The sequence below is a fragment of the Lycorma delicatula genome, chromosome 2 (assembly GCF_047948215.1).
Source record: "Lycorma delicatula isolate Av1 chromosome 2, ASM4794821v1, whole genome shotgun sequence".
Lineage (NCBI taxonomy): Eukaryota > Metazoa > Arthropoda > Insecta > Hemiptera > Fulgoridae > Lycorma > Lycorma delicatula.
Genome location: NC_134456.1, coordinates 117,373,395 through 117,656,568, shown reverse-complemented (window position 1 = coordinate 117,656,568; position 283,174 = coordinate 117,373,395). Strand labels below are relative to the sequence as shown.

At 29.2% G+C, this 283,174-nt stretch overlaps 1 protein-coding gene across 2 annotated transcripts; it reads left to right on the top strand.

Annotated features, from left to right (window-relative positions):
- The first annotated feature begins 80,554 nt into the window (after positions 1 to 80,554).
- sty (sprouty signaling antagonist) lies at positions 80,555 to 185,825 on the top strand. 2 transcript variants are annotated; one of them, XM_075356155.1, is made up of 3 exons: positions 80,555 to 81,431; positions 174,013 to 174,124; positions 178,203 to 185,825. In XM_075356155.1, the coding sequence occupies exon 3, from the start codon at positions 178,259 to 178,261 to the stop codon at positions 179,012 to 179,014; it is 756 nt and encodes a 251-aa protein (XP_075212270.1). In that variant the 5' UTR covers positions 80,555 to 81,431; positions 174,013 to 174,124; positions 178,203 to 178,258; the 3' UTR covers positions 179,015 to 185,825. The 2 variants fall into 2 exon arrangements, with proteins under 2 accessions (XP_075212270.1, XP_075212269.1); XM_075356154.1 differs by lacking the exon at positions 80,555 to 81,431 and adding an exon at positions 124,901 to 125,235.
- Positions 185,826 to 283,174: the final 97,349 nt, after the last annotated feature.

The window sequence follows — 283,174 nt, the reverse complement described above, 5'->3', positions numbered from 1 at the left end:
GAGAAGCCTCTTAATTTTCTACTGTAGATCGGCTATAATCGACTATTATAATCACTGTAAATGTCTTTATATAACTTTTTTTTTTAATGTAATGAAGTTAACTGAATTTATCAGGATTTAACACACCATTAGCCTGAACGTTGCCTTCAAATAACAACTATTTTCTCATTCCTTCGCACGTATCGTGTCAATTCCACACAACTAATTCTTAATTATCTGGTAAGACAACACAACTTTCCTTAGACGGTTTACAGAGTATTTATATTTAATTTTCCTTTTTTTAATTTCAGCTGTATTTACATAGTATTTCAGAAGAAGAGAAAGATTATATATTTCATAAATAAATACATTAAATCCTGATATATGTGAAATTGTCACGAATATTAACTTGTTAAAAATTTCGCTGTGCACAATGTCACATGTTCCTGTGTCGTAAATGATTTGATTTTTTTAAAAATTAATCTGGGTATTCCTGATAATTTTATCTATTAATCCACGTTCAAAGAAGTGGATAAATAGGCGGTCACTTGTGACTTCCGTCCTAATACAAACATTTGCTTTAAAAAAATATAAATAATTGCAAACATTACTAAACTGATGATTAATAAACTAATAAGTTTTATTAGCATTATATCAAATTCTATATAACTAATAATTGAGTTACTTTTTTTAGCCTTTCAATTCACAAGGGAATGGAAAAAATTACCGGAAGATACGTTTAGCTACTTGACCTTGACTGCCGATTAGAATGAGAGAAAAAATTCCTTTAATATTTTTGACTAGCCGAGGGTCAGTCTAGCCAGAACCTGGACCCTCGGAGCTCAGGTGAATCCCGGAGCCAACTCAGGAGCTCCTTGGGGCCTCCCAGGGCCAAGAGGGCTATCCCCATGGCTCGCCGTTCCCATCTACCCAGAGGGTTCCACCCCCTGGACCCCCGCACTGTACGTTATCGTCATGGTTGTGAGAATACTGATAAATAATAATTATAGTATTCAGGCTTTATAGCAACCTGAAAAAGAAACTTAATTACAAAATATAAAATAGTAGTAAATGCTAACTAAAGTATACATACCTTTGAAGACGAAAAATTGATAACTTATTTCTTTGCCGTGGTGGCAGAAATATAACAATGGAGTAAAGGATTAATCTATTTTCTTCTTAATGAGTATCTTTAATTCACAACCTCACCCTCCTTGAGAGCAAAGAAATAATGAATATTTTTGTTATCTTAACCTTCAACGGAGCTAAGGCCTAGGTCAATGGCTTAAAACCTTCCTTGAGATAACACGAACATATCCTGCATATTTGAAAGTAATCGTTCTCCCGTGATGCGATAGTAAACAAACAAAGTTTATATATATATATATTATATGCATACATACATCTCCGAATAACCGTCATCTATTAGATCGAGAGTGTGTCTGATGCATGCAACTGTTAGCCTTCAACCTTCACTAATAAACACCCCGTTTGAGTTTTGAAAATCGGACAATTGTTTACAGATATATTGTAAGAGCACCTCATTCCACCTCCCTTAACCAGGGGTAGCTGAAATCCGAGCGAAATCTTTCACTAGCCGTAATTCACAAACGAAGCATTTTAGGACTATGTTTAAGGAACCTTTTCAATTATTTTCAAGAGTAGAATAGATTATGAAAGTATCAAGAGAACTTCTTAATACACTCTGCATAAACCGGGTGGTTGAAAAGTAACTTACCCCCCCCCCTGTAACTTTTTTTAACTGGATGCGGTTTGCGGTGTTCACCCTGGTACCGAGGGGCTACTCAATAATAAACGTATATTACACTCTTTTTGATGTTTGGGCGTCGGGGGTAAAGGGCAACTAAAACTTTCAAATGGGAACAGTGGTCATTTGATATGCTATTTTAAAGAGTTCGATGTGACGAGAAAAATGTACAATTAAAGCTAAGTTCCGATCGCCTAATCCAAAATGGCGGCCAACAATGTGTTTGTTCAGATATCTAGAACTACGGTTGTATGACCCGCTTTAATTTTTTCTTCTTTAATTATTTGCGTTATCCCAATCCTCTTTTTGGAAATCTACGGTTAGAGAGGCTAACTCAGTAATCCCCAAATTAGAGTATTAGGTCTTCAGAGCAGCTTAAAAATTTTAAACGGGTAATATGATCGTGTAATAGCTTGTTTTAAAGTTCTTTGCGAGACAAGAAGAAAGGTATAAAAACAATTTAATTCTACCGTTTAAACCAAAATGACGACAACAAATCTCATTAAGTTAATTAAAAATTGAAAAAAGTAATTATTAAAATCGTTCGAATACTTCTTTTAATTAAACTTACAGACTTGAAGAATTTTATTTAAGTAAATAACAGTTCGCAATTTAATTACTTTTTCATGTACAATTAATTCTGTCTGTTATTGAAAAAGTGCCTATAACCTTATGAATTAAAAATTCCGTCTAATAAAATTATTTCAATAAAAAAATGATGTTTCTCATCTCATATTAAATGTTCAAACTGCCGCCTGTTCCTCCACACAGTAATACAGACGCCTCTCGAAAACCTCTCTCACATTGTGAAAAGTTTATGGTGAAATCTTTCCTGCATTCTCTCTTAATGCGTTCCCTTAATTCTTCGAGAGAAGTTGACTGTGAAATATAAACGGTTGACTTTAAATGCCCCCAGAAGAAGAAATCAAGGAGATTCAGTCAGGTTACCTGGCTGGCCATTCAATATTACCACCATGTCGACCTATCCAATGATTTGGAAACTGCTGGTTCAACGCATTTCTCACACTGCGAGCGTCAGTGCCGAGGAGCACCATCTACTGGAAAAACATATCTTCTTTCATGAACAAAGGCTGTCCGTTTGGTCTGCAAGCTATCTCAACGTAATTGTTGAGAGCTGTAAATTATCTGCTCATTTAGCAAAGTATAGTATAGTATATATCTAAGTTACAAATAGCCCAATAAGTGTGTCATCTATTATTCCAGCTCATACATTTAACCGCTTTGGAAGCTGGGTATGACTTTCACGGTACCAGTGAGGGTTTTCTTGGGACCAGTACCTACTATTACATCTTTTAACAGCTCCAGCTAAAGTAAATGAATCTTCGGTAGTGAACAACATTTTGAAGTAAAAAATAATTCTTGCTGTTAATCTTTGTGTCAGAATTTCACTGAATTTAACCCTTCTATCAAAATCATCTTCAATAATTTCTCGAACTAATTGAATCTTATACCTGATGGTATTTATATTTTTTAATATTTTTGTAATTGCCACCTAGAAAAAATATTATTTCGTTCAATCGCCCTTGGCGATTGTTGATTATAAACAGAGATTTCTTCTAATACCCCTCTTCATTAATTTCACCTGTACTAGGTCAATCAGCTTTTTATCATCTAAAACGCTACCAGTGCGTGAAAATTTTTCTATTAAATTTGTGACTGCGATTCTGGAAATTATATGATTAGGATGCTCACGTTGAATACATTAGCTCTTTGCTTGTTTTTATTTCTACTCATTCTTGAATTGAAAAACATTATTTTTTTACCCAACAGTTGTTTCGTAGATCGTGGTTTTTTAAAAGTTAAAAATAAAAACGGGTTTCTAAGTCAGATTAAACGTTTCTCATCTAAATTAATTTTTTTTTAATTTTCATTTCTTTAACCTTTTTTATTTTTTGACCTTTGTAATTTATACATTTTTTAAATATATTAATAAAATAACACAAAACCTCATCCAAAAATAACAGTAATGCAGTTACATTTCAACATCTGTTAGCTACTTATCACAAATGGAACAACGAATATAAGTTTTCAAAAATGTAGCTTACTTTGTTGATCAGCTGCTGAGATTGCCAACTTATGAAATAAAACTTTAATGTTAAAAAAAAAGTAAATTAATTATTAATTACTCTTAAATTCCAATAATGTTAATTAAAAGAATATTCGAACAATTTTAATGTAATTACTTTTTTCAATTTTTAATTAATGACGTTTGTGATCGTCGTTTTGGTTTAAATAATCAAAATTTAATTTTTTCGATACCGTTTTTCTTGTCTCGCAAAGATTTTTAAACCAACGTATCCCATGACCATATATCCCATTTAAAATTTTTGAGCCACCCCTACCCCCACACATAATACTCGAAGTCTTAATACTCTAAATTGGGGCTTACTGAGTTACCTTCTCTTATCGTAGAAGATTTCCAAAGAAAGAATCAGGATACGTCAAATAACAAAAAAATAAAAGAAATTATGGGGAGCTTACAAACTAGCATAAGCATACAACTAGGGAGCAGTTCTAGCTATCTGAAATAAAAACATTGCTGGCCGCCATTTTGGATTGGCTATCAACATTTAGTTTTAATTGTATCATTTTTCTCGTCACATCGAGCTCTTTAAAATTACCTATCAAATGACCGTTGGACCCATTTAGAATTTTGAGTTGCCCCTACTCAAAAATTCGCCTTCAAAAAATCAAAAAGAGTGAAATATACGTTCACAGAAGTAGCCTCTCGGTACAAGGAAGAATGCCACAAACCCTGCATCCAGTTATTTCAATTATAAAAAAAGTTAACGGTAGGTAGGGCAAATTATTTTTCAGCCACCGGTTTAAATAAATGTGGGTTTTGTCTGTCCGTTTGCAATAGCATCACGTGAGAACCAACCGACCGATTGCTTTCAAACTTTCAGGTTACATTGGTGCTATCCCAGGGAAGATTTTAAGCCGCAACTTAAAATCTAGCTTACATCCATAGCTTAATTTCCCCAAGGGAGCTAGGAGATCCTAGCTTTCTTGGGAGTGAAGATTTCCTTATCAAAGATCTGTGTATTTTAGTTACTACTATCCTGTCTTTATTAATTTAATTTTTTTGTTCTGTATATTTTAATTGATATTTATCAGAATTATTCTCACAACCATGAGAATAACGAACACAGCGGTGCACGGTGGAGCCCCCTTTCTATACGGGAAGTAAAGAGACCGACTAATACACACATATATATATATATTTATATACACAAACAAATTACACTTGGCGATTGGTGTTAACATTAAATAACAAAGATAAGAGAAAGAGAGTGAGCGAGCAGGGGTTTACTTGACAACATGCAGTGCAGATATAGAAGAGAAAAAAAACGGTAAGTTATTGGAAATATGAAAAGGATAGCTGAGATATGATTGACCAAGAACATCACGCTTCTTGTTTTATAAGATAAGGGTTATTTTGGGGAGTGAATCACCAGTTAGAGTTGAAGCAATTATTATTTTACTTTAAAAAAGTCAGAAAAGTTAAAATCTTTTCTTCAACTGCCGATTATTTGGAGGAGTTCATCACTTATTACTCTAAACAGGGTTATAGAGTTATCATATACGATTTTAAATCTTATCATTTTCCGTAACGATAGAATCTCATTAAAAAAATGTTTTACTGTTTCCTTAATTTTTCACTGATGAAAATATTTAAAAATGTGTGGTTCGCTTCAGCTAATTTTTTTCTTTACAACTACTTTTCTATATATTTTTTCGTAATATCAAGGCCTTTTATAAAAACTTACTAAAAAATGGGAAGCATCTTCCTTATCACTTCACAGGGGAAAGTTATAATATATCGCATAGAATCCAAACATTACAAATGTATTCCAGCTATCCACATTCTACTCTTATTTTGGCTGATTACGTGAACTCTGTACATGTTTAAATTTACTGATACAAAATACCATTTGTAATATTTCCATCGCCATGTTGTAAAATCGTGGCCAAAATTAATTTTTATGTAAAAAACGTGAATGAATGAAGAAACTGTAAAGAAGCAATAATATTTTTCATGTCTTTTTTAAAGGATTAAAGTTGTAATCGTCAAATAATGGGCAGGCAGGAGTAGGTTTCGTGATGAACAAGAAGGTAGGGAGGAGAGTGGAGTATTTCAAGACGCATAGCGATAGAATCATTGTAATAAGGATAAAATCAAAACCTAAACTGACAACGATTGTTAACGTCTATATGCCTACAAGCGCCCATGATGATGATGAGGTAGAGTGTGTATACGAAGAGATTGATGAAGCAATTAAACACGTAAAAGGAGATGAAAATTTAATAATAGTTGGAGATTGGAATGCAAGCATTGGAAAAGGCAAGGAAGGAAATATAGTGGGTGAATACGGGCTGGGCAAAAGGAATGAAAGAGGGGACCAACTTATAGAGTTTTGCACGAAGTATAATTTAGTAATTGCCAACACCCTATTTAAAAATCATAATAGAAGAATATACACTTGGAAAAAGCCAGGCGATACTGCAAGGTATCAGATAGATTATATCATGGTTAAGCAAAGATTTAGAAATCAACTCGTTGACTGCAAAACTTACCCTGGAGCAGACATTGATAGCGACCATAATTTGGTGATAATGAAATGTATATTGGGGTTTAAAAACCTGAAGAAAAGGTGTCAGATGAATCGGTGGAATTTAGAGAAGCTTGAGGAAGAGGAGGTAAAGAAGATTTTTAAGGAGGACATCGCAAGAGGTCTGAGTAAAAAAGATAAGATAGAAAATGTAGAAGAAGGATGGGAGAATGTTAAAAAGGAAATTCTTAAATCAGCAGAAGCAAACTTAGGCGGAATAAAGAGAACTGGTAGAAAACCTTGGGTTTCAGACAATATATTGCAGCTGATGGATGAACGTAGAAAATATAAGAATGCTAGTGATGAAGAAAGTAAAAGGAACTATCGGCAATTAAGAAATGCTATAAACAGGAAGTGCAAACTGGCGAAAGAAGAGTGGATTAAAGAAAAGTGTTCAGAAGTGGAAAGAGAAATGAACATTGGTAAAATAGATGGAGCATACAGGAAAGTTAAGGAAAATTTTGGGGTACGTAAATTAAAATCTAATAATGTGTTAACAAAGATGGTACACCAATATATAATACGAAAGGTAAAGTCGATAGATGGGTGGAATATATTGAAGAGTTATACGGAGGAAATGAATTAAAAAATGGTGTTATAGAGGAAGTTGAGGAGGATGAAATGGGAGAAACAATACTGAGATCTGAATTTAAGAGAGCATTAAAAGATTTAAATGGCAGAAAGGCTCCTGGAATAGACGGAATACCTGTATAATTACTGCGCAGTGCGGGTAAGGAAGCGATCGATAGATTATACAAACTGGTGTGTAATATTTATGAAAAAGGGGAATTTCCATCAGACTTCAAAAAAAGTGTTATAGTAATGATACCAAAGAAAGCAGGGACAGATAAATGTGAAGAATACAGAACAATTAGTTTAACTAGTCATGCATCAAAAATCTTAAATAGAATTCTATACAGAAGAATTGAGAGGAGAGTGGAGGAAGTGTTAGGAGAAGACCAATTTGGTTTCAGGAAAAGTATAGGGACAAGGGAAGCAATTTTAGGCCTCAGATTAATAGTAGAAGGAAGATTAAAGAAAAACAAACCAACATACTTGGCGTTTATAGACCTAGAAAAGGCATTCGATAACGTAGACTGGAATAAAATGTTCAGCGTTTTAAAAAAATTAGGGTTCAAATACAGAGATAGAAGAACATGTACAGGAACCAAACAGCAACAGTAACAATTGAAGAACATAAGAAAGAAGCCGTAATAAGAAAGGGAGTCCGACAAGTATGTTCCCTGTCCTCGTTACTTTTTAATCTTTACGTAGAACTAGCAGTTAATGATGTTAAAGAACAATTTAGATCCGGAGTAACAGTACAAGGTGAAAAGATAAAAGAAGCTACGATTTGCTGATGATATAGTAATTCTAGCCGAGATTAAAAAGGATTTAGAAGAAACGATGAACGGCATAGATGAAGTCCTACGCAAGAACTATCGCATGAAAATAAACAAGAACAAAACAAACCTGCTGCATCAAACCAGTCAAATGACTGAAGACAAAAAAAAAGTTGTAATTTTTAAAATTATATTACAGCGTAAACTGTCTTTTCATCATGAAAAAATGAAAAATAGGGCTGCATGGCTAATAACAATAAATATACACTATTTACTATTAACTATTTACTATTTATATTTACTATTAGAATACAGGAATTATCCATTGAATAATTTGCATTATACACCATTCCTTTTTTAAAATTCATAAAACATTTTCGGTAATTTACAATCCGTTACGGTGAGATTAAGGATGTCAAAGAAATAGTCTGTTTCTATTCCAGTGGAAAAAATATTCCACTTATTTACATACATACACGCGCGCGCGCGTATTAGATCTATCAGTCTGTAGCTAAAGGCCATCGATCGATGAACCAACTTAGCACAATATTTTCCAAATAATTGACTTGAAAAATCGCATCAAGTTTACAGTTAATCCTCTATTCATTTTTTTATCTGTGTTCAAGCCTTATTCTCATCATTCCGACCAATTTTGATGAATCATTTTTGTTTTTTAGGGGAAGTTCTTCTGGTGATCCCGTAATACATTTTTCAAGATAATTTTTAAGGAATATTTTTAAAACGAAAATTATATTGTCCTGTAGACGATTTTAAAATATGTTTCAGTTTTTGTCATATTTTTCAAGTACGACACGTTATCTCTAAAGTAAAGTCCGTTTCATTGTAAAAAAAATCTATTCTGAAAACTTTATACATATTTTTTATTTCTCTTAAAACTATACACCTTATACTACTTCTCTACATAGTCGCCACATGAATTAAGACGTTTATCGTAGCGATGCACCAGCTGCAATATACCCTCGTCGTATTCTTCTGCCGCCAGTCCATTTAGTCACTGATTAACAGCATTTTTAAGTTCATCGTCACCGCGAATTGCTTATCACTCAAAAGTTTTTTTTCAAAATCCCAACAAATGGTAATCAAAAGGAGTTAAGTCTGGCTTATATGGTGGGTGATCGTAAATTTCCCAGCCAAATTTTCTCAGTAAATCACATGTCGGACCCCCAACATGTGGACGTGCATTATCGTGCAGCAGGACGACGCCTTCGGTCAGCCGCCCACGTCGCCGAATTTGAACGGCGCGCCATAACTTACGTAGAGTTTCGCAGTAGACTTCTACATACATAATCGTTCAACGTGATAGTAAATCAATCAGCAGCATACCAAACCGATCCCAAAAGACTGTGGCCATCAGTTTGCATCCAAATGTCTGTGGCATGATCTTTGTTGGTCTGGTTGGTGATTGAGGATGACGCCATTCACTTGACTGCCGTTTTCTCTCTGGCGTGTAATACGAAATCCATATTTGATCGCCGATAACAATCGTGTTAAGGAACTCATCACCTTTTCCTGTGTAACGCATCAAAAATTCCAAAGCAGATCCCATTCGGATTTTTTGTGACGTTCCGTTAAGACGTGGGGCACTCGACGTGCACAAACCTTTCTGAAGCCTAAATGGTCATGAACAATGTGACCGATAACAGCTCTTGAAACATCAGGAAAAAAATGGCCAGGTCAGAAATCATTGAGCGACGATTTTTTCTGATTTCATCATCGACGCGTTTCAACAATTCCTCGGTGATTATCGAGGGCTTCCTGTACGTTCTTCATCATGCACATTAATTCTGTAATTTCTAAACCTTTCACACCATTTTCGGACGTTTCTTTCATTCATTACATTATCACCGTACATAGCAACCGACTGCCTATAAATTTCAGCCGGCTTAACGTTTTGATGATTTAAAAAACTTATGACTACGTATTTCACAGTCGGCGGCAACATCGATTTTCCTATTAGTTTTATCATGAAATAACTCACGCGTAATCAAAGACACTTCAACGGGACAACTTACAGACAACAATGCAGTATGTACATTACTAGCGTGGCCATGAACAACACAGGTTCGCCAACGTTAAGGAGAGAAATTTTCCAGCGGTCTTTATTTTAGAGATATCCCTTGATTTAATTTTTATAGGTTGTTGAAATACAGTCTGATATTCTTTCTAATATTTAAAGGATTTTTGCGTGAAAATTTAAGAAAATAAAGCGGGTAACTTAGGATAAAAAAGTAACACAAATATCCTCCCGCATTCCATGACTTTTAACCAAATCTATGTAGAATTCAAAATTGTTTCTCTTCGTTCTTTTTCTTATGTTTCTCAAAATGTAAGTTTCTGGTCTCTTAGATTTCTTGTGGACAGCTCTTTTTCATGCACGTAGCTTCCTTTTAAAACTGTGGCCAATCAAAATTTTAAATAAAAAGTTTATTACGTTACAATTTTCTATTAAAACTAAAAAATCTAAAATAAAATAAACTTAAAAAATACAGATGACTTAAAAATAAAACTTTATCGTCGATCTCCGTGGCGGAGTGGTAACGTCTCGGCCATCCGGAGGTCCCAGGTTTGAATTCCTGTCAGGCATGGCATTTTTCATACGCTATAAATTTCCATCAGGCTAATGACCATAGGAGTTGATTCCTATAAAACTTTTACAAAAAACTTTATTAATTGCATAATTTCGCGCCAAATTAAATACAACTTTTTCACTCTTTAATTAAAAAAGTATTCGTTTTTAATTTTAAAGACGGTTTTTAAAAATTCGTTTTTAAGTTTTGTTTTCAGAAGACTATAAATTACGCTTATAAATTGATTTTCATTTCCTACTCTTTTTTTTAATATAAATGCCTGTAAAAAATTATTTTATTAATTTAATGTAACAGAGAAATTGAACGATCTGGTCTAAATTATATACCATCACGTACATAATTACTTCTTTTTATACTTATTTTATTAATACATACACACACACACACATATATATATTTTTTTATAATAGGTTATGTCTGGTGATACGTTACATGAAAAAAGTTTGATATTGAATGAATTAAATTTTTTTTTATCAAATTTATGGCCGAACTTAATTTTTTTGTAATATAGTGGGGAATTTGTGTATAAAAAGAGAACATATTAATAGTTAATGTACCTAGGAAATAAGAAAATCATACTAGATGCGCTTTTTAGAAATACGAGCAACATAAATGATTTGTAAAGACATATAGTATAAACTAGAGCGCACAGAAATACGATGATACTGTTATAATATTAATTTTTAATTTGCAATTACTTTACTTCTTGACTATTTTGACAAAATACTCTTTTTGTGTTTTCATATAAAGTTCAAATTTATGTTTTCTTTCACATTACAGTTAAAAAAATAAAAAATATAAAAGTAATTTTTGTATACATCTACAAATTGAAATAGAACACTAAAAAAAAAATAAGTATTTCATACATTTCTCATTATTGTTATTAATATCTTAATAAGGTAATTAAGTACGATTCTATTACTTTCGTTAATAAGATGAATAAATTTTAAATATGGCTAATTTATTCCGTGTGAATGTATATATGTTACCTTGCAAGACCGAAATTAGAAAATGTCAATATTCTCCGGTGAATATCGATACATACCAAATACGTAGGTGAAAAACCGAAATATTTGCTTATTCGGACCTTCGCTGGTATAAAATCGACAAACACATATCACACAGTTCTGGTGGGAGTCGAAACGATAACTAGAAATTAAAAAAAAACCACCCAATACCATTCTTTAATATGAATAAATTACGAGAAATACTCGAAAAAAGAATGTTTAAATTTAAGCCAAACATAACCTACGCTCGCTCGTTCGCTATTCTACAGTTAAATTTACAAATTATATATGATATTCTCCTACACTGGAGGCGATTAATCAGATTCACAATTTTTTTTGTATACATGCTAAATACCGTATTGTTTACAACGCATCATAATATGTACATTTATCCTATTAATTTTTAATATTTAAAATACTTCTCGCGAAAAAAAAATTAGAAAATTTTTAGAGCGAAAGAATAATATACTTTCCCACATTTAGCCCTTGATTCATTCTGTTTAGTAATACAGCGTAACTATTACTGTAGTAAGTATCGTTCATCCATCGTTTCCCTAAATTATTGTTTTTTTTTAAATAAATGATAAAAATTTCCTGTTTTTCGTTAGTTGTGAACGGTTTTTATTCAATTTTTCATATTAGCGGAGAATTCTTTTTGGATTTACCCATATTTTAAATAACAATTTTTTTTTTTTTTTTTTTAAATAGATTTACTTTTTGAACAAATTGGCTTAAAAAAAGTCTTAAAAAGGAAAAAGAAGTATAATATACAATTTAATTCTTTACATTTAAAATTTTTGAAGTGCCAAATGTAGGGTTAGAAACGTCGGTAGAAGTTGTTTTTTTTTTTTTCTGATAGGTTAAATGTTTTTAATTTGTCGTAAATAACTTAGGAGAAAGTATTAATTATTATTAAACTGAATCAATAAAAGCTTCATATTCTAGGATATCACTTTTTTTCAAAACAGTACATTAAAATAAAAAAAAGAAATAGTAATAATGATAATAAAAAATAAAAAGTAATAGGAATACTTATTATTACCTTTTCAGCGTCATATATCTAAAATTTGTTAATACAACACATTTAAACATGATGAGGCTAGTGATTTTTATAAATCCATGGATATTTGCATTTAAGCTTTAAATGATGTTATATAACGTATTATTATTATTATTTAGTGCAATATTTGTTAATACATCATTATTTGTTCAACAGTTAAACTATCTGGATGATAATTCTTTTTCAATCTCATAATAATTCCTTACAAAAAGATCTAAAAGATAACTTAAAATTTTTTCGATAATATTACATCATATACTCGTATACATTTTTTTAATCAATTCTTTGCAAAAAGGTGTACACGTTTTGTTGTAACATTCATTTTTGTACGTTAATTTTTATACCATTTACGCTTCTTTAAAAATAATTATTGATTTCATAGAATTTTACAAATGATTATTGTCTGTTTTCGTGTCGAGTGGCAGCCAATAATATATAGATCTTTTTTTTATATCAGATGTTATACATAATGTTAAATATATATGAATATTTTACATTCCTAACATTTTTCTCATTCTTAAAAGTGTGTTATGTATATTTTATGCAAATTAAGAATAATAAAAAAGATATAAAAAAATTAAAAAGGATATGCGATGCCGTTTTAATCTTATTTTAATTACTCATGCAAAATGGAATTTATTCCGGAGTCAATTTAAAAAAAAAGTTTTGAGTCATGAATTTCTAATTTAGTAATGTACTTTTTCAGGAGTGCTAATTCAATAGTGTGAACGACTTAGAATAATCAAAATTTTGTGGTTCAGTTTTTCTTGTTTAGGTTTGACAGAGTTAGTTTATACGTATGAATATTTGTAAAGTTTTATTTATTTATTTTTTTTTTTCATTTTCATAAGTTTACCAGTAAGGCTGATTATGTTTATCCTTAGCATATATACAACACACAAATGTTCAATCATACCCAAAATCTGATACTCTGAAATTTGTTCTTCTTTTTCTGTTTAGCCTCGGGAACCACCGTAAGGTATTACTTCAGATGATGAATTAGAATGACGTGTATGAATGTAAATGAAGTGTACTCTTGTACAGTCTCAGGTTGACCGTTCCTGAGATGCGTGGTTATTGAAACCTAACCACCAAAGAACACCGGTATCCACTATCTAATATTCAATTTCGTATAAAAGTAACTGCCTTTACTAGGAAATACTCTGAAATTTAATTAGCCTTAGTCCGACAAGAACTGAAAATATAAATAATGTTTTCTTATTAAAAATAATATCAAAATAAAAACAAAAATCCTTGCAGTTTGCTTCAGACTATGATGATATTTATCTGTAAATATTTAAAAGTGCATCAACTATACATAAATCAAAGATGCAGTTCAACTTATGAACATACATCGAAGTGAATTTCGTTCTTTAGCTCCTTTGTTCCTTTAGACATTACTGGCGGTTAATTTTCTAACGTTTAGTATAAACAAAATATTTTTTTTTGTAACTTTTTTACTAAGATTCAATATAAACTTTTCTTACTTTGTTATTTAATGAAATCGCAAATAATGGGAGGGAAGAAATAATGTCACAGTGCGGTAAATCATTATTTGAAAGAAAAAAAAAACAGGAAATGAACATGCTAAAATAATTAATTGATATATTATTACTAAGCAAGCATCACAATAAATAATTTACTTGCAATAATGTAACTACTTTTATTGTACTGATCTCTCAGGTATGCATGGAATATAATCGTACAGACTAAAACATTAATCCCAATCAGTTATCTCTGAAAATACGAGAAAAGCATAGACATCAGAGATAAAATTATAAATACCAAGTCATTATAAACGCTAAGTGAATTTCTTCGGACGAGAAACTGGAAAATAACTTAAGAGCTGCGATAGCGGAATAAATATTACTATATTTACAAACATTATTATGAATCTTAAACGGATAAAGATAGTATCAGGAATTCTTTAATGTGTTAAGCAGAGCCCTAAATAACCTCCAAATATTTTAATAATTTTTTTCACAAACTGTTTTATTATTTTTTTAATAAATAAAACTTTGGTAATTTTTTTTTCATTAAAATTTATAATCTCATTTTTCAACCGAATTTATATTTAATTTACACCGCTGTATCGACGATATGAATTCTAACAATATCAATGAATAAAAAATGATATATAGATTTACATTTTTACTGGAAATCCCTTAAAATAAGATTACTCATATCATGGTGAAACCATCGTTCGAGCTTTGAATTAATATTTATTTCACTTAAAATGTAAAACGTATGATCAACATACCCACTGACGGCTATTCTCCAACTAAAATAAGATTTTAAAATGGTAGAACGATCTTCTTTTTCTGTTAGTTTAGTTTAAACGGCTATACCGTACAGGTATTTATTGTAATGGATGTGCATTCATTTTTTTGTGTAAAAAATAAATACACATTCTTTTTATGACTACTATTTTTAACATTTTTCCTTGATTTCAATTTACGACCTCCATTTGTTCAGATACTATCGATATTCAAAAATAAATAAATAAGAAAAATTCTAAAAGATTAATACCCATCAACTGAATTTCATAATTATATTTTTATTTTTGATGAAGTTTATTTATTTCACATTTAAATTTATTGAAATATGGTGAAATAATAAAAATTTCAATTAGTTTTGACTTATTTTTGGAACCGTTCAGGGAAACGCTCAAGAATTGTTTTTTATTGTGGCGTCTATTTAAAGTTTCTGTGAAATGGAGAATAATATTCTATTGCCTCAATAATTGTTTAATTTTACCAGATTTTCGGTAAATTATCTCCTACAATATCTGGGCTTAATTACATCATTAATAACATCACAGAATCTCTCTTATATTTTTAATATTTATGATTCAGTTTTTACTATATGGCCTTTTAGGTATAATAGTAAAACTTCTAGGTATATGAGCTAAAACAATAAACATTAATATACACGGAACAATTCTATACATATTTTTTAAACAAATTTATAGTTTCCAAGTAATCATTCATTAAAGTTTAAAATTTTTTCTTAATGAACACGTTGGTAAATTTTACGTATGTATGTTTGTAATTACTTTGATGTAAGAATAAAATGAAATTGTTCTTGAATGTTTATGATTATGAATGATTAAGCTGTCATTAATAAAAGTACAGGTATCTGAAGGCCGTGTTAAAAGATTTATTGACCGAAGAAGATTATGAATTAGATGAAATCGGGAATTTCATCGTTTTAAAGGGAAATTTCAGTTTATAGTAGGGATATGTCTGGGGTTATTGATCGAATGTTGAAGGTCGGGTTCATTCAGTAGGGGTAGAAACATGAATGACCTTCCCCTCTTAAAAGAGAATACTGGAATGATGAAATAGTTTAAATTTTAGTGAATAAAACAAAAAATGATACATTTTCTGTACAACTCCTAAATAGTTTTATTATTTTAATTATGGTTTATTTTACATTTTGCATTCTTAGGGTAGTTACAATATTTTTAGGTGATTTTGAATTAAATTTTTCAAAATTAAAAAGTTCTAATGTCATCAAAATAAAAATATCAATACAATCGATGCACTTTTGTAAATTTTCATGGAAATATTTTATAAGAACTACGTAATAATTTGATACTCGTCAAAACGTATGCAATTATAAAGTTTAATATTTAATAATTGAAAGATAAATCGAATTGTCTACGTATTTCTCAGAAATACGGTATGATGTAAGCTAAAGTACTAATAATTAATTTACATAATTAAGTGTTAGAAAAAGCTAATTAAACTTTCATTAACAATGAAATAAAATTATAGGAGTGATTTTGTAATATCATGAATTGATACTTCATTATACAAAAACATATTTAAAACCTGCGTACGCATTACTTCGATCTAATCATTATAGTCTTGATTCAAACATGTTTCTAAGTATAAAAAATAAGATTTATTCGGTTACGATGCGTAATTTAAAACATTTAACGATGAATTCAAGGTGATGCGTAGAGCTGTATATTATTACGTATTGAGTGTAGTACATAAATTGAAGATAGCATTTAAAAAAAAAAACTGGCGTGCTGTTCAAAGCCTGATTTTGAGCCCCACTTCTCTTGTAGTCAACACAGAAGAGACGTATTTCCGATTACTGTTGATTCGGTCCTTGTTTTTTCTACTTTTGAAATATCATAAATCTTACTTCACATAAGGGAAATAGTTTATTTTGCCGTTTATAACTGGAAATTTTTCTGTGTTCAGGTTGTTTTGAAATTCTAATTGTGATCTTGCTATCACGTATTCGTAAAAAATAATCACACCGGCAAGAATTTAATTAAGCTAGTCTTTGAGATACATCTTAGATCCTGAATATATTTCCTCAGTACACATTATTCCTGTGCTGATATAATTAACAAAAAAGCTTTACTTATGTTAAACATTCGTAACATTTAAAAATATAAATTAATATGAAAATTCATTAAGCAACGAGCCTATAATAATAGCATTAATGCATGGATGCGAAGTAAGTTACTATACTCTCCAAGGCTCGCGTCGTAATCTTCACAAGAGCTCGTTAATAGCCATTATAGGGTGTTTCATACCGTATTTTTTTTACGGCTGACAAAATATTGGAATTATTATTTAAATCAAATGATAGAATACATTGCGTTAGAATTTTCTTTAATTTTTCAAAAAATACATTTCTGTGGTAATTAGTTATTAGTCATAAGTTCTGCTTTTTATTTAGTATCGTTCGGTATTAAATACATTTATTCCTTAGAATCCGACATAATTAACAAAGGATAAATACTGTAATATAGAAATTTAGTTACATTCAAATTAACCTCTGTTTGCTAACTACTAAATCGGTTTAAAATCAGAGTAAAAGAACAACTGATCCGTTAAATAATACCCGCTTCTGATTGGCTAGTAACTGTAAAGAGTAGGCTTTTGATCGGTTGAACACCTGCATAATAATGAAGATTTTACACCAGTAGAAAAAAAGTTAATGCTTACGATATGTTGCATCAGCTGGACCAAGCTGAAGCCCCTTGGATTTCTGCGCAGTATTCTAACATCAGGTTTCTCCACAAGAACTTAATATGATAAATATTACGCTGTTAAAATATTTATCAAAAGCAATCTCTGTGCTAAGAAGAACCAATTGGCCACTGTAAATTTTTTTACCGTAAATTGTGTATTTTTTATACGTTCATTTCTTTTGAAGTATATTTCTGATATAACTTACTACTTGAAACTCAAGTAAAAAAAAACTAATACAAAAAAAAGTGTAATAAATGTTTTTATAAAACTATCACTATTTCAAAATAATAGAAAAAAATTAATAAATGGAATTGATCACAAAATCATCAGAAAACATTTTATTTTCATGTATGCTGCTGATAGCAATTATTAATTTCCTTAAACCTGTGAAAATAAACATTTTATAAACCTAGAATATAAAATAAACTTAAATTTTAATTTCAATAGTGTTTTTATCTGGATTTATTAATGTTGCCTTTAGAAAGCTATGTTTTTGCCTCAAAAAATTATATTAATTTATGAAAACAAAAATTTCCAAGCAGTATATAAACTGGAAATTATACGTTTAACAGAAATTAAAAAAGATTCTGATACAGGCTCCGAATAAAATTTTTATTTTTAAAGATTTATTTACCATTCTCTGCCTATGAAAAAAATAATATTGAAGCTACTTACTATTATTTATTACTATTTATTAATACTTACTAAAGTAGTTATGAGCTAATGTCTTTTTATTGTATTCCTTATTAATTTTATTACTCTTCATAATATTCTGATCAAGAAATCTATATTTTACTAATCTTTCCATACTCACCCTTTTAGTCGTTGATATTTCCTTCGTATATTTCATTTCTATTATTTTAAAAATTGAATAAATCGATAAATAATTTATTTAGATCATAATGAAATTATAAATTATATAGATTGCATCAGAAATAATAAACTATCGATTACACGGATAACAAAAAGAAACTGCTTCACCATTTCCCTGGAAGGGTCAAGGAAAACCGTGAAAAAATCAGAGCAGGAATTCAAAGTGCAAAATTATAATTAAAAAAATAAGTGATACTAGTTGGTATTATAAATGAAAATAATTTTTATAAATAATATTTTTGAAACTTGGCTAAGACAATAAATAAATAAAATCGGTACGTAATAAAATAACCGTTTTAAAAGCGTTAATCGCTAAATATTTGATTACATACTTAAGCGGACGTTAAATGAATATCCAAATAATACAGGTACGTTAATTAACAGCAAGACTATTATTTAAAAAATAATCAACAGAATAACATTTTTTCTGTAAAAGGATATATTTTAATTAATATTAAACTGATCGGAAGGAAGATTTCTTTTTAAATCGCTAGATAATAATTTAAAACAGAAACTGAAGCAAAATAATATGTACAAAATATTTTCTTGCAGTCTAACATATTATTCTATGTGACAATAAAATAATTTTGTTCTTTCTGGTTTGATACAAATTGTTATTTTTATTATTTATTATATTTAATTGTTCTTTTCTAATTTCTAATAACATTGTATTAGTTATTATTATTATAATAATAAATTAATAATTTTTATAGAAAAAATTTTAAAATATAAAACAATGGAAATTATATAATTCTTAATTTACTAAATATTTCTCTACATGAATTACATTTATCAGCTAATTAATCAATGGTTATCGGTTTAAAAATATACTTATATAAATTTCTTGTGTCTGCATTCACTTTACTAGTTTGATGCATTTCCACCTTTTCAATTATATATATATATATATATATATATATATTAAAATATATATGTAGTAATATATATATATATATTGGTCATTTCACAATTTTCGTCAAGCGTAAACTAACAAAAATATCTGGGATTTGTTGAATACTTGGAATTATATGATTTCAAAGTTCTACATAAAATAATAAATAATAATTTTTTTTAAGTTACTTATTATTTAGTGAGATATGTGTTAATTTATCGAGAATTTTACATAATTCTTGCTCTCCCTATTCCATTAAAATACTCTGTACTACCTTTATCACCAAATAAATTAACCTTGGGCTCCAAATAACGTAATTATATAACCTTCTTAGGTTATTAATGAGCAATTATTAAATATTTTTACATTCCTGTTTTATTCTTTAATAGTTAATTAATTTGTCTCAATTTTTATTTCCTTGTACAAAATAAAGGAAGTATTGTGATGACGAAAAAATTCAGTTTTCACATTTCAACGGAAATATCCATTTTGATCATCCCTGAATCCATTTTGACTAGTTTCGGCTTAGCGTCTGTACAAACATACGTATGCATGCCGTAACATGTTGAAATTTTGGATTTAGGACTGCTGTAACATCCAGATGTGCACCTCCCCTTTCGATTGCAATAGACTGAACCAAAAGTCTCCAAAAAAGTCCAAAATCCAAAACAATTTGGATTTTGGACTTTTTCTTTAGTGCAGTAACAAGCTCTCATTAAGTGCTTTTCAACGATGTATTAGTTGGTATAACGATGTGTAAGTGATAATTATTTTCATTGATCCAGAATTATAGCCAAATAAAATTTTAATTAATGAAATATTTGGGTCAAGGGAAAGGCACATCGGTTCGAATCAGACTACATATTTTTTTCAACTTTTTTTTAAAATTAAATATAATGATTTATTAATAATTATTATTCTCTCATTGTAAAAAAATTTTACGATGAATAATAATTCAATAACAAAAAAAAAAAAAATAATATGAAAAAATATATCAGCAGTTTTTAATGAAATAAAATTTTATGTACTTTCATTTAAAAAAAAAAATGTGTAATGTAATTTAATAGGCGCACAAGGAAGTCATGTAATGTCCACCTCAGAATTTTTTTAAATTTTTAAATGTATCAAGCTGAATATTTTTAAATATTCTCTTTCAGCAAAAACCTTATCAAATTTATCGACCCTGTACTATCATTCTAACATCTTTATTCACTTAATTTTACTACTACAAAGCGCCAAAAAAAAATATGCATGAATATAATAAATGTATTCTTAACTCCTACATTTTTGAGTTAGTTGCACTATTAATATAATCATTTCTTCATCCGTATTTTGTATTTTTTCTAAAAAAAATCATCTGCTCTACTTTAATATGAAAGTTATCTCTTTTTTTCCCTTTTTATAACGTTTAATTACATTTTTGGTTTTTTTTTTTTAAGTAATACAAAATGTAATTTCGATATTTATTCTAAATTTCTATTAACCAATCTTGTAATAGAATGAGATATCTTTAGATTAAAGATTCGTATAAAAAAAATAATGCTAAGATATATCTAGAATTATAAGAAATAAGAAAAAATACTCCTTGATAAAAAAAGTTCTTGATTAATAAAAAAAATTAGTGTCGCAGGTATCAAAAATTAAGCATGGTATTTGAATAAAAATTGCCTTACGTTGAGGAAGGTCATTTATAAAGATATTAAAAAGATAAATTTAATAAAACCTTAGATTATTATCATATGCGTGCTGCATGTGATACATTTAGCTGGAAGTATGCATTAAATTAATATATTAGTTACTTAATATCTCATTTATATTTTAATAGTCTATGCCATTAAAAAATAAGTTTAATGTCTTTCTTGGTTATTACGAGTATATTTATTTAAAAATCTAATACTTATCTAGATATCTGATCCGGTTAGTTATGCAAACTCATGGTATTGCACCAACAACCTTCTGATATTTTTAATAATTATAATAAAATGAAAATAAATAAATTAAAATAATAATTATTATTATTACTACTACTAATTACCATGTTATATTAAATATATATATATATATATATATATTAGGAAAACTATTTTTTTAATAACTAATTTAGCAGATCAAAATAATGTAGCTAGTACTGCATATTTTACCTTCATTTCAATTACTATTTATCTAGTAGCACGTGTCAGATAATTGACATAACTATACAACATTTTGGAATGAGATCCTTCTACACTAAAACCCACTTAAATGATAGTTAATGAAAAAAATAAAAAAACCATACACTGTATATAATGCAGTACCGCTGAGTCATAGCATTTCAGTAAGTAATCTCCGTTTTACATCCTGTGTTCTTATTTCACATTAATGATCAGTAGTTAAATAGATAATTTAATAATGTTAATATAAACTTATAATTTTTTGAAATTTTTAAAAATAAAATAATTTAAATATATCGCTGACAAAACGACTAGCCAGCCTTCTTTTATTTATTTTTACGTTAAATTTAAATGAGTTTTCGTACACCGTAACAAATGAAATCTTGCTGTGCAGCCTATTTCTTTGTGATCTACCTGAGTTTTACCACTGTTAATATAATTAACAGCATTGATATACATAACCATTGGTATACATATTATCCTCATAATTATAAATCCTCATCCTCATAATTATAATTGATCTATGCTTAATAAAAGTGATTTATATTAAAATTAATTAAATATAAAATGTTTAATTTTAATTTTGTTTTATTTTTTAAATCACAGGTTTCATTCTGCGTTTTATTTAAACATTTTGTCTGTAATCTAACAAAATAATTTACTTTGTAAAACTATTCCATTCCGTTCCATAAAATACACCATTTTTCAGGATAATCATAGAAGACTTTACCTTAAAAATATGAAATATTAAATTTTCAGTTGAAATATCCTAATTCGCGTTAATATCGTCAGGTTGTTAATAACGTACTTATCGCTGTAAATAACAATATAATTTTAAATTTTATTTTTCAGAAATAGTATACTTCCAATTCAGCCGATGAAATGTCGTAAATATACATAAAATGTTAAGTATTTTAATGGGTATAAGCAGATATTAAGTTAAAAAGATTTCATGTTAAAAATATTTTTTCATTCGGAATTGAGGGAGAAATATTACTGTGTTGTTTTTTACGGGTTTGACCGACTGAGGATCACGTAAAGCAACATTTTTTAGTCATTTCCCTTTCTTCTGGACTTTTATTTTTTGATCTTCCAGTAGTTCTTCATTCTTCGCTTTGTTTTACCTTCTCTTTTCTGACCAAACTTGTTAGTTTTTCTTCTTCTCTTGGAAACCCTTAAAATCTTGTAGTTTTTTGATTTAATTGATTTTTTTTTATTTTCAGCTGGAAAAATGATTTTTTATTTTCCTTTTCTGAACATTGATCGAACTTGTATTATTTTTTCAAATATTTTCGTTTCATTTAGGTAATTTTGAACTACTGAGGACATTGATATTTATTTTTTTATAAATTTGAATTCTAAAACATAATTAAGCTGCTGATTATTTAAATTACCTAAAAGAATGGGCTACATTTTATTAAAAAAAATAATAATAAAAATATTAGCCCCTCTTTTTACAAATTTCCTCCTGTACCTTCCTTCCTTCCTTTTACAACTGAGTCTCAGCAGTTGTAATCCTTCACTACTTAATATAACGCTATAAAAAAAATTTCGTACAAAAGAAATTTTTTAATTAAAAGTAAAACCATGTTTATTTGATGTTCCGCCGGATTCTTGGTTATCTTACTTTTGCCTAGTTAACAATCTTTAAATTTATCTATATTCCTTAAAACTGACGCATAATCAAAACTTTAAAATTTTCGAAATCATTTTTTAACCCTTTGAAAGATATTAAAAACTGCCAAATTGAACAAAAAAAAACGCAAAATTGAAATTCTCTGCTTTTGTTCCCACGCGCCTTCTTGTTTTTAATGTAAATGTTTTTACCAAAAACAAAAAAAAATGAAAGGAATTGATGTGTATTATTTAAATTACAATCTTTAACCTTCTGACTAAGCTAAAAAGTAATTCGACGTACATTCATCTCATTTTTTCCGCGGTTTTTAAGTGAAATCGATGTTGCAACATTTATACTAATAGATGTTCTTTTATAAACAATTAAAAATACGAGTAGTAAAGTTTATATCTCTGTAATTTGCTATTTTAATTTTAAATCTAAATAACAGTTTCAATAAAATATTTTGAATCAGGAAATTTTTTTATAGATGGACAATCGGCGACCAAAAAAAAAAAAAACAATTTTTTAGATCGATTCAAATTAAACATAAATTAATTGGGAAAAACATCCTTATTCTAAAACTTTTTCAGCCACGCGCAAGTATCGTTTATCAGTAAATAGCCTTGTTGTTTTTATTCTAATTATGATAATAGCAAAAGTAATTGTTCGTGGCTTTTTTTTAATTGAAAAGAAATGTACGTAGAATATGATTAAAAAATGAATCGAATTATGTAACAATAATCATTCAAGAAATAATAATGCAACAATAATATTTTTAACATCATTATAATAATCAATTTTATGGAATCTTTTGATTTAAATATCTTGTTCCAAGAAAACTTACGGAAAGTATTATTTCAATTAAAATTTAGAAAAAACTGTTCAGCTATATAATATTGCAAAAAAAGTGAAACGTCTACCTTAGTAGAGATAGTAGTCTGGTAGAGATAGAAGTTAAATAAATAATATTTAACAATTATACGTGCATGCATATAGATCCAAATGTAACTACAATATTCTGACTTCTGTCACTCCGGTAGATGATTTTACTGAAAATTACTTTTCATTTCATCACATGTAAACGCAGGAACTCTATTCTGTTTTTATTTTTCTTTGATTTTTTATAACTTTAAAAACACTGTAGATATTTAATTAGATTACAATTTTTTAATAACTTATTTAAAAATGATGATTTTAATAATGAAATTCGTTATTTCTTTTAGTGACGTCAAACAATCTCCAGTAATGATATTTAACTAATATTCGAAAGGGTGCAGCTTAATGTGTATATAAAATTGTTTAAAAGTTACATTTTCAAAAATTGTATTAATAACTTGTCATTAGTTTTTAGATTTTTTATTTTCGAATAAACTAAATAATATTGGTATCGGTAGTGCTCGGAAGTCACTAGCGGTCACTGTTTGAAGAGTCATGTCTTGAAAAGAAAATGTGTTGTGTCGAAGAGGTGATTGTAGAGTATTTGTTTTCGGGAAATCATTTAAATTTTTCAGTTTCTGCATAAATGATGTTCAAACTTCTGAACAGTTAACGTTCCTCCTTCAACAGTGACTATAGGATTTTAATAAGCCTAAATAAAAATGGTTTTTAAAGATAAAGCTAATGAAAGACCTTTATTTTTTAATTATATTCCTTTTCTGCTCTTAACTGTGCTTACTTGGGTAAGGAAAGAAAAGAAAAGAAAATATATATATATATTACTAACGATAAATTTAATTAACTTTATTCATTTTTTCCGTAATATTTTAAAAACTATCGCTCATTTACCAAGGACATTTACATGATATTACTAAAGGATGTAATGGCGGTTATGTTGATTAAATAGTAAATAAAAGGAGAAAGTTGTCGTATACGAAAGTGTAGGTGTTTTTAAGTGTTTTGAAGGGTGGTAGTTATCGTAAAGGGGTGTATCTCAAAGGCGGCGCTTAACAGTTCCACCCCCGGAGCAGCGCCGGCGCCGTAATAACTTTGATAAATAAAACATCCCTAATATGGCGCAACCAGGACTTAAAAAAAATCCTCCCTTGCCAAATTCTACAAAAGTTATAGCGCAGTTGCGTACCTACGTTTGACCCGGGCGTTACGAATCCCCTTCCGTCAAGCATTTTAACCCCTGAGTACATTTGTTTTTATTATTTTATTGCACTTGTTGATATTTCAAAAGGTGTAGTTGTATTCGTTTAGTAATTTTTTTTTATGAACAAGAGTCTTCCGTTCTCTCTCTGAGGTATGTGTCAAAAATAAATAACAATTTTAATCGGTGTTTTGGATCTGAATAAGCTACTTTTATAAAATTAATTTAAGTATATAAATTCAACTTTTTTATGATAAATGACTATAGAAGAATAAGCAAGTGTGAAATTTGTTTCTGTAAATCTAGAAAATAAACTGAAAATTGCAGATTTTAAATTTATTTTCTTTAAAATTTAATATAATTTTGTGATTACTGAACAGTAAATCCACTGCTGCAAGATACATTTCACTTGGTTGCAAAAGAAGGGTAATTTTTTTTCTTGGTTTGGGACCATATTGCACTGATTTTTGATTAGTTATGTCATTATTATTTAAAATAATGTTATTCTTTTTAGTAACATATACTAATATTGGTTATAATTATTCATTTATTTTGTTTAATAATTAACTTTCTGCATCTCTGCTAATATTAATTTTGACAAAGCTTTTTGACTTTTTCCTTGTACATTCTAAACAAATGTCACAGCAGTTTTCTTTTCTTATCTTGGGAATAATTTTCTTGATGGGAACTAAACTATAGCCTAAGCGGAATAAAGTGTCTATTTATTTATTCGTAGAAGCATTAATACTTGCGTACATAGGTAAAAATAAAAAAAAATATAATTGTGTGGATGAATTTCTTTCATGCGCGCACGGACACATATATTTCATCAAAATACTAATAGAATCGTCTAAGAAACAAAAACTATGCATATTTACAACTGATTTAGCTTTCAACAACTTATTTTACATTTAATTTTCTCTAAATTAACCTAATTATTCTATAATATAATATATATCTATAATAATTATTATTCTAATTATTTTATCAACTATATCAAACGTAAACAAAATTAATGGTTAAAGCCTGAACATATTAACAACATAAAATTAACCTTTCTTATATTAACAAAATAACCTTTTACATGACTATAGAAAAATCCCTACATAATAATCAATCTCTCAAACATGTTTACCGCTGATATCTTAATAAATTATTAAAAAAGTGAAAATCCACCTTATCAGCAAATTAAATATGTTTTCCCTAGATCTTTTAGTCCTTAAACCATCGTCAGGAGAATAAAAAATATTATAAAATAAAGTTAAAAAATTAAAATTATTAAGCACTCATGACTGTTTGCTATTTATCAATGTACAAATAAAATTAGAAATAAATCGTAAACCTATAATGGTATATAATTTTTTAATTTTCTTACGTTAAATGCAAATTAGAAAACAAACTACTATATCTTCAACACACAGAGGCTAATTTTTCGTCGACTTCAGAAAACTAAAAAATAAATTTGACTGCATATTTTTTAGTTGCTTTTTAGTTTTTTTAGATAGTTCTTTTTATCGTAAATTAGTTTATTTTGATTAAAATAATTTTACTTTTTTTTTTTTTTTTTTTCTAAATGGTAAGCGTACAAAAATATTGCTCGTAATGAAGGCATAAGGTGAGAAATCCACGTGTTAGTAAAAATAAGAAGATTCAAAGAAATGGCATTAAGTGTCAGCATCAATTAAGGCTGTTTGAAGTGCGGGACTATGTATTATTATTATTCTACTAATTTAAAAAAAAATCTATTGCATGCTTTTATTACAAATACTTTGAATTCAGATTGACTCAAGTTGTATATCTTACACTATACTGATCCAATACTAAGTAATTGTAACAAAAATAGCTTTTATCATGTAATACTCTAAGTAACCATGTAATTTTTCGTTGAAAAAAAATTTTCAGGAATTATATTTGGAAGAAAAGCTTACTGCTTCCAAAGAAAAATTCCTCTATAAAATAAAAAAAAAAACGAATTACTGAAACTGTTCCAATTTTGTTGTATTGAGTAATGCCGCTTTAACATACGTAAAGAAAAACGGATCGAATTGAGACATCCTTTTTTTTCGGGGAAAATTGTACTTCTTTTTGAGTGCCATTAGATCTTGAAATTAATTATAATAGCAGATTAAAAATGACAAAGTTACCTGTATAGGGCATTTATCTCATTTGAAATCTAGAGTAAGCATTTCATAATACAGAAAGGAATAAAACATTTAACATTTAAGAAAATTCGGACAATGGAAAAATGTAATCTATTTCCATTACTTTTCAACTTGTTCATAGAAGAAGAAATGCAAGGATTGAAGGGAAAGGTTTGACAATAAAGTAACTAACTATCAATAGAGAAAGATAAAGGGTTAAGATTTGTTAATGACGTTCTTTTGGCAGAAACTAAATATAAGTTAAAAGTAAGACTAATTTAGTAAATTTCAAGGAGAAAAATATTTTTGAAAATAAGTAAGAGTAAAACAAAAGTAATGACATTTGATAGAAATGAAGATAATGAGGAAACGCGTATTAAAATAGGAAAACACTAGAAATTGAAAATATTGATAGTTAGGAAATTTACGAAATTACAAAGTACGGATGAAGTATTGCGGATGGAAAAAGCAGAACGGTACAAGCGTGTTCACGGAGAAAAAAATTTGCTAGTATAAAATATTGATCTAAGTGTTAAAGAAAAAATGTTGGGAAAGTTTTGCGGGAAATGTACGAATTTATAGTAGTGAAATATGAACAATAAAAACAGATAAGGAAAAGAACAGAGAGACGTTTGAAAATATGGTGTTACAGAAGTATGTTAAAAATTAATTTAAATGAAGAAATCTTAAGGCTAGTAGGGGAGGAAAGAAATTTGTGGTAGATTCTAGTAAAGAGACGAACTAGGAATTGGTGGGCCATATATTAAAACAAAGATTAGATAGAATACACGAAGTAGATAACTGAGGGCGTAGAATATTGTAAATATAGTAAAGTTGAAAGATTAGTTGACAGAACAGAAAGGAATCGTCAACTCATCAAAAATCACCATTGGTTATCATGAAACCAGTCAAATGACTATTGATTATAAAAAATTGTCTGATTCGTTTGCAGCTAGTTATCAAGTAGAATTAACCTAGTATGCACTTCTTAAAAAAACTATAGAAAAAGTTATGGAAAATGTGATGATTAATTAACAACTACGTCTTTACCAAAATTAAAAAAAGAGTTGTTCGACTAAAGCTTGAATTCTCATTACATTGAGAATGATGTCAGTAAAAAGGCGAGTGAAATAAAGGAAAGTGTTAGTACATATTCATTAAAAAGGAAAGTGTTAGCGCATATTCAAATGTGTATATAAATTGGTCATAGGTAGTCAATTAATCTGTACTTGCGAACGATGCTCAATAATTAACGAGACAAATTGGTGTAAAGAAAAAACGATTTATTCAATGACAATGAAATTACACTACTTTTCAACATAGTCTTCAGCAACATTTAGACACTTGTTCTTCAGTTCTGTAAGCTTTCTACTATTATATTATTATTTCTGTGAGCGTAGAAGACTTTACCTTGCTATTTTAACCATTCGTGTACAGATTTTTTGACCCCTTCGTTGTCAACGAACTTCTTGCCGCATAAAAAGCCTTTGAGCGGACAGAATAAATGAAAATCGGATGGGGCGAGGTCTGGACTGTAAGGAGGATGTGGAAAAATCTCTTAACCCAACTTCTCAAGTGTTTCTGTCGTTTTCTGAGCGATGTGGGGACGCGCGTTGTCATGCAAGAGAATCACACCTTTTGAGAGAGCGCCCTGACGTTTTCTCCTTATCGCGGGTCTCATTTTCTATTGAAGCATGTTGGAATAGTACTCAATGTTCATGTTACATTCTTCTTCTAAATAGTCGCTAAAAATTTGGCCCTGGGAGTCCCATAAGACCGTCAACATCACTTTACCGGCTGACGCGTGAGTTTTGAATTTTTTTATGAGCGAATCCGTATGTTTCCACTCAAGACTTTGCCGTTTGGATTTGGGCTCGAAATGGTATAGCCAGGTTTAATCATAGGTTATTATACGATCTAGAAAATCATTCATTACCTTCCGCTTCAAACCGTTCTTTGAGCTCAGAACTAATACGAATCCGGGTGTCTTTATGGGCTTGAGTCAATTGTCTTGGAACCCATCTCGTCTACGTTTTGCTATAATTCAGCACGACATGAATGATTGAATGCGCGGTTCCAAAACTAATATTACACAGACTAGCAATTTGGGAAATTTTGATTCGCCTGTCTTTGCGAATAAGATCATTTATGCGATTTTGCAGCGCGGTAGTCAAAACTTCAACTGGTCTTCCAGACCGATGAAGATCATTCACAATTGTTCTACCCGAGTTAAATTGTTCCACCGACTTATACACGTTACTGCGGTTTAAATACTTTTCATCAAACTGTTTCAAAATTCTTGAGTAAATTTCCGCCGGTTTCACACCTGATAACAAAAATCTTATCACTGAACTGTGGTCATACGGTTTACACGTTTTAAGCGGAGCTGACATTCTGAAATCAGAATGAAGAATACAGAAGAGGTTATGTCTCGTATTGAAAGTTAATGTCATTCCTTACAAACTGTAAAAACAGGTACTTGACAATAATTCATCTTTTGATAAAATTACGCATTTGAAATGATTTAATTTCAAAAATATAGGTTGGTCTTTGCTTTAAAATGTAAATCGCAGAGTGCCAAAGGTCTCTTGTTCTCGACCCCTTGTTCTTCCTTAGTTTATTTATTTTTTTGTTTATGTACCTCAAAATCTTGAACTGCATATTTTTGTTACCTTCTTCGCAGATTGCACAACTGTATTTATATCTGTAGATAACTTGTATTTAAAAGGATTTGAAAATTATATATTAGTTCAATAAATTATTAACTGAACGGATTGTAACAATCAAGCTTTAAATACAGGCCGGACTGTTACATTACATTACATTATGCTCTTCAGGTAAACTTAACATTGCTAAACGCACAGATAGAATTCCATTGATAATAGCAATACTATTTCTGCTGCCCATAAAACGAAATTTTTGGTGTTTTATTAAAGTGTTTCTTGGTATGATCAAATTAATTTAGTTAACAAAAAAATCGAACCGTTTTGATTCGCTTTAAAGCGCCTTAATAAAACGCTAAGCTTAATATTATTATTAAATATTTGTGATTATTATTACATATTATTCCCGTCTCAAATTCAAAAATGAGCTTTTAAGGGCAGCCGTAACTGGTAAGAGGTCAAAAAAATCTTTTTTTTGAATTTTTTCTCAGTTTATTTTTCAATATTTTCATTTGAGTCATTTGATATAAGACTCATAATTGCATGTTAACGAATAGATTTTTTATGATTTAAAAAACAATTGCGCCACAGCTCTTTTCCAAACAACGAGCTGAGAGACTTTAAGAAAAAATTTGAGAGAAATTCACCAGTTTTACTGGCAAATTTACTAATAAACACTTTACTTATTCGCGTAACATCTCTCCCAATGTCTGTTCTTCAAGGTATAAAGACAATATTTCAAAGTTTATCTGATGAAAATTTGTTGAAAAAATGTCTCCATGGACAGACGCAGAACTCCCAACAACATAATTTGGAACCGGTTGCCAAAGAATATTTTTGTGGGAAAGGAAACACGAGTTTGGAGTACATGATATGGTATTAACATTTAATAACGGAAGCATTAGCAAGTGTGAAGTTCTGCATCATATTGGATTCAATCCCGATCTTAATACCGTAAAAATTTTAAAAAAGTTTGACGCGGAACGGGTAACCAAGGCGGAAAAAAAGCAAAACAGAGAAGAAGAAAAAAAATCTAAAGCTAAAAGATCAGGAAGCTAACATTGATGACCCAGATTATGAAGCTGGACAATTTTAAAACAGGGAACTTAAAAAGATTCGTTTATGTAATTTTTAAATCCCGTTTTCCAAAAATCATATTTTTCTATATTTATGACCCATTATCTTAGGAACCACTGAAGATAACACCTTGAATTTTTTGTCATTATTCTATATGCATATGTATTTTTTAATACATTTAGAATTATGAAAATATGTGAACAATTATCCGTTTAAAAAAATAACAGTTCTTAAAAAATTTATTATAATTATTAATTTATATTTCATTAGGGAAGTGGTTTATAGTTATAATTGTACATGTAGATACATGTACAATTCTTGATACATTCTAGATACATTCGAGTATCTTGAAGCATTAATAGTTCCCGAAATAATAGGTCTTCAACATAAATAAAATTAACATGCAAAGGATAGGCCGTTACGACTGCCCTTCCAAAAAAAAAAATCATTCCACCAATTTATTTAAAATATATTTAAAAGTTTCCTCAAAAATACTATTACCCTGTCGGTGAATTTTTAAGCAATATTAACTAAAAAATTTAATAAAATCTTGAATCTTTTGCATCTTCGCTTAGAAGCACAAAATAAATGTGATTTCAAATTATCTTCATAATCACCTTCGGAATTGTGATTTATTTTTTAGTTATTTTGCATATTTAGTACTTTGATGTACTAATATTTTCCTTAATGTTTCGTGTGTTAATATTTTACATATAGATGTGATGTAAATGCATCCCTTTATCCTTTAATTACAGCTACTTTTTAATTTATAATTAATTGTGTACTTTGTGATGCTGCTGTGCTCAAGGTTTTACCACAGTCCCTTGGTCTATCAAGTAAATGCCTGGGCAGTTCTTTTATTTATTTGTTGGGTAGCATATTTACTCATTCCTGATGCGATATATAAAATTTATTATTATTAACCGAGTAGAATAAAAGATTTACTTATTTGATATAGAAACATGGACACAGACGACATGGATGAGCCGTTAAATTAGAAGACCTTATGCTTTCTTCATGTTTTTCCTTTTTGCTGAAGTGTGGAAATTAAAGTAATATAATATAAAAATAATAAATAAAATACAAAAACAAAACAAATATAGAAAGAATGATTATAAAATATAAATTTATAAAATTATCATTAAGACGGATAATAAAGGGGTACAGACATGATCGTAGTACAGCGCAATCATGTTCGTATATATACGCAGCATATGGTTTTGTTAATATTTTTCGTGCCCCTCCCGGTTGAGCAATTAATCCCTGAGCGTCAACTGAGCTTTCTAAACTTTAACAAGTAATATCCTATTATGTAAGTAGTTTCTCTGAGAAAAGAAGAACACCGTTTATAAACGCATTATAAGAAATGCGTTTTCCTACCTATATGTTGGTTTACAACTAAGTATTAATTCCCATTATAACCTAAATATTGAATTTTGTATTTGCTTAATATGTAAGTACGTTGATAACCGATGCTGTTTAAAAAGGGGTGAACTGAGTTTAGCACCTAGTCATTTTTTAATCTATTCTGAACTTCAAAAAAAGATCGCTCGCGGCCGCTGTCCGAGTTGAGCCAGGAGAAATATAAGACTCATCCGATAGTACCAGACAAACTGGGCGTTGTTAAACGGGTCTTATCCGGAAATATAAACAATGCTACCGAACCAACATAGTGCTGGAAAACATGAGAGTAGTTAAAATCGTCTGTATAAATGTCTTAAGGCTTGTTATTGATTAATTCTTAATAAGAAATATTTTATTTTAAATTAACTTACTTCTAGTGGTGGTTGATGGTTTATAGATCAGTTGGAAAATTCCACAAGTCACACAATTCTGATGGTGGGTTAGAGTTTTTCATTAGGGAAGGCTAGCACTTTTCTCAACCGATTCCTCAGAATATGAAGGAAAAACGACATTTAGGAAAATGTATTAAATTTATTCAATGTTAATCGTCGATCAGTAATCCACTGATCCTATCCTGAATAAAGAACTCGATTCCTGTGGAATTGTAGGAGAGATCATCGACCTTCTGGAGAGGCCTTAAAGGATTACTTCGGATGGATTCTTCTTCACATTTTAGTTTCTGCCCTGTTTCGTAATAAATTATTTTGTCAAACTTAATTCGAATAAACTATTAACATATGATTTCAGATATTTATATCTGTAGCTTACCCTTGGTAAGAAATATTTAATTTGATTTTTTTGGAATTTTCACATCGATACCGTACCATTCTCCAAAGAATTTTTAAGAATATTAAGATTTCTTGAGATATGTTGAATATCTTTTAGCTAAAACGAAAATTAGTAAAAAAAAAACTTATTACCACAGTTTTCTGAAGAGATAGATAGTTTTTTTAATTGAAATTAGATGGGGGTGTCGTAAATACAAAAGCTACTTTGTACTACTTGTACTTGTAAATAAAAAAAAAACTATCATGTTTATTTACATTATAGTTTTAATTTCAGATTTCTGTATAAAAATGTTGTTTAAAAAACATCACGTGTATAATTTCAGAACAAAATAATCACTTTTTTTTTTTTTATTCCAAATTAATTATTATTATTTCTTGTAAATACAAACTTTTACGGGCCAGGGTAAGAACTGCTTCTTCTTATCATATTACGCAAAACGTGAAGGTATTAGCTTTTATTAATGAATAATAACCGTAGCAGTGATTCCGCTAAAAATTAAATAAAAATTTTTACATCAGTTCATTAAAAGACAAAATGTGAATTTTTAAACGAAACATTATTTCTTTAAAGATGAACCATTCTTTTGCGTAGATTAATGTAAAAGCAATCAGCTTTTTTTTAAATTAAACATTATTTCTTGTGAATAAAATTTGTATTTAAAGCTTAAAAATTGTATTTTCAATAATTTGACGCCAAAAAAATGGCAAAAAATCCCTTATAATTAAAAAATTTATATTTTTCCCGTGAGTATCAATTTTTCTTACTGGATTAAACTTGAACTCTAATCGAATGATATCCTAATAAACAGTGACTCGGATGTGACATAGAAAAAATTGGATTGGTTTGAGACGATTGAAAATTAAGTGGCTACATACTTAGATGTAAACAATTTTAACATATCTGAATAAATGAATTGGTCAGAGTCTATCATGAGGGACATATATTCACTCAAAGGAAACAACAGAGAAATATATTCATTGAATCGTCTGTACAGATAGATGTTGCTTCATTATTTCTAATAAATTTTATTTCCCTTAAAGATTATGTTTTTAATAAACCATTACAAAAATCTTTCATAGTGATTAAAATCCTTGAATAGCCTCCTTAATAGAAATCTGGATTTATCATTAAGAGATAGTACACCGCTTCATCCCACTACATCCCTTTTAGTTTGTAATTTAACGATCACTAATCTACGTATGGACATTTTCACACCGGATTTCTAATTAAACTAAATACAATATAATTTATTAATTTACATGATGTATTATATTTTTTTAAATGTCAACCGGTTGAAATATTTGTATTAATTTAAGTAAAATAATTTAATATCACAGATGTTACTTATTAATATGAATACGTTTATAAGCATACGTTCGGCCAACGCATGTTAGTAATCGCCCACGAATATACAAGTTTCTATTTTCATAAATACTTTTTTCAGTTGTCATCTGACATCGGTCGTTTTACTTTATTATTATAAAGATATTCTAACAATAGAAACAGACTTTTTACTTTCTTTTTATTCTTATTCTAGTAACGAATTATGAAAAATAAGATAAATTTAACCACGAATAGTCGGCCATTTTGGGATTCAGAGAACAAAAATAGAAATGAATTTAATTTAAAACTAGATAATACTTTTAATATTGTGTAGGACATCTGATGTCCAATGTTTTTTTTTTTTACATAATTATTTATTTATTAATAAAAAAAAACTAATTAGAATTTTTTGTAATAATATATTTCCGGCCTATTCCATGTAAAACAAGTGATAATTTTAAAAATTATTTTTAAAGAATAATAAAGGTAATAAATTGATAAAAATAAAGTCAGCTTTTTCCGGTAAGCCAGCTTTAATGTTGTGGATTCTTACAGAAAATTATGTGAAATTAATGATTATAATGGATGTGGTATAATAAAACCATTGTTATGTTGAAAATTAAGGAAAACCAAGAATTATATAACTTCAAATTTTCTTTTTTCTTTTTCATTTTTGGTATCTCTCATGAGTTTACAATGCATTATTCAACAAATTAATTCTGTAATCTGACATCCGGTTCCATATTTAATTTACCGGTGACGGCTCGCCGGAGCGAGCATATGCGTTTCACTACGTTTTGTCTTCTCTTCTTTTATTCGTTTGCTTATTATTAATTTCCTTAATTCTAACGGAAGGATCAATTTGAATGCCGTTTTATCAAATGATTTTTTCTTGGAGGTTTTTGATATTAAGATATTCAGAAATATATACATATAATTTATATAAAATTAATTTGTGAAGTTATTTTTTACTGAAAGCCCTCTTGTCTGAGATAGTTCTGTAACTAGGTGGAGTTCATATTAGTCATTTTTCTTTTACACGTATACGTTTGTAAAAGTTTTTACGTAAAACCATTTTCTTTTTACGTATTACTCTACTAAAATTGCTTACGATTATTCGATAGAGAAATGTCCTATTGAATATTATTATCCGCTATTTTTCTATATAAATCATTTATTTGTTAATAAAAATAACAAATAATCTTTGTAATAATTTTTTGTATATTTCACCAAAATCTATCCAATCCACATACCGTCAACATTAGTTGAATTTTTTAAATACTTAGTTTTTGAGTATTTTTTAAGCTTTTATCTGTTAAATTTTACCCAAAATTAATTCAATAACTATTTAATTACACACTTAAATTCTAATAATCTTACCCATAAATTTGGATATTCTTTGCGGCATATAAAGATATTTATTACTTACTATTTTAAATATTGTAAAATGTATACATATTTTTGTATACGAAAAAACAAAATCTTCAAAATTAACCCTAATAATTAATTTTAATTGATAGAATTATTAAATATTTTTGTAGATTCAACAACTTGAAATGGAAAATGTCCAAACCGATGCTTACAATTAAAGTTCCTTAACATAAGGTTTTAAAAATAAAATTTTTAGGTCTCAAAAATATTACGTTGAAAATATGAGCAATGATAATCTATGCTTGTTTTAATGGCATGTAATGGGTATACGACTCTAAAGAAACTTTGATAGGAATTATAGAATATGTTTGAATATGCCTCTTTTTACTTCCTTGTACGAAGTAAAGGAAGTATTGCGATTGCAAAAAATTTCGGCTTTCAGATTTCAACGAATTGACCAACTATTTTGACCAACTCTGAATCCATTTTGTCTAACTTCGGCGTGACGCACGTACGTATGTATGAATGTATCTCGCATAACTCAAAAACGATTAGCTGTAGGATATTGAAATTTTGGATTTAGGACTGTTGTAACATCTAGTTGCGCACCTCCCCGTTTGATTGCAATCAACTGAACCAAAAGTCTCCAAAAAAGCTCAAAATCCAAAACAATTTTGAATTTTGGTTTAAACTGCAGTAATAAGCCCTCATTGAAAGCTTTTTTCAGTAGAACTTATTTTCATTGATTTCAGAGTTAGAGCCAAATAAAAGTTTGATTAATGAAATATTTGGTTCAAGGGGAAGGCTCATCGTTTCGAATCAAACTTCATCTCTTTTTTTTAAATTTAAATATATTGATTTATTAATAATTATTAACCTCTGGCTGTAAAAAAGGTTTTACGATGAATAATAATTAAAAACTAATTTTTAAAAAAATATGAAAAAATATCAGAAATTATTAATAAAATAAAATTTTATGTACTTTTCATTTAAAAAAAAAAAAATGTTTGTATGTAATTTAATAGGCGTACAAGGAAGTCATGTAGTGTCTCCATCAGATTTTTATATATTTATCTTTACTTAAGTTCCCTTGTTTATATTTACAATGATTTTTTAACGATCAACATTAACCTGTTTTTGTCAAGGTTTTGAGCAATTATATCACATAAGAATATTTAAAATTTTACTAATATAAAACTTTTATTATGCCATTATTATTTTTTTGCTAGTTTTTATCGGCTGATTATTCGAAATGTTTGTTCTCTTAAGTGTATTATATTGTTCACAATATTTTTATAACATCTAATTTCATTTCATCTAAAAGATTATTTTCGCCATAAACAGTAAGTTTTGATAACGAAATTATTTTTTATTTACTAGTAGTTAATGAGCAGCAAAAATACTTAAAACAGTGGAAATGGATAAAGAAAATGTATCAATAAAATATGAGACAGAAAATAATTAAACTGGGGCCATTTATCCCAATTCTATACCATTTTTTTCGACGAATCTTCATTTCTAAATTTGATTTTTCTTTTTATACTGTGTTATTTTTTGTTTTATTTTCAAAGACTATTTAATTTTGTAAAGTATATACGAAAAACGTTTTGTAAAAATATGACAGACTGTAAGGGTATAATATTTTAGGGTATTTAATTTTATGGGCATTTATGTTATGATTAATATTTTAAAATTTATGACCTATATATATATAAAAGAAAATCTCATGAGCGATTCATAATTAAGGGCCAGCAAAGATTACTAAAAAGAAACTGGTGAAAATTTGCATACACGTTCTTCTTACGGTGTAAATTAAATCTAAGGAAGGCTTTTTAAATTCCGAATTTAAAGGGTTAAAATAGAAAAACAATGAAATTTATTATTTTTTTTTTTATTTTTTGGTAAAAAATTAAGACATTAACTTAATTTTTGGTGTGTGTAATTTTCATGTAAATATCTAAAAATCAGTCAGATTTTTCGAAATTTAAACTTGAAAGGGGTGAAAAAAGGTAAATAAAGATAAATAAGGCAAAATTTAAATAGTGATTGCAAATTGTCACCATTTCCGAATATATTAAAAGAGATAATCACTCATATCAATTTGAGCTTGCAAATACCCTTCAGATAAATATCTAAAAACGATTTTTTGGATCTCGATTTTTTAAGAAGTGCGATGGTGAACGGCGCGGCGGCTTAATCAACACAGCTACTGCCACTGTTAGTGTATGTGCGACGTGACTGGCTGCATCTGCCTCCGGTAACTTGACTAAAAAGCATAAAATAAGATAAAAAATTGAGAAACGAATTACGGCCACCACCTAGTGGTGTTTGTCAGGTAACGCTAAGAACCGGGCAAAATACATTTTTACCTTTACGAAGAACGGGTAACCAGCTATAACTACTGCTTTTAAGATAGACGCCGACTATTTTGAAACACTCATTCTTCAGATCACTCGAAGTTTCAGGTCGTGTACTGACCAACTGTTGCTCTGAAGAAATTACAAAACACTGATATTTTTATAAATTGAACAGGTTTACACTTTAATTATTATTATTATTCATACTCACAAGCATGAATTTAATGAACCCAGTGATATCCAGGAGGTAGAACCCCCTGACTAGACGGAAAACATCCCCCACCCTGACCGGCTAAACGCCCACTAACCACGGTGGGAAATGCAAATAACCATATAGCGAGGGTGAAGCCGCGACGGTGTTTATAATTTTAATTTAGAGTAGCAAGTAATTTTATTATTTTAATCTTAATACATTACAATTTTGCTATAACGCGGCCATCGGTGACAATTGTTTTACTCACGTTATTGGCTAACCACGTTATTTCAAAGACAAAATAATACGTAAACGCAAAAAACGATTCCAATCGGGTTAATAGTGTAACTCAAAATATTACCAAATTTTATAGTTAAAAATGAGAATATTACGGGATAAAATAAAACGTAGAAAAATAAAAATATGGTACTGAGCATGTATTGTTCAGTACTTACATTTTTGTAGCTGGTTCCGTTTTCACATTATTTTTTTCAGACCGTAGCACTACGGTAATTGTACAGTTTTTCCCAAGCAATGTTTTACTTTCCCTTTTAGTCTAATTGAAAATACAGTACTGTACAGAACTCAAATCAGTACTGATTTAAATTCAAAATACCGTAAAGTATATACAGTACTACCGTATTAAAATGCATTACTACATTAACACGACTCGTCTGAAAGTACATAACTTAACATGTAGATTTAAGACAGTTATTTGAAAAGTAGGAAGTTATTTTTGTTTGCTTTGAATTCATATTTTATTCGCAGCTTCGTGTAATTTCACAGAGCTAAATGTATCAGCGTATTTATTTATTCTATTCAAGTTATTATTAAACACGTATACGTAGGTAAGGTCCGTTTCTGTATACCTATTAAAAAATAGAACAACTTTTTTATTTATATCTGATAATAGTACTTTTTGGGGATTTCCTTCGATCCGCGTATTTTGTACCGCGATATAGTGGGGTCGTACTGAGTTATATTAGCAATTATATACCATGATTTTATCTTAGATGTAATGCTGTTATACAAGAATCGATTAAGTCAATACGATTAAGTCAGTAAATTTAACAACTTTCCTATTTTCAAAATATAACTGTTAAATTATTATTATATAATTGGCTACAGTTGTACAATTTCCTTCTAATCTTTCTTATACCATCAACAATGAATTCTTTTACTTAAATTTGTCACTATTATTGTTTTCTTTATTAATGTTTTCTACATTTATTTGCTACTTCTTTGCTGTGAAACTTGACTCCACGTAATGACTCCTTGAGGAACAAAAAAACCTAATGTAGTCTTGATTATAAGATGAATGAATAATGCAGAACCACCCACCGATTTAAATTATTTACTGAGCAGTGAGCGTACTAACAATATCCTGAAAAAGAAAGTTTTAGTAAAAGGCGAATATTTTTCCCTTTATTTTAAAACATATACTTTGAGAGTAATGTAAGATTCCCAAGTGGAGTTGAAAACTCAATTAGTCATCATTCATGTTAATTATCACTGTCATATATTCGACAACTTTTGAACCGTTCAACCCCTCGTAAAAATTAACAGATTCATTCAGACAGCTTTTACCGTATGGCTAGAGCATGTAGAATCGAGATTATGTTACACCCTGTAAAACCAGAAGTATATCTCTGAACGTTGTTGTACAAAGGCTTACTTTTCAAGAAAATTTGCGATTGTTGAATAATTGATGATATTTACGTTTATTAAAACAGTTTTTTAAAAATTTACAATAGGAATGCTAACTTATAATTTTGAAAATATATTTCTTAAATTGATATTTTTATAAATATATATTTATATTTGGTTCTGCTTATTAAATTACTCTTACAGACATCTTACTCTATTCGATTAAATTCATCACAATTTGTGATTTATAACCACATTTAATTCTTATTTTGTTCAAAATAATGCTTTCCTGTTCCTTTTTTAATAAAACATTTCCTTAAATATAAACACCGAATTCTAAAATCATAAACTTATTTTTATCTTTACGTGATTTTTAACAAATATGCTCAATTTTTTGTGGTTTACCAAAATTTTTAATCTTTAGTCATGTGTCTATGTAAAACTCACTGTTTTACATTGACACATAAAACTAAAATTGCTTGCGATTGTTCGAAAGTGAAATGTATTAGTAATTTCCTAAACCAAAACAGGAAATTTGGAACTATTTATTTGGGTTTCTTTTCCTCGTTATTTTTTTGAGTGATTAGTTCGATCCTCTTTTTCCTTTCTATTGTGTGCTAATCTTTCAACCACAATATATTTCCTCTTCCTTCCTAACTATCATCTATTTTGTACTTTCAAACCTTTATCTTTCCTTATAATCTTTACCGTTAGGCTTCCTTATACTTCCGAAGTAGAAAAGTTAATTGCAATCATTACTAAAGTCTTTTTTTTGAAGAGATTTTACAATAAACTTTCTGTTTTTTCCAGTTTGTCAGATAACCTCTTCATTTTTTAATGTATGTATTCAATTATTAGGAAGGCTAACTTATTACGTTACGGTTTCCTTAGTCCAATTTGGGTGCAGTACTAAAAATTCAACGAATTAACCTTGATCAGTTACAGTATATATTACACTGGATTACTTTCCACCAGATTTGAAAATTTCATTTAATGTGGTGGATCAGCTTTCTTTAAGGAAAACCCTCGCCCATGCATAGAATTTTGTGGAGTGTGAAAGTATCAAAAAACTAAATTATTTATTTCGTAATCAATAACCCATCTTATTATCGACCCCTCTCTTACATTACAACATTACAAAATCTCTTTTCTTTCTTTCTTTGTTTATATATTTTACCTTATTTTCCTACAACGTATGAAACTATCGTACTTAATTGATTTTAATTTTATTCTCTGCCCTTTCTACCATTATCAACTCTAACATTCGTAGTTGACGTGTTTCGGAGTAACTCCATTCTAAAATCCTAGCGGAAATAAAAAAATATTGTGAAAATTCTACCGTAATGAATATTTTTAGTTTCCAAAGCTACGCGTGATATCTGACGTCTCACTCTGCTTTCGTTGTACGTATAATTCGTACTGCCCTTTTAATTTTAACATCTAAAATTACAAAAGAAGTATTATCTAGTTTTTTCAAAATTCTATTATTGATACATCAAACGAAGAGTGAGAATCCTTTAAAGTGTAATCTAATTTTTTTGTATATAAGTCACGGTTAAACCTTCAGGACAAAATACTTTATAAGAGCTCGAACTTCAATCTCCGTTGTTCAGAAAATGCCAAAACTTGTTCGCTATGCACGCCATATGAAGATAAATCTCGATAAATATCATAGTCGTTTTATCATACATGGGCCGTCTCTGTGCCAGGTCGACAACTTTCCGACCGTCATGTTCGTGTGTAGACAGGGGTCGCTAAGAAAAATTGTGTCACTAGCCTGCCTAAGAAAATTACGTAGTGTTAAATTACTAATATCTCGAAATCAGTTTACTCGAATTTGCTAAATGTGATGACTAAAAATAAATTTCAGTCTAGTTTATAAATTTCAGTTGCCTACTGGCTTTAAAAAAGAGCATGAATTTAGTAGGCGAATTTGGCGCAAAAAGATACTTTAAATTAGACCTTACCTCGTTAAAACCTTATTAATCGAATAATGCAGTTTTTCTAGATAGATTACGATTAAACCATCAACCCTCAAACGTCAATAGAAGAAATATTAAAATAATCCAGAAAGGCCCGTGGTTCCTGAGTTTTAATTGAACACTGGTGAAACCAAACACACTAACATTGTAACACTGTGAAAGGCCGATATCTGGCAAATGTCTATATTCTCCAGTGAATGTCGACACATACCAAATACAATGGTGAAAGACTGAAATATTTTCTTATTCGGACCTTCGCTGGTAATACCAATTTCTAAGGTATATTAATTACGAGAAACCTTCTTAAAAAAAGGAAGTTTAAATTTAAGCCAAACATTAGCCTACGCTCATTAATCTCGTTTAATTAACGTTAAATATTCAAATATATATGTTATTCTCTAACATTGGAGACGATAAATCAAATTCACCGCATTTATAAAAAAATTTAATCAAATTTTCAGTATTTTATAAATTGAAAGGGCCAACCAGTATATACAGAATATGGTAACGGCATGGATGAACGATAACGATACAAATAAATCGTCAGTTGGTTTGCCTTTTATTCAGTTTTTTATACAAATATTTCTATTCAATTTTCACCATCAGTGCATGCTGAATGCGGTGAATTTGATTAATCGCCTCCAATGTTCGAGAATAACATATAATTTGTATATTTAACGTTAATTAGACGAGGTTAGCGAGTGTAGGTTATGTTTAGGTTAAATTTAAACTTCCCTTTTTTTACGAGGGTTTCTCGTAATCTATTTACCTTAGAGACTGGTATCGGGTGATTTTTTTTATTTCTAGTTATCGTTTCGACCCCCACCAGATCTGTGTTTGCTGACATATTCCGAATGTATAACATAGCACAAATAATTAGGTCTTTCACCGACGTATTTGGTACTTGTATACGTACCAAATTTCGCCGGAGAATATTGATATTCTCCAATTTCGGTTTTTCACAGTAATATATAAATATTATATTCACATTATTTCTTAGTGTAAATGATTATTTAAAGAATATCAAACAAACAAAAGCATATTAAGACAATAAAATACAATTTTCATTTCTATACTCTCCGGTTTCTTTCTTTTAAAGAAAAACTATTTATTTTTATAAAAAAAAAAAAAATAATAATTCGCGTAACATTTCATGTAGAATGAGTTTCTAATCCTCGACAATATGTGAAGTTTCGAATTCTTTTCTTTATGGGGACTACTATCTAAAGATTTTCCATAATTAAGATACTTTGTAATGAAAAACTTCTAATATTGTAGAAATGTCAAAACATTGTCATTTTTTTGGGGAACAATTCATTAACTTTGACTATAACTCATGTGTCCCAAAATTATGAAAAATAAAAAGCAATAACAGGTAATATGAAAGAAGTAAGTGATCCTTCATATTACCTGTTATTGCTTAGGACTAAAATTTAGAACTGAACGCCAAGCTGTAGATGATCCATAAAAAAAAAAATATATAAAGAGAAAATATTGATATTATTCTAAAGAAATCGGTTCGATTTACAGAAATGAAAACGAACATATAGAACAAACACACAAATTTGCTTTATACTGTAATTATTAATAGTATAAAATAATTAAAATTAAATACGATAAAACTGCAGTGTCATACATAATACTGTTAAAAGGATTGGCTAAATGTGATTTCGGTGTAGATCAAATTTGTAACATTGGAATCCAATAGGTAATTTAAATAATTGTAATAATCTGCTTAAGAACAACAAGCAAGTAGAGTATATAAAATAAATATTAATTACTTAACGATTATAAATATTCATAGTAGAAAACAGTACTCGTAGCTGCTTAAAATTGTAACTAAAAAGAATTCAACAGTATTTACTATTACCTGATTTATACGACTCTTTCAGAATCAGTAGTGGCCACTAAAACCAAACATTTCTTTAAGTTCAGACGATGAAATAATATTTAATCTTATAACTTTATATTTATTTTATAATTTTTTTTATTCTTATAATATTCTTAATGTAAAATGCTGTAGAAAAATGTTACCATTAATTATCGGCGTATAATTATTGAATAATAATCATTTATACGAATAAATTTCTCAAGAGCATCCCTTTCGTGACTAAAGTGTATACCTTTCGCTAATATAAAGCCAACGCCCATTTTCCTTTATCTACTAAATAATATGTGAATAGTATATCTGGGTGACTCAAAAGATTAGCGATCGCCTTCCTTCCCTTTTGGAAGGTTGACGGCTCGAGGCCAAAAGAAACATGTATTTTAATGTCATCTTCTCATACTGTCTACTGGCTACAGACCAACGGTAAATTTCCAGTTAACACAAGCTTAGCATAACTTCCAGTAATATAAATGGTAACAGTTCAGAATACAGCTTATTATTTGTAATTTCAGTGTAATTTCTATATTTCTTCCTTAAAGCGTAAAAGTAAAAAAAATATGTTTTTCATTTTTCGTTTTATTTTTTTTTTATAAATATCATTAAAAATGTGATAATAATGTGCTTGCTACATTTAGAGAAATCAGCAAATAAAATGGGCTTCTATCCACACTCAACTCCTGTTGTTTAATACAGGTAAAGTTGTTGGTAGCCTTATTTGTAAAAGAGGTAAAGTATAAATATTTTTATTCTTATACAACTACAATACTACTTTTTATCTGAATTAACAATACCGTGTCGTATAACATGGTTTCTGATTTGGTAATCCTTAAACTCGTCTTGACATACGGCATAAAATTCAGGGATAAATCATGTCGCCGTAACATCAAAGTATTTTAATGATTCTAGTAAAAAAAATATATCCCCACACTACCATTCATCTATATTAAATCTGTCCCGACTTCTATCTTGTTCTTTTTCTTGAATTGGCCACCTTAAGACCATGATAAATATATTAATAATTTTTTCTCTTTTGACTTCTTATCTTCCCAGTATTTCTTCATTCTTTTTCTCTATGTTTTCGATTTCTCTCTTCACTCCGTCTGTAGTCGTATTTCTGTTTTGGTTTTCCTTGCAAACTCTTGTTTTCTAAAATAATATTTCTAAATTATTTTTATTTAAGATTATTTCTTCCGTGATATTTAGTTATCTCATATCCCTTAAAGCTTCATTAAATCACGTGTTTTTAATTATTTGATCATAGACAAATTAAAAATTCTTTTAGTCAGTCTTTTTTCTTCAATTCTGAAAAGATGTCCAAAAATATCAGTCTTCTTTCATCTGAAAATCTGTCATTAAATTTACAAATCTCTTCATTTTTTCTAATCCTCCACTTATTTTTTTTCCATCTTAACTGGCCCTAATACTTTTCTTAATATTTTCTTCTCTTTCAATTTCGCCTATCTTATTCATACATAAATACTTCAAGGCATACGAACATTCAGGTCTAATAACTGTATTATAATGCCTAATTCTTGTTTTTCTAGAAATTGATTTTTTATTGTATAAATACTTTGTTAAGTGATAAGCAAGATCCATTTTACTAGCGCTAACTTTATTTGATTCTTTATCTAAATCGTTGGATTTAATTATTTCACCTAGATATTTAAATTTATTAGCTTTATTAATTTTTCCATTTTTCATTTTTTAAATCTTTGGAACATTTTTAATATCTGTCATAGATTCAGTTTTCTGATAATAAATTTTTAAATCTCTGTTTTCCGCTAAGATTTTTAAAAGATTAATTAAATTTCTGCAGTTTTGATATCCGGAGACAAAATTGCCAGATCATCTGCAAAGGTCAGATGATAATAATATTATTATTATAATACAACTTCTACGATTTGTTTGGTAGAGGTATAGCGTTGAAACAGAAGTTCTGGGTTCGAATCCAATTAGGCATGGCATTTATCCCACAATAAAAAAAAATTCATTAACCCCCATCAGTAACTGTAGTTCTACTGGTAGGTTGTTGTTACTATATATAATTAATTTATCATGAAAGAAAACCTATTATTTGGATGAGATTATCTTATGATATTATTTGATGTTCGAAGTGGGTGGAGTGAATTCAAAGGCACTACAGTTTATTTACGTTAATGTTAATTTTCTTTTTTTTTTATTAACCAGTTTCATTCGCAAATAATAAACGAAGGGTTTGATGACTTTAGGTACAAATTCAATTTGTTTTTCTGTAATCGGTACTCGAGTGATATTTATTTATTTAGTTGATAATATACAAAATGATATTTTATTTTACATTTATAACAGTAAAAAATTAAGCTATTCTCGAAAAAATTTTATGTGATTTAATTTAAATTTCCTATTCAGTTTAGTTTTCACTCTTATTAATTATTAAATAGTTTGCATACGCTAACGTAATGTTTTTTTGACAGGAGACATAAAGTTTTGGCTTCTACTCTAGCTATCTTCATTAAGGCTGCAACCCTTGTACCTGGGATTTAACAAGAATTGGAGTTACCTTCTCTGAAATTAATGATACTCACTACATATCAGTACTTTTAGAAAAAATAATAAAAGTGGCACTTGTGTGACTGAATATCACATGCAATTTTAGTGGACTTTGCAAAACAATATGAAACAGTATCTTTGTTTTGAAGCTAATTAAAAATCTAGGTCACGCCTTATTTTTCTTAGTAATTCTGGCATGAAATACTTATTACACACATTTATTTATACTTTATATTAATGTTAATTATGTTTATAATTACTATATTTATAAAATTTTTTATACATCACATACAATGTAAATTTCATATTATTTTTCAAGCGTGTTGTAACGTAAATTTGAAATCCTGTTTTCAAACACTTTTATTTGATACCTTACTTGTGTAAGTTTCGGTTTTTTGGATGTTGTTTATCCAACAAATTTTGGATAATATAGCGTTTACCGATCGATTTATATTTTCTTCTAACAGTCTTATTTCCACTATTACACTTGCAATGTAAAAGAATTGTTTCCGATTCGTTCACGAAATTCGGTACATCTATCTTCTTATAAGAGACAAAAAGGCTGTCATCAGCCAATTTTAGTTCCTTCTAATCGTTTTACAACGATTCGCCTCATATCAGATGAATATATACTTTAAGGTTCATTCGTTTGATTTTTACTTCCTTGTACGAAGTTAAGGAAATACTGTGATCGCGAAAAATCTCGGTTTTAAGATTTCAATGAAATATCCATTTTGATCATCCCTGAATCCAGTTTGACTAGTTTCGGCGTAACGTCTGTATATACGTATGTATCTCGCATAACTCAAAAACGATTAGCCGTAGCATGTTGAAATTTTGGATTTAGAACTGTTGTAACATCTAATTGTGCACCTCCCCTTTTGATTGCAATCCACTGAACCAAAAGTGTCCAAAAAAAAGCCCAAAATTCAAAAGATCTGGATTTTTGAGTTTTTCTTAATGCAGTAATAAGCCCCCATTGAGAGCTTTTCAACGATATATATATATATATATATATATATATATATACAAGTGGTACTTACTTTCATTAGTTCCAGAATTATAGCCAAATAAAATTTTAGTTAATGAAATATTTGGATCTTACTTGGGGAAGTCACATCGGTTCGAATCAGACTTCATCTCCTCTTTTTTTTACATTTTTTTATTTATTTAAATATATTGTTTATTAATAATTATTAACCTCCGATTGAAAAAAAAATGTACGATAAATAATGATTCAATAATAGTAAGAAATATCAGAACCTATTAATGGAATAACATTTTATGTAATTTTCAGTTAAAAAAAAAAAATGTCCATATAATTAATTAGGCGTACAAGTATTTTATGTGGTGTACACATCCAATTATTTTTTCTTAAAAATTGTTTTTCTAATTTTGCCTTAACTAATACGTTGATTTCTTTATGGTTTTGTTGAGTTTTGACAGGTGGGTGATTTATGGTTTATTTTGTTTATAAAAATTAATTTTAGTTTTTCGAAATTCCCTTTCAAAACTACATTTCATTCTTTTAGAACAATCAGTTAACAAATATGTGGTAGTGATTAATAATTTCCTTTAAATTCTATATTTTTCCTTCAGAGAACCGTAGAAATAATTTACTATTATGATGTAAATAAATTTTAATAAAAAGAAATAAGTCATCATATATTACATGGGAAACACAAATATCATTGATAGTGACAGTTAACACTATAAAAGTAATGAATGACTTATCGAGGTCATATTAAACTACACCTAACTTTCTTTTGAAAAAAATAAACAGTAATGAGAGTGAATCATAATCTAATCATATGAGTATTAATAAATTATAAAGCAAATTTATTAGGGTTTAAATAGCCAATTTCTGTACTCTTTCCATGTTTGAAAAGTAAATTCCTTGATAATCCAGAAAGGTGATATTTAGGAAAAAAATTCCATTCAAATGAATAAATAACGACAAATGTAAGATTTGTCATTGGTTGATTAATATTAAAAGGATTTATAAGTTTATAAGTCTTTAAAATTGTATATTTATTTTTGCGATTTATAATTTATTTTTTATTTTCAAATAAAAGACGACGTATAAAAAGAGACTAAAAAACTTGAGAAGGTTTAAAACAATAAAATATTATTAAAATCCTTATAGATGGGTAATATTAAACTTTTATTGAGATTTCACTTTTTCACCTTACATGAAATAATAAAATAAAGAAAATATGAGAAACATTTCAAGTATTTTCAAGTACACGTATTTAATTAAACACAGTATTATATGGAAACGTATGAATTTTGTGAATTACTAGTATATTAACAGTCGAAGAATTTCTATAATGATTAAAAACTAGTTGTAATAGTGAAAAAACGAACCATCTACAAAAACAATTTATATAAATTTGGGAAAATAGTAATTAGAAAAAAAATAAGTTTCTTTTCTAATAAAGCCGTTTTTCAAGCAGATGTGATATACTTTGAATTCAATTTGGCTATTTTTTTTTTTTATTATCTGGTCATGGTTTTTAACTTCCTTGTACGAAGTAAAGGAATTATTGTGACTGCGAAAAATTCCGATTTTCAGATTTCAACGGAAATATCCATTTTGACCATTCCTGAATCCATTTTGACTAGTTTCGGCGTGACTTCTGTACGTACGCATGTATGTGACTTCTGTACATACCTAGCATAACTCAAAACGATTAACCGTAGGATATTGAAATTTTAGTGTTTTAACATCTAGTTGTGCACCTCCCCTTTTGATTGCAATCGACTTGACCAAAACTATCCAAAAAAGCCCTAAATCCAAAACAATTTGTATTTTGAACTTTTCTTAACTGAAGTAATAAGCCCTCATTGAGAGCTTTTCAACGATTTAAGTGGTAGTTATTTTCATTGGTTCCAAAGTTATAAGGAATAAAACTAATTTATGAAATATATGGATCTAAAGGCACATCTGTTTGAATCAGACTTCTTCTCCTCTTGTTTAACTTTTTTTTTAGTTTAAATATATCGATTTATTAATAACTAGCAGACTCGGCAATATTTCACTATTGCTAGATTTGAATACGTATATGTATATATATATATAGATTAAATGAATACAATTGAAAGTATGATAAAATATTAACAAAATGAACGTTACGAAACTTCACAAAATTGAACCTTTCATTTTCCCCCCTTTTACCCTTTCTCATTTTTCTCCCTTTCCCCTTTTCCTTTTCCCTGTTTCCCAATTTTCCTTTCCCCATTTTCATTTTACCATATTCCCTTTCCCCCCATTTACACTTTTCCCTTTCCCTTTCGGTCCCATTCCTCCTTCCCCCTTCCCCGTTTTATTTTTTATAATTTCCATTTCCTGTTCTCCGTCTTTACCCCGTCCCCTTTACCGATTTTTTCCTTTCCCATTCTTCCCCCGCGCGAAAATCGGTCCAGTAATTTTTTAGTCTATAGCGGACACATATCAGAAGCACTGAAATGGAATCGTAAAATATTTAATATAGGGTGTATTGCTTTTACGTCCAACAGATAGCGCTGTTTAAAAAAAAACCATGTTTTTACTTGTTACAGGTGCGACATTTAAGTATATAAATAGTAATTATATAAAAACACGCGCGTAATGTTGTGTCAAAAATTCAAAGTAATCGGTGACGACTTTTGGAGATTTAAGATTTTGAACAACCGAAAATTCACAGTTTTATTTATATAGATTATTAACCGCTCATTGTAAAAAAAAATTTACGTTGAATAATAACAACAAAAAACAAAATATATCAAAAGTTATTAATAAAATAAAATTTTATGTACTTTTCATTTAAAAAAAAATGTTTGTATGTAACTTAATAGGTGTACAAGGAAGTCATGTGGTGTCCATATTAGATTTTTTTTTTTTTTAGGAAGTTTATAAAAATACCCACCGATATGCCTAATTTTCAGTCTTGTTTCATTATAACTAAGAGCAAATCTTTTTTCATTTGTTAATTCAACTCGAGCGATAGTTTAGATAGTTTAGTACTTGAAATCTTTGAATCACTAGATTTATTGATCTTCGAAACTTACACTAAGGAGTTTTTAAGAATAGCCTATCTTGTGAATTAAGATATCCCCAGCACACTTTACAAAAGAATTTGTCTGCCAATTGCGTACGTGGCAGTTTGTCTACACAATTTCTTTTACATAATTTTTACTCGTATTTTAAGAATTATGATATTAAATATTAGACATTGCATTATTATGAAGCCTCATCGATTATTATTTCTATAATGATAGCCGATAATGGTCAGTGCTTTATAAGAAAAAATACAAATGGAATAGTGGATATAGTGTTTTTTCTCAATAATTATGTGATAATTTCCTAAAGCTTTCAAAAATACTTACAGCATACTTGAACTTTTTGGATGCAGATTACTTATTTATTATTATTAAACTATAAATACAATCAAATTGTATAAAAATTGTGTATAAAAAAGTAAACCGTTATAAGCGATTTAATTACCTGTCTTACTGCAAATGATCTAAATGAAACTTTATTTTCGCCTTTATTACCGATCCGAATATAGTATGGCTTAATACCAGAATACCAAGCTTACATAAATATAAATTATAGTCAATCTTAAAATTGATCCTTTAGTTTGCTCTGTTTATCACATTATTGGTATAATAAAATCACTACTTTCAGAGAGACTAACTCTAGTGCCGTTTTGTAGCTCACATGTTTTGCATACATTACAGTCATATAAAACAAAAAGTTAATATAATTCATTTTTCGTGAAACAATACATTACCGTTTCAAGCTATTAGGAATATCAAAATTGCATGTGCTGTTTTCAAGAAATTTTTTCCTGAAATATATCATCTTTAAGAAATATAATTAATTATTTCTTCAATATTTTTTGAAAATTTGATTATAAAATGATAAGTAGATATATGCAGAACATTTAATAATACTTATACATGAATTTTATATACTTATACATGAAATAAAACAAATAAGAGTTTTATAAAAAATCATTTGACGGTATATAAAAGGATACTAAGCGTTGAATTGAAGAATAGTAGTCTTACCTAAAACGCAAAAGTAGTCTCTTTTGAATTCAACTTTGGGTAATGTATTGAACATTGTAGTTGTACTTTATGGGGTACGAGTTCTTTATATTGTAGATAGAGTTATAAAAACATAAATAACTACCACAGATATTCAAATATAATTATTCTAGTTTCCTGTAAGAACTGGCTCGATGAAGGGGGAGAATAGAAGAATGATGGTAGGTCAACTAGAAATATATTGAGCTAATTCTACTATTTCGCAACGTCCTTTCTATTTCCGTTTCAAATAAAGAAAAAAATGTGCAAGAGAAGAATATCGGAATAGAAAACCGGATATACAAGACCGGAAACCAAGAAGGGTAGCTAGTTGCCGGAATACGATCATGGGAAATCTTCAGTCGTCTTCCTCATTTACACACCCTTACCCTTAGCAGCCTCCCTGTTCCTCTAACTCTCTCTCACTCGCTCCCTATATATGCTTGTATATTGCTCTGCTCACGCTGCACCGCTCAGGAAATCCTCGTTAGACCGCCCGACCACCCACTTCCTTCCTTCAACACTGCACGGTAATGCAATAACACGTGTCTGTTTGTTAACACGTTTCCGGCCAGGTAACATAACCGGGCGCTGTTCCATTTGTAGATGTACACGTATATGAAGTACGAACATGTATGAAATCCTGTCATGTTCGCTGTCCGCCTTTCTATCACCATTTATCTCTTGTTCTTTTACGCTGGCGTGGGCCTGCCTGTACATCTATTTGCCATCTATCTATCCATCAATCATTTCTGTTATTACAGTACAGTGAGCGCTGTTAGTTAACATTTATTGTTATTACTTTCTTCGAATAGAGGTCGACTAAACAAAACCCAAGAGTCGTGATTTGCTATTTTCGAGAAGGTTATTCTTTTACGGCTAATAAATAATTAAAAATATATTAAGCAAATTTCGTTTTTTTTTTTTTTTGTTTATGTAGATAAAATAATTAGAAATATATAATAATTAGAAATAACAGACTAAAAATTAGGATTTTAAAAAGAATCAACAATTTTAAAAAGAACAAATTACGATTCAGTATTACACACTCAACACGAATTCGTTATTTGATATCGGCCCGTTTTTTATCAGTTCGCATAAGTGAAATTTTCTCAAAGTACACTGATTCAGAGAAGATAAAAAAGTAGATTTAGTTATCCAGGTATACAATATGTTACACATTTTAGTTGGTAACATTACGTCTACAATCGAATTTTAAGGTATTGCATTCTACGTTATATAACAAAATAGGATATCATATTACATTTTACTACTCTACACACTCATAAGAATATGATTTTCCAAAAATATTAAAAATTATATATCGGGTGATTCAAAGAAACGGGAAATTTAAAAAATTAAATAACGTTAATGAGAAATTTTTTTTAGGAAATGAATTTTATTTTACGTAATTGTACAAATATTGCCATTTTAGGATACATACATTTTAGTTTATTTTTTAAAGAGAACATCTTCCAGGTGACCTCCTCTTCTACGTAAACACTCACAAAGTCTCTTCGTTAAATTGTTCATGGTTTGACGTAACATCTCAACTGGAATTTCCGCAATTGCTTCTCGGATCTTTGCCTTTAGTTCTTCCGTCACAGCAGGTCTACTGTGGTACACTTTGCTTTTAAGGTGACCCCACAAAAAGTAATCGCAAGGTGAGAGATCAGGCGAACTGGGAGGCCATCTAATGTCACCATTTCGTGAAATGACACGTTGTCCAAACAATCGGCGTACAGCTGCCATCGATATTCGTGCAGTATGTGACGTTGCTCCGTCTTGTTGAAACCAGGCTGTGTTAAGAATTGCTGGAAATCTCTTTTGTTGTTCCACAACAAAGGTTTCAAGCACGGCTACGTAACGAGCCGACGTCACTGTAATCGAAAGACCGTTGTCATCCTCGAAAAAATAAGGGCCTATAACACCATAAGATGACATAGCACACCACACGGTCACTTTCTGGCTGTGCAACGGACGCTGGTGTAGCTGCGTAGGATTTTCTTGTGCCCAGTATCTGAAATTTTGCTTGTTAACAAATCCACTGAGATGGAAATGCGCTTCGTCTGACATCCACAGTTCGTGAACAAACTCTTCGTTATCATTTATCTTCTGAAGCATTACATTACAGAATTGTGCTCGCGCAACTGCATCGTTCGGTTTCAGTTCCTGGACGATCTGCAACTTGTACGGATGGTATTGCAAGTCCTTCACTAACATTCTTCGAACACTTGAACTATGCAATTGTAAAGATGCTGAGAGACGACGGATTGACCGATGTGGACTTCGTGTGACAGCATCTTGTAAAGCTTGAACATTCTGTGGTGTACGGACGGTTCGCTCACGGCCTGTGGGTTTCTTTTTCATTGCCGAACCAGTTCCTCAAAATTAGATATCCATGTTTTAATTGCATGTGCTGATAGAACACGGTCGTGCCGTCCCAGATTAAAATGACGGCGAAATTCTCTACGCGCTCCCTCTACACTGTCATTGTTTTTGTAAAACGCTTTGATAGCAAATGCACGTTGCGCACCACTCCAAGGATTCATGACAACTAAATGGGAGGTTAGGTTAGAAAGGCTGGCGCCACTTATCAAGTGGTACCAATCGCCCACGGTTACCAACACAACTTTCGAAATTTCCCGTTTCTTTGAATCACCCTATCATTTTTAGAAGATCCATGAATTATTTTTCACAGGAGCTACTGAAAATATATGTACAATATTATAATGTTGTTTTTCCTTGTTTGTCCTTTCAGAGGTAAATCCAAGTAAAAAAATAAAATTAAAGAAAAAGTGCAAGATATAAGACTGGAATCCAGCGCAGTGTTGTATTTGTGATGATCTGTGCGAGTACAGAAATTTAATTCCGGTATATCGTGCTAGATAAAAATGAAAAATATTCGCGTACTCGAGCAGATTGTGCGCGAATTAAAAGAAATATAGTGCGAGCACTTTCCAATCCGATAGATACTACGACCTTGCACGCGAACAATTTTTATACATTCAGTTTACACTCTGCCAACATTTCTACACTGTTTTTATTCACCATTGAAATTCTCGTTTGTAATTTTTTTACCGATTAAAAATTGATTAAATATATGCATACTTAAAATTTTATTTTACTTGCTAGGTAAATAAATTTTAAACTAAGTTCTTTAATTATATCGGCTAATTTATAATAAAAATAATCAGATTGATTTTTACTTTGCTGGTATCATAAGTCTAGACCTAGAGCTATACTGCAAAACGTTAATTATGGTAGTCAGTCAAAAAATGGGGGGTTTTTCATTTCTCGACATTGCATGACCCAGGGACCACGAAAAACAAAACAAAAAGTGGGGCTAATGTTCGTACGACATATGTACGGGTGTTAGCGCGTTTGAAGTTTAATAACTATTGACTGGATAAACCGTTTTTTTTTTACAGAGGCTCGTGTATATGGTGGTAAAAGTGTGGGATCAATATCTCCAGAGGAGTTGATAGTTTTTTGGGGCCTTGCCACTGGAGAAGAACCTCCAGTGGCAAGGTATTTCAGTGTTATTATGATTCTGACTTGTACTGAAAGGCATTTTCTGTAGTTTGTGTTTGTGATCTCTTGTTAAGAGATCATTTTATTCGATAGATGATCGAAATCTTGACAAGAAATTCGTAAAAATGTTTTAAACAAACTCAGTGGATCAATTTTTAACTATTCCTTGACGTTTTTGTTGAATAGAATAAAATATACAAAAATAAAATATTTAGAATATTATAGAATAAAATAATAATAATAATAATAATAATGCCCTGAGGTAGGTAATCCCCACGTCCGGAACACAACATCTACGTTCCACGTCCAGGGCGGCAACAGCTGTACATATGTACAATACATATAGCTGGCTAACGGGGCTCCGAGTAAATTCCTCGGATGTATTACTTTATTGACCTGTCTCCATCTTCAGGTCAACAGCCGGATTGGAGTTTTCGGCTACCTGCAGGATATGAACAATTTATTGATTAGGAAGTGGACACATACCAAACTTAGAGCTGGCGATGTGGCGGCCAGGGTCAATGTTATTGCAGGTGTAACGGAGACCCTTCCGTTGTCCACATGCCCCCTGCGATGGCAAGCATGTAGCAATGGTGCCCATGTATGTCGGTGCATGGGAGCTCTGAAAGCTTCGGTGAGTAGGAGCCTGGAGTCAGTGCAGAGACTGCGCATCCGCTCTCTGCCAGGACATATGCCGGTTCCACCGGAGTACCGGATCGGACCTCCAAGGTTAGTAGCCCTGGAGTGGGGGTGTACCCCGGCGGTTAGCCTTGCTACAGTTAGCCTTGCTACAGGGATAAATGTTCATGAATATTCCTGAACAAACTAACGTGGCAGAGGGTGCACGTAAACACCTTCGTTTAGAAACCTCCGATTCGCCACAAGCGAAGAGGAAAAAAGTAAGGAATCTGATAAGATAAAGAAAGATACTGATAGAATCAGTAAAGACTTAAAGAAAAGTTTATTTGGCTATAGCGTACCTAAGCCAATATTTTTAATTATTACAAAGGAGAATGGAAACTTCCAAAAAGTTAGTCCATTCAAGTCCATTACAAGTTGTGCTGGTGGTCCCGTTAAAGAAATCCGAAAGACTTTTAATGGATTGCACGTCGAAACTATCAACGACGTGCAAAGCCAGAAAGACCAGGCGTTGAAGAAGATCGGTGAATTTGTGGTTTCTGTCCAACCGCATAGCACACTTAACTCATCCAGAGGAGTTGTTGTTTGTCGCGATCTTCTAAATTGTACAGAAGAAGAAATTGTACAAGAAATTTCGAGTCAGTGAGTGACTCAGTGTCGCAGACTAACCATGCGAAGAAACGGTGAAGTTCTACCTTCGGCCTCGCATGTTTCAACATTTAATAGGCCGAAACTTCCTGAAAAGGTTCGAGCTGGCATCCATCGGCTTGATGTACGAGCATTCATTCCGCAGCCGATAAGATGTTTTAAGTGTCAACGATTCGGGCACACAGCAGCTAGATGTGAAGCGCAGGAAATATGTATATGTGGAGAGAAAACACATGAGGGGAACCCATGTACAGACCCTCCAACCTGCGTTAACTGTAAAGGGCATCACAATTGTCGTTCAAGAAACTGCCCTACATATAAATTAGAAACAGCCATTCAGGGAATTAAAACGCTTCAGAAGGTCAGTTATCCTGAGGCGAAGAAAATTGTTAATCAGCGTACACCACGACCATCGACTTCTTGCGCCGAAGCAGCGGCTGCCCCTTCCACATCTAAAATTAACGTGGAGCAGTTGCTTAACACGATGGCTCCAAGTCTTGCGACGATGGTTGAAAGAATCATTGATTCAAAGATTGAGTCGACTCATCGGATGGAACAAACTAAACATGAGAAGGCTCACTCTCCGTCTGACGCCGTTGACATGAGAGACGCACCAGCGCAGTTTAAAGCACCAGGTTAACCTGCGATTATTAAGCCACCAACTGAAGCAAGAATAAAAAATCTTAACTTATCTAGCAAAGAGAAACGGACCACTCCGTCGTCTAGTCACAAGCTTAAAGAAATTGTGACAAGAAAATCTGAATCTACGGAAATGGAGGTGCAAATTATTAAAGAAAAAGCACCAGACGCAGATGAAATAAAACCTGTACCAATAGAGCCTCCAAAAGCGCAAAGATCAGCTTCGGTGAGAGCATCTATTTCAGCTGGACCCAGTACTGCAGTAGAGAGTCCAGCTCATCAGCCGCGGAGAGTGCATCACTTGCTAGTTTAGATTCCTTAGCAACGATGCTAACTGCACCATCGATGTTTTTGTCTCCTGCCGTCAGCCGCAGAACGTCACTGGCATCGAAAAGAGAGGAAGACGATGCCATGTCTGAGGCCTCAGATACGCTGTCATCAGAGGTTGAGGCCGTTAGAAGAAAGGAGAAACGGTGCAAGAAAGGATGGCCGAAAGGAAAGCCTAGGAAGTGCAAATCAACGACGTGCAAAGCCAGAAAGTCCAGGCGTTGAAGAAGATCGGTGAATTTGCGGTTTCTGTTCAACCGCATAGCACACTGAACTCATCCAGAGGAGTTGTTGTTTGTCGCGATCTTCTTAACTGTACTGAAGAAGAAATAGTGCAGGAATTGTCCCTGTCTAGTCAGGGAGTGACACATTGTCGCAGACTTACTATGAGACGAAATGGTGAGATTCTTCCTTCGGCCTCGCATGTTTTGATATTCAATAGACCAAATCTTCCTGAAAAGGTACGAGCCGGCATCCATCGGCTTGATGTACGGGCATTTATTCCGCAGCCGATGAGATGTTTTAAGTGTCAACGTTTCGGACACACTGCAGCTAAATGTGAAGCGCAGGAAATTTGCATATGCGGAATGAAGATACATGAGGGTGATCCATGTAAAGACCCTCCAGTCTGCATTAATTGTAAAGGGCACCATAACTGTCGATCTAGGAACTGCCCGGTATACAAATCAGAAACAGCCATTCAGGAAGTTAAAACGCTTCAAAAAGTCAGCTACCCTGAAGCGAAGAAGATTGTCAATCTACGTACACCTAGACCATCGACTACATACGCAGAAGAAGCTGCTGCTCCCCCCACATCTAAAATCAACGTGGAGCAGTTGCTTAATACGATGGCACCAAGTCTCGCGACAATGATAGAAAGAATCATTGATTCCAAGATCGAGTCGACTCATCAGAAACAACAATGTAAACATGAGAAGGCTCATTTCCGGACTAACGTCGCTGACATAAGACCCGTACCAGCGCAGTTTAAAAAACCGGCAAAATCTTCGATTATAATGCCATTAATAGACGTAATGAAGAAAAGTCTTGATTTACCTGACAAAGATCAAAAGATCACTCCGATGACGAGTCATATAGCTAAGGATACTGTGACAAGAGTACAGGAAAAATCTGCGTCAACCAAAATGGAGGTACAAGTAACTATCGAAAAAGCACCAGACACAGACGATAATAAAACTGTACGTACAGAGGCCCCAAAAGCTCAGAGAACAACTGTGGCGAGAGCATCTGTATCAGCCGGCCCAAGCACAACCTTAGACATTGAATCAAGTTCATCAGCCGCCGAAAGTGCATCGCTTGCGAGTTTAGATTCAATTGCAACGATGCTCACAGCACCATTGAACGTCATTGGCGTCAGAAAGAGAAGACGATGCCATGTCCGAAGCCTCAGACACACTGTCATCGGAAGTTGAGTCCGTTCGCAGAATGGAAAAACGCAAGAAAGGATGGCCGAAAGGAAAGCCTAGGCGGTAATTTGTTGAATTTGAAATTAGAAGATTGTGAAATTTTGAACATTTTTTTCATGAAAATATGAATTAACGAACCTTTTTTTTATTTTTTTTTAAGTGGGACGGGGCTAATGACCAAAGTAGTCGATGCCCCTAAAAACCTCAAAAAAAAAAAATAGATAATAATAATAATAATATAGTGATAGTTAGCCTATTATAGAATAAAATATTCTTTAACTTTTTTTTTTTTAATTTATGTTGTAATTAGCTCAAAACTCAGCATAACTTTATTTTAGCTCCTGCCACAAATATTCTACCAAATTTTTCGTACTATAACTTTGGTTAATGTAAAACAGTGAACACCTTTTAGGTAGTTTTCTTATGAAATCTACGTAAAACACTGAATAAACGACGGAGTTGAAAAATGTTCGTTAACTCCGAACCGAATTGATGAAAAATAAAGCATCAGAAAAGGTACAAATAATCATTGCTACAGATTACTGCTAAATAAGAACTTCTAACTAATAAAACTTTTTTAGTTATGAAAAATCTACTTGTTTCGAACATAAAATGAAAAATCTGATATGGACACCTTATGACTTCCTTGTACGCCTATTAAATTACATATACATATTTTTTTAAATGAAAAGTACATAAAATTTTATTTCATTAATAACTTCTGATATTTTTTCACATTTTTTTATTGTAATCATTGTATTATTATTTATTGTAAAACTTTTTTTACAATCAAAGGTTAATAATTATTAATAAATTATTTAAATTAAAAAAATAGATATATATTAAAAAAAAGGAGATGAAGCTGATTCGAACCGATGTGCCTTCTCCTTGTAAGATCCAAATTTTTCATTAATTAAATGTTTATTTAGCTATTGCTCTGGAACCAATGAAAATAAGTACCACTTATGATATATATATAGTTGAAAAGCTCTCAATAAGGGCTTATTACTGCAGTTAAGAAAAAGTCCAAAATCCAAATTTTGTTGGATTTTAGGCTTTTGGCCACTTTTGGTCCAGTCGATTGCAATCATAAAGGGGAGCGCACAATTAGATGTTTTAGAAGTCCTAAATCCAAAACTTCAACACGGCTAATCGTGTTTTAGTTTTGCGAGATACATACGTACGTACAAACATCACGCCGACACTAGTCAAAATGGATTCAGGGGTGTTGAAATCTGGAAATGGAAATTTTTTGTGATCAAATACTTCCTTTACTTCGTACAAGGAAGTAAAAAGTTATATCTTAAGAAATATATATTATGTTGATATTTGTGCATTTGTTCATATATTTAACTTTTGTAACTAAGAGATTCTTAATATTGGCATAATGTAAATCTTAAATAACTGCATATATGCATTGTACATTAGTAATACACAGAATTCATCTTTTAAAAATTAAAAATAACAAACATTTTTTATAACAGATTATGTATAGATAGATATTTATTTCAGTCAGTAATAATACAACAGAAAAATAAGAAACGTTATAAGTATCAAACATAAAATTTTGGTTGTAAATAAAACATTTTGTACAATTCAATTACCATACACACATAAATAGCATTAAATCCTTAAAATTTAGGGATTATTAAAATAATGGATTATAAACGATCTACAGCCACGAAACATATTATCGCCTCAAGCACCATATTTCACTTCAAATAGTGCGGTATCGTTTTGAAATACAAGAACCAATACATTAAACAAGCATGTTCCATTTTAGTTAATCATCAACAAATAACCTTCAGATCTTGTAATTTTAAATTTTTTCAGCAACATTTATACAAAATTAATTTGCTTTGTTACTTTTATCTTGAATACTTAATATTCTTCAGCTGGCGTTTATTCCCGCCTAAAATATCTTGACAGATCGGGGAATATTAAACAAGGATGGGAGCTGAACATTACTAATCAACCGGTTTACCTTTACTATCTCAAATATACACTGCCAAAAATTGATTTTTCTTCAGATAGTAAACAGTCGCTTGAGAAAAGCCTCAACATACGTAATAAAAACCGGTCCGTATTTCTAAAAATGTATGTCATGGAAGTGGAAATATTCGACTGAACTGAACCGACTTACCGACTGAATCGTTTACACAAACCCCACTGCTTAGTTCATAAAGTGACTACATTTTTTCGAGTTTTCATTTAAAACAATAATATAATAGCTCATAAGATAATAGCTCGTTAAAACTTCACCGCCCACGTTAACAGATAACAAGTATTTAAATACAAGGTACGCTAAACGTTTAAAGAAATAAACTGCAAAAACAGTATTACTCTACAAAAACTATTTTTTTTAAATTTACTTAAAAATCTAGGTGTGTGAATAGGCTCCGAGGTTTAATTTTTACTTGAAATTAAAACAAACTAAATTAAATTTACAAAATTTTAAATTTGAAAAAGCTAATTTAAAATGTAAACTATAAGGAAAGCATTACGTTTAAAATATTCCTTTAAAACAAAGGAAAACAGCAATACTAATTTGTTAAAGCGAATAATAGAAAATAAGTATGGCAGTTTTAATTTAAATTGATAACAAATGTTTTATATACATGTATACTAATGTTATATATAAAAACAAATTTAATATTAATCTCCAAAAGATTTATTTTTAGTTGTACGGATAGCAGAAAGTTAAAGTAAGACAAAATTTGGCACTGTATTGTTATGAAAATAGTCCATTTTAAATATAAATAGATATTCTTTTTTATTTTTTAACAAAATAGATTTAATTCTGTTATGAAATAAAATAAATGTGAACTGTACAAGTTGTATCATCTTAAAATATTTTGTACCAATATTTTTTTGCACGATGTGAATAATTCGAAACCCAATATAAATATTTAAAAGTTTAATTATAATACACCTTAACTTTTAGCACATTAATATAAAAATAAATTTATGTTTATATATTGTTACTTGAACTTTTTATATGATGTATATTAATATAAAAAGAATTATAATAATGCACTTTTTTTTGTAAAAAGATGTAACCTAATCACGTACCACATAAAAACAGACGCACAAGTACAGTGGACACTCGCCGTGAGGCTTTTCAAGAAGTGAATTAAATTTTGGTGAAATTCACCAGATTATTAAAAAAATAAAAAACTTACATATATAGTTTCTCTCTCTTATGTACAAATATATATATATATATATATATATATATATATATATATATATATATATATATATATATATATATATATTTTATAAATATAGTTTTATATATATATATATGTATGTTTTGGTAATTTAAAATTCTTTCGTGTAAGATTATGTATAAGGTTAAATTTTATATTTCTGCTTAATGATCTTAATGATCGACTTACTTAATCTTACATTATAATCTTAGTTTTTGTTATAGATCTTAGCACAGAAACGGATCAGATATCGGTAAATATCTGATAGGCGGAATTCCACAAAAATCGTCCTAACCCTAACAATTATTGAACAATATCTAATTACGTTAGGGACATTTCTCATAACGCCTGGTTATCAGAATTGATTAACTAGTTACTTCTTTTTCAGTTGTCTTGCTAATTCAGTAAATCTTTTTTTTCTTATGTGGTAAATGTTTCCTCATTCATAAATTTTTATAGTAATATTACAGTTCATGTGTAATAGTTAATACAAGTATTTTTTTTAGTTAAGACATGTGAAAATTATAATTTTATGTATTCGTTTCAATTAAGAGTGTTATTTATTTATCCACAATCTAATCAGTTATTTTCTATTGGCTTTTCTGTACACCAAAAATTTTGTTTTTAATTCAGAATATGAGACATATTGGCATAAAGGGTTAATATAAAACAATACTTAAAGTATATAAAGGTCAAAGGTACGAGTATTTACTTGATAAAAACTTATTAATTTTTATAATTTCAACAATTTTGATATAATGACAAAATTATCAGAATTTAAAATATTGCATACTTTATCTAAGCATTGAGAATAGTCCTCAACAAATTAATGGGGAATTCCGCGGCTATAAAAACCGATTTAAAATTACCAAATTTAAATTTTACAAAGTTTTATAATAAAATGAAAACGTTCTAAGTTGGTATTATTATAGAATTGGGTTGATTCGCCCCATATCAAGAGGTTTGTTTGATACCCATTTTTGTGGTTTTTGTGCTGTTTTTCACGAAGTTATATCGGATAAGTACTTCATATTATATTTATCTTTTAAATTGTGGAGTAACGTAAGTATCAGTCCATTGTTTGTTTATTTTGAATACTTGATTTTGCTAATTAATTATTCATGATTGATAATTGATTATACATACATTTTGCTAATTGATATACATATTATATCTATTTATTATTTTTTTTGAAGAGGACTGACTTTGCCAGGCAGTAACAACGCTTGTCTCGTGTATGCTATTTAAATATTTCTAACCGTGAATACATCATATGCTCTGCAAATCACTATAAATGCGAATCCTATTTAGCAGGCAGATCCTCACGCACAGACGATACATCCTTGAGAGAGGCGTCTTCGAGTAAATTTCGGGTGGGCATTAATGATCTGGTTGTGGATGATATTGGTAAGCCCCTCACCGAGAATAATAGCATCGATAACTCTACTGTTATGAGGTTTCAATCTGTTGTTGAGAATGGCGTTTTCGAAATTATTCGAGTTCTCCAGTCCGAGCTTTCTTTGGTGAAGGGAAATCTTAGTTATCTGAGTGGTCTTAATTTTCTAAGTAAGATCTCAGTTTTCTTAGTTCCTAAAGTCGATAATCGTAGAGCTATCTTCCCGTGTTTCCGGTCTCCCATCGTGCCTTATAATTCTACGTCTGTGCTGGACTCTGACAATAAAAAATCAAAACATATTATATCTAAGAAGGCATTCTCTGATCTTTTTAATTTTGTTGACGATTCTTCTACGATGAAAAATAATGTTAATTCTAAAATTAGATAAGATGTTATCGTTATTTCTAATGAAACTGACGGCACCAGCGCTTCAAACACTCTGGACGAAAATCATTTTCTGTTGACATAGTAAATTCTGACAAAGTACCTCCCAATGACACTGGTACTACCCTATACTGTTGAACACTGAGGACAAAGATTGGACTGTGATTAGGAGGAGGAAAGGAAAAGTTAGTGAGTCATCTTCTAACTTGGATAAAAACAATAGTAGTAAACACAAATTAAATATAAATCTTAAACAATTGGGTGTTGTGACGTTAATGATAAATTGGTTCGCTTCAGCTTTGTTTGTTATTCGTTTTAATCCAGGTGTTATGGTTGGGGATATCAAGTCTCTGTTATTTACCTTATTATTGACTCGGTGCAATGTATCCGCTTAAACACAAAACATTCAAATTATAGTTTTTTCCACATTGAAGTTTTAACGGAAAAATTTGATAAAGTAAGGAACCCCGATATTTGGTCCAAAGGTATTTTGATTTCTCCTTTTTATAGAGCACCAAGTTCTCTGTCAAGCCGAAGGATGGTTGCAGTTTAACCTAAAGAGAAAGACTTGGTCTTTGCGTATCAAAACTTAAGAGGGCTGAGAACTAAAGCCGATAATATTCTTTCGTCGATGCTGTACACTGATTTTCATGTGGTTACGTTAACCGAGACGTGGTTAAGAACATCCGAGTATGGGCTTCTTTCATGGGACTTTTAACATTCATAGAGCAGATCGCATTTACCAATGCATTCGTAAGTATGGTACTGGTGTCTTGGTGGCAGTCAAAAGAAGTATTAAATGTTTTCGAAGAACCGTCAATGCTCCTGAGACCGTTTGGATTGAGTTTTCTTTTTGGTCTTCATTACGTTTCACCTTTAATTCATCCACCTTTTATAGAAAACTACTTCGACTATATTTATTTATTAAACCTGTTTGATTCTCTTCAACATGACATTGTTCTTGTCGGCGACTTTAACACCCCTGGCGTGGAATGGGCTTCCCGATCTTTTTCACCTGTCAGTTTTTATTCTAAATGTTATACACAACAAATCTTCTTTTCAATTTGGCAGATTATCTAAATTTAGATTTCGGTTCAGCTAACTCTTATCCAAATGAAGCTTGTTCTTATCTTGATCTGGCTTTAAGTAATCTACACAATAACGTTTAAAGAATTAAATGTTTTGTTTATCTAGATAATTTCATAATCCTGTTTTTGTTTCAATTACCAACTCTTTATTTGTCAACCGTAGCAAAAAGAATCCATCTTTCGATTATGCAGAGTGATTTTTATCACTGTATTGCATATTTTATCACATTGCCGACTCTGACTGGACTAATGTACTTCTAAGCCGGTTTATTGACGAGGCAGTGGGTAAATTTTATAAGGTTTTTGCTGTCTTGCAAAGAATATTACTTAAACAGAAAAGTTCATCAAAGTTTCCACCTTAGTTTTTTCAATTGATTTCTTTGAATGATAAGAAAAAACCTCCAATCGCAAATATAAGCGAAAAGATCAACCTCATACAATAACATCTCCGATTTTCGTAAGAAAGTGAAGCAAACTTTACAAGTACTACAGCTTGAATATGCCATGAGTTGTAAGAAGGATTTATATAGTAACCCTAGGCGTTCTTGTAATTACGTTGCCAAGATTAGGCTCAATTAAAATCGTACTGAAGCTCCATTGTCAAATGGTATTCACCTGGGACCGATCAGTAGGAGTTATGTCACCGCTTCAGCGAACAGTTTCAGTCTGTTTTCCAATTTTTTCCGGTGAGTCGGGAACATTCCCCTTCGTTGATGAAAACTTTTGAGTGTTCTAATAATGACATTGAAAATCATACTTGCTGACGTTTTGGCCGTCATTCAGAAGCTGAATGGATCTGCTGCTGGTTCTAATGATGTTCCTATTTACATTATCAAAGGCACCGCCATATCATCGCTTCTGTCTGGGTTTCGTTTTGTAACCGGAGCCTTCGTTTTGCGTTCTTTCCTAACCTCTGGAAGAAAACAACTGTCATTCCTAAGCCTGTATCACCCACTATAAGCAATTTTCGTTCTATCACAGTCTTACCCTCCTCCTCTAAGATCATTGAAATAATTGTATGCTCTCATATTTACAGTCACGTAATCATAAAATCTCCCATTAACATGGTTTCCTGAACAGTATCCTACCTCCTCAAATTTAAATTCTTTCTTTGCTGCGATTCGAATATGGAAAATAGAGTTCAAATATGGAGAATAAAGAATTGTAGCAATCTACTTTGATTTCGCCATAGCTTTTGACAAAATGCCGTCCTTCTTCATAAACTTCAAAATTTTGTCTTCACTGATCGCCTGACTGACTAAATGAATTTCCTCTTACCTTAAGGACAGGTGATTCTCTGTTCGCAATGGTAGTGTTGTAACTCTGAACATGAATTTCGTGCCATTTCCGGAGTTCCGCACTCAAGCTTGGGTGCCTTGCTTTTTATTAATGATGTGATTGAAATTATCCTGTTGGTTTTTCCATTTGTACCTACGATTAATTCGATTAATGATCACTCTATTTTGCAGAATAATATTAATTCTATTTTAACCTGGGCTTAAAACAGAATGCCAATTAACTCAAATAAAATTTATCGTGTTTAGTTTACAAAAAATAAAAATATTTCTCATTTAAACTATACAGTCAACCCTTTTAAAATTTTTACAACCGACAAAGTCACGGATCTTCGCATCCTGCTGGACTATAAGTTATATCTATCTAGTCATGTGAATATCGTAACTAGTAAGGCTAAACGTAATTTAGGTTTGCTTAACTGGCTGACCAGGCCTTATAAAAACATTAATATTTGTGTTGTTCTGTATGAATCATTGGTTAGCAGTATACTCGAGTATTCCACTATCACTAGGAACAGAAATCGTAATTATTATTACCGATGAGGATCTTGAAAACGTGTACAGAGTAATTTTCTCAGTTATCCACGCTTTAAATTTTAAACTTCAACATTTATCCATTACTGTTATTCAACACCGATTAAATTTGTCATCTTTATCTCTCAGGAGAGATATTTTCGACTTAATTTTATTTATTAAGAATTTTCAAGGACTAAACTCCATTCCGGACTCTTCTCGAGTGCCACAAGCCAATCTAAGAGGTACTTCTACTTTTATTTTTAATCGTGGTACTGTCTCTCTAACTGACAAAATAATTATTACGGCCATAAATTAAATAATGTGGATTATTTTTTACCATCTGAGAAGTTTATATCTCAGTTGAAAAAATTGATGTACGTGTATAATTGTTCCTCCGTTTTTTTAATTGTTTTAAATGCATTATTTTGATTTACAGATTATGAATAGTGTAAAAAGTAACTGTAGGTTCACATTGGCAGATAATTGCTATATCATATTACTTTAGCTACAGAATGATGCTTACGTAGACCTTTTCATAATACCTTCAATAATAAAAACTTGTTTATGTTCTCTGTAAAGTGATCTTATGAATTCTAGATGATTTTATTAACTTCCTTAAATTATTCGCTGGCTATAAGATAAACTAAGCTTCATATTAATTCTTGGTGGTAATGGAAAAAGGTTTTAAAAAGTAACCTATGTTTAGTAAGTATATTTTATACTACTATTAATAAATAACTTTATTCTTGTTAATTTTTTTCGTGCGTATTCTCACTACGACAATATTGTAAAAATATTTGATTTCGCTACGAATCAATTGTAAAAACTCAAATATTGTCAAAATATTCACTTTTACATAATTACAGTAATGTTTAAATACCGCCCCTGGAATGCTATCAAACTTCGATCTGAAGATGACTTTATAAAGAAAGTCCTTTAATTAAAAAATGTATAATGTTTTCAGAGAAATATTAAGTACATTGTTTGTTTATTCTATCCAAATTTCCCAATTTCTTATGTAGAATTGTACTATCTCTGCTTTTCAATAAGAAAGTCTAAGTTCGAACATCTGTCAAGATTGGCATTTTGACACGCTAAAAAATTCATCTCATCCATTATGTATATTTATTTATTCAATAGACAAATAAATTATATACGACTCTATTAAGGAACTTATTTTTAAAATAAGAACTGAAAATATGATATAATGAAGTTTTATTTTTCCATTAAGGCACAGTCTAATAGGCAAGAAAAATTTAACCTGTAATGGATTCAACCATCATTACATCGGACAAATCGTTCTTTTCGTACATAGTACAGTACTGTGTGTAATATGACTATTTTCAATAAATTATACTGAACCGTAAGATTATGTACTTTATCAATTTTTGTTCTTGAATGACAGATATGTATAATTTTATCGACGTGTTGTTTATGTAGGTACTAGTTTCTCCAATGATCTAGCCTAACTTTTAGTACTTTTACTGTTTCTGGCTCTTCTCCTTAAGTGCTATTACTTTCGCTTGCGTATGTATCCTATTCTGTCAACTGAAAAAAATTAATTATATTTAGTACAACTATTACAAAATTTGACAGTTAACTGCATACGATTCCAAACTTTTTCCTTTATTTTTGTGTAATTTTTCTCGAAAGTACAAAGATTTTCAGGGATATCCAAAAACTGGAAACTGGAACAACTGAATATCGGGTAATTTCGGGTGTATTGTCTTGGAGAATTAAATCCCAATATTATTTTGGGTATATGACACAGTAAAGATAGCAGTTTTTCCTAATAACACTTAAAAAAAAGTAATACTAAAAAATAGATAAATAAAAATTGCATCCTTCGTTTGGCAACTAAAGTTTTCATTACGTTGCGCATTTTGGTCTCTGTCAAATGTCTGATAACCCAACACTTAAACGGTTTTAATTATTAAACTGAGGACGCACAACACAGGTTCTTTGTCGTATTCGATGAATATTATTTACATTTACATTTAAAAAACATATTATTCAGAAAAATTAGTGGTTGTTAAATTAAAATAACAAAACATTATTTGATACTTATTAATTAATTAATTTCCTGTTTAAAAGAAGGACAAATAATAATAAGCATATTTAACTGAAGTTAATGAATCATGAAGTAATCAATAAAGGATGTTGTTTAATTATACATTAACAATTGTTTAATATATGTGTCAACTGATAAGAATTTACCCCAGGATTTAACAGTTTTCTTATCAATAAATCGGCCAGGTTAGTATATTGATAAAAAAGTAGTAGTATAGTATTCGGCCGACGTTTACCGGAAGTCGGCCGCGGTTTGCCCCACATCCGCTTCCGCAGGACATCCGCCGCTGAATCTAACAATCCTTCCGAGAGGTATTGTCCGCGGTCGACAGCTGGAAATAAAACATTTCAATAAGCTGTGCGCTTTGTTTGTTATAATTTTGAATTTCATTTGACTTGTCAGTAAGTGCGATTCATTTCATACATTTTAAAAACAAAAGTGAACAAATTAAAAAAAACACAATTTAATGTTACCGTAATTATTAATAAAAAATACTATCACTTTTCTTTTTAAAAAAAATGTTATTTCATACCTTGTTTATATGAACTTTCTGAATAACGACTACAGAAAAAAAATAAACTGTAAAAAATGAATGGTAGATCACCATTTTCCAGTACCGTAGCCAATCGCTAAGATATTTTTTTAAAGAAACTCCTTTCAAAATTCAAGGGATGATCTCAAAAATATTTTAACAAATTTTTTGGATAAGTTGAAAGTTTTACTTGAATAAATATCTACATCTATACTGTTATATAAAGAAGAAGAGGGTTTTTGTTCGTTCGGGAAAAACAAAAAAAACTTTCGATTAATCGCATCCAAATTTTACCCGTGTTTCTTGGCATAATTGAGAAGGTTTTTAGATATATTTCATCTCGAAAAGTCTCGAAGAACCAACTTATCGATTGCTTTCAAATTTTCAGGATACATTCTTATTATATCATGGAAGATTTTAAGCCCCAGATTGAGGCCCTAGCTCCCTTGAAGGTTAAAATACTAAAAATATTCATATTTCTTCACCCCAAAGAGGGTGAAGTTGTAATTTAAAGATATTCATTAAAGGAAAAACTTAATTCTTTAACTTCATTATTATATTCTACCTCCATGGCAAAGAAATAAGTTATGAATTTTTCGTCGTCAAAGGTGTGTGTACTTAGTTACAATAGCTACTATTATTCTATGTTTTGTAATTTAGTTTCTTTTTCAGGTTTCTACAAAGCCTGAATACTTTAATTGTTATTTATTAGTATTATTCTCACCATCATGAGGATAACGAACAGTGCGGGAGTCCAGGTGTCCTGTGGGTAGACGCAAATGGCGACCGAATCGAACTCTGCGGGTATCCAAGACGCAGTCCCCCTGCAACACGGGAGGCCCCGAGGAGCCCCTGAGTTGGCTCCGGGGTTCGCCTAGGCTGACCTGGGCTTTGAGGATCCAGGTTCTGGCTAGACGGGCCGGCTAGTATTATTATAAGTAGGGAAAGTGGAATAAAAAAATTCTTAACATAGCAGATAACATAATCATAATTCAAAGTTCGACAGCTACGAACCAAAAAGTGTAAATTAATATATCGAGATTTTTATTAAAAAAATTGTAAAATTTCCTCATTGACGTAATGAATACATATATTTAATTACTAAAAATTTTAATTTAATATTAAGATTTTCAATCTTAATAATTAGGATGAGCCTTAAACAATCCAATTCGACAAAAGAAAATTGCTTTATTTATATTAATTTCTTAGCCACTACATATGATTATGCTGAAACATAACATAAAAAATGAAAAAAACCATTTTACGTTAAGACATACCGTATATAATGTTAGCGAAAGTCGTGTTACCTATGTCATTTTGTGTTGGTCTCAAAGAAACTTCAGTCAACAAATAAGATATATTATTAAATAAATATTATATTGGGAAAACCTGAATCACATTTACCACTAACAGATGCAAAGAACACATACGTATTAAGACAGTGAATTGAAATTAATTTATTATTTTTATTTTAGAAATTGATCTACGAATGCCATATTATATGTAAAGTGATTATTTTACTGTTTATAAAGCACTTCATTCGTTATTAAACAAAGAAGGTTTTTCAACGTTACGAAATCTTTAGAGAGAAAATATTATTTCGTAAAAAAAATAAGATTAATTTAACTACAAATAAAAAACATCCATATAATTTAAATTGCCGGTAATTAATTTAATGTAATTAATAATTATTTCAATATTATGATTATAAGAAAAATCTAAGTTTATTTGATGTACCTATTTTCGTATGAAATTCTTTGAAAAGAATTACCTTAAATTTTTTCCTGATTCTAAAATTACTCATTTATTATACAGTTCTTAAAACTCATTAGATGTACGAGTATTTAGAAAATATAATCTTTCCCTGTTTTATATATATATATATAAGTTTTCAGGAACGAACTTGGTTAGAAATTGTTTTTCTTTTGTTTTTGTGTATACAAAACTTTACAGATATACCGAGATACCTGCTTAGGATGAACCATAATCCTGTTCGGATCCGATCCATAACGTATAATGTTTGAATAAAAAAGGGAATTTTTGTGATTTATTAAGCAAAGATTAGGTTTAAAGAGTAAAAAATTCGGCTTTATCAGATAGGCACAGTTTGCCTTTTTATCCAAATCCAGACAGTCGCGTAGCGCCTCAAACAATCTCAATAAAGAGATTGAGAGGTGTTGATTTGGAAAGCACCAACAGAAAATAGAGAAACAGAAGTAGCTGTGGTGGCTCCCATGGTTCCTATTCAAATTCAAGGAAAATGGGTCTTTCGATCTGTAGAAGGATTGCATCAGTGAGGACAGTTTACCATCGTGGTAAACAGCTTGGGGCAGTTCACCATTCTGAGGTAAAACATGAATTCCAAACTACCATTATGTTTGCTGAAGCATTTAGGTAGCGCTTGTGTTATCTAGATTATCTCGAAAAACCCACCGGGTTGGTCTAATAGTGAACGCGTCTTCCCAAATCAGCTGATTTTCGAAGTCGAGAATTCTAAGGTTTAAATCCTAGCAAAGTTACTTGTATACGAATTTGAATACTAGATCGTGGATACCGGTGTTCTTTGATGGTTGGGTTTCAATTAACCACATATCTGAGAAATAGTCGACCTGAGACTGTGCAAAACTACACTTCATATACTACATATCATCTTCATTTATCCTCTGAAGTAATCCTAACGATGGTGCCGGAGACTAAACAGAGAAAAAAAAGGTTATCTTGAAAATATCCGTTCTCTGATTATCAGTAATGCCCTAAGTTAAAATACAAAAAAAATCTTCCTTATCTAAACTAACTGAAATTATCGGTAAACAATGAACGTATCCCAGTACAGAATATTGTAAAACCCCGCAACAATTTTTTTCACCTGATTAGAGCGGTTTTTCTTCTGAGTTTTATGTATTACGGTTAATGAATTACAATTGAAATATGCTTTGTATTGTAAAAAGTTTTGTTATATCGGTCAATTATTTAACATAATTAATTAACAATTAAAAAGCTGCATTCACATTTTATATTATAACAGTGTAGTGCAATTTTCACTTGTCCACCATCACAAAAACGATAACAAAAAGGGTAAAACCACAAAACGTCACTGATGACCGGCCGCTATGCCGCTTCCGGTTTTACTTAGCCTACAAGTGTAGGTAAGTCACTGCAGAGTGATTTCCACGGTTTATCTATGTAAAATCTCTAGAGAAGTTATAGGAACAAATTACGTAAAAAATAATTTTAATTACTAAGTTCATACAATCGCTTAACTCGATGAATTACTGTCGGCAATAGTATGACCTACGTCTTACTAAAATGAAGTGAACGATGAAATAGGAAACATTAAGTCATTTTCACAGCAGTTTTTTTTTAAAGCACTTGGAACGACTTAGCTTTTATTAAATTTTTATCTAGTTTTTAAAAATAAAAGTTTTTACGATAATTTCAATTACAAAAAAAAACTGTTTATAAAATTATGGGCCTAAACATTTCTTTTTTAAACTTACGATGCTTTAAGAAGCAATCGTACGTTACACTAAAAGGAAGAAAATTAAAAATTTAAAGTTTCTATTATCGGGAAATGAAAGTCCTGAAAGAAGCTTCGTATGTGTATAGTTTGTAGTAAAACGTTTGACATCATGGCTAATCAACAAAAAACTCTTCTTCATTATCAGTATGATGGTAATTTGGTTTAAGATAAGTTTCTTGTACCATGTTCGTCTCCATTTTCTTTTATTTCCGGCTGAACTTTAAAGGTCGCAATAACAACTTCCATTTCTTCTTAGGGCGTTTATTATTTTTACTTTTTTCTGGCCTTTTTTAGAACTTCTATTCTTTCTAGCTCTGTTTCGTTCAACGAAACACTTCTCACGGTATGTCTCAGCCAGTTTACTTGGCTATTTTGAATTTATCTGATTAAGCTTCTATTCTCGTTCCCTCTCAACGTAATTACTCCATTTTTTTCACTTTCATCTTTTTATGTCCTCCATGCACGCATTTCAGATTTCTACTGCCTTTCTTTTTTTTTTACTTAATTTTCATGTTTGATACAGAAACATAAGCTACAGAAATACACTTTAAATGTAACACTTAACAAGTGCCTCTTCAACTCCAACACTAACTACATAAAAACTATTTATTTCTGTTAAAAAATAATTAAAAATAAAATAAAGTAGCTAAAAAATAAAAAGTAAAATTGTATTACTTGTTTAATTCTACTTTCTCTTGTTCACATATTCATTGGATTATTGCCTCATGTATCTTCAACATAATTCTGTATTTTGTCGTAGCGTCTTGTAATTTTGAATATTATATGTTTAAATTCTTAAAAAAACCATGTCATCTACAAACTTTTTACAATTTATTTTCTGTCCTTATACAAAGATTCTTTCATCTTCTTTTAGACTTTTTTTAATCATATTTGCAACATACATACTAAACAAATTAGGGGATAAGCAGCACCTTACTCCTTATTTGCCTTACTTTTTTCCCAGGTCATATCCCTCAACTTGAGTTTTCTTTATCTTTATAGCCGTTTTCTGATTCAGGTACAGTTTTTTAGATTTTTTTATTTTTTTTTTATTGTAAGACACAGTAATTTTACAATCTTTTCAAATAATATCTATTTGAGCTAATGTTAAGTAGTTACAGACCCTTTTTTTTATTTGTTTAACCTCCGGAACCACCGTTAGGTATTACTTCAGAGGATGACATGGATGATTTTCAGCGTGTATGAAAACGCCATGCCTGACCGGGATTAGAACCCGGGACCTCCAGATGAAAGGCAAAAATCACAGACCCAACGGCTGGTGACAATTTTATTTTTCCATTTTAGAAAATGGAAGATTGTAAAAGTTACCCCGAGTGTTTTTTTCATTTTTATTTTCGTTAATGAATATTTTCTTTTCTTTAAGTAGTAATTAAATTAACAGAGAATTTTTTTTATGCTGTTGGGTAGAAAAATCTGATAAAAAAATGCAAAAAAATAAATAATTAAACTCTGTAATATAAAGTTTTCCTCTGTGAGAAAGCATTACAAATTAAAAAATGGATAGTTCTTAATATCATTTTAGAGACGCGTAAAAAAAAAAAAAAATTAACGACAAGGTTACTTAAGGCCTACTGATGTCAAAATAATAATTGAAATGCTCTAAATTTTGATGAGATATCATTGCGTGATAATATTTTATCCTATGATTCAACACATGTTTTATAGAAGTTTTTTCAGAAGTTGTAGAGTTTACGAATGACATACACAAAAAGAAACAAGTGTTATCCTATATTATTCGGAAAATACCAACGGCCAAATTTTATCATTTAAATGAGTACCTAAGAAAATAAATGTAAAACAGAATCTTTAAATTAAAAAAAAAAAAAAAAAAACACTTTTATTATAACTTACAAAACAGTTAAAATTCAGACTTCCTCTTTTTTCATTAGCCAAACTATAATTCATAAAATTTTATAAGTCATTTTCCCCATTGTGTTATAAGAGGCACACCTGAATTTCCCTGAGGATGTGTGTCGTTATACAGCTGTTACGTTAAGGAAAAGTACTACTGTACTACAAACAGTAAGGTTTATTTAGAGCTAATTTTAAAAAAAAATGTCTTACTTAACTTTTAAATGAACCAAATACCTATTTTGCTAAGTAATCAGTACTTATGAGCATCTAACGGTAGGCGAAAATGCTACGCCGCTCATATTTTTTTATTTTTTCATTTATTTCATATGGAAAATTATGTCGTACGATTATACGGCCACTGCTTATATTTGGACTACAGAAAATTATTTTTTATGTAAAATAAAGAAATACAAATTTCACTGATTTTGCAATGTGGGGCGCCGTTGAATATTCGCTGCTGTATCGTAGACGTCACTTTATAATACCTCTTGATAGGACAATGTTTTTAAAAATATAGAGAATTATAAAAGTAATTGTTTTTTTCTTTAAAGCAAAATTAAGTGCTTAGTACGTTCCGTGACGTGATTATATGATATGCTTTAATCTGTTTATGTGCTTTTCAACTATCTGAAAAAATCACAGAGATCTTAGTTTAAAATATACAGCTGAAAAGGTGTTATATACCAAGAGTGTCACTTCATACCAAGCTTATTCACGTATTACGAGTACTTATTTATCAAAGATCATCGTTCCATTTCCTAATAAATCTAATCTATAGGAGAAAGAATAAATGAATAATTAATTAAGTAATTATGCAAAAAAGTTAAATATGCTAACATTTAATCGGCTTTAATTTTTTTATTACTTTTTAAAACGAAAAACTTAAAAGCGTTCACGAAACTGTCACCATAAAATGTATCGTTTGAATAATAATAATTCTTTACATTTTAAATAATGAATAATAAAAAAATTGCAGACTATTTTCATGAATTTCAGTTTAAGTAACCGATGAAAAATAAGTATATTTCTTTTCAATTAAACCAAATTAAAATCATATAATATCGTAGGTCAAAGGTTGCAGCCTGTTACTCCATCGATTTTGATTTTTTACAACAAAATTTCCTATAATAATCATAAACGTTTCTAAGATCATTTTAACGGTAAGGTAGGATTATTACAATTAAAAATGGAAATTCGCTTAATTTTAAGCAACGTTTTATTATAAGCAACTGACATCACTTTTTAGTTTGAATAAGTAAAATGGTACGAACGTTTTTTTTTATGAAGTATTAAATCATGCAACTAATTTCATTAGACTTATCATCTTTCATAAAAAATTCATTACAGCGAAATTTTTTAAAAATTATTATTTTTTCTATAAAACAAATGAAAAATCCAAATATTTACTTCCCTCTGACTTTGAGTTAAATATTTAGGATTTTTAATTTTCCTGGATAAGGCTCAAAAGCTTAGTCTCTCACGGTCAGAACCAGTAAATAAATTTCACGATGGTCCATACGGATAGGTACGCAAATTACTAAATCCGTCCATAAATAAAACTTAAAATTTATAACCGTCACTAAATAACCGATGAAATCCGCCCGATAATAGAAAGATACAGCAGCAAGGGACGTCGTCCAGGCTCTGCGATCTGTAGGGAGAAATATTGAAACTCCCGCCATTCTTGCGTTCCGTTCCGTTAATCTTCCTGAAATTTTAAATTTTTTAATTAATGTCGTTTTGATTGTTCAGAGGTTCATGGCGCATTATAATTAATTCTTGTTTATAAGTCACAACTTTGAAAAGCTTTAACAAAGATTAAAACTTTTCAAAATACTCATAAGTAAAATATATACGGATTGCATAATTATTTTCGTAACGTTGCAGTTTTAGTTGATATTTTATTATACTTTTTTGAATCCACATTGATAGGCTGTAAATTTAATTATACGACGAGGATTAATGATCCTGGGGCAAGCCTTGGTGCAAGCAGTTATCCTTTTAGCGATTCATACGTTCTGTATCCCTTATCCGTATCGGTTACAATTTCACAGTTCGTAATCCTTTTCCTTTAATAACGTTGTTTCTCATCTAAACATAAAATTTGTTTTCGTTATTTAAAGAGAGGATTGAGAATTAAGATAAAATAATTAACTTTTTTAGGAATTTAAAGGAGAAAACTGTTCTACATAAAATTCTGGTCGTTGGGGTGATCATCCACATAAGATAGTAAACGAAAAAAAAAATGATATGAAAAATTTACTTAATACTGCTCAGATGGACTGAGGGAACTCCTACACTTAGGAAGAGAATATGGAAAAATTAAGAACAAATTTTCAGTCAGTCGAGTAACTATAAAATTTATTTTTAATCTCAAACTTTTTTGTCTAATTTTATGATTCAAATGTATGAATAATTACCGCTGTAGATTTTACAGAATCCTTCTTTAAGCAAAAGGCAAAAAAATTAATTTTATTTTTTAATGAAACTGATATTTCGGTTTCAACAGTGTGCACCTAAAAAAACTGTGACTTGGAAGAATAGTATTAACTGTTAAATTTAATATATCACTTAAATTGTACAGCTTACTGTATTTAAATTTTCCGCCCGTAGAAAACTGGTAAAATAGACTTTTCATAAAAAGTTTAATGTCCTTATTTTGTTGAAAGTGGAATGTGTTATGGTTTTCGATTGTTTTATACACTTTTACCTTTCCTTATTTTTTTTTTACGAAACTATTGTGTTGTATTAAAAAGAATTAAGAGGCCTGGTTTTGCCCAATAAGTAGGTTACCTCAGTTTCAGGTTGGGTTTTTTGTATTCTTGCTAGAAAAAGAATATCCAGTTAGGTAATCCAACCCCATCAAATCAAACATATATATTAATTAATTAATATATATATATATATATATATATATAAACACATATATTAAGCAAGCAGCATTTACAAACGACCTTAGTACGGGATTCAATAAGCGTTGAGGCAAAGCCTGCAGAACACTATCTGGAAGAAAGAGATCCAAGGTTAAGGATAAAAGAGTGAGAAGGAGATAGTTTACTCGCAAAAGTACCACGAAACGAGACAATCTTACCTAAAGAATGCTGAACTACTTGTCCCGTTGCTCATCCAGCCCAAAATTCCTCAAAATGGATTACCCAAGTTGGAAGCAGGACATTACTTTTCAGTGTCTTTGGATCGCTGAAGTACATGCTAAAATTTTTTTTTTTCTAGCAGCCATTTGAGGAAAAGTCTCCTTAAGGAAAACTGTAGCCAGTACACAAGTACACAGAATTATGTGGCGTACGGATCGTACTTCGTTCGGCGCAGTCAGTCCGGTGACGAATCCAGTTTAATTTTGTATACCTTGTTTAGTCTGTGTAAGTCTAATTTTAAAATGTGTTAATTATTTACACTAATAGAATAATATGTTGATTAATATTACATATTTTCATGAAGTGAATATCCTCTGAATTTACGAATGTATTTAAAGTTTCTATTATCGGGAAATGAGTCCTAAAGGAAATTCCTTCTTTTGTGTATAATTTGCAATAAAACTTTTGACATCATGGCTAATCAGCAAAAAACTCTTCTTCATCATCAATATGGTGGTAATATGGTTTAAGGCAAGTTTCTTGTACCGCGTTCGTCTCCATTTTCCTTTATTTCCGGCTGAACTTTAAAGGTCATAATAGCAGCTTCCATTTCCTTTTAGGTCGTTTATCAATTTTACGTTTTTCTTTTTAGGTCTTTATTACAGTTTTGAAGTTCAAAAAAGGTGGGTTTTTTTTTAACTTCCATTCTTTCTAGCACTTAGTTCAACGAAACACTTCTCTCACGGTATGTCTCAGCCAGTTTACTTGGCTATTTTGAACTGATGTGATTAAGCTTCTATTCTCGTTTCCTTTTACGTAATTACTCCGTTTTTGACTTTTTCCATTTAATTTTTTAATGTCGATGCTCGCATTTCAAATTTCTACAGCCTTTCTTTTTTTTTTTTTTTACTTCATGTTCGTGTATGATACAGAAACCTGAACTAGAGAAATACACTCTAAACGTAACACTTAACAAGATGCCTCTTCAACTCCAATTTACTACATAAAAACCAGTAGTAACTTATTTTTCTATTCTGATAGTTCTATGAACACTCGGAAAAATTGGTTATTTCCTTCGAATTTCTCTTATTTTTGCTAAAATGTACTTTCTTTCTACTAGAGAGGAACGGCCCATCAAGCTGGTCTAGTGGTTAAATCCTCATCGTAAATCAGCTGATTTCGAAATCGAGTGCTGGGTTGGGTTTCAATTAACAAACTTCTCAGGAGTGGTCGACTTGAGAATGTACGAGACTACACTTCATTCACATTCATACATCATCTTCATTCATATTCTGAAGTAATACCAAAGTGGTTCCGGAGGCTAAACAGAAGAAGTGAGAGTAGAGAGGAAGGTATTTTTTTAAAATTTAATTCGCATACAAAATCAACAAACTGCATTTTCATTCTCTGAATTTTTTCTAGTTTCTTCGCATCTTTTTCAAATACAATTACGCAAACTTTCGTTCTCTTTAGACATATTTCTAATAATTTTATAGCCGCTAATCGTAGACAAATAAGTAGGCTAAGTATATTTTTGTCCTAAAATATTTTGGAAATTCAGATATTATTCATGACTTTGGTTGATATTTCATTATTCTTTTTGTAAATCTATGGTACTCTCTTCTTAAATAAAACAATAAGTAAAAGCGGGAAATAAATAATAATTGTAAATATGTATGAAATAGATGAAAAATTTTCAATACCCTGATTTAATATGATAATATAATAGATATCTACGGTTCAGTTTATCTGTATTTTTTGTATTTGTTTTAATTCCATTACTACTAGTAGATAGGCCCTTGGTCATTAGAGTGAATTTACGAAATGTAATAAATCTTAGCTCTTTGTACAAGAATAAATAAAATAAATATTCGAATTACTTATAAGTGATGGTACATTTTGTAGCATTACTTTTAAAATATTCTCAAATAGATTTTTTGTACTGTATTCATATTTAGATATTCTCATTTTACAAGTAATGATGTGGAATAAATAAATAATTACGACTAATTTTTAAAAATTGGTTGTTCTTGTTTTGTACGATTGTGTAGGTCTATGTCTACTTTTATATTCTGTATAACAATACCTTAAAATTATTCAATCGCGATAAGTTACTTTAGTAATATATTTTTTTTAAATCGTGTAGGTTTAACGATTGTAACAAACTTCTGCAAAATTTGTTGACTATTCTATTTAGTTGTCGATACAGAATATATTTTCTATTGTAGTCGATAACATATCTATTTATTATTTATTTTAAAAAAACTTTCCCTTTGAATAAATTATCACAGCGATGTGTATAATTTTTTTGAACGAATAAAATAATTTTGTTTGTTTTAGAGAAATAATTTTTTTAAAGAATTAATTTATAGGGTCAACTCTTAAATTCGAAACGGTTAATTTGTAAAATATGGGGGATCATTCGGGTCGTAATGGGTTTCTAAAGATGATTTCACGGAACATCTGTGCAATATTTTGCAGTGTTTTACGCCCACACCGATCGACCTTGTGTTATAGATCGCGCAGCAGAGTACCTAATGACGCGTGCTTTTGCATTTCCCGCCAAAAGCTCAATGTACTTGGAAGGTCACAACCGTTGATGGTATTGTCGTCTGTTTATTGTTGAAGCGGAGGGATTATGTCCCTTTTATCTTTTTAATCGGAAGTTAAAATCCGGCTTAAAGAAGTACTGAATATAATAGGTTTTGTCCGGCTGCAAGTTCGCCGATCTCCTGCTTTACTGTTTTCCTGTCCATTATGATACGCGATTTAAAATCTTTCATGTTTTCACATTCAGTAAAATGTGGCAGGTATGAATGAATATAGGCGAGGTGGGGGAGGTCTGGCTGGCTAACATCTGCGCATGCGCCGACCCACTCCCTCAGTCTGGCAGTCGTACAGGCGAAAATAGCTCGATTCTGTTGTGTTCAAACTCGATAGTCGGTGCTTAAACTGTGTTCTTTCTGTTAAAAATTACTTTGCGAATGTTCCAGACGGTATTTACGGGCCGGTTTATGTCTTTGAAGTGATTTTTATGCCCCGTTGTATCGTATTATTTCGTGGGTTGGCATTCTTGTAAGGTCGTCGCTGTCTCGACTCCTACACTGAAAAACATGGCTGCTCCCTTGCAGCAGTCTCCCAGCTCAACACATCCGAAATAAAACTCGTCGCTTCATCTCTCGCTGCGACAGCATCGGCCTTTCTTTGTACCGTGTAAAATTCGGTGTTAAAACAGTGCAGACGTTATAGTGCGGTATATATTTTTATTTTAAACGCGAGTGTTGTGTAGGCACGATAGATTTTAGTGAATGAATGAACCGTCACCAGTCACAAGTATCGGCCGGTTCTGCCCGTTGATGCCTCTCTCGTACACGACCTCTCTTCTTTTACATCTGTCAGCAGGATGTTCTTTACCAGGACTCGTTGTGTGAAAGCGAATCGCTTTAGAAATAAATCCGTTCGATATTTACTGTGAAATTAGTCGGAGAATGAGAGAGATTTCTTATTTGTGTGAGACTAGGCGGAATCCCTTGGTAACTTGCCACAATTTATTTTCAGTTCCTTGAGAGGGACACAGATAGACGGAGAAACTACACAAAAACAGCCGACCAGCCTTGTGGTCGAAAACGACTTGCAAACGAATAAATAAATAAATAATTTATTTTTATAAACGGTCTGTGCCTTTCTCAGTGTTGTGATTGAATAGTGATTGTGACCGATTTGGATTTTCTGGAGTTGTTCAAAGGAATCTCACTTCTAGCTGTTTTTAAAAAGGTAATTTTATATACGTATTTCTTTTAAATTATTTACGTATAATCATCTAAATCGGTTACTCTAATAATATTTTATAACCACGTATTGGAATTTGAATAACATAACAGAAATTGTTATGTTTTGGTACTGATATAAAATTATCTACCTACTAATATAGTAAATTATAACGTTATTTTCATTTGAAGTTTTTAATAAGATTAAATCGCTACTTCGATCGTTGTTTTGTTAATTGCTTTACGCGTTAAGTTTATTCTTATCAGCGGTATGCGGCATCTGTTGATTAACAAATCCTTATGATTAAAGTCAATGAAATATGTAGTGGTTAAAGAGATTGTTTACGTTAAATATCTCATTCATGTTTTTCATTCATACATTTTGTTATAATCATGAAATAAGATTAGGGGGTGGTCGTAAATTAATGAAAATTTCATTGTAATATTCCCAGCTCTACATATTACATTTTTAATGCATATCGAAAAAGAAAAATTACTATCAAATTATTTATTTTACGAAGAAAACAACATAACCTAGACTCGCTTATAACGCCGCGTAATGTATTTAAATATTATATTTTAAAAATATTTAACAAAATTATTACTTAATCGTCGAGAATTTTAAATTAACGTTTGGTTTTGTTATTAGTATTATTTGCTTCTTTATACATTACTTTTTTGTTTTGTTTTTTGTTAATAAGTTTTCTATTTACTGCATTTAATTTGGTATTTCATGGGTTTTTGTGTTTATCATATCAGTAACTTGTCCGTTTATTTTTTTGTAATTAAAAAAAACGTGATTTATGATTAATTGTAAATAACTTAATAAGTGTTTTTAGAATAAAATAAAAAATAAAAGAAGGTCATCAACTTTTAAATATATCGGTAACGCATTAATAATAATAAATGATAATGCATTATATAATTATAACTTTTACTGTACATATTTTATTAATTATTTTATTTACAAACTTAAGTGAGAAGTAATGTTCTGTTGTAAAGAGAATTGTAATTTTTGTAAATTCTTTTTCATCGTCGTACAAAGTCGTTTTTATATCTACGAAAAGAATTAGAACTTTTTTATTTGGAATGTTTTTGAATGTCTTTAAAATTTTATTCTTAGAACTAATATTGAATTTTATTAATTTCGTATGCTAATTAAAATACATTTTTTTGTTATTTATATTGTTGCGCAAATACGATATGGATGTTATATACCCATTTAAAAAGAACTCGTTCATTTTAATTCTTATTTGGTCGTTAGATAAGTCAATGTCCTTGTGTCATTCTTGTTTTTTCTTCCGCCTTATTTACAGTATCGTTTCCTTTTTACTTTTTAGTATTAATTTGCATTTACTGTAATTTTATTTTTAAGCAATTATGATGTGATAGTTATTTATTGAATCTGTAAAATATTTGTTTAAGACTTTGTAATGCATATACACAGAAAGTTGCAGTCTTGATACTTATTAATTGCGATTTAATATTAAAGCTTCATTCTTAAAACTTATTAGTAGATTTATTAACATCAGTTTAACTTGCTTGTTTCAGTTTACATAAATGCGTATGCTTGTTGAATTTTTAAATGTGTTCTTTATCGTTTAAAATTAAGCTTAACGTAAATACCAAACTGCAAATTGTTTCGAGAGTCATATTGGTTTAAGGGCAAAATTCATTAACAAAAGCATTTTTATTTTTCTGAATTAATTATTGTTTAATTGTTTTACTCATTCAGTAACTAAAGTAGGAAATCTGCAAACAAATATTTCTTTAACGGTATGAGATTTGATTCACGTTGATTTGACAGGTTTTGGATTTTACTGTTAACTGTACTCTTAACTCGGAATTATAGAAATACCTTGAAGTTACAATAGATTACTAAATTATTTCTTGTCTTTATTTTATGTAATATCTTAGAAAACATAAATTAAATAATTTGTAGTGTTGATTATTTTTTGTACGGAGAAATCCAGATGAATGAGTTAAAAAAAACCGCAGATATTTTTACTGAATTTAGTATATTTTCCTGTTAGTTTAGTATAATTTCTTCACCTTCTTGTTTGTTTATTTGTGTTTATTATTAATATAAAAAATCATAAACTACTCGCCATCATATTACGTATTATTTGGTTGCGAATTGTAATTGAATTTGAATCTAAGATTATAAATTTAAATGTTTTTCAAGTCTATCGCGTTTCGTCATATTCAACGATTATTATTTATGTTAATTACTTGTTCGGCCAAGTTTACCTCCTCGTTTTTTTTTTTAACTACAAATCTAGAACTACTTTTAATCTGATTATTTATCAGAAATATTCTGAAGTAGTATAATTTTTTTTTTTACATTTCTCATTAATATTTTGAATACCTAGTTTCCATTTCAATTAAAAAATTAGTAAACTATTAGTAGAAAACGACAATTAAAACTTAGTAAAAAAAAAACTGCGTTTTGTTTTTTCTTTCTTATTAGTTTAATTGAGGATTTGTTAGGAAACTCCAACAATTATCCCATAGGTGCAAACTAACTAAATTTTTTTTTAGGATGGTTAATATTTACTAGTATTTAGAAATTAAGCTTTTTCATTCCTGAAATAGTAGAATTATATTTTATACTACTATATATTTTACCAACTATTTATTTTATTAATATTGTTTCATGTACAGTATTTTTAATATTTACTACAAGTACCTTAATTTAGGCGAGAAAATTGACCAAAGAGTGAGCTCTCACAATCAAAAACAGTCCAACTACTTTATCACTTTCTTTTTTTTGCTCCTCCTAAAAAAAAAAAAAAAAAAAAAAAAAAATATTTAATCTAAAATATCATTATAAAATGTGTACTAAATTTAAAAATGAAGTACATCAAATCAATACAAAATAAATCATAGGCAGTTTATTTTATAATGGATGGATTATTTTTATTGAAGACGAGCCAAAATTATTTTTGTACGGCTTGCAAATATTTATTTTGTGGTTTGTAACTGGACTTGATGACACGAACTGCTGATTTAAACCTGATTCAGCTTTAAATTAAAAATTTTTATTAATTTTTTACAATGTCGCAAGAAATACTTGTTTCAAATTTAAAAAAAAAAAGTTTTGAAAGATGGATTCGTTTGTTGTGGGTGTATACGAATACAGTAGTAATTTTATTTTAATTTCCTATCTCGTTTTGTTTAATTTTTTATATTTTTAAGTAATTGTTTTAGATTTATTGTTAATGTGATGTTACTATTTCCTTGAAAAGCCTGTTATACCAAATAAGTTTTCCCCTGTTATTAACTAGAATACGTGTACGTCTATTGTTAAAACAATAAAGAAAACTGGTTTCAGATGTGCTCCGTATAAGGTCAGTGAGCTGTCATCATATTTGCGTGCGTGTGTTTATATTGTGTGCAAGCACGCTCGCGTACCTTTATTTTATAACTACAAATATGTTTATTTTTTATTACGTTACAACGGAATAATTAAGCTTTATTTAAAATTAAAAGCGGATAAACCTTTTAATATTGTAATTTATAAATTTACGCCTTGTTGCACGTTTTTAAATCGCATTGCTGTATGTGAAAATTTATTTTAATTTTGCTAAAATTTGCTTATAATATACATAATTAATGTAAATTTAATGTATAAATGTAATTTGTAGCATTGTTAATTTATAGTATTAAAATGTTTGATAAGAATGCGAGTAGAATTTAAATTTACTACACTACTTGATAGAATTTTATTAAATGAGTGCTTTTAATAATTTTATCTAGGTTTTTTGTTTACATTATTTAATACGAAATGTTGTCAATCTATATAAAATAGATAGCCTCTTTTGGACTGATTAAAAAACTATTTATAAATTGGCTTCCCGTAAATTAAGCGGAGATTTCATCAATCTAAAGAAAATTTGTCTTCCTGTTTGTTAGCAACTGGTATAAAAACAGCTGACCGATTTTTAACTAAACTTTCAACATGATTTTTATCTGGGTTCGATCTACAGCTTTACTAATTTGATTTTAAACGACCTATTATTTTCTCGGTTTTTACTGCGATCAAACAAAAATTAAGATTAGTTCTATTTTTTGAGTTAAATTCTCTGAAACAAGGAGGTTTCATGAACATATTGTCCACCAGTTTTTAAAAAAAAATATTTGTATGTAATTATTGTCGAACAAAAAAACAAAAAACAAACAAATGTGAAATATTTATCAGTTATTTTTTTTTAACGTAAGATTATTTTTAATTTGATTAAAATTTGTCAAAGTTGTTTAAAAAAAAGTTAAAAGTTTTGTATTATTCTTATATTTTACGTTTTCATGATGTGGAGTTTTTGAAATTTATACCAGGTTTTAAAAGTTATCCTTGCAAAAATAACCTGAAAAGAAAATCCGATATCCTTTGTATTTTAACAGTGAAATCCTTTGAAATGCAAACGAATGTTTTTATAAGTTAGTTGGGTTTATTTGTTTCATAAATTAAGTATTAACAAAAATAGGATTAACATGTTTTGTTTTAACGTGTAAAGATTAGCTACAGCATTTATATTAAAGTATTGTTTAAATAAATTTGTAATTCACGTTGGCTATAATTTTAATAAGAGTACTGTCTGAATTAATTAATTTATACGTAATTGTATGAATGACTGAATAAACTCTTGCAAGGTTATTTAAATCGGTTACCGTTAGGTCACCTGCATTATGGTCATGATTATTGAAAGTTTATATCTCAAGGCCGTTCATTCAGTACCGACTATTCTTTTACTTACCGTGTGTAAGTACGTGTATAATACTAGTATATATAGACCTATACATATTTTTATTATTTTTTTATTTCATAGAAAAATTTATTATTATTCTTCCTCCTTAGATTCTTTTAAAGACATTTACCAAAGATTTATTTAATTTTTTTTTATGCTGTTACAATAGTTAAAAAAAAAAAATTTAATCCGAAATGGATTGTAAGTACCTTTAATTAAACAATTTTAAATCATACGTTAATGTTAAAGTTTCTTTCTGCAATATTATTAACAGAAAGTAGAAATATGTCATTAAATTTAAATATTGTTAGTCTGTGAAACGTTTTCGTCACATCTAAATACGTTTTAAAATATAGGAATTTTTATTTCATCCGTATTATGTCACTATAGTTTGATTAATTCACTTTCTAATCCACATTTAAGGTTAAACGCTTTAATTATAATACTTTATTTCCGGTAATATCTTTTTAATTCCATTCATTACGAATATAATTGTGAAAATGTTAAACATTAAAATATTTTAAGCTCAGTTAATATATATCGAATAACATATAAAGCTCTTGTCTGAATTCAGTATGTTTCTAGGTGTAGCAATATTGAGTTATTACAGTTTATGAGTAATGCGTGTAAATTACGAAAGGTTTTGTTTTAGCGAGAGATAATTTACAGAATAAATTGTATTTTTTTTTTTTTTTTTATCTAATTTGCTGCTATGATTCTTCTGTAAATATAGTGTGTAAATAATTGTGGAATTACAGTAATATTTAAAACATTGGGGGCTCTAGTCCCAATTAGGTTCTACATTTTTCACATCCTATCTAAAAAATTATTTCTCGTCTGCGGCTGTAATTAGGCATTAATTTATACTTTTCAGTTGCCATATAGATATCCTAAATATAAATATCTATTGGTAAATTTTATTTAAATTAATCAGTAGAATGGATCGTAAATTCTTTTACTTTTAGTTTTTATTTTATGCTTGTTTTTTCATGTAACTTCCTCAGTTGCATTTTGAAATTGTGGATCGTTCATCGTGGTTAGTATTGTGTCTAGCACCTTATTACAAAACTCTCCTGACCTACTGGAACATTAATTCCGTTATCTTAAATAAATTAAAAATATTCTTAGATTCTCAGTAGTATTTTAGGTGCATCTTCTAATCCTTTATACTGCTTCTTCAAATAATCGTGCATCATGGGATAATTTCTGGAAAGTGAAATATTATTTTATTGGAAATTTTAATTAATGAAATACACTACTGTGTTAAACGAATTTAAGGAAGTTTTAAAAGTTGTATGTTATTATTATAAACTATTATCGATATTCAGTCGGTTGACGAGATTCAGTAATTCTTCATTAATTATTATTTTTTCAATGTCCAACAAAATAATGTTAAGTTAACTGACAAATTGTTGGGTTATTTCTCTAGATCTTATTTAGTTGTCTTTAATAGTTTTTTGTATTTCTCCAGACTGTTAAAACGAAAAAGTATTGTTTTGTTAAACGCATGACTGTTTCAGGTTTTTCTTTTTCTAGTTTTGAAATTCCCTCAGTTCAAAAACTTTGTGGTGCGTGCATGCGGGTGTGCACGCGTACCTTGGTTTGATTTACGAAGTTTAGGTTGTAAATAGTTTTTTCAAAAAGAAATAATAATATTCTGAAAACACAACACACGGTTTTATCTTATTTCTGTGAATTAGACTATCAAAACGGAAACGTACTATCAAAACACATCCTCGTACTTCTAAAAAAAAATATTATACATTTCTGAAACAGTTTTAATTTGCTCATTTAATTTTTATTTAAAGATTTTTAATTTTTTTCCCAATAAATACGGAATAAAAAAAAGGGTGGAATATTATTATAGTTATAGGGAGAGAGGTAAGGAATAAGTTTTTTATCTATTAATGCAGTTCTGTTTAAGCAACCAAAAAACTCATTTCGTTTTTAAAATTTTTATAATTTGTACTTTATTATAATTTTTTTTTTATTAACTTTTAGTTGTAAAACTAATCAGTTTTGAACTTCAATTCAACTTCACTTTCTTAATAGTAATGCATCATATATAGATTTTTTTTTTTTTATTTGATCTCGTCAGATAAGCTTGAAGCTTGTGCGTGAGAGATAGAAATGGAATTCGCAGCGTATGAAAAATGCCATGCCTGACCGGGATTCGAAGGATGACCTCCGGATGAATGGCCGAGACGCTACCATTCCGCCGCGGAGATTGGCAATATTATTAATCTCTTTTGCTTAAATTAATCCCATCGTAAGAATTATATACATATATTCTTCTTATAAATTAGTCGATTAATTCGTCGCAAAAGCTAACGGCTTGTGCATGAGATATAATATGAAATATCTGTAGCATATGAAAAATGCCCGCCTAATCTGGATTCATGCTCAGTACGTTACGGATGAAAGTCGAAGACGCTACCACTCAATCATAGAGGTCAACAATAAATAATTTTTAACTTATCAGTAGGGAGAGGAGTTAGATTTTAAATTCTATGCAAATTACTTAGGAATTCAACAATATTTTTGGCAGATTCATAATGTTAAAAAGCAATGTCTGATGATATTAAATAGTTATTTTCGGTATCAGTTCTTCTTTTTATATTTCACCGATGAAGTGTGAAATGTGTTACTTCGTAGAATCGCAGAAGAAACCTTTGTTTAGTTTAAATAAATTTGGTCATTTTAGTCCCGTTAACATCGGCATTAAATTAGTTTTTTTTTAAATTTATTATGTTCTGTGTAATTCACAATTTTAAGTAAATTTATAAAAATGTTATTTTATACTGCTATTATGTCAATATATGTCATTTTAAGAAGAGAAATTTTTTTATATTCATTAATTTTAAAAAATTCATAAATTATTATTTTAATGGATGCGAAGGTTTATTGGATAGAACAAGCTTGTTATCTTCCCAAAGCGAAATTAGCCCCAAATTTCATTTTATGATAAAAACAGTATCTTAAACATTATCTTGAAATATGAAAATTGTAAATAAAATATGACAATCGTGTCATATTTTTCGTTTCAAATTTCAGCACTTTTCTGTTTTTCTCCCCCCCCCCCCCATCTATGACATTAATTTATTAGTAATAATGTGTAGTTTTAGTTAGACAATATTAATAATAATATTATTGTTTCGTTTAATAGCGTAGACTGTTTCGCGGTATTTCCTTTTTTTCTTCAGGAATTATTAAAAAAAAGTAATTTGCTGTCTTATATGTAAAAGAAAAAAAAATTGAAAATTTGCTTTTATCATAAGAGACTAAAATTTATTTGATAACTTTATGTTATTGGTCGTCACGCCGCCTAGCAGACTACAAGATGTAGGCCGATAAAACTATTGAGTGTGGAAGGGTGGGTGTCGGTTTGTGGGAGACCATATTGATAACTCGACAGCGTTATCACAGGATGCTCGTTTTCTGCTGACCTCACTTCCTTTCCTCTTATAATTCTTGATATGTACCCCTCCCATATTCTCGGCCTTTTCATCTTTACCTTTGACTTAGCACAACAATTAAATAGAGTTTTACGGCATAAATTCATTTTAAACTTGTTTGATATGTAGGATTAGGTTATACCATCGAAGTTATGAAGTATCATTACTTACTCTGTTATTAATTGAAAAAATTTCGATTATATATATAAGGTAGTTCAACTACCGTATTTATTCGAGTACCCCCGCATTTTTTTCTTAGAATTGGAGAGAAAAAAAGGGTGCGGGGCTTACTTGAAACAGCCTTTAGCCAGATTAATTTATGTTACGTAAACGTTTCCTTAGAAGTACCTAAATTTAATCACATAAATATAGTTACATTAGGCTTTCGTTTATCAATACCGGATGCCGGTTATACAGAATATATCCTTAATTATTAACATCCTGTTCATATTATGGATAGGAACGAAGTTACGGTATTTTTATAAAACTGATTTATTCCGTATAGGCTGCATCCGGTTCTAATGACACTACAGTTACAGTATCAGTTACCCATCGTCGTCTTGTCTATTCGCCATAGTCATTGTACTGTTTGTATATGTGGACGGTTATGTGCATTTTATCTGTTTAGTTTATCTTGTAAAGTTTAATACGGTGATTTATTTTAATTACGGCATTAAAATGAGTACAAAATGACAGCGTCTACGATATTTTGCAGTAAATGAAAAACTGCGCGTTATAGAAGAGGCTGAAAAAATCGGAAATCGAGCGGCAGGAAGAAAATTTGACGTTGATGAAAGCTGAATTTGAGACTGGCGTAAGAAGAAACAAATTCTGGTGAAAGGCACTGGTAATAAAAGGGCTTTTCGTGGCTTAAAACCAAAATACACAGACATAGAAAAAAATTGTATGACTTTGTTATGGAAAAAAGGAAATGCGTTTTCGCTGTCACGACAGAAGTGTGTCAATCATATGCTCGTGAAATCGTTAAATCATTGAATAAAGTTGATTTTAAAGAAAGCCGTGGATGGATAACACGATTTTTTCCACGAAATGATTTGTCAATAAGACGAAAGACGACTATTTCTCAACGAATTCCAGACGCTTATGAACAAAAAATATTACATTTTCACAAATACATAATAAATCTTAGAAAAGATAAAGGCTATTTGCCTTCTCAAATAGGAAACGCTGATCAAACCCCCGCATATTTTGAAATGTCATTTGACAAAACCGTAACAAAACAGGTGAAAAAAGTGTTACGATTTGCACTGGTGGTAATCAAAAACAAAGGTGTAGTGTTATGCTTTGCATTACTTCTGATAGATCAAAATTTCCTCCGTACATTGTTTTTAAAAGAAAAACTCCTCCTACCGTACAGATAAATGGAGTTATTATCAGAGCACAGGAATCAGGTTGGATGGACGAAACCTTAATTTTAGATCGGATCAGGTATGTATGGCAAAAGCGATCAGGAGATTTACTTAATAGAACAAAATTCCGGAATGCTAGTAATGGATATTTAGCGGGGGCATACGACTGATAAAGTGAAAGACATTTTAAAAAAGGGTATGACAGACCAAGAAATAATTCCAGGTGGATTGACATCTCTATTGCAACCACTAGATGTCTGCATTAAAACAACTGTACAGTAAATGGATGGCTGATGAAAATTTCTTTCTCACGCCTACAGGAAGAATTAAACGCACAGATTTTAACCGGATTTGTTTGGATAAAAGATTCTTGGGAAGGTATTTCCACGGAATTAGTAAGGAAAAGTTTAAAAAAATGCGGAATGTCTAATAAACTTGATGGTAGTGAAGACGATCACCTTTGGCAGAATGAAGTGGAGACTACCAGTAACTCTTCTACATACATTGACGGTGGGAGTGATTTATTAAAAATAAAATCCCATATTAAAAAGCGTATTGAAATGATCCTTTTCAACGTGATACTTTCTTTTCGTTTTACTGGCCTACTGATTCTGAACTAAACTAGTACTTACAGTAATTAATTATTGTAATTTAAATGAACGAATTAAATGCTTTACTTTCTGAATATTTTCGTATTTTTTATCATATCTGTTGCACTTTAAAATACCGGTATATACTCGATTTATTTTTTTTCGATTTTCGGTCCGGAAAATCGAAATGCGGGGCTTATTCGGGAGCGAGGGGTACTCGAATAAATACGGTACTTTGTTACCTGTGTGTAGTGGTCGGGGTACAATCAACTCTTTGCTTGAGCCGTGACACAAAGTCGTTAGTTGAATCAAACTACCTCAAACATATTGAAAATCGATTTAAACTACGTCCTCTGACGCTACACAACATTTAAATCAAATATAGTATTTGTTTTTTGAGAGCTCGAAAAATTTACTTGTAAATTAGCAATTAGTTTTTCAGTATCCAGTAAACGAAATTTATTTTTTATTACTTTTTTCCTGTTTTCTTAACAGTTTGCTGACAATTTTTAGAACATTGAGCGTACTATATATTCTTTTTTAGAACTCGTGGAAACGTACTTCCGGAAAAACTAGTTTGGGAACTATTGTCCATTTGTGAACTTGTAGTTTTTTTCTGGAAGGAAAGTTTTACTTATTCAGAAAGTAATTCGTATTTTAAATTAGTTTTTAAAAAAACTGACTAGACTATTCTGTTCTTATACTATACCTATTTGTTCAGATTCCGAAAAAAACATGTTAACTAATAAAAATTACTATCTGTACACATTGTTTCTTCAGTCGTTGGATTTCGTCTAAAAGAAAGTCGATGCGCATTGCAACATTTATCTGTTTATAATACATTTTATGTACGGGCAATTGGTTGATTATTACATATTATAACTTGGTGGTGGTATTTACTAATCTTTTTAACGACGAAGCTTCATCGTAGTTTTATCGATCCCGTTGAGAATTTTATGGATATTAATCGTATAAAATAAACGATTGCTCTGTATTTGAAAATTAATAAGACTAATTCTCAACAAACAGCTTATTGAACTTTCACTGAAGTATAATCTAATGAATTTTTTTTAATTTTACGATTTCATTTGGAATGTAGATTGCTAAATAAGTAATTGAAATTAATATTAATTTTTATTTTGAACTACATGTTATTTATATAGGATTTTATCTGTACTATGACGCTGTGAAAATTGTTCAAGTTGTATACTTGAAATGAGTGACTGTCATATGAAGTTTCACAATTTTCATTCTACATATCTATCGGTTGGCGTTAATAATAAATGTTAAACTACTAAGATGTTGTCGCAATAATGCACATTTTTCACATGTATGTCTTTCCGAATGCTTATGGTTGAAGAAATTGTTGAAAACGCAGTGGGTGCAGTTAAGCCCTTTCGTTTGTTCGCCTGTGTGTGTACGTGTGGGTAAATATTAGTTTTGGTCGACGGTCGGCCTGCTTCGGCTACCATGTGTGCTGCTGCTGTCGCTGTCTGTGTAGGCAAGGAGTGAGATGGGTCGAGAGAGTAGAGAAGTTAGGCCGGACCGTGACGCGGAATTAAGAACCCGCAGAAAGAGTGTGGGGCAACCGGATGTTACGTAACCGGCCCCCACCGTGGCTGTGCTGCATCGCATTAGAGAGTGCCTACATCCTCTCTGTTCTGTTCACTCCGTTTCAACTAAACGGCTTTAGCCGCTTCTGGCCGATCGAATCGACTGAACAGTGAACTGAACATTCTTATTCTGTTTTTCAGAACTCTCTGTCTTTTTCTCTCCCCTTCCTTCACGCAATATCTCTTACTCTCTCGCTAACTACTGAATGACTGAATTGCTTTTCTTTCATTCATTCCAGGACGGCGAAACTCTGTCTCATGTCTCTTTGCCAAGTGCAATCAATGTCGATTGTGAAATAAAAGCAGTAGCTTGTAGTTCGATTTGATCGTGTTATTTTCCGACTCTTTCAGTATTATTAAATGTTTGAAATGAATTACGATATATTTTTTTTTAAATCGCAACTTCAGTTATTTCGATGTAACTTTATTCATCTTTTAGCTACTGCGTGGTTTATTTTGAGTGACGTAGTTACTTCATAGATAAAATTTATAAAACTTCAGTTTTTATAGGATAATACACCAAAATATTGAAGTTACAGTATTTCCTGTTGAAAGAAAAGTGAACGTTTTTTTATTTGTGTTAATCAATTAAACTTTAATAAATTCGTTTTGTTGCGATATCAAAATTAAAGTATATCTTTTTATCGTTAGCTACTACGAATTTATTTGACCTATTTATTTTCATTTCTAATGTATCATTAAGTTATTATTCGACTCCGAAAGAAATTTGTTGACGTGAAATTTTTTTTGCCGGATTAATTTTACCATGTTATACGAGGTTAGCGTTCGTGAATTTTGCATTCATCTGGTTCTGAACCCTGCTCGAGCTAAACTATTCTGTCTAGGATGGTTTTAGCTATCCTAGAAAATATTCTAATCGTATTTTTGTGGTGATGAGTGGAGAATTAGTATGGGTTTTAGTTGTTGTCCATCGTGATGGATGAAATGTAATTTAAAATCTCTTATCGTCAATCCGTTTCTATTTCAAAATGGACCGGGCTCTCAATAAAAACCGTGATATCTTTACTGTGATTATATCTATTTAGATTGAAAAACTTGGTATCGCTGAAGTAAACCCAGATCGTACTTCGATATAGCTTCTACCAAAAAAGAAGTCTTCTGTTACTGCATATTGCGTATTCATCTCGGTGTTCTCATCAATTTACTCATGTTAAACATATCCTGTAAATCGTTGTTTTGTAATTAGAATATACAGAAATATTATTTTATCTCTGCTGTAGAATAATTTCTATTGTTATCGTTCTTTTTTTTTTAAATGAGCTTACACTGAATGATTAGAGCTCCTGGTTCTAGTCTATCCGTTTAAAAAAAACAAAAAAAAAACATTTGATTGCGTGTGCAGTATATTAACTGTTTATTTTATGTTAATTTACTTTCAAATTGTAAAACCTTTATTAAAAATTCCGATTGTGTATATCTTTTTGTGGATTGTCGGTTTAAGTTGGACAGTATTTATTTATGTTAATTTTGTAATGATTGTTGGGATTGGAATGTTAAACATTACCTTGAATCCAATAACTCTGAATACACGCGCGCGCGCACGCACATACATCCTGGTAGTGTAACACAGTATTAGCAAGATATTTACTGATGGAATTACATAATTGACGTAAAACAGACTATTTTATGTGTATTTGATGTAAAACAGAGCATCTTTCTATATAAACTTGAGTTGCGTTAGTTCAGCATTGCGTTAATTTGCGTAGATTCCTATCTAATATTATGTGTAAACTTATGGTTCATTCTTTTTTTTACCTCTTTGTGTCATTTGTGTTACTATAAATAAAAAATATCTATTAAAAAGACAAATTTTAGTGTAAAAATATGGTTCTACATTTTTACATTCATTTTGATTCTAGATTCGAAGAGAAATCTTATCGATGATGTGTTAGAGTGCAAATCGAACACGATGAGTTTTTCAAATCCAAGTTACCGTTTATTTTAAATTGATGTGATGTTTTAATCTGAAACAGTTTAAAACTATTTTAAATTTCCTTTCTAAATAAAATTAGCCCTTCGTGAGAATGTATTATTTTTATAATTAGATTAATAAATTTAATTATTAATCAAAGTTAAATATTTTTTGTAAAAAAAAAACTTCAGGTTAGTTGTAATGCTTGATTATTATATATTACATGAAATTTAAAGTGAAGCCCTGTTTAATTGATGTGAATTTTTACAGACGTAAGGGTACAAATATTTGTTTTTTAAATAACATTTTTTTCACTTATCTTGTATGCTTACAATGTAGCAGGCGATATGACACGTTAGTTATGTCGTGCGCGAATAAAGGAAGATTTTCTTTTAGCCAAGTATGAATTATGGAAGGGGTATATTTAATGCTGTAGATTGATTGTTCATTGATTCTATATATTTTACTGCGATCCAAAGTCCACAGCACTCTTGTGTAATTTAACTATCTTTACGGTAAAAGATCGAGGAAGATTTTAATTTAGCTTCCAATATATTTTAAACTACTTAAATTAATGTATTTTGATTTCCTTACAACTAAACCCTATTTTATACCAGTGTAAAACTAACAAAAAAAATATGAAAATATGACCTGTTAAAGCTGCCTAATAAATAATTTTTTCTCATTATGTTTACCCAGCTTAAGCGTTTGTCGACAAACGGAGCTCCATTTAACGATTATTTTTCGAGTAAGAGCTCTTTTAATTAGGAATTGTATTTTAGTTTTTTAAACTTATGTTCATTTGATAACCTTGAAAACCAAATATATGTACGAATTAAAAATAACAATTATTACGACGGTGTGAAGTGATATTTGAAAAAAAACATTTGGACAAAGTAACTGTTGCGGTTAAATGAAAATACTGTGATCACATAATAACAGACTCAGTGTTAGCTACATAACGAAAGAACGAACAGCTGTTCTTAATATAAGACCCCTAGCTAATCATTTTCTTGTATGAATTATTAGCACATCGCTTGTATTAGCGCGATATATTTAATTAGATTTTTTATTTACAAATATTATCTAGTCATCCGTGTAATAACTACGTTTATTTTTGTATTATTGTAATATTTTCTTATGTAGCTTACCAGAATGAACGTTTGGATTTAAAAAAATAGATATTACTGATTGAAATTGAAATAATTTAAAAAAAGGGTCGATAACTGGAAAACTGTTGATCAAATATGCCCGTATATGTTTTAAAAGTAGAAGAAACGATTTGTTATTAAACAGTTAATAGGAGGAAATATTTTGTAATCTAATTTTCGTTCTTCGCGCCGGCTGAAAAATATTTAAAAAGGTACTTTTTTAAAAATAAATTTCAGTTATAGGATGAAATTATAGTTTGACTATATACAGTAAATGGAGAATAAAAGAAAGAGTTGGTTTGATCTTTACCTTATCATGACGCGAATTATTGGGTTTCCAAATCCGTCGGTGATTAATATGGCGCTACACTATTAATTGCATCCATTTGAGCTTTCGTTTAGCTCATTAATTCCCAAACTTTTTCGCCCACCTCCCACACAGAATCAAAAGTTTTCTAGCGCCTCCCAAAATCTTTTGATCTTGGGTTGAGCTGAGAGTGGGTGATACATGTTGCAGTCTCAATCTTTAATGATTTCAATATCTCGGCCCAAAATATGAACAAAAGCCAAAAGCTGCGACGCTACATAATTATGAAGACCTCATAATTTGTTATTAACGGTAGATCAAAGCTCTTTAATTTCCATATTTATTTGTATCAATACATTCCTTAGATCGGGAGATATGCAGCATTAAAGACAAAAATGGAATATTCTCTTTAAAGTGGAATATTTAGGTTTAGAAAAATCGTAGTCATACAAAAAAAGAAATTAATGCTAAAGTCTTAAGCTTTTAAATGATTTTATGCACTTTACTGAACAAATTTCGTTTCCCCCATGCACTCGATCACACATGAAGAAAAACTTTCAAATTTTTAAAACTTTTCTTCCGCAGATTTTTTTTTAATTTGATGATTTTTAAAATCTGAAGTATACTGTCAAAAATTAGAGTACTCAAGCTTTAATTTTTTTTATTCGCTTCTCTAAGCCTCTTGGTTACAAACTTAAATTACTTTGAATACAAAAATTTTTATCATAAAATATAGGTGTCACTTTAATTTTTTGTACTAGTGTAGTAGATATGAATTTCAGTTTGAAATATCAGGAAAACATAATTTTTGGCTTTTTTTTTAATCAGCTATCGCATTCCTAGACCGCCTGAACGCCTTCAATTTTCTGTGGACCTTCTACCGCCCCCCCCCAAGGCCTCCAGCGCCCAAAAGGGGCATTATCGCCCACTTTGAGAACGAATGGTTTAGCTGAACCTCACTTATTTTTTGTGACAATTTGTTTTGGGAATGTATTCAAAAATTGATAAAAAAATTTGACTTCTTTATGATAACTGTTTTGCATTTGTAATATTATAAGTTGAAGGTTATTTAAAACAAAATTGATATTTTCTTAACATTTAAGCGTTGAAAATGTTATTCAACTGTTTATATTCAATTGAAAACGATATGAGTTTATCCTAGATGTAAATTCCAGACAATTAAATGAATTTTCTTATTGAATTTTTCATTTAAAATAAATTTCATTTGTTAATTACGTAATTATATAAATTACATCCATGTTATAAGACGATTAATGTAGTTTTACAGAAGAAATTAATTTTCTGGAAATAGAAAGTATTGTTTTTGGTAAAGCTATTTTAGTTTTTTAAATCGTTTATTTAAATGATGAATGAAAGTTCCATGTTTAGAGTTATTCTTTATTGTCAAATTTGATTATTGTTAAAGAAATTATATATATATAGTAGTAATGATAATTAATTCTTTGCAACGTGGTTTTTCATTGTTTTTTATATTGCTGATAGAACATTTCTATTGTAATTCTTCCCAAATGATAATTCACATATCAAGGTCATGTTGCCATTTAGCATAGCATTTTATTCAGCTGTTTCTTATCTGTTCATGTAAATTTAATTTAATGAATTTCAATGTCAGCTTTTTATTTTTATTTAATTTCTGAATCTAATTCTCCTCTTTAAAATCAAATCGCGACTACATTATTTCTTTTCTGTTGAGGGCTTTTGTTTTTCCAGGATTATTAATCCAATATTCCTGGAAAAATTCCTCCAGGACCAATTCCTTTTATAAGAAGATTAGTTAAAACCAGAATTAATTCAATTAATCATATTAGTAGAATAAAAAAATAAATTATTAATTTTGTCTATGTGTGTATATATATATATATATATATACGAGAATATATCATTTTTATTTACTTATTTTTTACCAATTATTTTATAAAACTGTATTTTAATTTTAATAAATTTAAATAAAACTATAAGAATTTCAATAAAAAAAAAAATCTGATGTGTACCACATGTCTTCCTTGTACGCTTATTAAATTACATATACACATTTTTTTTTTTTTTTTTTAATGAAACATAAAATTTTATTTCATTAATAACTTCTGATATTTTTTTCTTATTTTATTTTTATTGTTATTATTTATCGAAATTTTTGTCTACAATCGGAGGTTAATTACTACTAATAATCAATATATTTAAATTAAAAAAAAAAAGAAAAGGAGACGAAGTCTGATTAGAGCCGATGTGCCGTTCCCTTGTAAGATCCAAATATTTCATTAATAAAAATTTTATTTGGCTATAACTCTGGAACCAATGAAAATCAGTACAGCTTACGATATATCGTTGAAAAGCTCTCAATAGAACTTATTACTGCAGTTAAGAAAATGTCTAAAATCTACATTTTTTTGGATTTTGGGCTTTTTTGAACACTTTTGGTTCAGTCGATTGCAATCAAAAGAGGAGGTACACAACTAGATATTACAACAGTCTTAAATATAAAATTTCGACATCCTAATCGTTTTTGAGTTATGGGAGATAAATACGTACGTACAGATGTCATGCCGAAACTAGTCAAAATGGAAATTTCCGTTGAAATTTGAAAACCGAAATTTTTCGCGATCGCAATACTTCCTTTACTTCGTACAAAGGAGTAAAAATCTTCTTTTTTTATTAAAATGATTGATATCAAAACTTATTACAAAGTCAGAAACAACAATAATTATTTTACAAGAAATCTTGAATGTTAAATATAAATAGAAAAGAATAAATATTCTGAAGGTGTTGTATATAGGATGCTGACGTATTATATCTTGTGATGTGGCTAAATTTCACACGTGTATGGAATAATATTGCTTTCAACATTCGGTATTTACATATTATTTTATTGTTAATGTATGACAAATTACGCTACTTCAATTACGCTTTGTAGCAATATTTTTTCTTAAGAAGATTGGTCACTATTATATTTGGTATAAACTTGTTTAAAAATAAATAAATGGTTAGCGTTTTTAAATTAATTTTATTTACAGTAATATTGTTTCTATTAGTTAGTATAATTTATTAAGTAAAAACATTTTAGATAATTAATTTCTCCTGGTGTGATACCTCTTTGATTTGTTTATTGTTTGGTTAAGCATCGAAACATTCCCGTGTACATCGTTTAAGGGTGTTTTTATTATTAGCATTCGCGCCCGAGGACGTTTGTAAATAATTTAATTAGCACTAGTACATATTTGATTTTGCGTTCGTATTTATCGTTTTATTTACTGTTCATCTACAAATTAGATTGTTCGATTATAATGTATTCATGAATTAGGGTTGTCTGTATTGAAACAGGTAGTATGAATTTAATGTAAATGGAAAACCTATTTAAAAAAAGAGTGAAACGAAGAAAATCTAAGAGAGATAAAAATAGAAAGATAGTAGTATAAATACAGAGGAGTTGTCGGGTTAATATGATATTTCGGCGTAATTTATGGGAAGTCTCAAGGAAGTTGAGGAGGAGGGGAGTGTTTCGTGGGGGCTAAATATAACAGCATGAATAGAGGCTGGGCCTGGTTCTACTACCCACGTCCAGCACATTCGCTGCCCACGACCTGAAAACATCGCCTCTGCTCTGATCTCTCTACACTCTGGTAACTGACTTCAAAGGTGGACCTGTTTCTTTTTTACATCATGAAAACAACCAACATACGATAGATAGATTCGTAGATAACTAGATGGATTGTCAGATAGATATATTAGCTTGTACTGTCATTTAGATTTCTTCTTAAAAATGTTGTTCATTTATTTATACTTAATTTACATTTTATGATCATAACACCTCAACTTTTTGTGTGATCAATAAATTTCTTATTAATAAATAAACAAATAAATCTATTCACGTGTAGCTTGTTTACTTAAAGTTTTCTGTAGACGATCGCATGCCAATTTTGTAAAGAAAATATATCTACCTAGTATCTTATTAGAATTTTTCAAATATCTATTATTTAATTATTAATTAGTACATCATAAATATTTAATCGGTAATTATACTTTACTTTCCTGTTTTATTACTCTTCTTCATGATCTCTTTAACTTATACTCCACATAAGTGCGCGCACGCACAAACATAGAAAGAGAGAGTGTGGGCACGCAAAATGCACACGATAATTAATGAAGAAAAAAACATTGTATAGAACTTGTTTTATTACGTTCAACGGAAGTTAATTGTTATTTAATTTACATTAAGGTGCATTCATTACTAATGTGTAGCTAACTGGCTGCATAATCTCTTTACAATATCCATACCCAATTTATATATATATATATATAATAAATTTATTATATAATAAATATATTTATTTATTTATTTTTATCGAGTACAGATAATGCATACCTACAATTGTGCATATGAGAGCTGCTTTTTTCGGTTGGTTGAGTTGTTAAAATTACTACGTTTATGAATAACAATCTCTTTTTATAATCGGATAAAATAAAAAATTAATATATTTTTGGAAGGTTGAAATAAAAGACAAAAAACTCAGAATTACATTTATGTTTGAATAAGTGATTGAACTACTTACAAATTCTTTTTTTAAAAGAGAAAATTGAATTAATCAATAAGTATCAGTTGACCTGGAAAGAAATGAGATGAAATAGATAAAATGAAGGAACTGGATTGAAGATGGTAGTTTGAGAAGCTTATCTCATGGCAGCTTATTAAAATTAATGAAAAGATTTATTAATCCAGTGAGATCTTTTGTGATATTTTGTGCCTTATTATTATTATTCTGATCTATTGTGTCTTAAGAAACTCTAGTCGGGATATATATATATATATATATATATATAAATCCTTTTCTTTTCTTAATTAGTTGGTTCGTATATCTGATAATCGTTTGGACATGATCTTAGCTAATTAGTAATTATTTAAATGTGTCGGCTATTTGGCGGAATCGAGTTATAATATCTTCCAATTTCAGTGATTGCTCTCATAAATAAGGTTATGAGAGTGAAGGAACCAGCTACTCAATACCAACCCATCTCTTTGTGTTACGATGGTTAAAGAGGTCCAGCTTTACCCGGTAATCGTATCGATTCTAAGTTCAACTTTTTTACAGAGTGAAAATACCTAAAGCAAGAAATGCATCCGCTATTGTACGCAAATTTCAGTGTCTGCAAAAAACATTACATAATTAGCGACGAATCGAGTTAGTGAGTACCCAATGAAACTAAAAAAAAAAACGATTCAAGGTTAAGTAAACAGGATGCATACTGAGAAACAGGCCATCAAAGCGGCAAAGGAATTTATCCACAGTGACAGTGAAACCACCTACATAATCAATCCTTCGGGTTTTAACTTCCCATATTTTCCTCGTGAATTTAGGGTATCATGTCCCTGAAGGTTCATCAATTTATTTAGCAATCATTTTGTGATATTTAATTCGGATATTTCGCAAATTGGTTTTCCCTTTAACACTTCACTTCACTGAGCCACTGAAGTGGCTCTGAAGTGTTAAAGGGAAAATGTCTTCTTCATCCTCACAAATTTTGTGGTGTGAAGAGTTATCCAACTGAATTATAAACTGTTCTGCCAAATACCCTCTGAATCTGCCTGAAGTATTAGCTAGTCTTCTCGTAAATAGAAGAAATAATTGAATAAAGATACAATATTTCTATATAATTACGATAAAGTATCGGATAAGTCGATTCGGTAGAATTCCTTTCTATAAGACTCTTTCTAGTTCAGTAATTGATCCGTGGACAATTTATTTAAATTGCGTCAGTTATTGTTGAACTAGATTTAAATCTTCCTTACTTTATATTTTACATTATTTCTATAATTTCAATGTAGCTAATATTCCTACATTTTTAAAAGAGAATATTCCTTCCTTTGAATATGACTTCCAAAAACCGAGTAGAAATTATATAAGTATAATATTAAATTTTGTTTATGTATCTATATATATTTAAATATAATTATATAAATTTGAAGGTTTTATTTATTTATTTCATTAATTGGTTGTGATTCTGCTAAACGAATTTATTTATTTTATTGGATATAGAATATATTTAACAAATTTTACAAACAGTTGTTTTTTTTTTTATTTAACCTCCGGATCCATCGTTAGGCATTCTTCAGTTGATGAATGATTTGTAGCGCGTCTGAAAATGTCATGCCTGACCGGGATTCGAACCCGGGACCTCCGGATGAAAGGCCGAGACGCTACCACTCGCGCCACGGAGGCCGGATTAAAACAAGTTGGAGTTAGTTAAAATTATGTGATTAATTATTTATTTGTCACCTGTTAAAAAATAAATTCTTTAAATATGTTTGAAAATTAATTAATTTAAAGTAAATATTACATTTGTAAATAAATAAATAAATTTATTTTAAACTGAACAAGGAAAATTCTATGTGGGGCTGGCATTTTCTAATTTAGTGGTTTCATTTAATGTTTTTTCTACCTCACAAAACGGATTTTCCTACATACTTGAAGAAACAATATTTATTAGTACTTTGAAGCTAATATTAATAAGAGTTCTAGTGTTTGGTCTAGTGGTGAACTAGACGTCGTAAATCAGCTGATTTCGAAATTGAGAATTCTAATTCTAAGATTCCAATCCTAATAAAGGTAGTTTTTATTCGGATTTGGATACTAGATCATGGATACCGGTGTTATTTGATGGTTTCCCGTTAAAGCCCATCAGGACCTTGAGCGGGGGGGGGGGGGGGGTGTGGCGACCGGAAGCGTCACACAAAGCGAGTGTTTTTCCCTACGGGGTTGGGATGTTCTTGTTCTCTGATGATTGGGTTTCAATTAACCATACGTCTCAGGAATGGTCGACCTAGTTCAAGATTACGCGTTAACCGGTACATCACACAGGTCTTGATGAATGGCTAATAACATTAATTGTTGGTGCGACTGTAAATAAAGATTAGCTGGAAAAAACCTACATCTATTTTATATATAATTGCTTTGAAGGGTTAAGTATTCAGATGTTACTTTATGCCAGAACATGGATACAAAATTTTGAAATAACCAACTTTCCAGTGATTTAAAATTGTCTTTGGATCATCCGACAATTATCAAAAGTCTTGTGAATCAATACCAATCGCGTATCTTACTCTCAGGAAAAGAATGATCCTATGAAATTTTCGGGAGGAGTTAATACGATTATTAGCATATTAAATTTATATTCACAGTATTAATATATAAATATTTGCATTGAATAGTTTAATCAGCTTATATATTTTTAAGTATCAGTGTAATATATTATGCATTATTTATTTGATCAACAAGTTCTTTTTTAATTATTTAAAATATTGAGTGGGCAATAACCTATATTATAAAAATTAATACTTGAATATTGTAGGCTGAAGTTGGAGGTAATCTCATATCTGTTGATAACTGTGTATAAAATTAATACTGCAGTAATTATATCAGAAAGTATCACAGGTGTACTGTTTGTTATATAATATTTCTTATATTGTGATTGTCAGTCTGGATTGCAGAATACACAGAAATCAAAATCATTTATTAATACTACCAAAAATTGTCTATTACTTTCTTTGTTTTATATTTGTGATTAAATTTTAATATTAAAAAGATTTTTTCAACATGTGCGCACATATGGTGGTTTCGCCTACTCATAAAGTTTGATTGCGTATTTATCCGTTGCAAGGCTTGATCGTGCAAACACACACAACTTCATTCATTCTTTTCCCTCTCTTTCTAATACACTGAAACCTTGAATCGATTAAAAAATTGGACCGAACTGAAAAATGATGGAGGTAAATTTAATTTAATATTGATTTTATATAAATGGCTATTTTTACTGGTCTCAGATTTTTTTTTTGTAAAATTTATCAGTAGCTTAACTTTATGTTATTTTGATGTGGATGACCTGATCATGTTGGTGTTTATACGTTACCAGCGTTACGTCTGAATAGTTTTGGCAAGTGTAATCGTCTTAGAGATGTTGTTAGAGCGTTCAAGTTAAATGGACAATGCTTTTCTCGAATTATAATATTCTTTGTTTTACGTTATTTATATTGTACTTTATATTTTTAATTTTACTAATCTAGTCCAAGTTTCCTAAATCTTCATCGTGTCATATCTTTAACTGATGATTTATTATATCTCATCTGAGATTATACATTATTTACAGTTGGCTGTAGATATAACGTTAAGATTTACAATGATACTTTACAGGTTCATAGAATATATCATTCATCTCTTTAAGCATTTGTTTCGTAAAATGTTTTTGATATCTTGCTGAAAAGAATAGATAGTCAGAATGAATATGTAAAATGTTACTTAAACGGTTAGTCCTTCTCGAACTCCCCTACACAATCGAGTATAAATTTGTATTTCCTAGGTATTAGGAAACTCAGTTTAGCCCAATATGTACTTCATTTATTAGCTTTAACGTGTTGGATACATCTACTTGCATTACAATTCCGAACAAAGCTTTGCCATTTTTTTGGAAATCTCTCTTTCGGTTGTTTCTTGATAAGGCGTCAAGATTGGTCAATTAAAAATCGTTGATCGTTAACATGTTGCTTCTATGTGGATAAAAAAACACCGATCATCAGCAGTTTCCTACTAGATAGATCCCAGCATCATCAATATGGACGAAGCAAAATTAGACCTACATCGACAGAGTTGAATACGGACAAGAAAGTATTGTAGATAAGGGAAAAGGATGATATACCCTCAAAGGAACACAGTTCGAAAACAACCCGACCTAGAAGAAAGTTCAAGATCCTCTCCAGGTTGCGAGATACCATCTCGCTGTTAGTAACTCTGAAAATCGGTCCTATTTATCCGAATGGGAACAGCTTAATATATGATTTCGGATGACTATCTGAGTAATCACCCGAGAGTAGATGAGAAATATCAAAAAAAGAAACACCTCGTACATGTCTGGAATTGTGGGACATGTAGATTTATCCAACTGAACTACAAAACGTTCTATTAGGACCTCAGCAAAGACGTATCCGATTCGGCAGGGATAGTTTCATAAATTTCCTGTTGTTATTACTAGACACTCAAATGTACCTGTGTACTATTGGTATAATTCTTGGGATTTGAACGATGATCTATGTCAATCAACAAAGACTGCAAATTGTTCTTGAAATGTTAGGTCCTTGAGTGGAAGCATTTCTAATTCTTTAAGGATTTTCATTCGGAAAGCGGGTACATTTGTAATCTGATTGGGAAAATTTACCCATTATTCTGCCAAACTATCGTCTATGCAGTTTGAATTACAAACTGCCCAGACAATGTAAGTTTCGAGCGGATGACTAGTAAGTGTTACGGCTGAATTGCCTTGAAAATTGTCTTCGTAGTAAATATATTTTGGTTATTTCTGTATTATACAACTTATTCGTCTTCAATTCGTTATTAAATTTGTACATATCTTATTATTTATCTGTGTTCCCAAATTTCCTGTTCATATTTTGAAGGTTCAATGAATTCATTGTGAAAAGTAAAGAAAGACGATTTTGTATTACAAGCTGCCAATTTTATTCATTTAAGTGATTTACGTTACTGAGAATTACGATTATATAATAATTTATTTTTTGTATTCCTAATGTGTACGTTACAATCTGTTCAACTTTGTGAACAATAACAACTCCAATAAGATGGGGATGATATGACATATAAATTAGTTGTAATCTTGTGCAGACTCAGGCCGACCATTCCTGAGATGATTTGTGGTTAATTGAATCCTAACCACCAAAGTATACCGGTACCCAATGTCTGGTATTCAAATCCGTATAAAAGTAACTTACCTTTATTAGGATTTGACCCTCAAAATCGTCGACTTTGAAAATCAGCTGTTAAACAGCTTATTTGAGTTGACGATTTTGTAACTAGACCAACCTGTTGGGTTATATGATAATTATAATCAGTTTCTTCTTCTGGATAAATTCATTTACCGAAATTTATTTTGTGATTTGCGGTTTTTAATCGTTTATATGTTCTTATTGCTGCAATTATTCTCAAAGCCATTACGAGGCATTGTGTTTCTTACTTATTTTAAAATTACTATTGTCTTACGATTTTTTTGTTGTGTTTAACATTTTATGCAACACCATTGTGTTTCCGTATCAGATTTTTATTTTCCGATCAGGGTTTTGTTTCAGAATCAATTATAAATATATAAAATGATTTTCATGAATAGCGTACTACATTTGAATTCTTTTGTTGCGACGCACGAGTTACAAAGGTTATTCATATACTCAAGTTATGTAAAGGTATAACTTGAATATTTGCATTTTATACATATGGGTAAATGCACGCACACTAAGAGAAATAAACTAAATGCTTATGATCTTCATTTATGTTTTATCCCTTGAAATTTCCGTTTATTAGTGTGTATTTCATTAATGAAATACACACTATGATTATTCCAAAAAGAATATTACGTTTAATTTATTAAATTAACAAGATTTGTTTAAGTAATTGAAGTTTTACAATTAGTGACTGAGAAATTATGGTTTTGTTTAGAATTTTTGTAAAAATAAATCAAATTATAGCTAAACCAATTATTCAGAACAAAATTGATAAAGAAAGTAACTGGAAAGGAATAATCCCAGTACATTCCTGTTTAAGAAGGTTTTGCCTTATATTCATAATATAATTTTTGTCTTCCAAATTAACAAAAAAGGAGATATCAGGACTTTAGAAATTCGACTAGTGTTATTCCATAAAATTGTTTTGGTGATTTCATTTAACCCTTTCGTCGTTAGATTAACGTTATTGGTAGTAGTGATTGAAAGCAGTTAACAAAACCCATTAAATCTATCTTTTTTCCAGCTGGTAGGTCGCTCGTGACCTTGGGAGATAGCTTCAACCGTATTGCAACCACCCCTATCATATTTCACCTATTGGGCATAAGGTTATTCTTCTTTCTTCTCGGGAACATCATTTTCCTTACTATGTTGAGTCATATAGACCGATTACCAATGAATTTCTCGGCCTACAAGTAGATAGACATCTGAAATCCATTCTCATAAGACAGGAAGAACAAAATCGAGTCCAGTAAGAGGATCGACAGGATTGCCGATCTATACCTGCAATAGAAGAGACAAAACAACAGATCCATTAATTTCTGATGATTACATTACATCTACCGCCCTTTTGCCTAACGATAGAATTAAATAAATATCTGTTAAATTATATATCTGTCAATGTTCTATAAATCACGTCAAATTTTTCCCTACTATTAAATATTAACAATATTTGACTTTTCTTGGACGTATTCAAATACAATATTCGCATTATCATACAGTCTGCAAATTATTTGAATTTAATTCACTAATAAATTAATGAACGAAATACTTCATTGTTTGTGAATATTATTTACCTTATTTTTTATTTAGTAAGAGTAAGTATAAAGTTTAGATTAAATAGAATTAATTATTACTAAATTATATAAAGGTTTTATGGATTTCTTTTTGTGATTTTTTTTCAATATAATTAAATTGATTGTGTTTTAGTTACTAGTTGCATAATCACATTTTCGTTGTCTGCTGTCATAGTGTGCCTCTCACTTTAATAGACTATGTTCATTTTAAGTTAACATATTTAAGCCGGATGTTCAGAATAATATTTTGTTTAGTTTTATATTAATAACAGGTTCTCGATTACTGGAATTTACTATAGCGTAGATCAGTATTTTCAGACTCTTTAGTGCAAAAATTTTCTTAAAAACTCAGATTGTATCACTTACTTTTGAATTAGTTTTTTTGGTTGTAATTATATATATTTCTTCTCCAAATTAAATGAGAAGGACAATAGACAATGTTGAGTGATCTTTGGCGGTCACGATATATTTGCGCGCGCGTGCGCGTACACACACATATACACACCTCCTGCTGTTCTATTCCTAACAGAAATAGACTTAGAACATTTTCGTTGTTTTTCAGGACCAGAACGATCACAACACAGTTCAGGTCTGGGACGGATGCATGTTTTACGGGGAGGGGTGACGGAACGGCATTCGTAACTACGTCACGCTTCCGGTCCCGTTAGAGCGCGCACTTCCGGCGGTCCAATCAGCAGACTAGTTGCCAACCTGCGGGACTAAAATATCCCTTTGACTCAACCAAGAATAAATTCCAGATTGGCCTCTTCTCCAGACGCAGACACAAATTTCTATTCTGTTTTGTGATATTTTTGTAGTCCAGTATTTAAACTATCTCTCTAAAACTACACTCAGGCTATAAGAATGCGTCCACGAGTGTGTAAATCCGTTACTTGCGTACCGGTATAGTTATTAATAAATCTAAGCTTTAGATGTGTATCATTAAATACATGAATTTATATCAGACTTATTTTAAATTAGACTTTTATGCAATGTTTCTTTATATAAATTTACCTTGCAGGTCTTAAATTCTCTTTCAACTTAATATGAATGTAATTTTTTGCGTCAAAAATTGTCAGGTTTCAAATATAATATAATAGAAACGTATATCATGCATTACTTATTAATAACTGGTTATTGTTGACTTGTGTTATATATTCTAGTCTTTTTAAATTAAAATATATATATATATATATATATATATATATAAGAAACATTTTCTAAATACATGGAAACTTGCTTCTTTGACATTAGAGAAATTTGAAGGTCTTTTCGTAACTAAATACTGTTATGTTTTTGTAGAATATCATACTCTGCGTGTTGAGTTCGTGGCTTTTAGGTTTTTATATAAAATGTTTAAGTTGTGATTGATATCTTTATGATAGTATTCACTTTCCATGAAGTAATTATATTATTTATTGCATGTATGTATGTGTCATTATAGGGGAATGTACGTCTGATATACTCAAAGGAGCATTAGTAGTGTAGTACAGTTAAGTGTGCATACTTCTGGTTTGCTGTTTTTCACTGTGTACATTACTAAAATTCAGTATGATTTTACTGTAGTTGTTTTTTGTTTTTTCAGGAGGACGTATCCCGTCCCCTCCTGAAAAAATGTTAACAATATTGCTTGAGTATTTTTTTTTATTACAAGAAAATATCGTTATAGATAATTGTATATATATATTTTTTCCCCCGTCATGTGTGGATTAAGGTAATTTCTTCTGTTAATATTCTAGATTGCCTTTTAAAAGTGTGCATATGAGGGTATTAAATTATTGCGTATTTCTATTCCTGCCCTTAAATACGAAGGTCTTTGGGAAAAACAAAGAAGTTTCAGATTTCCTTTTTAAAGTAGTGTATTAGCAGTTCGATACATTTAGTTCACCTCTGCAAAATAAGCGGTTGTCTCAGCTTTGACCTAAGTGAATATTCGCCCAGAAAGTCATTTCTTCATGTTTGAAACCAAATTCGGCGAATTTGGAAGTACTTTGAGCTTTACAGCAACAACCGTAGACGTAAATTAATTTTATTAATCATGGCCCGTTGGTGTTGATACATAATTTATTTATATAAATGTTTTCACTTATTCCAACCCTAGATGAATATGCTAGCGCATTGTCATAGTGAAAGAACACTTCGATGGGAACATTACCAGATGAGAATAGAGCACTTTAGAATACACCAGATGGGAACATTTAGCCGAAATAGTACCTTTCAATCGGTCTTATAGTGAAGCGTAATACACTCCGTAATGATCCTGTTCTTTTCCAGGTAATCTATCAGCACGAGAATCCACAGAAACCGTAGCCATGACGTTTTCTGCTGATCGAACCTTTTTCACTTTCTTTGACGAGATTTTACCTCCTCTCACTTATTATTTGGATTGCTGCGTGTTCTCTGGCTTGTAATGGTGAATTCATATTTCCCCTTGTTATAAATCGTGGAAGAAACGTAGGGGAATCGCTGAAGACTTTAATACGTAATGTTTAGTCGAATGCGTTTTTTGTTTGATTTTAACAAACCCGGCACCCATCGAACGGAAAGCTTTTTCATATCCAAAACATCGTGTTAAATGTAATGCACACAATCTGTCCACATATTTGGGATGTCAACATGTTCGGATACCTTCAGTCGGTCATTTAGTGTGAATTTTTCAGACGATTTCGTCGATCGTTACGGTTTTTGGATGTTCCATACTTTTATAATCTTGAATAGATGTACGACCACGTTTAAATTCAACAGCCCAATTTTTAACGTTGAAATCGAAGTAGAAGAACCCTATAAAGTGGAACTCAATGATTTTGTATATCTTCGGGGTTAAACTTTTAGAAGGAAGTACTTTATAACAACTCGAACTTCAATTTTATCCACTTTTACTTGTTTTAATTACTCGTTCAGCACAAACAAGCAACGTAACACGTCTGAAACTTCACAGCGCGCCATCTAAAGGCTCGTATTTGACAAATACCATAGTCATTTGGTCATACTTGCGCCATCTCTCTGTTAGGCCAAGAACTTTCCGGACGCCCCTGGTATATGTAAATGGGATCACGTTCTTAATATTTTAGAAAATCTGTAAACGAGGTTGATTGTAAATCAAAAAAAAATTATTTTATTCTAAAAATTAAACATTCAACTTTATTTTTTCTTTTATAAATTATCATTGTTATTTATATTTGCACTAATTAAACGAAAATTAAAGAAATCTTCATAATTTTAATTTTGATATATTTGCTGTATTCAAGACTGCTTATTTAAACAGCTACTGAATCTTGTAAACGATTTTGAGATTAAAGTTTTATGACTCGGTTGAAATAAGTGTTGTGCTATGATTAAGCTCTGAATATATCCATGTAATTGGTTATTTCCAAATAAATTATAATCGAGTAAATACTTTTATGATTTGTTGGCTTATAATGTTGCAGATAATTTTTAAATACGTTTTATATTAAGAACAGTATGCTCTTAAATGATGCTTTAAAAAACATTATTATTTTAGAGATTTATGGCAGTTAAATGATATTAAAAAAACACATATAAATAAACTTAAGAAAGATATTTTCCAGTGTGATAGATAAATTCTTCTAAAAGGTTTCTTTTTAATAAACTTAGTAAATTTATTTTTTCCATGATTTATGAAAAAATAACAAAGATCAACTTTTGAAGTCTTTAATAATTTGGACAAATAGAAATATAAACATACGCAAAATCGTTGATCTTACTGAGATTTCTTCGATAATTTTCGTTCTGCGTAGACATTAAAATGTTACATCGTAATCAATCCAAGATTATTTTACGGTTTTATCTATTGAACCTTAACATTTAATTTTCAGTAGGAATTGTTCTACTGAAAATTGTTCGACTCCCCTCTCTCCCTCCATATACATATATATATATATATATATATATATATATATATATATATATATAAATAATTATAAATATAATAATTATATATTACACGCTCGCACACTATTTCATGGAAACCAGCTGATCTAGAGGCCAGTGTACTGATTATTACACCGTTGAATTGCCAAGTTTTGTTTTATAATGTATCATGCAGTATTATTCTTTTTAGTAGATTCTTCATGATTTTTTTTATTTTTGGTATTGCTGAGATTTGCAAAAATTCTTTTTAAACCCCAAAATTTATTTCATAAAATTAATAATTATTATTTAACATATTTTCGAATAAAAATATGATATTAATTATCAATATTTTATTTTAAATATTTTGAACATGTTGATGTTGTTTGTTAATGTAATTCGATTGCAATTTCTCTAAACGAATTGAAAATGTTATTTTTTTTATGTTAAGTGATTAATTAAGTAATTCTGAGTTTTAATTTTATCAATAACTAAACTAATAGTTTTGTAAAGTTATGATACAGGCGTAGTATTTCGCTGCATTGTGAAAAAATAATTCAATAGTTAAGAATTCAGAAGTTTTAATCTTGAAATAATTTTTTATAATTATTTTTAGATAAAAATGTGGAGTATACAATTACATTAATTTTTTTAATTTTTTTTATTGTTATTATTTTGTTCAATTAGAAAGAAAGTCAAGTATATTCAGTTAGTTATTATTTTTATTTTTTGAAAACGTTACATTTAATAAGTGTATCGTGACTAAAAATATTAAACACTTTCAAATTTTTCATTAAATTTTGATTAATTTACATTTACAAATAATTTTATAACGTAAACTCTTTCGCTATTAAAAAAAAAACTAATTCTTTTATAGCTTTAGAAATTAGGAAACCTTAACTTTTTGCACATTTTTATAATTTATGTATATTACAATAGCAGTTTAGGTCTGTATGTAAAAATAGTATAATATAAATATATAAAAAATATGTAGCATTATGTTTTCTTGTTAACCTAGTTAACATCAGTATTTACTTAAACGCTCTGTAATTACTATATTAATAGACTAAATCCTGTCTTCTTTTTACTTAGTTCGTTTTGGAATATTTCTTCTGTTAAGTAAGTAAAATTAAAATATTTAAACAATTTTTAAAAAGTAATTTTGTAGGAAAGTAATTCACTTTTTTCTTTATAATTACAATTGTAAATTTATTTGTAAAGAGATAATTAATAGATATATAATGTCTTGAAAGAGAAGTGCGATTTCTAAAAACAATTTTTTTTTTCTCAAAATATTTTTCCATAAGGACTCTTAATTATGACGCTATGTTTTCTTGAAATTATGAATCATGAGCTTAACTGTTGCTGGCAACCTTTTTTTGCCCAACTCTCAGAATAAATTGACTAAAGAGTTCAACGTGTTAATTTCTGTATTTTATTTATTTTACATTGATTGCTCCTTAACGTATGAAAAGATTCAGGTTAGATGAAATAAAATTGTACATTTTCACTATAAATTGCACTGTGATTCAACTCGGTTTTGTTCATTTTACTTTGAAAGTTTTTGCTTGATGCGCAGTGAAACGATATCCGTTTAAGGATGTTTTAATCAGTTCAAAGATAAAATATTTATTGTATGTGTTAATAACCGTCCTGAGAAGTGCTAGTAATTTTACTTTATATACATTTTTTTTTCGTTTTACACATTTTTTTTACATTTACATTTACATTTTTTTTCGAAGTAATTTAAATTTGTCTTAATTTATGTCGTTAATTTGTAGAATGTATGGTTTACATAATCGAAACAAGTTTATTTTATTTTTGATTTCTTTTTGCATATCAGATTTCCATATCCATTCACTTTGGAGAATTTCTGTAACTTTATATTTTATGTAGTCAAACTCTTTTTTTTTATTACTATGTAAAAATTCTACTTTTCCATGAAAAAAATTATGGTTGTGTGTAATTATGATGTATGTTATGGAGAACTTCTATAACTTAATATTTTACGAAGTTAAACATTTTTTTATTACTACGTAAAAATTTTACTTTTCCATGAAAAAATTAAGATTATATGTAATTATGATTACAATTTTGAGAGAAGTACCATCTAAAATTTTCTTTAAATTTTTGTTCAAGATTTTTTAAAATAACTATTATATTTTATTGATCATATTGTTTATTTTTTTTTCTGTTACGCGGATAAAATTCCAATCATTTTAATTCGGTTGAAGATTATTCAGATTTATAGAGTCTAAATTCAGTACAAAATTCAGTTGTTCGTTCTGTTAAGTCAGGCCGATCAAATCTGAGATAGCAGATGTTTGTAAACACCAGTGACGAAACCGGTAATAAGGATTCGGGTTTATTAAAGATAGTAAACCTGTTTATTAATTGTCATAATTGTAAGGTAAGCAACCTTATATAAGACTTGTCACTTTCGAAGATGTCTTAGTCTTAAGAACAGCAACCATTCCATTCCAGACATAATTGGAAACTATAGTCCGTAGTGGTTCTTCCTCTTCTACACCACCCTGAATCTATATATATATATATATATATATATATATATAATTCAATTAGTAAATAAAAATATATTGATACATGTAACTACGGTCTTGATATTTTTAATTTTAATCATATTTATTTATCTGTTATTTCTTTTAACACATTGGTACGGTTTAAAACTCTCGACTTTGTAATTAATTGTTTTTACTTCCTTGTACGAAGTAAAGGAAGTATTGTGATCGCAAAAAATTTCGGTTTTCAGATTTCAACGTAAGTACGTACATATGTATCTCGCATATCTCAAAAACGAGTAGTCGTAGAATGTTGATATTTTGGTTTTAGGACTGTTGTAACGTCTAGTTGTGCACCTCCCCTTCCGATTGTAATCGAGTGGGGTTTTTTGGACAAAAGTGTCCAAAAAAGCCCAAAATCAAAAAGAAATTTGGATTATACGTTTTCTAAATTGCAATAATAAGCCCTCATTGAGAGCTTTTCAATGATATATCATAAGTGGTATTTATTTTCATTGGTTCCAGAGTTTTAGCGAAATAAAATTTTAATTAATGAAATATTCGGATCTTACACGGGGAAGGCACATTGGTTCGAATCCTTTTTTTTTAATTTAAATATATTGATTTATTAATAATTATTAATCTCTGATTGTAATAAAAATTACGAAACATATTAATTCAATAACAAATGAAAAAAAAATTCTCTTTCGGCGGAAGGCGGAGGTAAATTTCACCGGTGCTAAGTAGGGGATAAAAAAAATTTCCACCTTAAAGTTAAGAAAAACTTTAAATTTACTCAATACGACAGTGGTTACATATGAAAATAAGTTTCACATGTTTAGCATACGACAAGCCCCATCTTGCAATTCCAGCAACATTTTGGTCATCCCTTGCCGTAAGGGATCATATCAAAAAATTTTGTCAGAAAAAATTTTTAGGTAATATTTAGAGGACTAACGACCACCGTAAACTGATTCGATACTGTGCCTACTAAGATAGGTATTGTTTTTTTGCCTTCAAAACCCCATTTTTTCCACCCCATGGGCCAGTGGTCGTTGAAATAAAAACTTTACTTAGAGAGGTTTTAGGCCCTTATCAAAAGAATAGTAGGAACTTTAAACGAGTTCGATATTTTACTTAATAAGAAAGTTTTAGCGATATTTTTTTTTTCGAAACAGCCCTGCCAGTTCCACCCCAATGGTCCGATTATGCCTATTAACAAACTCGACCGATATTTTAGGTTGTTATATTTTATGTATCAATTTGAAAATGATTGGTGCAAAATTACGAAAGTTTTCGGGTCTACAAGTAAGTGAAATATTTATAAAATTTTGAACTGACGGTTGTTTTGGGGCCTGGGAGATGTGAAACGCGAAGATATGTCGAAATTTTCCTTAAGTCGAGTCAGGTGCCCATTACAATAGATTGATTTCTTATGCAATCTACCTAATATCAGAAGTTATTAATGAAATAAAATTTTATGTACTTTTCATTTTAAAAAAATGTGTATGTGTAATTTAATAGGCTTACAAGGAAGACATGTGGTGTCCACATCAGGTTTTTTATATAATTATGAATGTTTTGGGAACTAGATTCCTACAGCATCACATATATCTTAATAATGATATAATAATATGATTATCGTAATATCGTTGTAATGTAATATATTATAATGGGAATTAAACATTATTCTTTATGAAACGAGATGAAAAAAAATCTTCTAAATCTACTACTATCCCGAAAGAAAATACTGATAAAAATAATAAATAGTTTAATTAGGAATTTGAACACTTTACTTAAATCTTATAATTCTAATAGAAGTATACAAAATGAAATTGTATAATACTATCGAAAAAAATTATATAACAAATTTTTCTCCCTGAACCAAAGGTTCCATGCTTAACCCATCACCTTTTTGAGCCGAACATACTGTAAACCCAGTATAACACGTTTGCCTATCGATTTCGAAACTATAAGTATCAGCATTCAACACAATTGGAAAGACTGGAATTCGTTAATATTCATTCATATGCAATTAATTAACCTCGAAGTACTGGAACAACTGAGTTTTGTTCCAAGAACGGCTGAGTTTAGAGTTCATAAGGCTGTATAATCTTCAACAGAATTAAAATGAATTTCAATTTTATCCGCGTAACAGGAAAAAATAATAAACAATATGATAAATAAATTAATAATAGACATTTTAATAATTGTTTTTTCCTCCGTCGATTTCCCCGCCCCTCTGAGCCGGATTCGCCACCAAGCATAAGCTCAGCTCCAAGGGGTACCATCGCCTCAAACTACCTCGGAAGGGCACAAGGCCCCGCCCAGGAAGCCGGGACTCGATCTTCCTTGCTTGCCATGCCTCAAATGCGGGGATCCCAAAGAGTTCTCCATACCGGGACTCCGGTCTTAACGCCTCGCCTCTAACGAGGAACCCCAAAGGGATCCCCCGCCGGGACTACAGTCTTACTTTCCCCCAACGGCACTGCAAAAGAGTCTCCATCCGATCATCGAAGATGAGACGCCGGAGCCTCTCACCCCTCCCGGATGAGGCTGTCCCTTGCAGATACAACAGCGCAGCTGTGTACATATTCATGGTGATAGCGCAGGTGGGGCCACCTTACATCCTCGACCTCCAGGTGCATGTTCGTGCGATCTATATGACAGACAGAGAGGTTCCTGTGTGCAATCCCTCCTCACGTGGCCGGCCATAACGCAGGCAAAACAATAACCATTTCGGTCTGGACCAAGACAAAACTTGTCTCTATGTCCCAAATCCCAACAACAAAAGCAAAGGTCATCTAAGGCACGTCGAGTCACCAGGCAGGCCAACCAGCCAATGCGGATGCGTCACTTTGGCAGGGCCAAAGTGACCACCTGTGTTGACCCATAGGCCGGCCGCATATACAGAATTTCCACGTTCACTGACTCCCCAGTGACATTACGAAGTTCCTTCATGAACTCATCCCTAGTTGTAAGTACATCCATGACAACAACATGAGTCCTCCGAGCACCCTTTTCAGTTAATGCCGCAGTGGTGCCCTCGACCTTCTCCACAATGTCTGCTGAGTCATTGTCTTCTGCAACACCACCGTCAGCACGCACCCGGAGATGCATGTCTTCTCCTTGACCCTGCCTTGCGGATAAAACTCCCGTCTTGCCTGGCGACACTGCACCCTTTACGGAGCGGAGGAGGTCCGCATAGGTCTTTTTTCCATTCTGGTACATTTCCCTCCATGTGGGAGACGTCCGTGAAGGATGAATCCTTCACGGACGTCTTCCGAGTCACAGGGATCACCCGGAAAACAAAGATCACTCCAACCACCAGCCTTAGATTTTTTCATCTCTTCACCAGTAGGCGGGGAGCCAAGTAGCCGTCGCTTCCCCGAAATTGTAAAGAAACGTCGCTGTTCATCCACATTGCAATCGAACGTAGTCGGAAGAGATGGAAAACCGTCCCTAAGGTCTTCACTGGTCGTGACTACCGGATTGACAGTCTTCCGCCGCCGCCGAATCGACTTATCCTCCGCTTTCTTCCCAGAACACCTGAAGATTAAACGGTCCGCACACCGTAACTGTTCCACAACCATGTCAGCGAAACTCTCGGCTCCACTGCTATCAGAGTTAGCAGCGAACTCCTCCTCTTATGGTAGGGCCATCTCCTTGTACCGTTGCGGGTCGGCCAGGTTGACAACAGTAAAATTTCTATGTAAATAACCCTATGTAAACAAACTTACAAATGTAAACAGACTTCAAGCTGTATAAACAAGTCCCTAGCAACGTTAGGCTAAGCTCAAAATTGCAAAAAAAAAACTTATTCTAAACCAACAAAGCAGAACAACTAAACTAAAAACTAAGAAATCAAAAACCATAAGTAACAACGAAAAATACCAAAATATAACCTATAATCACAGAGCTCCTATGCAGACAACCTGTCCCGTCGACGTCAGCTGTTATTCTCCTCTTTTAATATGTTACCTCAGGATCTTCCGTTAGGCATTCTTCAGAGAATGAGATGAATGATTTGTAGTGTGTGTGAAAATGACCGAGATTTGAACCCTGGACCTCCGGATGAAAGATCGAGCGCCACCACTCGCGCCACGGAGGCCGGCTTTAATAATATGTTGCATTTTCATTACATCACAATATTTGATTTAGATGCAGTTGTAACCACTTTTAAAGCATAATATATATTTTTTGTTATATTTATTTATTTTTTTCGTAAATGTAAGTTTCTTAGGTACTAAACTGTGAAATTTCAATAACATAAATTAATATGAAACAATCTGGCTGCTACTACTACGTAATTTTAAGCTTTAATAAGTCTGTGATACACAAGCTACTGCACAGAAAGTAATAATAGTTGTAAAAGGTTCAAATCAGGTAATTTGGATATACTGAAAACTAACTGATAATACCTGTATAATTATAAAGGTAGATTCCATGGAAACTTTAGTTCAGGGAGAAATTTTTGTTGTTATGTAACTCTTTTCGCTAGTATTATACAATTGCATTTTGTGTACTTCTATTAGAATTATAAAAGTTAAGTAAATTGTTCAAATTCCTAATTAAACTATTATTCTTATCATTATTTCCTTTCGGTACAATAGTAGATTTAGATAAGATTTTTTTTCATCTCGTTTCATAAAAAATAATTTTTAATTCCCATTATAATAATATGTTACTATTGTTATTCTTGCTGTTAGTATTAGAAGCATTATTACAATAGTTCCGTGCTTATAATATGATGGGAATTCATTGCGTAAGTCAGTCAGGTTAATCACAGTAATAATATATTATATTCTTGCACGAACTTTATAAACTTAGACGTTGTGGGAATTTTTATTATTGTTAAAATTTAGATTTTGTAAAATTAATTACAATTAAGACCTATTTAATATGAGGACACTATTTTTAATTGTCTTTTGTTTTTCTCTAAATTTATGTTAATTAGTATGGCTTTACTTGCGCTTAATTTTTAGGTATCAAAAGGAAACTTAATCTCCTATTGTACGATTTTAAAAATAAAATTTAAAAAAATATATTGTACTTTATTCCTTTGCACTTATAAAGCAACTTGTCCTGACTGACATTCATCAACGCCCAGCAAAAACTACTGAAAATAAATTGTATACATGTTCTTCTTACAGTGTAAGTGCAAACTAAAAGATTTTTTTCGAAATTCCGAATTTAAAAAGGATTTTGAATTTTATTGAAACCTGATTGTTTTTTTTTTTTTAAATTTCTCGGTAAAAATGAATATATCAATTTTTTGTAATTTTCATGTAAATATCTAAAAACCAATGTCTAGATTTTTCAAAATTTGACCTTGGATGTAGTGAAGAATGATAAAAAAATGTTTAACAATGATTGCAAATTTTGCCCATTTCCGACTATACTAGACGAAATATTTACTAGATTGGGGCTTGCAAGTACTCTTCAGATAAATATCTAAAAACCATTTTGAGTTTTTTTTTTAATTTCGTTTTTTTAAGGGGTGCGACGGTGTACGGCGCGTCGGCTCAACCAATACAGCCACTGTTACTGTATATGCGACGCTATTGGCTGCACCTGCCTCCGGTTACTTGACTAAAAACATAAAATAAAAGTAAATAACAATTTTTTTAAAAATGAGAAAGGAAGTACGGTCACCTCCTAGTGGTGCTTCTCAGGTAACGCTAAGAACCGGGAAAATTACATTTTTAACTGTACGAAGTACGAGTGACCAGTTACACGTAATGTTTTTAAGGTGAAGGCCGATTGTTTTGAAACCCAATTTTTGGAACACTCAAAGTTTCGGGTTCTGTACTGACTGAACTGTTGCTCTGAAGAAATTAAAATACACTGATTTTAAAAAAAAATGAACAGGCTTTAATTTGTTTTTAACATTGTTATACTCACAGGCATAAGTTTAATTAATATAGCGGGATCCAACGGGCAGAGTCGTCTGGCTAGACGTGAAGAGCGAGCGAAGCGAGCCATGACCGTCTGAATATCCCCTGACCCGACGGAAAACACAAGTAACCAACCATATAGCGCGGGCGAAGCCGCGACAGGGATGCTAGAAATGCATCAAAATTAATGAACTTAATGCACAAAATTTCGCATAGAATATTTAAATGTTAATGGAGAATTGTTACCTCGTACAATTATACCCATTGTAGGAGGTGGTGCGTATCTTTTTCTATCTCTTTTTCAATTCATGTACTGTACACAGTTATTGGCGGCTGAAGTGCGGGAAATAATTGTATCACATCTGGTGGAGAATTGGGAGGATTCTCAAGTATGACGGAAAATAATTGGAGTCACAATTCGAGCTGTGATGGATATTTCGTTCAAATGTCCAAAGGTTCGACTTTGGTGGATGTGTGAACTAATAGATTATTTCCATTTGTATTCGAGGTTTATCGTAAAGGTGCACTTATACTATTTTCGGTAACGACATTCACCCTGTTATAAGGATGTGCTTGTCTGGTGATTTAAGCAGTGGTCATTTTGAGGCATATGAACCCTTACCGTTAACCGACCACCAACATTTCACAGCGTCATCCGTACTAAGACATCTAGTAAACTACGAGCGAGATACACAGATACTACGGTAAAAAAGCAGCTTATTCATTCTAGCACCACAAAAAATACTGTCAACATATTTTGTAAGGAAATAAAAATATCCCAAACAGCACTTTTGAGTGCTGTATTCTAAATAGGTCCTTAACAAGGCATCTCTCTCTCTCTCTCTCTCTGTGTGTGTGTTTGTGTGTGTGTGTGTTTAAGTATTGAGCTTAAACAATTCGTTTATCGAATATTCCTTCTATATTTTTAATAAAAAAATTTACTTACCGTTTTAATGAAAATCTAAAATCAATATTCTTGATAAATAGTTTTTATCTATAAATAAATAAGTTTGCTATTAAAAAAAATATCTCGGATGAAGCCACGACGGGGAAATGCTAGTACATATATAAATAAAGCAAAACTTGATTTTTGTAATTGTTTTTAATAATACAGTAAATAATAATTCACATTTATAATTCAATAAAATTTAAAAATATATATATATTTCTTATCTATATATATATAAATTTTATTGAATTATAAATGTGAATTATTATTTACTGCATTATTAAAAACAATTACAAAAATCAAGTTTTGGTGCAGTGATAACGTTTTTTAACAGGAATTATGAACTACGATTTCCAGATAACATTTTCTGTTAAAAGGTAATTTAGTTTTCGCTAATCTCGATTAAAATAAATGTTCTGAAATAGTTAAAATAGATAAATAAATACTGAAATGCTAAGCCAACATGACTAGTTGTCCTATTACAGATAATTTTTGTTCAAAGAAAAAACTAACTAAAATTATTCATTATTCAAAAATATTAATAAGGAAAAGAATATTTAAAATCGATAGTAGTTAATCTTTTAAAATATATTTTTTTTATTAATTATATTATGAGAAATAGCAATTTTACCTTTGCAGACAAAAAACGTATTTGTTCTTTATTTCTTATATTTATACTTATTATTTTAATTTAATGTGGTAATTTTGAGACAGAAGATTCTTTGATTTCAACAAAAACAATAACTTTGTTTCTACTGTACGATAACTATGAAGTACAGTTTTTCAAATTCAGTTTTGTATTTTGAATTGACCTAAAAAATAAAAGCCTGTGTATGTACATGTTTTATTATTTAAAATGTATGTGATCCGTAGGAAGTTTCTTCCAGTTAATTTAAGCGGAAGATGTTTTAAACCAAAAACTATGTGATCACATGGAGGTTGAAGATATTATTATTATTTTTTTTTATTTGTTTTGTATAATTATAGAGCAATGATATTTAGTCCAGGGAGTTTTGATATTATAAATATTTTTCGCGAAATATTATGAAAGTTGTTGAAAAATTGAAATATAAAACATTTTTCCGTATTTCAACCACCTTTTACTCACGGTCGCTTAATTTCTTATTTTTTCTTCAATTTATTTTGTTATTTTTATTAGAAAGTATTCTATTTTTTGTTGCGTTTCTTCTGTATAATTTTTTCACACACATAAAAAATATTTTTAACATATTTTTTTTTAACATAAAAAATAAAATAAAATTAAAATATTTCAGACTAATATATAAAATAACATATCATATATATTATTCCCAATCTACTCTCTGAAAAAACGACTAAAGAAAACTTGTATACACGTTTTTCTTACGGTGTAATTGCATACTAAGAAAGGATGTTTTAAAATTCTGAGTTTAAAGGGTTAAGTAAAATAGAGTAACAATGAAATTTACTATTTTTATTTTTTTTTCATTTCTGGGTAACAAATGTTAATATCAGCTTGATTTTTGGTGTGTGTAATCTTCATGCGATTAGCTAAAATTCGCCTGTATATTTTTTTAAATTCCGAGTTTAAAGGATTGAAACGGATTTTTAATTTTTTTTTGAAACTAAACTAGTTTTTGAATTCCTGAGTAACTATTGTACCGGTAATAATTTTCTCAATAACAACATACCGTTGTTCTTTGGAGTTGGGTTTCAATTAACCACACATCTCAGGAATGCTCGACCTGAGACTGTACAAGACTATTCTTCATTTACATTCATACATATCATCCTTTGAAATAATACCTTACGGTAGTTACGGCGGCTAAACAGAAAAAGAGAGAGGTCTGTGACAATTGAAGATATCAACTTGATATTTGGTATATAATCTTCACTTAACAAAAAAATTTCATATTTTCTGAAATTCGATCTTCAAAGAAAGAAAGGAGATAAAGAAACTTAAAAAAATTGTGAATAGTGGTTGAAAATTTCCCCCATTTCCGATTATACTAAACGAGATATTCAGTAGGTTTGGGCTAGCAAATACTCTTCATGTAAATATCTAAAAAATATTTTTGGGTTTTTTAGAATTTCGATAATTTGATGGGTGCGACAGTGTACAGCGCGGCAGTTCAACCAACACAGCCATTGGCTAATATATGCGCGACGCGATTGACTACGCTTGCCTTTGATTATCTGATTAAAAATTGATTGCGACGGGAAACGCAAGTAACCATATAGAGCAGGCGAAGCCGCGACGAGGATGCTGGTATATAATTGTATCTAACTGTTTAAAAAAAAAAAAAAAAACCACGGTCTTGAAATTAAAAGATAATTTCATTTTATTTAAATTTCGGCCTTTTTATTAATCGCCGTTAAATAATAAAAAATTGATAATTGTTTAAATTTTATTTATTTGATTTTTAGTGAATTTTTAGAGTTTTTTTTTATTTTTACTATTTTTCCTTTAAGATTATAGTGAATTAACGTGGAAGCTAATTATCTGATTTTAGTTTAAATTATCAGACAGTTTATGTATAAAATGTAATTACTGGGACAGATGTCTCTTGATTTCTTTTCTTGTTTTATATTTATTTATAGAACGAATTATAGTAACGTATTTTTATTTAGTTATTAATTTTGTTCATGTTTAATTCAGAAAAGCTTAAAGTGTGGCATTATGAAATTGATATTTTTTTTAACGTATTATAAATGTCATGCCTGAGCAGGATTTGAACCTAGGACCATCCGGATGAAAAACTTTGATGGAATCAGTAGGAATTTTAAAAGAAACGGAGGCTTTTCGTTTTCACCGAGAAGTAATATTGAAGAGTCTCTATTTATTTATTTTTTTAAGATTGTCACTTTATTTTATTATGAACATAGTTTCCTTTTTATATGTGCAATTTACTTATACCGATGTACGTACCGTTTCATTATATTTAAATGTCCTTGTAATTATTTCGTTGAATTTATTTGTTCACCGGAAGTAAATGTGTTATATATATTAAACGGGTGTGCTTGTGTATTCGTTTTCTCATATTGGAAAATTGTAGGGATATATCTATTTGATTGTTCATTTTTCTGGATGATATAATTAAATTATGCTAAGATTTACCGTAATTTCGGCTGGTTTTTGTTCTGAAGCAGGGTATAAAAATTCCATAATTTTGGTATTAAGTTTGTCTGTTTTTTAATGAAATTGTTTTTAATTTTCGTAATGTCAGTTTATTTTTTCCTATTATGTTAGTGTTTGATGCTCTTGACATTAAACAATCGTATTTAATATTAATAATTATTTTTTCACCCTTAGAATTTTCTTTGGCATTTGTGTCTGGATGTTACGATGTTAGTATCATCTGAATCATCGATGATTTACCTTTTATCTATTTTACTGAATATCATATAGATTTAGCTTTAGAGGAATGCATGTGCCTGTGTGTGGTCGCTGTTGGTATATAGGTGGAAGTTGTGATTTATATATTTTTTCGAGGTAAGTGCTTGAGGGGAAAGGTCTGATTGTAAATGGAACAGCGGTTAGTACATCCATTCATGGCTCTCCCCACTCTAGGTACAGTTGTTGAATGACTTCCCCTCCTACATGGAGTCCATTCATAAAAACAATAGTCGCATGTTTTGCCGGTAGGAGCGTTGGTGCGGCTGCGCATATCGCTTCTGCGCATCGAATCGAAGCCGAATGCTCACAGCTCCCAGTTCAGTCCTGTTTCGGAGTTCGGCCGGTCCGTCGACTCGGCTAAGTATAATATATGATGTACCGCTTATCCTAGAATTTATTTTATTTTGTGTCTGAACTCGCTGTGATACGTGATTATTTTTATTTTAGTGAGGTGTTTTTTGTGCAGTGATTAATCTGTGAGGTGATTTAAGTGATTTACTGTGATTTCTAGTCTTAACAACTCTGCAAACGGAATCTACCAGTGACCGATTCTAGGAAAATAGTATCATCTGTAGCCAGTATTCATAATTTACTTCCGATCTGTGACATCTTAAATATTTTCTTGTCATTGAGAACATGCAGCTTCCTTCATCTTTAGCCTGATAAATACATGTGTGTATTCGTTTTAATTCTTTTAAAGAGATATATTTTTACGATGTAAATTAGCTTTTTATATATCTAAATGACATTAATATCTTTTATTTTAATTTCATAAAATTAACCTTTGAACATTTCAAATTAAGATTCCCCTTGGCTGTACTGTCCGGCAAAATTTTATTACTTTAGAGCCTCGCTAATCCAGTCGAATTCAATTTACTGTATTAATTAATAGATTTAATTATACATTATTATTTCTGTTATGATGACAATACAAATCGATAGTTATATTTGCTGTCAATTTTATTTTTCTATAATTAAATTACAAGTCTGGACGATTGGAATCGTTTGAATTTCGTATTTTCGATATTTACTACTTTTATTACATGGAGATTGTATATGTTTTATGGTTATTTATATGCGTATTCTTATCATTTTAATCAGTTTTACTGATGTCTCACTGTATTGAGCAATTAATAAATTTATTGATGAATGTAAATACGTTCCCATTTGCTTTTCATCTACGAATGTGTTATAAATTAGAAGTTTGTACATCTTATGCTTAGAATCTGTTTAATATCATATTATCACTAAAAAAAATAACTGTACAGTTTAAATTATCTACTGAAAAAGTTACATAATGGGTGTTAGAAACCGGATTCATTTGTACTTTCTATTAACTGTTCGTTATCACTTCATTGTTTATGAATACAGAATATCTTTCATTTTATTTTAATTATTGTAAAGTAACTCGATTTATTCGATACTTTTTAGCAATTTTTTTTCTTGATGTTTGATTTTTTCTAAGTTTGGGTGGATTGTGATGAAATGAAATTGGTATGGTTTCCTTATTAAAATCTTAAATAGTTATATGATTAATCCAGTTCTATTTTGATGTCTGTTTAAAGATTTTTTTTGTTATATTTAATTTTTACTCTTTCAGATACTTCTCACAATAGTATAGACAGACGTACGTTATTTTTGACCTTAACGTAATTTATGTATTAACTGACTTAAAAATAAATTTTTATCTTTATTTCCGTTGTGTATATTCATTTTAACTAAAATGTGAACTATTTATAGCATAGTCTAGGTTTCTCGTTTGAACTGTTCACGCTTGCACTCGCTGTATTCACTCGTTTTTCGAATTAATATTTTATTTCCTTTTCTCAATACCAAATTAATTAATTGCCGCTATTAATCTATAAATGGAATTTTTTTTTATTGAGTTATTGTCATATGATTTCGTCGGTTATATTTTTTTGAAATAAAATTATATTTATTTTTTTTTTAATGTTTGTTTATTATATTAATTAATTATTAATTCCTGCAATGTAATTGGTTTATAAACATCGTTAAAATGTTTTAAGATTTATTTCTTCCTGTCGTATAATTAAAAAGAAAATATATTTTGAACAAAATTATTTTTCCCTTCTAACTTTTTAAATCATTTAATTACCGAATTTATTTCTGGACTCGGTTATGAATTTTTTTTGGTGGTATTTTACGTGTTATATAGATTGTAAAAATTTTTAACTCAATTGTAAAATGACTTTCTGTTTTTATTACCTAAAGAATCATAATTACGATGGTTTAAGTTTTATTAAATTCGGTCCTGTTTATGTGTAAGGATACTTTTTAATAAAAATTTTAAAACTGAGAATTTAAAAAATGTTCAATTAATTATTTATACGTTTTACCGAACAATAATTTTAATTAAAGAAAGTACGTGACTGTTATACGTATGTATAGTTAAGGGTTTCTTATGCCAGTTTGATTCAAATCCGGTTATGGATGTTAAAAGAATATATTAAAAATATTTTGTTAAAATTTATTATCTTTCATTTTTATTCACGTCTTTACTGAACATTAAACAAAATTTCTTCGTAGTTTAAAGGTAGTTAAAAGATAAAAATATTGTTTTGTTTTGTAATTCATTCAGAAGATTAAAATTTATTTTAATTCAGTCACTAAATTTGTTGAAATGATTTTTTTTCATTAAATCCCGAATTAAGATTTATTATATACAATAATTTATTTTCATAATTTCGTTTATTACTGATAAGATACAGAGGCTTTTATTTATTTCATTCGATTACTTCATAAATTAATTATTTAAATTCGTGTATAAATTAATAAATATTCTGCCTAAGTAGTTCTTCATTCAAATTACTTACTGAGCAAACTATATATATATTAATCATTAAGGAATTGACAAAAAACTATTTTCGTTGGGGCCTGTGTATGTTTATTAACGTTATCTTATCATTGTTTTATGAAAGAGGAATCCGATTTGATAGTAGTGGTTAAAGTTGACGTTAAACTGAATTAATTTAATTAAGAAAATCCTAATTCGAGTCTACGTAATTTACTTTTTAATTTTAAGACATATATATAATAAATAAAAGAGTTGAAAATTACAATTAAATTAACTATCCAAAAGTATGAAATTTTTATGTTTTGTAAAACCTTTGAAAATTATTCATATGATGGAAAAACTTTTTGTATAAATACTTTATTATATATATATATATTTTTTTTTTTATTAAGATCGATGTATTATTATACTCATGACAGGTGTACTGTACGGATCACGAAGGAACCGTTTAAGTATATGCTGGAAAATATTAATGAAAGCCTAGAGAGATTTTAAATGCACCTTTAAATATTAACGTTTTTTTAGAGATTTTAATTAAGTTATACATTAACGTTATAATGTTAGTGTTAGTATCGTTTTATAATATAATAGCATCTTGTACGTGACTTTGCCTGGCCTGCCCAAGATAAATCAAAATTATGTAGCTCTTTTAATTATCAATGATAAAAATTTCAGTTATCAGACCGGAAAACTAATTAGGTATGTTATACTCATGTTAAAAATCTGAAGATTACGAATAAAATTTAAGCTTTAAATTCTGAGTGCCCGTGATAAATTTTGGAAAATTCCACCTTAACACCTGTACTAGGTAAAAGAATCGTCCAATTTACATTTATCTGGTTCAAGGAGTTTTTGTTTTTGTAGGATATAAATAAATTTAAAAAATGAGAGATTATCTGTTTTAAATAATTTTTTTTTTGGAGGGGGGGTTAAAAAGATGCAATAACGATTGCATATTGGACTTCTGTAGGGGAAATGATAACGTCTGTCTTTCATCCATAAAGTTTTGGATTAGGATATTTCATAAGGTATGAATTCCATTTCTAATCTATCATTAAAAAATCTGATGTTTAAACCACATACATGACTTTCTTTTACGCCTATTAAATTACATATACACATATTTATTTTTACCATCAGAGGTTAATAATTATTAACAAATCAATATATTTAAATAAAAAGGAAATGAATTCGGTTTCGAACCGATGTGCCTTTCCCTTGTACGATCCAATATTTCATTAATTAAAATTTTATCCAAATCTTTTTGGATTTTGGGCTCTTTTTTGAACACCTTTGGTCCAGTCGATTGCAATCAAAAGGGGGAGGTGCACAACTAGATCTTACAAAAGTCCTAAATCCAAAATCTCAACATTCTACGGCAAATCGTTTTTGAGTTATGCGAGATACGTACAGACGTCACGACGGAACTCGTAAAATGGATTCAGGGATGGTCAAAATGGATATTTCCGTTGAAATCTGAAATTTTTATATAATTTTATAAAAAGGAGGACGTAATTGTAATCGGGCGTCAAAATGTTTTTTCAGAAATGAATAATTGTGAGAATTGAGTCCTGCATCGTTTAGTAAGAGTAAATTGTAATAATGACTGTACCTTATATTACTGCGTCTTTCTTATTTAATTATTTATCTAAAATACTAAATTTTTTAAGACTTAAAAGTTCATCTTAGTAATATATCATTTCTTTTTTAAAGACCACAACATTAAGCTGTGAATACTGTTGTAGCTGCAGCTGTCGTATAAATTATGACTTAATTCATTATAGATAGCAACAGCCAGTAATATACAACCGATTTGCGTATGAATTCTACTTGTTTTTTTCACATTTCTTTATCTTCATAAGTAAAGGTTTTGTATATATGCAACTGTAGTTGGTTACTATTTTCTTTAAAGAATTTACACTCCAAGATTGTGTTTACTCTTTTTTACATACTCCAAAGAATTTGATGTAACTTCTATGTTTGTTGTTAGATCCTCTTGAGAAGATTTTTTTAAATTAATATTAGTCTTACCAGTATAAGATCGATTACAATTTTTATTTCTTCATAATATTTTGAAAAAAAAAGTATTATATTCTCGTTTTTATTTCTAACACATATTTTTGTATGTGATAAAAGCCTTTTAATGATCTGTTATTCCATCGGTAAATATATTTTTTTTAGATCTGTTATATGCTGATTTATATCAAAAAGATTTATTATCTTATTGTTATTAATAATTGTTTATACTTATTTTAAAGTTATTTAACTTTTTAAATGTTTTTATTTTATTTTAATAGAATATTTGTTTGGGTAAGCAAAATAGTATGAAAGATTCAGTGGTATTTCTGTTAATTTTATATTTAATTTTTTATAATTGTGATTTTTTATTTTCTCATATATTACTTTTGTGTTTTATATAACTAATGCTCTAAGAATCATACTATAAATGTAGTAGGATATTTCATTTACATGGGTGAAAAAATTAATAGTTAATAATTATCACTGATCGGATTATTTTTGCGGTAAATACTAATTATAAAATTGTACAATATGGTACACCACGACAATGTGGTTCCAGAAACCTTAGTATTTTAATTATGACATATTCAACTTAGTGGCAGTAATTAAGAATGTAGCTTTTATTCTTTATATATATATATATGTGTGTGTAAGTTTGTACAACAGATAGGATTACAAAGAATTTACGCAGATTGAATAAAACTCTAGGCCAGTGTTTTATTTTGCCAAATTTGTATGGTAAGATTAGAAAAAAATCTTGTAACCGACTAAGCTTTTTTTATTTTTTTGCTTAATGATTTTGCCACATAAGCTTGAAAGCTTACGCTTTGGATATGAAAACGAAATTTTGTAGGATTCGGACCCGGGACCTCCGGATGAAAGGCCGAGTCACTACCACTCCGCCATGGAGGTGTTATACCTCTCATTATTAATCTTTTACTTAGTTTTTTTTAACCAGAGCATTGTTGATTTATATAACCTACGTAAATATTAGTATTATTCGGTAGGATACTGGAAAATATACTTTTATAAACTGCTGAACAAAGATTCAAATCTTATTAAGTTTTTCTTTCGAAAATTTTTATGTTATTTTTAAAATGAATATCACAAAGTTTTTCCTTTTATTTTTACAGTTTCTCTTAGTTTATAGATAAACTGCCCCTGAATTATTTGTTGTTTTTTTTTCATATGGGAGACTAATCCGGAAGAATGTCTTTGTGGATTACCGGTGTATTTTTTCTTACATACAACGAAGGAATTTACTGTAATATCATACACATAAGTACTAAACGTTCATTTTATAAATCTTTAAAACCAGTTTTATTTTATCCACTGTTAATACTGTTGAGTAATGTTTTTAAGAAGATTGAAATATGTTTATAGAGTAATTATACGTACTTTGTGATCATGATAAATTGTTTTTAAGAAAACAAAAAAGAAATGAAAATAATTTAGGATTTAAATGAATATTTTAATTCTTCCATTTTATTTTAGAATATTTTTAAATAATGTTTTTATTACCTTTTTTTTTGAAAGAAAAGGTTTCAAGATTGACTCACTCGATTTACACAGCTTGTGATTGTGTATTTTTTTTGAACGAAGAAAAATTATGCGGTAAAGGTAGATATATATAATTGGCGCTTCCTTTATTCCTTACAGGTTACTATTTACTATTAAATTTTATCGAAATAAGTTAAGAAATTAATATCTTCATCGGAGAAATGAGTCTAAACAAATATTTCATTCAATGGAATATTTTTAGATGTTTGAGTCCTAATTTTTTCAATTCAGATCGTTGATTTGGTCGTTTTTTTGTTTTAAATAAACGTTTTAACAGCAGAAAATTAACTTTTCCTTTTATCGTCATTATCCCTATCGTATTGGTTATAATCTTGATTATATAAAACAGAATGTTTTCGTTAATTTTCAAATTATAGGTAGTTCCAAGCTGTCGCAAAGTTGAAAATTTTAAAATCAATTGTTAGTGAAAGTAAAAACAAAACTTGGCATTATGTAATGTAGGTCCTTCAGGTAATACGAAAACAACAGTTTACAATGAAAAAGTGGTTTACAGTTATCTTTAGAAAACTGCCTATAGTTTTTTTTTAAAATAATTGTAAAATGCATGAATTACATTTACTATAAAAATATATTGTATTAAAATTTTTATCGAAATTAAGCTAGCCGTTATTAAGAAATAGACTTTAAATTTCGCTTTTTTAGGAAATAAAAAACATTACACCGATTCCTTTTTTATAAAATTTATATTAACTGTGGAAATTAGCCGTATTTTTAAAAATGAAATTCAGTTTTAGAGAAATATTTAAAAATTTGTAAATTAATGAGATATTTATTTGTTTAACATTTTTATGGTAAAAAAGCAGTACATTTTTAAAGTGAAAGTTAAATTAAATTGTGTTGGTAAAAATATTCTTAACGCTATTCCTTCTAATATATTCTATTAATTTTTTAATTATAGGGATTTATTTTTACTAAATTTATGAGCTGCTGTTATATAATATTTTGAAATTTACACGAGTGAATTTTATCTGATAGAAGCCTACCTTAGGGTAAATTTATTTTGCATTTGTTAAAGTAAATCCATTTTTATCTTCTTTATTTTGTTGCAGTATTTCAGAACATACATATTCGTTTCATTTGTTTAAAATTTAAGTGCTAACGTCCTTTGAGGACGCTTATGAAACATACGAAAACGTACTTTGTATTACATCAATCCCGGTTGCGAAATTTGTATATAAATGCTCGTGGATACACGTGCGTTCGTGCATTACATTAAATAGTTTATTTATATAGTGTGTTTATAAGAGGCTAAGTGTTTGATTACATATTCGTTGGCAGGGTCCTTCGTTTTCCTTCGGGTCAACGAACCTTAAAAATCTTATATTCTCGCAACGCATTGAAATGAAGGTGCGAATGTTTTGTTGTATCAACACTCGACACGACAGACGAGGCAGGCCCGTGAAGAAAGTGATAGAAGAATCATCGGTTACATGTAACGGGGTGCTGCTGCTATCTTACGATCGTCTTTAAAACTATAATTACGTACGGTTTGTCCACCGGCCTCACTATTAAATCGAAACAAACATGTATCCGCACGCACACTCACTTATTTACTAGTCCGCTCCTTAACGCTCGGAATTGTTGCTCGAAAAAAGTACATATGAATCGAATACTGTATTATTAGACCGCTGCATTAGTTATCCCGGTATTTCCGCTAATAGTTGTTATTCTAACCAGTTTATTTCAATGAGCCAACACACTCATTAGCAATGCCTATTTGATAAAGGAAGACGTAAATCAAGTATAATTTCCGTCCGTCTGAGTACTTCAAACTTATATTTATTTATTAATTCTACTAACAATCTACTTTTTAATCTATGAAGATTAATTTGTTAAAGTTATCTTTATGAATTTAATTTTTATAATTATGATATTCTTTGCGTTGTGGTAACTTGAAACCGGAATTTTATTTTTTAATGAAACTTATTTTTTTTTTTTTTTATTGATAAATGATTAAAACTGTGCATTTTTTCATTAAAAAATGCACAGTTGGAAGATTGCGTTGGAAGATTCGATCTAGGCCTATCAATAATGGGAATTGATAAGTCAGATTTATGGAATAATATTTGAATATTTCACGTACTTATATATATTATCATTAATATTATAAAATATTGTTATTAAAATGTATATTTGTGTTAAAAATTAAATATTTAATCTTATAGTTAACATTACTGATTTTAAAGTTTAAAAAAAAAGCTTGAAATTTGTTTAGAAATTTGTGGTGACCATCGATTAGCCTTATATAGTTCCGCACATCGAGCAGTCAGTCATATTATTACTTGATCACGTAAAATAGATTTTTTCGTAAAAGCAGACTTAGGCAACTTTTTCGTATCTACTTTTTAACTTAACATTTGAAATGTCTATTTAAATTCTTTTCATCTGGCTATGCGATGGAACTGGAGAATCTGAAATAAATTGTGTGAAAGAAATAAAATCCTTTTTGAATTACAAAAAAATCTTTTTTTTACGTATGATTTAGCGTATGTTGTACATATATTTACTTCCCATAATTCTTTTTGTAACTTAGTTTTATATTTTTGTATATTGTTTATTATAAAATAAAATAATTGTTCAACTTACGTGAAATTAAATAGAATATTAATTTATATTGATTTTTCTGAAAAACTCTTTTATTAAAAATAAATTTATTATTAAAAAACTACAACAAAAAAATCGTGCTTGTTGACTTTATCATTATCTTGACGTATTTAAGAGGCTAGTTTACAAATTTAAGACTGGAATAGATATTTCATTGTATAAAAAAGTAATCTTGCACTTAAATGAATTTCCTCTTCACATTTACCACTGAATTTATTAAGTATATTTGTTTTTTTTTTTTTTTGTTATCGAACAACTCCTAAGGATATTAGCGTAAGGATAAAGCTAATAAACTCCTTAGCTTAGCTAAGGATATTAGGCGTTGACTCGTGAATATTTTGGATCCTAGCAGGGGAAAACCCCGAAATCTGATTTGTAACAAGTTATCTCTTTATCATTTTTGTCTTTGAAATGGTCATTAGTATTTTAATATTCCAGCGTTCTCAAATTTATCGTATTGTGTACATTTTAATCACCACTACTATTGGCTTATATTATTTACACTTTTATAAGCTTTCAAATTGTCCAGGTATAATTCCAGTAATTTTTATTTTCGAATTCTTTATAATTTCCGTCTTTTATATTGCATAAGTCTATAAACAATACATTTTGATATTCTTTTAGTTAAATATGAGAAAAATTTTCAGCCTGTTTTTTTTCTCCTTTTTTTTGTGATGGTATGTTATTTATTTCTATTTTCCTAATGTGTACGTTACAATCTATTCAACTAGTGAACAGTAAACAACCCTCCCCCTTTCCAATATGTGATGAGGATGATATGACTTGTAAATGAGCTGTAGTCATGTACAAATTCACGCCGACCATTCCTGAGACGTGTGGTTAATTGAATCCCGACTACCAAATTATACCGGTATCCACTGTCTAATATTTAATTCCGTATAAAAATAACTATTATTTACTAGGATTTGAAACTGAGAACCTTCGATTTCGAAAATCAAAATTTAAACAACTGATTTTGATGAGTTAACCACTAGACCGTGTCCATATTATAATATTTTTTTCTATATAATTTGATAGCCATTTAACAATATATTTTTATTTTATTTGACACGAATTCGGTAAATAAACAGCTATATATGTTAAATTTCATGACCGTAGCTGTTCTAGGTGAACTGAAACAAGACACCGTCCGTTTACAAGAGTGAAATCATCTCATGGCAGTTATATTTTGGAATTGTACGTATTTTGAGATTGTACAAGACTACACTTCATTTACACTCAATCATCCTCTGAATTATTATCTGAGAGGTAATTACCGGAGGCTAAACAGGAAAAAAACGGTATATTTTGGGAAGTAAAGAGTAAAGTGGTTTCTCTTTGCCTTATTTACTGAGGCGAATACCGCCCCAGTAATTATTCAAGGGTTGCTGTATATGGGCATCCATTCGACTGTATCCGCTCAGGGATTGGATGTATAATGAGAGCGATTACTCTCAGTCAAAGTAATTCTGACTGGTACCGTTTGTTTCTCAGGTGCATTACATGAATTATAGTCGTAAAAAGAAACTAGAACTGATAATGTAAAATAATAGATTAATATTTTACCTCGTTCTGTCGAGAAAAATCCATTGCGTGTACTGTCTAGGCTCAATATCGGACTCTTAATAAATTTTAATTTACTCTTGAGAATGTTTCGTTTTAGTTATTTCTGGAACTTTACTTACTCTTTTCTTCTTATTTCAGTTATTATAAATTATAATACTTGTGTTGTATATTTAATACATCACAAGTATTCCGGTTATTATTTACAATGTTTTAGGAATTTGACTAGACGTTCTACGAAATTAATTCACCTAATTATCTATGAGAACAAAATTATTTCATCTTATCTAGAATACTCTTAACATTTCTAACGATGTTTTAAAACAATATAACTGTTTTGTCGTAAGTCAATCAAACTTCTGTTTATTTTTTTTAAATCTGCAGGTGGGTTTAACTAATTTGCCTAGAAGATGATTGAATTTTTTGAACTCGTTTCCACGTAGAATAAATATTTACTTACAGTTCTGTATCTTAGAGTACTTAATTACTTTATTATCAATAAATCAAAGACTGTCAATCGGTTATTATCAATTTGTATATAATTATACTGTTAAAAATTTTCTCCGTTTTAAAACAATTAGTCTTATCAGTTATTACAATCATCAATCGTACAATCATCATAATGATGGTTGTACGAAATTAGAACATCAAGAACAAATATGTAAATATATTGGTATCATTTACTATACGCTTTCTTCGGTTCAATTTTGTGATAAAATTGTAAAATTATTATTGGTAATTTTTTATTATGTTATTCGATTAAAGTAAATCTTTCTCCAGATTTTTATTCTATTTTACAACGATGTTCTGTTGCTTGAAACGACACTCGTTGACTAACAACTGCCTTTGTCTTGCGGTTGGTAATGCGGTTTCAACGGCATACCGTATCCCAGAAAGAGGCTTATATTTCTACGTATTACCCTGTGTTCTTTCGTTTATATCTATTTCAATTTATATTTAAGTATAGGCCTATTATTTTATATAACAAATATTTTTATTGTTTTTTTCTTTCATTAATGGAAGTAAAGGATTTGATTTTTAATCATGTTAAGATGGAATATATAAATGATTTATGTTTTATGATTTAATTTTTTCATTTGGTTTTTATTTTTATTTTTTGAAAATTAAATCATCCAGTTTTAAAATTTGTGACAACAATTTTTATAGTGATTGTATGTGACTTGTTTTTTTGCAGTTTTTGAACCAAAAAAAAACAAAATAATTATCTTTTAATTTAATAATTGTCTAAAAGTATAATCAAGATAAATATCTTAGAAACTTTAAATAAATACCGAATTCATTTCCATATTTTTTTTAGCATATAATTCTCTGAGATTTATCTTACGAGGAGGTACTGATCATTTTGTTTATAAGGTTTTTTTTTGTTGGATATTTTAAATGTTTGTGTAAGATGTATAAATTATCTAACCACGTACTAATAACTCAGCATTTGTTGCTATTGGTAATAATTCAGTACACAACGTTTTTACAAGTGTCTGCATAGTCTTGAACAATTTTAAATATTCGATTCTTCCCAATATTTATTTTTTTTTATTCTATTATACTTTTTTTAAATGTAACAATTTGCTTGCTGACAGATTAAAAAATTAATAAATAAAACTGTATTTACTTCAGTAAGACTTAAAATAGTGTGTATAACCATAAATATTTAAGATCATGAATTTTTAATTTTTCCTTGTTTTTACGTTTATAAATTGTTTATTCTAAACAGAATTATGATAATGAATAGGAAATTACTTACTGTTTTTCAAAGTAAGAAAAACGTAATAAAAATTATTGGTATAATATTATCGTGGCTAAAAAGTATGATTATCCCATTCACTTTGATGTTTGTTGTTGAATTGATACTCTTAAGGTTATTAAATTAGATATTCAATCATTCTTAAGAACACCTTACTACAAACAACTATAACTATGACGTCATTGTTTATGATGGGATCTTACGTCAGTGAATAATCTTTTTAACTTGTTTATCTACATAATTGCCTTTCCACCCTCTTTATTATTTTTAAATTACCGTTAAGACCAAATATTTGTGTTAGCCTGACTAAAAATACTAAATATTTTTTTAAAATTATTTGAAATTATTAATATGAGATTCATTCAGTACGGTATAGAAATAAAATATTTTACTTAAAAAAAACCTTAATAATAATTTGTCTTTAGAAATTCAAACTGTTCCAGTTAGTGATTTTTTTAGATGTTAATAAACTTTGGTAGTCTAGGGGAAGATGTTAAAAACGTTTGCGATACTGAGGATACTACCTATCGTTTTTCAAAACGTGTATGTTTTTTACCTTTGATTTTCAATAAATTGATTAATGACAAGCAACTGAATTTTAAAAGTAAATTATGTGTTTGCATTTGGCTATATTCTATTTTTATAAATACGGTAACTATATATAACAGAAAATTATGAATTTCTGTGTATATATGTTTTTTAATTAATCATTAATTTTCTATTATGATTAAGATGGTAAACATACATATATAATTTTAATATTATTTAGATTATTTTTAATTAAAATTTTGTTATAAAAAATAAGAACTTTCTGCTGAACCAGTGATCTGTAAGAAAGTATTTAACATGGAGAAGAAAACAAAAGCGGTAAGTGAGGAAAAGATTAATTTTATGAATAAAGTTTTAAAAGATTTTTTTTATCTAATGTAAAAATAATGTTTTCCGTAGATAAAACGTTTTATTTACCTACTTATGGAATGATTATTTATCATATTGAGATTCAAAATTAAGTAAATAGTTATAGACTATTCAAATATTATACGTCTGCAATTAATTGAAGTGTATAATACATTATCGTGGATTAATCAGATATATTAATTAATATAACATCTTAAAAATTAGGTATATTTCTGGTTAATAAGTTCGTTTGTATTTACTCCTTTATTTACTTCGTGAAATGATAAGGACTAAAATCATTTTCCGTATAGTGAATGTATATTTTTTTATTAGATAAGATTTTGTATCCTGTTCATTTTATTTATGAACCAATTTTAAAATAAAATTATTTATTCTTTTTGTAATATATTTTGTACAAATTTTTTAAATGTTGTATATCTTCGATGTTCTCACCCAGTGGAATTACCTTCAAGATATCAAAAATTTTGTTTGTTCTTGTGGACTATATGGTGCTGAAAATAATGTTTTGTGATTTATGATAGCTTAAAATTTCATATTAGACTTTAAGTTTACTTGCAACTATTTAGTGTATTAGTTATTTTGGGTGTTCCTTATGGACCCTCTAATCACGTGCTTTTGTCTGGAGACTTACTTATGGCTCCGCAGGAAAGCTGATTGTAATTATAATTGTTTTGAGAAAAAAAAACATATATATATATAATTATCAGTAACCTATCAGATATTTAAAATGTAATTATTTTGATCTTTTATTAATCGAAATAGAACTATTTTGTGGGTACTGTAGATATTTCATTGGATTACTTTTAAAAAACTTATTCTACAAGTAACTTTCAGATTAAAAAAAAAACTTAGAAACGTAATCTTCAAATTGAAGTTGATTTTAATTAAATTATTTCAACATTCATTAAAAGAAAAAAAAATGGAATATTTAAATTTATTACAGAAGAATACCAAGAAAGAAATCATGAGAGTAATGTTGTTTGTTATATCAATTTCGACTTTAGATGAAATTTATTATTTATTTTAGTTGCAATTAACACAGTCGTTTAAAGTGTTGCGAATTCAGACTTAACGTTGGTGCTTACAAACTCCTTGAAGTTCCACAGGCAGATTTCTTAAGAAAATAAAAATCTCCGTAGATTATTATAATTGAAAATATTTAATGTAAAATTTGACCATATAATTTGATAGAAATTTTCTGTTTTTTCTTTTTATTTATCTCACATATATATCACGTGTTTTCTTTCGTATCAGAATTATTTTACACGATAAAGTAAAATTTTTTTATTCTTTTACTATGTTAATTTATTTTTGATAAATATTTGGCATAATTCAATAATTACCGTTTTTTATTTGACTAAACTTTAGCCGATGTTAATTCTTACGTTATGTTGATAATTCTCACAATTTAAGCATTATTAATTTGAATTTTTCCTAAATATTTATGTTAATTAATAACATACATTTGTTTTTATTATGTTTTACCTTTTTAGAAAAGTTATTTAATTCCTTTCAGATAAAAGAAAACAGCACTTTCATTCGAAGATTTTTGTAATTCATGTTAAAGATTTTTATTATTTATTTAATTATAATGTAATGTGTACAAACAAAATGAAAAAAGTACTTTCGAATTTTTAATTAGCTGTATTAAATGTTTGACCTTGCGAGTAAATTTCAAGGTTTTCCTCTTATGTTGTACTTTAATTAAGTGTTTAAAATCCTTTACTACTGTAAATATATTTATACAAATTAATTCCTGATTAATCAAATTATATTTATTTAAATATCTTGATTTATAATTTCGTAAATTTGTGTAAATGTTTATGGAGATTTCATATTTATTGTAATATTAGTTTCGCGCTAGTAATTTTTTTTAAAGAATATTATTGAATCAGACAAAATTTTCATCGGGTTTCCTTAACTTTTTGGTTTTGTTTATTAGAAAGATAATAATGAATTTAAATATTCCATCTGTATTTAATTATTTTTCATGTAAAACGCTTCTTCTTAACTTTGAATACAAATAGGTTTGAATATCTCATGAATCATTCCCTTCGTTCTATGATGTTTTTAATATTTCCAAAAATTCTCTGTATCCACTTAAGAGTAGATATAAATAAATTCGCCTCATAAGTTTGAGATACTGTGTGTGTGTATGTGTGTGAATATAATTTGGATTTTTGTACTTTTAAAAAATTCCTAATGTAATTCGGTTTCAGAACAAGTAAATGTATTAGCTACGTTTTTAAATAAGTAAATGGTTATGTTTATTTCGGCAGAATAAATCTTCCGGAGACGAAAAAGCAATTATTAACTCTTTTAAGTAGTTATGAAAAATTGTTAAAAATCGTAAATTTTTATTCAATTCTTAAAATGTAATCTTGACTCATGCTTCTTATTTTACAAAGGTGTACGCGATAGTTCAGTATAGAATTACTGAAGAACGGTGATTTTCATCGTTAAGTCGTATATTTGATAATTTTAAGATAAAAGATTAAGTTATTTTTCACATGGTTATATGAAAGATAGTGGGTGTAAATTTGCTGCTACATGTTTTTCTTGTTGATTTTGAACCGAAATCGGAACAGATCGAAGTGCATCAGAGATGTCAGGATTTTTTTAAATTAGTTTCATTATACCTTATATGTTGTAAGAATTATTTCTGCTTATTGGAATCAAATATTACAAAAACAAATGAATATTTTAGGTAATAACTAGGTTCCAGTCTTTTCGGAGACTATTATTATTTGTCCTTTATCGTCTTTCGATTAACAGATCGAAGCGCGTAATGAGTGAAATTAAATAGAATTTTTAAATATTTGCTACGTAGAATATATATTTGGAAAATCTACAATTTCTTTAAAATATTTCATAATTTTCAACGTATAAATAATAATATTAATATTGTTATGAAGCGAGTCAATATTTTATTTTAATTTTGTTATTTTAACTTAAGATTTACAATGCTTTTTTTTCTAATATTCTATTGATCATTTTACAGAATTTGGGTTTTTATTAACATAAATAAAATTTACTTACGTAGATTTTTCCAGAATTTAGATTTCTATAACATTAGGTACGTAGTGAATTGTAAATAAACTGCATATGCATCGTAGAAGCAAAAATGTAATATATGTACATAGAAGTACAATAAATAAGTATATATATTATAAAATAACCTACAACATAGTAGGCCTTGATAAACTATGTAAACTTACCAGATATGATACGGAAATGTAAATAATAATGATGTTATTATCTTTATTATTATTACTATACAAATACTATACACCATATGGGAGAAGTTTGAATAGGTATATCTTTAGGTGTTCTATTTGCTTAATACTCGCTTAGTATTTTTTTTTCTCTTTTTAACCTATAACTTTACTTTACTATTCCTTTTTTATAATATTCAAATGAAATATTAGTTGTGTACTGCTGTTCGTTTTAAAGTGAAATAGCTTAATTAATTTAAATTTCAAATTATGGAATGTTTCTATATTAAAAGTGAAAATTATTCACGAAGTTAAATACTTATAGCCTACATTTCGTTTCGGTTGTTTTCTTGTTATTAAATTTTACTTTAATGAATATGAACATCAACATGATTCAGATATAAAATATAATATATATATATATATATATTACACACACACACACACAAATATACATATGTATGTGTGTGTGTGTGGAGAGACACGTATGGTGTAAAACAGTAGTTTTCGGCAAAACTATTTTTTACATTTTACAGAAATTCAAAAATATTATGAACCTTGTTTCAATAACTAGGTGTTTCCCGCCCATTATACGTATACAATTATTAATTAGGCTTCTCCTTCGATAAATTTATTTCGGTTCAAGGTAACTTTTCCTTAGAAGAAAGTTATAGTTATACATTATGTACAAAAAAAAATTGTAAGTGTTGAGGTAGACAGATTAAAACTTTGCTTGTTAAAAATAGTACAGTATAACATATTAATTACGGTTTTTGTTTATTTATTTGGTATTTTCTTTTTTTGTAATATAGTATATTAATAGCGTTTTTTTTAATAGTTATTGTGCATTTTAAACGATTTTAAGTACAAATCATTAAGCATAACGTCACGTTGCAAAAGTTAATATTCGCGGGAGTAAAGATTAACAATTTTACTCAATTGTAGTTTTTGTATATTTACCAAAATAAGTTAAACCTTAATAATGTACGTGTGTGTATGTTCCTTTATTAATTGGTAAATTGTTTTTTATAACTTAAAAGGTTGTGACAGTGACCAGTATTGTAATTTTCCCAAGGTCAGTATCAAGGTCATACATATCTTTGAGTAGTTACTGGATATTAAAACACTGGATACAACTCATTTTTTTATTTTATTCCGACTAATCTCTTTATCCATCAATTTTATTTTATAGCTGTGTCAAACCTTAAATTTTTTTGATTAGTAGTAATTTAATACATTTAAGTATTTCATGGCAATGGATATGCATAATCTCGAGTGGAATGATTGAACTGATTACAGTTTTTTTTAAACATAATTTTGAAATTGTTTCTAATATCGTATTAAGATTGTCGTGTGGGACTTTTTTTCTCTGAATACATCTACAGAATACTCTGGTTTTTCTAGTTAATCAGAAAATTATTTTTTTCCCTTAATTTACGTTAATTAAATATTTATAAGAAATAAAATAATCGCTTTTGTTAATATTAGTGTAAGAGTTAATACACATTTAAAATAATAAAACCTTGACTATCTATTGGTTTTTAAACTTAAGAACAGCACATATTTCAGTTTAATTCAGTACTGCTAATTAAATATCATTGGTGACACTTATTTTGTCTTAATTATTAAAGGATTGCATTGTACTTAATTTTATAAAAAAATTTGTTTTTTTTAACCAGTAGTGATATAATGCTTATATAATTCTTTGGCGATGTGTTTTAGGGTTCGTATACTTTTCTCCGTCCTGATCATGTCCTTTTTTATGTTCTTCTTTTTATAATGTTTATAAGTGTTATAACCTTTCTTCTTCCTATCCTTAACACTTTACTGAAGCAATTTATACGTAAGTTAGGTTCAGAAATAATTTTCCCTTTTCGTTATCATTTTCGTAAAGTTCTACTCATCTAAATATTTATTAATTTCTCATTTCATTAGACGATCACTTTTTACATTTACGTTTTCTACATCCGTATTTCAAAATTATCATAATATTTCTCTTACTTTTTTTAACCGTTCGCGGTTTAGATCCATATTAAAACACGCTTTTCATATGGCATTCGGCAAATCTCTTCTTCAGTTGAATTGAGTTTTTGTTTACTGCACCTTTACAAGATATTTTTTCCTACTACAAGATTTCTTTTTCTCTGTTTTTTACTTTCTCCATACTGCTTCCATTCCACATATCTTAAATACTTCAAAATGATACGGTAAAATCAGAAAACTAATTTTTAAGCCATTTCTTAATTTTTTTTTATCCATGTAATTTAAATTTTATTGTGTTTACATTTTATCCAGTGAATTCTTTCATTGTTCCACCTGGTAATTTTTATGTTTACCTTTATTAGAATCAACCATCTTTGCCGATAACACCTCATTTACAACAACAAAATCACCAGAATAAACCTCTATTAATTACTGAAACACCTGAATTATATAAAAAATTATGCAACAAGTGAAGGATTTTTTTTTAATGATTGCATCTCGTACTTTTTTTCTACAAAAAGATATATTTGTCTAAGAATGATTTTTAACAGTAATTTATTTGCCATTATCAAGAAAAAGAAGGAAAACTAATATGGCAGCAGCACCATGATGAAAAGATTAAAAATTAGCAATTAAATAAAAGCAACTTTATCAATATTTCAGTAGGAGCTGATAAAGGTATAAAAATAACATGTTTCAGTTCTTATATTGAAAATAATAAAAGTTGCTTGATTGAAAGTTATTTAACTCTGATGATAAGCCATGTTCGTTGAAACTCCTAATATACATAAGTTTTAGTCGAAAACTCTTTGCCCTATCATACAGTGTATATTTTATATTGTTTCAAATGAAATTCTTCATGGAGTACTGCGAATACCTACTGTGACTATAGAAGTAAAAAATAGCGATATCTGAAGTACAAAGACTAAATTCGTTGGTCTTATGTCATTTTGATAATCATGAAGCAAATAAATATCACGTTTAATCAGATTTTTAAAAAAATTTATCATAGTATTTTTTCTTTTTTCTAAATGATATTTGAAAATGTATTCGCAGTTAATGTCATAAGGCAAAGTCATGTGATGATTTGAAGAATTATGGTATTTGATTTGCTTATAGGTGTTACCAGCTAATTGTTATTTTTTTAATTGTGAAACATTTTTCAGTTTTACTTTTACTTCACTTTCAAACTTGTTTATTGTTATAACACTTTTGCATTATTAGTATTAAATAGTTTTTTTTTAAATTATCTATGGTGTTTTACAATCTTCAAATAGAATAAGTAAATTTGATCTTATTTATACATATTTCGAATTACAAAAAACAGTTTCAAAATACCTTTCTTTGATAAATAATTGTTAACGGGTGGGATGTATAAAAGGGGGCGTGGTCTTAAATGACGTGTACTGTTTAATGTTCTCTATATTATACTGATATTGTTGCCTCGATTCGATGGATCGATGGTTGTACTGTATCTCGTGTGGGATGTTGTGTTCTCGAGTCAGATACCATTGGAAAGGACCTGTTACAACGTTTGCCGGTGTTCTGTAAGCTTCTATATATACTGGTGTGTGTATATAATATATATATTTACTCACAGACTCACACACACACACGAGTATATCGGAGTAGGTCTCTACAACACGGGCAGCTGTCCGATGCTTGCCTAACCCTTCCTGCATCCTGGCTATACAAGATCCTTGCTTGTCCTTGCTACATCCTGCGTTCTCTGCAATACATTATTGATGTAAATACAAAATGGCTTCCTTTCATTTCTGTTAACAACCGCTTCAAATTTCATTTTCTATTTAAAATCATTGATATTATGTAATTATTCCGTAGTAATAAAGGTAAGGTTATTTTGTACGAATAAGTATTAATTTATAGATGTTCATTAAAATTTTGTATAGGTTATAGATATTTGTGATAAGATTAACCTAACATTTTTTTTAATTAAAGAATTATAATTTTTAGAAATTGAGGTTCGCTTGTAGGTCTTGTAATATGTAGTTTTGTGTTTTTTGTAACCTTATTCTGCAGTCAAATTTGGAAGTCCTGAGACACATATAGTACAATAAATAGTAGAATATTATATTTAACAGATGAATAATTTGTTTTTTTAACTTGGTTAAAGTATTTTTTTCTTTATTGATATATTCTGAAAGAAATTGGCGTTACCTCATTCTTAATATTTTTCAATTTGGTCAGGTTAATTTTACATATTTTCGAAATTGAAGATCCTTATCTGTAATTTCTAAGGTTATTTTATTGAAAGTATTTCGTGATAGTTTTTAATTTCGTTCCCTTTTTTATTTAAATTTTGCTTTTAGAACCCATCAATTTTGTAAACAGTTAATTGTAGAGTTTTATTGTGTTTTCTAGCTTTCAACTGCTTCTTATGTTTATTTGGTAAACATAAATTTACTTCTTAATTGTATCTACAGACTTTCTGTTTACTATCATTGCAGTTTAAACTATTTAAAACACAATGATAAACAACTATTAAGCGCATATAAAAATATATTTAAATGTTAAAAGATTCGTTGTTTTTATTCCTCTTCACAATATTCCGTTTTACTTTTATGTCAACATTATACCATATCAATTTAAGCTGAATTGTATTTTGACCGTGGCCTTTCCAGAATCAGGCTATGTTGAATGAACAGCCTCTGAACCAAATTTGTTAAATGTAACTGATCACGTTGAATTTAACTCGAGCCTAATTGTATAAAAAGAGTATTATTTTATTTCAGATATTAGAAAGTATTTAATTAGTAAAATAAATAAAAGTTTAATTTTATAAATGTATGATAGAAAAAACAAAAATGTATAAAAATTTATATTATTTTTATTTTGCATAACTGTAACAAATCTTTTTTTTGCCGGTTACTGTCGCATATCTTTACGTAGAGCAAGGGAACTTGGCAAGTAGCCTTATGATGAAAGACAGTTAAAAAAATTTAACTAGGATCAATTTAGAGGTTTTCTTATTAATGAAATTCAGGAAGTATGATTTAAACAAATAATCCTGGTGTTCATATTAATAAAACGTAATATTTTTTATGTAACATAATTTTTGTATCAGGACTTTTGTATTATAGATCCGAAAAAATGTGTTTTTTTCTGAGAAGTATTGTAATAAGTAATATGAACTTATGTAAAAATAAATATATATTACTAGCTTTAATTTTATAAAATTTCTACAACTATTTCGAATTGTTATAATGTATTTTTATGAAAAAGCTCGTAGTATAAACATATGCTATACTGTCACGTGGTTTCTAAATAGTACATATATTACGTTAGTTGTCATACATTCTGTAATGTAAATGAAATATGATTGGTTTCATAGTTGATAATTGTATTGAAATTTTTATGAATGAATTAACTTAGGTTAGTACTTAATAAATAATTATTTGTAATTGTTTATTAATCTAAAGATTTCAAGTGTTAATATTTTTATTACACTACTTGAATAATGTAATTAGATCGTAATACAAAGTACTTTTCAATATTTTTTTTTTATAAGTTATAGAAAAAAGTTTAGTTAATTGAGATTACTGCTCTTTAATATTATCTTAAATTCACACATATTTTTTAAAGTGTCATTTATTGAATGATATGTTGGTCATTAAAAAATAAACTTTTGAGATCTACGGAAAATGGTTCATTTAACGAACCGTTTGTTTTTTTAACAAAATTAAAATGCCAACGGTAAAGGCCAACGTTGTAATTTTAATCTTGCACTCTTCAATCTCCAGCTTTGTACTCAAGACTTTCGAGGTGCTTATTAGAAGAATCTATTCATATGAGGTTTTTTTATTTATTTCAAGGAATGATTTTAATTATTTCCTATTATTTTGGTTCACACATATTTTTCATTTGTTGGAAATATCTTTGGATTTATTTTCTCTTTTTAGACATTATTTTTAACGATTTTTTAACAGTATTGTCACCAATAAAATAACTAGGTGACTAGACAGAGACGATCGTACCAAACCGTACAAATACCAAAACACTTTGTCTTCGAAGTTGTTAGTATGCATTCATTAAACGTTTAATCAAAGTCCACAGGTAATTCACCCGTGGACTCCTGAAATGAGTTTAAAAAAAATCTGATGTGGACACCATATGACTTGATACACCTATTAACATATGTGCACATTTATAAAAGTACATAAAATTTTATTTTACTAATAACATCTGTTTAGTTTCATATTTTTTAAAATTTTATTATTGAATTATTATTTATTGTAAAATTTTTACGATCACAGGTTATAATTATTATTAATAATAATTATTAATAAATCATTATATTTAAATTAAAAAAAAGGAAATGAAGTTGAATTTGAACCGATGTGCCTTCCCCTTGTAAGATAAAATATTTCATTAATTAAAATTTTATTTTGCTATAAATCTGGAACCAGTGAAAATAAATACCACTCATGATATATATTGTTGAAAAGCTCTCAATGAGGACTTATTACTGCAGTTAAGAAAAAAACCAAAATCCAAATTTTTTTGAATTTTCGGCTTTTTTTAGATACTTTCGGTTTAGTCGATTTCAATCAAAAGGGGAGCACAACTAAAGGTTACAACAGTCCTAAATCCTAAATTTCAACATCCTACGGCTAATCGTTTTTTAATTATGCGCGCTACATACGTACAGACGTCACGCCGAAACTAGTAAAAATGGATTCAGAGATGGTCAAAATGGATATTTCTGTTATAATCTGAAAACCGAAATTTTTCGCGATCACAATTCTTCCTTTACTTTGAACAAGAAAGTAAAAAATATATGGTTTTATTAAGTTAATAATTGAAATACGTAGATGAATTCTGTGTATTACTAATGTACAATGCATATATGCAGTTATTTAAAATTTCCATTGTGCCAATATTAAGAATCCCCACAGGAATCTCTTAGTTACAAAAGTTAAATATATGAACAAATGCACAAATATCAACGCAATATATATTTCTTAAGATATAACTTTTTACTTCCTTGTACGAAGTAAAGGAAGTATTGTGATCACAAAAAATTTCGATTTCCAGATTTCAACGGAAATATCCATTTTGACTAGATTCGGCGTGAAGTTTGTACGTACGTATGTATCTCGCACAACTAAAAAACGATTAGCCGTAGGTTGTTGAAGTTTTGGATTAGGACTTCTAAAACATCTAATTGTTCGCCCCCCTTTTTGATTGCAATCGACTGAACCAAAAGTGTCCCTAAAAGCCTAAAATCCAACAAAATTTGGATTTTGGACTTTTTATTAACTGCAGTAATAAGCCCTTATTGAGAGCTTTTCAACCATATGTCATAAGTGGTACTTATTTTCATTGGTTCCAGAGTTACAGTAACACAAAAGGTTCCAGAGTTATAGCCAAATGAAATATTTGGATGTTAAAAGGGAAGGCACATCGGTTCGAATCAGACTTTATCTCCTTTTTTGTGTTTATATTTTTTTAAATTTAAATATATTGATTTGTTAATAATTATTAACCTCTGATTGTAAAAAAAATGAACAAGGCATAGACGTACAAGGAAATCATATGGTGTCCATATTAGATTTTCTTTTTTTGACGATTTATTCAATAATTTAGTAGTTACTGATGGCATTCCATAAGAAAGCGTTAACCTGTTTTCTTCGCCGTTTAATTTTTACAAGAAATCAGTTTTATTCTAATACGTTATATTTTAAACGTGATGATCGCAGAACATTCCATGAGCAATTTTCTGCTCTCACCTCCGGTAATGTCTCATTGTATTAAAGATTCTGTGAATTATTTTGTATTGCCTTGTTTTGTGGGCAAATAAAGCTGGTTTGAAACTGATTAAATAAATTTTATACTCGGTTATTGGCAGGCTGTGTCCTTGAGCCGACTGATAATGCTTAGCCTTTCTCATTTTAATGTTAATTATATATGTACATAATATAACCTAAAATATAACAATAAAGTGTTTACTTATAAGTTAGTAATCTTTTATTTTTCACTTCGTTGCTGATATTTAACAATCAACATGTACTGATGTATCATTAGGAATGGATTTAATATGCCGACCTTGTAATGAAGTGATTTGTTTACAAACATTTGTTCCAGACATAAAGTTAATATAATACAGATTTTATTTTCTCAAATTTCCTTTTTCCTTATCCTAGGTGTTCGAATTCTGTGGATTTGCATAAGGCCCTGGATAATAACATACTGAAGATATAGGGGCTTTCCTACATCCGGTGTTTACTTGTAATCTGTCTGTAATAGCCACTATTAAGTAAAAGTGGGATAAAGCTCTGATAATATCTATAAATTTAACATAATACAAACGTTTAATTCAGCTTATTTAAAACTATTCCGTTGAAAAAAAAATGTAACTGTAACTGATAATAGTTTAACATAAACTCGTTCTATATATAATACTGTAATTTTTATTTGCGTTTATTTATCTTTTCTTTCGTTTTGTTTACGATTCTTTATTGAGTTTTTGTATAATACTTTCTGATTATTTAGGTATGGAATACCAAGTTTGTTCTGTATCGATGTAGTATTTCGAATTCACTTTACAAATTTACTTTATAATTGATCATTTTAAACCCTCATCCCGATTAAAAGGGATAAAATGATATTCTTGTAAAATAACATAAATATACAATTGTATATTTATGTTGTAAATGAAAACAGTGAAATAACAATGTTTGTTGTTTTACTGTAAACATGTTATTGAACAATTCGTCAGTAGTTTGTGTACATATTAATGTTTGTTTTAAATAAAAAGCATCAAAGAAAGTCCTGGCCAAAATTTTTGGCAAGATATATATATATATATATATATATATGTTATATATATATTCCTTTGCTGTGTCTCTGTACGTTCGCTACGCAAATTTAGAATAATATATACATAACAGTTTATTTATAGACATTTATATAAAGCAAAATCAAGTTCAGTCCTTCTACAAAAAGTCATGCTGCGGTCGTAGAACTTAGATTTTAATATTAAATTGTATGATAACAAAGTATATTAACTAGTCTTTTTTCTAACTTTTCTTTATTAATATATTAAATATTGATGCTTTGTAAATATTCATTATTTTCATGTTTTCCTCTTATAGCAAAATCAAAAACCTGTATTTTATCTACAAATTGTTTTTAATTATATCAGCGTATTCCTCAAGGTGTTTGAACAAGTTATTAACTGAAGGAAAAAATCCGATAGCTGTCGTATTCTACTTTAAAAAGCGAACTATCATTGTATTATTTTCTTGATGTCATTATTTTACTGTTGCAATTTTAATATACCGTAATAACTAGCGGCGGAAAAAATGGCTAATGTAAACAAATCTTTTATATATAAAATGAAGAAGATATGTTTTTATTATCATGAACGGGTCTTTTCAGTTTCTTCCCCACAATGTTTTTTTTTTTTTTTTTTTTTTTTTTTTTTTTTTTTAAGAATATCTATTAAAACTCATTAAGAAAATAATAATTGTTATTTTTTAGTACGTTTATATAACGCGCATATTTACATTTGTATAACAATAACCAAATAATATTTTTACCGAAAAAGGACCAATTTTCCATATTAATCAATCAATTTTGGATTAGTCTTCTATATTTTTTTATTTCTACTCGTCGATTTTATTCAAACATAGGTCTTTCAAATGTACCTGAGAGAGGTCCAATATAACCATTACTGCTTATACTTTTAAATATAATCTAACCAAACTTAACCTACGCTCGCTTTGCTCGCTAACCTTGACTAGCGAGTATTTGTTAATTTGGTTAGATTGTATTTTTAATTTCTCGGCAAATAATTTTCTTAATAGTTATTAAGTAAAGTTTAAATAGTTATTATAAAAAAAACCATTGTAGGGTAGAACCCTCATGAACTACGTTGATTTGCTTGATGTAACATCGTTTTTTTAAATTTTATGTTCATTCTGGTGACTTGGGAACAGATTTAAGTTTTAACACTTTGGCATCTGCATCTCACAATCTGAATTATTCGTGTATGGTCCTCTTTTAAACAATTTAAAAACATTTAATGAAATTTTATTGATTAGGGATTTTTATTAAAATAATAACATTTATGAATAATATTTTACTTTATTTTTATAAAAATAGAGATACTTCTAAAAAAAATTAAACCATCACCCTTCAAGGAGAATATCTATATGGTTTTCCAAAATTCTGTTATATGACTGAAAGTTTTTTTTATTAAATATATAATTTTCTGTTTTAAAAATTTAATAATAGCCAATTATATAATATGTTTATATAAATTTTATTGCTAAGGAGCTATTAAAGAAAAGGTTTGTTAGTTATGAGTATTTTAGTTGTAAATTATTTAATTAAATAATATTTATTTCATTAAAGCTTTATGCTGTTTTGTTGATCAATCGTTAAATTATTCTTTCTGAAGTCTCAAACGTATTATTTTTCAAATTAATTAAAAGTAAGTATTGCTTTAGTGCGATTTGAAATTAGATCCTACAAAACCTCAAAACTAGTGATTGGTGATTATATTTATTTACGTAATAGATGGGTTATTTTGTTTCTGTAAGACGTATCCAGGTATCTTTATTGTTTTCTAATATCGTCATATATGAGGACATGCTGTGAAAATTTTTTGCTTTTTCGGTTAGTTAACTAACTGCGACGTAAACAGAAAAACAGTTTTTTTTAAAATGATTTGCAAAGGAATGAACAGATAATATAAAGGAATGTCCTGATATCAATATTAATATTATCAATTTGTAATATCATTTTTGTAAAAAAAGTATTTTTTGATGAGTTGAAATGTAAATGCTTCTGAAATACTTGAATTTTCTGTCAGATTAATACCTATATATAATATGAAGTTATTTAAAATCTATGTAGGTTTACGAAATTAGAGGAAAATCAAAGTAATCCTAAAGATTATTGAAATAAAGAAAAACACAAAAGTTTATTTAAAATATATATTATATGTGTCACCTACTGGTTGCAGCGAAATTGAATGTTTTAATTTTATATAAAGAAGGTGAAATAAAGCGCTGAATTAATAATAAAAAAAAAGAAAGTATAATATATATTGTTTTTTAAAAATTATTTTTTTCATATCAATTTGGTTTGATATTTCTACATTTAAAAATCTCATGTTTACACCACATGACTTCCTTGTACGCCTATTAAATTGCACTACACATTTTTTTAAATGAAAAGTACTTAAAATTGTATTTCATTAATAACTTCTGATAATTTTTCATATTTTTTATTATTATTATTATTGAATTATTATTTATCGAAAAAAATGTTCTACAATCGGAGGTTAATAGATCAATAGATTTAAAAATAGATTATGTTAATTAATAGATCAATATATTTAAATTTAAAAAAAAGTTAAAAAAAGAGATGAAGTTTGTTTAATTCGAATCGATGTGCCTTTCCCTTTAAGATCCAAATGTTTCATTCATTAAAATTTGATTTGGCTGTAACCCTGGGACCAATGAAAATCAAAGTACCTTTTATGATATATTGTTGAAAATCTCTCGATGGGAACTTATTACTGTTGTTAAGAAAATGTCAAAAATGGACATTGGATTTTGGACACTTTTGGTCCAGTATTGCAATAAAAAATATGGGTGCACAACTATATGTTAAAACAATCTTAAATCCAAAATTTCAACATCCTACGGTTATTCGTTTTTAAGTTATGCGAGATGCATACGTTCGTACAGATATCGCGCTTAAATTAATCAAAATCTATTCAGGGATGGTCAAAATGGATATTTCCGTTGAAATATGAAAACCGAGATTTTTCGCGATCACAATACTTCGATACTCTGTACAAGAAAGTAAAATTGTATTTTTTAAACTTTTCTTTTTTTAAATAGTAGTAAATGTTATAGTTGTTAATACATAAGGGTGCAAAATTTTAGATATTTTATTCAGTTTTAGATTACGTTAACATATTTATTTTAATGTGTATGGACCTTGCAATGTTCTTAAATTATTATGCATGCTAATATTGCTTAAACTGAATTTTATTGTAATGCATCGTAGCGTTACTATGAATGCAATTACTGCACTTACGTTAATATAAGTACTGCAATTTATTGTAGTTTATTTTCTCCTCTAATTATGTTTATAATATCACTTCACTTATAACTTTTAGACGATAATTTGAATGCAATAAACATGTTTTTTCATTAAAATTTTTTATTGTGCGATGGAATTTCGGAACTATTAGACTTAATTTTTATGAAGAAATATTATTTAATTATTCATTTATCATATGATTTTGTTTTGATTTAAGTATTAATTAATACTTTACTGTAAGAAAATAATACTTTAATATAATAGTTTATAAATTATATACATATAATTTTTATACCATTTATAGACTCGTTTTCCTAAGAGATATTATCTTCATGTCTTTTTTTTAAGGCTTCCATTACCTTTCACAGCCCTCTGTATTACGTTTAGATTTATTGTAATTACTTAAATAATATATTAATTACTTTTTCCTGTAATTTCATTTATAGAATATAGATTTATACTTCCTTAAAATTACTTTATTTTAGGGAGAAAGAGTATATTTGGGTGTATATTAGTTTTTTTAATTACTTTTTTAGGTTAAAAGTAAATGTTTTACTACTAAGTAAATGTAACATTACCGTAGTTAAAATGATCCATCTCAACTTTTCCTTACATTTAATTTTTATTTTGGGTGCGATTGTACCTAACTTGGTGTTAATCTTCTAATTATAAATTATTTGCAAAGGAATGAACAAATAATATAAAGGAGTGTCCTGATATCAACATTGCACAAAAGCATATGCATTAAGTTTGTTATATTTTTTTAATATTCACGAGAGAGAGACATCACTCATTCCCATTATTAACAAAAATGATTTAACTAAATATTTTTTACTAATTCATACAATGTTATTACAATATAATTACTGTGGATGTACATCGTTACGTAAAATTGAATCGATATAACTTGTAAATTGTTAAAAATAATTATGATTATGTGTTAATCATTTTTCCTGACCCTCACACAAATAATGAACAGTATGTTTCGATTTCTTTTTCTAAGTGTGTTGAGTAACGAGGATTCCCGCATATTTTTACATTTACATGTTACATGTAACATTTAGCGAAACAGAACATACCATGGTGGTTTATTTAAACTTAATGGAATATAAAAAAAAAGTTTGAACTTAATTCTAATTATTCTTAATTATATAAAATCTTTTTATAATTTCTTTGAAAATAATTTTAACTATTCTGATAATATGTATTTATTATTATTTATATAATTATGATTTCATTGATAATTTAAATTATAACAGATGGTTTCAATTAATTTTTTTTTTAAATCGCTTTTACAAATGCCTAAGCGCTTACATTATCACATTTATTTTGAAAATGCTGTTTGGAGGAACCTCCTACTGATGTATGTACTACCACAATATGATATCCTTCAAAAACATAAAAATGTATCTATATACTTCGAGGGAATAACTATTATCATGCATCTGCGTGGAGTAGATGTTTGATATTTAATCAAGAATGACTTCAAATAGCCAAAATAACGGAGTTTTTGTTTACTTTTGTCATGAGAAGGTTTTATTTTTACAATCGCAAGATTATCTAAAACGTGCAAATTAATTGTATTAGATTATTTACTGTTTTGCATTCTCGTTCTTATATGTTGTGTTTGAAATGACTTTAGTACTAAAATTTTTATTGTTTTACTTTTCCGTCTAGCGCTGTAGCAGAGCTACAACTGTAGAAGAGAAAGTATTATAACCGATCCAATTTGGGCATATGCGGTTTTCACCGGATCTTGACGTTTTGACACCTAAGAAATCCAAAAAACTGGATGGAAATTTTCCGGATGTACGTGTGTGTGTTTGGTGTCGCACTCTAAATCACCTTTTATATCTCTAGACTTACTGGACCGTTTTAAACCAAACTTAGTCAGATTAATTCCGTATATGGGGCATTGATAACATTAAATTTTCAACTTAAAAGATCAAGGGGGTGAGGCTGTAAAGCAAGGTCACTCTCAGTATCTCGAAATTTCGCCTAATTAAGGTCTTATTTTTCTTAGGTACATTTGTTAACAGTTAAAAAATAATTTTAAAAAAAAGTTTGCAAAATTCCACTCCCACCCCAAAAAATGCTCTAAACAAGTGGCTAAGTGGGTGTACTGTGTCAGTAGTACTCCTGTCATTAAAAGGAGCACTAGTGTAGTATTGACTTATTTTAAATGAAGTTGTGTGTGTGTAAGCTGTGCATCAGAAAAAAGCTGGTTGAGGAGAAAGTCCTTCAACTGTGCCGTCAGTTTTTTCGTAAAGGTTTTATAACTGAACGATAGCTAAATATCTTAATCTGATTTATGTAAAATTAGTATGTGTAAATACAGAAAATACTAGAAGTTGAATCTGGATTATTCGAAAATAGTTTTCTTTTGAAAATTTTCAGGAGTGTTCCTTTTTATTAATCCCAAGGTCAAAATATATGGAGGTTTAAACTCACTTAAAACTTAAAAAGTTACTGTATTAATAGAAAGAATGTTCTAATCTAAAAAACGATATTAGTGATATTTACAACCGATATGTTTATTATAATATTATTAATAATATTTTAGAAAAATTATAACGATTAGAACTCTTTCTTTTTCTGTTTAGCCTCCGGAACCACCGTAAGGTATTACTTCAGAGGATGATATGTATGAATGTAAATGAAATGTAGTCTTTTACAGTCTCAGGTCGACCGTTTCTGAGATGTGTAGTTAATTGGAACTCAACCACCAAATAACACCTATATCCAAAATCTAGTGATTAAAAGTGAATTACTCTAAATGTAATTGAGAAAAAGAAAGATTTTTCAATTTTATTAGAAGTTATAATAAAGCAAAACTTAATATAATGTTCTAAAATGCAAATTTTAATTAGTCCACAGTTTTATTTATACGTAGTACGGGTGGATGTTGTAAATACTTAAGTTAAATGAGCTCCATTGTATGAGAAAAAATAAATATAAATGTATAATATTATTAATATTCTTTGAATAATCATAGCATTATTTAACTAACGATATTAAACTGTAACTTTTATAGTTGTATCATTCATAAATATTAAGTATAATAATAATATAAAGTAATTGTAAATTTCTCGTAAATTAATTGCCAATCAGAATATTGAATTCTGCTTCAACTGAAACATTTTAAAGCTAATTTTTATTTTAATTGTTAATTTCCGAGAATTCTCTCTGTTAAATTGTTTTATTTTGTGAAAGTCTTTTTTTCACTATATATCCTACGATTAACGTAGAGATGATGTTGTTTGTAGGCCTAAATATCATCTGTATTTTGGAACGGGTATCGTTCTTTTATTCAGGTGTAAGGCTGGATAAGTAAAATGGGCAAACCTACTTGATACCTCACATTCTCTTGGCATGATTCTTCTGTTATTCTTGGGAACGACTGTCAATAATTTTTGTGAGCCAACGTTTTTCATTCTCAGGTAACGTACAATCGTTATGCGATTTAATATTTTAATGCATACATCTAATTTTTAGATCATTAAAGTTTTTTTTTTTAGTTAGTGAGAGATTTAAAATGCCATATTTCAATGATGTGTTAAATAATCCATCAGCTTCGTATGAATTGTGATGTATCTTTTTAAATTCTCCCATTCTTTGTACCGTTCTTAAAATAAATAACGTGTCTTATTTACTTATGTATCAGTTAAGAATTGTTTTATTATTAACTTTTATCCGTCTATTATGTTTTTCCCCTGAAAGGATGGGAAATACATTCTTTCTCTGCTAAGAAAATGTATACCTATTCATAGCTTTATAATGTGTGAATTCATCATTGTTATTTTGTTATTAATACAATGTATAATGCAGTGTTTTAGAAGATACGTTAATTAATATAAAAAAAACTTTAATTGTATAATTCATTTTAACCAATATATGAATACATCATAGAAAAATTCCCATCCGCCTTTATGGGAATTTCTTTGTATGGTCCAGTCATTTGGTTACCTATTTGCCTTAAAAAATTTTTATTCGTTACCGTTTATTTCATTTAAGAAATATTTTTATGTAACTATTGTTAAACTGTTTTATTATTTTAAATATTTGTGTGAGATACATTTTTTAATATCTTTTCATGAATTTAAAAATTTAAAACCGTGAATGTTAACTTGCGAGTAAGAATATAATTATTTCTTTTGTTGTCTGCTTTGTATTTCTTTATTATTTATTTAATTTAAAAAAAAAATATTAATTGTTCTTTCTATTATTAGTACAGTTTTTTTTAAACGTATTCTTTTGTATTAAATCGTATATTGGCAGTATAAGTGATTTTGTGAGCAAAATTAATAAATTGTACTTAATAAAAGTGGAAGCTAAATTGATTTCGTTATACTAATTTTTATCTGGAAAGTACATTCGATCATTAGTATTCTATTTATTCGAAAGGATTTAATTTCGAATTCTCTTTTTGTTGGCTTATTACTGAATACCTCTATAATGCAACCGTTATATATTATCTCCGATAAAGTATATCAGAAATGACATTAGTGCTGGAAAAATCAAAACTAGCTTTAAGTTTATTACCATTATACCATGTAAATATGTACATATTGTACCATAGGTACATATGTACGATATACATTTTTAATAATATTGATGTTAAAAAATATTTTTAAATATCGAAATTAAATCTGGATTTTTAACTTCAAAATTATATTTATTATCGAGTCCAAACTGTTATTAGATAATATTGTTATTTTTAATTCGTTAAATATTCCTATTTTGAAGCTATCCTATTAATTGTGGATTTAAATTAAGTAAATAAGCTAGGCTATCGAACATAATATCCGACACAATAGGAAATCCGGTTTCCATCATTCTCTTTCTTCCTCGACTTCGTTGTCTGAGTATAAACGATGAGTAAGAAAAATTAGCAGCTTAGTCTTTTGGAGTAAACTAAAGCTATTTAGTAAAAATGTTAACTACTACAGTTCCAAGCTGCATTTAAACTTACAGTGTTATTGTCTAGAATGCGAGGTTTCTACCGACGAGCTGTTCTCATCCTAAATTGGATTTATTTTTAGTTTGAAATTAACACGTTAACATGCAAAATTTAATTAGTAACTATAAATTTTATTTTATGTATTTACTTACGACCATTATGGATTTATCGAGAAAAAAATTGTGGGAAAATTATGGTTTATCAAAATCTTTATAGAAACCATTGAATTGTATAAGTTTAAATCAGAAGTTTTCTTAATGTTTTTGTAATAAAATTTGCAAAAAATGTTTCAGATTGTTGCATTAATTGACTTATTTTAAATTTTTACAATTTTAATTTGATATTCTTCCTCTTTCCAATTTTTAAAATAGTCTATCCTTTATAATTCAAACAGTTGTCTATTCTATTGAGTTCAAACTATTATTTCCTTTGGCTCATAAGTTAAACTGATGGACAGACCGAGGATATGTTCAATTACATTTTTTGCTGGTAAATTGGTTGCATCCTTTTTATATAATTGGCGTGAATTCTGTTGTGTAAAAATTGTACTACTATTGAAACAACAAATAGACATTGATTTGTTTCATTTAATTAAATAGTAGTAGTTAATGAAATTAGGTTAAATAAAAATTGTTTATTATTATACGGTATTGATGTTAATATTGCAATTAATAGTACATAACCTTTAATTTTATTTTGTCACGATTATATTTAAATTAATACTGACTATTGTTATTCTTACCTGACCATTTTGTTTACATGGTCAATATCAATTTTATGTAATTTAGTTTACCTAAATTTACCATTTATATATATATATATATATAAATGTTATAAATGTTGAAAATATCAGTTTATTATTGTTTACGAATTCTATTATTGCGTTAGATATGATCATTAAAATCAAACGAAAGTCTACAAAGAAAAACTACAGGATTACAAGTTTATAGTAGAAGAAAGAAATATACTTTACATAAAGTAAAGTGGTTTATAATATACTTTACTATAAAAGTAAATCTTTTAAAGACAGATGAAATTACCTCTTGATTTCAGTAATTTAAAAAATCATACAATATTACGGTTAATTTATTTGTGAAGGTATTCATAACATAAGTTATCAATTTATTATTTTTTTAATTCAGTTTCTCACCTACAGAGTAACGCTACATTTCTTTTAGAAATTTTCATTAGTCCTGTTAAATTATACGGTGACGTTTATTTGCAATTTTTTTTTATTTGTTCATTTTTGTTACATTACTTGTTAATTTGTGAGTAAATTGCATACAAAAAGAAATTTAGTTATTACAAAAGTTAAATATTATGATATTTGGTAATTCGAAAGCTCGAATTAAACTGGTAATCAAGCTGGTAATTAACAGCTTGAACTGTTAATTATTTATTTTGATTTTTACAAACGATAAAAAATTTTTCGGATGGACAAGGGATTTCCGTATATAAGCTTAAGTCTCTTTTCGGAAAGCTTTTCAGTATCTTTCTTTCTTTTTCTGTTTAGTCTCCGAATCCACCGTAAGGTATTAATTCAGTGGATGAATGAGGATGATATGTATGAATGCAAATGAAGTGCAGTTTTCTACAGTCTCAGGTCGACCATTCCTGAGATGTATGGTTAATTGCAAACCGATCACCAAACCGGTCGACCATTCCTGAGATGTATGGTTAATTGCAAACCGATCACCAAAGAACACCGGTATCCACGATCTAGTACTTAAATCCGTATTAAAATAACTACTCTACTAGGATTTGAACCTTAGAATTCTTCAGTATCTGGGGAAAAATAAATTTTTACGCCGATTATTTTGCTTGGTTAAGATATGTGATATATATTTTTGTTTGAATTGCTTTGTATAAAACATAAATAAATAAAAAATGATTTAACACTTTTTCGTTGTAAATCTGTATAATAATTTTATTCGTATTGATATCAAAATGTCAGTATGTGATCTTTATGAAAGTTTTTTTTACTATTTAAATGTAATTTGTGTACCAAAATTAAATTGTAATAAAATAATGCTTAATTTTATTGTTTCTTGTGTTTTAAACATTCTTTCTTCCAAACTGTTGCGTTTCTATAATTTCTAAGAACATCAAAAACCCGATTTATGTTAATTTTATTAGGAAGTATGAGTAAAAAATAAAACTAGATTTTTAACTACTATCTGGATTTTTTTTTAATAATGAATGCCTGTTTTCACTTTTTTGAAATGTAAAGTTCGAATAAAAATTCTTCATTTGTTGTAAATTAGAAAAATATCCGAGAATATAAAGTTAATTTATAGATATATAAGTTATTTATTGGTGCAAAGGAAAAACCCGGATTTAAATATGTATACTTTTACACTACAAATAAAAAGCCGTGGACAAGTAATTCAAAATATTAATATTTCACTGGTATTAAAACTTTTTTGTACTTCACTGATCTATTTATATCCTGCCTTTTTCCTCTTTTCACGCTCACACTCCACATTGGTCTTTAGATATACGTGTAGAACTAACCTATTACTAACAGTATTTACCATCAGGTAGTAACCGAACTATGTCGGTATTATTGTTTGTATAGGAACTGAATGTGTTTCATATAAGCAGAGATTGAAAGGATCCAAAAAAGATTTTTACTTCCTTATAGCTGATAGTTTACATTACTTTTACCATCGTTCTGATTACAATATAAAAAAAAAAGTAGAGAGCTACTGATATTTCTCGATAAAAAGAATTATTGTTCCTGTTACGCTTTAATATATTTTTTTTATTTATTACAATGTGTTTGTTAGTATTCAAAAGTTCTCTCAAACATATTCTATATCGCTTTAATTGCCTTGTTATTCTGTTATCAATTAGCCATAATCATTAGTTAGTAAGTTATTTATTATCGAGTAAGAAAACGTAATTTCTAACTTAATTACTTAGTGAAGAACAAATTTATTCTTTTATAAATATTATTTATGTATGTAACACAATGTATCTTGGTTAAATTTTTAAATAAAACTGAAAATATTGTTCTTTCATTAGCTTCTATTTGGTTTTTAATCGTTATTCTATCTGTTAATTGTTAGAAAATAAATTTCTAATTAAAAATGTTAATAAAATATTTACAAAGGTTTATAATTAATTTATCTAGAATTATAGAAGTCTTTATTTTGGTAGTACATCATGTTTATCTATAAATATCATTGTTCGTTCCTTTTTATTGAATAGTATATTTTCTTTTTAATGTTTTTGTACATTAAATATTATATTGGTAAAATTGGTTGAAAATTACATTACAGGTGACGGTAAGTACTTTATAAACTGATGTCTAAAATTTTTTCCTGTTTTGGATATTCATTTTTTTTTTTTTTAATATTGAGTAAACCGTTGTACGATCGTTAGGTGATTGATAAATAAATTTTAAGTTCGGTTACACTCCGAGTTAGATTTCGGCATCCATTTGTTGTTTTAGCAATAGTTTTCTGTTTTCTCAGCCAATGTAAATTTATGAATTGGTATTTTTTTTTTTTTTTTTAGTTATTATTGTAAAACTGTTTATTATTTTGAAAAAAAAACACTTCAATATTACAGTAGGGAATTTAGGTAACAATTTTCTTATATTTAATATTAATATTTGATATAAAATTACATATCTTTGCATATGTATAAATAATCCTATAAATATTTAATTAAGTAATTTTTTTTTAATTGTTGCTTTATAAAATGTACGTAACGTGGAGATTGGTTATACAATAAAGATGCAAAGAGTGTATTTTCTTGCATTATAAAAAAAAAATATAAACAACGCTTTTTTGAAGTGAATAATTAAAATAAAAAAAGGTTCTAATTTAAAATATAACTTATCGAATTTTTTCGAAATTGTAGAATCTCAAAATTTAATAAATATTTTCCTTTGCCAGATTATCAGTTACAACAGTTTAAAATTCAAAAATAAAAACAAAGTAATACTTGGTTTTTTCTTTAGGAAGAAAGTTGCTGTATATTGCTATATACCAGCAACATCTGTATTCTGTTTTATAATATAAATTATCTTTCACTTATTTATTTATCGCTCCGTTCATTTTATCTGATCAATTAATCACTTACGAATATTACTTTGTTATACGTTAATACATTTAACAAATAAATACTAGATTGATTATTTATTAGTTTTTTTTTAAAATATCTTAAAAAGCTAGTGTAGGTCAAGGTTAATATATAACCTAGCTAAAAACATACGGTTAAAAAAACATTTACTGTCGGTAAAAAAAACGAATATATCTATATTTTTATTTAAAACTTCTTAAATTAATTATATTTAAATAAATATTTTGTAATAATATTTATTATTTGTTAACGTTTTTTTTTATTTTGTGCTGGTTTATTTGAATTCAAAAACATTTCATTCATTATTTAATATTTTAATTTACATTATAACTTTCCCAATATTTATGTTAGAACAGATGTAATGAATTATGTACGTTTTTTTTTGTAAAATATTGATTCTGTATAAATTTCTTTTAACGTTTTTATTTATGTTTTAGTAATAATTGAATTATATTCTATTTAGAAAATCTCAGACTATTATACCATTCGTTACCAATTTTGCGGTAGACGAGTGTTACCTCAATTTTTAATCAATCCATCATGCAAGCAACACAAAATGCAAACCTTTTTTGTATCATAAGCTACTGTGTCATGGGGTTCCGTATTTTTTCCTTTATATAAAATTAAAAAAAAAAAAAATTAAGACCTATTCTAGTCCTTTTTCGTATTATCCCTAGATTATCTATTCCATTAATCAACATCGTTAATAAAGGAAAAATTGGAATTCTTTTAAGTTTTAATTAAATATTTTGAATGTTGTTCAGAATAACTACATTTTTGGCGTACTTAATGATCGATCTTAATGAAATGGGTTTTAAAGAAATCAGGCGTTAAGAATCAGCGAGTGAAGGTAAGAAAATTCAATATTACTAAATGTCAGCCACTTTATATATTAATATTATTAACTCGTGCCTTCTCGGTTTTTCAAATGCGTGATTCTTTCAGGCAGAACCATAAGGGAGAGATATTAAAAAAAACCATTGGTTATTTATCTTAGTAACTCGTAATCTCGACATTACATCATTAAAACGATTTTTTAGCTAGTATTATATTCCTAATAAGGCATAAGATAATCTAAAGTTCTTAAAACTCGACTTTTCCCATAAATATTTTTTTATTTTTTTTTAAATGCTGGATTTTCTCATTTTTTCGGGGGTTTGGGGGGACTTTTACAGCCATGTGCCCTTCTGATGCCGATTTATTAGAGAGAATGAAGCGTGGAAATGTTTAGCATTTGAAAAACTGTCATCTCTAACTGTGAGTGGAATTTGAAACCTTTCCTATAAAAGAATGTGTAGAATACACTTCGTTGTGAAATTTTAACAAAACACTATAAAACAGTTTCCAGATATTTTTTTTTCAAATTTTAGTTGTAATTCAAAACTAATTATTAATTGATATATGTAATTATCTAACGGTGCTTCTATGTGAATAAAAAATCTCGGGGATCCAACTTCAACTGTATGAAAAAAGCAAAAGTTTCATTTCTTTAGCTTTCGTAAAAAAAATTGCTGTATAAGAAATTATAATTGAAAATTAAGTTCGCATTTGTACGGAAGGGTGTTGTGTTAATTTCTGCATTCGATTTCAGTTGATTTCTGAGTTGATTAGATTTAACTACCTTGGTTTAAACATTTTAACCGTTCTGAAAATTTTGCTCAACCGAAATTTATTCAAATTCTGATATTACCTCGTATCGGATTTAACAGATAAATACAAAAGATTTCTTAGCTAGTCGTTATAATCTTAAAGAAATAAATCTTACAATTTTAAGTTTTGAATTTCGGGGAAATTAGTAGATCGATGAGTAAACGATAAGAATTTTTTTATATTTTACAGTATTTATAAATTGAATTACGTATAAATTGTACCCATTTCTTTATATAGCCTTTATAGTTTGTTTTTTATTTGCCTGTTTTTAATATTTATTAATATGGAAGAAAAATAGAGGGGAATTGTTAAAATATATTTCTGAGCTAACATGATTGTTATTATAATTGTTGTTATAATAAAATTTGGTTTCAATTTCAGTAAGAAATTATTTTTCACGGGTTTTTTGCCCCGATTGTCTTTTATAATTAAATGTAAAGTAACTGATGTCTTTTTTGTACTTAAAACCAAAACGTTTTCTACTGCCGATTGGAATCCGCTTTCGTATTGAATTGTTCTTTTTCCTATATTTCATTTCTTCAATCGTAAACTTATAATTTGTGATGTTTTTAATAAATTGGAAAGGGTACTAGGAGGGATTACCAATTTTTCTTGGACATTTTCATTGCTGCCCGTTTATAACAGATTTATCAAAACCGATTTTTTTAGCTACCTATCTACTCCACAACTCTTTATAATTATATTCTGTGATTATACATTGCTCAATTCATTGATATGTAGTGCATAATTTTATGTACACTAATCTCTGTTACTCTTAACAAAAATAAATATCTTTTACATTCAAAAATACTTTTATATTTTATGAGAGTATGATATTCGGTACTGATTAATTTTAAATACTCTTGAAAATTTCAAATTTATCGTCACAAATTAATTTTAAAAAAAATGTATATAATTCTGGTTAAGATTGTGGTAAAATAACAGATAGTCTGTTATTAATTGCATATAAAATTATGAATATTTTATTTATGAGTTTTTAGCTGGGTGTAACATATTGCTGACAATATTAATTATAATTAATATAAAAAGTATAATCTATGTTCATTAGTAATTATTTTCGTTTTGTATTCTAATCAAGGTTTCTGTCATAATTTTGACGTTACGAAATTCTATTATCGTTATTTGTAATTAAACTTTATAATATTGTTATTAGGATTTCGTTTTAATTATTAGCACGTTTACTAATAAAATGGTTTTAATTTGAATTCTATAACGTTTAGAAAATGTTTGTCTATAACAAATCACCGAGTTATTGGTGTTACACGTACGATAATTATTTTTTTATTATTTCTTCTTACAGTTATTTTTGTTAGTTTATTACAGCGTAATCAAGTTCATAGAAACATATAATATATATAAAGAAGGGTAAAAAACGAAACTGAGAAACAATGCGATTATTTCTTAACGTAAGAGACGGGTTGTAACATTAAACAGATGTTTGAAAAAAGTAATGACTGTTCTTGAAGATCGGATGGAAATTCCAACCGTAAAAATTCTTAGAAGTCAGTCGATGAAATCAGTACCAGACTAAGAGATTCTAAACCGACATTTTTTGAACAGTTTTGTTTTGATGGATCTTTCTAGAGAAGTAGTAAAATTGCTGACTTTTTTTATTATAGTGTATTATTATTTTTGTTTTCACTTCATATACAAGTGTAGTCGTCGATGAGTGTTGGTTTGTAACAATTTATCGACTATTTGATGAGTTTTTGTCAATTTACCTCCAAAAAAATGTTCAATTCTTGGTAAATAAATTTTTTTAAACACTTTCACATTTCCTTTCTTATTGTTAATAATTCGGCAAACATTTGTTTAATATTTGTGAGAATTTACCAGTTAAGTTTTTTCTTACTAAATATAGCTTTTTATTATCTCTGTTTGGTTGTTTATACCAAAAATTGGAAAGAATGTTCTTTACTTACTGGTTGCATTTTATAATATAAAAAAAATCATTTTATTTATAAAACTCAAAATCTTTTGTTAGTTTTCTTTCAGATTTAAAACTGATCGATAATTAACTAACTAAAATATTGGCGTATTTTCTCCCTTTTTTTAACCCAAATTTAAACTATCACGAACATTTGGCCTTAGTAATAAAATTGAATTAATGAAATTACGAGGTAATTTTTTCCCCTAACATTCAGAATTATTCTAAAATAAAACACGTATAAATTTTCAGTAGGTTTCTAGTTCTTTTACTTTAATATAGCCTAAAAATTATGTTAGATTAAGTTTTAAAAAATCCAGGTTGGTCTAGTGCTGAACTTGTCATTGGAGATCAGCTGATTTCGAAGTCGAGAATTCAAATCCTAGTAACGGCAGTTACCTTTTTACGGATTTGACTACTAGATCGTGAATACCGGTGTTTTTTGGTTGTTGGGTTTCAATTAACCACGCATCATAGGAATGGTCGACCTGAGACTACCAGACTACACTTCATTTATATTCATACATGTCATTCTTTGAACTAATATTTTACAGTGATTCCGGAGGCTAAACAGAAAAAAAATAAATATTAAGTTTGAATATTGAATGTAAAATTGGCGAACATTATCCTTTCGTTACAGTCTTACTTCAGTTTTTTTTACTTTTACTGAATTTTTCTGTTGAATGAACTGTTTATTAATTAAACCACGAGTAAATATAGTTAAAAAATTATTAATTTCTTTTAATTATTTATTTATTTATTTTAGTGGAAGATATTATTTCAGAGAATGAATGAGGATGATATGTAGAATGTAAATGAGATGTAGTTTTGAACAATTTCAGGTCGACTATTCCTGAGATGTATGGTTAATTGAAAGCCATCCACCAAAGAACACCGGTATCCACTATCTAGTATTCAAATCCGTATAAAAGTAACTGCCTTTATTAGGATTTCAACCTTAGAACTCTCGACCTGTGTTTACTCTCGTAATTATCCTTTGATTAATTGATCTTTAAATGATAGTTGCAATTTTTCAGCTGTTTCTTTCCATTTGTGAAATTTTGACACTTAATATCTGTATCATACATATGAGTATACTGCCTAGTTATGAAGGCTAACAGCCTACCCGATCATTCGACTCCAACATTTCCAAGATTAAATATATTTGTATTTCATTTAAATTATTCTAGCTTTCATTAATAAAAAAAAAAAAAAAAACATAGCTTGCTTGTGAAAATGTGAACTGTATTCATTGATAAATCATAAAAAATATATTACGTAGCAAATTATGGAATTTAAATTAACGAATTTTGTTAGGTTACATGAAAAATAACTTTATACAAAGAATAGACTTTTATACTAATGGACAGTTTGTCCATTAGTGTTCAATTTCAACTGCATCAGCTGGTTTAAAAAGTAACTATATTTCAAAAACTTCTTAATTGTTACTCAGCTTTGTCAAAATTCATTGTTGTTTTTTTATTCAAGCAATTTCTGGAATAAATGAAAAATTTTGGCACATCATAATATAACGTAGTTGAGTCTTTGAATCTTAACAGCCTATTTATTTATTTATTTTTTTGATGGTTAATGTTAATACAGCACTTTATTATTATGATTAGAAAAATGATCGAGGCCTTAATTTATAAGAATTCTTTCTGCCAATAAAAAGTTTGTACTTTTTACGTTAAGTAAAATTTAAACTTTTTTACTAATTACTATTAGATGTATGTATTTCCATTCTAATTACATAGAAGTTGCAATAAAATTCTTACGCCCTCTGTTACTTATAAACTAGAAATTGAACATTTTTATTAGTTTTATTTTGCTTAAGATTATTATTAAACTACTTATTCTACATTTATGTCTGTTAACTGTAACCATTTTCTTTCCATTGAAATCTAGTCTAAATTATTTTTTTAATTTATGCGCTTAACTGTTAAACTCATTTGTATTTTTGAATCTGTATCCACAATTATATTTACTTGCTTACCATCTTATTGTTCTGTATCATCCGCAGCTATTACCACGTAAACGTGTAAATGAATAGGAAATATTCAGATAAATGAAATTCCCGTGTACGCATCATATATTGTGGTTTGGAAATTGTTAAGATGCGTATATAAGTGTGAAAGCAAGGGAGTCTTACACGTTACTTTAGCTTTTTAACTTATTTGACCTTTATTGTACTTGTACACATTGAATGAATTCGAACTATAGATAAAATTTAAATAAAATACGTAAAAAAAATATATTAAATCGTTATTAGTTTTGGACGAGTCACGTGTATTATGTTACATTTTGTTCATATTTAGTGTCATAATTTTCTTGGCAGAAGGGCAAAAGTCTCATTGGACGTTTGCTCTCTATCGGATACATTCTAACATAATGTCACTTGATTCGTAATTTATTTGTCCAGTTCAACTACAAAAAACGTATTTCTTTTATAGATCATAAAATTATAACTTGTAAATTATAAATTTAATTAAGAATATAGATTGACTGAATGTAAACGGTATAAATAACTTCACCAGTCCTAATATTAAAAATAAAACTGATAATTTTAACTTTTTTTCTTAAATATTTACAGATTTTAATTTCAAGTTGAATAACAATTTGATAATTATATTTGTAATTGTAATTATTATTTTTTTTATTAATCATTGTGAGACGCTATTGATGTCATATAATTTTTTCTTTTTTTAATTTATTTGTATTTCTTCATTCATTTATATATTTTTATATTGACACTTAACATTACAAGGATTGTTTGCGCTTAATATTATGAAAAGGTCATACTGTCGAGTTCAGTCTATAAGTAGACTTCCTTTTGATAACGAGTAACCTTGGCTATTGATAACAATTTTACCATAGTAATTAATGTGCATAGTGCTGCTACCACGATGCTGTAGTTGACAAATACCCGACGTTTTACTAAATGTTTAGTTAATTTTGAAGCCTGTTATTTTTAAATTTGTAATTAAAATAATGGTATTAATGAATTAAGATTATCATTCTGAAGCTGTGTTAAGGCAAATTTGTATGCGTTTGTTTTTTTTACTTGCTTTAAGAAGTAAAAATTTAGCGTACATATTTACTATGATACAGATAGTGAAATAGTAGAAGACAGAAAAATCCCGAATTTTTCCCACATTTGACCAGAAAAAAGCTGGTTTATTGAAACACATCATAATTTGTTTAAATAGTAAAATAAATGATTATTTAATTAAATTTAAATAAGTTATATATTTAAATAAGTCATAAATATCGGAGTTAAAAAAATTTCAGCGTATTTCATGTCCCAGATATTCAAATCCTGGTAAAAGCTTTTATGCGGATTTGAACACTAGATCGTGGACACCGGTGTTCTTTGGTGGTTGAGTTTTAATTAACCACACATCTCAGGAATGGTCGACCTGAGACTGTACAAGACTACACTTCATTTACATTCTTACACGTCGTTTTCATTCATCATCTGAAATAATGCCTTACGGTGGTTCCGAAACTACAGAAAGAGAGGTATTTAAATCACGATCACGTAAGTACTTTGTGCTTTTCTTATTTAAATAAACGAACTATTGCCAATACGAAAAAGAAAAGATTGATTAGGGAGTAAGAAAAATAATGAAAATAAACCTGGAAAGATGGTGAAAAAATAAGGTTTTTTAAATTGGAACAATTTAAATGGTTGTAAAAATTTATATTTTGTACGACATCTTTTATTATCTTGATGCGTGTCGAAATCGTAATCTCCTGATAACCATCAGAACATCGTAGAAAACTTAGACAATTTTTTTAAGGTACTAATGAAGTAAATAATTTATTATGTACTGACTCTTTAATACAAAATACATTAAATTATCCTATAAGTAATTTTCTAATTATTTAGCATCAAAAAAACATAGTTTAAATCTAACAAAATAAGATTGAATTACCAATATTTTTTCTTCATGGTAATCGAGTGTTGCACTTAAGTTGGTTATTTTAAATATATTTGAACAAATGAGGTACCATTTTGCTCAGAATAAATTTTAGCCATAGAAACAACAGAGCTTAAGATATTAGCTTATAAAACATTGTTTTATTAAAACAATAATTCCAAGATATTATTTATTTAAGAAAACAGATGAAGAATGAAACAAAATTAAGAGATTTCATATCTTTGTTTATAAATATGAAAGTTTTTTGAGTAATCTGACACGAAATAATGGGCTGCTTTTGTTATTGTTATTATTTTTCTGTAGTACAGACCATTTATTTTTAAAACCGGGCTACTTGATTTATTGCTAAAGCATAAATATTGAGTACGTCTTTTAAATCTTAAATTAAGACAGATTATTCTTTTTAAGGTTGCTTTAAACGAATAGACACATGTCTATTGGTTTGGACCTTAAATGAATTCTAGTACAAAAAATGTCTACATATAAAATAACCTTTGCCACATTGAAATGGTAAAAATGTAATATTTATAGCGCATTTTTCAATCGTTTTATTCATTATTTTTCACTTAAACCTTTTGAGGAAGTATTTTAATCGGATAAAAAATATAACTGTCATAGAGTAAAATAGGTTTTAATTAATATTCTTACATTTATACAAGTTTCTTTTTAATATTGAACATTCATCTAGGAAAGCTGGTTGAGAAAGCAGATAAAAAAATTTATTTGTCCTAAAACCATTTATTTCAGAACAAAAGTTAAAAAAATGTCTTGTTTTGTAAACTTCACAAAATTGGACACGTTGTTGCATAACGTCTTTTTCCGCTATCGGGACGCTAGTTGCAGAGAGATTTAAACGTGAACTAATTGGGAATAGAGAAATTGAAACGAATAAAAAAAGTACAAAATTTTAAGTATCGATTAAACCTTACAAAGTTTTTGTTATTGTGTTCATTAATTTTCAGGTGTAGGATGTACTCAAAGTACGTTAATATTTACAATTATTCACTTTTACATAATTATACTTTTAAAATTATCTTACCTACGTACCTACGTCTTACGTACAAATTAATTAATATCTCTACGAAAACTATAATTCTCATTTTGATATATTATTCAAAATTTCTAGTAAATAAAATTTATGAATACAAATGGAACTATGATTATATATTTATATTACATCTATTTTTTAAATATTTATCGTGCATTGCAAAGTAGTCATATTTCCTTAGAAACTACATAATCTTTTCTTAAAATAATTGACAAAACTTGCGTAAAATATTTTGTGGAAGGAATTTTAATGATGAAAAAAATAATTTCTTGGGAAGTTAGATGTCTGTTTAATATTACGCTCTGTATGTATATTATATGTATATTTATATACAATTCCTGTGTAATTATCCTTGAATTTTATTTGAATTTCCGTCTAGTAATTGGTAATTGTTTTATTAATATGTTATGTAAATATTTAAAATTCTATATATTTTTCTTTTAATTTTTAAAATAAAGTTTTATTTCATTAGTAATTCTTGTATGATTTTATTTTATTGTATCTAATAATTGTGATTTCGTTAAATTCAATTTTTTCTCCGATTTTGATTTTCTAACGTTACGCATTTGTTTCCCATCTCTTGTCACTTCTGTATTAATTATTTTTTAACTATGATTCAGGTATAAGATTTATTAGTAATCGATCTGTTAATATACCGAGTAAATGTTTGGTATGTTAATAGTAATAATACTATTCTTAATCGTACGTATACATTAGCTAAATAATTCATTTTAATTGCTGTATATAACTAAAATCTTGATTGAAATAGTTAAGATATAATTCGTACATGTAGGTGATGTGTCTTTGAAATCCCATGGAAAATATTTTTACTTCAAGCCCTTTGAACAACGTTTGCGAAATTTTTATTAATTTTCTTGTTACTATTAAAAATTTGAATTCTTTTTAGTAAAAACTATGTTTAGTAGGATATGATATAAGACCTGAGCCGAAAAATAATGTGTAGACTGCACGTCAACTTTTTTATATTGAGCCCTAGGGTAAAAGAATGATATTCTATTGGCTACCTGCGGTACATTCACACTTCCCGTATTTTCTTAGCATTTTCCTCTTTCTCCGCATTTATTGACTCGGACGGGTTCATTACAGAACATAAGAAGTAAGGTACTTGTTCTAATCAGGTTTAATTGATACAGATGTATTAATCCTGTAAATTACCTAACGGTAAACTTCGCAATAACTTAATTTCGGTCATGCTTACTTGTATTAAGGAAACATCTATTACGTTGATTTTTATTGCTGCAATTGCTAACCATCAGTCGGTTGCAGGATCTTATTTTTCCGTATTCTCTAGAATTTAGTTAGCGATCAAATGGTCATTACGTATAAAAAAAGCTGTATTTATCCTACAATTTAAGCATAAAATCGTTAATTTACCCTTTTTTTTATTTGAGTTAGTGCAGTATTAGGTAGTTTTTTTAATTGATTCTAGTTTCAGGTGATGTCGAATAATAATCGTGAACTTCGATATTACAGATGTAAATTACTTTATAGTAGTCCATTTTCACTTTTACAGGCAATTTTTGGAGCAGATTTAAGAAAAATAATGTATAATAGACAAGTAACTCACAGAATATCTTTGTTTATTTATCTTTTTAAATAAATTTGTTATTTTTCTTTTCATTAAAAATACGAATCTTGGATTAAATAATAAGTAATTGTTGCTTGTCTGCTGCGTTAAATTAATTGCCTACACGTAAAACTTATATTACATATATTTTTGTATTAATATATAAGTGTTAAACAGTCAAGTGATTGTTTAAATAACAACAATAAATTCTTTATTGTATTTTTTCTCCTATGGTAAGAATTTCATTTAGATAAGATCTTTAAATATTTGTAATTCATAGTGATTTCATTCATACACACACTCGTACATACACACACACTAGTAAATAATTATAATTAAAGCTTTATCTGGATTATTTCTTAACGGATGTGAAATATAATATGTTTAGAATAAGATTTAAGTGTCATTATTATATACAGTGATAAATCATATCATGATTTAACTAACATTATGTATTTGTGATGTTCTGCTTATTCCTGTAAACTTGTTTGATCCCATTTTATTTGTACTGCGTATATTACACAGACATTTTTAATGATTATTTTTAATTCTTTAAATAACTATTTATGTTAGTGGTTACATTTTTGTTTACAATGAAAGTAATCTCGACAAACTTTATTCGTTAAAATTTTAATCTTTCACGGTCTCTAAGTTGCTTATATAGATTCAAAAAATTATATTAATACCGTTGTTTTTTTGAATCCGTCTTTTATCTTTTCTTTTCTTCTACAACGAAATTTTTCGGGAACAAGTTTATGTCATCAGGTACGAATATATTAGTAAAATATGAGTATATCAACAGCCACCAACTGAACAGTTCGTCCGGAGATTTGCTGCCGACTACTTGTAAAATCATATAATTTCGGTTTGATTTGAATATGTCTAAATTTGCATAATTTAATGTGCTTTCATCAAAGTAACCTGCAATAGTATATTACAGTAATATATTGCAGACATGTATCGGGAACCTATATATGTCTATTTATATACACATTCCATATATATATGTGTGTGTGTATGTGCGCGTGCGCGTGTGAATGTGTATTACTGAGTTATTAAAATATAACGAAATTCTGACACATTCATTTAATACAGAAATTATTATTTTCTAAGATACGTATATAGGCTACACTATGTAGTAGTTTTTTTCTCAATTAGAATGATTATTTTATCAAGTATTTGACTTCTTCGGGTCTAATATCAGCTATAAAAAGACTAGGCAACACTAGAGAATCATTATATTATTTCAGTAGTTATCCGGTAGAGGCCAGTACCTATCCACTTTATTTACTTATTAATTATTGCCGGGAAACAAGTAGATATATTTTGTACAGAATGTCGATTATATACCACGAAAAAATGTACTTATCTGAATTGTCCCATTATGACGAATATAACTCACACTGGTTATGCATTTATTTATTAAGGGTGTATTCCTAATATTCACTAAAGACATTTATTTAATTAGTAATTATCAATAGGATACTCGAAATAAAATGTTATCCCGGAAATTAAATATAAGCTCTCGGAAAAGGATTAAGCTTATTACAAATAAAAGCAAAGATCGTAGGAGATATAAAAACAGATATTTTTCGTGTGTGTGTTATAATATAAAAAATACTGTAAGATAACATAAAATTATTATTATTCTAAACAGTTGTTTGTTTTTCTTTTTTCAGATTTGGAGACAGCAGATTAAGTGGTGAACCGAGCATAATAGACGACTGTCTCAAACGCTGATACCTCGTAAACAGACTACTAAACTGCCTACTATATTAACGCACTTAGCAAGTAAGATATAATATTAGTGATGTACATATATATTTATAAATAAGCGTTTTTATTATACTTAAATTTCTTATTTTTTTATAGTGTAAGAATAGCAAAATTACTTATTGCTAAGGGGTTACACAAAATAAAATTAAAAGTGTACCTGTGTTTATATAAAAATGAATGCTACCTACAATTACGGACTATTCGTAAACTACTATCTTCTTACTTCACGTAATATTTTGCTATATTATATTTTCTATATATGATTTTTTTTTAAATATCGGTAGAACCTTTTTAGTTAAATAAATGAAAAGAGTTTTTTCTCTCGGTTAATTAGACTATGTTTTATATTATATTATAACAGTATTTTATACGAATAAAATGTTATATATAAGTAGATCGTCTTTTACGTATTTGTTAATTTTGTAATTAATGGCGTAAATATTACATTTTATAATATACTTATGCGTAACTTTGATGGACTACTGAGTTTTTTCATGGTGCGTAGATTGATATAGATTGAGACGCAACGGCAAATTTTATATTCAGGATAGGAGGCGGCTTTTTGTGTAGGCGTTTCGGGTGTCTGGAGGCGGAGTTAATCGATTTGGAGGCGGTGAAACGTATGCTTCTCGATCCTCCTGTTGAAGTCTCCAGCACAAGTATTTTTATTCTTACTTAGCGTAGATATGTATTTATTTCAATGTGTGATATATTCCTACCGTTAATTATGTATTGAACGTAAGAGAAATATATATATTAGACTTTTTAAATTCTGATTAATACTTTTAACGGAAAAGTTAATAGATTTAATGACAGGGATTTAATTTGCTTTCCTTCGATATGAATATTAAGTAATAGTAACAATAATATATTTAATGATGATACATGTGATTTTTTGGTTGGTTGCTAGCAGTGATTATATGTTTTTTGTAAGACTATTAGAGTCATTTATGTTGTATGAGTGGTTTTAAATATGTTCTGTACTCCCACAGATGTGTGGACGTTCTCTATTCGCCACTTTCACTAAAACTTTACTCGAATAATAGTAATATTATTATTATTATTGATATATCTGGGTGTGGTATAATCTCATTCTGTCTCTTTTATTTATTTACTTATTATTATGAATGAATGTATATTTTTTCCAGTTCTTTTATTATTAATTAATTATTATTAATTATTTATTTTACTTATTATTTTTCTGGGATTTTGCTTTGTATATATTTTTTTATCTTGTAATGTCCTGGTTAAATGGAAAAAGGACCTTCGGTTCTTTTTCCATTTAACCTTGCTGGAAGGAAAAATATATCTTGACTTCTTCCCTCTTTCTTACTCTGAGGGTATGAGAATGTTTTGAATATTTATTTATTTTAATTTTTTTATTAGGATTGTTATATCCAGCTATCTTTTTGTTACCTTTTTAGATACCTTTCTTTTTCCTGTTTAGTCTCCGGTAACTACCGTTTAGATAATACTTCAGAGGATGAATGAGGATGATATGTATGAGTGTGAATGAAGTGTAGTCTTGTACATTCTCAGTTCGACCATCCCTGAGATGTGTGGTTAATTGAAACCCAACCACCAAAGAACACCGGTATCCACGATCTAGTATTTTAATTTTAATTTTTTTATTAGGATTGTTATATCCAGCTATCTTTTTGTTACCTGCTAAATAAAATATTTACGGTATTGTCAATAACTGTTACGCTTTGATGTGACTATAAATTAATAATAAAAAAAAATTATACATTTTACGAATGCCTTTTTGTAATCGTTTCAGCAAATAAGTATGAATAAAGCTGATACGTGGGAATATATTACGGATCTTTGTAGGGAATAAGTGATTAACCGGAATTTGAACCCGGAACTTACCGCATGAAATGCTGCAACTTCGATACAAACTTCATTATTTAGAAGGTTACGAAAATTAAATCGTAAGAAAAATGTATTTCCATGAATTTATTTCCCAAAATAGTTTAAAAATGAGTTATGTTGATTCGCTTTAATTGTTTTAATTAGCTGTTGTGATAAAAGTAAATTTATGTTTTTATTATAAAATTTATAATAAATAAAATAATAGATTAGTCTTGAACTTGTGACTTATTTTTTCACTTATAATCCAACATACAGTACTGTATTTAAATTGCGCTTTTGTGTTCAAGATTAATTTTGCAATCAATTGTAATAACATTCTATGCTTGTAGATTAATGGTATTAATTTCTGAAGAAAGAACAATTTAATTCAGGCGCAGGAGTAGGCTATAAGGGATGCAAAAATTTAATGTTTAATTAATTAATTCTATCCAATTTAATTTTCTCATATTTATTATAAACGGTTTATTGTTTGTTTGTTTTTTTGTGTCGTTACTCTTGCTTTTCTATGTAGTTATGTAATTTTCTTTAATCGAATGTTATCAAATCAATCAGATTAAAATTTCATTGTTTATAATAAACCGATTGTGCTTTCTTTAAAATTAGAAAAAATGAAATAATTTATTTATTACCGGTACTAAATAGATTTTGTAAAAGTTTGAAAATGTTATCGATGTTGCAGTTTCATTAAAAAAGTTTAAAAAATTAAATAACCTGCGAAAAATTCTAAGGCATTTCCTGTGATAAATTATTTGTTACAGATTAGTACTCGCTGGATCAGATTTTTTTATATATTAACGACTGATAGATATCATGAGCTTTATAAATTTTAGAATTTTATTTCTCATTTACGCATAACTTACGTATAATTTCATAAAATTTAATTAATGTGTAACAATAATATAGTGTGTATAACGCACACAGTAGACGTTATCATTTTAGAGGCTAGTAAATAGAAAAATTACTTGTTGAAAAAATAATCATTCACATATTTAATAGAAATGTTTTATTTTACGATTATTATTTCAGATTGTCAGAGTAACAATTTTGTAAGATTAATATTAATAACGTAAGTAAATTAATATTAACGTACTTCCTTTTATCGATGTTAGATTTGATGTACTAACAATGTACTGTAGTAAATGCTTGCTGTTGTCTCTGTATATGCCAGTGCTAGCCAACAACAGGCTGTATGAGAGCGTACAGCTACAACCAGCTGGTGTAGCGTTTCCCGGAAGTGGAGGGTCACGTGATCTGTTCCTGGAATCCGGGCGGGCATGCTCCCAGCCAGCTGTTGCCAAACTCGACCCGACCTCCTCCCTTACATACCCCCTTCCATCATTCTTCTTTTTATTCTCTTACTTTTATCCTCTCTCACGCTTTCTCGTTCGTTCTGTCTCTCTTTTGCTAACTCATATGCTTCTCTTGCACGCCAACCGGTTGCTTGATCTCATAAGACCTACTGTATCATTTTTCACCTTACAGTAGAGTAATATAAATCCTATAAGATACTATACATAATATTTAGTAGATTTATTAAAACTATACGTTATTATGTTTACTTTAACAATACCATCTTGTATTTTCATGTAGTATATAGAGATCGATGTCGTGTGTTTTGAATACATTATGTTTAATAATGCATACAGTACGCGGTTTAATATAAATGTTTCCTCAGTGTTACTTAAATAAGCTATGTTTTGTTTAAAATTGATGAAAAGAGTTCTTGTAAACTATTACTAATTAATTATTAATTTTTTTAGCGATCAATAGAAGCAATTTAATAAATATAACTCTCTGCAGATATAAAATAACTAAAGGCGTTATGATATGTCTTGAAAACGTTATATTTATTAAATTTAGTTCGATTTGTGGTTAAAAATCTATTACTTATTGTATGAATAAATTTTAATCGATGTTTTATGTGAATTACTTTCTCGTTTCTCTGAAGCGTGACTCTTCTTAGTTTATTCCCAGATTACAGTTTCAGACTACTTCTAAAATAGTTTTAAATTTTAAACACTAGACGTTATCACTGCCTTTGTTGATATACGGGTCGTCGCATAGTAGTGGCTTTCGTTAGTTTCGTCACGCCGCCAGAATCTTGTTTGTAAATTATACTGGATCCGCTTATAGTAAGCGTTTCTTATCTAAGTCGATAATTTTATTTTCGGTTGTTTATATTCGGCCGTACTGAACGAACGTTCTTTTTGTGTTTCAGGTGGCGAAAAGAGTGTGCCAGTGAAATGTGGGGGTTGAGGTAGCCGTACCGAGTACATGGAGAGAGAAAGCAGGGACAGGCTGGGGGATGTGGCCAGAGTGCACCTGCCCAGCAGGCCGCAACAGCAACACGAAGGGGTGGTCACTTTGACGCAACCCCGGCCGGACCTTCAAAGGGCTACGAACGAATATGTGGAGACGCCTCTGCGGACGGCGAAAACGCCGCACCATCCGCAGCAACCGGCTGCTCATTCTTTTTCGCATTCACACGCGGCAACGGTGCCGCACCATCACCGCTCTACGTCCACCGCCGTGGTAGTGAAACAACCTCATAAAGATGTTAGAGATGGAGGGGGGCCCAGTGTCTCGGACTGTTCCATCATATGCAGAGAGTGCGGTAAATGTCGCTGCGAAGCCTGTCGGCAGCCGAGGCCGGTACCATCGTTGTGGCTGTGCGATAATTTTTGTCTGTGTTCGGTGGAAACCTGCGTCGATTACGGCAGTTGCTTGTGTTGCGTAAAAGCAGCGTTATACCACTGCGGGGGCGGTAACGGAGACGATGACGAACCGTGTCCTGCGGACGATCCTTGCTCCTGTGCACCCCACGGGAGGACCTCGAGATGGGCCTGTCTGGCGGTGGCGACGCTTGTTCTCCCGTGCCTCTGCTGTTACTGGCCGTTGCGCTCCTGCGCCAAGCTATCGGAGTCCTGCTACGCCGCCTGCTCGCATAGGGGCTGCTCCTGTCATTCCCACCCTAATACCAACAATCAGCCCCCCGAGAAGAGACTGCTACGATCCAGCCCCGAGTTCTAAAAGAAATCCACTTCCCCGTCTGACTTACTGTACAGTGGCTCGCTATCGTCTGCATTTCACTTCTTTTTGAAAATTGTATTGAAAGTTATCGTGTTATAATTTATACTCAAATTGTAATTATTATTGTAACCATGATATTAATAATCGTTTACAAGCGACTTAACGATATACTACATATATTTATATTTTCAAAATATTGTAATTTGCATGTAAACGATTAATACGATAAAAAAATATATATTTATATAGTTGTTAATATATTTATTTTTATAAGGCTGTGCGAACACTGTTCAGTATTCGATGAGCCCTATTAAACCAAATTAATTTAGTAGTGTTAGGTATGGATAAACCGTTGGCTCGTAATATTAAAAAAGAAAAAGAAAAAATATAGCCACGGATTTAAAAACTGATATTATATTTTAATCTTGTTTTTATATGTAAATAATAGTACATATATATAAATAAATTGATATATATATATATATATTTTTCCCTCCCCTCAGATATTCGTTATATCTTGTTTCCGAAATAGAAGTATAGTCGTTAATTAGATATATGTATGTATGTATGTATATATAGATATATGTACATGCATACATTAATAATTATTGTCGAACTGATATGGACATTAACTAATTATATTTAATTAAATTATACTATTTGTTATTAACTATAATAATTAATTAATAATTCTCGTATGTTAGTGTGTACTATACCATAATTAAGTGGTTGAATTCAGGGACTGTATTTTGTAATGACATAATGCTGGTAATATAGTATGGCCCATTGTATAATTTAATGTTACTGTAATTACGTTACAAATTCTCTTACACTACTATTGCTACAACTACTATTACTACTAGTATAAATAAAAATTACTATGTCAGTGCATTAAACATTTTTAATTGTTCACACAAGTCTGTTTATTGCAAAAAAAACAAAAAATTTTAAATTTTAGACTGTATGTTGGGCTGTTACAATTTTTTTACAATTATTATCATTTAATTAGTCTACCTCTTTTGATAATTAGCTTTTTTTTGTTAATCCACATGTTTTGTGTCTTATTCCATAAAACTTACTTTTAATATTAATAAAAATTATTAATTAACTTAATAAATCTAATGTTATTTTGGATTGATTAATTGCTCGGTAGTAATGATTAAATATATAAAAAATTATTTCTTCCTAAAAGTTATGTTCTCAGGAAGACTTGATTTTTTATTTTGTTTTATCAGTGATTGTGATGTACATTTATTTACTGGGCTTACTATTTTTAAAGTTTTTTAGCTGTAAACAAATTATTTCTGTAAATAACAGTTAATTATAGTAGTGCACTGGATACAGAAGGTGTAAAAATGTAAATTTTTATATTGTATGACGGAGTCATTGAAACTCCAATAAAGAACAATGTTTCAGGCAAGTCAAGTCTAGCGACCTGTGCTGTGCTTAATAGTGGAACTACTTTATATAACTTCTCAGCTCGATGTAAATATTATGCGGTTATACAATGAATGCAATGAATGTGTATAAAAGTAATAGTTAATAAAAGCGATAAAAAATTTATGTGAAAACTAATGGTACACGTCTAACAAACTAGTCATGAATTGTCAGAGAAATTATTGAATAGAGTTGTAAGTAGATTTCTCTTCAGAAAAATGTATTTGTATTTTTTTATTTAATTTTAGTAAGAAGTAGTATTCTTATGATATTGTAAGTGGTTTTTGTTAAAAAGTATGAAAAATATTTTTTTATTGTCATTCGTAATACGGAGTAATGTGTAAGTGTTAAAGTCCCCGATTTTCATGTGTACAGTTTTTAAGAAACTATATGTTTATAAAAAAAAACTGTTCCCTCAAGTAATAATTTTACATTAAAAAAGATTTTTATTTATAAAAACATTTTCAAGCTGATTATATAATTATTAAAAAAAAAACATTGTACAAATTTCTCTTTGTTCCACTTGTACGTTTAGTTAAAGTAGTTATAGCATGTACGAGTATGTTCAAGCATCAATTAACTTTTTAAGTCAGTTAGCCCAGTTTTAACATATTTTTATTTTCTTAAAATGTGACGTTGTTTTTGATAAACAGATTTTTGTTTAAGTTGTACAGAAAAATATTTATACGATTGATTGTTGCCCAGCATACAACTTTTTATTTTATGATACTTTTTTCTTTGTTTCTTTTTTTTTAGTGAAGGTTGGATAAATTGGCTTTGGCATTGGCCAAATACTCAGGTTAAGATTATTAAAGGTTATTTTACTTAGAACACTTAGTAATTATTATTATTATTTTTTAAATTTATTATTATTTATGTGAGGAAAACGTACAAAACTATTTTATACATATGTAATAAAAGATTCATCTTTTTTATACTTCTGTTTATTTTTTTGGGCATTAAGATGAACTAATTACTAATATTTCTTCTCACTACTTCTACATTATATATGTATGTTTTTTTAATGTTAAGATAACTAATCGCACAATAAATTCAACTAGCCTTGATTTGTAAGTGTATAAGAAATACAATATAATATTTATACACTGTTAATTGAATACATGATGCTCTCTATCTATTTTTTCAATATATATATATACATATATATATATTTGTAAATAATTTATAAACATACCTATTATATAATTTACATTAAAATATAATTATATTAGTACAATATTTTGCTTTATTTATCCAGCCTGATATAACTTATTCAAACTATAATGTTTACTAAAATTATAAAAGAAAAATAATAATAATAATATGTTTTAATAAATACATAATTATGTATGATGCCTGTAATTATTTTATTTATGTACATGATTACAGATATTGTGTAATAATTTAGTGTGAATCTCTACAATCTATCGACAATTTATATTTCTCACTTGTAATATATTTTATTTCTATTATTGTAATAATATATTAAACAAAATATTTTTCTGTTGTAAGTCGTATTATTTTTATACTTTTTAATTATTTATGTGCGGCATGCTCCAAAAAATTCTTTGTATCTGTTTATTTTTCCAGATTTCTTTTTATTCTGCTTTCTGTTTTGGTTTGCTGACTGATTGTACACGTTCCTATAATACTGTAATATTATATTCTTACCATTGTCATTTGTGTGCTGCTATGTCCATTAATAATATATATATATAAATATATATATATTTGTGTAATCATGTAGACTATATGTACAATGTTATAATTTTATTAAATAATGTATTATTATCTATGTAATATTTATATGCTGAATTTATTATTGTAAATTTATGTAATTTATCTACGAAGAAAAAGCTATAAAAATGGTTTTATTAGAATAATTTATAATTCGTTTGAAATGCTTATCTCACATTCTTCAATTCTATGAAATTTATTTTCATTCATGGTAAAAGGACCTCTTTTTTGGTTAGAGTCAGTAGAAAAGATAGAAGGGGAATAGTAGATGTAAATGATAAATGAAAATATTTGTAAATTTAAATAATCAAATTTTATTAAAAAAATTCATCAGTTGGAACATAGGATCCAGCCATGAAGAAATTAAGAAAATTATTTGTATTATTCTAAAAAAATGTCATCATATTCAGAGGATTTGAATAACCTAATTTTAATAATTATGGAATCTTATTGAATTATTAAGTGTATCCTGTAAATTGTTGCTTATTGTTAATTTTGTATATTTATTGTAAGCAAAGAAATCTGTGAAATTCTAAAATTTTAAAATATTCATTGACATAATTTAGCAATTATCTTTGATGAAATATACTTGGAGCATGTTTAAATATAAATAGAAGAACTTATATATAATTAACACCATGTTATAAATTAATAAAAATAATTGGACTATTTAAAGAACAGTAATCATTATAATTTATTAATTAATATCCTCCTTGAGTAGAAAAGATTAAAATATTTTTTTGCTTAAAAATTCAAGAAAAAAATTACCTAGGTTTACTTAATTATTATTGAAGGTCTGAATTAAGAAATCTGATTACTTACATATATATATATATTTTTTTTTAATATATGTTGCCTTCTAAACCGATGACTTACATCCATTGTATACAAGAAGGTAATATGACTGACACTATCCCCTAATTGCTTTTAATTTCCCCTATTATAGTTGTGATATACTCGCTACTGGTTTGGTTTAAGATTCTCCATTAGACACTAAATTTTATACTTTAGACTTTTATTTATTTATTCAATTTTCTTTAAATTTCATAAAATATTTAATAAAAAGATGATTTATAGTAATTTTTTTGTAGAGAGATAGATTTATTCAAAGACATCGTATTTCTAATATTATCAAATAAATAGATGAATGAAATTAGTTTTACTTCAAAATTAGTTTTACAAAAATTATCTACCTGGATAAGTTATCACATCTCAAGTGTTTGTTTTGTTCTTTATCTTTCATTTGAGTTTTATCAGTTGGTTATTTTTTTTTTTTACCTCACTTTAAAAAGAAACAAGCAACCTACCTTCCTTTACCTCATTAAAGGAGCTATTTTAAAAATAAAATAAGTGGAACATAAAATTATCTGGATGTATTAATGCCCTCCTCATTAATACTTTACCTAAACTTTAATACGTAGATAGAAATCAGACTTAAAAATTGATTGTTTAGATTCCTAATAATTGTCAAAATTGCACCCACAATATGTAGCCTAGTTGCCTCAAAAGTGACCAAAAAATTTAATGAATCTCTAATTTAGCATTTATATTGTGAAGTTTTTTCATTCTATTGTATTGAATGTGCAATTAACTTGTAATAAAAAGTAAATTTAAAAATATCTTTAGCATTTTATTCAAACAGTAAAATTCAATTTTTGGATACAAAAAAAAGTTGTTCTGTATTTCAATACATACATTATTAAATAATTTGATTAATAATTAATTATTCAGCTTATATATTCTTATATTAGTTATTTAAATTTATAATTTAAAATTTCATTTTTATTTATTTATTTATTATTTTTCAGTAATGTCAATCATTCCTGTTTATGTTAATTTATAGCATACACCAGTTAATTCAGCTCTTATTTCTACTACGATTATTATTATTAATAATTATAATTAATTATACTACAACCATTAAAATTATTAATATTATTATTATTATTTATGATATTTTTATTATTATTATATTACTGTTATTAATAATTATTTCTGCTAATATTTTATGTATACCGTAATATTCGTGTTCTGTAACAGACTGGCACTAAAATATTTTATTTTATAATATTTAATTCGTACGTACGTGTAGGATTCAGTAGTTCATCACCTTGTCACATTGTTAAATTGTTACTTATTTATTTACTTATGTATATGTACGACGTATTCCTGAATTATGTTGGTCACTCATTCTAGATAAGCAGTACAAATGATTTGTGTTTTAAACTTATTTATGAGAGTGACAGGAAAATACCTTTTTTAATGATTTCTTAATCTGTTATGTTTTTTTTTAATATTTACTTTGATATGCTCATGAATGTGCATTTTGTTTACTATTTTAGGATTGCCATATTCTAAGTTTTACATGTGATATTGGAGTTTTCTCACAAATACGTTATTTTTTTGTTTAAACTGATGTTTTTGTTCCAGCCAATTAGGTGAGTCATATAATAGTTCTCTTTAAAAATTAAATGTCATGTGTTGAACTTTGGGTCTTTGATATGAGAAGTTACCTACCTCAAGAAAAACTACTCGTTCTTTCTCACCTAATACCTTCATTTTAATACCAAAATTATCAATTCATTTTACAGTTTTTTTTGCAAGCATCAAACTAAAAATACATTGTAAATAAATAGTATTTATGAAATCATTTTATTATTCTTGATAAAAACTTAAATTTTTTTAATTTCTTGTTTTTTATGCTATTAAATGCTTCTTTTCTGTCATGTTCTTTTTCTATTTTTCATAATTTAGTTAGCTTAGTGTTTAATTTGCATTTTATAAACTAAATTAACAGTTTTTTCATAAGTTTATTTTAAATTAGTTTCTGAAATTTATATTTTGACATACATCTCTGTTATAAACTCTTTCCATCTTTATATATATATATAAATTGATATTAAGGTGGTTCATATAATTTTTTATTTTAAGTTAAGGTGAAGGATTCATTGTTGGCAGTAACAGCCAGTGAAATCGTGTGGTGTTCACATTTACACCGTTGTTGTGGGTTGATGTGTGGGCGAAACTGCCTCATCTGTTTGAGGTTTAAAATATGGTATATAAAAATGTTTGCCATGTTTTTATTATGTTTGTTATTATTACTAGATTTTCTTCCTTTTTATGAATGACCTTTCCGATTCCTTTTCATGTGTGTTCAATATTTTAAAATGTAAATTTAATATGTTTTAACAAATTAATTTTTACATTTCTTGAATAATAAAATTAGTATAACAATATATGTTTTTTGTACAATTATATAAAACCAATAAATGGCAGTATAATAAATAGATTTAAAGTGATACAATCGCAAATTTATGAAGTACAGATAACAATGTGGCACGGTGACTAAGTTTTGTTTAATATAGGTGGTCATAATTTTGTCTATAAACTATACTATAATCATAACCATGTAATGGTCCTATCATATGTTGTAAGGTAGTAAAATGATCGTTGAAGTGTTTCAGTATTATCTAGTCTTCCGATTTCTTTATTGTATTTTTTTGCGTGTTTGAATTTTGATAAATCAGTAATTTGTACATGCACTTACATAATTATTACCAAGAAAGAATTACTGTGTTTTTATTTATAATTATTTATATAATTTTAATTTCATATTATATAACTTTGTTTTAAATCGAAAAAAGATTGTTTATTACTATTATAAGTATATTATTCTTATTTCTTTCTTGTTAATAATTATTGTAATGCTTCTTTATATATATATATATATATATATATAAAAATATTGTTTAGTAATATCATATTTTTATTATAATTATTTTTATTGGGCCTTTTAAAAGGCACAGTTTATAATATTTATATAAACATAACAAAATAAATCTGCTGTACTGTAAAAAAAATAAGTTAACAGATTATCCTTTTTAAAAATAAAATATATATAGATGTACATGTATATATATATAAAATTATAGTATAAAGATAAATTTAATAATGCAGCTTTGTTCTTTTGTGTAATTTGTATATATTATTATAATTATTATTATTATGATTATATTATTATTATTATTACTATTATGACTATAATTATTATTATATTATAAACAAACAAAATCGATGGTTAACAAATATATCGTAACAGACCAAATATAAAGATGATTGTTTTATTTGAAATTCCTCAATTCTGTAACGTATACATATAAAAGTTAAACTATCTATACAAATGACTTCCCCTTTTGACTGGAGACAATGTATAAAATGCATTGTTTTCTGCAGAAAGGGATATATTAATTACTTGTTTTATACTACCTGTCAAACTCTTCTTTTGGCTTTGACACGTGTAAAACATCTTATGTACAAGTAGCACTAGCCGGAGTTTCTTTCCCTGAGAGTAATGGATAATTATATAGGCAGTATTTGTAGTAACAAATTTATTTACCTTATGAACAGTGAAGAGGTTAACGGAAACTACTTCGCTTCTTTCTTTCCTTTGTAAAAATTTGGAATGGAATGCTTATTATTCCTAAGATTAGCTGTACTATTTACTGCTCTCATGTCAGATTTTAATCACACTTTCTTTATGGCAAATAACATTCAAAGGACAACTGTCCTTATCTTTTGAAAATATTTGTTAGATTTTTTGTAGCAGCTTCAGTTATCCACTGAAAAGAGAAATGATTTAAATTATCTACATCTCTTCAGTATTTTTAACTGAATTAATATAGTTCATAATTTAAAAAAAAAAATTGTCAAAGAGTATGTATTGTATAATGTGTTCAAAAAGTTAGTTGCTGTGTAGTAAACTTTAGAATTATATGGTGCGTTCAGCGTTAGGTTGGTTGCCCTTTGAGTTCGTTGGGTTGTGCTCAGTAATAAACCAAGACATCAGTTGTTGAATTGTGAATGAACAACTTCATTTTGTTTCATTTATCTGAATCAATAGTTGCATGAAATATAATGGCTCTTTCAGTAGAAGAACACATTTCTCTCATTGAACACCTCTTTCGTGGAGATGACAGTTATAATGATTTATTGAAGCACAAGTTTTCTGAAAGGTTTCCAAATATTCCTATTCCTTACTGCAATTCAGTTCAAACTCTTATTGAAAAATTTTGGACAACAGGCTCTGATGAAGATGCTGATCAAAGTGAAAGATAACCTAAACTAATTGAACAGAGCTGCTTGATATTTTAGATGCTATGGTCGAAAGTCCATAAAAGTCAATGCATAAGTTAGCACAACAGCAAGATATTGAACTTGCTACCTCACATAAAGCTTTAAAAAAAGAACTGAAACTTTATCCTTACAAAGTAATGTGTGTTCAAGAACTGAAACCTACAGATATGCCAAAAGACTAAATTACTGTTAATGGTTTAAAATTTTTATTGACCAAACTTCCATATGTATTGTCGACATTACATTTTTTACAGATGAAGCATGGTCTCATCTGTAATTTTTGCTTTTTATTAAAGCAAAAATTGGAGTCCAGGTCGTTGTGAGTAGTACAAGCATTTGAGTCCTTTTTTTTTGAAAATACAGCTATTAATAGTGATCGTTATTGTGCTGTTTTAACAAACTTCATTAATCAGTTAACAGAAGTGGAAATCAATCGCAGTTGGTTCCAACAAGATGGCACACACAGCTAACAGGTCAGTGACTATTTTGATGAAATGTCTTTGGTGAACGAATCATTTCCAAGGATATTTAGCATAAACGATCACCCTTTCTGACTCCCCCATATTACTTTCTGTGGGGAGGGGGGCAGCGAAACAAGCAGTATATTGCAGTAGACTATGCACGATTGAAAACAAATTGTGCAATGTTGTATTGATGATAGAGGTGGTAATTTTCAACACCTTTTACAAACTATTCCAGTTGTAACATCCGTTTCTATAAAATAATGAAATAAAAATACAAAGTAATAATTAAGAAAGTTTTGTCATTACACTTCCATAATTCCAGTATACAGCAACTTTCCAAATATTCTGAATTATGACCGCATGCAGTCAGATTAGATTATTTAGTTAATGTACATGAAATAAAATTTTCTGAATAATAGAAATAGCAAAAAATTTAATTTCGAATAATGAAATGACTTTTCATCTTTGATGGTATACAGCTTTGTTTACATTTTTTTTTTTCATTAACATCAAGATTAAATCACTCTTATTAACGTGTGACATCTCTGTGATTTTATTCATTTTTTGTGGTATGTTATGAAACTAGCCTTTTTCTTTCTTTTCAAAGGAAACCATATTTTTTCTACATTAGAGGATTCATCTGACCACCAATGTATGATTCATTGTTCCTCATAGTTCAGAAAAACTGACCATGTTGTGTCCCAGTAGTTATCAAGGTCCCGGTAGTTAAGAATTAGGAAAAAAGTAGTTGATGAGAAAGATAATGTACTCCAAAGAAAAAAACTCAATCTGTGACAAAACTTTGCAATGAACTCCATCCAGACAGCCTGTCCTGCTTACAAATTTTTGGGATATAAGGTATTACTTAATATTACCTAGAATTCGAAAAAAACTTCAATGGTGTCATGTTGTCCTGATTAAATATATACGCTGCTCCTGAAAAAGTTGTTCTTTTAAAAAACCTAAGCAGTCCCAAAACCAGCTCATGTTTACTAAAGGAACATGATAGAATGTTTTCAGTAATGTAATATGTATTAAAATAAATTAAAAAATCAAACCCCATATCTACTGAAGATGGAGTATTATTATTTCTTAATCGGTCATATATTAAATTAGGCAAACGGTTTTTAATACAAATAAAATATATCAGCAGGATATAAGATTTTTATATTATTGTTAAGTGCTGAATTTTCTATAATGCTGATGTTGCAAATATAATCTTGAAATCTTCTGGAATGATTATTCATAAGTAAAATCAAAAATTATTTTTCATTAAATACTGTTTGTTATTTAGTGCTGCAACATGTTATGTTTTAAAGAAAAATTAAAATAAAACGTTCAGTAGGTAGAATGATAATTGAAGATTATCATTCATTTTTATGCTTTTTTAATACTTATTATCTCATCGATGTGCTGGAGTTGAAAAATCCAGTATTTTAATAGCAGAAAATACTTGGATTCAAGATAAGCCATGACTTGTGATTTTTACAACATAAAAGTTATGTTTAAATTTTTATCTCTGACCTTATCCGTGAATCAAATTTTAGGTAAATTAGTAACTTTTTAAAGATGTAATTGCATTTTGTTAAAAACTACAAGTGTTATAATAAGCTGAAAAGTTTCTGTTGATTTATTATATATCGATTTTGGAACTAAACCTGAAAATTTCTTATTGTGTGATAATTGTCGTAAAGATTAGATTATAAGTATATTACCTTATTGGTTATTTAATAAACTATACCAAGTGTATTGTTTATGATTTATTTTATAGAACACATTGTTTTAAAATGTTAACCAACAATAACGATTCATAAGATGAATTTTATCTTATTAAATTTTTTTCAATAAATTATTTCATTTTCAATGAATATTTTGTATGCTATTTTATTAAACCATTGCGGGTATGAAAACTAACCCAGGATTTGAACCAGTATATCATACTGAAAAATGATGTTATAACTCTTTTACGTTGATATAAAAGTGAAATAAATTAGATTTTTAAGATGGTGCTAAACAATTTTGTTATGATCGATTTAAAAACACCAACATGTGATTAAAATCTAAACTATTTCTATTACTATTATACATATTTATTAAGAATTGATTGAGTGTTCTCAGTAGAACATTCAGTCGTTCTACTGTGATTGAAATAATTGGTATAAACTGTTTTTTGTAATGGAGCTGATCAGCATCCTTCAACATTGAAAAAATATGTTCAAATCCAATAATAGGTATTGGTTTCTTAAAATTGGATGTGAATGTATTTTTACCTGTTATTGAATTACCACAGCTTGTAAGGAGAGTCAACCTAGATAGACTTAACTAATTTTTACATATTTCTCATATCCACTCTTGAAAATTAAAAATAAATTATTGTGGATGGTGCTTCTTGGACAAATAATACCAAAATGGAAAGAATTTTTTTCCATTCGAAAATAAAAAAGTTTATTTATGTAATACTAGTGGAGTTATATGGACACCGTCGGGTAAGCAGATTTTTTTACCCGGAATGAAACTGTCAAAATTCTAAATTCGTACGAAAATTTGTCTAAAATCTTATTTCCTTTAATTTCTGCTCCTTGAAATAATTTATTAAGATTCATCCGCAGAAGATTTGTTTTGTTTTATTTGATATAATTGTTTTAAAAAAACTCTCCATACGTCACTGGGAAAAGAACCTCAGCGCTTTTAAATTTCAAAAACTTTCCTGTGAAAATTTATACAATTCTGTTTCCTATAATTTTTATCACTTGAAATTTTTTTTGTTAAAATACATCCTGATCGTGTAAATTGAAAAAGAATTCTAATTCTTTTATTACTACTATCAAGAGTTTGCCTATTGCTAAATATTTTTCGATGAAGTGAAGAAATCACAGGCATTGCTTGAATTTCAGTCATACATTCTGTATGTTTACTTGAAAGAAATTCATTCATCAAATTTCGCAATACGTCATAATTGACATGAATTTAAATAACAAAGCATTTTTTAAACTTTTGATTTTATTTAATTTTTTTTATGGAAATATAACGTGAAAATAAACGCATTTTTAATTACAGACGTAATTTTAATCATACATACAGTACGTAGGTAGTAGCTACGACAAATTACTTCAATCACCTCGCTATTAAAATCGGTTAACAATAAATATACTATATATTAAATAGAAAATCTCTTGAGAATAATTTATTCTTTTTCACTATATGAAATGCTAAAATAAAATTCTATCTATTTTCTAAATTTCAGTGACGAAAATGTATTTCTCCCAGAATCTAATTTAGTTAGTAATTTAAAATATTACTAAATGAACGTAACGCAAAGTTAACGGGCGATAGATATCTCCCTATTCATCGCAAAACCAAGACAAGAGTCCCTTCTTACTGGGTCTTTTTTATTATCGGGAGAGTATTGGTTTATTTATTTTCGGTTATATATTTATTACTAAATGATACAAAACACGACAGGCCTCTGTTTAGCCCCCAAACAGTAATGGTAAAACCTTGATGAATTTAAACCATAAAATCAACTCCAAATTTCTATAAAAACAGTAAAGGCTCATTTAGGTCGGTCTAGTGAAGATCGGTTTAGAGCAGGAGACTTGCATACGGACATTCTGATTCATAAACTATAAAGATATCAGTTGATTAGTATAGTAATTATAAAAGATGAAATGTTAGAAATGGCTAATAAATTATTCCTATTCGTACAATGATTCTAATTTAATAGAAATACATATATTGAAAATGTATTTTTACCCAGCGTTTAATATTTATATCAAAACGTGCAAAAAAGTTAATTTTCATGAACGGACTCCCTTGTTCATCACGGAACCATGTACTCGTATTCCTCACTTTCGTCTTTCTACATCTGTGTTTCTGTATATAAATTTATACGATTAAGAGTTGTTTATTTCAATGACCTAGATTAGAACGGTTTCATTCTAAACTTTCCAAATCGCTAATGAATTTACGTGTAAATGGATGAATGGAAGGAAGATAATAAAATAGTAATATTAATTCTCTAATTTGTCAGAATAAATCAATCGAACTTTCGTTTCTTTAAAATTAAATAATTAAAAACTTTGTGTAAAGAAAATATTAATAACTGCTTTGTGATTAAATGTCGAATGTTCGAATTATTTCATTATATTTTATTTTTTCTAATGTATTCATTAAAAAATCTGTGTGTGGACACCACATGACTTCCTTGTACGCCTATTAACTTATGTTCGAGCGCTTTATTACTCCATCCTCAGGAACAATGGTATTATATATATTACACCACATTCTGCTTCACTTATCAATAATTGTAATATAACAAATTGATCGTCAAAGAAGTAAAATAAAGTCAACGTTATCCATCATGTCTGTAAGGTCACAATTGTTTTGTGACCTTATATTTGTAATATATATTAAATCATTGTTCCTGAGGATGGAGTAATAATCTCCGAAAGCGCACGACATAGTTACTAGTAATGAATGTTGGTAAGTGGAAAATATAGCCTATTGAATTACATATACACATTTTTAAAAATGAAAAGTACATAAAATTTTATTTCATTAATAACTTCTGATATTTTTTCATTTTGTTTTTTTCTGTTAATATTGAATTATTATTTATTGTATTTTTTTTTACAATCGAAGGTTAATAAATCAATATATTTAAATAAAAAAAGGAGTTGTCGGATTTGAACCGACGTGCCTTCATCTCGTAAGATTCGAATACGTCATTAATTAAAATTTTATTTGGCTATTATGAAAGTAAGTACCACTTATATATATATATATATATATATCGTCGAAAAGCTCTCAATGAGGACTTATTATTGCGGTTAAGAAAGAGTCAAAAATCCAAATGTTTTTAGATTTTGAGCTTTTTTTGGCCCTTTTGGTCCAGTCGATTGCAATGAAAAGGAGAGGTACACAACTAGACGTTACAACAGTCCTAAATCCAAAATTTCGACATCCTACGGCTAATCGTTTTTGAGTTATGCGAAATACATATGTACGTACAAACGTCGCGCCAAAACTAGTCAAAATAGATTCAGGGATGATCGAAATGGATATTTTCATTGAAACTGAAAACTGAAATTTTTTCTGATCACAATACTTCCTTTATTTCCTACAAGGAAGTAAAAAGCGAATGTATATAAACTATTATCCAACAACTTTTCGGTTTTTCCTTTTTTTAAGGAATCTGTTGATCTTTTTGCTAAAATTTAGTTTTTATTATTCTATTTATTAATAATAATTCGTGTATAATAGTGGAATGTGATGAATTTATTTAGTGTAGTACTACCGAATCATATTCGGTAAATAAAATAAAAATTTAATAAATTAAATTGAAATAATTTTAAATTATTAATTTCTTATACAGATGAACAATATTAAAATCATAGTTCCCCTCTTGAGTTCTTGAATAATTAAAGTTTTAGTACCTCTATAAAGAGACTTTCGCTGATGAAGTAGTGTACATTAAATTAAGAAGTTACTACAAAACTGTTTCATTTGGATCAATAGAAAATTTACCTGTCATTCGCGTTAATGACATACGTTTTTATCATGAAAATGGATTGAAAAATGGTATCGGCAAAAATAATTGATATCGCTGAAACAGTACGTCTACGGTTTTCTTACACGATAACAATTCTTTCCCAGTTTTCCTTGTGCGCATTCATCTCGGTCTAAGAATAACGCTGAACGTTTTCATAAATATCCGACCGTTTTTAAATTTATGGTGCAATACAATGTGTTGTTAAAACTCTTCAATAAATTATTTAAAATGCGATTTTTTTTTTTTGTTCTTTGATTAAAAATTTCAGAACAAACTATTTTAGAGACTCATTATCGTACTACGCTAGTAGTTGATTCTAGGCTTAGATATTTACTTTGTGAAGGTTTCAGTTAGATTTTCATATTTATAAAGAAAAATGTCTTAGGGTAGCAGCATTGCTGATAGTTCAGTTTTAGTGTTAACATATTTTTTTGTTCATTTTAAACAACTTGCCTTTTACAAAAAAATAAATTCTCTACGAGATAAATTCTTTTATATTTTATTAAGAAACATAATCGTTTTCGCTTGATTAAAGTTCTCATCATCGGATGGTAAATACGAATAATTTTCTATGTTATATCCTTGAGGAAACTGTATTTTTCTCGAAAAAAGTGTTGAAAGCCAGTCATATAAATTTACAGGTTTTATTTAATTCCAAACTTACGTTCCTGTTTACTTTTACCAATTTTTTTCAAAAGTTTTATTAAAATTGGGTTAATTATTTTTTGAAAATAATTTTAATACGTTAAAGGATATTATTTATTTATTCTCCCTGACAATTACAACCTGATATCCAATTACAATGCCCTCCTTTTTGTTATGATGAGAAGTAAATTTTTTTAGCGTGTGAAAAATTACTTCTCTGACCTGAATTCAAATCTAAAACGCTACCGGATGAAAGGCGATAAAGCTAAATAAATATTTTATTCAGAATACCGTATAATAATAATGATTATCTAGATCACGTCAGAAATGGGAAGGTATGATTTACCACAGATAAAGAAAAGGAAATATCCCGGAATTTGCTGAGTGGATCAAAGAAAACCGTAGTAAACCTTAATCGAAGTAACGTTAGAAAATACACAATACCTATTAAATATTTAAAAATAATATACACAGAAAATAGTAAAGTAATAATATTAATTAAACATTTAGGACATAGTGAGACCGGTTCTGTAGAAGAAATTCTTTTATACGATCAGATATTTATTAAAAATTAGAGGCAAAGGATTCATCGTAAGACCCTTATTAAATTTTCTAAGAAAACAAAACTGATCAAAATATTTTGCTGAGGTAGAAGAAAACAGTTCTGTTATCTGATGTGATATAGATATTGTTATTTTTTTAGGACTATATAATCTATTATAGCTTACGTGAAGTTAAAATGAGAAAATCAAAGAATATTTTGTATTGGTATAAATCACTAATCAATTTAAACAGCAGTTTACGGGATATAAACGTTATTGCTGACGTTGATCCATCTATGATAAGCACCATTCTTCATTGAAATGATCGATTCTGAAATGTTAAATGTGAAATTTTAACTTAACTTCTCTTGTCCGTTTCGATATCAAATCATAACTCACTTTCAAACGGGAAAATAAAATATTGGTTAACATGGTAAAAATACATTCAGTGATTATAATATTTTTAAGGTACCAAACATACATAATTCATCCGATCGAAGGTTTTGCGTAGTAGTGAACAAGCTAGAAGTTAGACATAAAAGGGAAACGGACATCCGCGATTGCTTACTTGCTTTTATATATTGTGTTGAAAGTATAGTGTGTTTTGTGTCTGTCTATGTAGGCCTATTTGTTTTATCAGTGAAGTTAAAATAATTTCAGTTATAGTAGTTAAAATTATTGGGTGTTCAGTAAGGGTTACTCATTAAAATAATACTCGTAAAATGCGACTACCTATGGATTACTGACACAATTAAGACCCGGAAGCGCAGTACAATTATTAGCCAGTGCGAGTTATCCGTAATAACTTGACTTTCTCAGAACTGGTGAAGATCTCGGTGATTTGTAGACATCTGTTAAACAGTTGAGTGTATTTTTACGAACTTCATGTGATTTTTTTAAAAATGAAAGCGATTTTTAACGTCAAAAAGATTGACCACCAGTGATCGTTCCGGATTAATGGTGAAAGTTGTTTCAAAATCTTCATTTATTATAGTTAATTTATAGTATTAAATCTTGAGAGAAAAATAAACCATAGACCTAAGAGAATATTTTTAAGAAAATTCTAAAATACAATTTTTTCCTGCTAGTTTTAATGCTTATAACTTATAACTCTTGAATGTGATTTAATTTTAATATAATTATTCTTATGTTCATAAATTGAGACGTGTTCTAATATAGATGCTTTAATTGTAGCTTAATAAAAATTGTTTTTTAACGAAACTTTAGACTTCACAAGATGCTCAGCATATGATAGTAAAATTTACTCACTTGCGGTTCTACATCCTTTTTTTGTATAAAATTAACGTGAGATCGACTGATCACAGAATTCGGATCAGTGGTAGCTAGTTACGCGACAGAGATATTAAATTCTACTAATAAAAGAAAGAGCAAAGAAAATATTATTTTACAAAAGACGATACTTTTTGAATTGTTATATTTAATTCAATACTACGAAATGCTGGGTCAACATATCTTTTTCGAGTTAAACCGTAGTCTATTTTTACTTCCTAGTTCGAAGTAAAGAAAGTATTGTGATAGCGAAAAATTTCGGTGCGACGTACGAATGTATCTCGCATAACTAAAAAACGATTACCCGTAGGATGTTGAAATTTTGGATTTAGGACTGTTGTAACATCTAGTTGTGGACCTTCGCTTTTGGTTGCAACGACTTAACCAAAAGTGTCCAAAAAAAGCCCAAAATCCAAAAAAAAATATGCATTTTGAACTTTTTCTTTAACTGCAGTTCTTTAGCTTTCGACTTAATAAGCCCTCATTGATAGCTTTTCAATGATATATAATAAATGGTACTTATTTTCACCGGTTCCAGAATTATAGCCAAATAAAATTTTAATTAATGACATTTTGGATCTTGCAAGGGAAGGCACATCAGTCATCTCCTTTTTTTAAATTTATTTCTTTAATTTTTTTTTAGTTTAAATATATTGATTTATTAATAATTATTAACCTGTGATTGTAAAATAATTTTTACAGTAAATAATTATTCAATAATAATAAAAATAAAAAAAAGATATGAAAAAAAAATCAGAAGTTATTAGTGAAATAACATTTTATCTACTTTGAAAAATGTGTATATGTAATAGATTTCGTGAAACATTTGATTATTCAATATTAATTGAAAAATATAATTTAGAATCTTTTTTTTTTTATTTTCTAGTTTAATTTCTGTTTAATTATTTTGGAATTTTTGTTTAATTTATCTACATTAAAGTTAACTACAGAGTGACTGAAAAATAGACCCTCACAAGAACAAAATATACACAGAGGCATACATGCCCGGATCATTAATAAATAGCAAAAAGTTCTTATCTTTTAGTTCATTACTCCTTTGATATTGTCGGACAATATTCTCCCTAAGTCGGAGTTGATCATCATTTCGTTTATTTGTTTTTTGTTGGCAATAATTTAATCGCTCTTTGGTTTGATGTAATTCTTCTGATCTTAATTTGTGTACGCGTTCTCTAGTTTTCAAATTTTCATCATCCTCTCTTAATCTTTTATCCTTTCCTTGGTCTTAAGGTTTTCTTCCTCTTTATAATTGTCATCTTCTCTTAATGTTTTTATTCTTTCTTTGTTCGCAACATTTTCTTCCTTTTTATTCTTTCTTTGGTTTTAACATTTTCTTTCTCTTTATATTTATCATCTACTCTTATTTTTTTTAATCGTCCCTTGTTCTTAAAATTTTTTTCATATTCGTCTTCTTGTGGTTTTTTGAGCTATATTTCTTCATGTTATCTTTCTCTTTCCTGTATAATTGTTTCTTTTTCATTTTTTATTATTCACCAAATAATACAATAATAAAAACTGAATATTTTACACCGTAAGGTCGAAATTAACATTTGTAACCAGTATGCAGGAGTTCACTAAACGGAATAGTTTAATTATTATTAACTTTTATTTGTGCGACACGCCAAAAACCTGAAACTTTTATTAATCAGCAACTCACGAAGATACGAATAATACTAATTTAATAATACGAGTAATAAAGGGGCTTTTACTCTATCCTTATATTTCATCTAAGATTTTTGATTTAATAATTGTATAAATATTTGATGTTAATAAAAAGTAATATTTCAGAAATTGTGTAACTGTCTACTTTATTAAAGAATTGGAGGATCGTATCTCACTTTCAAATGCAATAAGTTTGAATGATGTGCAGCAAAAAATGTGTATATGTAATTTAATAGGTGTACAAGGACCTAATGTGTCCACATCAGATTTTTATATTAAATTATCTTGATACAAGATTTCTCATGAACAATATATATTACCCGTTTTTAGATTTACCCAATTATTTCTCGATAATATAAAGACGCCTATAAAATATTACTGTTAAATTTCAAAATTAGCATACATTTTAAACATCCTCCTCATAATTTTAAATAATAAATAAAATTACGGATAAGAAGTTGAACATATTTTACCTTCATGGAATGAATTCCGTTCCAGAAAGTTGAAAAAATTATAATTATCTTTAAATTCTTGATTAAAATGTATAACGAACAAACTCACAAAATAATGCTCTGTTTTTCTGTTTAGCCTCCGGACTACCGTAAGGTATTGCTTCAGAGATGAATGAGGATGATATGTATGAATGTAAATGATGTCTAGTCTTGTACGGTCTCAGGTCGACCATTCCTGAGAGTTGTGCCACCAAAGAACACCGGTATCCAGATCTAGCATTCGAATCCGTATGAAATTAGTTAATTTGATACGGATTCGAATGCTAATAAATTCGGGAATCCTATTAAATGCAGTTGCATTTAATAGGATTAGAACCTTAGAACTCTCGACTTCGAAATTAACTGATTTACGATGACGAGTTCCCCACTAGACCAACCCGGTGGGTTTCATAAAATAATACTGTATTTTAAAGAGTTCACATATCCGATTGTGGAGAAAGGGATGAAGAAAGAAAGTGAAAACCACTATTAAAACTATTCTTTGCTATTAAAACATGTTTATTAAAATAATAAGCACTGTATTTCAAACTTTGGTCATATATACTTTACGCAAGAATATTGTTTTCTTTATATTAGAAACATTTTTTTTATAAATTGTATATGTAAATAAATTTGTCTTATTTTAAAATTTTACCCGAATTGTTATTCCAAACTGAAAAAAATAAATTTTATTATTAATTTTTAATTAATTAAAATCTTTAATAACAGACGGCTTAACACAATTATAGTTAAGCAGTTAGTTTTGTCATCTGTTCAGGCACAAGAATTTATGAGCAATATCATCAATTAAATTCAAACATATATTTAAACAACCGAATTTAAAAGATACAATGAGGTATTGTAGAACATAAAAGTAAGTTTGGGAACTTTGAAATTAAATTTATCGTTCATATATTAAAATAAATTACATTGTATTTTAACGTATACCTGGATTTTGTGATTCATACGTGTCAATATGCAGAAATCATTTTTGTTAAATATCACCATTTGATTATTATAAACAATTTATGAGCTAGGTATTACTTAGTTAATGTTCCTTTCTTTATTTTTATTTTCTTTCTTTGTGAATTAATAAAACTTGTTACTTTTCTAAAACTTTAATTTCTGATCTGATAAAATTCTTTACGCTCAGAGCACCGAGACGAATAGTAAACCTTTCTAATCTTACAGTTCCGATGTTTATAGTATAATGAAAATGCCACAGCCGTATCTGTGTCCCTGCGTCCTTGGCGAGCAAAAATATTTTGGCTCCCTTCTCCAATTATATACGTAGACACATATTGCTGATTAATCATAGCACTAAGATATAGCTAATGCTCGACTGCAAGCACTGCTATGTATATATTTTTTTTCTTAATTAAAACCGGCTCGATGAACTTAAAATTAGGCCTAGTTTTAGATACAGTTTATTCATGTACGTTATAAAATAAAACATTTATATTTCATTATGGTTTTTTAATAGCAGATACAAGGACGGTGGAATAATTGTTGTTGCAGACGAAAGTTTATATGAAGGAAAAATAAATATTTACCTTATGCATCGCAGTTTAATATAGAATTAAAAATCTTTATTAATATGTATACTACATTAATTTTTGTCGAAAACTCTGTGCTATAAGTGTATGAAGATATATATTTTGACCGTATGAAAATTGATGAACTTGACCTAATATTTGTTTCTGTTGTCAATCAGAATGATAGTGGCATATCTTATTTCCTTATTACGACCGTTTTTACATTACTACCTAACTTGAACGTTTACTACCTTATTTGTTTGAAGAAAAGACGAATTAAAATAAACAAAAAGGAATAAATTTTAGATACAATGAAGTTTTTAATAATTTTCAATTCTATGTGAGGTCCTTTCGAACGGTGTTTATTTTATTATTTGACTTAGTCATATTATTATTAGACTGATGGGAGGTATTCGAAGAGAATTGATTAAGGGACTGCAGGACGTACGTCCGTTGAGACTCTATGTCTGGAGGCGGTACGAGGCGGGAGAGGGAGGCAGCGGCCGTGTTTGGTACCTGAGAGTTTCCGGTCGTTTAAATGCTGCTCACAGCCCTGGAGGAAGTCCTTTGTGTTGTGGCCTTCTGCGGCAGCCTCGGCAGTAATCTTAGCATAATGGGCGATCAGTATAACACACCGGCCTTAACCGAGAGCGGGCTACGTAGCAGACAGCATTGCAATTCAAACAGTTGTTCATATATTTTTATACTCAGGAATACTTTTTCTTCATACTGGAAACATTATTTTATAAATTGTATAAATATATGTCTTATTTTACATTTAACCGAGTTGTCATTAAAAAATCTACACGTTTTCATCATAGGCCATGTACTCGTGTTTCGGATATAATATATTAAAAAAAAATTCATTAAAATATTATTTTCAGTTATAATTTCAAAAAAAAAAATATCCTACTAATAAATTATAAATGAGGATTCATAATTTCTTGAAAATTAATAAATGAATTAATTCGTATGTAAATTGAAATATTTATGTAATTCTCCTATATGAGCATAAAACTAAAAGTATTCGATACATCTTGCGTCCACGTCTGTGTGTTTATATAAGCGTACCCTCGTTTAACATCTGGATTTATTTAAACGCAGTAAACAGAATTAGGACTCTTAAACAAAAAGCTAAGAATAACATTTTATCCGTATTATGTGCACTATCATTAAGTAACAGTATCATTTTTTTTCTAGTAGGAAGGTTATTTTGAGAATAGGCGTACGTTAAATACTTTTAAAAATTTACAGAGATTTGTTTTTGTTTGATGATTTCAGATTTTTCTCTATTTTTATTTAAAAAAAAAAGTGAGAAGCCTGTTAAAATTCATCACTTACTTTAAGGCGTTACAGTTTAATGAAACTAGATATTTAACTGTCAAATCTGTTAATTAATTTTTTTTTCATTTTCAATTAAACCCCACTTTTCCAAGACAGTGGTAGGTCAAAAAATTGTACGAGTCACCTACAGGTTTTAGTTGGCCGGGAGTAATGAAATGATGTTATGAAAAATAAATTGTGTATTATCAACGAGTTGACCTTGTTTAAATATCTAGCACGTCCGTCTGAAAGAAAATGTATTATGTACCAATAGGATTTGAAATTTCAAATCATCGATTACATAGTTCATAAAATTTAATCAATAAAATTATGCTGTTGAGTATATATTATTGCTATTATCTGTAATTTATTTTCACTATTCTTTACAATTTCTTTCTTACAAATGGAATTTGTTGCTTCATTTGGAAAACGGTTCGTTAGCCTGATTCTCCACTTACTAAAAACATATTTTCTTTAAACTTTTTAGTCTCGAAAATTTGCTTTAGATTTTATTTGTCAAAAATCAAACTACACAATACATTTCAAATGGTTAAACGTTTTATAAATTTGTTTTGAGAAATATTTTTCACAGATTTCAGGAGTATTAGTAGATTTAATAATTTCGAATCAATCTATATTTTCTTTTTAAATGAATTAGTGACTTGGAAGATATTTTTAAGGTGAATTGTGGAATATCGTAACGTATGGTAATTCAGATTTTATGATTGAAGAAAAATCTTTTTGTGTGTCATCGCTAAATAATAATTTTCTTTAACTCTAGTGAGTTAAAATGAAAAAATGACAAGCATTTTTAAAAAATAAAAACATTATTATTTTCATTACTTGTATTTTTATTTGGCATATAAAATGCGGGTATTATAATCATATTTATAGTGTTGAACTTTTATTTAAGAAACTGAATGAGAGTTTTTACTTAAAAATTCGAAAAATTGCTGATTAATTACATTATTTTTTTCATTTTAAATTAAATAATGTCTATAATCGGTAGTTAAATCGAATTTATATTTCATTTCTTTGGGTATTATATTTTCTGAAGATTAGATAAAGTTTAAATATAATGCTTTCTTTTCAAAAAAAAAAAATAATAATAAAGTTGTATTGTGAATATGCTTCACAAAAATTCTGATATACCACAGATGATTTTGTTTCTGATAGTATCTTTAGACTAATGATGATGATTAGTTGTTTGTTTGATAGTATACCAGTCTTTTTAGTATGACTCAGATTTCGGTGGATCCTACGTGCAGTGGAGCAACAGTTTGTTTCACACCGTTAAGAAAGTAACGGGAAACTTCAGGAAAGAGTTTCCGCCAGCGATTTAAATAATTCTTGAATTTTCTTAACGAAAGCTTAAGACATGGGTTTAAAATATGTAGAGGAAAAAGAGTTTGTTGCAGCGTAACTTTAAACTGTTCAATACAAAATCGTTGATCATTAATGTACTGCACCGTTCACGGAAAAGAAAATTAGATCTTACGAAGAATTATGGGTAGGGTAGTACCGAATGGAATCACCATCTACTTTTTGTGTCATTTCGTAATAATTTTTATCGTTGGTGAGAACATCTCCCTCAAAAAAAATTATTCGAGTGCTATGTTTTTTATTAAGTGACTGCAAAAAACCTGCCTAATATTTATTGGGGATGCCGAACCTGCTAACCCCTTCTATTTCATACCAGCAAGAGAACTGGAAATTATTTCACTAATAAACCTGTTACGGAAAGCTTGTTATTCTTGAGAATATCTATGCCGTTTACAAGATACAGTCATTTATCAACTTTAGGTAATGGTCCAACCATTCGATTTTGCAAATTTTTATCGGGTATTCAGAAAAATTACTATTCTTAGAAACGGAAAAGCCAGGAGTCTATTTTAGACCATTCAGGTCATAGAATCATTGTGCTAGTTTGCGTCCTAGTGGTGCTTTCTCACCATAGGGAAGTTTTTTATAATGAGAATTAAATCATTTCCTCGACTCTGAGTTAAACTCCATCGATTTATATCGATGAGAAAGTGCCCGATATTAAATTTAAATTTTGTTATGCCGAGAAAAATAAACTTTTAACTAAATATTTACAGGGTTTCGTATGCTTGTGGATGTACTATTAATTACATAATAATTCTATAAAAATAAAGAAAAAACTTAAACAAAAGAATAAATAAGCCGGTCATTATATCAAAATTATGTATGGAAAAGTACTATCAGAGCACTGCTGTTAAGAAAAAAATAATATGCTTGTCGGTTTGAGATAGGCTGCTATAAATAAGAGACTTCCTTAATAAACAGGAAATTCATTAGACTTATATTCTGTAAACTTTGTAAAGAGTAATCTTTCTTCAATTAATTATGTATTAGAGTTCATATACTGCGGATGCATTAATATAAAAATGTATGAATATTTTGTGTTATTAATTCTCTATATTCATTTACTGAAGAACATAAATTCACTATTATATTATTGTAGTAATGAAATACTGAACAGTACGAAAAAGGTATAAATACAGCTTAATATATATGTTAATACTCCGACGTATTTTTTTTTTAATCTAAAATTACAAAGCTATCTCAATAATTCATTATCCAGAGGGAATTAATATAAAAATTCTGTCTTAATAATTTTATTAACCCATTTCAACTGAGTTCATACAAGATCCGCGACGTACTTCTACTGCATCTAACTATTATGTTTCTCCAACATTATTGTTCTTTTCCGACTCAAGAAATCCTTTTTTTAAATCTCATTTTTCGATTTTGGATGTCTGTTTTATTTATGGAAAGATTAAATTTTTGCCGTAGTAGCTAATCTGGTCAACAAAAAATTTATCAATAATCTTCTACACCCTTTTGAATAAAAATATTCCGATATCCCAAGGGATTGTGGACCCATTACCAGAAAAATCCTTGAGCTTTACTGTCGGTGAAGATGTTTGTCTCGAACTATGGTTTCTCCGAGCAGAGATTGTCCTCTTTCATCACAACGCACTTTTTTTTATCTTTTATTCCTTCTTCCCTGTTCTGGGTCAGTGGACCGAATCCCTGGTGGATCTATGCCGCTAGGGTCATTGCATCCGTAATGTGATCGGATGAGAAGGCTGCCTATGGATCGACACGAAGAATTAATTTCCTACCGATTAACATCGGGAACTGTCCGATAGGAATAACGGCTAAAATTTAGACAAAAAAGTGGTTTTGGATTTTTTTAAATTCAAAAGTTTCATTCGTTTTGTGTGTCATTTTCCAGTAACTTATCGTGTGATCGAGAAGGAAATCTTTAATAACAGCCGATTTAATAGAGATTCTCTAATGTTCCCTTTTATAATAGTTAATTGTAACACTAAAGAGAAAAAATATTTATGTCTTCATTTAGTATTCAATCGTATTTACTTAGAAATAAAAAATGATGCGATTAGCTGATAGGAAATCGATTATTATCAGAGCACAATATGCACATCTTTATGCTTTAATCCAAAGTTTGTTTTTATACAATCAGGGATCTCTATTAGAAATTTACACACACATACGCACACCAGAATTTGTTATATTTTTATAAGTTTTTCATGAATTGTCATTAATAATTATTCACTTTATTTTCCAGTAAAATCTGCCTTAAAGAAGATGTTGATTATAATAGTAAAATTTGTTAATTCATTCACTGTGTTTCCTACCTTCCAGAAAAGAAGTAAATTAAGGACACCGATTGACTACATCCTCTTTCCTCACTGCGTATCAGTACATCTATATCCTTAATAATAGGGAAATAAATATTTAAATAAACGAACAGTATTGTTGTTTTGATTTGTTTAATTTAAATTGTTTGTGGAGTATTAGCGCATATAATTTTAATTACGACTTTAAGAAGCTTTGAAAAGTCTGAGCTATCATGATTAATTTTTTCGTCGTTGAAGCGTTAAAGAATTGATAAATAATTATTTAATCGATGTTGTTTGTTATTAAATATTTATAACCTGTTAAACATATTTACAGGAAGTTAACGCTAAAAATAAATAAATTCTCGGAATAAAATAGCATTAACTATTCAAAATAAACAAAAAATATGTTAATGGAATTTAAATGTAGAACAAAACTTACTGAATGTTTTTACTATTTAGTGAGTAGTTGTGTACAGTATATGAAATTGATGAAGGTGGGTGCCTGCCAGACTGCTGCGGCCTACACCTGGTGGGCTGTTAATACGTTGTGGGGTGGGGTGGGGTGAAGTGCCATATGTAGAACGACCGACCGCCTTCTACGTGCCCTAATTGGAGTTGTCACCAGGGCGTAGGGCGTAGGGAAAGTATCGTCTCAACCTGTCTTTGAAAGACGAGACAACCCTAACAATACGTAGTAGTACAATCTACATCCGGTGGTCATGAATGAAATGGAATCGATGCTTACATTTAGTGATTTATTGATAATAATGTTTTGAAAAATTCACTGTTAGGAATATATTGTTATTCCTTCATGCGTTGAAATATTTTTAAAGATTATTTTTATTTACCAGAAATAATTATTAATCTATCTATCTGTATTCTTTTCATAAATTATTCGCCTAACCGATTAATAAACGTGCAAGATGGAACTATCAATTTATCTTAATGTTTGTAATTTGCCAAGCTAATACAACAGCTTCTGTCTGGCAATGTATTAAGACGAAAGTTTTTCATTGTCTACTCCGTAACACATAGTTAAATAAATTTTATCAATATCTCTATGCAAGGTAATACGGGAGGTATCAGGAAAACTTTAGGGAATGATTCGGGACATAAAAATAAACGAAAAGATTCATGTGGACAAATGCCCTATATAGCTTCATTTTCCCTCTGCCCGTCATTTTGTGGTTTTTATTTCAAAATGCATATATTATGAATGGATTGAGATATTTTATTGAAATTTGGTGTACATTAACCAACATCTTTTAAAAAATAAAAGAGTTCGAATCTTTTTTTAAACACCAAAATGGTGATCATTTAAATTTGTGCCTATCTACCGGTTAAACAACTTAAAACCAAACCGAGCCGGTTGGACTGCAGTTTTATTTTAGTGTCACTTTTAACACTGCTACTACTTGCGCCACTATTGATTATGTATGTATGTTGCTACTCATTTCTGTTGTCAGTTGTAAACTGTTCCTGCTTCAGTGCACTATAGTTTCGTTCTTTGCAGTTGTGTTTTTGTGAAATGCCTTAATAGATCGAGGAAAGGGTTGTTATAGTGAAAACTTAAGTGCGTATTGAATCTTTTCAAGAAAGATGTCCACTATTTGCCGAAAAATTTCCAAATTCCAAGGATTTGGTTAAAAAATTGTATACAAATGGGTCGGTTTAAAAGGCAAAGTAAAATAGGCGACCTTCACTTAGGATTCCAGAGGCCATAGTCTATATGCAAAGAATTTCTGCCGGTCCGTATCGTATAATAACTTAAGAGAACAGACAAACTAGTCTTAATTATTATTGCGATTGGGTTTTCAAATCCATTCCGATGAATAGATAAATACGATGGTGTATTTCATGGCAGACGAAGCACAATTTCATCTATCTGAGCGCGTTAACTCGCATAAAAAAATTAAAATTAAAACTTTGTATCGGATCTGTCAATACAGAAATATACCGTAAAATTTTCGAAGAATTCTACGCTCGGTTAACGGATCGTGAAAAAGAATAAGGTTTCTTCCACAGTGATAAAACGATTCCCTAGCATGCATTCATGCGGCTTTACTAAAAAACGAACGAAGAGCAGTAGCCTCCGAATTGACAATAACGTTTTATATCGGTGATTCTGAATATGATCACTCTAACACAAAATTGTATCACTGACAGAGCGCTCACTTCGAACATATTTTTATAAAAATAAGGTAAATATGTAAACTTTTGATAATTTAAAAACAAAATTTAACTTACGTTTTCATTTCACTCAAAATTTAAGATTTCGGAACTGCGTTTAGTCTGTAGCAGTTTGGTTTTAAGTTGCTCACCCGGTATTGTCGAATAATAAAAAACCGTCAAGTAACATTGTTAAAGATCAAACCAACTGTCGAGTCGGACTGATACACAAATATACCGGATGATTCAAATAGGACTTCACAACTTTAAAAGCATATAAAAATTTATTGAGCTGACTTACAGATTCGGTTGAGGTCTCATTTCATAGAAAAAACAAATGAAGTTTGTCACCCAACAATCACTTTGATTTGGTATGGTTTCCATTTGTAATGCGACATACATCCCACCTCAAGTCGATTTGATTCCAGATTTTAATCAGCAAGTTGTGCGTTACCTCTGCAGCTGCGGCGTTAATTCGAAATCTTAGTTCAACAAGATCGATAGGTGAAGGTGGTGCATAAACCCAATCTTTAATGAGACAACACAAGAAAAATTCTAGCGGGGTCAAATATGAGAAGCGAGGTGGCAATGCAAATGGACCTTCACTACCAATCCACCGACTTGGGAATCGAGTATCAAGAAAATCTCAGACTTCTAGGCGGTTGTGAGGTGGTGTCCCGTCTTGTTGATAGTAATGGCGTTCATCTTGGTCATCATCATCTAACAGAGAACTGGATCATTTTGAAGCATGTCCAGATAAACGACACCATTTACGGTTGCCTCCTGGAAGAAGAACAGGCCGTACAATCTTTGCCTAGGACTTAAAAACATAACCTTAGGGCTATCACGAATGCGTTGCAAAGTTTCATGAGGATTTTCGCTACCCTATATTCGGCAGTTATGGGTTTTCACTTTGTCACTGATGCGAAACATTGACTCAAAACTAAAAATTATATTGTCTAAAAACGTATCGAAGTCTGCAATTCTATTCATCATTTCTGCACAAAACTGCAGCCGAGGACTTTGTCGTTATCTCTGTGTTGAACCATGATTTGTTTGTACGGCTTCAAGTGCAATAATTTATGTGATACGCTCCAAACAGTCATTTGTGGAAAAGCCACTCTCATGTGACGAGATGATTTCTTCGGACTACGTGCAAAGCTTTCTCCGAGTTGTTCCACAGCAGCTTCAGAGATGCGTGGGCGTTCTGATGATTTGTTATATTTAACAGAACAACCTGTCTCAGGTTTGGTGCCAAAAGTAAATTGTATGCCTACCAGGAGGCTCCCTACCATTTTTTCTACGAAAATTACATTGAACTGCAGTTGCTGAGTGCAAATCCTGCAACGAAAACACGCAGCGAGCACGTTCATAAGCTGTAAATATATCCATTTTTAATAACACTGGTGGCCAAATTAGGTACTAATGAAAATGTGAGTCAAAATTTGATCTGTTTTTTATTAATTGAGGCGTCAACCTAATCTGTAAGTTATCTAAATAAATTTTTATATGCTTTTAAAGTTGTGAAGCCCTTTTTGAATGACCCGTATTTAAGTTTTATACTAATTTATATTTTTTTTTGGTTTGAATTAAAAATGTAATGCTACCGTTTTATAAGTAAACAAAACATCTTCGCAATATTTGGTCTCATTTAAATAATTTCTCCTCTTCATATCTTTTCCTTTACTAACTTAAAACATACATTCAACTATTCTTCTTTTCTTCTGAGACGTAAGTTTATATAGTTTATGATTTTATTCCATATAACACTGCGCTTTTTGTTTTCAACTACCTGTCTCAATTATTTTTTGACTACTGTTTTTTGTTATTCAACTGCCTCAGAAAGAAGATTGTTTGTATCATAAGTTTGTTTCTATCTCCATTTACTGTCCTGAAATTTCAGACCGTGTGTATTGATATTAGTGAAGTAGTTTTCATCGGGTGAATTTTACTGGAGATTTTAAAAAAAATGATGTCGGATGGTGACGTCATTTTATCTAACTTTTTATATTAAACCATCAACTTTTCAACAAATTCCTGTAAGATTATATTTCAAAGACCTCTTTTCTTTTTGTTTTTCCTGCGATAAACTTATTATTATTATCATTGAAGCACAGGTTTAGTAGATATATGATGCTAAAAGATATTCAAAGGTAAGTCGTCAAAATACAGTGGAATACTTTAAGTTAAAATTATTATCAATATTCGACGGCAAAAAAGACTAGAAAAGATAATTTAAAAATCTTAAAGTTTAACAAATAAAGTATCGTTTGAGATAGAATGTGTAAAATTAAATGTTTTTGTCTAACATTGGTAAAAAAAAAATATATATATTAATTTTCTGTTAAATATAAGTAAATAACAAAAAAATAATATCACTTGATAACTAAAATCCTACATATATAAATAAAACAAATTTGAAAATTAAATCGGCCATTCGACACAATACCAATTCACGGCTATTTTTATCAAATAAAAAGAAAAGTCAAGCCAATTTATTAAGGGAACTTTTGGTAAGAAATATTATCCAAATCTATTTTTAAATTTTGATTTAACAATTTAAAAGAAACAAAAATTAAATTCGTGATCGGACAGGTGCAGTACAGTGGAGACTAAATGTACTTTAATTACGTATAAAACAGAATAGTGATGATTACAAGGTCTAGGAAAACTTGTAAAGCATAGTTTGGTAGTGTAGGTTGATGTGCTGCCGAGACTTGTGTTTTATATATATATATATATATATATATATATATATTTACATGTGCTCGCGCGTGGCGAAGCGGTAGTACACAATCCTGGCTAGCTCTGGCTTTACAATATAGCGCGCCTAGAGCCAGGGGCGCCTGTCAGTGTGAGGCGAGCACCCACGCTATGCCCGACCCAGGGGCGTGGCCCTAAATTCCGAAAAGCCCACCGTTCATCCCAATATATACAGTTGTGCACGCTACAGAGGTAATCCAGCGTTACTTTATCATTGTTCCGATCAGACATTCACTTACACAAGAGTACAAAACAATAATAAAAAGTAATATTTATGTATATCAAACAAATACGTTTGGTTTATATTTATTTTTTATTTATACATTCATTCAAATAAAATTGTATGTAATTTATATACCAGCACTTCCTGCACTGTTGTCTTTTAAAGGTAGAATAATGGTATTGTATTTATATATTCTGTCCAAAATTGTTACTTATAAAACTGTAAATGTTTCATTTATCCGAGGAATTTTAACATAAAAATTTACTGTTGAAGAAATTTTTAATCTGTAGTTTGTTAATTAATGTTAAGTGCTTTTACTTTTGATTTCAGATAAATTGACGACTAAAGAAATACTACGTTCTTTTTTGCATAAACTTAGTCGACTTATACAGAGTAAGCCAAAAGTAACTTCTCAACTTGTTTTTTTGTTTAATAAAACGTTACAAATTTACTCAAAAGTAAGTTTTTATCTGTAAATAAAATTTCAATCAATTTACTCAATTAGATTTTGAAAATAATATCTTTTAAATGCTGATCTCTGAAGCGTTCACAAATATAAGCTCTTTTTAACACATTTTGCATAGTTAAAACCAATGTTTCTTCGGTATTGCCACGATTTCGGCTCGAATGTTGTTTTTTAGCTGTTCAAAATTTTCTGGCTTCTTTTTACAAAACCTTTTCTTTCAAATACCCTCAAAGAAAGAAATCAGGAACCGTCAGATCGGGTGACCTTTGATACTAACAATAATCTAAATATCTCGAAATTATTCGATTTCCAAATTTTGACCTAAGGAACTCCGTTGTAGCCCTGCTGGTGTGAGCCGTGTCTCCATATTGCTGGAACAGGACTCTTTGACGTCATACTCAAGATCTGCAATGAAAAATTTCTCAAGCATTTGCTGATATCTATCGCTGTTTACTGTCACCGAAACAACATTTTCTTCAAAAAAAATATGGCCCGATGATTCTTTGTTGAGAAAGAGCGTACCATACCGTAATTTTGTGTGGTTGTAAGGAATGTTCATTTGTAACTTGGGGGTTGGCATATTCCAAAAACGAGCATTTTGTTTTTTGACAGCTGCTAAGGTGAAAATGGGCTTCGTTATCCACAAATTAAGCAAAAAGGAATCGTTGTTTATTAAAAAAGTTGATAAACTGCCGGTACTAATACAGGCGTAATGTATATTCGTTCGAGTCCATTTTATGGATTAATTAGATTTTGAAAGGAAACATTTTTAAATTCTTGTACAATATTCTGCGCAATGTTGTTTGATTAATGACCGACTTAGTGGAACGTTTTCGTGTTGACAACGAGACATCCTCCGATATACGGTTCCTTACAGTCTCAATATTTTCATTATTTCTGTAAGATCTTGGTCTTCCTGATCTTCTGGCATCAATCAATGGTTCTGGCAACGGCAAATTTAAAAACTGTTGCGCGGATGGTTGCACCAGAAGTTGGATTTTATAGTTTTGTAAAAGTTTCAAAAATTCAAGTTTCAGAAACACTCCCCTGACTTTGCAAGTAAAATAAATGTGACTATTTTTATTCTTTCTTAGAGAGTGTTGTTTTTAAAAATGAATCTTGTTTTTAGTTAAGTTAAATCTGAAAGAAAAAATTTATAATATTTTAATAATAAAAAAATTGTAAATTATTTTTCATAGGAAGTGTTCTTTGACCCAGACCAAAGTTCTTTGAGTGATCCAACTCTTATTAGACTATGTTTCATGATTTTCTTTCAAATTGAAAATGTGCAAATATAAAGTTCTAGGATCTTTTAATAAAAATAAGAAATAAATTTGAGCTGTAACCTAATAAGCCTACATATAAATTCAAAGACTTTCACTTGCAACAATAACAATCTGTTGTTTCCTTTAGTGGACGAATAATTTATGTAGTTTCATTTCATAATATAAAAGTTTAATTTTTATATACAAACGATATTTATGTATGTCGTCAGACTCACTTGTAAATATTATAAAATCAAAAATTGTTCAGAGGGTTTTAAAATTATGCTTATTTTTTTTCAAAATAAGCGTTCTCGCTTTGAAATCCAGTTTTAATTTTGTATATTGTAAGTTTAAAACTTTAAAATCGACTTAAAGACCATAAATTTATTTTTATTTTTTCTTATACTTTTGTAAATTATTTTCTCTGATTTTGATATTCATTTCTCAAAATTTGTTTAAGCTATTATTAAAATAAAATAACATAAACCTGTAAAACGTTTACTCCGTTTTTGGCTATGGTGATGATCACACTTAGTTTAATTTAATGAAAAGATATTAAATCTAAAGATGTATTTAAATCAACTTGAAAAAAATTCTTAAAATTAAAAATAAATTCAGCTAAAAAGAAGAATTCCATATAATTTCTTTTTTTTAATTTTTAATCTAAAAAAATTAAAAATTAAGTTTTAATTTAGAAGTTGAAAAAAATCAGAAAATAATAAAAACCCATAAAAAAGAATAAATACGTAGTTAAATTAAAAAATATATATAACCGAAGAAAATCCTTACCGACGGAAAGGTCTGTTGATTCGATATGAGAAATAAATTGAAAACATTTCCGGGATGTTGAACCGATAAAAATATTTAAAAAAGGGGTTAGGGTGTAGAAACTCATTAAAGCAAAAAGGCTAAGGGAAAGTTAAATTAGATGAGGAACACAGTCAAAAAGGAAACATTTGGAAAAAGTCTTTTACAGCGATAATAGTCGAAGGGGTAGGGAGCGAAAGAAGAAAAAATTCTTAGAATAAAAAGAAATAAATCGAAATTAATTAATCAAAATGATTTTTTTTTTGGAGTGATTTCTTTTTTTTTTTCATTTTTATGTATGAATTGTTATGAATAGCTATTATAAGTTTAAAACGGAAATAACGGTTTTTATTACAATACCATTTATAGACCAATTATTATTACTTTTTTATATTCAGTATTGATTTGAATGTAATTATCATGCGTTAGTATCTAAGAGTATGTGATTATCATAAGAGAATATGTATTAAAATTATTTCACAACTGAGCAGAATGCTTGTACCTAACAATTTTTCCGAAAGATTTTCCTATAAGTTCTTTTTAATCAGCCACTCGTATTTTCCATTCTTTTATTTAAATATGAGATAAATAAATTCTTATTTTTTTCATTTTATATGCGAGAACGAGTCACTTTCTGGAACGAGTCAACCAGAAAGTGACTCGTTCTATATAAGGAAAAAAAGATGTATTTATTTATCCATTAACTGAATAACTATTTATGGATAACTGTTAATGGATAATTATTTATCCGTTATCTGAACTTTATTCTGTGTAACCTCACTCGATTGTTAACCTAAAAACTATCAATAGATCTTTAATAATTCTACTCATTTCAGAAGAACCTTAAAAATGTTTCTCTTTCCTTAATTAACTATACAAATCCTAAAAGTGTCGTCTGTTATGTAAGTAGGCATATTATAACTATGTTTACTTACTTGAATCATTAATTTTTATATTTTCAAAATTTTTCTCTCTCCAGAATTCTTTCCAACATACCAAATAGTTGGATCACACTATTGACCCCCCCTCACATATAAATTTAAATTATTTCAATGCAATTTATTGAACTTACAATAGTTTAATTAAGAGTATTATCAAATTAAGGAGATTTCTTTTATAATAATTCTTTTGGTATTTAACTAAAGATATTTAACGAAGTAAAGATATTAATTGATCTACTGTTATCAGTTTTACAGGTGGGAAATAGTGATTCATTTTTATCTCTATTTCCCAATCTATATTATCATCTACTTTTAACAAAATGAAAAAATCTGTACTTTTAAAATTTTTTCTGTTTATCCAACTCCAGGATCACCTACCCTTTTTTTCTACGTTTACTATTAAGCTTCTAACATATAGATACACGTACATACGTACGCACGTACGAACGAATATTACCCCTACTTTTTTTTTGTTTTTTAGGGTCCCTTCGTAATGAAATGTCGAGAAATTCAAAAAACCTAATCTCCATTTTTTGACTGATTAGTATACTTTTCTTCTAGCATCATAGCTCTAGAGCATATATTCTCAAACTGGGCGATAACGCCCCCTTGTGAGCGCTGGAGCCCTTCAGGGGGGGCGGTAGAAAGCCCACAGAAAATTGGAGGCGTTCAGGCGGTCTAGGAAGATGATGGCTGATTAAAACAAAAAGGCAAAGGTTATGTTTTTCTAATATTTAAAACTAAAATTAAATACCTACAACACTAGCACAAAAAATTAAAGGGACGCCAATATTTTATGTTAAAAAATTATTATATTCAAACTACTTTAACTTTGCAATCAAGAGGCTTAGAGAGACGAATAAAAAAAATTGAAGCTTGAATATTCTACGTTTTAACAGTATACTTCAGATTTTAAAAATCTTCAAATTAAAAAAAAAATCAGTTTAAAAAATTTGAAAGTTTTACTTCGTGTTTGATAGAGCGCATGGGAGAAACGAAATTTTTTCAGTAAACTTCATTAAAATCGTTTAAAAACTTAAGACATTAGTTTTAATTTACTTTTTTGTATGTCTCTTCACGTTTTTTCTGAATCGAAATATTCAGCTTTAAAGAGAAAAGGCCACTTTTGTTTTTAATGCTGCATATCTCCCGATCTAAGCAACGTATTAATACAAATAAATATGGATTATTATTCTTTAACAACGACGACTTCCTTGTTTACTGCCAACACTTGAAGAACCTCCACGGTGATATTTTAAATATGGTCATACCAGACTGAGTGTTGATTCCTTTTTAAATGTCAACACAGCAGGATCATCCCAGTTAGAAGAACAACTTATAGAATTGACAACAAACGAAGAAATAAAAATAAAATTCAAGAAAGGCTACCAAGAATTTTGGCTGCAAAATCCAATCCTGCAACTGTACCCTGAATTATAGTCGATTGTTCAATGATTTCTGATAGCATTTCCATCGTCATATTTGCCTGAACGTGGATTTAATGTTGTAGCAACGTTCCTAACCAAAAAGAGAAATCGGGTGCATGTTACCGAACGCGGCGACTTACGGCTGTTTTTAAGTAAATTCGAGTCTGATATTAAGAAACTCGTTAAAGCACATCAGATTTATCCTTCACATTAATATAAGTGTAATTTTTCAATTGAAAGCTTTGCTTTAATTATTGTATTGTTACATTGAACATGCTATCACTATTGTTGTTATGTAACCATATAGATACAATTGTAATTGTTTTGAAAGCAATTTTAATAAAAATACTTCCAAATATGATAAAATGTTCGTTTTAATTGCTCTCATTTAAAATCTAAGTTTCAACTCAGAAATGGGATTTGCCACGTTTAAAAACAATAATTGTAATTGCCGTTTTAACGAGCGCATCATAAAAAAAGCAATTGTAATTATTATTTTTAACAGAGGGTAAGTTGAAAAGTTTTGGGGACGCTAGAAAATATTTGATTCTCAATGTGGGCAGTGTGTGAAAAAATTTGAGAATCAATGCCAGGAAATTAAAATTAGCGAAATCTCCTAATTATTTTTTAAAATATATTTTCTTTTTATTAAATTGTAATGTTACTGGACGTAAAATTATTTTTTAAGCTCTTACTAAAATAATTTCTAAGATTTGACAGTTTCATTCATCAATTTTTTTCATAATTAGAGATTCCATAGTACAAAATTATATCGGTTTCAGATTTTTGCAATATTACGTATATTTTAAATTCCATGTTCTGAAGAAAAAGTATTTTTATGACAACTCGAATATTAATCTAGTAAGATCAGATTCATTATCCTCTAATCCCTTAATACGAGAATACTTCTTTTTTTATTTCAATTTATGTGTTTCCGCTGATCGATTTGTAGAAGTATGATAAACGTAGAATTTTTTTTTTACGATAATACTTTCTTTTTTTATTTTGTTATATCACTGAAGGTTATGATCTTTTTATCTTAATTTTTTTAATCACAAATAATTAAAAAGTTAAAATAATATTTTAAAGAATTCAGTTGCTTATCAAACCGGGAAAAATCTACTGTCTTCTTTCAAAATTTTATTCGACAAATTCTGAGAGACCTTTACTGTTAACGAAGTCAGTTTTTCGAAGTAAATTTGAAAAATAGAAACTATATCCGGTGCAATTGGAAGTTATTTTTTCGTATGAAAAATGATTAAAAATTAAATATATAATAACGGACTTTAGACCGAGGTTTAGTTAACAGAACACATTTTTACTATACAAAAAAAAAAACAAATAAAATTCATAAAAATTTACGGATAAAATCTTGAGTACAAGAAAATTGTTATATTTTAATTACTGCCTACATTAATTATTGTAATTATTAATAAAGAAAATTAAATAAATCACATACAAGCCTAGTTGTATTGCATAAAAGTTGTTTCTTTGAAATTAGAAAAAAAAACCTTAGATTTATCAATGGATTTTTGCCACACATTTTAAAGAAGTAATGCAAATTCTAGTGACATGACATTTTATGATATTAATAGATGACCTCTTCTTATCAATTATTAGATAAATAATAATATTAATACTGCTGTTACGCAAGATGAAAACTGATATAAAAGTAAAAAGCATGTTAGCTGACTGAAATGAAAACGAAAAAACAGATCTTAAATTTTTTATCATATAGTTAGTTTTATTTCTTTTTCGAAATTATACTGCATTACAACAGTCTGTGAGCCCGATTACAGTTCACCAATCATCTCATGTTGATCTTTACCGAGACAGGGTGTTAAATTTCATCCTAATGGCCAAAGTACGGTAATAAAACAGCGAGTTTAAACCTCAGGAGCGACACAGATTTCATGCAGTTGTAGCGTAAAATAATTCCAGTTCTGTTATTTACACCGTACTACACTGAAGTGTAGGTTGCCTAAAAGACGTCCGATATTAAATCTTTATTTCTAAATTAATGAAATCGTTATATATCTAGCCTTAGACTTATTTTGAAGGAATTAAACAGTAATCTTAAAGTCATTAGCAAAAAAATATATCTGGCAACACTTCATAATCCATAAACAAACAATTAACAAATAAAAACCAATAAACAAATTAATAGTTCAAAAAAAAAAACAAATAATGACGTGACAGTCGAACAAAGAACAAAACAACTTGTAGCTGTAAAGAAGAAATAAATAAAGAAAGAAGTAAACATAAATATATATGTATTCGAATGAACTTACAAAAATCGCAATTTTTACAATAATTTAACAATTATTATTAACGATATTACATCTATTGCACCTTTTTATCACAAAAACAGGTCACAGTGGATCAGCCATTCCAATGTTTCGGGGTTAAGATCATGGATGTCTTATAGCGAGCCTTTAAAAGATATATTTGGACAAACAAGGGCCAGGTGGGCGATCGTTTTCTCTTCAGCTTCACATCGGTCGCATCGTGGGCTTTCCACAGCTCCCCATTGGGTCAGGCTCTTACCAGAGATACCATGATTTGTACGAATCCTGTTGATGTTACACCACTGTCTTCTGGGAAGAGTAAATCCTGGTACCCTAAGAGTTGGATCTGTCACAAGGTTGGAGTAGGCGATATTCTGACCTTGCCATAGTAGTGTCCAATGATCCTTTGTGTTGAAGTCGTTGACCCGATTGGCGGCTGCTACAGGTGGAGGTCTGGACTTCAGTCTCCGGTGCTGTTTGAAAAAATCTATATCGGCATGAATAGGTAGAGATGGGTTATATTATATTTTTCCAACTCTAATTTAAGTCGTCTAGTTTGGCAGCTAAGTCAGCAATGGCAGCTATTGGAACGGAGTTATATTAATGGTTCCAGTTATGGTTCGCATAGAACCAGTTATGAAGCACAATATTCTGCGGTTGAATGTACGAGGACTAGTGCACTGATTCTTAGAGTTTCAGCGATAGCTTCCCAAAACGAATTGGCCAGCTTCTGAATCAGGCTGGGTCTAGGTTTATACTTTAGCCGATAATTTTTCAAGGTGTTATTTAAAGGAAAGTGTTCTGTCAAGCGTGGTAACGAGGTATTTCTGGTGTGGGTTATTTTTTAGTGCGACTCCTTCATAGTTAACGGCAAGAGTTCGTTGATCTTCCCTGTTGTTAAGATGGAAAGCCGTGACTTCAGTTTTATTTGTAGTCGGATGCAGTACCCATTTTTGAAATATTTACTGATTGTACCAAGGTCTTCCGTCAGTACAACTTCAGTTTGGGCTAAGTTCAAGCTTTGGGAACCGATGGTAATATCGTCTACATACATGAATTTTCGAGATGTAGTTAGTGGTATGAATGAGATATAAATATTAACCAATAGAGGGGCCAGTACGGATCCTTGTGGTGGGCCATTTTGAAGACTGTAGAAAATGCTTGGCTTTCCGTTGAGCTGTACTTGGTCTAAAAGTCCATCACTCAGCATTTCATTCAGTAAATTAAGGAACGATTTGCAAGGAACAAGCTGAAACACCTTGAGTAGTAGTCCTTTTCAGACTGTACCATAGACTGAACTTAAATCAATAAACGCAGAAAATGTTTTATGCCTTTGTTGAAATTCTTTCTCTATATAGGTTGTAAGCGAAAGGACCTGATCGCAGCAACTCCTTTCTGGCATAAAACCAGCCTGCTCACTTGGTATACCATTACTGACAATGGGTGTTAGACGCACAAGTAGTATTCTTTCTAAGATCCTGAAACATACGCTTAAAGGTGCTATTGGTCTGTAGCTTTTGCGTTGAGCGATGCCCTTCCCAGACTTAGAAATAGCGATTACTTTACTTTTCTTGAAGAGTTTTGGTAACGTACCCCTTCGCAGGATATCATTATAAAGATTTAAAAGCCATCGTCTCGTGTTTGGACCGATGTGTTTAATAAAGTCAGGATATATGTTGACTAATCCAGCTGCTTTTCTAAATTGATTGCAGCATTGAATTCTTCCATTGTGATATGGTCCATAATGGGGAGGAGCTGTTGATGACTTTTACGAATTTCACCAATTGCATACCACTTCTCTGTTGTGTGTCTTATCAGTAATGATCTTCGATAGGTTCTTCATTCTTTTGCTTGTGGCTTCTGGCCAAGGGATGTACTAGTAGCGACGGGTGTTGTTTGTCCGGTTTCCAGCTTGCACAATAAATTCCATGCTGTCCTGCTGCTTTGCTTAAAGTTGAAACTCTCCAGCGTTTCTTTCCATCTAACTGTTCTAGCGTTGTTTAGGGCTTCTAGCAATTGCTCGCCTATTGCCTGATCTCTTGTGCATTCATAAGCATTAATAAGAATTGTACGTTCTTGGCACTCTTCATTCCAACAGGGAATGTAGGATTTTATTACTCCTCGGAGGATATATTTTTGGCAGAGCTGACTACTAGAGCAGAAAATTTTTCGTAGTTCTCTGTTTTTGATGGGATCCACCTGATATAATCCTCTAGTTTCTTTCTAAATTTATCCTACTTGACTTTCCTAAAATTCCATCTAGGTAAGGGAAGAGAACAGTTGATGGGAATTGTTGTGCCTATCGGTCTGTGTTGAGAACTTGGAAAGTTGTCAAGTATCTCTAACAGCGTGGTGCAGTTGTGCGCCCGTGGTTATAAAAGTTAGGTCAGGATTGTAGCCCTTCCTCCATCTTGCAGAATAAAATATGGGTTTCTACTTAGCCTCAAAGAATAGTTTAAGGTTGCTTCTCTCTGCCCAGTTTACTAGATTTACGCCTTGTGTATTGTTGTCATTATATTCCCAAATTTTGTGGTGCGATTTAAAATCCCCTGTATATATAGAAGGATGATAAAAAACGGGAATTACGCTGTTAGGCCACTATGCATTTGGAGCTTTATAAATATTGACGATTGTCGTTTCTTCGACCTTTATAGCTAGTACAAAAAGATCTTGTGAGGAAGATTAGTGGGTTTTCGAAACATTATGAATACCTATTCTAACATACGTAGCAATTCCACATTTTTTATGATTTATTGCTGCAGCGAGATTATACCCTGGTATATAGCCTCGTGATTGAATTTGACAATTGTCAGATGTGTGTACTTCCTGGATTGTGATAACGCCAAATTTTTATGTAATTGCTAACTTACTAATGTAATCACTTTTAATGCGGCTGATGCCTTCTATGTTAATTTGGCATACTTTTATTCTGGAGAAAATCGTCAAAAAGTCCTGATAAGGACAGTTTCAAAGTTTGGTTTGTTTTGTTTTCAGTGCAATGTTTTTGTCAGGAGATCAAAAGAACGAAAAGACAGTCTGCTACTCATTTAGTGTTAAATCAGGGAACACGTGTAACATTCTGTTACAGACGCGAGCAGCTTTACACAGCCCGTAAACAAAAATAACATCATTAGATTGGCGATAGTAACTGCAATCTGTCATTCAGTACCCTATAAGTCAAGCACACGGAGAAGTTTCAACCTTCAGAAGTCCCCACTGTTATCAAGCAGATTTATCGCTAAGTGGTTGACGTGATTTTCTAAACGATGTTGTTATTTAACACCGTACTGTGTTATAACCTCACAAACCGTCGGAAGTTACAGATATTCTTGAATATCATCATTCCTAGTGAACCGTGGCGCCTCTCCAATTGTATCGTTACTTTGATTTGGAAGCGTTGTATGATAGGTTACTATTATTTTTTTTTCTTTTTTTCTGTTTAGCCTCCGGTAACTACCGTTTAGATAATTCTTCAGAGGATGAATGAGGATGATATGTATGAGTATAAATGAAGTGTAGTCTTGTACATTCTCAGTTCGACCATTCCTGAGATGTGTGGTTAATTGAAACCCAACCACCAAAGAACACCGGTATCCACGATCTAGTATTCAAATCCGTGTAAAAATAACTGGCTTTACTAGGACGAACGCTGTAACTCTCGACTTCCAAATCAGCTGATTTGGGAAGACGCGTTAACCACTAGGTGGGTAAGTTACTATTACTTGCTCTCACACAACCCCACGCCATAAGTCCAGATTGGTGGTCGGATAACTTTGTAAATCAGTACTTTACTGAATAACGTAGACTGTGAGTTTCTTCCCAACAACCAATGCAGTTCCCTATACATCAAATTCAGCTGTTTTCTTTTCATTCTCACGTGACACTTCCGGGTCAAACTGCACAGAAATTAGCATCAAAATTTCGAACTCTTTGGTAAGGAAATTAAACGATGCATTTTATTTAAATCCGAGAATGTAGTTGTGAACGTAAATGACGACTATTTAAATTACATACATATATATTTTTTTTTATTCTCCTGACATCACAGCTCTAGAGCAATACTGAGAGAAGGAAATTATAGTAATCAGTCAAAAAATGAGGAATTGGTTTTTTTTGTTTTTCTCGAAGTTTCATGATCCAGGGACCCCAAAAAAAATTTTAAAAATGGGGGTAATATTTGTACGTACCTTCGTATATACGTGCGCTGGCGTGTTTGAAACTTAACATTTGACTGGATAATCCGATTTTGATGAAATGTTGTACAGACACTCGTGCATATAGGATAAATGTTTTGGTAAATATTTGGGGTCAATATCTCCATGGTGTGGGAGGGGCTTTTTCGGGTTAGTTTTCCCAAAATTTTGTAAACATAATCCCACTTTATATTAAGCTCAGTGCATGCGTGCATCCTTATCTTACCATTTTTAAAAAAGATTTGCTCATTAATTCCCCTCTTCCCGCAAAATTGAAAAAGCCTATCTTTTTATTTATAACCTTTTTTTAACCGAATTTTTTAAATGTCTTCCTAGGGATAATAATAGTACCCACTGGATTGGTGTAGTGGTGAACGTGTCTTCCCAAATCAGCTAATTTGGAAGTCGAGAGTTCCATCGTTCAAGTCCTAGTAAAGTCAGTTATTTTTATACGGATTTGATTACTAGATCGTGGATACCGGTGTTCTTTGGTGGTTAGGTTTCAATTAACCACATATCTCAGGAATGGTCGACCTGAGACTATACAAGACTACACTTCATTTACACTCATACATATCATCCTCTGAAGTATTATCTGAAAGGTAATTACCGGAGGCTGAACAGAAAAAAAGGCATAATAATAGTGCAAGTGATCCAAAAAGAATACTTTGGGAGCAATATTGGAGTTGGAGTAGCCGATCAAAGTAAGCAACTTTTTATTGGTTGTACATTTTTTACTGGAATTTTTTCGTTTCATCCATTTAACATAGTAAACGTAGAGGAAGGTGGTTTTGAAGGTGGGGGAGCAAAAAAAACATCTACCTTTTGATTTATTTAAAGGTACAATGATAATTTTACAATAAAACTTTATCATAAATTACCTTCACCTTAAAAAATAAATCTTAGGTAACTTTTTCAAATATAATTATTTTTTCACTATATAAGAATAAACAATCAATGCCAGGAAAATATTACCACTTTGTTGTCAGATTTTTTTTATTTACTCAACTTTTCTTTATATAAATTATATGAGAACGGGATGAAGTCTAAGGAAATCAATCACACAATGACTTCAACTTTGTTTTAATTAAATCGTGATTTTTTTTTCAATCTAATTTGATTCTGGATCTTCCGGTTTTGATAAAACCATATAGGTTAAAACCAGTAACAGCTGATATGTGAGTAAGATCTACAAAATTATGTCAGGCCCCTCTAGACCATAAGCTCAGTACCAGGTTAGCTGGCGAGCCTGTGACCTTCGAGTGGCACCCGGCGGACTGGGGCCTAGGGTAGCGAGATCGCCATCGTGCGTCTGAAGTTTTACATCAGCCTCGCTTTCTTGAATTAATAGTATTCGCCTCAGTATTTTTTTTATAAATAAAATATTTATATTTTTTTCTTTTTAATTAATTTTATTCATTTATCTGTTCGATCTTCCGGTAGTATTTTAAGAGTGTCCATTTTCGAAGTATTATATTTTGTTATAAAGATTATGTAAAAAAATGATATTGCTCAACCTTTTGAATAGATTTTACTGTGCATTATGTTAAATAAAGAGCTAATAAATTTAAAAAAAAAATATATATATATATAACAGGTAAAAATTGATATAATAACTTCTAACAAATAAATGATAGCAATTTTTTTTTATTATTTACGAAAATTTTTTTTAAAAATCATTAAGACGGTGTTTTTAAAATATATAATCCTGCAGCACTTTGCAGAAGAGATAAAAAGTGTGGTGGTAGAGTTTTCATTTTGGCGCTTCAAAATAAACAGACAGAAATTTATATCTCTTTCGCCTAGTATTTAGAAACGAAGGGCGTTACAATCGATGATATTCACAAAGGAATTTGGTAATTATTAATGTTTACATTTTCCTCTTGATTCCATAATCAACAACTCATTTCGATTAAAATTGAAAACGTGTCGACTATATTTCTCGTTTCTCCAAGACTACTATTTCCGATAACTTCAATCATGATTTTTCAGACATGGAGTCGTAATTTACGTATTCGGATACTAATCCCTATCTTCGAAACGAGTAATATAATATGGTGAATTAATTAATCGTTGTCAATTAATAACTGATAATATTTTAATAATTTTTACCCATTATTATTTCTGTTTTACATTTAGCTTTATCAGATCACTACTCCCATTGTACTTCTGCATACGCTACAATTAGTTTTAAAACTAATTCCTAATCCTACATTCTTTCTAAATAGGGAATTAACAATCTAACCAGAAGAAATTGCTAGTAATTTCTAACAAACTATTATTGGAATAAAATATACAAAAGAAAGTGTAGGTAATAAATTTTCCGACCGCGAAAAATAAAAATAATTATATTCACAATTAAATTTATCAAAAACTATTTCATAGATTGTTAGATTCAGTAGTTGATCTAAAGAAATATTGTAACGAGAAAATTGAATTAGTCACGACCAAAGTATTCTGGTCACATAATTATGAAAAAATTCAAACTATAACAGGTACTGTCCTATAAATAATGAGATTTCAATATACAATCATTGAACGTAACAGACGAAAATTTAATAATTTCTTAAGTACAAAAAAGTACAAGTAAATTTCAGATTGTAAAAATGTATAAAAAGATATAAAACTGCAAACGATGATGGTAATTAAGAGGTATAAATCCTGTAAACATTAAAAAGGGAAAAATATTTTATAAATTCCAAGTAAATTGTCTTATATGTAAGATGGAATTCCGTTTAAAATCTTGAAAGATTATTTTCTTGTAATTATATAACTTGTTTCTAACCTTGTTGTAATCATTGAAATCAAGTGTTTTCTGTTCTTTTTTATAGAACAGTAAAACTTATACTATACCAAATGATAAAAAAATGTATTCAAAATTGGTAAATAATTAAAGATTGATTGCACATCTTCCCATACTTATCAAAGGTTGTGTTAGAGAACGTCTTCGGTGAACAATCAAATAATTTTAATAAAAATATCTTCCTTTTATGGAGTCACTTCGGATTTGAATAGACGCTAGTGATTCATCAGTTTATTAAAGGACACACAGCTAGCTTTTGATGAGAAAAAGAAAATTTTACAAGTTCTTTTTAATCGTTTTGCATGAAGAATTTGAGTTAATTAATCGTATTAGATATAACCTAGAGGATTATTGACTGAAAGGAACAATATGTAGGATTGTGTAATCATATTTAAATAACAGAAGCCAAAGCTCCTTTTAAGCGATTTAAAAAAAAAAGTTTTTAATTAGGTCATTAAAATCTTATAGATCATGAATCTTTGACACATGACCGATTTCTATGGTTCTTTTTTTTATTTTGTGGAAGAAGTACTTTCACATAAAATTGAACGGAAGATTTATTTCAAACGACGATTTAGATTGTCTAGATAAGTGATTTGAAGATATTTTTTTATTATCATTATTTGGTACTGGATTCTTATAGCAACCTGATCTAATTTTAATAATCAGATTTTTTCAAATATATTTTAAGGTTAAAATTTACGAAAAATAATGGGAAACTTTACGGCAAAAATAACATTATTTTGGCTCAAATATTTCAATATATGTGGGGCATTGATCATATTAGTTTTTTTTAAGATTCATTTAGGGGGATATCGCATAAAAACCAATTTCGATTTTCTTCAGAGATATTTTAGAGAAAACTTTATTAAAGAATATTTGTTTCTACAATGCAAATAAAAATAATCCAAAAAAGATTTTTCAAAAAAATCAACTCCCACCTCTAAAAATTAAAATATATGTCTTTGCTCTTATCTTCCTTCGGTTTAAATATTTTTTTAGATTTATTCTTCATACATAGACTAACAAAAATGTCTACAGTTTTTAAAATGTATAGACACCGAACCTAAAATGCAGAAAGGTTTTTTTTAAGGAAATTTTTTTTTTGTTTTCGTTTGTTTTTTTAAGTAAATTTCAGACTTTCAATTTAAAGAAATACAATCAAAAACGTTTCAACTCTTTTTTTATCTTTTAAAAAATTTATTTAATATTTATTTATTTACAAATATCTATTTATTTAAAAAATAAATAAATAAATAGAATTCTTTTCAGTTTTTTTCTAATTTTAACTCGGTTTATTTAAGTTGGTTTTAGGTTTATTATTTTCTTTATAAAATATTAAAATCTTTACTCATGGAGCACCACAATTATTCTAGGTCCGCTGGTATTCTTAATACTTATCGATGATATATCATCTCACATTTCAACCGCAACAACCTTCTTGTTTGTAGATGCTTCCTGCTCATTCTCTGATATGGATATTCTTACCTTATAAGAAATATGAAACTTAAACTTGGAGGAACTTGTTCGACGGTTTAAATTAAATGGTGTATAAGTAAATACAACCGGGTTCTTCTTTCCCGGTTTCAAGCAGAGGAATTCTATCTAGGAAAGGACTTTTCAGGATCGATTTTAATTTAATTTTTGTAACAACATTCTTTAAACAAATAAAGCGATGTCATTTTTTGGGCGTTAAGAGAGACAGAGATTGAAATTTAAGGGTTACTTATAATAAATCTTTATGGAACTTGGGACGATAGTATTCGTAAAAAAAACATTGTATAAAATTTTTTCCAAAAAATATCTTTATCTTTTTTATAAGTCACGCTTTATCTCTTCTCCGATTCGGTGTAAGTCACGTGCTCATTTAGTTAATCTGTTAAGGTTTTCCGTGTACAAAAGTCTACAATTAAAGTGATTTTGGGAAAACCAAAAAGATATTCATGTGGAAACTAATGCTTGTTAAGAATGGTTCTTAAGAGAAAACTAATAGCTATACTCGTAAATATAAAAATATAACCCCAGCAGTAAGAATTTACTAAAAACGACAAGCTCTACGTAAAATTATTTAAGCAAGCAGTGTACGGAAGCTAAATAGCAACCCAATGTTTTTTTTTTAATTGGAAAATTTGATACAAAATTAAATTAAAATTTAAGTCTATCAAACTTACATTTTTCCATTCCTTGTAACATATTATAGACTGAAGACTTTTAGTACAGTTTGATACCTAGCAAATGTTATCTATTCTTGATCAATATCGGAATCAACAGTAGATACTAAAAAAAAATAATGGTTTCATAAATGCTATTTAAAGTTCTTATCTGAAGAAAGAAAATGCCATTCTAAAAATATTTATACGTTGAAAATACTTTCTTCGGATAGATTAAAATGTATTAATTTTATAATAGTCAAATTTATTATTTTTTTTACACTTGGAATTTCTCAAAAATTATATTATCTTACCGCTTGATGTAGCGTATAATGTGTTGTGTGAATAGTTTAGAGTAACTCTACTTACAGTTTTTTAATGTATAATTTTAATAATACAGTTAATGATTATGTCATTATTATTAATTTTGTTAATATTAACTACAGTGTTATCCTCGTTAAATAAAGTTAGATTTTTTTATTTTTAATATTGTCACTATTTAATTTAAAAAATAGCACAATGTGTTAGCACATTAATATCTGTAAAAAATGAGGTTCTCATACAAATTTTCTTTTGTTTAAATTCGGTCTGGATCTTTAAAAGATGTGGTAAGGAACGACAGATAGACGGTTAAGCAAAACATTAAAGTTATTCTCCAATTAGTAAGTGGCTTTCTGTAAGTTATTAAAACCACTATCGGGGCTTAGAATAATCTATAATAATTAACATTATATATTAAATAAAATGTTACGTTTAATTTTGACTATTAACAACTAATAAAGAATTTATTTTGTTAAAGAAAAACTGAAGTGGTTAAACTGGAGTGGTTAACAGAGGGAAATACCTACGTCCAGCCAAGTTGGTGATCAAAACTGATTGTAAAAACAAACGGTTCGTACAATTATTGACCGTGTAATAGGAAAGTTTGAAAGGCTAAAGTTTACTTAATGTAACTAAACTTAGTTTGAATTTTATATTAGTGACTTAAAAATTAAACAAATTTTTTTTCGAAAAATATACTATATTTAAGGTTGAGGTAATTGATCAATTCATTTACTCGTACTTAAATTTTATGACGTATACGTATTTTGAAGTATATTTTGATAAAAAGTATACTTAAAATACCTATACCATACACACATACGTGTATTAAATAACATTTAAATGTAAGAATAACTATTAAAAAAATAATATTACTGTTAATACATTTTATGGGCTATTAAAATATCTGCACCATCATGTGCCCCAATAAAAGCAAAGCTAGGCCTTGGGCTATTAGTTCAGAAAAAACCTTACGGTAACATAATAAGAAAGAAGTTCTAGTTGATATGACTAATCATAAGCAATTTAAAATAGTAGAAAAGAAATGCGTAAAAAAGTATGAAAAAACTTTTCTTTTTTATAGAAATGTAAAATATTTAATTTAAAACAATTTAAAAGTTAATATTACAATTTGTGTCAAAGATGTTAATTTTTCTTACTCTTATAACTATAAAATAATTATATTTTTATTAATATTATGTAGAATTCTTCTCTTATGTAATTTCCAATATTATATTCTACATTAGTCTTTATACTTTAATTAGCACAGAAATTTAATCTTGTTCTTGGGCAATAAAGGAAAACTTAAATATCTTCTTTTTAAAGGTCTGTACTTGAAATAAAAAATATCTAGTAAGTTTTATTTATATTTATGTAATCAACTACAAGATGCTTAATTATGATTGAATAAAGTATAAATATATTAATTTATATATTAATAATTACTAATAAATTAACAATATATTAATAAATCAATATATTTCAATAAAAAAAAGAAAAACGAATGAAGTCAGATTCTTACCGATGTGCCTTCCCCTTGTAAGATCCAAATATTTCATTAATTAAAATTTTATTTAGCTATAACTCTAGAATCAAAGAAAATAAGTATCACTTATTATGACATATTGTTGAAAAACTCTCAATGAGAGCTTATTACTGCAGTTAAGAAAAAGTAAAAAATCCAAATCTTTTGGGATTTTTTGGGCACTTTTGGTTCAGTCGATTGTAATCAAAAGGGGAGGTGCACAACTAGATGTTACAACAATCCTAAATCCAAAATTTCAACATTCTACGGCAAATCGTTTTGCGAGATACATACGTACATACAGACGTCACGCCGAAACTAGTCAAAATGGATTCAGGGATGGTCAAAATGGATATTTCCGTTGAAATCCGAAAAACTACATTTTTCGCGATCGCAGTTCTTCCTTTACTTCGTACAATGAAGTAAAAAACTGAGAATGAGGTCATACATAAATTAAAAGGAATTTTTTGTGATGTAAATACATCAGTATTATTTGTGTTAAGTGTTATTTATTTAAATATTTATTATTAAATATCAATTTAACATTTACATTAAATACGTAATACGAGTATTTAATATTATACGTTAATTTAATATTTATATTAATATTCGTATTATTAATTTAATGATTTAAAATATAGCTATCTTAGTTTGTATTAAGGTTTTATCACATTAAGATACTTAAGGTAGCTGTCTTAAATAAATTTACGAAAAGCTTTTGTTACGACTTCATTTATTTCTGTCGGTCGTTAATTTATTTAGTGTATTTATTCTATCTAAGTGCCATAAACATAAAGTAGTAGGCAATCTATAACGAGATAAATTAAAGCCGATCCAGAAATTAGTGCAACCATTCCCAAATTAACAAGACTTCCATGTCAGACTTAGTAATAAATATAAGGAATTAAGTTATCCCCGTTCCTTCACTGAACTAAACATAGGCCACTGTTGCAAGACGGCATCCCAAACACACGTTTATCTCTACAAATGACACTTAGTCGGTTCACGCAGTATAGTGAACATCATTATTCTCAGAAAAAGCAACTGTATTAGTGTCTCTTGTGCATCGAGTGCTTAACACGCATCACATACTAAAGAAGACTTAGACAGAATATAAACCAACAAATTAATTTAACTTTTCTGTCGGTAAATAATGATTTATATGCACTGGCTACACTTAGTATTAAACGATCTACTAGTAAAAGTACCGTTCGTTGTTAATGTACGTCGGTAAGTAAAATAAATTATTCTGACTATGCGGTTGTCCTTTATTCATTTTATTTTATGTAGTCTGAACACTAGAAATTTTAATTTCAGGTATGAATAATGTATCTGGAAATTCCATTTAATAAGCGAGCCCACTGTCACTTCCAAATATGCGATCTTGTTAACCTTTTCGACGCGTAAGCATTTACAAAATAAACTACTAGAACTATTAACATTTATCGGTTTGTAATTTCACGAACGAATTACAAGTTACAAGTGGGTTGGTCTCTCAACATCAGGAGAAAATTCTACGTGTTTTGTTTTTATTCATTCAAAATCGACATGCGGTTCCGAATCTCAATTAAAACCTTTGTCAGCGTATCGACATGCTTCAGTTCAGGTATTTACTGTAAAGTTGCCGTGCCAACAAATAAGATTATGTTACAATTTTCTACAATTAATTTTAGTAGCTTGTTTACATAAATTATTAAAAAAAATAGGTAAAAGAACTGTTCAGGAATAAATTGAGTTATTTATTTTTTTTTTTGTTGAACATAATTCATCGAAAGCGATAGCAACCATTTGACACATTTCACATAGACCAACCCCGAGTCAACATGCATCACAAATTACTATAAACTATGACCACCCCCAAAAGGCATGGTGTAATTACTTAACGTCCTTTTTCACCTTTTTTTTTAGTCTTTCTGGCTCTGAATCTCTTTCATGCGGGTATTATGGCTATTAGCATGTTATATGGAATCAGTTGCTTTAATTATTTAATTTGCATATTTGAGTATTCGTTGCTTTATGTTCAATTCTCTTAACTTTTAATGCTAATAACTTAATGCCGCGTGCCTAATAATGAAGGATTTACTTCAACTGATGATGAAAAAATAACTTTAGGGAAGGTGAAAAAAATTAACTAAAATTTTAATATTTACTTAGAACAAATTATCATAAACTATTTATTTAACAATACAAAAGATGTAATAAAAAAAACAATAAATACGTTAATTAGTCTGTTAGTCATACATTTTATGATATACTCGTTTTTTATGATATTATCCGTAAATGAAACCAGAATTATTCCCTGAATTAAGACCAACTACGCAGGATATTGTGAGGGAAGCAGACAACAACGTATACTATTATATAGAGGAACACTAGTTGATGCTGAAGGTTAGCTCTAAGGACAAACGCCTGTATCTCGTCTATAAGGGAAGACAAGCAGTACTCTTTTCGACCTGATCGAAGACTGTGTAATTTCTTATAACTTGCGTAATAAAATTAGTTTAAGTTTATATACTGAAAAAAGTGTTATGTTGAAATGATCAACGGGATGGATACATTCAATAAAGTTAACGTCATTTTAAAATACCTCCTATTTTATATATATTTTTACCTCCTATAAAATTGTAAAACAGTCATTGAGTTTTTTACTCAAAGAAGTTGAGAATTTAAAAAGTAAGTATTCTAAAACGAAAGTATATGTGTTGTGTGTATGTGTGTGTATGAGTGTGTGTGTCAGGGCGGGCGCATGCTGTGTTATTTTATTGGTTATATTCTCACATGTAATTCTATTAGTAAATTAGTTTATTTAATGTAATTGAAGGTCAAATCGTAGACAGTAGCCTAATACAGATTAATTTATAAAGACCTAATACTGTATTAGACTTGTTAATTTAATAGTAATACGTATTAATAACGATAAAAATAGTTAAAATAATAATGGTTTTTATATACAGATAATACAATCACGGGAAGCTATTATCTTTAATAAATATTTATTGTATATAGATCAACATCCTGTGTTATGAAGTGAGAAGTGTGGCCAAAGTTTCATCCATTCAGACAATTTTATTCATTCTTATCTTAACAATACTCTTTCATTCAAACGACAATAATTTATCAGTTAATTTCTTTTATAGACTTGCACGATTAAATCTTCTAATCGAAGTTCATTTAAAATATATACGTTTAAATAATTTTTTTTTTTTAATTTCCTTAATTTAACACTTTCATCATAACTGATTGTGCGGTCTTAGAGGTTGCCTTACATTCGGTCTTATCCAAATTCAGGTTGACATTTCTGAAATAACACCAACAATTGAACCCCCACGACCAAATCTCACCGATATAATTCTAATTAAAATTTATAATTTACTTAATTATAGCTTTAATTATATGGCGACTATAATTATTGTTGAAAATAAAATTCGTAAGTAAATAAGTAAAAGATTAGTGGCAGTAATAGAGCTCATTTATGCCAAGCTTAAACTAAAAAAATCTAAGTTATTTTCTGACGTAAAACTGAAATTTTATGTAACATTAATAAGGCAGTTATTACTCATGGTACACAACTGTTTAGCTTCAGCTCATACGTCATGAATGTACCGATAATATTTTAGAGAAAGATTAAATGAAGGATTAAAGGAGCAGTAAATGAAAGAAATCGATAAATCATGTAATGGCAACATTTATAAACAATTAGGAAATTGTACCTTTTTTCATAATGTTTCAAAGAACTCTGTGGTTGGATCATATAAAAAGGATGAGAATGTATTTTATTGAAAAATGCCAGGCGTGATGAAAGAAATATACTAAAAAGAAGTTAGTGCGATATGTAAAAATTGATTTGAGGATTATAAGGATTGGAGATTTTTGGGAGGATCGACGTAAATAGAGGCAATTTGAGAGAAAGGCCCAAATATACTAATGGTTGTAAAATATCTAAAAATAAATATGGTTGACTTGATTTTAATCAGGATCTTTCAGCTGCGAAGCTGATCGGTGGTAATGCAAATCACTCACTCAACCGATAGGATAATAATTTGTCAGTTCTTTTCTATTATAGGTCATTTAAAGGATTAAAGATTAAAATTCACAAAGGATTAAAGCAAAATTACTAATTTCTGTAATTGCTATGATGTATTACGATCTACAAGAGTGAAGTACAGAAAATCAGAAAAATAAAAAGAGATGGTTGAAAGACTAGACAATATTGATATTTAGAAATATTTATAAATGGGTAAATTAATGACGCATTTCATTCGAGAAGTTGTGATACAAAATTTTCTTTTCACAAGGATATAAACAGAAAAAAAATCAAGTTGTTTATAAATTCAGGCATTCATGTTAACACTGTAACAGAAAAAGGAAAAGGAATAGTCGAACTGAGAATGTACAAGACTTACTTCATTTAAACAATATCATCCTCATTCATCCTCTGAAGTAGTATCTAAACGATAGTTACCGGAGGCTAAACAGGAAAAGAGAGAGAGAGGTTATTGAGGGTGAGGATGTAGCAAATACATTGAACTTAAAAGATAGATCATAAATAAAAGGAATGAAGACCACATCAGTATAAAAACAAGCTTAAACAATGAGGGGATTCGTACAGAAAATAAATTTGCTAATGTCAAGTGTGAATCTAAGAATTACAAAAATATACTCGTATATGTGGATGCAAATAACTAAGACACCCAGATTTAATCTGTTTCATAATAGAGAGATGAACAGAAGAAAAGAGCACAAAAATTGGAATATATAAGTTAATAACCGAGTACATAGAAATTAAAAAAGTTAGCAGAGAACAGAAAGGAAGAGAGAACAACCTCAAACCAGTCTAATTACTAATGAATCGTGAAATATCCATTTTATTTTATTTAACCTGCTGAAAATACGTTTATATACACGTTTTCTATGTTTCCGTTAACTATAATAAAATATTTTTGTCATTCTAAAATAAGCAGAATAAAGAAAGAATTATGGATGCATTCAAAATAAAAAAAATTAGGACACGATATGAATTCGATTTTAGTGAATACAATATTTAGTTTGATATAATTTTTTGTTTATAAGGTTTTGTTATCAGAGCTTTGATAATGTCTTGATGCCGTTTCATTTTCCTTTCTTGACAGTTTCTCTCTAAGGATATATTTAAGAAAAGTGTATTAATATAAAAATTGAAGAACATTTGATTTTTTACTTCCGTCTAGAAAATTTCTATCTCTTTCCTTCTTTCCAATTATAATTCTTCCCAGTTCCAATTTTTAAATTTACGTATATATATCTTACATCTAATCTAATTTTTTGAAGGTCTGTACTCCTAATAAAAATTGTTGGAAATTTATTTATTTGTTAAAATATTAATACTTTCACTTTTAGTACTGGAATTAAATAAAAAAATTGTTACCCAACACCATTACGAAGATTTTTTTTGGAAAAATATAAAATACAAGACATACAAATCAATAACGTATATAATTAATTTTTTGCGTCACATAATAATCTTAATATGTCTTTGCTGAGTAGTTTGAAGTTAATGACTAGCTTAATAAAAATAATAAAAATATAGAGGCTGGATCTTGTTTTATTTTCCAATTACATCTCTATAAACTATGAAATTTCTCTTCAAAAAAAAAAATATTTTTAACTAATTACTTCCTTGTACCATGTAAAGGAAGTAAATCGTGAAAAATTTCGGTTTTCAGATTTCAACCGAATATTCATTTTGAACATCCATAAATCCATTTTGACTGGTTTCGGCGTGACATCTGTTCGTACGTTTCTCGCATAACTCAAAAACGATTAGCCGTAGAATGTTCAAAATTCTGGATTTAGGACTGTTGTAACATCTAGTTTTGCTCCTCCCTTTTCATTGCAGCGACTAAACCAAAGTGTCTAAAAAATCCAAAAATCCCAAAATATTTGGCTTTTGGACTTTTTCTTAATTGCAGTAATAAGCCCGCATTGAGAGTTTTTTAACGATTTATCATAAGTAGTAGTTATTTTCATTGGTTCCAGAGTTATATCCAAATAAAGTTTGATTAATTAAATATTTGGATCTTACAAGGGAGAGCACATTGGTTCGAATCAGACCTCATCTCCTTTATATTAACTTTTTTTTAGTTTTTAACGTTTTTTTTTAAATTTAAATATATTGACTTATTAATACAGGGCGTTTCATAATATTCTTCGGAGTTTCGAAAATTCATTAACAAAACACTATTTCACTCATAAGAATAAAACAAGTACTGTACGAAACAGTACTTCAAACAGTATTTTTCCAGATAAATTAGGCAGTTAGTAAACCATTAACTCGCTAGGCGTCGACAGTAGTGAAAATGGCTGCCACGGGAACCGAGAAGTCGTTTTGTGTGTTAGAATTTCACTTGTCAAAGTCTGCCGCTAATATATAAAGTAATTTCTGTGCAATGTGCGTTTCGATTGAAATTTCATAAGGAGCCACCAAGTGACAATTCAATTCGTGCATGGTATAAACAATTCAATGAAACTGGTTGCTTGTGCAAGCGAAAATCAACTGGCCGTCCATCAACCTCAGAAGTCAATGTCGAACGTGTGCGAGCAAGTTTCATTCGCAGCCCGTCAAAATCGACTGCGGCTGCAGGCAGAGAATTAGGAATTCCGAAAACAACAGTGTGGAGAGTTCTCCGTAAACGTTTATTATGTAAACCGTACCATCTTCAATTAATACAGCGTCTTTCTGATGGAAATAAAACACGTAGGCTCGATTTTGTTTACAGTTACAGAAAAAGATGTTAGATGAAGGTTTTCTAAACAAGATAATTTTCAGCGATGAAGCTACTTTCCATATTAGCGGGAAAGTCATAACGTGCGAGTTTGGGGAACTGAAAACCCACACGCTTATGTGGAACACATTCGGGATTCTCCGAAAGTAAACGTTTTTGTGCGATCTCTCGTGAAGCAGTATATGGGCCGTACTTTTTTATGGAAACGACAGTAACCGGCATGATATACCTGGATACGTTACAATTATAGCTTATGCCTCAGCTACTCAACGACTTCATTTTCCAGCAAAATGGTTGTCCTGCCCATTTTCATAACGAGGTTGGACAGTACCTTAACACAACATTACCTCGGCGCTGGATACGACGTGCTTCTGAAGAAGACCAACACATTATGCTGTGGCCACCAAGATCACCAGACCTCACGCCATGTGATTTCTTTCTCTGGGGTTACGTGAAAGATAAGGTGTTTATCCCACCAATGCCGCACGATATCGCTGAGCTAAAGGATCGCATAATCAATGCAATCAACTCTATGGAAAATGACATGTTAGAACGAGTTTGGCAAGAGCTAGACGTTCGTGTTGATGTGTGCCGTGTCACCAGGGGTGCACATATTGAACATTTATAGATTTTAACAAAAACTGTTTGAGTCCCTGCATCACCTCGTACAACTTTCATTTAGGTAAGTGAAATACTTTTTTGTACGGAATTTTTGTAACTCCTTAGAACATTATGAAACGCCCTTTATTTATTAACCCGAGGTTGCAAAATTAAAATTTACCACAAATAATTTTTCAATAAGAATAAAAGTAAATATGAAAAAATCAAAAGTTATTAGTGAAAGACAATTTTATGTACTTTTAAAATTGTGTATATGTAATTTAATAGGCATTGTTTCATATGTGCATATGCAATAGGTTCGGTAAAACATCAGATTATTTAATATTAATTAAAATTATAATTTAGAATAATATTTCTAAAATTGTTGAATTAATAATTGTATAAATATTTGATGTTAATAAAAACTAATATATTAGCAATTGTGTAACTGTCAAATTTATTAAAGAATTGAAGAATCGTATCTCACTTTCAAACGAAATAAGTTTAAATGAAGTGCAGCAAAAAATGTGTATATGTAATTTAATAGGCGTACGTGTGGTGTCCACACCAGATTTTTTTTAATTTACCCATTTTATGCCGTGTGAAATATGTAAATATGCACCATTCTCCTCATTCTTACCTAATCTGGTTAATGCTTGGGCAACGATTTTTCAGTTCGGTCAATTTTCAAGTAAAAGATATGTCAGAATGATTGTAAGAAAAAATTTATATGTTCGTGTATAAACTGAGTAAAAAAACTTACTTTAAAAGTAGTGAAAATAAGTTATTTCTTTTAATAATTATTCTTTGAGATAAAGGAATCATTTTACTTAAGTTAACTGGAAGTGAAAAAAATACCCTCGATTTCTTATCTTTATTAAGAAATCTCAAGTTAAACGTTAAATTCATCGTCAAAATTATAACGTAACTAGTGATATTAATGAATTTTGTAATTTTCTAAAAGGATTAATTTAAATTTTAGTTGAAAATAAAATTAAACCTTTCATCAACAAGAAACTAACACGTAAACCTATTTTATATTCTTCTCTAATAACCAATTTATAACAGAAGCGTTCAATTTTAAATTATATATTCAAAAAGTATCATAAAAAGATTAATTTACGTAAGTAAATTTTTAATATAATCTTCTTTCTTTTCAAAACATTGCGCCTATTTCTCCTGTAACTTTCATATTTCTCAAGGAAAAATTTCTTCTGGCAGCAAACTTACCCATTTCGCTTCTATGAAGTCTTAATTTGATCGAAACTTCGTCTCCGCTAAATAGTTTTTAAGGAACTTAAATATAATTATATTTAAATTTATATTTAAATATAATTATATTTTTAGAACTTATAGGACAGCCAGGTCCGGACTACAGCATAGTTGAATGAGAATAGTCCACTTTAAATTTCGAATTGTTTCCGAACATTTGACATGCGTTATTGTGTAAAAAAACAAAATACTGGGTTTTTATTACTTTTGTTTCACGTGACTGTTTTTACTGGGTCGTTTAGATAATTTAAAATAATACTCCGTTTACATTTTATTGACCTGTTAAGAAATCGATGTGTAAACTTCTTTCATGTCTCAAAATAATGCTTCCGTGATTTTTCCTACTGAAATAACTATTTTTGGATTTATAAATGAAGGATGTGGCCAATGAATCGATATTATTTTGCTTTCATGAGTAAAATGATGTACCCAGTTTTAATCGTTAATGAAAAGAGGCTATAAAAACGCATCTCCCTCTTCGTATCATGCTAGTAGCGAACGAGCCACCTGCAATAGCGTCTGCTTGTATTAGAATTAAAGAAATACAACGTGCGTATATTTTTCGATACTGAAATTGATTTCTGTTAATGCTATCCTTACTACCAATATTTGATATAGAAATAATATTCGCGCTATAATCCGATAATTATTTTGAATATGCTTGTTAACTCAAGAATAGTCTTTCAAGAATCTCTGATGGTTTCACACCTTTCCTAAGAAATTTAATAAAAATAGGTTGTCCACGCTTGAATGCATTTCTACATATTCACAATTGTAAAATGAGCAACGCCGTACACTGCTAACTAATGTTGAAACAAGTTAAAGCTTGTTCCATAGCATCATTCAGTGTGGAAGATTTCACTTCTTTTTTTTTTATTTTGATCGGTAATTCAAATTATAATTTTACTTTTAACGCTCCCATATATACGTGTCAACTCATTTTATTTCTTTTTTTACGTAGGAAACTTGCGGATGATTCAGAAAAATTAAATTAAGTTAATATTTGAAATTAGAGTTAATATGAAATACAGTCTACCATAGTAGAAAATGAAAAAAGGATAAGAGATTATTAACTTCTAAAATATTTTAAAATTCTATATATTTATTTATGTTTCAAGTAGTTCAAATTTTGAGAATTTTTTAAATTTTAATAATCAAACTCAGAACTGTATCAGCAGAAAAAAATAGAAGTGAAATGGAACAAAAACGGGAATTGGTTAATAAATAAAGAAAGTCTTTTTAAATTAGGTTTGTTTTCACTAATTTCAAGCAGTTCAAACTTTGATTTCAATAATACTTTTCTTTTCATAGTCAGATAATATGATAAAAATTGAAGGTAGCTTGAAAATCGGATAGGAATACGAATGCAGTTGAATTTTAAACAAATAAAAGTTATTTCTCACTGTAAAGTATGCGTTATTTATATCACAACAAATCTGTAGGAAACTTTATATCTGAGAGTTTGGGAAAATGCATCGAAAATAAGAACATTTTTTAAACGCGTGTTACTAAGCAATTTAATTTTGTTATTAAAGACTTGCGTTGGTATATTTGTATATTTATGCGCACGTGCTTAAGGGACAGAGTGAGAGAGGTGTGTGAGAGAGAGAGAAAGAATAAGAGAGTACGAGAAAGAATGAACTACGGTTGTGAAGGTGGATGGGAGGGAGGAGGGAATTTTTATGGATTAAAGTAATAAGTAACTGTTGTTATCCTTAACAGGTATTAATTTTATTTACTTTTTAATATTAAACTGTTTCAGTTACTTGAATTAAAGTTTTATAAAACCTAGTTACTTTAATAACTACGAGAAGTAAGTGAATGCATATTTTGTTCATTCAATAAAATAGATTACTCTGTATGAATGTATAAATAATGAATGAAATAAAGAAAAACTAAACAGCACAATAATAGCATAGTACCGATGAAATTATATGCAGGTAAATTTTTACCAAGTTGTTGGCAGCATTGTCCGCCCAGCCTGTTCGCCTGTTCGACCTTACCAAGGACATCTTTTCTCCCTCCCAGTTGCCCCATAAAACACGCGTTCATGTGCGCTCACACAAACACATATTACTTACAACAGCCATAACACAGAACACCAGAGGTCAATTCGTTTTGCTTGTCAATCCGGTCCCTTGGTGATAGAGTCGGACGTGAAATTATTATGCTATCCATTTCTTGTGTTTTATTTATTTATTTTATTCGTTGCTTATTTGACGGATAATCAGTACGATTCAACGGACGAAAGAAATAATTCTTAGAATACGATGTCAATGACCGACACGTACTGCTCTGTTCTGTTTCTTGTTTATAAGAAAAGAATAAATATTGTTCTTATAAAATTTAGAATCACAAAATATATACTTGTATAATCAACGCGTAATTCGTACTTAACGATAATATAACAAAAAAAGTTCATTCAGCTCAGTTTTATGAATTAAACATGATAATAATTCATGTTGTTTATTTTATGTAAATAACCTTGTCCTACTTATTCATGAAGTTCAAATAATTTACTTGGTCTATCATTAATAATTATTCCAGTCGTATTCATAATTGTTGTGTACATAGGTTAACTTAAACCGAACAAGTTTCAAACTAAAACATTCAGTTGTATTGCATCAACTTCATTGATCGATTTAAAAATGAAAAGATGTTATCTATAATTATTAACTTTTTTAACAATATAAACATTTCTAATTATAGGTGAGCTCATTTCAAATATTCTCTGTTAATTTTGTATGATTCAAATTAAAAATAAGAGAAATCAATTAGCTAACAAAAAGATAAATCTGATTTTATTTTATAGAGTTATTAGATGAATTTCAACTTAATGATTTTTTCAAAAATTTTCACACACACACACACAGAGATTACTGATTGCAGATTGATCAATTTTGTGAACTTAGCAGTTTTATTTCCTTTTACGTGAGATTAAACAACTTAATTTATTATCTATCCTATTTTGTAACGTTATGAAACTAGCAATTAAGAGGATTTTTTAAAGCTTGATACGTCTACAATTATTAATACTTATTATTCATAAATAATATTTATTATTTCCTTAGGCCAAAGAAGTGTACATTCTATCATACTCAGAATTTTCTACATTGGCTCTGATTGTCTCACTGAAAAACATTGGTTTTACCGTGCTTTCATTCAAGGTCCATTTTATACGACTATTAAATCACATAATGTTTCCAGTATCTCTTGAATTAGGTCTAAACATTTTTTACTATGTCGAGTTGTTTTTGTATAATTTTATTTTTTAAATACATTATAACAAAACCTTTTATTAACTATTAACATTTTCAGAAAAATTTTGTTTAGATGATACATTTTTGTTTATGAATTTCTCCTCTTCTTTTGAAATAATTTGTTGTCATTTCTTTACTTAAAATGGATTCGATAAAAGGTTTTGCATTAAAAATTGAACCTTAAAGATCATTCTTTAACTTTGAGCAGGGCTATTCACTTCGATGAGATTATTACTTTCTCGGCTATAGCTCTCTATTCCTCCTATGAGGTAGCTATAAAGGAAAAGTATAATTATTAGATCGATCAAAAATTTCGAGTTGTATTTTGATGAATGACAAAATTTCAAGACCACCTGAGTTCAAAAAATCTAAAAAAACAAAAGAAATTTCTAGAAGATGTATGCGTATATGCACGTGTGTTGGCCTGTATATTGATTAATATCTTCGGACTAGCTCAACATAAATCGTTCGATAATGGCTCAAAAAATTTCTATATATGGTCATTGATGGATTTAATTTTGGATAAAATTAAAAAAGGGAGAGATAGTGTTCATCATTCTGATTTTTTATATTGTGATCGTAGAAAGTTGACTGTATTATAATGAAAATATTTGTTTATTTATTTAAAATGCCAAATTTTAATTCAGTCGGATTTAGGGAGGTTATTCAACTTTATTCCTAAACAGTTTTTGCCATGTATCTCGAAAAGGCATTGAGCAAAAAGTTAATATTTGGCTATACGTATCCTAGCTTTGACCTGATTTTCTCCTAAATCGGACAAGGGGGCATTACGGTACCATATGCCCCCCGACAACAGGTATACAGAGTGTACCTAGGTGTTGCTTAAACTTTGGCGACCGATTCAGGCTCTCAAAATAAATTAAAAAAATTGTTTGAACAAATGCCCCCCTATATTGCTACTTTTTCCGTCTCTCCTCCATTTTGTAATTTTTAAATAAATATTTATAACTTAAGTATGAATTGAGATATTTTAATGAAATTTGTTGTATATGTACCCAGTGACATCTAAAAAATAAATGTTTGGAAATTAAAAAATAGCTGCCGTAAGTTTTTAACGTTAATAGTTTCGAAAATATTAGTTTCGTCATATTATGTTTTATTAGATAAAATATTAAGCCTTTTAATTTTAACTTAATTACATCTCATTTGTTCAAATCGGTCAAAAAACAGTTAAGATATAGCTGAAATTCTTTAAGCGGATCTCAAACGTTGCCTAAGAAAACAAGTACAAAATTATCCATTTGCATTCTTACCTACAAGGGTAAGGTGGTACTCAAATTCTCATTATATTAGTTTTCTTCTTTCATTAAGCAGATTTTGTATTAAAATACAAAATTTTCTTGAAGATTTCCTTATAAGTGAATCATCGTAAAATGGATTATTCTTTTTTAGGATATTTTATAATTTCTGAAACTTTACCTTTTAAATTGTGGCTATTATTAAAAACTTTTTATGAATTACTTGTCTAGCAAGTGGTCAATTGCGACCCAAATGTTTTTTATTAAAAATTTTATTTTTTAGCAGTTGCACTCACAAATACAATAAAATTTTTATGATAAAAACGTCATTTAGCCAAGGGAGTTCCCGTTTGGATCCCCAAAAAAATATTTTGGTTCTGTTTGACCTCCTTGATCAAATTACGTGTTTGCCTTAAACATTATCCAATATTATAAGAACGAATGAGAAAAAACAAAATTCTTTGTAAAAGATTTGACCTCTCACAAAAAACGTTTTTATCAACAAAATTGTACTGTATTAAATATAATTACTAAAAAGATAAACAGATATAACTTTTTTGTGATTATATTTGGGTCTCTATTGACTATTTACTTTACAACTAATATGTATAACAATTTTTGAAACCACCACAATTTGAAAAAAACAAATAAAATCCTCCTCTATGAATCATGAGACCTTGCCGTTGGTGAGGGGGCTTGAGTGCTCAGTGATACAGAGTAGCTGGACCGAAAGTGCAACCATATCGGAGAGGTGTCTGTTGAGAGCCAGACTAAGGAATGATTCCTGAAAGAGGGCAGCAGCTCTTTCAGTAGTTGTTAAGGGCGTGAGTCAGAATGACTTAAACGGCCATATCAACATCACTCAGTCCTCTGAGTACTGCGCAGCTGAAAGCAATAGAAAGCTACAGCTGCTTTTTTTTCCAAGAAAATGTGGCTCTCTGCATTTTCATATAGCAATGATGGAGGCGCCTTCCTTGGTAAAATATTCCGGAGGTAATATGTAAAACAAATTGTTAGGGATGTAGGATGTAGAGGGTATACTGAAATGAAACGACTAGCACTAGATAGGGAATCTTGGATAGCTGCATCAAACCAGTCAAATGAGTGAAGACAAAAAAAATAAAATATCAGAAATGTTAAAAAATTATCGATTGATAATGCACTTATAAGGAAACTTTTTAAGTAAATTTCGCGCTTTGATAAAAAATTTGTTTTATATTCTTGTATTAATATGAAGGAAAGAAAATTCAGTAAATATGACGAATTTTCCCTAATCTTTTGCAAAGTAATGAGGAAAGAAATTTTTTGCTAAAAGGCTTGAATATAGTGAGCAAAGCACTTCAGGAAAAATTCTAGTTAAAGTTTTCTGCATGGGGATTGGTAGATGCAGCAAACCTTTTCAGCGGCTGACCAATATTAATTCCGAGTATTTCAGTAACTGTATATATTACGAAAAGTTTTATTTTATTTTTTAAGTCTTTCAAATAATGCACCAATATTTTTAATTTAGCTTAAAATAAATTCACTATTTTCTATGGTAATATGAGTGTAACAGTATTCAGAAAAAATCAATAATTGAGGTTGAAAATATAATACTTTTGTAAAAATAGTCAATGTAAAAAAAATTGTAGAAAAAATCCAGTCATGTGATATTACTTATTTCTCCTAAAACTTCTTCAGACTTATTTTTTCAAATAGTATTTACTGCACTCTTTTAACTAAATGCAACTCTTTCTTTCAACAGCGAAACCTAAATTCATTAAAACAGCTGATTATATTATATTGAGCTGGTTTTTCATTTAACTTTACATACTTTGAAGTTGAGTGATGTAATTTTATTATAGTATTACTATACTGTATATTAAAATAATTTAATAAAAACAAATAATTTCTTAAAATCGTAGAAATTTTTGCTAAATTTCAAAAATGCATTATTTTACGACTAAAATACTAAATTAAATTGTAAACATCACTTTTAAATATTAATAGTTTTTAGTTTGAAAACAAAAATTTGAGGGCGTGCATAAAAATTTATTTATTATTACTGCACTAAATTAAAAATAGCAAAAAAAATTATCATTTTTAAAAATCTGCAATAATTTTGAATTGGGAAAGTTTTTTCACAAATTAATTTATTTTTTGAGTTTGTTTTCTAAAATAAAATCTTAAATTTCTTCACAAAAAAGTTAAGAATCATTTTTAGTAGTACATTAAAACAAAGATGTAAGCATATTTAATTTTTAAACTACCTGTCTCTAATTGATATTGTTATTACTTGTCCGAAAAGGTTCATCCAGATTCTAATGTTTCGTGTGGCCAGTAAGGAAATATTAGTTGTTATGAAACTAATAGGCTATTTATTAAAAACATTTCCTCAGGTGTTTCACATTACTGTAAATTCCAAGTTAAGTTAAAAAAGAGATAATTTTTTTATCAGTTTTTTTAAAGAGATTTCAAAAACTGAAATTTTGTAATTTAACAGAACATTAGTCGGAGAATAATTTAAGATTACATTTGTTTTTTCATCGTTATTATGAAGCTAAGTATTAATCTTCTAACTCATTATAATATATACAATGAGACTAGAATGATAGTTTTCAACTGTTAATCACTAGGGTTTCGGCTTTTAAAAAAGGTTTTCCCTTCTTATTTAAATAATAATGATGATTCAATTTTTCATTCATTGTCTTATACTATTATAGTAAAAACTTCTCTAAGTATAAAAAAATATTTGTTAAAAAGAAGCATCATCTCATTTTATAAACAACGACGTAAATGTGCAAAGTGAAGTGCGTAAAACATTTAAAGTTTGTTGCATCATTTCCGTTATGTGACATAAATAATAATAGTATACGCTATAATGTAGCTTGGCTTAATTCAAGGCTGCTCTTTATGAAACTATCTTCCAAGACGAAAATAATTATTAAAGGTGATACTATTATTACTATTTAAAAAAAAAATTGAAAATTTCCGAAGAACTGTCTTAAGGAAATAAATATTCACTGGAAATCATGCTGTAAGTTAGATTAATTTCCTTAAAATTAATGTAAAATTAATGTAAAAGAGATTCTTGATTTAAAAATCTTCCAGTTTTGTATTATGATGTAAATCAATTTCTTTCTATTAAACATTTTCCTTGGTTGACCTCCGTTATCCCTTCCCCCCCGTTTACTTTATATCTGGCAGAAAATTGCACTAGCATTTAGAGAAAAATATTCTTAGATTGTTAATTTACATCTAAAGAAAATAACAAAACATGTGCATATAAATTAATGCGCAAAATGATTTCCAAACTTTTTTGAAAAAAAAATGAAAAATTGAAATTTCAAAAAAAAAATTTGCAAATTGAAATGATTAAATACAAATTAATAAAAGCTGAAACTAAGTTAATAATATCTGAAACATTACGTACTTACATATGAACAGAAATATTTATTTTATGAAAAAGCAGTAATATATTCCAGAATTGTTTGAAACACATTAAAGCCTTCCGTTTTCACATTTTGCCGCCATAAGAATTTGCACATGCAGCTGTCTAGAAATTGTCATGCTAAGCCTGATTTAAGGCGATTTTTATTTTTGGTTGTCCCCCCTGATAGTGAATTAGTAAAATTCTCCGAATGATTTACAGTACTGTGCACATAATTATTGTTCAAATTGCAAACACCATTGTTTGAGTAGAAATAATTATTGAACCCGGTGGAATGTGCTTTGTTATAATCAGCAATAATTTATTTTCAGAACGATTACCTACTGCGAACAAGAAACATTTCCCCATTTCACGTTGTAGCCGTCCGAATATGCACTGTTCCTGAGGAACTCTGCTGCCAACGTTGTTCCTCCTTACGAATAGGGACTCGTCGATCTTTACTGTCAGACCCGGACTACCAATTACACAATACTACAACGGTGACAATAACAGTACAGCACTGCTCGAATAACTATGATGTACTGATATAATATAAAAAATAAATATCAAACAATCCAAATAATAGTACCCGTAGTGCGATGATGTAATCAGACAAGTATGATCACGCTTGTTAAAATCTAAAGTAATAATCATAGTTGCCCTTGGTGGGGATTATCTTAAACTTAGACAGGAATGAACGAGTAATTGAGTTATAAATTCCGTTAATACAGTCCTTTATACTCGCAGTAATAAATGTAATATAAATTGTGGGGTAATAACGATAGACCGATTTGTTAGAGATTAACGGAGGACGACCTTTACCTTAATTCAGATAAATTTTGTTTTTTCATAATATTAAAAAAATGTTAACAATAAATCAGAATTTAGAGTAACTTCTATGTTATTACTAATTATTTATATATTCAGTTGGCATTTCCAGGTAATAATAGATTAAAAGTGGTCTTTTTATAATTATGTAAGTACATTCAAAGAGATGTGAATGATCTGCGGTAATTTAAATTTTATGAATTTTCATAGACTCGATCGTGTAAACATCTCAGGAAATTCTGGTTGTGTGGGTACGTATAGTATCGGTTCTTAAGCTCAAGGAGCTTAAGAACCGTGAAACTGGTGGGTGGTAGGCTTATGACAATTCTGCATGAAAAAACTCTTTTGGTAGGTCCTTCGATGCCGTTTTTCAGTGTTTTATTACAAGAATAAAAACAATTATTTTCCGCGGAGGTGTATAAATTGTTCATGAGAAAGTTATTCGCTCATACCGCAGTTGCAAGCGAAATTGATAGCAGTGGCGGTTCGTAGCTAAAATTAGTGGGGGTGCTACTCCAGAAAATATTTTTCTAAGCATTTTCAAGGCCATTGTTAAAGTTTTCTTTAAGATAAAAGAACTGAAAAAAATGAATCAAATAGAATATTTTGAAACAGGATAATAATCTAATTCTACACTTTATCACATTCAAGAATATGGTACTCGGTTTAACCGAATAAATAATAAAATCAATACAGATAATATTTTTTAGTATTATTATATAATAACTTAATAAAATGTCCACTTAAATGTCTAATGGTCCTTAATTTAAATTTCTATGTACACAGAAACAAATACATAATTCGTTTTTACTAATTACCTTCTCTTTTAAGCGTGCTTTCAGACGCGTGTTTTTGGAGAGATTTGGCAATCAGAGAGCCCTTGCTTTCCGCCATTTTCTGATCACTACTGAAAAAACAACTAAACCACTTTCATATTCCTTCCACCGACTAAACTAGAAAAGGGAACGAACAAGGAACGTTCCATGCACACGCGGAGTAAAAAAAAAACTATCTTCCACCAGCACAACAGGGTCGGCATAGCGGGAGCGACAGTGCTCTCTCTCCCTCGCAGGCTCTCGTGCAGTTTCCTATGTGCGCATGCGCACAACAGCCTAAAACCACGCCGCTGTAACTGTGAAGCGCACAGTTCCATACAAAGATTTTTGTATCTTTTTCATAAACTGGGGGATGGCTGCTGATATTAAGCTTAAGAATTATATATTGTACAACTATAAATAAAGAATTAAAGAAAAAAGGGCTAATTATATTAAATGTTATCGATAATATCAATTGGAAATAGGTGGTGCTGCAGTTCCACAGAGCCTGTACGCGAGCCGCCACTGATTGATACTAAATTGTCTTGTATGAGATTGTTTAATTTAAGTATTCGTATCATTTCTGGTTTCATGTTAACTGAAACTTAACTCAGCATTTTGTTATATTTTTTTTAATGGATTTAATGTATTGCATCGATAGAAAACCAATTAATATGCTGGTTCTTAAACATTCAGTTAATTATTAATTGTAATGAATGGTTTAAATGAGTTCAAATTAATAAAAAGGTAGATATTTTAAAAAACCAACAAAAGCATAAGATCAATCTTGTGTAAATATTTTTGACTGAAACGAAATTTTTTTTTTGCACTTTGTTTGCTAGAGTATGTGATTAGATAAACAGATTTGATAAAACTATTTAGAATACACAGATTCAAGACTTACACCTAGTTGTACTTATATAAAAAAAAGTGCTAATAAGGGAGTACCATTAACACGCCATGATCTCCTAAGTTACTAATATTAAATAAAAATATCCTTTGACAGTTCCATCAGTGATAGAAGACTTAAAGAAGATAAAAATGTAAAGATATATCTCGCTGTAGGATATAATATCGTAATTTGTTTATCGAAATGTGTAGATATGTAACTTGAATAAAAGTATTCAGATACTTTTAATCAGTAACCAACCGAAATGAAAATTCTTGTGAGGACCATTTCACATCGCGTGTTGAATTAATAGTTCCCAAAATGCGCGCCTTGGCCCCTAAGGAACTGCCACTTCCTTGCAGGGGCGCCGTGAAATTTAAAAATTTTTTTTTTATCTTCAATTTTAATTAGTTGAATTTGTTCTGTAAAATATATATATATTTTTTTATAATCTAAATTTATTTTATTTATTTTTACCCAACCCTTGCAAAAAGTTATTGATTGTTTCGCAAAATGTACTTGTTAGAATTTAACATAGGGCTCTTGGGAAAATAAGCAAGGGTGCCGAGAAAAAAAAATTAGTAAACAACTAGCGTATATAGTTTTTTTTTCTTTGGAAATCCTGATCTAAACAGTGATTTATATAAAACATTAAAATTGTGAAGAAAAATCACTGATAAGTTTTCCCAGAATTTTTAAAGGTGTTTTTGGTGTTTTTTGTGGTCTGGTTTGGGAAAAGGTTCGTGACTTTGGTGTTGGTTGTATATAATTAAATGATTAACTAAAATTAATCAGTTTTTCTGTTTGTAATGTTTATTAGTTTAATGGTTGATTTACAGAATCATCTAGAAGTAGCAGTACCTATCTTATTAGTAACTTGAACTTATTGATATATGGTACATCATAAAACGTTTGGGGCCTGTGTTTGATTATCGATGGAAATATTACATCTTTTACAGATAACACAGTAATAATATTGTGCTTTATTCGATAAACTTTTATAAGAAGGCTGGAAAAACTCCAAATCAGTTGTTAAATTTCGACTTTATATATTTATTTATTCTTTTTCCAATAATTAACAGCCATATCCCTGACTGAGGCTACCCAAACCATTTTTATGTAGAGAAATTAATTTTTTGTAGCGAGTAAAAAAAGGCAGGCCTGAGTAGGGCTTTAACCCGTAACTTTCTAGCCGAGAATCTTCAAGTAAAGTTAGAGATGGAATAACTTTGTTACAGTGGTTGATATAGTTGATTTCAATAAATATAATCAATAATGCTTCCTTTTTGTTATAGAAATGACCAACCTCTTGATTTACACTTAAAATTACACGAAGAATATTGTTCCGGTCAGATTTGTAATTGAAATAAAATTCAAAAGGTATGGATGACATATGGTGTAGGATCACACACACACACGTGTGTGTGTGTGATCGTGTCAACAATAAATTGTTAATGTTGTTTTTCTGTAAGGGTGGAAACGTCTTTTTCTTCCGCTTTAGTTTCCTTGATCAAAATATAGAAACCATCTTTAGATTAACTTTTTAGAAGACACACTTCTTCTTACCTTAACCTCTCTTATACCAGTTCGATGTTCTTGATTAAATGTTGAGAAGGGGAGCAGCAGAAACGACGATTTTGGTTGAGAAAAGCCAATTTTCAGTTTTTTTCAATTTTTGATAGTTTAAATTTATAATTCATAATATAAGTTAATGAATTAACTTATATTATGTCCAAAAAAATTCTAAATATAAAAGAAACTCATTTTTTTTACGTGTCACAGCTGCTACTTAGAACGTAATACTAACCCACCGGGTTGGTCTAGTTAACGCGTCTTCCCAAATCAGCTGATTTGGAAGTCGAGAGTTCCAGCGTTCAAGTCCTAGTAAAGCCAGTTGTTTTTACACGGATTTGAATACTAGATCGTGGATACCGGTGTTCTTTGGTGGTTGGGTTTCAATTAACCACACATCTCAGGAATGGTCGAACTGAGAATGTACAAGACTACACTTCATTTACACTCATACATATCATCCTCATTCATCCTCTGAAGAATTATCTAAACGGTAGTTACCGGAGGCTAAACAGGAAACAAGAGAAAGAGAGAGAGAGAGAGAGAGAGAGAGAACGTAATACTAAGACTATTCATTTTCCTTTATTTCAACTATGACCTAGCGATAGAAAAACTTAGTGAAGGTATAATAAAGCAAAAATACCGAATGTAAATTACGAGGTGTTGCTATTAAATAACGAGACTAATACTGTAAAATATTTTATTTTAAATTTATACATATTTAGTTATCCCCTTCAAAATACTCCCCTCCTCAATCCCTACAGCGCTCCATGCGAATTTTCCATTGTTCGAAACAGTGCTGGATGTCTTCTGTGAGCTCTTTTAAGATGCGTGCCGCTTTTTCTTTCACAGCTGCAACGGTCTGAAATCTTGTTCCTTTTAATTCAAATCTTGGGGAACAGATAAAAGTCACATGGTGCCAAGTCAGGCGAATAAGGCGAATGGTCTAACAGTGGGATGTTATACTTGGCTAGAAACGTCTTGACAGACCTTCAATTTGAGCCGGGGCGTTGTCCTGATGAAGAACCCATGAATTATTCTTCCACAATGCAGGTCGTTTTTTCTTATTTTTTCACGGAATTGAGCAAGAACCTCAAGGTAGCAAAGTTGATTAATAGTTTGATCTTCAGGAATCCAGTGAAGGCACACAATCCCATGAATATTGAAAAAACAAGATCCGAGCGAACATCATCTTCAACGTCTTCTCGGCTACCTTGGAAACGCTTAAACCACTCAAAAGCCCGCGCACGTGATAAAAATTCATAGCCATATACGTTTTTTAATAAAAGATAAGTTTCAGTGGCGGTTTTTCCAGGTTTCATCTGAAATTTCACAATTCTTTGCTCTAATAAAACACTTACCATTTTTTCGGCAAAACAAAAAAATGATGTTATTCAAATGCAGGCTACGTCCATATTAATATGTCTACGGAAACTGGAATGGCAGCAATTAAAAGAGAAGGCTTCACGCTACACAGCTGTCGGTCGTACGAATGTAGCGCATGCGCACTTCTGAAGTAGTATTAGTCTCGTTATTTAATTGCCACCCCTCGTATTCTGATAAAAACCCAGCACCACCTGCCATTGTTGAACTTGTTAAGCCTTTGTTTAAAGATTTAGCAGATTCTTTGTTGTTGCTAAACATTTGCACAGTATGACACAAAACCCCAACGAATTTTTTAACAATATTATTTACACTAGGATCCCAAATAATATTTTTGGGAGTTTAGAAACTCTTAAGTTACGTGTATATGAGAGTGTTTTTACTTTTAATGAAGGTGTTGTTGGAAGCGTTAACGATTTTAAATTTCTTGGTATTGAATTGGGGGGTGAATACTTTGATCAGTTTAGTCGACATCGATGAAATTACAGTAAACAAAGCTGAGAATAAAGAAGAAAATCCAGATGACCACTCATATGGTGCAGGGGTGTACCAAAACAAGATAGGCCGCTTTTAATGCACGTTTTCCGTAAATCAGATTTTTTTTAACTTTATGTTCCCTTTTCATGAGAACCATTCAACTTGGAGGGATGAGATTTTATGAGGACCTATTTGGTATATTAGTACACCTATTTACAGTTTTTGGACGTGTAATCTTTTTCAGTCTTAAGATAATGAGGCTAACAGTTCAAAAAAGTTGATTAAAAATGGTATTATAAAAACAACCTTTTTAGAAAATGTAAATGTTAGATTAGTAGTATGAAAAACTGTCAGCAAGAATAATAAAGGTGTATTTAAACGTGTGCAAAATTTCAAAGCTGTAGTTTTCTACAAGGTGAGAAAAAGGAACTTGAAATTTATAAATTAACATTATTAAGATACAAGTTGCCTACTCCCCTGATATACCAGTTTCATTAATGAGATATTTAAACAATGTATAAATGACATTTCTTGTTTATAATTTCAGGCGTAAAGAAACTGAAATTATCTTTTTAGATCAGGACTATAACTCAAAGAGTCTGAAGCAGAGTTAGTAGAAGAAATTAAAAGAAACATTACTGGTCGACAGAGAGCTAGTAATTTATCACAAATTCTTTATTAATACATTAAAAATATGCCGTTGGATGTTCGCAGTTTATTTCAAAACTAAATTGTCAATCATTTTTAAACGATTTTAAATCTAAATTGAAGCAATTTTTGATGGACCGTTATTCCTTAGTTTAATTCTCTTTCAGTTTCAAGTTTTTATTGAACTTTGCATTCCATATACTAAGAATTAACATTAAACTTTGAACTAAATTTTTCATAAAAAAAAGATGTAATTTAATTAGAAGGTAATTTCAATTTATAATTAAGTTATATATAAATATATATATTTATTTATAAATAGGGATCGGATTATATGCAACACTAAAAGCTTGAAATATGCATGAAAAATGCTTAAAATATGTATGAAAAGTGTCAAAATATGCAACTTTAAATAATTAAAAATAGTAAATTTTAGTTTTTTATTTCAAAATCAGCATACAATTTTACATACAATTAACATTTTGTTACAATTGTAAACAAAAACAGTCAGAGGTACTGTTTCACGGCTGCTAAGTGCGCTCTAAAAGCCGTGTAGATAATAGGTTTGGCCGACTACAACTTATGATTTCATTTTTTAACGTACCGTACCGAAAAATATTGTAAATATAGCGAAAATATGCTTCATCACTAGATTTTAAGGAAACTATGCTATGAGAATTGGCTTAATATGAAAATGCATACAATCCGGTCTCTATTTATAAACAGTAATAAATCTACGATCCTTTCCAGGACATAGGCTTTACTAGAATATGACTGATATAAAACGAAACACCTTGTAAATACCGCGCAAGACTTGATATGAAAAATGAGACACTTCAGTTTCAGTTAACAATAGAAAGTACAATAAGTTCTTAAAAACACACTTAAAATCAAGAAATGTACCCTTTTTCTTCTGGTTTTACAGAGAACTCCCAGCAGTTTTCATTAAAAGACTGAAGAAATTTTTGTAGAAGATTATTGATCAAAACCTGTAAACATTTCGGAAATGACTTTTTTGAAGTCACCAATCATTTGACTGATCTAACGTTTTATAACCCGGACATAATTACCATATCCACAGTCTCTTTTTTTTATATGTATTTCAGTTCTACTCTTCCACTGCATTTTTTACTTTCAGAACATTCCTTTAACTTAACCTGAATTTCTTAATGAATAGTTGACCGACCAATACCTTTAAAGATTTTTCCACAAACGCTTCTTCTCATCTGTTTTCCTTAAAACCTATTTTGAATTTTTATCAACCTACCTAATTTTCAATAATTTCTTGTAACACATTTCAAAAACCACTACTGCTTTCCTTCCTCCTTCATATACACCTGTGTTTCGCGACCACGAAGAGTTACCCTCGCATAATATTTTTATCTTCGTAATTCTAGATCTATTTGATACTATTAATCTCTATTAAGTGGAAGGTAGTATTTCAATATGATACATTTTATTTATTAATCTGTTAATTTATTCATTCCTATTTCTCTCTCTGATTATCAATTCCGACAGTTTTATTTTTGCTTAAGTGTTTTAGAGCTCAGTCAAATTCAAACTCTAGTAAAAAGCCCTCTCTAAACAAATTTATTTTTCTTCTCTAGCATTTCAGTTAATTTATCTCCTTTACTTAGTCCTTTGCATTCATTTAATCTATTATGTCTTCTTTTATCCCTAAAAATAGTTTTTCATCCACAAATGGAAATATATTATAATTGATAGATTCTGTCGATGAAAATAAAATCATTATGACGATCTAAAAAGTTATTATATTTTCTTTTTTTCAAAAAATGTATAGTGAATTTGAAAACGGAATATATTCGAAACGCGACAATGTGTGATTTAGTTATGATGAAACTAAGAAAGGTAGATAAATGTTCACAACTTAAAACTGACAGAAAAACAAGAATCATTTTAATAAACTTTTAAAACCCATCTTGTAACTGTATAGAATTAGAATTATTAGTATTCGAATTATTATTATTATTATTATTATTATTATTATTATTATTATTATTATTATTATTATTATTATTATTATTATTATTATTTTTATTAGAATATTAGTATTAGTTTATTAGTTATTAAAATTATTATTATTATTATTATTAGTATTTAGAATTCATTAGTATTATAATTTGATTTTAATTTTAATCTATTTACACAACCTAGTGTAAAGATAAATATAATTTTCAAATTGATTTTATGGAATTTACAATAAAGCTTTTGAAGTTTGTACGTGGAGTATGAGAATGGAATTTTTTAGCGTATGAGAAGTGCCGTCCGGGATTCAAACCCGGGATCCCCGTATGAAAGATCGCAATATTACCACTTCAGCACGGTGATCGGCAGAACCAAAAGACAAACGCCTTAATAAAAGACGAAAAAACCCATGTGTTTAGTTTTAACTATTGAATTACTATAATATGCTATTATTTAGTAACTGTTATATTAGAGTATTACAATATATTATAATTACTTCATAACTATTAACAGACTTACTTATCTGACTAATTATAAATATATGTATATTTATAATTAAATGTATATTTTATATTTCTATTCATAAAGTTACCTACTGACAATATCTTTAAATTAATTTATAAAATTTTTTTCAGTTATGTTTTACAATAACGTCTACCGTACTATTAATACTTCATTGAGATATTAATCTTATTTTGTGAGAAGTTATCTACAATCCAAAAATTAATTTACTCAGATCAATATTTAGTTTTAACTTTATTTAAGATATTGTAATATTATTGTAAATCTAATTATGTCTCTCATTATGATAAAAATTTTAAGCGGATTTATTTTTAAGATGACTTTTATTTTAATAAATAATTGTAATTTAACGAATTAATAAAAACTATTAAATGTAAAGTACAGATCCTGATTACAAGCACAGATTGCAATTTGTGCTATACAATTTATCTTTTGAACTAGCAGGTAGGAATCATGTCGCTGGGAGGTTGCAGATGGGGATTTTGACCCGTATCTTCTACCATATGCGCTGTGTCTTTATTGCTCTCAAGAACCATTAACTTCCGCTCTTTGAAAAAAAATCAATCTCGTTTATTCCACTTTTATTTACCGAAGAAAATTTTTTCTTTTTACAAATCTGGCATTTGTAAATGTCTATTAAATTAATTATGACGTATTTTAATATCATATAAATATTTTATATCGGAAAATATTTCAAGAATAATAAATACAAAACAAAAATTAAGGTTCGGTGATTGTTCTTGTTGTTATATTGAATGAATCTAAAAATTATTTAATTAAAATTATGTAAGAATATAGATTCAGAACCAGGTAAGAAATTAAATTTGAAGATTAAAGAAGCATGATTCTAATTAACTGAAAAAAACCGTTAAGATAAAAACCATAGTAGTCTATTTTTGATAAAATGCATACACACTTATTGAAAAACTCTAATTATTTTTTGTTAATTTTTGTATATTTATTTCATTTAAATGATTTTTAATTGTGTGTTTTGTTTTAATAAACACTTATTAAAATGTTTTTTTCTAAACCACGTAATATATATTCTTGAGACATCTTTTCAATTATTTTCATTTAATACAAATTATAATTATAGATTTCGAACTCTTGTTATCGGTCTGAAAACATGATGTTTGCCTTCTACCGTTTTAGCGCTTTCAAATTGTTATACCATACCACTCGTTGCGATTAAAACTAATCATTTGATATCTATTTCATGAAAATTATTTCTGGAGTACTGGGCACAAACAAATATACTACTTAAACACAATACTCTCCTTCAGTTGTAGTTAGTTTTAGTTGACGAATTTTGTTTATTTGTGCAGGTAAATTTCACAGATGAAGTAAGAAAGATATCAGAAACAGACAAGCTTGATAAAATTTCAAGCAGATTGTAAACGTTAGGAATTAATTTCGTGAAGTGATTTATGGAAATGAAACGTAGAATCAAAAAAAAGAGATGTTGTTACAGGGAGAAAATGCTGGAGGAAGTAAGTATTAATACAGTTTGAAATTTCTACGTGGAATTTTTTTTGTGAGCTAGAGATCGAAGTAGTGGCACTGGGCGTCGACGGAGAATCCCGCTAGTGATCCTCCTAGACGTCAGGAACGCCTTTGGTAGTCTCCGGTGGCCAATGATTATTGATATGCTGAGAGAGAGGAATATAAGCGGGTATCTTCTTGGCATAATTAACAGCTACCTACATTGCAGAAGGCAATGTTGATTGCCTCATGTACATTGCAGAAACAGTTCCATACATGTTGATAGGAAGAGCGGAATGGGACAAGGTAGTACACCTAGCAACACGTATCCTGAAAACTAAAGCGAGAGAAGCTAGAGAATGGGATAATAAAGCCTGATTTAGGACTCAGATCAGTAAGAGGACTGAAGATCACCCAGCAAGGAATCAGAGTTGCATATAAAAGACTTGAAACTCAGGCGAAGAAAGTGACCTGAGGGTGAAGGACAGCTCCTTGTGGAGCCGTCGTGGGTCTGCACTTGTGCAGATGGGCTACGGTGATGAAGCACGGGAACTCTGGGCCCCTGGACCCTAAAGGCACCTCCTGAGCCCGCGCAATGCATAAACTGCAGGACCGGCTCCGGAGGGGGAGAAACGGTGAGATAGGAGTTTTAGTTGGTAGGGTGCGGGTACACATAAACTCTTAATTACATCTAGCCAAACCCGTGGTAGTCCGAATCTCCCCCATTTATGGGTGGAGGGTGCGTAAATGCCATTTCTCAGACTCATCTAAAAAAAAAAAGGTGGAATTTTGTTAGACAATTTTAAACAAAAAGACAAATTTTATAGTACAAGTCAAGTACAATCAAGTTGATGGATTACCTACAACTTAACTCATCCAGGTTAACTTATTCATTTAACAGAAGTAGGGTAAAATCTGTAAGTAGAGACAAAAATTATAATAGTGAGTTATAAAATTGAGACTATATTAAATAAGTTGACTTAAAAAAAACTGAAAAACACTACATGACTTCCTTGTACGCCAATTAAATTACATATACACATTTTTAAAAGTACGTAACATTTTATTTCATTAATAAGTTCTGATATTTTTTCATATTTTTTTTCTTAATTGTTGCTATTATTTAATTACTATTTGTTGTAAAACATTTTTTACATCACGGGTTAATAATTATTAATAAAACAATATATTTATATTAAAAAAAAAGTTAAAAAAAGAAAATGCGTGAAGTCAGATTCGAACAGATATGCCTTCCCCTTGTAAGATCCAAATATTTCATTAATTAAAATTTTATTTGGCTATAACTCTGGAACCACTGAAAATAAGTACCACCTATGACATATCGTTGAAAAGCTCAATGAGGGCTTATTACTGCAGTTAAGAAAAAGTCTAAAATCACAATTTTTTGGTTTTGGGCTTTTTTTGACACTTTGTCCAGTGGATTGCAATCAAAAAAGGAGGTGCAAAACTAGATGATACAACAGTTATAAATCCAAAATGTCAACATTCTACGGCTAATCGTTTTTGAGTTACACGAGATACATATAAATAGACGTCACGCCGAATCAAGTCAAAATGGATTCAGGGATGGTCAAAATGGATATTTCCGTTGAAATCTGAAAACCTACATTTTTCACGATCATAGTCCTTCCTTTACTTCGTACAAGGAAGTAAACATTAGAGCAGAACTAAAAGGAATCAATCCAGTCAAATGATTGATAGAATGAAAATCGAACCGATGGGCTTTATTTAATAAGGTTCTTAAAATTAAAATAATATATCTAAGAATAGTGAAAATCCATGATCATTCTTTTCTTTTTTTAATACTTTTGTTTATATTCGCATCAACAATTAAAATCATTTGCGACTTAGTGTAATGTAACCGTATTGGTAAATTTGAAGTCTTGAACAAAGTCGACTACTCCTGAGACTTGTGGTTAATTGAAACCCAACCACCAAAGAACACCGGTATCCACGATCTAGTATTCAACAAATAAAACCTTTTTAATTTCTGATCAATAGCTTGATAACGTCATACATTACGTCACATCCAAGATAACGGAAATAAGAAACCTATTCTAATATCTTATCTAAAACTATTTTGATACGAACTGGATATTTTCCCCAGAAAGCCACAGTTTTTGTCTTTTGTACCGAAAGCTTCACATTAAATTCTGAAGAAATCAATTGAAGTTTAAACACAGTTCTCTGAAGTTCGTACTCATTCTGCTGAATTATAATTTGATCGTTAGGAAACAGCATTGTCTTTAAAAATATACCGTCAATCTCAACGTAACATTATCAAATTCTGAAATTCATCATTAATTTCCACTTCCTGGTAATATCATTTATATATATATATATATATGTGTGTATTAAAATGTGTAGGAGATACACTACAGCCTTGGCACACTCCCATTAATATAAATTTCTTCAGACAGCTGTCTTCCCATATTCAACAATATTCTTGTTGCATTTATTAACTTCTAACAACGTCTATGAGATTTTTCGGATATCCTCTCTTACTCATAATACTTTACAGAAGCAACCTTTCAACCCTATCAAAAGCCTTTTCATAATCAATAAAGGAATGTGCGTCTGTAAATTAAAGTTCCGTCTTTTCTATCAATAATTTCGAAGAGAATATACATTATCAACACAGGATCGATCCTTCCGAAAACCTGCCTGCTCCTCTGATAGCAGCGAAACTTCAAGAGATAGAACGCAATCAATCATTAACAATTTCCCAACACATCATATTAATTGTATTCAGTAGACCAATACCTTTATAATTTAAACAACAGACCTGTCGCCCCTCTTGAAAACGGAAATAACCTTTACTTTTCTCCATTTATCAGATACTGAGCAATGTTTCCAGCACATATCTAGACAGGTCTGGACTTAAAGAATGTGCCAGAGTATTTGATTAGTCCTGAGCTTATTTCATCTAATTCTGCTGCCTTTCGGTTTTTTTATGGACGTGACTTTTTATCCATTGACTTTTTGAAATTAGATTCAAATTAACATTTTTCCTTACTTCCTGATTTAAATGTTTCATTACTTTATAAGCTGCAGCCTATCGCCCGTGAACAAGATCCTCTGTATTACTAATAAATCTATCCCATGACTGATCATGTGATCTGCGAATGATATCTTTAGCAGCATTCCGCTTCAACTTATAAACCTTCATCAAAGCTTCAGATGTTCTTTTCTGTGGAAACAGACAATAAGCTCTACGCTTATAATCAATTACTCGTTCTATATTTTTGTTCCATTTTCTCAAACACGTCTTCAGATTACCATTTCGCTCTCCAAAATCCTTCTCTGGATAAAATTGTTATACTTATGATCGGTTAATTTTGAATATTGTTATGGTTTAATTTTACTGTTAACGCCACTAAAAATAAAAGACAATTATCTTAACGTCTGTTCTTTACATGAGGTTTTAGTAAAAATTACGCGAAAAAAATTAATTAAAAATATTTTTTAATTATGTTTGTTGTAGTTAATTGACAATTTATAGCTTTCATTTTTAACTTATTACTAGGTAATTATTCTTAAACCCACCGGGTTGGTCTAGTGGTGAACGCATCTTCCCAAATCATGTCCCAGATAATCAAATCCTGGTAAAGGCTTTTATACGGATTTGAACACTTGATCGTGGATACCGGTGTTCTTTGGTGGTTGGGTTTTCAATCAACCACACATCTCAGGAATGGTCGAACAAAGACTGTACAAGACTACACTGCATTTACACTTATACATATCATCCTCTGAAGTATTATCTAAAAGGTAATTACCGGAGGCTAAAAGGGAAAAAGAAAGAAAAAGGTAATTATTCTCAACAATTTTTTTTATAGTGTTTCAATAGTTTCTCTGAAAGTATAATACGCTAACATCAATGAATCGTAGTTTGTTACTATTCATGCTAGTTTTTAAAGCAGTCTAACAACGAAGAGCTGAGTTAAAGTGTCGTTCATTGGTACATTAGTACTCATCATAAGTACTAGATACTACGATACGTGCATCCCTCTAGTGGCTTGTAATAATCTAGAGCTAGTGTATGGCGCTGTGCTGATAAATATGGCCTGGTGCGGTCAAAGGTCATGACCTTATATTTAATATCATTGTCACCGTTATTATAATTGTTTTATTTTTCCTAACGGATGTAGGTTAATCTTACTCAATTTTTTATTTACATTTTTAAATTTAATTATATAAAATATAGCTGAAAAAATAAACATATAATTCAAAAGTTTATCGGTTATAATTAAGGTATTGAGTATGAGAAATATGGCGATTACATGGTAGATTTTATTTATATGCAAGGAATTTGATTAAATTATTTTATAAATTTTTAATTCTTTTAGATATACTGAATTAACACAGTTAACTAATTATAAATTCATTTATTATATCACGAGTGGAAAGTTTAAAACATTGCAAGTTGGGTTCATGTAGTATAATTTAAAGGAGTTTTCAAATCACGTTAAAAATAGCATGTTCATCGTAAGAACAATTAAAAAAAAAATTATTAATGGTATAATTACTAATTATCGAGTTATTTAAAATAACTGAAACAAAATCCTTACAACACCACTAGGAAAAATAACAAAGATTTGAAAATCTTTTTTAATGAATCTTTGAAAAAAATTCTTTTTTATTAAAATTTCATTAAAACTTTAAGAGAGACTGTTTTATACTTAATTAATAATGAATTCGTTATATATGCTGCGCAGTTTATTAGCATTCTTTTCGATAAATGTAAAAAGGGCTTGATGAAGGGGTCAAGGACAGTAATTAACGAAGTTCAGTGAAAGATTCGCGGATTTAATTCAATCCGCGAATAGGATTATATTGACAATTATTACGTTCAGTTATTGTTACAAGTGTTTTGTAATTTCTTAGGACTCAGAATGACAAGTTCAAATCCAGTTGAACTTACTGTATGTGCCATACTTTGTCACTTTTAAGTGAATTTTTTAAACAGTCGCATTACATAGAATTTTTTAGGTTGAAGTTCAGTAAGGCTGAAGTCTGCTTGATTTGAGACTGAAAGAACCTTTAATAATATACACAACAGACGATGTCTGACTTGGTTTAGAATATTTAATAAAGCCGTTTAATCTAAAATAAAAAAGAATATTTTTAATCACTTTCTTGGAGAATAGAACTTTAAAGCAGTAAAATATGAAAAGTGAAAAAGAACAAAATCTACGAATGGAACATTAATTATTGTTTGTGGAAAACATGTAGATGAAGTTAATTATGTAGATTAAAATGACGATTTGAGTAAAAATAAAATTTCGAAAAATATATTCTAGAACTACTAAATTCTTGTCACATTAACAACATTTAGATAAAACCCTACGATGAATTTCTTTAATAGAAATTCGAGTGTAAATCAGAAATTGAGTTCTGCTTTACAGTATCAATAATATGTGTTGCTGGGCAAGTATAACTTGTATTGCTGTATAAAATACTTTTCTAAGAATTTAATTTTATCATCATATTTTCTCCCCGTATATTGGTTGAAGACCTACTTCACAATCTATTCTTACTTAATTTAAAATTAAGAATTAATCAGCAATTGAAAAAGCTCGTATTTAGTCTATATTAATAGTAGGTAAAACCTTTAAAGTAACTTATATTAAAAAAAGAAGAAGAGAAATAGACACAAAATAAAACATTTAATAATAACATTATTAACGTTATTACAAAATAACATTTATAAATAATACATTATATAGATTACGTCATTTTAAGATAAGTTACAATATAATAATATAAATTACAATATAAAAATAGATATGATTTTAAGTTAATATTAATTATTTTAAATAAAAATGCAAGAAAAAATATTAAGTAAATACATTAAGTATAAAAATTACTACAAAATAATTCATAATTAAAAGGCGTTATTGAAAATTATTTTGTGCTCATATTTATGTACACTTGGAACGGGAAACAGAAAAATCATAGGTTTTATATTCTTTTAATTAGTATTATTTAGAAATTCGTCGACAGACCAATAATATTGTTTCTGTAATATAAAATACTTTAACCGTATTTTAAATAAATTGGTTCGGTAATTTATTCAAAATGAAAACGGAAGCATAATAAGCCTCTGAGCCAAACTATTATGTTTAGTTACACAAAAACAATTCCCTATTTGGTTTAGTAGAAGTAGATATTGTTATTTCTTAACAACAAATGACTACCGTTTTTTTTTTTAGCAAAATTTGCGAGGTGCAAAGATGTGAGGTGTAATTAATTTAGGTGCCGATCTGAATAAAATGATTATTTAATGAATTGCATGAGTCAAAACCTGAAAGCTATACTCAATGATCGGTTAAGAAAAAGGAAACCGTATAATCGGTAAATTTTTAGCTCTTTAAACTAATAGAAAATTAGTGTTTCTTTTTAATTGAAATATAACATTTTCAAATTCCCCTCTGAAAAGAAATATGGAGCTAATTAAATTTGTAAAATCATAAACCTTAGATATTAGTATAAATAAGAATTTAGCTTTCGGAGACAATTCACGACTAAACATCGCAAGCAACCGCGTCAAAGACAGTCTGTTATTGATCGCATGATACAATCGTTTCACTGAAACAGGTGGTGTATCACATAGAACTCCAGGTCAAGGTAGACCTTCAGTTTCGTAAGCGGCAATTGAAAAAGTGCAGCAGACTTCATTCGTAGCCAGGTAAATGAAAAGGGAAGTGCCAGCTTAAAATTTCTAGGGTTACATTATGAAGGGTATTGTATAATCGACTGTCATTTAAACCCTATAGATTACAGATGCAAGCTTTGAGTAAAAGTGATAAAGAAAAACGAACTGAGTTTTGTGTAAGCATGTTAAACAAAACTGAGATTGAAGATAAATATTTTAATAAGATTGTGTTCAGTTACGAAGCAACCTTTCATACCAGCGGTAATGTGAATCGACATAATTTTCCGATATGAGGTGAGCGGAATCCACGTTATGCATTCGAACAATCGTACGGGACACGTCTAAGGAAAACGGTTTTTATGCTGTAAATTGTCACAAAATTAACGGTCCTTTCTTTTTTTCCGAGTCAATTGAACTGGTATACCTCGACATGATTGAACATTATTTAATTTCACGATTACAACAGGATATGAGCAAAGAATTCATTTTCCAGCAAGATGGCGCGCCACCTCATTATCTTCGTGCAGTTGTCCGTATCTCAATAGGAAAGGACCGACTTGGATTGGACGTGGTGGAACAATTTCCTGACCACCACGACCGCCTGATTTAACTCCAATGGACTTCTCTGTGTGGAATTACGTTAAAGACAGAGTGTTTATTCCTTCGCTTCCAGGAAATGTCGATGAGCTGCGGCACCGGATAACACAAACAGCAGTCACTTATCTTCGTGCATTCATGCTTCATAGGATTTGGCAGGAAATTGATTACAGATGGGAGATCTGCCGTGTTACAAAAGGTAGGCATATTGAACATTTGTAAATAAAACTTGAAGATACTGTATTCAGTGTTGTATCAAACATTTTAGTAAGTTATTTTCTTTTTTCATTATTAAAGGTTAATTTTGTACAACTAATTTACAAATACCCTACATAACTTAGTAACTAAATTTGTTGTGTATGTCTTAGATTCTTCCTGAATTACAAAGAAAAATTCATGACATCACATTTATGTGTACTATATTTTCAACCAAGTTTTTAATTTTTATTTTTTACCTGAAAAACCTCAAAACTTTGAGAAATGAAAAGATTTGAGCGTAGGGATGTCACTAACAGCTATACTACACCGTTGTACAGTATAATAGGGGGTGTGTAATAATTTTAATTTACTGGATTAAAGTAATTCCATAATCTAATATAAGGATAAATAATTATTATATATTAAAGATATATATTCCAACATTTTATAAGTAATTTTACAAAATACAAATATTTTTGTCGAGTTAAAACAACCTTGAAATTCTATCTGAACAAGATATTTGAGACAGAAACCGCAATAGAAGAAACCAAAATAATACACTCATTATGTTAGAGGAGAGAAGTGAGTTCATCTGAGTTGTCTGGAGAGTAAATATCTTGTAGAAACGTGATTTTAGCTTTAAAATCATACGTTTTTTGTTCCTAGAAATCTGGTGTTGATTTTTATACGTTATGTTTTTATTAAATATTAAATGTATTTTTATAACTAAACATTTAGTTTTAAATAATTCAGATATTCCGTATGGTATATCATTTCCTTAAATTAATAAATTCTTCATTGTATATTAACTGGGATGGGGTATTTGAACAGTAAACTTCACTCATCTCGTATTGAAATTTACAAATTAAACTCTAAAATGAAATTGAATTAATAATAATTTGATTATGGAAGATTTTTTAAATGCTAAAAATAATATTACGGTATTAGTAAAACCGTAAACATTGTTTCCAGGGATACCGGACATCACTAACTGATAAATGACAAAATATACTTCCATAACACCGTACATTTTTTTTGTTTTTAATGTATATTTTTAGATTTTATAAGAATAAAATTCATTCAGTAAACGTATTACATAGTTGTTATTTTCAGATTACCATGTCCAAAATTGTGTGGATGATGACTCAAAGAGTGAATAAAGGCAAACAGCTCTTCATAACAGCTTTATTAGCCTACTTTTGAAAAATAAATTTTTATGAAAAATCAAAACACTATGTCGTTTTCCATAATATTTCATAAAAATGGAAAAATTAATTTGGACTTAACTGCGTCACAAGCATACAAGACAAAATTCCAAAATGTCGAGTTAAACAGGACCTCGCTTTGCTCGGCCAAACTTAATTTTTAATCGAATATCTTGATTAATTTAAGTTTGATCTTTAATTAGCATAATAATTTTAGTTCAACTAATTTATTTTTGTTTAGTTTAAATTGAAAAATTAAATCAAAATTCTTTACTTTTTTCGTTATATGATCGAGGGGTTTATGTTAGTTTTCTTGCCATTTAAATTATTGTTATTAATTCTATTCATTTATATGGTCTTTCGTTATTCGTTTCTCGAACTGTTTAAATTCATTAATTCTTTTTAAAATTTTACTAAAATAAGAATTTACTCTTACATTCTTGTTTTTTCAACCACATTTCGTTTTATGATCTTAGTTCTCATGTATGAAGTTATAACTGGCCAGATTTGAGATTTCTATTATTGAAAATACGTTCAAGCATTGAGGATATTCTGATTATACTACAAACCTTCATAATGAAAACTAATTAGGATATTCTTCTTTTTTAATTTAAAGGTATAGTTTTTTGTTAAAATGTTAAATAAATTGAAAATAAAAATCGTCCTAACAAGCAACATAATCTGACTTAAAATCCTGATAGCCATAGAGGAATTTTAGGAAATATTGCTTCCCCTTCATAAAAATTATTACGTTCTTGAATACTGAGAAAATTTTCAATCATTTCGAATCTTGCCGGTAGCTGCATCCCTTTATTTAGGTTGTCCGGAAAAGCGCTAATGCAAAGATATGCTTTTTTCAGTTTTACATTTTCTTCTGACCGCAGTATACTAGTTTTAATTAGTTTGAATTTTAAAACTAAATTTTTAATTTTCTAGCCTTCCATAGACCCAGATTAATTTAGCCATAAATACTGTCACAAATATATTTTACTTACGTAGTAGTGATTATTTCTCATTCATGTGACGTCATCTTGTAAACAATAAACGATAAAATGCAGTTCAGATATCCGTTGAATTATTACACTGATCAACAATGATTTTGTTAAATGAGGGTAAATAACTGATTCTTATAGTATTTTTCACGCTGATTTTAAATTATAAATCAGAATTCTTCTATCAGGCTTACTGTTTTTTAACTACCATTCTTATTTTCAGGTAGTATCATGCATTAACTCCATAAGCATAGCATTTTGTGAACGTATTATATTATATTATTTATCAACTAAATAGATCTTATTTATTTATTTATTATAGTCCCTTAATTGTAGTCACATTGATTTGTTAGACATTAGTCATCATGTTTATTACTTACACTAATTAAAATGGACAAGAATGCGACTCTTCTTCCTATTTTCATTTTACTATAAACACGTCATCCACTCATTAGTTATTTCTGTCGTTATTATATTTACTTATATACTGTCATGCAGACTATAGAAATATTTTTAATTCTCATTCAAGTGCTAGTTCTGGTGCATGTAACATTCAGTTTTGTTGCTGGCATTCGTCTTTGCGGGTACATGTGTTAAGTAAAGTGAGTGCAATTCGAATGGTTTGAGTGAATCGAAGGATCACACCGCAGGCTGTTATTTTTGTGTAATAAAGATCTGGGAAAACAACTAAAATTAGACGTACTGTTTGTTAAATACCCTGATATTCCCTTTGCTATGCAGCAAGTGTCACTTAGCCAAAACCTTCCAATAACAGTACCACCAGAAACATGGAACATAGATGAAGATGAAAATGTTGAATTTTGTCCTGACTTATCAGGCGATGAAGAAAGAGATCCAAACCTTATAGAAAATAGATATACTGAACCCCATTAAATTAATCAATCAGAATTAAATGATCTGGTTCGTGATCTAAATTTATCAAAAGATCAAGCAGAAGTACTGGCATCAAAACTGAAAGGATGGCATCTTTTACAACCAAACACTAAAATAAGTCTTTCCATGACAGAAAGTCAGAATTTGAACATTTCTTTTCTCAGTACGAGAACGTAGTATACTGTAATGATGTGGACTCTTTACTGGAAGCCTTGGACATATGCACCATCCTGACGAATGGCGACTTTTTATTAATTCGACAAAGCTTAGTTTTTGAAAGCTGTTCTACTTCACATCGGAAATAAATACCCATCAATACCATTAGCATACGCTGTTCACATGAAGGAGTCTTATGAAACATGTATTTAGCAAGGATTCAGTATAAGAAATATTTATAGCATATTTATGGAGATCTGAAAGTAATAGCGGATACACTAAATTCTATTGCTTTTAGTGCGAGTGGGACGCAGGGATAGGAAAAACCATTACATAAAAAAACAGTGGCCAAAGAGAGAGATACTGACTTTAGGAGAGAAGAATGTTGTTAGTCAGTCATTAGCAAAACCAGAAAAAAAATTATTTTCCGGCACTAAAAAATAAGCTAGGTTTATTTAAAAATTTTGTTAAAGCAATGGATCGTAATGGTGCACGGTTTCAGTTTCTAAAGAAGAAATTCCGTAATATAAGCGATGCTAAAATAAAGGAAGGTATATTTATTGGACCAAAAATAAGAAAACTAATGAGTGATCCGGCGATTGAGGAATGTTTGAATGACTTGGAGGTTGCTGCATGGAAATCATTTAAAAATACGGTAAACAACTTCCTTGGAAACCATAAGGCCAGTAAGTACAGAGATCTTGTGAGTGAACGCCTTCAAAACTACAAAGAACTTGGGTGTAACATGTCATTCAAAATCCATTTCTTACTTTCACATTTGGATTTTCCCTAACAATCTCGACGCTATCAGTAATGAACATGGAGAATGCTTTCACCAGGAGATATCTACAATCGAAATACGATACCAGGGAGAATGGAACCCAAAAATGTTACCTGATTACTGTTGGAATCTAAAGAGGGATCACTTACATCAAATTACAGCAGAAAATCCAAAAGAAATAGATTTTAGGTGAGTACAGATGAATGTAATGTATCATCATATTACTTCACCGTAAATTTTTTGTTTCAAAAGAAATTTCAATTACAAAAAACTGAGATCGATAGAAAAAATATATTACCATATATGAAATCAGCTTAAAAATACTATAAGAATTAACAAATCTACTCAACTTACTCTTATTTAACAAACAAAAAATTAAATTTTGTCGACCAGTGTTATTAAACTATTTAACTTTAACTTAATTTTTCTTGTTAAAATATGTTTAGTGAAAAATTTACGTAACTTGAATAAAATCTGTATAATAGATTTATTTGATATTCCTAAAACTTTTTCCACTTCTGTGCATAATTGCTCCTATTGTGAATCCTGTTTTTATCTTGTTTGTCGGTTTGTTCAGTTTTTTAAATATAGTAAATCGGCTTACCGATTTTAGTGAAAATGATAATGAAAACTGTAACAAATGATTTCATGAGAAAATATTTTGTTCAGTTTTTCTTTAATCAAGTTTCATGTTACCATAAAAAGAAGCTGATAAAATCACGATTATCAAAATAAGATTTAAGAATCAAAACTTCCAAATTTCGAAAGAAGTTTTGATTTTAAAGCCATCCTTATTCTATAAGGAAAATTTAGGAAAAATCTATTTATAAAGAAGTGAACCCTTACAAAAAAGAATAATTAATTTGAAAGAGAATTGTTTAAAAATATTGAAAAAATAAAGTATAATTTTTATGAAAGTAATGAAAAAAGTTGATTCTCATACTGTTCCGGAATATAATGTAGCTGCTGCCAAAACTACTTTATTTTTAACAGCCCTTCAAATGGCGAAGAAAAATACAAAACAAGTTTAATAATAAAAATTAAACACTTAGATTAAAAAAAAATAATATTTTTAGAGTTGGGGAATAAATTTAAGAAAGGTTTTTTTTTTAAATTTCATGAATAAGTTAAACTTAACAAATCTGCCTAAGTAAAGTTCTCTTTAAATCTAACACCCCCTTCAATAAAGGCTAAAATAAGAAAGAAAAAATTGTTTAAAAACCTTTCTGCATTTTAAGTCCGCGATCTATAATAATTTTGAAAAAAATTATTCATTTCTTGATAACTCTATATGAAATATAAACTTTCAACAAATTTTTGAAAAATATTTAAACTGAAGGGATATAGAGTAAAAGAACAAAAACATACATTACAGTTTTGGGAATGAGTTGATTTTTTGAAAAAAAGTTTTTTTGGATTATTTATAAACTGTAAGTAAAAAATTCGCTTTAATAATGTTTGCTCTAAAGAAATGAAAATTGTTCTTTTTCGCGATGTTTCCCATCCTCCTGAAAATAAAAATAATACGATCATTGTCCCATATGTATTTTTTTGAAAATGAACTAGTTGGGCCCTAAAACGTAAAAAATTTCAAAAAATCTGTTACCCCATTTTTTATATCATCACGATACTTTCCCTTTTAATACAGTTATTCCAGCTTTATTTCTCCGAAAAGTAGAACTATGATAAAAATCAAAATCGAACAAATTTTAGATTTAGAAAAACTTCTGTAGGGAATAATTTTTTTTAATTCCAGTCTGGAAGAAAGCGTTTTTTCAACTATAAAAATATTTTTATAGTTTTTATAGGAAACTTGTGATAAAAATAAAAGAGCTTTTTATTTGGACATTTAAAAATGACCGCATCCAGAGAAACCCGAGTAAATTTTGAAGGGTAGATGCTAAATACCAAATAATTTTAAAATTAAATTACGAATTGATATTCAAATTGATTTAATATTTTTTTACTATTATATAATTACATTATAATTACTGCGGAATATTATTTGAACCGGGTAATTCAGCTAGTTGTTTTCTAAACAGAAGGCTTCAGAGTAATAGAGAAGTAAAATTTATCACGGAAGTTCTAATGGACGATAGAAGCTAGTCTGAAGGAACTGAGCCAAAAATCTTTTCGTCCGGTATTAAACCCATTAGCGACACCTCAAGGCTTCTCACAACGAGTTTTTACTACATCCGTTTTACAATTAGGTTATAACTTAAAAGCGACATCTTTCATGAGTGTATTGGCTATGTTATGTACTATTTTTTAATTTTATTATTACAAGTTAAAAATCAAAGATTAATTCTCGTAACGGTAGAGGTTTGATATTTTCTTTCTATATGAAATACGGTCACTCTTATCTTTGTATCGAAATGTTTTTCTTTAAATAAGATAGCTTTTACAGGAAAAAAAATCTGATTTTTTTTTACCATCGTATGATGATTTATATGATCGATCAGAATTTTTGTAATAAAAAAATAAAGAGTGCATGAAAATTCAGATCTTTCGAAAAGAAAATAATGGAATCAGTCCAGAGGAATTCAACATTTCGTTATGAAATATTAGATGATTTAATCCTTTAATATATTAAAGGATTAACTATTTCTTTAGGCGACTGTAACTTTTAAAAATAGCACTTAAAATGCCATTTATTTATTTCTTCCTACTGTATTTGTATATTTAAAAAAAAAAATTAATGGATTTTTGATGAAAGGAAATTAGAATTCGTGCTTGGAAAAAACAGGAAATGATGGTTCGTAAAGGATTTTCTATAAAATTTATACAGAACTACGTTTTCTAAATTGTATTTATTTTCAGTTGTAGATATTAATGAAAGATTTTTATCACTTTGCTGAATATACAAATCGTAAGACACAAAATTTTAATATTAATATATTATTTTTATAGATTAACTCCTTAAAAACTCTCATTTTGTTAAACGCCTTGCTATTTAGGGGCTACTGGTGACAGAATTTATTTTTATTACACCCTAATTGAATATCCACTCCTGCACAACTCAAAGCAAAACATTACTAATTACATAACTCTACGGTATTAAATTCCCGTCTAGATAGCGCTTTAGTAGAGCTATAGCTCTAGAAGAGAAACTATTGTAATTTTTCCAATTAGGGCATGTGCGGTTTTCACCGGATCTTGATGTTTTGACACCGAAGAAACCCCCCAAAAAACGGATGAATATTGTCCGGATGTAGGTGTGTGTTCGGTGTTGTCCTCTAAATCACTTTATATCTTCAGAACTATTAGACCGATTTTAACCAAACTTGGTCAGATTACTTCTATATATGAGGCATTGATGCCATTAAATTTTCAACTTAAAAGGTCAAGGGGGAGGCTATAGAGCAAGGTCTCCCTTAGTATCTCGAGATTTCGTCCAATTAAGGTTATATTTTTCTTAGGCACTTTTTTTAACGATTAAAAAATAAAAATATTTGCAAAAAACATTTTTCAAAATCGCACCCCATCTCAAAAAATGGGTTGATTTCTGTTATAGTTGAATGATATGTTGTGACGTCAAAGATGAGCGGTAAATTTATACGTTAAGCCTCGCGTCTACACCAGTCTGCCGATCGTATAAGCGAAATTTATTCTATGTAAGTTGTGAAATTACATTAGTTTAGTTAGTGCCGACCATCGACGCTAGTACCGCCACACCCGCGCAAATTAAATAAGGTATTCGCACGCGCTTTAGTTATAATTACTTAGTTAAATAAACGAAAAAATATTATATTTAAATAAAATGATAAATATTTTTAATTAAGTTGTGTGTATGTATGTGTAATCCGTGCATTAGAAACAACCTACAGTTGTAGGATTTTCCCGGTACGCGGTTTTAGCCGAGTGACGGGAAAGTCCTACAACTGTTTTAGTTTTTTTTTTTAACAAAGACAAAACACCCAAATTTTAAACAGATAATAAACAAACCAAGACACTTCTTTCATTTAAATAAATACAGAAACGAGCTATTATAATGTAGGTAGATTGAGTCTTATTGGAAGTAACTGTTCCCTTCATTATATACACCTGTTTTAAGCTGATGTACACCCTGTGCAGGGTACAGGTAACTTACTGTCGAAATACTCCCCTCACTTCATCGGATAATCTAAACGTTATAACATAAAGAGATAAAGAGGAAAACAAATATTTACGTAATGCAACGTTAACAATTCATTGTACTTATACAAACCTCAGCTAAATCGCATTAAAATCAAAAGTAGCACTTTCAAATATACAGACCTGGATAAACTGAACAGCTGCTCAGAGAAATTCTGGGGGATGACTTACTTTCTGGGAAAGTAACATTTTTCAAATAATTAGTATATGTAGAAATTATTTGGCCTAAACTCAATTTTAAATTTACTGCGGACGGTTGATATATTTTTATTCAGTTCCGATGGTTATTGACAATAAGATACTGTTTTACTGCGAGGTTTTCATAGTGTCGTCATCTATGTAGACTATAATTTTTTTTAAAAACGTTTTGACTTATCTCTTTTACTTTGGTGAGAGTTAAATGATTTTTAATTTTTTTTTGTGTTTGTACATATATTTTGTTAGTTAATAAAAATGCGCTCGTTCATGCAAAGATTAAGTAAAGATAAAGATTACAGGCTACAGAGGTAAATTATTCTTTTAAAAGGTGAAATTTACTGATGAAAGCTATGTTTTAATTTATTTTTGAAACATCTTAATGCTCTCTCTCTCTTTCTTTGCCTTTGTCTTATTTTTATTACTCAAATTGTCAATATTACTAAACGAAGATAACCTATGATATGAGAGGTATTTTATTACTGTATTCTGTTTGAATAGATTCGAGTGATAGTAGAACTTATAAAAAATGTAAGAGTAATAAGAGAGTTCAATATTTTCGTTTCAATTTTGCATGTTTAAATTTTTAATCTTATATAGCAATTATTTTTTTATTTAGTGATACTCTACATACAGATAATTCGTTGTTTAGTAGATTGTTTTGTTTAAAAAAAGAAACACACAAATAGCCTAATTCATAGTTTTCTTAATTAATAATACGATTGTAATAGTATAAACTCCACCAACATCAACAGCATTGTAGGCACTAATTAAATATACTGGTTGAACTACTGTATTGGTAGGCATTAATTTATATTGGTTGCATCTGCATTTACTTCATAAACATCCTCTTATTTGAGCTCTGAATGGTGTGTGATTCTGCAATCACATAGAATCATTACAAAAAATGAACTGTCTGTTCTACTACTCCCACTGTTAAAGTCAAGTCAGTAACAACATTAGTAGTGAAAAATATGGTTAAGAATAACTTTTTCTGCAGGAAAATGTGTAACGTCTCTTATGAAACATGCCAAAGATAACTTTAAGAGTCTAACGAAATAATTTGGAAAGAAATAGTAAAAAAGGTTTCTCTTTACAGTAATTAAGAATATGCTAAATATTTAAGAAACTAAACTTTTCTGACAAAGCCTCTGTTAATTTGTTGCTGTTAAGAGAAAAATCACAATGTAAAAAAAAAGTAAGTTTGCTATCATCAAATTCCTCTTCAGCAATATCTGAAGTAATCTCTATTAAAAAAAACCCGAGATTGTTCCAAATTATAACAGATTTATAGGGTTTTTTGATAATTCAAATAACCCGTGGGGATCAGCCTAAAAGACTAAGTTGAATACCTCCACTTGAAACAATTTTTTAGGAGTGAAGAAGTTTTGCTTAAGAAGCCTTGGATTCGCTTAAACTAATTTGTGATAAAAAGGATTTGTTGTGGGGTTTATTTAAGTTGTTCTCAAAATACTTGATCAATAATGTGCTACACCGATGGAGAGGGTCTAAGTACTTCTTTAGGTGAAGTTTTTTGTCTCGTTTCTTATTGCCCCTTTGGGTAGATACTTATTCTATCACAGGCTTTTCCAATAGAGACTTTTAATAGTCTTGATCCTTTCCTTCGGGATGATTTTCACTTCTTAATTTTTCTGCATCCTGATAGCATTTTTGTGGTTAAATAAGTATGATTTCACCTACAGACCTGTATCATATCCAATAGTAGAATCAAAGCACAACCTTGGATTGAGGTGGAGAACGGGTTAATTTGGCCTACTAATAAAATGTAATATAATGATTTAGCTTATTGAAAGCTGCTGATTACCTGCTGAGTAAAAAAAAAAAATGAGTTTTACTTCACTTGATCAGAGTACTTCAGTTTATAAATTAATATAATGTAGTGAGTACTGTAGGAATACTGAACATCATATCATAAAGACGCGATAAAATTTGTAAAAGTAGGAGAAAAAATATTTGTAATTATTTTTTTTCCTCGCTCGATCTTAACATAAGATGTCACTAATTGATTTAATTTCCCACGCGTTAGCCACAAATTATGCAAAAATACTTTCTTTTACAATTTTTGAGTATTACAGAGGCAAAAGTTATCCACCTAAAAAGGAAAGATAATCTGTCATCAGATTAATCTGATGACGAGTGTTCTTTCATGTCTTATCAAAGCAATTTATTAAACAAATTTCATCTATTTAAATAAACTCTTTTTTCAATTTAATTTTATAAGCCTTTTTATTTCAGGGGAAGCACACACCACAGCAATACCTAATTTTGCTGGAATGATAAAAATGTTATTATGTATTCGTAAGAGATATTCGTAAAAATACATTTTTTAAACCTTTTTTTTAATATATTTTCTTTCTCTAAAAGCCAGAAAATTAATTCTAATATAGATGAATTGTCATTAGAAATTTTATAAAAAAAAACAGGGTACATGTTGTTTTTTTATTATACTAATGCTTTGATTCTCAAATTTTTCGACCATTGAAAATCAAAAATTTTCAAAAACAGCAATTGCAATTATTGTTTTTAAACGTGTCATATCCTACTTCTGAGTTGAAATTTACATTTTACTTTACATTTAATTTGAAATATCAGGAAAACATAATTTTTGCCTTTTTTTAATCAGCCATCACCTTCCTAGACCGCCTAAACGCCCCCAATTTTCTGTGGGCCTTCTACCGCCCCTCTGAAGGCAACCAGCGCCCACAAGGGGCCGTTATCGCCCACTTTGAGAACGAATGTACTAATGGAAAATTTTATTTAACGATATCTATTGTAAGTATATTTAGTTTTTAATAAAACGTATTGCTAATAAAATCTTTAGTTATTCCTCAAATAAAATCTGCGGTAATTTCTGCGGTAGGTGGTAAGTCATAGTAAAGTGATCTTTTATTATAATTTTATTTTTTCTGGATTTAAAATCCGTAAATAGTATAGCTGACCTGATTATGTTTCTTAAAGACCTTGTCAAAGTTATTATTATTATTTTATTCATTTATTATTTTTCTTTACAAAGAAATAAACTAAAAGAAACAAATACATAGAAAGGAAAGACGACTTCTATTATATTGAATTACTAACAAATTTTGTGTGGGTGACAGTTTCTGTTATATTATCACCCAACGTTATTAGTTAAGTTAACCATTTAAGTCATTTATGTCACGGTCAAATTGAATGTAGGTGCTTGCGTATGCTTGACCGTTTTATATTATAAATATGTGTAATATTTAGTAATTATTATAAACAAAGGAAATTAATTACACTCTGCATTGAATTTAGTTAGAAAAGCATCACGTTTATTAACATGGCTAAGACCATATCAAGTTTATATCTGGCTGTAAAATTTTGCCATACTCTTCCGCCTAAGTTTAGAAGAATCTAAAAAGAAAATAATGGATTTTAATTACAGCAGTTGGTTAATGTGATGGTAGACGTTTATTAATATAATAATTAAATAAAAGCTTAAAACATCCAGTCATATCTTTAGAAATTCTAAAATAATATGTTAGATTATTTTTTTATTTTTATTTTTGTTATCCAGATACGTTTTAAAGGCATACTTTGAAGAATTAATTCCTTTCAAATATTAAAAACAAAATTTGAAAATAATTATTCAAAATATATAAATAAATGAAATAAATATAATACAAAATACGAGCAACGTCATAAAAATTATAACATTTAATTATTGGTAAAACTAAAATCCTTTGATCATAAACGAGGTAAAAATTACATAAGATATTAAAGTGGGTTTTTTCTTTCAAATTTAAGAAAACTGTATATTGTATGAACATATTTTCTAAAGAAATATATGCATAAAAAAATCTAAAAAAGAAATTAAGAAGAAATTTTACTACTTAAAATCCAGATAAATATATTAAGAATCAAAAATGTTCTAGCGCTCCCCAAAAATGTTTAAACTTATCATGTGTTAAAAATAATAATTCCAATTGCTATTTTTAAGAGCGCATCTTAAAACAGTAGTTGAAGTAAAATATTCTTCAGTTATATCACTTAACTTCGAATTTATACTGAAAAATGGGGGCTTTTCTGATAAAAAATGCAGGTTTTCAGCTTCACAATAAAAAAAGCAACATATTTTACATTTAAGAAACAAAACTTTAGAATTACTTTTAAAATCCATTAATGCAATAAATAGTCAGCGCTAATTTGCGTTAGTTGTATCCCGGTCTGAAAAATAAATTAAAAAAAATTACTCACCTGTTATCTAAATATAGTGAGAACTCTTGTATTCATTTTTTCAAATTGAATATAAAGAATTGTTTACCTGTTATTTGCTAAAAAGGTCGAAGTGAAGCAGTAGTCTATCCAAAAATATTTTAATAATAAAATTGAAAATAATATTCATACATTAACTTTATTGTCATGCCCACAGAAAAAATGTATTTCTCCTTTGCAAGTTAAAAAAAAATTACTGTGGGAGAAAAAAAACAAAAATAACTAGAGTGAATTTTAAACATGTTTGGTTTATACTCTCTTTGTGATAATTGTATAGAAAAAAATGTCAAGGTATGCCTAAATTTATTATATTATATTTAGTTTTGAATTGTAGACTGGATGATAAAAATTGTTTTTAAATTAATTAGGGTATTTCGTTTTTAGCATAAACAGAATAATAATTACAATAAATTTAATATTTTGTTTATCATTTCTGTTAATAACAGAACAATTATTAAACTTAGTAATATTATTATTATTATTATTAAGTTATAAAAAATATACGGTAATATTTGTTGTGAAATAAAAAAAAAACATTTTACTGATTGAATTTAATGTTCTGTTGCTGTAATGTAATTATTAGGTAAGTAGAATATAAAAAAGACCTACAACTAAATGTCAGTAATGAATATTAGATTATAGATTAACACGAAGGAGGTATGTATGAATGGAAGAAACGGAGGCCGAGGTGACCTTGGAGAACTTCCGGTGGCGGTGAGAACGGAAGCGAGTCATCTCCCCGCGCCGGAAGTCGCTCAAGATGGCAACATCCGGCCTCTTGACACTCCCTCAGCAGCGACCACGGTTGCCAACACTATAGTCCCGACTACCGTACCATCAGATAATGTTAGTGTTCAGAAGGATAAACTGTCATCCATCAGTCAACTTTATGAGTGACTACGTGGGGTAACCTATAATGTGTTTTAACGTGTAAAACGAATTTGCAAAGCCACAGCTAAATCATTTCAAAACAGTATCGTAGTCAAATTAAAAAAAGAAACATTTAAACAATTGCGTTTTATATTTTATCGCATTGAAATTAATAATTTAATTAAATTATTTTTTTTAATTTAATAATTAAAAAATGAGTTAATAGTATTTGTACACCATCGAATGGAATGTTACAATGAATTCTATATTCATTTTCATTGACTATATCTGAAAAAAAATTTCATGACAATTGTAAATGTCTTGCAATTATTTTACTGATAAAATCTGCTGCACAATTTTCATCAGTAGCTCACTGCAGCTTAAATGTATTTGTAATTAGGTATTTCATGTTATTGTTTATAAATACAAAAATATATAACTGTCTTAATAAGTTTTAAAATAATATTATCTGAATTTTTTCCATATTAATTTAACATTTGCTTAAATACGTTCTTGAATACTTACACATTTAAATTTTATTTTGTACCGGTTTTATTACTTTTCTGGCATCATAGTTCTAGAGCTATTTTGCAAGAAGGAAAGTAGGTATCAGTTAAAAAAGTAGGATATTATTATTTTTTTAATTTCTCGAAGTTGTATGACTCAGAGACCCCCAAAAAAAGATAGGGGGTAATATTTGTTCGTACGTATATGTGTGTTGCCGTGTTTGAAGCTTAACAATCTCTGACCGATGAACCGATTTTAGAAAAATTTGCCACAGAGACTCAAAAAATTGCCCTAAATTCTCCCCCTTCCCCAAGAATCGGATAAAGCGATATTTTTATTTACTGCATATTTTAACCGAATTTTATCAATTAACGACTAAAATATCGATTTAAAAAAAAATGTTAAATTTCTTTGTCATTATTTTTCTACTATAGAATAATAAATATAATCAATGCCAGGAAAATATAACAACTTTGTTCACAACCTTTTTTATTTATAATCTTAACGTAACCGTACCACTATTATTTCATGTAATTATTATTTTTTAATATGAATTTTCTTTTCTTTTAATTTTGTATTCGTTAAAATATTTTTCTAGAATCAAGATTGTTTCCACGGTTTTCCATGATCCTTACAGGCAAACAGTGAAGCAGTTTCTTTTTTTTTAACCTCCGGGACCGCCGTAGGTATTGCTTCAGAGAATGAAATTAATGACAGGTAGCTTGTGAAAATGCCATACCTGAGCGGAATTCGAATCCGAGACCTCCGGATGAAAAGCCGAGACTTTACCACTCGCGCCACGGAAGCCGGCAGTTTCCTTTTAGTTAATTTTGGAGTAACCACTGGATTAGTCTAGTGGTGAACTCGTCATCGCAAATCAGCTGATTTCGAAGTCGATATTTCTAAGGTTCAAATCCTAGTACAGTTATTTTTATATGGATTTGATCGTGGATACCGGTGTTCTTTGGTGGTTGGGTTTCAATTAACCACATATCTCAGGAACGGTCGACCTGAGACTGTGCAAGGCTACAAATCATTTACATTCATACATATCATCCTCATTCATCCTCTGAAGTAATACCTTACGGTGATTCGAAAATTATATTAAATAACAAAAAAATAATAATTTTGGAGTAGTACACCATTTTCCTGATGTGATTTTTATATTGTATAAATAAGTATTCTTTGATCTGAATAAATAATTTATTTATTTATAATTACAGGATACTTTTAGCAAACAAATTCACGTCAATTGTAAGTTTTATAATATACGTTATAGCTTGTTTTGTTTCCCACGATCCTTCGGGAGAAACTCACATTATTACTTTTTTCTATCGATTTCTCTAAATGTAATCACAGTTGTAAAATAAATTATAGTATTTAAGCAGCTTTGATTTTCTGTAGACTACATTCGTGCTATGTGTACTACATTAAACGTTACTTACTGGAATAAAGTAATTATTGAATGATTATTATAACAATAATAATGAAAATAGTAGTGCAACCCTAATTTTAAATTCCTTTTATGGATTTAACTCGTTTGTAATAACCTGGATTTAGTAATACATTTTTATTCATATTTACTCGTTAAAAATGATAAAATATTTCGGGTTCCTCTGTAAATTTCTGCGCACGCGCGTAGATACTATGTGATCTTTGAAAAATACGTTTTAAATACTTTCTTCTGAAGACGATAACAATGAAGTGTAACTGGAGGTCGGTGACATGTTTCAAGGATATTTTATAATACAACAGATCAACCTAGACTTCTTTTCTAATAACATGTTATTTAATTACAATATATAGGCTACTAAAAAAATTATAATGCATTAAAAATATAAAAGATAAGAGAGTTTCTTTAATAATCTGTTTGTACTTTCAAGTTATTTTAATTATTTCATTGATGGAATAGCTGCTACAGAACGCATGCGTTCGCGCGCGCGCCAAACACACACACACACACATTTATTATTTAATATCCCAATCTGATTATTGATAGACATCTTTTAAAATTAAATTTAGCCGGAAGTAAACGATACGAAAATAATTTTAAATTTAACAGATAAATTTTTTGCAAAACAAACTGAAACGGTATCATACAGGCCGATTCCATGGGAGAACCCACAAGGAGACCACTCTCACAGTGAGTTCTACAACTGTAGAACTCATAGAAGAATTCTTAGACATTCATCGAGGGTATCCATATGCACTATACTTTAAATTCCTTCTAATGTACGATCTAAGCATGCTAGTATATATTCCCTTACAATGTATGAGTAATAAAAAAAGAAAATTATTCTTATTTTACTTTGTTTTCGCTATCTTACAGTTAGTAAATGAGTTCATGTTTATCATACTAGAGTTTTCAACCCAATCGTGGCACATTTTCTACCTACCTTTTTCCTCAGTTATAATACGTAACAGTAAATCTGGATTGATTAAATTCTTAGCAGAATGTTATAGTTTAGTATATAATACCAGTATTATTTTTCGTAAGTTGTGTTTAAATGATAATATTTAACTTCAAAGTAGTTTTTTTTTAAATTATGGTGCATTATATATGACTACTAATTACCGACTACAAATAGGCCTATAAATAGTAGATCTCTGATTTAAACTAAATTTAACAAATTGAGCTTTATAACAGATTGAAAATTAAAATATAAATTCGGATTGTTCGATCATAATTGATTAATCGGGTGAAGTTAAACTGAAAAATTAGCATATTAGCCATACGTAAGTACTATTTACAAGGATATTGGAAATCAATGACACACAATTATCGAAGAGGTACTTCCCTTACAACTCCATGTTATTTAAAATATTTTTTCGATCAGGAAGAACCAACAGTAGGCGATCATTTTAACAACTTTATTGGTCGCCATTTTTAAAAGGAAAATTTTATTAAAAATCATTGCACAAACGTTATTCCGATTCATATATTAACAAACCCTATTGTAAAATTTTATAAAATTCAGATAACACTTTTGGTCGTAAATGCGTCATAAATCCATAAACAGGTAAAATGTTATAAGGTCGAATTAAAACATGGCCTTTCTTCTCTCCGTCAAAAATTTAAATCAAAGTTAAAATATTTTATTTCGTTTAACTCATAATTTCATCCTTCAATGTAACGAAGAAAAAAGTACAGTCTTTAGATTGTGTATTAGCTGATTAAACCGATTTAATTAAACTGTTCAGTTTATGCACAGATCTATTTGTAACACGACGTCAGACTATAGGGTCATACAAACAATTTTTATATTTAATATGAGTTATTTTTTTTGTAATTCTAAGCTTTTTGTAAAAAGTTTAAACGTCAACTCCTACTTGCCTAGACCGTTCCGACTTTATCATTTAGTCATTATTATAATTTCTTATCAAGAAATGCCAAATATTGTTTGGGACGAATCATTTTACTGAATGAAAGGGATCAAACTTTCTGTAACTTTTATAGGAGTTTTAGAAAAGAAAATTTACTACAGTAAGAACGTACAACCGGGTAAAACGGTTTCTTGATAGAATAAGCGGAAGGTTAGCTCATCTAGAATGTCTGTTACCCTTGACAATGTATCTAAAATTGATTGTTGAGATCAGTATGATTAACAACACAACTCTAATAGAAGTTAGTTATAATTATTTGAGATGTAGAGGAAATTTTGTGAATAAAATTACAACATAAAAATATAGAGTTTAAGGATGGGTTTTTTCTTCTTTAAACGACAGTAAAAAAAAAATCATTCAGAGGCCTTGGCTCAATTTTTTAAACGTTTGAAGAATACAAATCTTTATTTCTTTGTTGACTTAATACATGATCTGGGTCCAATGTTTTATTTTTCTGAATAAAATAGACAGCAAATGGGCAACGGAAATTTTTTCTTCAAGAAAAGTAAAATAATTTCTTCAGCAAGCAAAAACATAACTATCCTGTTCTAGAATTCAAAGTGCGTTGTTTGAATTTCTTTAGCCATTGGAAAAAAGTATATATAACGGTATGTGCATTGTATTATTCAACTCTGTTTAGATGAAAAAGTGAAACCCCATTCCAAGACAAATAGTAAGCCAAGGTCTAGTTACGTTTTTTAAGCCGTGATTCTCTTTATACTATGTTTTAACCACACCAATAACTAATTTTAACTTATTTGGAATGGGACTTACTTCCCATTTTAATTTATTTGGAGTACCGAAGGAATGTTTAGGAATAAAAAAAAAATCAGTAATAATTAGGAACTCGTAGAAACTGTATTAAGATGTTTTGAGAAGGGAAATGAATGAGCTTTTTGTGACTTACTGATCGCCATAAAGACGGAACGACTGCAGTTTATTATATTTTATTTAGAATTAATAGATATTTATTAGGTTCTGATTATTTTATTAAATAATATTTACTGAAACAGATTATCACCTTAAACTACTAAAAAAATTAGAAACTCTAAATAAATAAAAAAATAGTTTTAAGACTTTCTGTAGTACGAAGAATACCTAAAAGATGTCTGTCCTTTTTCTGGCTCTAATTCTACTGTGCTGACGTGTTAGTTTTCTTTGATTTTTGTTCTAAGACATGTTTTGTATTTTAAGAATTAAATTATCACTATAATTTTTTCTATTATTTTATAGTAATGTATCTCAAAAACTGACATTCCATTTCCAACATTTCATTTTGTTGCCTACTTCCTTATTTTCCCACACAGTAGGTCTTCTTTCTTATGATCTGAACATAAAATATTCTCTTTTGTTATCAATATTATCGTTCTGTTTACTATAATAGTTCGATATCGAATTTGGAATGACAAGTAACAACTCATTCGTTCGAATAAAAACATTCTACTTTCTGGTTATGATCTGCATTTCGTATCTTTTTTATTTTTATTTAATCGACTGTTTAATAATAATGTTCAATTATATCTATTATTAATATTATTTTTATAACAATTAAGGGGTAAAAATCGGCAGGCATTTTAGATATTTAAAAATTTACTCAAAAACAATATGTTCTTTATGATAAATGCCAATCCGTAAAATATAGCACCGGAAATTTTACATAATTTTGATCATTCAGCAATTTCTATAAAAATTAAATTTCAGGAAATATTACTTCGAATAATCGAGTTGTTTAATCAAATTTTATGCCTGTTGCAAGATTAGCATAATATTTTTTAGACTATACTTTTAATAATCCAGGTATATTTAGTTCTACCTTTGTTCGTTCTTCTAATTAATTAATAATGCTTAGTCAGCAAAGGTAAAGTATGTTAGTGTACTCATACTTTTCTATCTGGTAATTTTGTTTGTACTATAGGCCCTATATAATTATTTTTAAATTGCGTTATCGGGTATTCTTCTAAAAGAAAAAGAGCTGGTTACGGCTTTGTTGAATAAAATTTGGTGGTTTGTTGTACCTCTTCGATGCTCTTTATATGTTCTGATAACTAATTTGATATTAATTTCTCAATACATAATTCCTTTTTTAAGTTTGTACATGTTACGTTCGAAAAACATTAGATACTTAATTTTTATATTACCAACTGAAAAATCCACAAATTTGTTAATCGCAACCAGTTGACTATTTATAAGAATTATATTACCTTACTTATTTTATTAACATTAAAATCTTTACAGAACCGATAAAAAACACAAAAAGAAAGAAACAATTATTTTGTTCACATTGCTCCTGAGGGCAAAGAATTTACACATAATTTACTTTTCAAAAGGTGACATAGTCAAAATAGATATGTCATTCGTTCCATTTAGTTTTCATGGAAATTTGGCAGAAAGGTCAAGCAAGGGGTTATTTTAGTAAAGAGGTCGGTTTAAAGTCATGATTCTTATCCGTTAAAAAAAATTTAGTACATATACACGTGCTACTCAACCAAATGCAATGCTACATATATTTTGTTTTAGTAGGCGTTCCGTGCAATTTATTCTTCAATAATCTTTTTTTTGTTTAATATACTAACAAAATAATTGACTTCTCATTATCATTGTTTCTCTTATCTTATAATATAAATATAATTATTATTAAATATATATTTTTAATCTTATTTACATGATATAATATTAATTATTAAAATGATATTAATAATCATAAATTTTATCGTAGTAAATAAATTTGTAATATTTAAATAATAATAATTATTATTATGTATAAGAGCACAATAAAGATATTTGACAATGAAACAATCAATTGAAACAAAGGAAGTACAATTTAATCAAATTAACCCTAATTTGATTATAAAGCAAAAATTTATTATTTTTATAGTTAATTATTTTTTATTATTATAGTTAAATTTTAGTTAAATTATGAACAAATTGAAACCAGTATTTATTTACAGACCTTATAATTATCATTATTGTTTTAAATTTGATGATTAAAAATCACGTTTAAAAATTAGGAGTAATCAACTAATTAAATTAAGATGTGTTGGTACTGTAGATTTTGTTATTAACATTCGTTGAATTTAGAACTCGCTTTGATTATCCAAACAGCAAGTATAGAATTTTCAAACCGGTAAATAATTACTTAAAGAGAATAATAATGCCATAAATATTTTTTTTTTGGAGCTACTCTGTACGCGATATTATAGACTGAATCTAATCTGAACGAAAAAGTATGCAAGAGGAATAATTCACAAATGAAACCGTACGTGTACAGAAATGCTTATGTTATAGGCTAAAGCCTAAATAGCATAAAT

Excerpts from the sequence above, each read along its gene's own strand:
- sty (XM_075356155.1), top strand. The coding sequence starts at position 178,259 with ATGGAGAGAGAAAGCAGGGACAGGCTGGGGGATGTGGCCAGAGTGCAC.